The 250,219-nt window shown below is 39.0% G+C and overlaps 4 protein-coding genes and 1 pseudogene across 19 annotated transcripts in view; 4 read left to right on the top strand and 1 right to left on the bottom strand.

Annotated features, from left to right (window-relative positions):
* MMS22L (MMS22 like, DNA repair protein) overlaps positions 1-2,325 on the top strand; it is a 94,222-nt gene extending 91,897 nt beyond the window's left edge. For all 3 annotated transcript variants that reach the window (XM_065834255.2, XM_071806723.1, XM_071806722.1), the window contains 2 exons: positions 1-114; positions 1,621-2,325. The exon at positions 1-114 is cut by the window's left edge and continues 54 nt beyond it. In XM_065834255.2, the coding sequence (XP_065690327.2) occupies positions 1-114; positions 1,621-1,720 (214 nt within the window). In that variant the 3' untranslated portion in view covers positions 1,721-2,325. The remainder of the gene's footprint in view (positions 115-1,620) is intronic.
* Positions 2,326-9,864: 7,539 nt separating this feature from the next.
* KLHL32 (kelch like family member 32) lies at positions 9,865-126,119 on the bottom strand. 10 transcript variants are annotated; one of them, XM_071806726.1, is made up of 12 exons: positions 125,721-126,118; positions 125,417-125,589; positions 101,789-101,889; positions 98,657-98,837; positions 82,289-82,396; positions 72,493-72,591; positions 49,581-49,796; positions 27,031-27,757; positions 18,271-18,329; positions 15,677-15,869; positions 12,990-13,084; positions 9,865-11,223 (listed from the first exon to the last, which is right to left on the bottom strand). In XM_071806726.1, exons 3-12 carry the CDS (start codon positions 101,821-101,823, stop codon positions 11,062-11,064), a joined length of 1,875 nt encoding a protein of 624 aa, XP_071662827.1. In that variant the 5' UTR covers positions 101,824-101,889; positions 125,417-125,589; positions 125,721-126,118; the 3' UTR covers positions 9,865-11,061. The 10 variants fall into 10 exon arrangements, with proteins under 10 accessions (XP_071662827.1, XP_071662825.1, XP_065690332.1 ...); XM_071806724.1 differs by lacking the exon at positions 125,417-125,589; XM_065834260.2 differs by lacking the exon at positions 125,417-125,589 and having other exon boundaries at positions 101,801-101,889; positions 125,721-126,117.
* Positions 126,120-127,098: 979 nt separating this feature from the next.
* Positions 127,099-135,624, top strand: LOC136099636 (kinesin-like protein KIF11-B; annotated as a pseudogene).
* A 9,940-nt stretch (positions 135,625-145,564) lies between these two features.
* NDUFAF4 (NADH:ubiquinone oxidoreductase complex assembly factor 4) lies at positions 145,565-151,668 on the top strand. Its single transcript, XM_065836032.2, has 3 exons — positions 145,565-145,841; positions 147,322-147,419; positions 149,514-151,668. Exons 1-3 carry the CDS (start codon positions 145,715-145,717, stop codon positions 149,808-149,810), a joined length of 522 nt encoding a protein of 173 aa, XP_065692104.1. The 5' UTR covers positions 145,565-145,714; the 3' UTR covers positions 149,811-151,668.
* Positions 151,669-174,267: 22,599 nt separating this feature from the next.
* Positions 174,268-201,646, top strand: GPR63 (G protein-coupled receptor 63). Of its 5 annotated transcripts, none has more exons than XM_071806735.1 (5): positions 174,268-174,628; positions 189,300-189,385; positions 191,304-191,406; positions 194,054-194,131; positions 196,257-201,646. In XM_071806735.1, the coding sequence occupies exon 5, from the start codon at positions 196,401-196,403 to the stop codon at positions 197,658-197,660; it is 1,260 nt and encodes a 419-aa protein (XP_071662836.1). In that variant the 5' UTR covers positions 174,268-174,628; positions 189,300-189,385; positions 191,304-191,406; positions 194,054-194,131; positions 196,257-196,400; the 3' UTR covers positions 197,661-201,646. The 5 variants fall into 5 exon arrangements, with proteins under 5 accessions (XP_071662836.1, XP_071662835.1, XP_065691437.1 ...); XM_071806734.1 differs by lacking the exon at positions 191,304-191,406 and adding an exon at positions 194,519-194,792; XM_065835365.2 differs by lacking the exon at positions 191,304-191,406.
* The last annotated feature ends 48,573 nt before the right edge of the window (positions 201,647-250,219 follow it).

Consider the following 250,219-nt stretch of genomic DNA (forward strand, 5'->3'; position numbering starts at 1 on the left):
GGAAGCAGCGGCCGTCTTGGATCAGACGTTGGTTACCAGCCTGATTCCCACAATCACACAGGCGCTGAAGGATTCGGAGCACAAACAAGGTCTTGGAAGAAATGCTGCACTGAGGTTTGTTTTTTTATTTAATACTGGTTTTTTGACAATGAGCAGTAGAGGTTTCTCCTCTTGAAAGAAAGCAGTGTTAGGCAGCAGCACAGATACTCAAAAATGAGTGATTTTTAAGTGTGTTCAGCTGGAAATCTCCCATTTGCTCAGGTCTTTCATGACCCAAAAGACAGTTGTGCAAGAATAAAACTCTTGAGACACTCAAGGATAGCCAAAGGGTATTAGTTTTCCATTTCATGAAAAATATATTTAACTAATTTGTAATTATATTATTTACTTTTTATTATCCTCTACCAACAAATACATTTGCTTTTATTTAAGGGAATGCACCCAAGGTCAGGCTTAAATACCATTATAAGCAGAATTTTCATACTACTCGCTTTTGATCTTTTCATAATGTATTACATAGCAAATTTTCATTCTTTTTAAAACTATTAATAAGGTAAAATTCATGCCTTTACCTATAAAATAGGAGGGGGGAAAAAAAAGCAGATGTTTGAGCTTCCTGAAATATATGCTTGGAAACTACTGAAAAGCTATATTTATTTTAGACTCATCATTTATGTATATATTATTTAATCTGTTGTTGATATTTTGTTTTAATGATTTGTATTTAGAATATGCTCCATTAACCACAAACATGTTATTGTAAGAATACTAATAACTGATTTTCTCTCCTCAGTCCTGGCCACTAAATACTGTTATATTAACATATTCTTTGTAATTATTGTGGCCATAAAGGAAACAAAATTCAGAAACTGCATTAGATGCTTACAGTGGTGATGTCCAATGTTACTATTGCAAGGAACCAGTATGGAAACTGCAGTTTTGTTTGCCCAAGTTAATATTTCATGAAAAAGATATATAATTACAATAGACCTAAATGTCAGAGGCAGCACTTCAACAATAATTATATTGTCTAGGTTGGAGAGTATTAGAATGAACTTTAGGTGAAAAGTCTCATCACCACATACGTGCTCTCTGGAAAATCCACTTGAGTGACAGTTTCCTTCTGAATTCCGGGTTTATTTTGAAATGGTCGTTGCCCTTTGCGGAGGATGATGCTCGCGAGCTGTGTCAGTACCAGCCTGCACCCTCGTGCAGCAGCTCAAGTCACTGTGCGCAGCACGAGTCACAGAGAGATTTCTTGTGCAGAAATCAGGCAGCAAACATGATGAAGCCTGAATGCCAATGCCATCTAAGCCTTGTAACTCCATTTTTTTAGATTTTATTTTGAGACATATTTCACAGCAGTTTACCAAATAAGTAGACTTCTAAGCATCTTCGCTACACTTGTAGCCATAAATAATGCAATCCTTATTTTTCTTCCAACTAGGCCATGCTAAAAATTCACAGCAAACAAAGCAGTTGAATAGACAGGGAGGGGGAAATTACTCTGTTTTAATATCCCTGTATGTAAACAATATGTTTGGGAATTATGTGCTTTTACTCCTAGGATATGTGAGATTGTTTAAGTAACATGTTACATCCTTTTGTTTTTCTCAACAGACAAACCTATAAAAGACTCTTATCTTTCCTCGCAGAGGCTGGACAAAATGAGATACAAAAACTGGAAAATGAGACAGGTTCACAGTGTGCTGGTGATTAATCGGTTCCTCTTGAATGTTCTGACACTGTTGATACCTAAAACTGCACCCTACGACACACCAGCCGAGCTCCTGTACTTCACAATGGCAATACATTTATCAATTTTGTGGAGTTTTTCTCCTCCCATGCTATGTATTGATTTTAATAATTTCTGTGGTATTTGAATATCGTCACGCATCTGAAGAGTGACTCTCAACATACTGTTGAATGGCGATTGAAAGATATAGCAGATTTATTACGTGTTAAAATGTCTATGAGCAGAGCCTGTGTTGCAACATATGAGGTAGGATTTCAGTGAATCCAAGAAATTGCAGAATTCAGTTCACATCGATTGAGACTTGACCCTCCTAACACTGTACTTTCAAAAATCATCTTATTCAGGATGTTCTTACGAAAACTATAACTTTCTAATTTCTAATTTATTATATTAGTAGAATGAGAAAACTCTGTGATCTGTAGTACCGAACTTGTTGAATGCGTTCATCAGGAGTTGCTCCAGGATGACGGAGCTATCGTTTGCTAGAAGAGGACTTGTATATGTGTTGCACAACATGTATATAGCCATCTTAACCTTCCACCTATATTAAAACATTCAAGTCTTTCAGATTCTTGTGTAAAATCTCTTCTATTGTCTTTGGGGATAAAATAAGAAAAGTCCGGTTCAGATTTCCTGTTCTCTTCAATGATATTTTCTTAAAATTGACCCATAACTTACAGTGATCCACAATCTTTTTATTAGCCATGACACTGTTAATTATCCATTTAACTTAGACTAGATGTAAATGGTCTGAAAAAAAAAAAAAAGAAGACAGAATTTTAAAGAAAATATTCATTTGAGGAATTTAATGCATTCGATCATTGACTAATAATTACTTCTCTTTCCCTGGAAAGTAAGTTTGATCTCTCAAATATTTTGCTATGTTACGGGTTATCTCTTAGGTCTTTCCAGGACAGGTCTAGCTCTGTAGCTTTTTCTACTTTTTTTGTTTTTTCCCTAAAGTTCTCAGGAAACTTCCATTAATGCCTGTAGTAGTCACACTTTTTACTTCCCTCAATAACCTATATTTGTGCAACTACTTACTGGACTTTGGGAGTGGTAAGTTTGCCCCTAATGGCAACACTGCTGAAAGGCTGCTTACTTCTATTCAAATTTTAACTTTACAACATAAATGGGAAGGAAATATTATTTGTGTGTCTAACAGCTGCAGAAAAAAATCCCTAAAACCTTGTTCAGAGCAGCTTCCCTTTCGTCACAGTAATCTTATCAAGTCGAACTAGATAAGCTTTTTGCCTAAATCGGCCATTGTTACTGCAGATAATGTAGTAACTAAAAGCCTCTTTAGGCTACTTAATAGTGCAGAACATGGAGGTGCTTTTTATTATTGAAGTGACTTATTGAACTTGCATTGTAGGTTTTTGTAAGCTCCCGTACCTGGAAGAGTTTTGTTCATCTCAGGGGAATTGTGCTTCTAAAAAGCTTTTTTTAAAAATAATAAATAAAATTTTAAATACCTCTCTAAGAGGGATTAATAGAGATGCTTTCAAAATGGGAGTTGTGTCACACAGGAGATTACAGAACAGGTATCCGACTTGAGTATATACTTCCTGAAAGTAAAACCTTTGATTTTTAAAGGATAGAGCAAATATTATAACAAAACACTTACTTAATGATGTGTTTAACAGATAGTTAAAGACATATTTCATACTAGCTGTAGTGGTTGGAAGTTTCTGAAAAAGCAACAGAGCTTTATGTAAATGTGCAACAGCTCCTGGTGCATGAGAATCTAATTTAAACAGTTTAGAAATTATCGTTCTTCTTTGTCAAAAAGTTAATGCGAATAGAAAGAAAGCATTTTGCAGCATATTCATCAACCACCGCCAAATGGGCAATCTGGTTTGGTATAATTATTTGGTATGGACATTTGACAACGTGACTGACAGTTCTGATAATGTTGATGAGATGAAGGCTTGCAGAGTGTTAGGCTAGACTGGTTTACCAAGTATACACCAAAACAACAGTCCCAAGTCATTTAGGACAAAAGAAGAATATAGACAAAGAGTGAAAACCACCATGAACTACAAGAAATTGTCTTATCACAAATGTCCAGCTTCCTTACCCAATGCATGGAGAGCTGCTGAAGCTAAAAAGCAGGAGAATCGTGGAAAGCTTTACACTGGTTGCCATCACTGCTGTGAGCAATTCAGTCTGTCTCTTCGCTTTGCTTAAACAACAGGATCAAGCCTTGCTCTAAATCAGGTAAAGTGGGGATCCGAAAATAAGGAAAAAAAAATCCCTGTCTGTAGAGGGAGAAATCCAGGGAGCATCAGCACAGAAATTCTCTGCACACCACCGGGTGAAGATGTGTCACTGCCTTGCCCTGCCTGGCCGGTTTTGGAGGTGTTGTTTCTCAAGAGTAATGGGCACTGAACTACCAGAAGCTTCCACCAGTGCTGGGTAGATGTTTTTGCTCATCCATTTGCAGGATGATCTGCTTTCCACCAAGGAATATACACCAGCTGCCTGTTTTCCACTGTGTCCCAAGCGAGTATCTCAGATCTTCTTGGTGACAACCGATGATAGGACTAGGGGTAATGGGTTCAAACTGGAACACAAGAGGTTCCACTTAAATATGAGAAGAAACTTCTTCACAGTGAGGGTGCCAGAGCACTGGAACAGGCTGCCCAGGGGGGTTGTGGAGTCTCCTGCTCTGGAGACATTCAAAACTTGCCTGGACATCTTCCTGTGTAACCTCATCTAGGTGTTTCTGCTCCAGCAGGGGGATTGGACTAGATGATCTTTTGAGGTCCCTTCCAATCCCAAACATACTGTGATTCTGTGAAAGCTATTAAGCAACGCTCTCCCAGCCTGTGACAAGACTGTAAATTACCGGAAAAGGGTCATGCCTCAAATCTGAGGTGATTTCCAGCAGATGAAGAAAAGTATCACCAAGATCACCTTCCCAGGGATGTATACCAAGCCTTCCTCCATCTCTAGTAAAGACCGATAATTAATACAGGCTCTATCACTGCAGAGAAAACAATAGAAACTGCCCATTAGATGTCCCCACCCCCTGCCAGCATAAAGTAATAATAACCTGACTTTGCCTTTCATAGGATCCTCCTCTGGACTGCATTTTTGTAGCAGTAGGGCAGTTCTATACTTCTTGGATGGAATGGTCTATCTTTCTTGCAGTATGTTATTTAGAAATAACATTGCTCACAAGGATGGACATTTACTGTGCTCACTGCAGCCCAAAATTGAGAGTGAAAAAAAATCCTGAAAATAAGGTTGTAGCTAAAGTTTCTAATGAAATTCAGAGTAACTTTTACATATACACCTTGGCTTAGTGCTGCTCTCTTTCTATATATGGAAAGTTAGGGGTATTAAGTAATTTTGAACATGAACTCTAACTATGGAATGCCACCCCTCAATGGATTCTTAACAAAAATTTAAATCTCAGGACGCTTTTTCTTCCACGAAGCCCATTGCATGGTCTGTACCCAATATCTCCTTTCATTTCAAAACACAAATAATGGTGACAGGAGCCCTGTTTCAAGTACAGCAGGCGTGAGCCTGTCAGCTTTTGTGACACTGATCTCATTGGCCAGAGGACAGTTTCAGGATATAAGTGGGTAGTGGATTACTATGCCCTTTTCCTTTTGCAAATATATAGAACTGATAGCTGAATAGAAAGTAGTTCATTTTTATATTTTCCCTATTCCAGAATTCAAGATACTGATCACCTCTGACCCATTCTCATCCTTGTGATATGAAACACATGTCCAGCACATCATGAACAAAAAGGGGAGAGGGAAGTCTGCCTTATCTTTCCTTTAGTAACCTTAAAATGATGACTGGAAGAAAAAAAAAAAGACACCTTCTATTCAAAATTCACATGCAGCATCCATTAGTCCCACAAAGCTGTACCTCAATTTTATAAGAATTTCCCATTTGTTGTTGTTATTGAAGAGCAGGAATCATAGAATGGTTTGAGTTGGAAAGGACCTTGAAGACCATTTAGTTCCAACCCCCCTGCCATGGGCAGGGACACCTTCCATTAGACCAGGTTGCTCAAAGGAACATGGTAATTTAAACTACTCCTCGCTTCATTTTCAATGGAAAAAAAAAATAGTGAGGGAAAGGCACTTGTTTTGATAAAAGAGCTTCTGAAATAGAAAAACTTACACTTTCTGGGCTGGAATAGAGCAGCAGATCTATAGAAAGAAGGTGCCTCTGCATCTGTTGTATAGGACAGAAGAGGAGCTGGCAATAGCATAACTGCTTACAAAGTCATTTAAGGAACTTTAATAACTGTCCACCTAAATGCAATATATTTCTCTTAGGAAACCAGAAAGGGTTTCATTGCACTCTGCTTTTCCTTCTTTCAGCAGTTTCTGAAAATTATGTATGCATGGGTATTTTCAGTTTAATCATATTTTATAATTTTTATCTATTACTTAAAGCTCAAATTCAGTGTAATCAGCCCATCTGTTAGCAATGGTTATAAAATTATGCTGAAGATTAAAAATCTGATGCAGTGTCAACATGTCCTAGCATAATTAAGCTTGTTTTATGATGAATGACTAGGATATAGCTTTTGTCTACTTGAGCAGCTTTAAAATGGTAAACCTTTTGGAGACTTATCATACGAAATGTGAAGGTATGTATAAAACAAAGAAAGAAAGAATTACAAAACTCACATCCTGTATTCATAAATGTGGTGCCTTTGCAGGCCTTGGGAAATGCCAGCAGAGTAATTCCATGTTGCAACCAAAGTCACAGCAGTTTTCAGTTGATCAAACAATACGTTGGATCTACTCTCCTCCCTGTAGAATGTAACCCAAACTGGCATTAAAAAAATTGAGTTTTCTAATTTTTTTGTTAATTTTAGGAAGGGCCAACATGACCTGTATGGGCACTGGTGAAAAAATTAGCACAGCATTCACTTACATAAATTGGAAGTTATTGCTAAAAATACTTACTCTTCAGTGCTTAAAGTATTGTAACGTAGCCTTATCTACCCCACAGCAGGAGTTAAAATTTAAGCATTTTACTTCTGGTATTACTGTGGAACAATTATACATAATCATCTGTATTGAAAAACCATTCTTTTTGTGGACACTTTTTTTTTCCCTTTTAAAATGTGTCCTTGGGGACGAAAAGGGGGTGTGGGAGGGGCAAAAAAAAGCAGCAGCCCATTTTGCAAAAATAAAACTGTATAAGCCCTTTATATAATCTGTGTGCTAAACTTCCTGCAAAGTCTTCCTCCCCTACAAACTCTGCCTGCAGATGAAGTGTTTTAACCTTGCCCTCTTAATTTATTCGACATTCTAATTTTCAATAAACAGATGCCGCCTCTTTTCGCGCTGGTTTCCACATTGTTCCACATTCTGCCTGTGTTGTTTCTGCATGTGTGAATATTCAATTATCTACTTCCCCATGATTCTGCAACTGATGTACTAAATGTCTGTATAGGCTTGGGGGAGGGTAACCAGAGAAGGTAAAACTTAGAGGAAAAAGAGTTACAGAAGTTTAAACTGTTCTGAGAGTCAGGTACATTCCCCAAGAGCAATTCAGCTAAGAAAAAAAAATATCATAAGCCACAACGAGAAATGCAACATTTCGCAAACACTAGTGCACAGAAGCAGAATTGCTGCACACTGGCTCATGACATGTAAGCATTTCTTTGGTCAACACTTGGGTGTGAAACGCTCCATAGAGACCAAAGGGGCAGAAGAGGCTGTTGGTGCTGCTGCTGCTTCTGGAAATTGTGTCTTCTTTGGATAAAAAGCACAAAGCAGCTGATTACTGTTGTGATTTATAGCTCAGAAGAGCTGATAACACATCTTAGGATGCGGGGGTGAAGTTTGCTATATAAGGGATGAAATATTACTCCTTATGGGAATGGCCCAAACAAGCAGATTACGGGACAGGCATAAAAGTGCAAAGGCTCTCGGGTACAGCTCTCAAGACTTTGTGGCCCAAAAGCACAGTTGCCAATGTGAGTAGCTTTAATCTGTAAATCTAAGGAACTCAGGACACAGAACTGACCTGGCTTCCACTCTCAATCACTGTTGCATTATCCAGTTTTAAGGATGCCCGTTTCCTGAAGCACTAGTGAGTTCCAATTAGTTGCAACCTGCACCATTACCTTGCACACTCCCACCAGGAACCTGAGTGACTTGTGTCGGCAGCTGCTCTCACACCGTGCTGATCTGATCTAGTGCAGAACCGTCAAGCAGAGACATATTCTTATTATGGAAAGCTTTAAGGCTCTGTGGAAAAAAGCTAAACTGCATTTCAGCGGTACACACCAAAACTGGGAGCCTGGGCAGGGACAAAGGTTGGCTCCAGAGGTTTGTTTGGTTTTGGTTTTAGCAAAAACAGTACAAAATCTAGAACAGCAGAGCTGCTGGCACCAGTGAGCTCTCTGCCCGCTCATTAACAGCATTCCCTTTCCTTACCTGGCAATAAATAACTGGGTTTTGCTCCCCCGGCAAGGGCTCTGTGGCTTTTTCTGTCTTCAGGTGCAGCAAAGCAACCCCATCTGACCTGTATGTCCTGCAACAAAAGCAAAAAGCCCCAGATAGGAAAGTGTGGCACAAAAACTTATGGGCTACGAGGTTGCTGTGAAAGACTGCTCTGCAATCAGTGCAGCCTGGTGATTAAGAGCCAGAGCAGAATCCTGACACTAACAGGAACATATGTGTTGTCCTGGGGCTCTGGCTGTGGTACCCTTAACAAATTCAGCGCCATTGCACAGCTGTTTAAAACTGCTATTCACCAGTACAGACAATTGGTGATAACAACTGAAACACTAAAAGCATTAAAAGGGCAGAACAAACATGATAAATAACTTCCTTGCCATACACTCCTGCCTTTCAGTCCTTGAATCGAGAGGCACAAGCTGCTTTGCACAAGGAATCTGCCCCTTTCCACTTCTCAAATGTGGGCCTCTGCAGCTTGCTGCCGCCGCTCAGCAGCCGCCCAGATCCATCGTCATCCCTCACTCTTCAGAAGGAGCAGTTCTGCATAGCTGCAGGTGTGGTAACCTATGATGCCTAGGAATAAAACCCTCAAAATTAAGTTGAGACATACAAAACATACTTTGCATTATTGTCTGGAAGTGCACTGGGCTTTACAAAGGCCAAGAAAGTAATTCTCCCACCACCTGCAAAATAGGAAGCGTATGTCAGTTCTGCAACTGGAGTGAAAGCTGATACCTCACCTGGCGTGGTACCTCCAGGACGAGGCTCGAAGCCCCAAGGAGCTCTACGGACACATTTTGATTATTTCACCCACCCTTCCCTTGAAAATGAGACACGTAATATGTTTATGTCCCTGCAAGTCATGCATAAGTAGAACTTCAAACACTTACCAGGCACGGGCCCTGCAGCCCATGCAGGGCAACAATCAGATTTTGAAAGTGTAAATGGCCTGTTTGGAGAGCTGGCACTCAGATGCTGATTTACAGGAAATCAAAGGAATTAAAACAAAATATCCTGATGCAGAGCCTATGCAGATCCTGTGCAGTTAAGAGAAAAGTACTGCCTGGGTTTAGGCTTGCTTGGTGTGCAGAGGGAGGTATTGGTAGTACTCAAGTTAGTGTGCCAGGCAAAGACTGCAGCTGCAGCTCTGCTCTGTCCAACAAGAGCGAGAAAGCTCAGGGGAAAAATAAACACACACAAAAACCCACACCACCACCACCACCACCACCACCACCGAAAACCAAAACCAAAACAAAACAAAAAAAAACCACACAAAAACAAAACCAAACAAAAAACAAAACCAAAAAAAAAAAACAAACACAAAACCACCACACCTTTCTGAACTGAAAATTACTGGAAATGGAGGGGTGATGTTCCACAGTTCACTGCCCAGCTGGAGACAGAAATGGTGATAAAGTTCACCCCCTGTATCACTAACCAGAACCTTAGAAGTTAAATGAAGTTAAATGATGCATTTGATTTGGAAAGGCTGCCCACTGGATAAAGTCAAACCGGTTCCTGTCCAGCAGCGCAGGCAATTGCCGCGGCATAACCTGCACGTAGCATTTGCATGAGTGGCAGCAGGAATTTCGTAGGTCTGCTCAGATAGCACGGCGGCAGGGAACAGATCAGTAGGTAAAGCAGAGAAGTGCAGAGTGCCCGTAAATCATAAATAAAGATTTAATTACATGCTTGGTTACTATTTACAAACATTGAAGTTGTCTTTAGATATGTAAATAAAAGACAGAAATAAGAGACAGGGGCTGCAGTAGCCAAGCAAAGCCAAAATATAACAGGTTAGAGTATTTATTGTGAACTGGCATATGCCTGGAGTATGGAACGGAGAGACACTATATCAACTGCAAGAATAAATAAATAAATATTGACATTGTTCTACACCTGTTTAGCCTCTGGAGACCGGTGATTTGTGGGACCATATGTTGGACAAAATGAGACTGTTCGTTGATAATTGTAAATGTGGTGACCCCTCACAAACTGGATATTAAAAATATTAAGTAAATTGCACATTTTAATTATACAGTAAAGAGGCTGTTCTCCACCATTAAAAGACTGCAGCTGTCAGGAGGCTTTGATCATATGACAGAAGGTAACATTTGTTTGATAGTAGACCTTGGTAAATGACACCCCAAATGATCTTTAGATTCTCAGAATAACACATTCAGTTCAGACTTGAGTTTAACCATGAGGGTTTGGTGTCTTTCAGCTAAGACAATTTTTATCTGTTCCTCATATACTACAGGGCTTGTTTGGTTTTTTTTTTATTTTTGTTTTAATCTGCTTCGCAGTATTTAAATTTCAAATGAAGTATTATTAAATGAGAAACCGTAAACTATGAGAGTTTGGGTGGGAAGTCAACACATTTGTTATTCTTTTTGCTAAAGGTATTGAGAGAGTTGCATAATTATCATAGTATTATATCATCTTTGTCAACATAAACACAAGTTTCTATCAGCTTCGAAAGTGCCATTGCTGAACAATTGAACACGCAGACTCCAAAGACGAGCAGCCCAGGAGGAGCTGAGAGCAGTCATGATGCCTGACAAAGTTGCATAAGGAAACAAAATAGAGACAGGTAGCAAGTAGTCACCAGCAGAAATGCCAGATGTTCTCCTATATGTTTCCGCATCTGAGGCAGAGCAGAGAAACCACAGACAGTTTTTATAGCTTCCTTCCTGCCTACCGTGATCTGACTTTAAGACAAATGTGTGAAGATAAAGCAGCGGCCTGTGTGGATTGATTCTTCTCGCTGATCCATATAACCCTTCTATAACAGGGTTAGATATCTTTTTTTCATCCTCTGCTTCTGTTTTTACGAAGTGCACATTCCTTGTCTCACATGGTGCCGATCCTGTGGTGAGGCACTTGCAGAGTCTGAAGGTTGGGGCACGTGAAATAAGGAGCTGGAAGGAAGCACGCTGCGATGCCGTTGGAAGCAAAGGGGAGCGTAGGCCCGTAGAACACTTCTTCCTTCCCTTCCTTGCTAACGTCCAGCACCTGCAGGTCAAGGCATATAAAATATTTCAGGGATCACAGAAGAAAGCCAAAACAAATTTACTGGCACACACCACATATACGTACTATGAACTCCAGCAGAATGGTAATTTCAGATCACTTTTAGATTGTATTTATGGATCTGGTGATTTATTGCTGTCCTTGTCACCCAAATCTTAGCCCAGCACAGGCACTTGATAGCAGACGGTGACATTGGATGCTGCTTCCTGGCAGCTGAACATGCAACCGCGCAAGCAGGTTACTCTGCACAAAGTATGAATCACAGAATCACCTGTCAGCTTGATATATAGGGAGCAAGGGAGCTCTATCAAAGTTGGAAAGGCCAAATAAATGAATGACTTAAAGAAAATGAAGATATATGGAAAAAGTGGATATTTTTTTCCTTCCAAAGGAGAGGGCAACCTCAAATTTACTGAATTTGAAGATAAAAGGGCTAGTTTTACTGGTTAAATCCAGGCACACTGCCAACAACTGAGAAGGGGCAGCACACACAACTCTGCCAAAGCACTCGTACTTCTTGTCTCTTTAATGCAGGGACTGTCTTGGGCAGGCTGCCAGTTCACAATCAGTTTGGGGACATGGACAAATGTCCATTTAAGAAAGCAAGATCCCAGGATCATTTTCACTTGTCACTAAGCAGTATCTAAACCCAGGTGCAATACTGCAAAGTACCTGCTGATTATAAATGCCTCTGTTGGTGGAGTACAGCCATCGCCTTGATGTTGTGCTGTTGCTCCATCTGCATGTCAGCTCATAAAGCCAGTTTGAATTAATTTTTCCAATAACAATTTTTAGGTATTCAACTATTAGTAAAACAAAATTATATTATGACTAGAACATGGTTTTAACTCCTTATCTTGCATGATCTATTCTTTACAAACTCATGCTAGTAAGTGTTCATTCTAGGACCAGCAGCTTGACATGTAATCCATTCCCTTCTTATGTGAAGTCTAACTTCTAGCCTTGTGGGACAGTTTGGAGGTTAAATCCTAAAATCCTTAGTTGGAAGCTAATGAAAATGTTATTTATCAACAATGCTGCAGAAACTGAGATGTAAACAAGAATTTCTGTCTCTAAATGCCCAGCTACTCACAAATGGTTGTGATGCAAGAAAAATGCAGAAAGATAAGAATTCCTAATTTCTGTACATGAATATCTGAAAGCCATGGATCTGCAGGCAAGCTGCTCTTAAACAAGATGGGAGAGCAGGAGAGTTGGTCAGACAAACTATTGCCTACAGCAGGGATCAAAAACCTCCCATTCAAGCTTTGAAGCAGTAAGCGCTAGGGCAGGCTGCAGGCTGACTGAACTTCGTCAAAGAACAACTCGTTAACTCTGGCTGCTCTTCAGAAAGACAACATGGAGAGAAAAAAATCCGCCATGAGATGGGCTGAAAAATTGTTAGCCCATGCTCCATCATCCATTTCTGCCACTCTTTTACTTTGGACTTGATTGTGTAACCTGAGAATATATACCCACTATTTCACCCAAACCTTGCCAAAGGAGAGGCTCCTCAACTCTGTTTTACTAGCATATCTGAAGAAGAATTACATCTAATGGCTCATCTGGAAATATTTTTAATATCCATTACATTTCCTCTCCATGTTTATGCAGGTTCAGTGGCTACATAAGAAACATCCTTAATCTCCCCACTTCACATGCATTTTGCTTTTTGAATAACCTCTGTGCAAAATGAATCCTTGCAAAATTGTGGGGAAAAGAAATTAAAAGAAACCTAAATCACTCACCTGGATACATGCCAAAGGCTCATTTGTCCAAATCGAATAGCCGCCAACTAAATATATTCTACCATTGTGGACCGCGACTCCAGACTCATTTTGACCTAAAGCAAAAAAAAGGAAATAAAACCACTTTCAGAGTATAATTAACCCTTTTAACACCTGTGCTGGTTTGACTGAAAATGAGTTAAGTTCCTTCATGCAGTTAGAAACCTTTCTTTTTGATAGCTAGCACAGTCATTATTTGGACTTAGTTTGAGAACAAGAAAATAACACTCTGGGACAGAGTTAGAGTTTTCAATTGCTCTGTTCTGAGAGCCAAGGACATTCTGAGTGCTCTGTCCACAGGTGTGAGGGAGCTGGGAAGGGGGGCATGGATGGGGCAGAGTTTGACTGACATCCAGACTGATCAATAAGAGTATTCCATCCCATTAGCATCACGCTTCATATTTAAGGAGAGACATGATCTTCTGGTTAGTTCTTTTTTTATTTTTCGGGGCTGGGACAAAGACCTGTTGGGGGAGTTCTGTTTGGGATTTCCATTAGTTCAGCCTTTTGTCATCCTGCCATTTTGCAGAGGCCTCTGGGCCTTTGTGCCTTTTTCTCTCTTCTCTCTCCAGGATCAGCTCTTTGGGACCAGGTGCTGCTGCCTGGGACTGGCTGCTCAGTGCAAAAGGAGTTTGTGAGGAATTGCATTGAGTATATCTTATTTTGCATTCTATTTCCATTTAAATATATTATTCTTAGTAGTGCATTAGTGCTATTTTGTTATTGTGCTGATTCCATATCTAGAAATATTGCACTTTTCAGTGCTTGAGATTATCTGGGATTATAATAAACTGTGTTTATTTCAATCCAAATTGCTTCCTTTTCAATTCTCTCCCCTATTTGGGGGTAGTGGGGGCAGTGAGTGAGTGGCTATCATGGTTATATTGCTAGTTCAGGTTAAACCACACCGAATGTTGGAGTTCTGTAGTACGATGCAAATGCACCTGGCCATAGGTTGACTGTTTCCAAATTCACAACGGGCAACAGTGAACAAAGGCTGTTCTCTGCTCTGTGTGGGAGCCCCATACGCTACTATCCAGAGAGATACCCCAGATGAGCAATAAACTGAAGCTGTGCAGGGAACCATCTGGTCTCTCCTCAATGGCACAGGTTTTTTTACATGTGTATTTCATAGGTAATAGGCTCCTCACCTGCCTCTCAGCTACTGTCACACATCAACATCCAACAGACACCTAGGCCAAGAAAGCTGAAGGCCCCTCATATTCTGTTCACACCTGTTCACTCCCCTGTTCCTTCAGGTACAAAGATGCCAAAAACTGCAGAAGCTGCTGAGGAAGGTCATTCTTATAGCAATGGTCTCCTGAATTAGTTTGGAAGTTTTGAAAGATAAATACAGCTTTAAAACAATCCACACTACATGGTGCAACACGCACATTTACCATCAGTTGCAGAGGCACAAAGAACAGCTTAGGTGGCTTCTCAAGGTGCAGGTTGTGCAAACAACCCACCAGATGGTATCTGAGGAGAGGCTACTATCTCACAGCATGCAGTGGTATTAGGGGCAGCTCCAGAACAAGGGTGTCTGCAGTGCCACTGCTCTTGCAGTTGCAAATCAGATCGTGTCCTTTTCTAAGGATGTAATATCCTCCAGATAATAAAATAATTAAGAGCAAAAGCGATGTGAAAAACTAGTTCTGATTGACAATGTGTAACTCCTCCTTTTTAATCCGTGCATCTCTCCCCAGTGTCCATGACATAATCCAATGACCTGACTCCAAAAGCAAGCAGCTCTTCTCCAGACCCCAGAGCTTAAGAAACACAGTGCAATCTCTTAAAGAACAAAGTTGTTACTAGAGCAGCTTTTAAACCTATCAGGAGGAAAATGACATAAGGTGACTGTCTTATTTGTCAGACATTCATTTCATGGCGTTTCTATCTATTCTGGGCTTCTAGTTAAGCTTGTCCATCCTTTCTTTCCTTTGGAGTGGTGGACCTCAGAAATCAATGCAACACCAAATGGAAACAGATCGGGAGGTGGTATATCTGGGAATTGTACCAGGTGGTGGTGGAATCTCGTGGACTGGGTGGCAGGGACAGTGGGTTGCAGGGCTTTGCAAGTTGCTACTCTAACATTTCTTTATAGTTATGATCAAGAAGAACTTTAGAGATCCTGTAGCTAACTGAGCTGCTCAGCTCATCCCTACTTGACAGAATTATGACAAAGACACTTCCTTTTGGGTAATTTTTTAAGAAGATATTGTTTAGAAATAAGTGACAGTTAATGGATTTCTATGAAAGCTTTGCCCCAGAACAGCAGCAGAAAGCACTTCAAAATGATGTTATCATGTACACTCAAATGGGGAGCTAAATCTACCACTGCAGGCAAGCTTTTGGAGAATCAAAAATAAGTACTGGTAATACTGTGACAAATTATTTTTGATTGCTTAATTATATTACATTTACGTGCACCTGCTTAAAAATTTAGTCTACAATGTCCTAAAACAAATGTTCCATAGAACACTGAATGCCAGACCAGTAATGAAAAGTGTCTCATTGTCCAATGATGTTCCCTAAATTGGAAGCAACTGCAGCAAAGCCATGGAGTTCCATGTACTAAAGGCATCTAAAGGGAAAGGAGCTGATATTTTAACAGTAGCAAGTTTCACCTTTCGGGGTACAATACTCACCTGTCAACATGTTGAAGCTGCACCGCGTCCACTGGTCAGCATCTATGCTGTAGGAGTCTATGTGCCGAACCAGGATCCGATCGTTGTTGTAGTCGAGATCGTTCCCACCCAACACGTAGAGTTTCCTTTGGACGGCAGCCATGGAGTGATACACTCTCCTCTGCAACATCGGGCTACGGCTTAACCACTTATTCTGGAAAGGGAAAGAAAGAAAGAATTTGCCTCAGCACTGCTCAAAGACATACTTGTATTAGTAGTACAAGAATAGTAGCATGTCACTGCTGATCTCCTTACCCTTGGCCAGGAATCACGAGGGTATACACTTGTGTTGTTTCTATGTTAAACATATGTGTTGGTTATAACATTGACTAGACATATTGGTTTGTCAACATGTGGTTTATAGTTTAAGTTCATTAATTTAATAGTATTTCTTGCTCTGTATTTTTTTCTGTTTAGCTCATCAGTTTTCAAGGCTTTTTTCTTTTTTAGAATTCAGTAGCAAACTCTCCTTAAGCAGGACTTATTAGATGTCTCCTTTGTATACAGCACTAAAATTATCTGTACCAACTAGCTCTGTTATGAGAGAAGAGAGATTCTTTCTACCTTTCATTATTCAGAAGATTATTTGATCTTCTCCTTAGGGAATGAAGCAACAGGGAAAAATAATTTCCTAAAGAAATTCATGTATTTAGTTTAATGCTGGCCCTTTACTTGTGGGCACTTAAAAAGTAACTCCCTTTTGCATATTTTTCTTCCTGGTTAACAATATTCAAGAATTATACCTGTTCAGAGAAGGGGCAAGAGGACGCAGAAGAGGAGGGATTAAAGCACAGGATTTTAAATGTAAGAAAATAATTGCTTGTGTTATGCTCACCAAATCAAACAACCTGGCAACGGACGAGACTAATTTATTTAAGTGAAGGAAGTTAAAATCTGTGAGGAAATCCTTTGCATTACACATGCTACTGTTTGTGATAACTCAAGAGCCTTTAATACGACTGCCTTTTAACCTCTGCAATATATAGCTATACATTCCGGTGTGTAATAGTTGAATATTAGGCATTAATGTTTGCATTAGTAGTCCAGTCTCTTAACGCCAGACTATAGACACCATCTGCTTTGCAAAGCCTGCCTGCATCCCCTGATTATATCTTTAGCTTCCTCCGCTGCAGTGCCTGCCAGGTGAGCCACAAAGCGCCGCAAAGGCAAAGAAACGGAGGGGCCTGGCGGGGTCATTTCTAATAAGCCGGCGTGTGAATACTAATCAGTGGTGGGGAAGCAGAGGTCACCCCGGCCGGCTTGTTGGCAGGTAGCTGTGTGCTCTCTGGCAGATGGCAGGCATTATCGACTCGCCACAAAGGCCTCGCGCAGAAGCAAGCGCCGGGGCTGAATGATGGAGTTATTGAGATTCTGGGCGAGATGCAAGCAGATGTGATGGTTTCCAGTACCCACCGTAAACAATATGCCAGCAGAATTTTTAAAAAGAGCTTGTGTGTACAAACACGAAGCAGATCTCATTTGAAGAATGTGTGCACGCTTCCTCGGTAACTCTTTCCACGCCGGGTCTCTCGCCATCGGCATGGCACCCCGAAGTAGCCCTGACACTGGTATTTTGAGGCGCAACTTTCACATCAGCAAGAATCGAAGTGAAAGATACGCAGAGACACAATATCTAAATATATGTCCCACTCATAAGCAAAATAAGGTTGCTGCCTGTAACTCCTACTTGGATTTAGGATAGAATCAGCATTTGTATAATCAATGCATAAAACTGAACCTCAAAAAGAAAGAGGCAGGTGTGTCATTGCCCCCTCTCTGCTTCAGGAACCGTATAAGCTACGCTTTAAAAAGTCAGTGGGAACCACACAGAAGTATGTCCTGGCACATTTTGGTTCCAAATACAGCAATCAAAGCCCCTATCCTACAATCAGATAAGTCAATACTCTTCCATATGGGTGTAAATCAGGCTATGCAACTGATTGCAAGCTCAGGACCTCTAATTCCTAATACAAGCAAGAGGGTATAACCATGCCCTAACCCTCTGAAATGGTTCCTGAGCCATGCTAACCTAATCAAAACACATACATAATGTATGAAATAATCCCTAAAAGTTATTTTAGGTGCTTGGGTAATGAAATGATAAGCATCCTTGCAGAATAAGTCATGGCCAGGTAGTACAGTTCTAAAAGTATGCAGAAAACAAAAAGCTCATATATGCAATTCAAAGCAGAAATGCCAATGACAAGAAGCAGTTTTGTCACACTGACTTTGAGTACACATTGCCCTGGGCTACTGAATTACAAAAAAAAAAAAAAAAAAAGAACAAGCAAAATAAATACCAATAAATACAGGGGATTTAAAGCACATTTCTGCATTTAATCTAGATGTTTCTAACACCTACAGGCTTAAAAAAACATAATAAAAAGTCAGGGTCTCCATTACTCTGTTAAATTCACACATCAGTAAGAAGTGAATTTAAAAGACCACTAACTAAACGGTCAGCATTTTTAGACTTACAAAGTCATTGTTTGTATCTGCTAAGAGACCTGTTTGAAGCGAAACGTATGAGAAAAACACAGAACACAGATACCCACCTGCTTAGGATCATAGACCATGAGCCTGTTTTGATACTGTGCGGTATTTGTGACTCCTCCTATAAAAGAGTTTATAGAGATTACATTTTTTCACATAAGCAAAACCAGGACCAAGATAAGGCACGGCAAAATAAAAAATTCTGGGTTCATTTGCCGGCACAATTATATTGCATACCATGACTTATGCTTACATTCCACTACAGTTTTTATTCTGGTTACAAGGTAATAAGTAGCACATTAGTCAAACATCTAGAAACACAAAATAGCAACAACACTCCCCCCCCAAATACTTCCTTTGTAAAGCTAATTTTATGGGCTAAAACCAAGATAAAAACTGATCTGTTTATAAATGACTGTGCATTCAGCCGTCATCAGGACACAGAGATAAAACCTGTGTCCCTGTTGGAAGGAGCGTGCGGTGTGTGACAGGGTTTGAAGAAGGAGGGGGTGGGCTGGCAGCAGAGAGAAGGAAGAGGTCAAGAGGAGCTCTGCCTCACCAGAAGCGTGACCTGGGACACCACTGCCAGCTGGAAAGCACAGCACAACCCTGCGCAACTGCAGTCACCTCCATGTTTGAAGGCAATTCTGTATTCAGTCTGTATTACAGAGAGAACATCTCCTGGTTTGGTTGTAGACTTATGTTGGGAGGTTCCTCCATAGTGACCAGAAATAACTCTATCATTTATCTTTAGAAAATGAGGTGTAAAGCACCTCAGAAAAGCCTGGAATAGAGTCTGACCAAAGTAGATGCCGCAAGCCAACTACTTATCTCAACAGAGCATATGTTTAATTCCCAATCATCCTGTACTCTATTGGTTTTAAATGGCAAATCTCACTGAGTAAACTGGTGGAAAAAAACCTTGCATCTCAAGTCTGTAATCTTACCAGCATAACCACATGCTTGAGTGAGCTCAAGCCTCCTGGGGATGTGGTGTCACTGCAGCATTGCCACACATCCCAGTCCTCCCTGTCACCACCCATGTCCCACGGGAAGATGGGACCAGAAATAACACCTGCAATCTGCCCCTCACCTTTCACCCCACCAGAAGGTCTGGACATCACTAGGGCACACCAGTGGAACTCACAGTGACACACAAACATTTTATATTACAGTTTCAACAGCACGTGCCAATGACAGACAAACTCCCTAGCAATGACAGGAAGGAATTTTATCTGTCATTACATATGTTGATGCCTAATTTTTTGTGAGGATATCCTCCATTTCAGACAGAGCAGTGGCAGAGCTGCTTCATTCCTGCCAGCTGAGCTATGGCCCAGTCCTACTATGGCCATTGAGTTTTTTCTTCTATCCTCCAGCAGCCTTAACATGGGTCTGTACTGGGGAATCATCATTTTGCCAGCCTCCAGCTGCACCGGGCACAAAACTTTGGTTCAGAGCCACAACGTGAATTCGAAGTGACTCTCCCACCTCTCACATATCATTTCAGGCTGCAGGCTGGTACTGGTGTGCACTCAAGTTAAACCAGAAGCTCTGCTCCAGATGTGCACCAGCTGCACTCCAGTTTCTAACGGGTCATAATGGTGTGCAATGATGACTGGTCTTTCAGATGGCTTTGTACCAGCTGAGTACCAAGAACATTTGGTCCAGAGAACCAGAAGGAATCTAATCCAAAGCAAAAAATGTGAACTGTACATGGAGTAGATACAGAAACTTTGGTGTCAAAGTTTTATCTGCTGATCTGCTTCTCCTGGGTTGAATCACTGGCTAACATAAATGTACCACCTCTGGTCATTCCATATAACTCCAGTGAGGCCAAGAATCAGATGAATGGATAGCAGAAACTATGGACAAATCTATTCAAGAGTCTTGTCTTCAGCCACGGTAGCAGGGAGGAGTAACACTGGGTTTTGGGTGCATCTCTGCAAGCACCAGCCAGTTACTGGGGCCCCTGCACATGGACGGTAGCACAAGCACCCAGCTCAGAGACGCTTACAGGTGACAAGAAAGCTGAGAGGAGATATAGCCTTTCCAAACTGTTTCCATTCCACTGTGCCACACGCTGCCCATGACAGCACCTGTGAAGTCCACACGCAAGGACACGCATTGGAAAGCAAGGACTGTTCCCACATCTAATCTCACAATCTATTATTTGTCTCCACGCTGTTGTGCAGCCTTCACAGTGTTAGTGGCCATCAACAACACACACCAAACAACATTTTCTATTTTCTTTTACATAGTTATTTTTACTCCTAGCATAACATTTAAAAATAAGATGTCAGATTAGTGTTTTGAAAAATAAAAATCATAGTTATTTGGATGATTACCTCCAGAATGTTAAACTACAGGAGATTAATTGGAAACACAATGCTGGGTCATGTATTTCCGTTCAGAAAGGACACCTTAATTTGGGGCGAAAGATACGGAGGAAGAAGAAAAGAAGCGGTTTGCTTCCTCGTAAAATAATGAAATAATAAAATAAACGAAATTATGTTCCTCTCTTCACAAAGAGCCCCTCACATCAAGTACATAGCTTACATATTTCCCCCTGCGATATTGCTCATCTGTGGTGTTTTATCATTATATTCCCTTCACATACCGCTCTTCACTTTTAGATTAATCTGCCAAAATGAGATGCTAAGGATTTGCATACAGATTTGACTACACAAAAATAGATCTGGAATTAATAACAGTCTCTATATGTTTTAATTTCTTCTAGACTGGAGTACCCTTGCCTCCAGCAGTATTCTTGGCTTTGAAAGTCATCAAGCTGATTTGTCTGCTCTTAGGTTATGATGCCACATGCTGCTACACTGTCCCCTGCAATCAAAGTGCTCACAGAGATAGATTCCATGCCTTCCCCTAACAAGTATATTTTATAGATTGGCAGTTTTGATCTCCCCTCCCCAGGGGGATAATCTGCATCTTAACAGGTTTCTATAGATACATCTGTCATTAAATATGCCATCTTATATCTGCATCAATTTTCAAACTCCAGTTCCTTCTAACTTTGAAGTGCTATTGCAAAAGTTTAAAATTTTCTGCCAAAATTCAAATTTAACAAGTCTGCAATGTCCTCTTGAACTATTTTTTTTTAACAATTCTCCAGGCAGCTGAGAAAGGGCAAAGAAGAGCAATATGTTTCTTAAAGAAATAGGAAAAGGAAAAAAAGGTTAAACAGTACTAAAAATACATACTTTCTTCGAAAAAATTGGGTAGTTCTGAGATAATTTCTTAAACTTCTCTGCAGTGCTTTCTATGGGAAAAGGAGGAGAAAGGCAGGGAGACATCGTAACTACACTTGAAAAGAAGTATTTAAAAATACAAACCGTGCTATTAAATTTGATGCCGAGCAATAGCAGCCAATCTGGTAATAACCCATCAATTAAGGAAAGAAAAACAAAAAAAACATCTGGCTGGGTAAATGACAGAAAATTTACAGGTTGGCTGGCTCTCGCTGGGTTTTAATAACTGAGAGTAATGATTGCACTGCTTTGACATGAGCAGCTTGCTTGGAGGACTGGAGTTCCTGGAAGGCCAGGAGCACCGTCAGGACAAGCCTGTGTGTTTCTTGCTCTTACAGCATCCAGCCCACAGGCTTAAAGTGTTTTTGCACTGCCACAGCTGCTCTCTCCCTTGCAGTCTGTAAATCCCACTTTGTAAGCCCTCCAAGACCCGTAACTTCCCAACTCATGCAACAGTGCCCCTCTACACAGAGATGTTGCTGCAGGAGTCCGAGACTCGCCTCATCCAGCCATTCCCCACACATGGGGAATATTTTGGGTTGTTACAGTCCTGCAAACAGTCCACAAACTGCACTGAAAAGCACCTTCAATGAACACGCTTCCAAGAAGAGAAGGGTGGGAGGCAATAGATTCAACACCTTTTTCTCCCAATTGAAAATTTATAATCCATATTTATAATGTGTCCTGGTGAGACCTCCATATGACGTGAGAAATCTAATCGAATCCAAATCCCCCAGAAAAATCTCACAGCTCTCTCGGAAGTCCCCAAGCGCTAGGCTGAACGCATGAATCCAGGTTTGCTCGGAGACGTGTAAAACTACATGTTGGCAAAGAGCTCCCATGTGTATTCCTTCCAGCAAACCGCGGGAATATACAGCAACTCATGACACATGCCCCAAGGTGCTCTGTTATTTTAAACCAGAAATTTCTCCTCTCTTACATGTCTGTGTGTTAAACACAAGATAATCCTTCCTCAACATGCAAAGCCCATTGCTTTTTACTTGAGCCAGCCCCAGCGCAGTGAGGACAGCTGATGGGAAGCATATTCTCCCACTTCAATGAGCGTCCTGGGCAACACCACCAGCAGCTCTAATTAACACTCTCCCAACCCAGATGCAATCCAGCTGCAAATCAGAGGGACATAAATCCTAGTTTGTCCATATGTCCATTCTTGAAAGGTGCGAGATCCATTTTCTTCATTCAAATATAATAATAATAAAGAAACACTGTTCCCTATGCAGACTAAGACTGGGTAACTGAGGCAATTTTTACGTACTTGTTAAGCTCCCAGTCCTGGTAATTTCTCTACCAGGCACACGACAAAACTTGATTTGGTTAGATACCATGTATTTCTATTCATTGCAGATCTGCTTTTCATTAAAAATTGTACAGGCATTTACTAAGAAAAAAAAATTCTTCTCACAACAAACAACATATTGATACTAAGGTAACAACAGTTTTTCTCCAAACCATTTGCTAATTCAGAATAATTCTCAAAGATATGTGATCTCCATCAATTCCTTGGTCAAAATCTCCACCATTAGAGGAAAAATAATAATAAAACCCCCAGAATCTCAAATCTTCAAGAAAAAAGCTGTTAAATACAAAGCAACTATACAGGGTTGCCTTGTTTCCCCTCCACCTCCCAAGCTGAGTTTCCACGTGCATGTCAAGATGTGATTTTTAGCTGACACACTTAAGGTCAGGCAAGTTGGACCTCTGCGAAACAACAGCATAATACTTCCCTTTAGAGAAGACTTTTCATGTGCTAATCTCTGGAGCACTTGAGGAGCCTCCTTATTCCCAGCTGCGGGTGCAGGAACGGCTCAGAGCTGAACCGCCTGGCAGAGGTTCTCTGCCCCTCTCCGGCCCCACCGGCACTACACATATAGGGAAGGAGAAAGGTTAACATATATAGAAAAGCAGGTCTCCAGATTTGCACGTGTGCACCATGGAGGATGCAGGCGAATGGGCATGGTTCAAGTCCTCACTCCTACAGAAAATATTTCCTTGCTTTTATAGGGAACAATTGTTAGTAACATAGAACTCCAGAGGGTTTGGTACATTTTGTTTCTCTTTCACTTTTCAAGCATGTGGCATGCAATTTGTCTGTGAAACAGGTCATGGTGTCAGTTGTTAACCGGGGCCTGTAAGATCCATCTTACTATAAAATTTTAAAACCATCTGCCCGATGCTGTTCTGTCAATACAGAGAACTTATTTTAATGAATTCTCATCTTCTTTTTAAAACAAGAAAACTAAATAAAATGTGAGCTGTGAATTATTTTTTTTTTACATATGAGAAAAAAATAATGACACAAATATGAAAACATGTTCTGCAATACATGGAGCTCAGAAAACTTGAGAGCTGAACCCACTTGTGCTGACCATAGAGTCCAACTGCTTCCAGGGTGCAGAAGGCTCCCTGTACACCTTCTGGCAGGCTAAAATCCCCAAAGGGTTGGTGGCAGCTTGGGGGTCCCTCTGTCACCTGAAACACTGTCCACTCATCTCCTACTGCCAGCATATGCTTACGTTTATACAGCATTTTCTTTGGCACATTTCCTTCCCTTGCTGCCTTTGCTGTGATTTTATGCTCTATTATTTTTGATTCCTTCTCATATTTGTCTCAAAGGAGCAGCAAAGTAAAGCTGAAAATGAATCCAAATAATAACAGAAACCCCTTAAGTCTAGTCAGCTTTTGATTAGCAAAGCCTGTAGAAGACAAGGGGCTGTAGCAGAGGCACTGATACTTTGGCTATAAATTAAATGGTCTGTGTGCAGGTCATGTTTTGATGACTTGCTTCACAAATACAAGGGCTAGAAACTTATATTATCACTATTTAATTTATTCACTTACTAAAAAACTGGGCACATTTTCATGGTTACCTTGCCAGCTGGTAGTAGCAGACTGACTTTGAGAGCTCTTGTTGATGACCTGTATTTCCCAGAAAAATCAGCAGCGATACAGCTCAAAAACAACCCTAACACAGACTAATTTTTTAATTACCTAATTTTAGGCCACATACTTCAAAATTAGGTTCCCTCCTGCATTACTGATTACTCTTATGCTAACACCTTCCATTTGATGATGAACAGTGGATTTTTTGAGCAGGGACTACTGATATTTTTGGAACAATTAAACATCTCTCTCTACTATTCCCCTGCCCCTGAATATACACGCATTCAGTGAGCTACATTCTGGCCCTAAGCAATTAATTAATAGAATGCTAGCTACAGTTATTGCATCTCCATCTACTTTTATTTATATAATAGCTCTATTCAATACACAGAACCCAGTTTTCAATCTGTGAGTATATAATTCAGATCAATACTCTACTGAAGTATAGCACAGAATGCTCTCGTAATTCATAATAACCTGTCTGAATCTAACAACTTAAAACTGCTAAGCATTTTCTCAAAAACTATACAAAATACAACCAAAAAGTCTCGTCTATCTTACTCCAATGCCAAAACATTGCTCCTTACTGTGACTTTACAACAAAGATATGTTGGTACCATTTTCAAATATAAATGAAACAATATTAATAAAATATTCTTGTTGTTTTGCCCAGTTTTAAAGAGTTCATCTAACAGGCTTTCACTTACCTCTTCCCCTGATTCAACAGCTGTATTAGAAACATATCCTTGAACAGAATATCACACTGCTTCATTATATATATGCTGATAGTATTTAAACACACAGGCAGGTATGCATTTCACTTACGTAACTAAGCACATTAATTAATCCTCAGCATAATTTTCCCTTTCTGAGAATAGTCACACATTTAACTTAAAGATCTCTACCAAATACTTCCCTGTGGTTTTTTGGTGTGGTTTTTTGGTTTTTTTTGGTTGGTTATTTCCCCCCCACCCAAAAGAAAAAGAATTTAAGAAAAAATATTACTTTTTGCATGTACTGGAGCAGGGACCACACTCTGATGGATGTTTCTAGTGCTCGTTCCATGATTTTGTACAAATATGTCAAACACAATTTCCTAAAAAGCTCTATTTTCGATAAACAGACTGTCAAATGTAAACCGCAAGATGAGGGGAAAAAAAAATAAAATAAAAACCAAGACATAGCAGTAGTAGCATCCACATATTTGAATTCCTCATCACAGACACGCATCTCTTTCCACTGATAAAATAGGAAAGGTAGTAAATAAACAGGGAAATGCTCTGAACACACTCAGCGGGTACCCTGAAGCAGAAATCCTGTTTGTACACTGTATCTGGGTCTCAAAGCACACTTCAGGATTAACACACAGCACAAACTCTTGTACAAGACTCTCTTGATGCCCGCTGTTGAACAAAGTGACCCAAAGCACCTGCCAGGGACCTAGGTGATTGCCTGTGTTCTATCATGCTTTTAATTCCAAAGCCATTCAAATTCATGATTTTAGTGTATATCTATAAAAATAGATACCTGCTAACTCCCCTGTCAATGCTTGGGAATCCATTCCCAGCAGGCACTTAATCCATATGGGCAAAAAGATATATCTGCAAGGAGCAATGCTAACCTGAATGATATACTTTGAAAAGCACAGCGAAGGCTTAAGTAGCTAACTTAATCTTTCATTCCTATACCATCTTTTCACCAGAGGGATCCCAGACGGTATTAAAATCCCCAGAGGGTGTCTACAGTGAAGATGGCAATCGCTGAACATTTTCTTCAAGGGCTGGCCCCATTTACTCATTAACTTCCTTGATAAATATTACAACTTTATAACCTTGTGGGACACACTCCTTACTAAAAGGTGGATATTTTTCTGTCAAATCTTCTGTAGACAGCATTAACCTTATTCCAAAGTAACTAACACTAGAAAAGTCACTACAAAGACCGATGACACAATGCTCTCAACTCCCATAAATGTGCAGATGTAAAATAAAAAGTGCATCAGACTTAGCTGCAAATGATACATTAAATGAAGATTACAAGGCCTATACTTTCATTTATCTGTGCCATAAAGCTATGATTACATCCAAGCAGTTCTGTGCACTTGTTATGGACAGACAGAGCCACACACTGTTTCTAACAGCATCTTGGCCTGTTACAATATTGTGAAGAGCACATGGGAGCAGTGCATACACCTGCCTTCAAGCCCTGGATCTACACAAGCCAAAACCCACTTATTTCTCCATTTCATTATCAGGAGTAAGGCACAGTGGTACCAGATCATACTACAGAAACTGGGTCTTGCTTTTTGTTTTTGAGAAGCACACAGAATTTGTCATCTGAAATTTATCTAAAAATGCATTAGCATTTTGATTCACTGTGATTTATGAATGGTGAGTAGAGGTAGCATATATGATAGATGCAGCTTTGAAACACAGAGAGATATTTAGCAGACAAAAAAAAAAGTATAATTTATATTGTGCTCTTATACTCCTAATCAGGTTTGATTGTACGCTTCCAGGCTTAAATTCCTTGAAATACCCATCCCCTAAGACAAAAGTTATCCTGATGTATAAATCAAAGAAGTTTTACTAGTTTTGTTTGAGACAGTAGTTTGGTATTTTGTTAGTACCTCAAACTGTGTGAAACGTTTTCTACCTGATATCCAAAGAAGACCATCCACCACATATCCTGCATGGCATGAGAGCGATCGATCAAAGGACTGTACAAAGGTCCACTTGTTCTTCTTGGGGCAGTAGCGTTCCACGGTGGGTAACACTTGACGCAACTCATTTCTCCCCCCAGCTGCATAGAGGTACTCATCCACTGCTCCCAGCACAAAGTGTTCCCGGCAGTTCTTCATCGGAGCTATCTCAGCCCACGAGTTGGTGCGGGGGTCGTAGCGACAGGCAGTTCTCACCGCACAGGAACGCCCCGTGGAGTGCTCTGCCTCTCCACCAGCGACGAAAAGAAAGTCTCCCATGACAGCAACACAGTGGTGGCTTCTCCCGACAGGCATGGGCGCCAGCTCGCTCCAGTTGGCAATCCCTGCGATATGAACGTTCTCTTGATCTACTGGATTGAAGTATCGCAGTTCCTTCACTTTACAGATTTCACGTTTTTTCCCACCAATAATGTAAAGAGTGTCTGACTGGAAGCGAGGTTTTGTCCTTCTGGTTTGCCAAACGGGCTGTGCATAGACGCTCTGATGGTAAGCCAACGCCTCGTTAATCAGCGCTGTCGCAGTTTCACTGGCTTGGACAAGAGGATGTGAAAGAGCTACGGTGTGCAGCGTATCCACGTCCATAAGGCCAAAGCGGACATACTGTAGAAGCTCATCCATGTACTGGTAGTGGCAGTTGTGTTCCAGCCATCTCACAGCCAGCTAAAAGCGGGGGAAGGGAGGGAAAAACAAGACACCAATCATTTGTGTACAATTCTGTCAAAACTGGGTCTTTTGAAAACTGTGCTTGCATTCCAAGAAGAGCTATATACTTGCCTTGATAGTGAAATCAATCAATAGAAAAAGCAGTTATGAACGCATGTGAGTCAACATAAGATATACTTACTAAACCTCCATCTATAATATGCATAAAAGCTTTTTATTGTAACAGTCCCCCTAAAGAATTTCCACAGCATTATCAGGTTGCCATACTGCTATGCAATACTCTTGCTGTGCAAACTGTTAGTGATGCTGTAGGAGACCACGATATACAAGAATCAAGCTGCTGGAGCAATAATATAAATGTAGAGACTGTGTGATCACTGGATACCACAAACACACTAGAAAGAAAAGAAAGATTATGGTTAGATAGATTATTAGAAAGAAATACACTTTCTGCCCTCCACCTTTCATGCTATTTATCACAAAATATTGAAGGAATACAACAAAATACATACTGAAACCTTCAGTATGTTTTCCTTCATTTATTTTAGTCACGAAGAGTAGAGAGGTATGAAGGCACCAGAAATTAAGCCAGAGAAGAGAGAGGCAGAGAAATGGCTCTGCTGGTTTGGGACTGACAGAAAGTGGCTAGACAGACTCTAAAACTGTTCAGCAATTGCAGCTGGCATCAACAGTCAAAATTAAACATAGATGTTAGATTACATAAAGCATATTGAATCCAACTAGATCTAGAAAGAGGCTAGGAAGGGCCTTTCAAGAACGGTCACGTAAGTTGTTCTTGAAAGTCTCCAGTGAAGATACACAAACATCCCTATGCTCAGCTGTCCTCTCAGACAGATTTTCCTTTTACCTACACAGGACTCTAAATCTTTCAACTCACTGCCTCATTTTCCACCTTTGAGTTTAAACTCCAGAGCTCAGGAAGCCCTAGATCAGCCCTTGAAATTAATCCATCCACACAGGTCAAAAAGCAGTCTGCTACCTTCCTTTACTTTTCCACCTGCAATGCATTTTGTTATGTGTGTTGCAGTTTCCTCTTCTCTGAATAAAAAGAGTCTCCCAATCCATCTTTGGCCACCTTTTCTAAACCTCTGTTGCTTAGCTCACAGTTTTCTGTTACTGAAAGGAAATGCCCCTCTTTCTTAATGTTTGCTGCAGAAAACTGGATAAAATCTCCCTCTTAACGCTGTAGTAGTAGCAAATAGATGGGGAGGATCATTTGGCTCATTCAAATCTATCGCATTCTTGTTTGTACATCACTACACGAGACTGTCAGTGCACTATGAGATTGCTGAATCATGTTTAAGCTTATGACTGAGTACTATTTCCACCTCTTTTTTTTTTGCAGAACTTCCACAAAGTGCCGTGCTTCCTCTGCCGTCACTGAACTCTCTACTATTTACTTCGGGTCACTGCTCCAATCCGTTGAAATAATTCTCAGTCCTAACTGTATTTTCAGAAGTGAAGAGCATTCCACCCTCTGATTGTTCAAAACCATAAACCCCATATTATTCTTTCATCCAGGTCATTAAGACAGACATTGACTAGTTCTGGATGAGGACAGACTCCTCTCCTTGACACTTCATTTCATCCTGACAAAAAACTTATGGAGCAGGAGTCTCTAATTAGTAGTATGACAACAACAGTTTATTCTAAAACTCCCATAAGCAATACAGGGCAGGAAATGTCCCATCTAGGAGCTGGTCTGAAAAGCTTCTCTCTTACTCATGGCTTCCATACACACATGGCATACCATGTTTATTCCTGCTTCCATATTACTTCAGAGAGGGAAGATGACAAACTAAAATCACCTTCTTAATTAACATTAATTTGAAACACCTTCTCTGCACACTGCTATTCAACCCCTGTATTGAGTTTCAAAATGTGCATTACCAATATGTGTTTAGACCTGTTAGTAAACAAGGAATTATTTACATATATTTGAAAGTGTTTACAGACTTGAGATCATTGAGCATTTTATTCATGTGTTCTAAATCCACCAAATCCATGTGTTGGGTGTTTCCAGGCAAGTCCCTACTCCATGTCTTAGGCCATATGAATCAAAGCCTTCAGAGGCACTTGGCTCTCATCACTGACTAGACACTTAAAATTCAAGTGGAATTCACGCTATCTTCATCATGGTGAAGATAGTAACTGAATTCATACCAAATGAATGATGTGTGGGTTGCTATATTAAAGGAGAATAGTTTACAAAAAATGAACTCTTATCCGTCATCACTTGCATCCAACAGACTGGTTTCTTCTGCTAATAGTTCATGCCTTCACTCACATCTAAAATGGTGTTCAGGAGGTATCACCTGTGCTATAACAACATACATTACAGACTGTAACATAAACCAGGCCTTGGTAACCACAAGGCTTTTAAAGGAAGTTTAATATTAATGGCTGCTAATATCTCAGAACTTTACCTTTCCTCTTTCCTTTCTTCTCCTCCAACTTGCTCCCAGTAAATACTACATAAGCAAGCAAGCAACACTAAATATATTCATAACTTTCACAGACAAAATATCTGCATTCATTTGTGCATATGTGATGTGTGAGGACCTACAGCAGAGGGGATGGACATCTCCATTACAAGATATTTTCGCTGCTGAATGAAATTTGGCAAAAGCAACTTGGTTCATACAGTTTGGTCTGTACTGAGAGTGTTCCTGGAGTTGCACAAATGTTTCACTGAAACCAATAACACTTAAAGTTTCTCTAAAATCACAGAATTTCTAAACCACAGCAATCGTGCAATGTGATATAAAGATTTTTTGTTGGCACTTACAGGAGGTGTACAATCTACTCCTGGTCCTGAACCCAAACTTCCTCCATCCTTTCCTCCACTATTTCATCCCTACTCATCTGTCCTGCATCTTTATTGATGAAAACTTTTAAATCTTTCCAAACAAAATTTCCAGAATTCCAAACTAACCTCTTTGGGATCCTGATGAAATTTAACAAGGGAAAGTGTAGAGTCCTGCATCTGGGCAGGAACAACCCCAGGTTCCAGTATAGGTTGGGAAATTACATATTAGAGAGGAGTGTAGGGGAAAGGGACCTGGGGGTCCTGGTGGACAACAGGATGACCATGAGCCAGCACTGTGCCCTTGTGGCCAGGAAGGCCAATGGCATCCTCGGGTGTATTACAAGGGGGGTGGTTAGTAGGTCCAGAGAGGTTCTCCTTCCCCTCTACTCTGCCCTGGTGAGACCTCATCTGGAATATTGTGTCCAGTTCTGGGCCTCTCAGTTCAAGAAGGACAGGGAACTGCTGGAGAGGGTCAGCATAGGGCAACAAAGATGATTAAGGGAGTGGAGCATCTCCCTTATGAGGAAAGGCTGAGGGAACTGGGTCTCTTTAGTTTGGAGGAGACTGAAGGGTGACCTTATTAATGTTTATAAATATATAAAGGGTGAGCGCCACGAGGATGGAGCCAGGCTCCGTGTGTGGCAAACAATGATAGGACAACGGGTAATGGGATCAAGCTGGAACACAAGAGGTTCCACTTAAATTTGAGAAAAAATTTCTTCTCAGTGAGGGTGGCAGAGCACTGGAACAGGCTGCCCAGGGAGGTTGTGGAGTCTCCTTCCCTGGAGACATTCAAAACCCGCCTGGACATGTTCCTGTGCAACCTCACCCAGGCGTTCCTGCTCCAGCAGGGGGATTGGACTAGATGATCTTTTGAGGTCCCTTCCAATCCCAAACATACTGTGATACTGTGATCCTCTACATGCTACACCTAAATGTATCTTTGGTCTATGCTGCTTCTACCTTTTCTTTCTGAAGAGCAACTGCATCAGCAATGAGGAGGGTAAGGTGAATCCTAGGCTGTCTTTTCTGTAAGGAGCTACTGGCTCTTACCAGACTCCACACCTGAGGTCAGTTTGCAGTGGAGTGCTGCATTTTGCTGTATTAATTTAGAAATTTATTAATTTAGAAAGCAGAGCTGAGAACGCTACATCACCTGGGTGGCCTGTAAGCATTTGATAATCAGCAGAGAAGCTCTACTGGGCCTTAGGGAGGGAGCTGAGTTCTGGGAATCACAACATGTTTAGAAGCTCCTGTCCAGATCAACTCAAGCTACTGTTGAACACAATTTGACAACAGTGTCCTGTGTGACCCACACCTAATCTGTGGCACTCCAAGGCAAAGCAAAGGTCATATGAGATAGTAGTTTTAATGTTGTAATCTCCTTATCTTGCGTTTGATAACAGTGACTGTTACTTGATTTTTAAATCCCACAAATTCATTTTGGGACACTGCTTAAAACTAATTGCTAGGAATTTAAGCTACAAATGTAGGTATTTATATGTATATTCATAGAACATATTCATCTCCTAAATTGTGACACAGGACTATAGAACAAGTCATATGGTTTTACGGGCACTCACAAACTGAGCCTTAGACTTACACATTTGCCATGCAGGACACATTGTTATAAAGCTCTCTAGCAAAACATGGTGTCTCATACTATAGAAGCATGGAAGAAAATTGAGTTACTTATGTGGGTGAACAGATATTCTAGTAACTGGATTGTTTAGCAGCTATTGGAAGGCCAGAGAGGGAAGAGTTCAGCAGAAAGAAAATCATGTTCCCAGATGTTTTGCTTGTAGTAGAAATAGTCACTGATGGACTGTAATACAGTTCTAAATTTCCTTCAATATAAAGGAGGAAAAACTAACACTCATGAATACATGGCATTTATCAATGCAAGTTTTACTGTCTTTACTCAGGTTTTGTTTAATCCAGACTTAGAAAGCTGATGCCTATGTAGAAACTCCAAAATTACCCCATTTATATACTTATTATAGCACCTATTTTTTAGCCCCTCTTGCAGTAGTGATTAGCGACTATAATCAGTATTGGCAAAATATCAGCTCAAAGCCACTATACACTTTATGACACTGCAAGGAAAGACATTCAGACTTCTCTAAGGAAACACCAATAGAACTTGAATTTACAACTGTGTTTAAAACGCAAACAAGTAAGCAAGCAAAAACAAAGAGACCATCCACAATTTTGAAGTTTAAAATATTTGTATCACTGCTAAATAATTTACAAAAATAAGGAAAGCCTCCTAGTGCCATATAGGTAAATTCTGTTTAAACTGCTAGAAGCTTCTTTTCTATTAATTTTAATGTATGAGCGTGTGAGAAAAGGAAGCTACAGCCTAGTGCCTATATCAACTTTAATAAATAATATATTTTGCCATATTCATCTTCTAAACTAAGTAAATGACAGAAGTAGACCCTCAGAAGGACAGGATTCTCAAACTAGATTAATTCTCTTACTCTAAAGCCTTAACCCAAAGGATTTTTCTTCTCCAAGGTTACATTACTTGATTTAGCAATGGAGTACTTTCTCAAAATAGCAGAAAACAGATGGAAAAATATATTGTGGCACAGTTGGAGTGTATATCTAAACACACCTGCACATTGGATAGTGATTTCTTCGCATTTTCAATGGCTGCTTCTGCTTCCAGTACGGTGCTTTGACAGTCCAATTCTCACAGCCTCAAAGCATGGTCTTTCCCTCCCTGCTGTTAATGATGTATGTACCACATATGAACCATGGCAGGCACAGAGACAGTGGAGGTTAAATATGGAAAAGTGGAGGGAAGTATTTTCCTGGACTGATATATGTTCAACACAAATTATCAGATTTCTCCATGACAGTCTGATTATGATAAATACCAAGGAAACAGAAAGAACCACAAATCTCTTAACAGAATTCTCACCTGAACAGTCGTTCTGTTGCTTAAGGAAAATGCTAGGCCAGAAAAAAAATAATCAAATTAATATCTTTCTATTGTTAGCATATTGGACAGTGCTATAGATCTGCTCCTACTAATTGGTAAGCTAAAAAGAGTCCTAAAAGCAACAGTTACTACAGCATTTACTTTAATGCACTGGGGGTATTTCAAAAAGCAAAACTTGGGGTTTACTAGCTCAGTGTTTGGAAACACTAGAAATACATACTTTGGCTATAAACTTGCACATGATTTGGCCTCTCCTTAGAGTTTACCTAACTCAGCAAGCCTCAGGTGTTCCAGACTGAAACCTCTTGGCTCAAAACTCACTGTTCATCTCTAGTTGGCTGTTGTCAGCACCACTGTGGCTCTTCAAATCTCAAGTTCAGAAGCAAAATCCGTGGATAAACCACGACATTTATTAAAGCTCTGAAACAAAGTCCACTGAAGGCTATGAATTTCTGCTTTCAAAAAATGAACAGGGATTTCCATAAGGCCTAAATTAGGATCTCTAAAGGGTCTCAGTCCTTCTCTCTCCCCAGATACTACAAAGGACAAAACCCAGAGAGTTTAGGATATCAAGTTAAGCATTTTTTTAAGTAAGGTGGACTACACTGCACTAGATCATAAAATAAAACATACAGGTGAAGAATTGTTTCTGAGGAAAAAAAAAAAAATCCACAACACAATTTTTTATAGCTCTAAGTTGCATGTGAATATTTTTAGAAGTTAGTACAGAAGCATACAGCACAGCCTCCAGACTCTCTTTGCAATTGTCTCAATCAGGTACTACCTTACAGTTGTGGGCAGCACAGAAAACAAGTGACTCAAACCTCAATGCTGAAGAGCCTAAAAGATACAAATCTTTTTCTTCTTATTTTAAATTAAAAATGTGCATAAAAATAAGACTGTAATGAGCTGCATGTAGAACAATCAAAATTATAAGGTATTTGCATTTCTTTTGCACCCTGAGCCAAACAACTACAAAATTATGCATAGGATTCTCTCAATCTGAACACAGTAAATATTAATAATCTCTGAATCAGCAATGAAATACCTTTTGCCCCTGAACCTTGAAGAGAGACTTTCCAACTCAAAAAGTTGTAGTACAGTGACTGAGGCCATATTGACAAGGCACCAGGCACAAGGCACACAGGCTGCGTGTAGCCTGTGAAAATAAAGCTGTGTCATCCCCCCACGCTCTTTACACACAGACATTTTTAAATTACCTGTTTGTCAGTTTTACAAATGCATGTCTATGTAAGCAGCCTCCTGTGTGGCGCTGCGTTAGCAAGCGGGTACCCTTTCATTTGCACATCTTGATTTTACAATCAGAATTAAAACATTTGCTCTGTTCAGGGTGAGCTGATAAAGAGGGGTTTAAAATATTTTTTTTTTATTTTTTGTAAGGTGAAAAATGAAAGAAAAACGTTCCCCTAGATGTATTATGCCTTTGGGCTCCATTTGAGGAAAGGGAAAAAAGACAGAGAAAGCTACTGTGAAGGTCACAGAGTGAAAGAACTTCCTCAGGGCACAGAATAAATTAAATCCCAAGGAAAAAATAAAATGTGATTTCCAGAGTGTGAGGCACAAACTCAAAATGACAATGATTGACAGCCAAACTATATCCGTGCAATATCGAAGACTGCACGTTCTCATTTACCTCAGTGTAGCCAGCAAGCGCCCATTAAACATCCGTCTGATGCCCAAATTAACCTTCTTGGCAAACTGAAAGAGGCACAAACTATCATAATCAACCTTTCATTATCACAGCAGCCTCTAGTTAAAGGGTCAGAATAATTGTGCCATCAGAGCCCTGATTGTTTTCAATCAACAGACGACTGGAGTGACAGCTCAGTGATGGAGTAGTTTGATGAAACCACACCAGGCCTAATCAGAGCAGATGAAAGGAAGGCATGATTGGTGCAAATGAACAGTCGTGCCTCTCTTTTTCATTTACAATCTGAAATTACTCTTAAATTTACAGGGTTTTTTCTCCCTTATGAGTACCTCTGAAAGAATGTTTGACTTATTATGAGTTCTGACAGTGCAGAGTTATAAAACACAGGTAGGGTTTTCAGCCCGGGCTTTAAGTGGGTATTCAGCATAATTTTAACAAATTCACTCTTGAAAAGCACAAAATGACTAAAGACTTCCAATGACCTAACCTTTCAGTGCTGTTTGATTAGCAGAACAATTTATCACAGCTCACATGCTTCATGATAAGAGAAGATTAAAAAAAAAATGGGCAAGGATCTCTTGCAAATGTTTTCTCTTAGCCAATATATTTATTGCATTATTGCTCTCCTCTCTCTCTTTCACACACACACGAAAAAAAATTAAAGAACTCTGCATTAATAACCCTTTTCCTCTTAGAATGAATAATGGAAGCCAAGCAAGGGATTGTTTGGAGATGAAAGCAGAGACCAATTATCATGCCACTGACAGCATCAATATTTAGTTTTCTGGTGGTTTGTTCATTCCCACATTCTAAGGAATAGAAAAATGAATCAGCCCCACTAGGTTTTTCTTACCTTATTCACCAGCACAGAATCAGAGTACCTCATAAATTTAAAAAAAAAGGGGGGGGGGAGGGGGCTGTTTTGGAAAAATTTGGAGAAAATGGAAAATTCAAGTTTCCTATACCACCTTAGGTACAGTTCACTCCCCACTCCCCTCAGCTCCAGCCACATGGCTTCCCATCCTCACAACTGCGCTGTAAGGAAGGTGCAGTAAATCAAAAGAACCTCTTTGTACCTCTGAAGGAAGCAAGTATTTCATGTGACAAGCGGTAAATCTTTTTTTCTGTGATCTTGGTCATCATCAGATGTTCTCTAGTCTGTCAAACATCAAAAAACATACACCAACGTTCAGGTCAGCATATAAAAACAAAAAAGCAGCTTAGAAGCAAAGATTAATATTTGCCCGAAGGGGGAGTGGATAGAGAAGACTGATCCAAATACCAAAGGCTTTTAAGAAGTTTTGTTTCCTGTACCTTTTCCTCACAGTACTGATGGAAGTTTTAATCCCTTAAGAGTCTGGGGCTGTAAGCAGAACATTCATCTAAGTGGAAAACACACAAGTGCCCTCAGCTGAAGAAGCTGTGAGCTGGCTTGCACATCCTGGCTGACACAGAGGATGCCATTTTCATTTGTTTCTGTTTAATTTATTGAAGTCTGCCATTGATGTAAGTGCGTTGAAAAGAGCAGGCTCTCCGGTGCTTTTCTTTGCGTAGTGAGGAAAGTCTTACTATCCTCAGATAGCATGAAGGCTCCAACCCAGCCCAATTAAGGAAGATCTATTAGCTCCAAGTCCTAGATAAAAGAAGCATGACAAAAGCTGCCCAGTCTGCCAGTGATTTGGCAAGTACTTTCCCCCTGTGCTTCCACTCCATTGACAGCTGAGTTTCACCTTTCTTCCTGTTTCAAATATTAAAATACCCAAGTCTTCCAAGTCTAAAGACACTGTCTACAATACACATATGGATTTAGTGAACTCTTGGGAATGACCCAAAGACACTCCTAACATGCCAGTGAAGAAAAGAACGAACAGTTTGGAAAGCTGCCATCATGTGCTTTGTTGGATGGAACAGAGAGAAGGCTCAGAAGCAATCATGCTTCTCTCTACGCAAATAGCGAAGTCTCACATTCACATTTCCTCACCACAAGGACCCCAGCACATAGCCAAAGCTGCTGTCATTCCACTATTTGTCTCCAACTCCTGCCCAGCCACCCCATCCCCACACTAGTGCTAAACCCCTGATTTGGCAGTGACACTGGCTTTGTATACAAGGGGGCTCCTAAAATGTATTCTCAAGCTGGAGTCTGAGAGAACAGCTGGCAGGAAAGAAAAAACATACACCCTTCCAGAGCCAACCATAACCACTGCCACCCAGTCACCGACCCACAGCCTCACAGATGGACAGAGTTTGAAGGACTGAGGGATCAGACAGTAGGCTCAGGTAATAGAGAGGGAAGCCAAACATAAATGAGTTATGGCTTCAGCAAATACGTGGCCCAAAAGGAAGATTCAATAACACCAAGGTTCATTAGATTTGAAAAGTGAAAGCATTTGTTAGTTTATGTTCCCCTGACTTCTTATCAGTCTCTGCAAAACCTGCAGTGGATTTGTCTGGAGTGTTACTTTAGGAAGGTCTTGGTCTGCTAAATAAGAATTGCTTTACCTCTTGGTCGGAATTTTGCTGGTTTGGGATCTACATGATGTCAAGACAATAACATACAACTTCCAGAACACCAGCCCAGCAGTCGTAAACTGCTTTCCAAGAAGCAGAAATTTGATTTTGATTTTTCAGTACTGAATAACACACAGCAAGCAGAGCTGTTGGCCAAAGTCTGTCTAGTAGCATGAGTGGTACATTTCATTATATTATACTGCGACTAAAGTAGATGTACATAATGCAGGTGTATTAATAGCAAACGTTTACCAAAATTAACAGCATTAAAGTGAATCATACTGTATTAAAAATACATCTCATTTTTTCTCAAGTGCTGATAAGATCTATATTATTTAAAGCATTTAAGCTGTAAAGCATCTATCACCAGTTCCTAGACTTCCTCACAGGGCTGCTAGACAAAAATACTGTCATGCACAGCCTTCAACAGGTACAAGGGGGATACATAAGCTACGTGTCTTTGGCAGTTTTCTTAGTCATAATTAAAAAGCTCCATCAGTAACAATTTTAACAGCAGTATTACCATCTCAGAAATTTTGAATAAATGTTTCTGCACAATATCCTTCTGAGGAAGGGAGAAATTCTTTATCCTAAAGACAAACTCTTCACCAACCTAATACAGTCCCTTGCATTGTCAGTCTAGTGCTTTACTGTGAGCTTCCTTCCTCCCTGGTGCTACATAATTATACTGGTCTGTATGTGTTTCAGAGGAAAAGCGTAGAAAAACAAAGCAGTTTTATAATAACATTTATAATAACATTTAAGAATATAGTGCGCTTCTTCTACACACTTTATCCAATGCATTTTATTTTACCATTTCCTATATTTACTGGAAATGAGATTAAACTGAAGCCTACCTAGAAGACACTGACTAACCTCAATAGAAACATTTCAGCTTTTTAAACTTGCAACAAAAGAACTATGTTCAAAAATCAGCTTTACAAAAGCCTACATTGATATATAGCATTATATATGGTAATGAGTCATTATATTAAAGCAAAGGGTTGCTATAATGGAAAAACTAAACTTTTCATCTACTGGAGCTCAAAGTGAAGTAAGGTAGGGACAGAAGGTAAACTCTCAGCTGTTGTAAATTATCACAGCTCATGGAAGTTTGCCATTTTACACCTTCTGGGGAATCTGAACTTCAAAATTATATAGCACTTTCCTTCCAAGTATTTCAAAGCAATTTATAAGCAGTAAAACTTGAGTTTCTCTGAGAGAAGTGTACATTTCATCCATTTTCCCAACATGGGAACTAAGACAGAAAAATCAAGTGGTATGACAGAAGACAGCAATGGTATAGTTGACATGATCAAAATCTTCTGTCCCCTCAAGATGTCCACAACTGAGTTTCTTTCCTGCACTACCAAAATCCTGCAGAGTTTTTTGTGCTTCGTGACACAGAATGGAACCTGGTGAGATGCAGATATCTGAAACTGAGGACAAAATGGATCCCTAAATATCATCTCACAAAGGTATTTGAGATACTTCTGAAGCTGAAAAGCACATCTCCATACAGGAAACAAAACACTGCATTCTTTCTCAACCTTGTAGCAGCAAAAAGAAAACTATCTTACTCTGTATTGTGCTTCAAGGGAAGTGTGTTCTTGTGTGATCAAGTCCTCAAATCATGGAGTAGTTTCCTTTACAGTCATTTGGAGCTTCTCTACACAGGCAGATCTACAAATGTGCTGCTTCTGCTATGATGGAAGGAACAAGCAAGGCCTAGTGCAAGCCCAGGAATGGCACTCCACGTGCACAATTGTGTGTTTACAACCTGTACAAGCTAGTGCGTAGGCCCTATTGCAACAGACTTTACAGGTGCCCCACAAGCACTTCATTTTCCTGTGCACTGCAATGACTATCACTCCTGGAAGCATACACAGATAAAATAAATGAGCTGTGATTGATCACACTGGAAAGGCTCTACTTACTTCTGCAATCAGAGTAAATTTTATTTTAACAGGTTCATCAGAAAGGAGTGTGGAGAGTGATGATCTATCCAGAGCAAAGCAAAGCACTACAACGAAACCCAAAATACGACATCTGGAGACAGAAGCTCGCTTCTTCCTTTCAAACAGGTCTAGCCATGAAGACAACTAGAAATTACAAGCAACCCTCCAATCATAAACATTACTAAAACGTAACTTTATAGGTTCCTAAAACCTGTAGACCTTAATAGATCTGCCTGTCTTCAATAACTTGATCAAATGGCAAGAAGCTCTAAGGTAACAACTTCTTGCTATCCATTTTTCTAACGCATCACAAAATGCTCAAGTTTGGCCCCTCCATCATTTGTCATGACAGTAAAACCAACATTGCTAGGTGTTTTATCTCTGACAAGTTTTTCTGAAGTTGCAACAAACAGAAGCTTATATCTTCATAAACACAGCTGTCTAACCAGGGCTCTTGACTGTGATGTGATTTCAGTTTAAACAGATCAAAGTTAACAATAGCTTTTTTCTCTTCTTAAACAGGGTGAGGACAGAACGCATGGGAGGTAGAAGAGGATCTCCCCGCTCTGTAGTTGCTACTATTCCAAAATCTAGAATTGCTCATTTTTATTTTCAGAAGAAACATTTGGGCTGACATCAAATGCAGTGAAACTCTACATAGCCACATTTACCATTAAACTAAGTTGCTGGTAGATAATTGTAAGTGAAAATTACAATCTTTCACCATTCAATACACATTGATTTTATTGCTATCCTTCTCTTGTTATTTTTCCCCCAAAATATATTTTAGAAATACAGTGGCTCTCCACAGAGACAGGAATCTACAAGCTTTCATCAGTAAAAATTGTTAGAGAGTGAAATAGGCACAAAATCAACAGAATTCTATAAAAATGCAATTCAGCTCTGTGAAAATTAGTATAAATGGTTCTTGAATGTAGAAAGATTCCTATTCCTTTCTTCCCTGTTGTTAGGGTATAATTTTCTAAGGATTTAATAGGCAAATCCAACAAATCATATAAAAATGTATCATTTTCTATAATAATCTTGACAACAGCTCTACAGGACTTGTACATCATTAATATTTTAGGTCACACATTAAAAACGTACATCAAAGTACATATTCTCCTTAGTTTTTTTATATATTGTGTGTGCTCTCAACATGCTATGTTATTACAAAGTCACCAAGGTCAACTTTTCCAAGTGAAATCACCAGGTGGTTTTATTTTTTAAATTATTTTTTTAAACAGATGATATCACCAGCACCTTCACAACAACTTTATTTCTGTTTTCTTCTGCTGTTTTAATGAACCAGCTAGGCCCCCAGACAAGGCCAGTGGCAGCTTTCCCTTCTGGCTCCCACAGACAAAAGCTGAGTGTCCCCTTCTTTCTCCCAACCACTTCAGCCCCGCAGTTATCAAACGTCAGCCACTGAAGTTCACGTTGCGCATTAGTAAACCTGATTCTTCAACTCCAAAGCACTGCTGGAACCTCATTTTAACATGGACAGGCCCACAAATATTAACTGTGGGAACATTCAGGCCTTTTCCTGTCAGCAGACAATTCTGCTTTCTCAAATCCCATGACGAATGTGCCTCAGAGGACAACACGGCAACAACAAAGTTACAGATGTATTTTAAGAGTAGGCTGTTTTTTCACAAAGGGATTTTTTTTACATGTTGCTTTTTTAAACACAAAAAAACCCCAAGCAAGTACATTAGCAGAAGCTCACTCAGCTTTTTTTGAGAACAGAACAGTTTCCCTTTTAATCAAATCACATCTTCTTAATGATGTCAATTTTATTGATGAGCTTCAGATTAATGCAGGACTCATTTTTAAGTGATAACTTAATTTTTCAAAATCAACTAATTCTCCTAAGAATGTTACTTCTTTTAAAAAGTGACTTAAAAAGAGCCATATTTGTAAATGCATTTACGATCCCAAATGTATCCCATGAATTGGGAATGTCAGAGCTTCCTTATTACAAGATTAAAACAAACAAATTTATTATTTAAATCGACTAAATAATAGCTGAAGCAAACTGAAACAACTGCAACTGCTAGAAGCTGAACTTCATAAAATTCAGGCCTATACGGTTTCTCATGAACACTGAAACAGGCGCTACTCTAAAGGAGCAGTTTGAAAGCTTTTTAGCACAGATTCTCACTTCAGAGACTGTGATCTTTCCATCTGTCATTACTATCCCACATAGACCTCTAGCTTGGAAGCCACTTCACAGCAAGGCTTGCTTAAGATCTTTCTGACAAACGTATTTGTTGTAATTTCTTCTATTTCTCCCTGGCACAAGAGAGTCCAAGGTGATCAAAGGAAGTATAAGTCCCCCTTTGTCATGAGGCTCTGTAGCTCACTCACACATCTGGAAGCTGCCAAAGTCTGCCTGTTGGAGTAAGCAAGGATGCACAGAAGTGCTACTGCTTTTCCACCTTCTTGCCTCCACACCCTCCTGGAGCAACCAGTGTCCTGGTCCTGGGGCAGGAGAGACAGCAAGGGACAAGAGCTGGTCAGACCTCAGTCAAGCTGAACTGCACCCACTTCATAGCAGGTCTAGACATATGGGCATCATAGAATCATAGAATACTTTGGGTTGGAAAGGACCTTCAAAGGTCATCTAGTCCAACCCCCCTGCTGTAAGAAGGGACATCTTCGACTAGATCAGGTTGCTTAGACCCCCATCCAGCCTGATCTTGAATGTCTACAGAGATGGGGCATCTATCACCTCGCTGGGAAACCTGTTCCAGTGCCCAGCATCAATTTACTTCATTCAGGTACATGCAAAGCACTTAACCCCAAAACATGGATTGTAATTTACTGATGACAATTTGTATGGTTTTAAACAACCTGGAATTCAATTTTCTTTTTTATCTTTTTTCTTTTTTGGCTCTATAGTTACAAAGAAAGGTAATGCTTCTACCAGCTGTCAAAGGAAAATTTATTGAAATACAGAGCTGGGAATCCTCAAAAGAGTTTCTCATTTGCTATCATTTTTCACAAGCTTAAACCCATCAGAAAAAGTGTTAAACAGCTTTACCAAGATTTTGAAAAAGTAGAAATTACCAATGCTTGTTTCTTTGAACAGAAGACGTTAACTAAGATAGTAACAATAGACTGCCTCATTTTATCATCTGTGATATCTGTGGGTTTTAGACTTTATCTATGTTGTTCTTAAAAATGAAAGTAAGGTGTATTTCCAACCATGCCTGGCTTTCACAACACTATGGCCTAAGCAGTTTTCTTTTGTGTAACCATATACATGTGCATTAATACAACAATACTTCAGTTAATCTCCAATAGATCAGTGCCACAAAGAGCACAACAGTCAACACAAACCCCCCGATAACAGACTAACTCAAAACCAGAATGCAATGTCACAGAAGCGCTCTTGCTGAATGCACACCTCGATGTCCTCATTTTGGCTTTCTAAATCAAAACACACATTCATTGCTTAGTTGAAGAAGTCACCTAAATTCAAGAGCTGTGAGCACAGAAGCCTTTCTAAATACTGATGTGATGCTCTGTGCAGTTCTGAAGTTAAATCTGGGATAAATAAGGTGAGATGATGTTACTGTAGGACACTGAGGCAAAAGTAATGCCTTCCAGCAATTTCTCTATTGCTCACAGCAATTTCTCTATTGCTCACAGCAATAGTGGCAAAATAATTAAGTTTTCTGATTGGAACTGACATGTATCAAAAAGAAAATTAGAAGAGCACACAGTTGTTCCTAACATAAATCTAGTTTTAATATAGAAAATCCCTTTCTATACTGCTATACTTGAGAAGTAACAGTAAGAAGATTAGCTAACATACAAGAAATAACAGCCAGAAGCTTTCAAAAGTTCAGAACAAAAGAATATATAAAGTTCACAAAACTTTACTGTAAAGGATAAAATTTAAGTTAAAGCAGACAAAGGGGAAAGATGTTTCACAAAGTAAGGGGACAGTGCCAACAGGGGCAGCAATTATGTTCACTGTAAGCCAAAATACCATTACTATTACAAATTATGCACAAATATGAGCAAAAACATACATGACCAGAGCACATCAGCAGAGCAGACTGTGAGATTCAGCTGCCTCGATCCACTGTGGCCTGCTAAATCCTGTCTAGTCTGCAGCTCCAGAGGACATCTCATGCATATACTACCAAAAATGCTGCATGTGCCTATGTTTATAAAATGAATTCCACACAAATAGTCTAGAGAGACAGTAAGGAATATTACCATTGCCCAGAGTCAATTCGGGTGAAATACCAGTGATTGTGACAATTAGCCTGAGAAAAAGGAAACCTGCATCCTATCATAGGTTACATTTTCACCCTCTTTTTGTTTGATGGTAGTTACATAATCTTGCTTGCAGCTCGTCCTGATACACAGCGCAACCATCACAGACCCAGTACAGTGGATACTGGGATTCAAGGGTGGCTCTGACACTTTACACAGACTACTCATGAAAAGGGTACTAAAAAGGGGGTGAAAACACAGCAAAATACACATGGGTAATACGCTAATTTTCCCATATAACTTCACCAATTCACCTTGGCCTTGATATGCATCAAACTCCTTTATTCTCTCCTGTGCCTCTCTTGATGAGAGGCTGACAGCCACGTTTTAGTGTGGTGGTTTACTACTTAGGTTAAATACTCACTAGGGACAGGCATTAGACCACCAGACATGATTTCACTTATTGCCCAAGAGAGCACTTAAGCTTATTTCTTGAACAGTGAAAGCCTAATATACTGTTTAAACACAACGTTGATTACCGAGCTGCTTTCCTTCACTTACTGTTTTATTTCCTTACTTGTTTTGCAGTAAAACTTAAGTTCACATTTAGCAAGGCACTTAGTCCACATTTCATCAAAACATATATATACCCCCGAGAAACATTAATTTTTCTCTCTCCATGTTGAAATTGTTCTCTAGAATCAAGAGATTGACAGTAAAAAAAAAAAAAATAAAAAAATAAAGTGCTGCAGTGAAGGAATGGCAAAGCTTGTACTGGAACATGGCAACCCACTTTAGGAACTGCTGTTCTGCACAGAAAAATGTGGGCATTACTGGAGAGGTATGGAAGATGTCTGTGGGCCTGTCTTCAGCAGAGAACTGTTCCATCCTAACAGCCTGCTGTAGTGTGTACACCACAGAACTTCCAACGGCACTGAACTCCATGGGATTTCTGCTGGAGAATACTTTTGGCCCTCCACAAATGCTACCAGGAGATTCAAAATGGAGCTCAAGTGTAAGAAAAGGCAGTTAAAAATAGGGCACTTTACTCTCTTTTAGAAAAGGATAAGCAGGACTGTAATAAGAGAATTGGATTTATACATTTATTATTTTATAAAATAAATGCTTAACAACTCCTATTGACCTGTAACACTGTAGTCCTCCTGTCATTAATTTTTCTATTAATTCAAGCAAAGACACTTCTCTACTACAGACTAAAGACTGTTTTTGCACACCAGATCTGCAGTAACACAAGGAATAACTTGTGCTACACCTTCCTATGTAGAACATCTGCTTTATCAACACAAGTTGCACACAAGGAAATAAACAGGGCTGGAATGTTTTGGGAGCCTAGTCCCGGAAAAGATACAACACAGCTGCATCCTTTCTAGCTGAATAAACTACTCCTGCAGTTTTATCCAGCAATTTTTCCTAGATTGCTTATCAGTTGATTACCAAGAAACTGAATTGCATGGCAAGTAAAAAAAAAAGAAAAAAAATCTCCTAACCTTAGCTTCAGAAGTAGTATTGCCAAATACTAAAATTGATCTATTTTTAATGGTAGCTGTTTAAAAAAAATATATATACTTTAACAACCTACTTAAGCAGTAGCAGAGAAAGAAGAAACTGATCTATATTGATCTCACATTAAGGTTTTTTGCCAAACATGATTCAAAAGTTTGCCTTGGATCAATTGCAATATTTAAAACACTATCATTTGACCAATATACTGCTGGGAAACAGAATGATTCAGTAGATGTTTCTGCCTGTAACTGTTAGTATGATCCTTGAAATATGAACATTTAAGCCTTATGACACTAAAGTTTCTAATAATGAACATAAGGCATAACTGTATTACAACTAAGGCTAACATCAGTTTTTTACTTAAATCTTTGGCTTGCTTTCTACTTGCTAAGGTTCCAACAAGAAGTCCTCTACTGCTAGATTCCTCTGAGAACACATTCTATCGTAAAGGGTTAGTTACATTTTCAATTATCAAGGGAAAGAATTAATCTGCTTCCTTAAAGTAGAGCCAATAACCCTTTCTAGTAATTGACAATTATGAAAAGATTCTCTTTTCACTTCATGATAAACTAGAGATTTTTGTCCTCATCATGACCATTTCCTGTGAAAAAAAAGTGTACTGCACAGCCCATGATGAAGAGGAAAAATACCAAAGAATTTGCTTTATTTTTCTTCCAGTTTTTTCAGAATTCTTCCTTAGTTTTCTTAATATTTTCATTTAAGCCTTTCTTCCATGTTACTGCTTTAAGTTCACTCACATTTTAATGCAGCTGACAAATCATAAATTTCATGTCAAGAAAATAATATTTCATGATCTCACATGCTAGTGAAATGTAAAAAAATCAATATGAAAACAAATCCTATGTAACCTAATAATCACTGTAACTGGCTTAGCCTAGCTAAAAACCCCCTAATGATGGACGCTAGTAAATTGCTGCAATTTCACAGGCTAGAGAGTTTTTCTTGTTTATTTGTTTTCAGAAATACATGATTACATTATTTGTCTATTGTCTCAACCAAAAATAACACACCTGCACTGGGTCAAATAGTTGCATAAGATTTTAGGAAGTAGACAGAGGAATGAACTATTTAGTTTTTCCACTTTACCATGGTTTGGAAGCCACACTTTTCTGCAAGAATCAACATTAATTACTGTAGCACTCTGCATTAATCCACCTCCTAGTGTACCGCCATTAATATTACTTTTACTTTCTCACACTTGTTTTTTTTCAAGGGTATATTTCATCATAGTCACTGAAATTGGGTAATTGTGAATTGGCTAACAAAAATCCAAAATATGCCAGATATGAGCTGCAGTCACTTCCATTTAAATCACATTCAAGCATCACTCTGTGTACACATTTTGATGCATTAAAATAACTACCTTAATCTTTATGTGCATTCGGATCAAATCACCCAGTGGAGGCTGGGAATGTAAACTAGTGAAAATGACTGTGCTCTGCAGACAGCGGCGCCCTTTCCAGAGGTTCTCTGAGGGAAGCTTTAATTTGCACTTCAGGCTTCGTGTGAGCCCTGCTAGGAAAGGTGCCTTGGGGACATGCTGAACTCCTATCGCCAGAACATGCAAGCGTGTGTGCGGCAGGCCACACTAGTCACAGGTAAGACAGACAAATCAAACGGTAGCATCCCCCATCCGCTTTTCTATTATCTGCCCCACTTTGTGCCAATTTCCTCCAGCTTCCCCAACACCTCTTGCTTTGCTGTTCTTCCTTAAGACATGGGATGGGGATTTGTCAAAGTCAATGAGCACTTTATTACAGTGAGAGTGCTCAGTAATGAACAATTCAGCAATTTAATGAGATTCTGTAGATCTGTCTCCAGCCTGTCCATCAAGTTTCACTTCTATAAAGCACCCTGACACTAATCCTCTGGCATACCCAATCTTCACCCTGGGCTGAATATTAGATTCTTCCATGGTATATTGCATTACCACTATAACCTTAGCAAAAATGATGAACTTAACTACACTTGAGGCAATATAGCTGGTCTGATTTGATTTTCTTCTATTGGGTTGACTATAAGGGAATTACTTATTTACTAAGATAAAGCAAAAAAACCAGTTTCTTATTGCCATCGGAATGCCTAAATTGGTAAATATTTATGTGTGTCTTTTAATTCATTCTGGGGACCTGGGATAATTATAAATATATATTTATTCCTGGTTCTACAGACTGAATTCAAAAGACACGTGCACGTTTTGCCTGCAGCAGAAAACTAGTTTAAAAAATTCTTTGGAACAGCATTAGTAACCTTTAGAGAGGCAATTATGATAACACTTAAATGGACAGTGTGGAATTTGTTGTCACTCAGAAAGTAGCACATAACCTATAAGTGTCTCTCCTCAGTTTGACCCTGCAACAGAAACAGAAGCTTTGTCATATTTACCTCATGAAGTGTTCACTGATTGGAGTGCACACAATTTAAAAAAAATATTTTTGAGTCCTTCTTGCAGGCCAGGAAAATGACACAAGATTTAAAAAGTCCCACTTCCCAAACTTTGTTGCAGCAGGTTGTAGAGGATGTATATGCTTGCTCATTACTGAGCTGGCATTAAATTATACTTCTATGGTTTTCTGTAGCAACTTTTCTTGCAAAAGCATACCCAAGCACATAGCTAGGAGATTTCACTGACCCTGCTGAGAAATCATGAGAAAAGCCAGTTACCCGATCAGCCACATATATGAACTTGTACATCAAAACCTTTTCTGATAAAGGGAGGATGGGCTAGAAGTGCCAAGTATCATGCCTAAAAAAAGCCAAACTGAACCAAACCCACCATCATGAGCAGTGTGCTGCAGATTCTGTTGTACAGACATCCTCTCGGGACTAGGAAAGGAAAGTGTATAACTCTATACTAGTATTTGTATAAAATACAACCTTTTTAAGTACTCCATAATCTAAAGCCTCCTAATTTTGTAAACAAATGTGTCAGCTACCTGACTAAGAGCTTAAGTTACATCTGTATACTGTCTTTGTGGTTTGAAGAGGTTAACTAGACATTTTTAATTTTTAAGAATAAATATTTTGTTCCCGCATGACATTATACATCCACAGAACATGAAATACCCCACAGACAAGCACACGTTTTACACTTTGATAAAACAATGGATTAGAAATGAAATTATTTACTTAGACTAACCCAAAAGATAAGTAGATAAATAACAGGGATTTAAATATAAATCAGTCTTCTGATTCTGAGTCTCCTCTAGTGGACCAATACAACCCATTTCCTAAAGAGAAAAATACAGGTTTCCTTCAAGCAATTTACATTTTACCTTGAAATACCCTGAAATATTTTCCTTCTGTAAAGCATGACAGCAAAAAGGAAACAGAAGTGTTTGGATAACCGACACTATAGAGATTTCCTTCCACTATACTGCAAATTGCAACTTTTACAGACATATGATGGGAATGTTTCCAAGTATAGGTTTTGGTTTAGTTTTTGTGTTTCTCTTTACAAGATATATCATCTTTTCATATCAGTTTCCCTGCCCCTCATCCACACTAAAGGTCACAACATAAAGCTTTCATCTCATTAATGCTCTATGGCAAGCAACCTGGTCCTTTTCTAGATCCAGTTTCTTTAAAGGAAATTATTTCCCTCTCTGGGTTCTTGCTGCAAACCTTCCACTGAAGGTGGAAGAGCAGAGCAGCCTGTGTGATAGTTCTCTAATTTGATTCAGCCAAAGTCAGTTATGGTGGCATGAACAATTTAAGTGACTATTGAAGTTGCGCAGCTAAGTTTGTCTGAAGTGAATGGGAGAGACTGCAGGAGCAGGTTTGTTTCCAGACTTGAGGCATTAAGCCTCACCAGAGGTAATAATACTTGAGTTGCTTGCATGGGCCACCTCTTCCCACCAAGGAAGTTACATCTGGAAGAAAATCTCTGGCCATACCCAAGTAACATAAGATAAGCAATAAGACAAATTTCTCTTTCAAACAAACTAATTGCAGTAACACAATAGTTTTTAAATTTCATTTAAAAATCTCCCTTGGTTGTTATTCACAGTTTTTGCTCAAGTGCTTATTCTCCCTCAAGATTGCTCCAGGGTTTCAAACAACAGATTTTTGCTGTGGTTTATAGAGTATCACACATTCTGCTTGTTCACCAGTCTCCTTACCTGCCAGATTTGTTCTTCACTGAGTGAAGTGAGTCTATCACTTTTAAAAACCTCTCGAAGGAGACAGTATGGGAGTGCCAGAACTTCTTCAGGACGATGCTTCAACAGCTCAGAGAGATGTTTTACTAAGAAGTCAACCACTGCATTCTCCAACAAAGTGAGGTTGAAGAGGTCCGCAAGCTTATACAGGTCCAAGTAATTAAAACTATTTAATTCCTAAATGGGTGAAGCAAACAAAATATGTCTCAGAAAAAAAAAAAAAAAAAAGAAAAAAAAAAGGAAATAAAATCCAGAGAAGACAAAATCCCACAGGTCTCAGATAACGAAAAAAGGCTGTTCTTATGGAGCTGTGGAGAAGGAAGGCAATATAACTTGAAATTAATTAACACAGTCTCATTCAAAATGTATGTGTAAATGTTACCAGTGCATATGCAAATATATATGATAGTACTAATTTATATTGCAGCTGCTAAGATTATATATGCATACAGCATCTGTAAGAAATATGGATTAGTACATAAAATAATAAACCAGCGTGATTTACACTGTATGACGAGAGCTTGCAGGAGTTAACAAGTGGATTAAAAATGTATTCGTTAACCACAATGGTTTGTTATAAAGCAATCATTTGTTCATTATTTACTGTTTTGACTGAGCTAGAGCATCTGCGTAGTTCCATTCTAGTTCCATGAAGCCTCACAAAATACGAGATGCTGAGCTACCCTTTATTACATATAAATTTATCTTCAATGAACAAATAGACCCTTTTTTCACGACCACTGACATAAACCTATAGTGGATGCTGGCCTCATATTCTTTCTCCTCCTCCTTCTAGTGGCAGAAAATCTGTGGAGACAAAAGCTACAGTAACTCAGAGAAGGAAGTTTTTTCCATTCTGGTAGCAGATAACCTATATTTACAAGCTTGGTAGCCTTTGCAAATTAGAGTCTGGACAGCTAAGTAGACCATACACTCTTCAGGGGAGAAGCCAAGAAGTCATCTGTATTAGCAAAAAGCACCCAGGAAGGCTGAGAAATAAGCATGTTTACCCGCTTCTCTGTTCTTGCTGTACTCTCACATCTCTCGTACTCTACCCTCTCCACAATCCTGGTTTTCATCTTCCAATTTCCCGCATTGCTCCCTATCAGCCGCCTTCTCCTTGACCAGTTCCATGTGCGGGAATGACAAGAAGTCTTGTCAGTTTCACTTTGCTGGTTAGTTAACACAGGGACTGGAGCAGGAAAGAGAAACCGACTAAATTAAGTCAATTTCACTTTCACTGCTCTGCCGGTTGGAATGGCAGCACCAAATGAAACTGACAAGAAATCTTGTAAATGTCAAATGAGCTGCACGGCTGGCAGATAGAGCAGAGCAACAGGGAAGATGGGAAAGTGCGAAGAGGAGGTTTTTTGGAAGGTTTTATGGGCTACATCCTGAACGTGTGAACTGGGTGGCTGTCCCAATGACTGTGTTTATGCATATGCAATGGAGAGTGGAGAAAGAATTTTTTTCACCTGCTTAGAGGAGTTGGTAGGGGAGGAAACTGAATCAAATTCCTGTGGAGGTTCCTGCTTGTTACATCATCTCCCAGCCTGAGTGACGCACCTTCCCTGTCAGGCTTGTACATTAAAGATAAATCCTATATGTTATCTACTTAAGCTGTTGCATAGGAGTTTCACATTGTTTTCTTGGAAGAACAAAGTTGTTTACATTGTCAGAAAAAACACAATTGTCCCAAAAGCCACAGATATTCTGGTGTCAGTTCCTTTTCACACTCACATAGAGGAGTTAAGGATAAATCCTCCCCAGTTGCAGAAAAAAAGTGAAAGGAATGAATTTTGCATTAGAAGTATCTGGTCTGTGTGCTTGCTCAGTGATTTAGTGTCTCCAGATCACAGATGGTACCTTACACCACCACTTCTGTGATGGCCATGCAATGGTGGCAACAACACAGCCAAGTATAATCAAAGTAAACATCTCAGAGTTTAACAAGTAACAATCATGGTTTATTGTCCCTGGCTTGGAAGACTGTCTTTTCAAAAAACTCCCTGATTGAGTGGATGCCAAACATCCAGAAAGAAACTCAGAAGAGTTCAGTGTATATTTACTGAACTCTTTTGTAGTTAACAGCTATATCTGGGGAGGATAAAAATACACACAAATAAAAAAAAAAATAAAAATCAAGCATTCTGATCTGAGGATCAATAGCCTAGCTGAAACACAGGCCTGATCAAATCCCACAAAGTGTCAATGGAGGAGAGATGGCTTTTGGTGGACTCCAGAAGACGACAATACTGGCAATAATATGATAAAATCTTTCAGAATTAGAGGGAAACAGTAATATGGCACACAAATGCAGTTTTCCCCTGAAAAATCTTTACATTTTCAGTGAAATCTGAAACATACTGGTAAATCTTCATTATTGGTTTGGGTATTTTTGACGATCCCCCAAACTTCCCCATCCCCTCAAACCAATGTCAACTGATTTTTTTCTGAAAGCTGTCATACAGTTGAAAAGGCCAAATATACTTCTGGATGGATAAATAAATTCTCAGCAGCCATTTATTTACAATATATATATTTTTTTTATGTGCATTCACTTATTTCAGATGCTTATTTATGTGTCTATTTATTTATTTATTTATTTATTATGGGGGCTTACTTGTGTACTTATTTTCATTGGTAAGCATTAGAGGATTTTGTTGGACTTATGTTTTATTGTTTGATGAATATTGCAAGTATATTTTGTTAAAACTTGTCTTGGACTAATCAGAAACACTTGTTTCTGACTTCGTAAGGTTAGGATCTACAGGTTTGCATTTCACAGCCAAAGCAGCAAGTAGTGCATTAGCTCTTACAGCTGAAAGTTATCAGACTGTCATACCAATATTCAAATCAAAATTATAATGTACAATACGTTACTGTCTCTGTGATGATACTTGAGGGCAAAAATGTCACACTGAGATCGCAAGATGCATACCACAGATCAGGTAACCTAGCTCTTCATATGCAGTAAGACTTTCAGAAATGTCAGACTAAAATGCAGTATGTTAGTTGGAAAAAAAAAAAAAAAAAAAAAGTACACCTTACCTCCTAGTTTTCAAAAAAATCCAGTGGGAGCTGTCAAAGCAATCACTGTCAACTCAGTCTAATTTAAACAGATTTCCCAAACTAAACCCTTGATTGAATTAAAACTTTGTTAAAAAAATGAAATATGTTACTAAATACGAAATTTAGGTGTGGTCACGAGTAAGTTCTGGCAGTCTCTGTTTTCCATAAATTTCATTATATTGTGTTAAAAAAGCATCTACAAAAACTAAAGTCATGTCCAGCTTTCTAATGGTACTGTATCGCAGCATACATTCTTTAAAAACATGCAATACAAACCAGGCTTATGTAAATGACTGAAACTTTAATCTTGTTTTTTATAAACTTTTAAATATATGCCACTTATCTTTTTTTGAACTGAAGGATGAAATATGAACACAAGCAGAACTGTCACTAAGAGCTGAAGAGAATTAGGGAACAGTAGTGATCCTATCTTTTCTAATATGATGTATGTTATGCTGCTGAAACAAATTCAGACTAAGAAAATATGTATAAGATTACATATACAGATCTTAGAACTGACAATTGAAATAGTTTTTAAAATCTCACAGTAAATTCACACCAATTTAATAAATTGCCCAAATTTTTTATCAGTGTCTACTTCTAAAATGAGGAACTATCTTTGATCCTATGCATGTTACTTACTATACACCCCCCACTTCCTCACTCTCTGAAGTAGGAGAATCCATTGTTCTACACTACTAGTCTAACTGATTCAGTAGAATCAACCTTTAGATGCCAAACCAGTTTAACAATGAGCTGACATTTAAAACCCTCATAAAAGAAAAACAGTTTTCCGAACTAACATAATCTGAAAGATGACAATGTTAAATATTCAAAATAAATGATATGACATTGTCCATATTTTAATACAGAGATGTATTTTAATATAGAGATATGATAAAATGTCTAACAGGAAAAAGATATAAACATTGTATTTAAATTACTTCAAAATCCATATTTATTCATTTGTACTTTAAAGAATAATTGCCTTGCACAAGCCACAGAAAAGGATGTAACAGATTGATAAATTAGAGTTAATCATAACCAAGTACGCAGCAGACTACAATATAGCTCTATTCCTCTGCTCCATGTTATAAATAGCAGAAAAAGCACAAGGAGAACTAAGGGGAAAGAATGCATTTCTTTATGACCTTATTTGAAAGATAAACTCCTTGGGGAAATACAATTTATTCAGATTATCAAGACCCTGCTGTGCAAATCTACAGTCTGGGAGCACACTACAGAGATCAAACAATATTTACTTTATTCTGTTGGGTATAAAAGCTTTTAATGAATGCATAATTAAGACAGAAAGAGTATATACAGCTTTAGAATTCCACTGCCAAGCCAAGCCATTAATATCCAAAGTATCGTACCCAGTTGTAGTTCCACCTGCTTCCTATTTAGATTACAACACTACTATAAATCAAGGTATTAAATGACTAGCCCTGCTGCTGTAACAGAGGAGTTGCAGGGTGACACTATTTCCCTTTTCCTAAAAATGGTTTGGTCTCTTTAAAGCAAAAAAAAAAAAAAAAAGTGTGAGGTCTCTGGGACAGGGACTTTTTAATGCAAAATCCTTATGCAGCATCCAGCACAATGGGGTCCTGACCCCAGGTCCTCCAAGTTCTCTACTGTGTTAAATACTACGAACCAGCTGTACCATTCAGAAGAGAACCTTGACATAAATCATAGCAAAGACAGGCTCTAAATAGATAAGGGATAGTAACAAAATGAAAAATTGTAGTGACAAAAATATACTTATCTGACAACAAAAGGGAACAACACAATTTTAAGAGAAAAGAAATCTGGTTCTGTTGGTTCCAGCTCTCCCTTTCTATATCAAAGGTTGTAGTTCTGCAAAACCTCACATATTTACCTAGGAACTAACTAATCATGCACATACTCAACAGCACAGCAACAGACAATCATTTCCTACAAAGCATAAGCGTGAATCTTTTAAAAACTATACTTTAGATCTTATTTGAAATTTTCCTCCACTAAACACCAAAGCCACCCAGCTAGACCACAATATTTTGCTGAAGCCTGATCACAGTGCAATAGCTGTGTCAGAATTTTGCAACGAATAAAACTGCATTTACATTTATTACAAGATCAGTGCAAACTGCAAATGCATTTATAAGCACAGTAAAGGACGAATTTTTAAATTACTCATTTCATAAAATTATTTTTTCTAGTAGATCACTGTTTTCTCAGCGCTTTCTGTAATACTTGCTTTTTTCTTTTAAGTATGAGAAGCTATTTTGCATCCTTGCTGTGATTTCAAAGTAGGTCTGCAGCTAAGTACAAAAGCAACAATATCCAAACATTTCAGCCCTATTATTTTCCCTCTTCCTTATAAGAATTCATTTCCCTTCTCGCTTAGTGTTTCCCTATATCTGCTTAGTTTTGAGTTTGAATCCTGCTGGCTGGTGCTAGTGAGGCCCCTCTTCAAAGGTATGGAGGAGGCCTTGGACCTTCACAGGCATCATAGAAAGACATGAGGTTCTCAGATTGGTCATATCATGAGATGTGTGGTCTTTGAAAATGAAAGTGGAACATGCCAATATGCAGATACTCCAAAGTAAAAATGAACAAGTAAAGATTTTCTAGAATATCAGACAGATTAATCTAAGTTATTAAATAGAAAAATACTTTCAAATGGAGATCCAGTTAAGTATTTTAAGTGACCCTGTTTATATATGCCTTTTATATATTACATACATGATTATGTGTGGATAGAAATATAATAATGAAACATTAAGACTACACAGTTAAAGTTTCATGGTATGATTGGAACAACCACTGGTAGGGTTCATTCTGCAGAATTTTCAATGACTGCTTTCCCCTGTTGAACACATGGGGCTGTGGTTTCATTTTTTGTGGGTTTTTTTGTTTGTTTGGGGATTTTTTTGCTTGTTTGTTTAACTGCACCTGGCACAGAAACTCCCCAGATGGAAAGCTTCACATCTCACCTGGCTTCACATCTTCCCTTGCAAGATAACTGTACCAATCAGTATTGTCTAACAAAGAAAAATACAGGGACGAAATGGAAAATGGAGCTCATCTAACCCTTCACCTAGCCCTTTTACACTATTTCAGACAGCAGAAACTCAAAAAGAAGCTTTCATCAGACTTAATCAATGTTTACAATTTTTGCCAATTATGGGAGCCTCTCTTTTCTTCAAGTATGTTACGAGGAATGACAACTGTGCTTTCTTTACTGCAGCAGGAATCACAGACTATTGGTACACAGTCTTTACAGGTGTTTCATTACTTTTTATTTTTGCCAGCTCTTCAGAATCACTACAGTGCTCGAGGAAAGCTGAAAACTACTTGGCTAATAAAGCAACCACCAGCAATCTTTTATGGTAAATGTTCACTTGTCTTTTTTTTATTGTTGTTGTTAATATTGTCAAATCCAGAAAGAACAAGTTTTATCCTTTAGAAACCCAAAGTTCACAGGAGTAGCGGTTAAAAAATAATTATCATCAACAAGAAGAACAAAGAACAAAGTAAAACAGGACTGTACAATACTATTGTTTCCAATTCTTTTGCAGTTTAAGGCTACGAGAATATAGGAGCAGAAGCATATTCCCTACTGTACAGGACAAGCTCATCAAATCATTGTAGTCATAAATTAAGAAAGATCCATCTTAAAACTCGCTCTGTTCTTGCTCTGAACTGCTGTTCTGAGAAGGCTCAGCTGATTTTGAGACACTGTCTCCTAATTTCCAGCTTAATTTACTCAGACAGTTGTTCCTGTGCCAACATTATCTTTTAGTTGTAACAGCACTCTCTCTCTCTTCCTGCTCCCCCATCCTCCAGTATTTATTCCCTTGATATATTTACAGAAAGCAATCATATTCCTCCTCAGCCCTCATTTTGCTACACTAAACAAGCCAAGCTCTTTTAATCTCCTCACATAAAACAGGCCTTGCTGATCATCTTAGCTGCCCTTTTCTACACGTCTCCCAGTTTGACTTCATTTATTCTTCCGCATGGGCAAACACTTCACAGTACTCATGATTTTTCAGCAGTATATTATACACAAGCGTTAATATTTCCTTAGCTTTATAAATTACCTTGTATGAAATATCCTAGACTCAGAATGCCTTTTTCTTCATGATATCACATCAGTAGCTCAAAGCCATCCTATGACTGAATACATGAAAACTCTCTGTTAACTTGGTCCTCAAAACTGAGACACAGTAACAGGCCTCTGTCTGCCAGCCAGGACAGAAATAATATGACCCGTTACACATGAGAATTGTGTATGATCCACTGAGATGCAGTAGATTCTATTGAAGATGCTCAGAAATTATTTTCCAACTGCTTATTTAATTTCTTTCTATATTTGAGTAACGGATCTTGTAATTGTCCTGGTACCTACCAGTTACTTATTGAGGGAAAAAATATTTCAATAATTTTCTTAAGAGTTGTTTGAAAAGTAGGCAAGGAAATCCCCTCAACATTCTGAAAAACAAAGCCAGTTTTACATCAATCTAAGGTATGAAAACTTTCAAGCATAGTGAAAATACAAGCAGAAAATATGTTTCTAATACATACTTATGTTAAAGCATGATTTTTATTCTTAATCCTCATCTCCACTACCAGCATTACTGATAGACCTGTTACTAGAGGTGTTCAGGTACCTGGCAGTTCCCTTTTCCAAAGCTTTACTATTTTGACAACATTTAATAGTTCAAAGCTGAAGTTTTCCAGCCTCAAGATAAATCTTTTTAAAATCTCTTGAAAACATCTCAAAAAGCGTATAACACATTACAAAGAATGAGACTGACAGGAAAAGACCATTGCTCTTCCTCATTAAAAATATTCAGAATGGAAATAGCTTGCAGGAGTTGCCATCACTGTGAAATCTTCCATTTATCCCCCTCATCAGCCTCTAGAAAAATAGTTTGAGTACGCTCAGTAATGACTTCTTTGAACTTTGCAGCTAAAATCTCTCTAGCTGCACTGTCTATAATCTGTCCCACAGCTAAGCAAGATCCAGTCTGCATCATTGTCCACTGAGGAGCAAAGCACAACAACAAAACCTGAAAGCTGAAATCCCGCTTTTATTGTGCTGCTTAGGACCCACCTTGGAGCCCTGGCAGGTCACTATCACTTTCAAATGCAGAAGCATGCAAAAAAATGCAGACCAAAGAACAGGAGAATAGATCTAGACATGAAGCCCAGAGATAACAAGAGGCAAACAGGCCTGGAAGCTAGCAGGAGAGTTAGAATCGCAATCTGGAGAAGACGTGACTTCTCAAGGAGGCTGCGTGATAGTTCCAACTGCTCTGCCAAAACGTAAATGAATAGTGATGAAGATAGATAATAGCAAGATAATCACTAACAAAAGGAAGTCAACACACATGATATTGCACTAAAGAATAAACAGGTGGCATATTTCAAAATTATCAATAGACTAACATTAATGCTTTAGATATAAATAAGAACAGGGGAGGTTTTCACATGCAAAGGATATAATAAGATACAAACAATTCTGTTTCAGAATCTTTTTATGGCATTTTATTCCTGAAACATTTCACTGATGTATACGTGTGCTTTGTAGCAAACCCAACAAGGGACCACTTTTCTTATAAACCTGTCTCTGCTTCAGAATCCCAGGCAACACCTTGTCATCAAATGCTTAAGGATTACAAAGCTAATAAACACATCTAAAAACGAATAACTGTAAAAGGGCAACTGTAGTGAGCTGGACATCTAATCTCACCAGAGAATGAAATAAACTGTCTAATATGTGTGGAATGATGGGTTAATTAACACAGACAAATTCAAATCTCAGAAATATTTGCTAAACAAGCCAAGGCAAAACCAAAACAAAAACAAAACAAAACTTTCTCTGAATTTTAGGGCAGTATGTGATACTCTATCTCCAAAAAGGCTGAATCCAGTGCAGGACAACTCAATACTGAGTAAAATTTTGATAAACAAAGCAGAATCAGTCACCAGTTTGAAATCAGTATTTCCTAATGCTTTGTAAGAGTCGCATCACCCCAGCTATCTACTAATATTTTACTCGTATGAAAGGAATAAGGTATCAGTATAGAAATTTATTTTTTTGGAAACCTCAAAAGAGTTAATTTTCCTGAGTTTACAAGAAATATTGGCAGAATAAAATGGGACAAGTTTAACACAAGGAGCACTAGAGAAAGTTGAGCGCTATAACATTTCACAAATTTCATATATTACATACATCTATTAGGATGCATCTTAGATGGACCAAAGATTTGTTCAATAACAATCTCAAATTGAATAAATGGTAAGCTATAAAGCAGTGTAACTTTTTCCAGCAAAGTCCTCAAAGAATTGATTCTAGGTCCAATACTGTTAGCAGTTTAACTGAACTAAAGAATGGCAAGTTTTGCCTGCAGACTTTGCAGAAGTCTCTGCAAAAGCAGTGCGGTAACAAATTATGAGAACGACAGAATGTGAGTATTGTCTGGCTTTCCTGGCAAAGTGACCACATTAAAAACAAAACAAAGCAAAAAACCCACACCATATCTGAGAACTAGTAAAACAGCTAATACAGAAAAAATACCAGGCTCTATTTATAAAAACATTTGCAGGCCATCAGGAGGCACTAAGAAGCCATCATAAATAGCAACATCAGTTCTCAGAACAGTACTGAGGCAAAAAAAGCTCTTGCCACAAAATGAACACTGAGTAGTATCCAATAAAAGAAACACTGTTGCTCCTTCAACATTATATTTTTAAGGCTACTGCTTAAATATTGGTCCCAGTTCTGAAGCCTGTGCTTCAACAATATGAAAATATTACAGGATAGAAACCCAACCTTGCAAGATTAAAGGTGCTCAACCTATTTTTTTAAATAAAGGCTCCTGAAGGATTTGATCTTGAGCACAGACATTCATAAAATAGAGAAATAGACAAAAGCAAAAAAATTCTGGCCAAATTTTCAAAAAAATAGTTTCTGGCTTATGGAGGTAGGATCGAAGTTACTCTGGCCAAGGGACTAGGAAGTGCAGGATTGTTTGCATTACTTTTGTGTGACTACCAACATTCTGCAACTCTGCATTGAAAAAATGAATGCAATAAACTAAGTTTTTTGCCAATTTTATGTACAGGTAAAGAAGGAAATATTTGCATAATTTGACCTCTGAGGGTATATGGTTTTGCATTCTTCTGAAGAGCACGAGACTTGCTGGAGCTGCAGGAAGATATGAGGGTACCCAGCAGTTAAAAGAACCTGATTTAAAGTATGTGAATGATAAAAAGGAAACATTGAAGGTGTTGCAAAATATATTTTATTTGGAAAACAGTTATTTGTTCAGGCATCTCTATGCTCCTGCAATATCTGACCTCGCCTCAAAAAATCACTATGAAAAATTTTGCTCACAGTGCTAAACCTAGGCAAATTCTATTTTACAGAGGAAAAAGGAGATGCAAAAGAATACTTTAAAAGATTGCTCATGATGCAGAAGATACAAAAAACAGAACCTCAAATGCCTGGAACCCATTCCAATGTTCTAGTAGTTAGATAATTCTTTTCTTCCCTACCCCACCCCCAACTTGAACACAATTTAGTTATTTATGCAGCTCAATATATCAGCAAAATGTCTGTAATGTGTTCTATATAAGCATTATGTCTCAGTAAAATAAAACACTCTACAACACTCTCTCCCTAAATTTATGCAGTGAAGAGAACACCTCTTTCCCACAACCAGGAGCTGTGCTGATTAGTAGGTTTACTATATAGTAATTAGAACTGACTTCTGGAGGTAAACAGGATAAAAAGGGGTAGCAGGAGTCCACATACTGGGAAAAAAGCAAAAGAATGAAAATCATTCCAGAAGCATCATTGAATTAAAAAAAAAAAAAAAAAAATCAGCATGTGTTACGATCAAGGAGTTTTTCTTCATAATTTAAGCATTATTGACTTGGAATTCATTTATCACTCTCCTGGTCAGAAATTATTACAAATCTGACTCTCAAAACCAGACAACCTCGAAAGCACAAAACACAAGGGTAAAAAGGTGACCTCGACTCAATGTCCAGTTTGACAGTTCCTACATCTGACCTTAGTAGTGGCAAACAACTCACAAGTCCTCTCAAAACTAACACATGTGAACGTTCACACTGTTGAAGGTGCTAAGCATCAGGAAGGCAAGAGCCTTCATAGATCATAATAAGTTTTGTTCATTTAGTTTCTAGCAGATCTTACCAAGAATAAAAAATTAATTCCTCACCCCTCCCACTCAATGTCAAACAGCTAACGGTCAAAACGCCATGCTTTACCATCAACGATTTTTTTTTTCCCCTACAGAAATATAGAAAACTATTTAGTCAATGCATGACATATGCAAGTCGTAACAAAATGACAAAATTCTCACTGGCTTTAAGATTTCACCTTGAAGACACCACCTTTAAAAGAAGAGTAGGTCATTGTAAGCCTAATTTCTCATTATTCACAACTACAAGCACTTGCCAGTATCTCAAAATCTTCAAGTATATGAAGATGCCTCTTCTGTACCCACCTTTAAACACAATCGGAATGAAGTTGAGCCAGACACCCTTTAAAAGAAAACTGGAAGGGCATGTAAAGGAGGGACACAGATTAGCTGCAGAAATACATTCTTTTTGAAGTAACTGAGCTAATTAGAAGTGTCACAATTTTTAAAAATTAACTAGAGTTTACTGAAGAGGTGCATAGCCGATGATTATTCCATATGATGTTATAAAAAATAGTCCTTTCCAAATACATATTTTAACAGGAAACTTTGCTAAAACATCCAAATTTCAAAGATTTCAACCATATCTAAAAGCAAAATGCTAACAACAGCTTATCAGAAGTTACATATACCTAACGTTGTGTTTTCCCTCACCTCAAAATACTGACCACACACACTGAGCATTTTTGCTATTAGTTTTATTACTTTTCAAGAAATTACATTAATCTATTCAACTTTTTGTCCAGGGCTGAATGGTGCTATATGAGTCCAGAACTTGATTAAGGCATTTTACCGGTAGTGTATAATACATATGCAAGTTAAGACTCACAACTGTATCTAGGTAGTCAAACACTCTGAAGTGTTCAGTTACAGTAAACATTCGGTATCGGTTCCTAGGGACCCCTGACACCACCATTATACACACGCTCTCTGCATACTTCAGTTCCTCATGAAGAGGGTAAAGCTGTAAACACGAGTTATAATATTGTGAGGCAGGTAAAAACAAAACACAGGCACACATAAATACTGACTTTGCGCCTGGCATATGACATTGGGTCTCTACCTCTAGCTTTCTTCACAGCCACAACATGCTATTTCAAGTAAGTGGGAATTCCAATTCCAAAGTGTTCAGGGAACTAAACCTACCCGAGGTTCCTACAATACTTTCCCTGTGATAAACAGGTGTGCTTAGATGCTATGGAAATTCCAGGCTTTTTGCATATATAATTAGAACAAGGAGAAAAGACTGAAATGGAATTAAAAAAAAAAAAAACAAACAACAAAACAACTTCCTTTGAGTGGCTTTGAAAACCTTCTCAAAGGTCAAAGTGCTTATGAGGGAAGTCCAGACAATATAACTCTGTCTCTCTAACTCAGAGGACACAACAGCTCCTATAAAAATTACTATTGAGACAATTCCTTGTGTTACCAGCTCAATTCCCACTGAACCGCAAATAAAATTCCTGGTTTAAGCCATCTGGGATCTAAAGCCACCTATGCAGCTACACACACTCTGTGGTAGAAATCGTGAATTCTGTGAGACTCCGTTGAAACAGATGGGAAATCTAGTGGTATCTTCCTCCAAATTAATAAACAGATGTTTAGAATAAATTACACAGAAAAAAAGTGAATAAAGTTATAAACATTTTTCAGTTTGGAATAATACAATTGCAGGACATTATTGATGTTTAATAAAGTTGTTGATACTATTAATCTTTAGGTTTGTATCTTTATTTTTTAGAATTAATGAGGTGAATGAGGACAATTTATAACTTTCAAAGTTCTGATTACATATTGGTTGAAGATTCAGTAAGACATCATGTACATTTGTATTCATTCTGAATTCAAGGTCTATTCAATACCCTGAAAAGAAATTGAGGTTTTGTTTTAAATAGAATTAGTCTACATGACAATTCTGAGAAAGATAGTGGTTCTCTGGCAAATTCCACCCTTGAAGTTGTACAAACAAAACACTAAGAATGATGGAACGTGCTAAAATTCTGTAGCATTTACTGCTGCTAAGATATCTACTGGAAAACATGAGCAGCCTTACATGGAACTTGTTTCCTTCTTTGGGATCCCCTACAAACTGAAATGGTTAAGCAAAAAGTGTTTCCTTATTAAGCACTGAAATAGTATTTAACAGTGGTCAAAACTAGATGATAATTTGATGTACTTCCGTTTCTGTAACTACTTATGTATACTTTGGGTTTAGCTAATTTTCATTACAAATCTTTCTTTTTTAACTAGAACAATACACTAGTTAAGTGTGTTGTGAGCAGTTCAGACAGATGGATGGAACAATAATGATTAAGCAATCAGAAAAGAATAATATATAAGGGAGGGGGAAATTGGCTACATAGGTTCAAATCAAATTCAGATTATTTGCCTTTACTGAGAGATGGTCTAAAGTCTAAAATGCAAATACATGTATCAACTTGGATCCTTATGACCTCAACCTGCCTGTGCCACTAAGTAAACAAGGTTTTGAGATGATGGTCTCTTCTACTAAACTGACTGCAAAACAAAAATAAAATTTACAAGATCTTTCTAATATCTTTCAAAGACAAAGCAGTCATTCACTATTTTCCTCAGTTTAATATTGAAGTGCCAAGTTGCTTCTCAAATTCCACCAAATAAAATATTTTCTCATTCATTTTCTTAATAAAGATTCAATTCCTGCTTAATATTTCAAACTTGAAATTGATCCCTGTGAAAATACTAATAGTGTGTTTAAAAATACAAAGCATAGAGCAGGTAAAAGATACTTCATAATTGAGAAGGAATTAAATCAGTTCTATCTTGGCTAAGCCAGTATAGAGGAAAGAAAAGATGGACAACTAACTCTCTATCACAGTGATACTTCTGAGATAAAAATCAGATTGTAACTCACTTTGGTCCAATGTTCTCTTCAGGTTCACAGGTTACAAATGATTTATAGTTACCATTTTGTACTTAGCATTCTGGCTTTTCCCATATTGGTAAATACTTAATAGCCAAAGCATTTTCATGATTCATAAATACCTTTTCTAAAATGGCTTAACGTAACTCAAATTGCTTTAAATCAAAGCAAATTTAAATAAAACATACCTCTGCCTCTTTACAGGAGGTGAAAAAAAAAAATCTCTGTATAGCTGGTGCCTGTATTCTTGTTCTTTCACATTAGAGCTGTAAGTCTCCTCTTTCAGGTCACGTCTTCCACATAAAAGTGCTAAACTAATGCTGCTTAATGACAAATTAATGTCCATGAATAAAAAATACACCTCTAATAGCATAGAGTAATTTGCCATTACAATATCATCATTGGACATGCCCCTGGTTTAATACGATGTATTTAATTCATAACTTAATGAGTGATATATAAAAAGAGAGAGATGAACCCTGCAATTACATTTATGTGAGTCTGTCACCTTATTTGTAAAACCTTAGAGTCATTTACATTCAAATTAGAACAAATGAGTGATTTCACAAAGTGCAGTGATAAATGACCATTGCTGCACAAGACAGAACTGTATTTCCTGCAAAAACATTAACAGTTTCCTATTATTTGTTAAAAATTACAATGCGTATTGGCCAGTGTTGTGTGAATAATGACTTTTTTACTGATTAGGTCAGAAGACTAATACGGAGCAAAAATAAATAATTTTTCTTTTCATTTTTTCTGATTTCCACTTGAATTTATCTGCTCAAACTGTTACGGACTCACACTGCCACCTGCTGCCCACGCCTGGGGAGCCCCAGCCCTGTGTTTCAGCTCCACTTCAGCCATTTGGCCTTTCAGGTTTCATCTCTTGCAATCAAACTAATTTTCCCGCCAGACTGCCAACTGGGCATGTCATCGAGCACACCAGCAGATAAGGGGAGCTGCACTACATGATTACAAATACTGCCATTTTGGGGTTCATGCATCTAAATTGCCTCAATTGGTAAGGAGAATTAAATGCTGAAGACACTGGGCAGCAGGAAGGACAGGGAGTGGGGAGGAATGAACATAAGACATTAGTATTGATCAGATGGTAATAAAACCAAATAATTTTGTACATTAAGCATTCTGGGATCTGTCAGCTTCTGTTTACAGCTTTATAAAAGTAATAGAAATATTCCAGAAGCAGGAATCTCTCAGGGGCTGAGGGACAGGTCTGATAGAGACCATGCTGGCTAGAAAGACAACATGAGAAAGGCAGGGAAGGAAACAAGGAAGGAATACAACTTCTGTGCTCCTTTTTAAAACACACACCAAAGCTGCTCTCCCTTCCTGACAGAATTTGCAAAGAGAAGGAAGATGTAGCAGCATCTGCCTCTTCCCTACTTGTGACCTCTCCTGCGACTGCCGCACAAGATTGGCAATGGGTGTCCATACAACCAGCCAGACTTTGATTAAAAATTAAGGACGGGAGCTTTAGTCTTGCCAGCAATAGCAAACCTAGACACCGCAGCATAATTTTTCACATGTCCATCAGCAGTTCAAATTCACCTTTGCCAACCATTACTTCATTAGGAAAAGCAGAACACATACACACACAGCGCCAGCAGGTTCCTGACCATACTTGTACCACTTTTTCTAACAGTTAACACCCCAGGAGCAGAATATCCACTGTGACATCACAGCCAAATAGCAGCAAGACTATTACAGCAAGAACAGAATTCCAAGTGACTGGATATACTGTTGTTACTTTCTTCACTGACATCAACTGAAAAAATGGAGAAAACCACCATCATTTTTTTTTTCCTGAGTTCCATTCGAAGTTGGAATCCTTGCAGTGCATTCATGTTTCATATATATAAATCCGTATCTCTATAATATATCTGTATGCCAAAGAGAGAAGAGATAAATTCCAAAACTTAGTTTTGAGCTTTGTACAAGAACTTCCCTAATGACTGTCAACAGCTCAAAGACTCAACAGCTGACAAGACACGCTCCTTCAAGAAACAGCAGGCTAGCACAGCAACAACAGGTCACATAACACTGAGAACCAGCAAAATGCAAGATTATATTATTTCAGTCTACTTTGTATTCTTGGTATGAGAAGGTCACTCTTTCCGCCACGCGATAAAGTTGGTGGACTCAAGTTTGATGGTGGTGGCTTTATAAACCACCACTCTAATTCTGGGCCACTGCGGGGTAGAAAGTGTACGTGAAGGTACTTAAGATTAAAAGCTCAGTATTAGTTTAAAAAAGGCAAGCCTTGGTCGTTAGATGACCTTTAGATTTTTTTTTTTCTAGCAGTTTAATTTGCTCTATCTGAAAGACTCAGGAGCTAAAATTCCAACTGAGATGGGGGTTCTAACCATACAAAGGTGATGCTCTCAATCTCTGGTGTAAGAACCAATTTATCTCTGAAGGAGCATATCTCAGTGAGAGTTGGGATTGTGCTGTTGGCACAGTTCCAAATGGAGAAGTTGGGTTTAAGAAAAATAAATAGCTTCGAAGCTTTGGCCCCTACCACATATGCAAACCATGTGTACTCCTTTTCATTCCACAGGTAGATTCAAATGTAGTTTCTTCTTTTTAAAAACAGTAAACTATATCTGTCAACAAACAGGGTCAAAAAGTTTAAAACTAGGAGAAGAAAAGATCCAGATCATTAGGTGCTCATAAGCCAAAATTTTTTCATGGTGTATAAGCCTAAATTGACCATTAAGGGTCAAAGGTTAAAATCTAGTGCCCCTACCCAGGGCAACTTGCCTTCTTCAATTATTATCAAGAACTATTCTAGGAGGTCTTAATTTAATTATTAATCTAATTTTTGCATTCCAGGCCTGATCCTGCTCACTCTCTGCTTTTATATACAAGAATCCAGAGCATACAGTACAGAGGAAGCTCCAATAAAATTCCAGTTGACTGCTGCTGTACAGTTCTGTGTTTTTCAGGCTTATTTTAATCACTCAAAATGTTGGTTTTAGCTTAAATTACCCCTCTTTATAGATGCTACAACCAACATCAGTAGCAAGTGGGCAAACACACCTGCGGCAGAGTCCTATCCACTGTAATGAAGTTTCTAAAAGGTAACCTAGTACATTTATTATTTAGCAGAGAGATTAATGCAGTTAAAACTGAAGGGAAATTCAGCATCAAACTTTTAACTTCCCTTGACACATTCATTTTCTCAAGAACAATTTTTAACAGTCAGGGGACCTTTAATTGCAACCAGGATCACTGGTCATGTTTACTATACTTGCTGTTCCTAACTACTGAGAGCATAGGAAATTATTTCCAGCACTGAGTAGAAGGGCTGTCAGCTAACACCACTGTTACGGTAGTAAGGCTGCACTGAACATAAAAATATGCAACTGTCCAACCAACAAAGATAACATAAACAATATCCCAGACTCTGCCCAGTGTGGAAACTTAACTTGTTCTTCACAAAATGTGCCTGATCTGGCAGCAGAAAGTTAAAGAAGCAAATGCTAACAATCCTGCCATGTCTTGCCTCTGAGCCTGATACTAGTCGTCTGCTTTAGACAGTTCTGCAGCTTCTAAATGCCTCACTCATACCTATCACCTGGAATGTAACTCAGGAGGTATACAGAACTCCACTGAAAACAATAATACTGGACTCCAGAAAATACAGAAAAATCACTTAGTTTTAAGATTTCAAATATGGCCAGGTCTCTGAATGCCAGTGGAAATCAAACTCTGGTTTGAAACCTGATTACTAAAGCTATACCCAGAAAATATTTAGTTAACGTTGATCAGTAGAAGGAAATCCCATTAAAAACTTGTATTCTGAATAGCATTCCCCCCCTTATTAAGACTCTTTGATTGTTGAAATAATTTGTAGTTTGAGGCTGTCTTTGCTACTGAATACACAAACAGCTGAAGAAAGGGAAAACTTCTTACATCTACAATCAGTTATATAACTCAGACATATTTATGAAACAAACATTCCTATGTTCTGAATAAATCTTTTAACACATTTTTCTGTTGCATAAGTATAAAGTCATCAGGTACCTTTCAGAAAAACATTTGCAAGCTTTAATGTGCAAAATGGGTCATCACAAACACACTAATACCACATTCTCTACAGCTCCATTTAGAAGTCCCTTCTCAGGCCCCTGTCACATTCAATGCCTTCAACTAGCTTTCTCTTGCCTTATCTATTGTCATACTAGGACAGTTATGGTCCATTGGAACAGTAAAGGCTAAAGCTTTTCAAAGGGAAACAAGATGTATAAAGAACTGGCTGGAGAACCAAGCCCAAAGAGTTGTGGTGAACAGAGTCAAATCCAGTTGGCAGCTGGTAACAAGTGGTGTTCCCAGGGCTCAGTATTGGGGTCAGTTCTGTTTAATCTCTTTATCAATGATCTGGACAAGGGGATCAAATGCACCCTTGATAAGTTTGCAGACAACACCAAATTGGGTGGGAGCGTTGACCTGCAGGAGGGCAGGATGGTCATACAGAATTATTAGGACTGGATGTATTGTTGAGCCAATCGCATGAAGTTCAAAAAGGCCAAGTGCCAGGTCCTGCACTCGGGTCCCAACAATCCCAGGCAGCGCTACAGGCTCAGGGAAGAGTGGCTGGAAAGCTGCCTGGTAGAAAAGGATCTGGGGGTGTTGATTGGCAGCTGGCTGCGTATGAGCCAGCAGTGTGCCCAGGTGGCCAAAAAGGTCAACAGCATCCTGGCTTGTATCAGGAATAGTGTGGCCAGCAGGACGAGAGAAGTGATTGTACCACTGTACTCAGCACTGGTGAGACCCCACCTTGAATACTGTGTTCAGTTTTGGGCCCCTCACTACAACAAAGACATTGAGGTGCTGGAGAGAGTTCGGAGAGGGCAACGAAGCTGCTTAGGGGTCTGGAGCACAAGTCCTATGAGGGGCAAGTGAGGGAACTGGGGCTGTTTAGCCTGAAGAAAAGGAGGCTGAGGGGAGATCTTATTGCTGCCTACAGCTACCTGAAAGGAGGTAGTAGCATGGAGGGTGTTGGTCTCTTCTCCCAAGTAGCAAGTGATAGGATGAGAGGAAATGACCTCAGGTTGCACCAGGAAGATATTTGATTGGATATGAGAAAAAAATTCTTCTTGGAAAGGGTTGTCAAGCACTAGAACAGGCTGCCCAGGGAAGTGATTGAGTCACCATCCCTGGAGGTGTTTGAAAGGTGTTTAGATGAGGCTCTTAGGGACATGGTTTAGTGCTAGATTTAGGTTATGGTTGGACTCTATGATCTTAAGGGCCTCTTCCAACAAAAATGATTCTATGATTCTAACAAACTGAAGTGTACTAAGATGGTTAGTCTATTAGAAAGAGGACCTGTCTTATAGTCAAAATAAGATCCTGTTTTTTTCTGAGACAACTCAGATGAAATGCCTTAAAGACCAGTAAATACAAAATTCAGCATTGGCTGGAAATTAATCTACCCCCAGTGCACTTCAAACCTTCTTTGAGAAGATCAATCAGATTAATTAGATCAGTAAATTCTTCGGTACCTTTGGCACCAAATATGCCTTTGAATAGACCTGCGTAAGGGCCAGGGCAACTGCATTTTAAGCAAAAAAAAAAAAAAAAAAAAAAAAAAAAACCCACACACATTTAAATCCTTGAAATAATTACAGACCCCAGACAGAAGTATTGAGAAAAGATGAAACTGTCTAGAACTCAAAAAACTGACAAGCTGGAACATTTGGAGAAAAAGAAGAGTTGGAACAAGCGTTAACATTATAAGAGCAGGACTCCTACACGGGTACAGCCTGAACCAACCCAAACAATTAAAGACAATGCTATTACACAACAATAATTAATGACAGCTAGATCCCACATATTGTATTTCCTGAATTTATTCTAAACAAAGTTTGTGATATCCAAACAACTCAAAACAGCAACAAAGGAATTCACCAGTGTGGTAAATGATCTTGGCAGCTCTCTGGAACTCCGAAACATCTTCAGAAAGAAGAGGCAAGAATTAGTCTCTTCCCAGAATCTGTATCACAGCATGTGAGGTCAGGTGTGATAAGACACCTCAGTTCCTAGCTGCAGCAAGCAGAAGTAGCTTTAAGGAAGCCTTCTTTAGCTACTTGGATTTTATTTTTAAATAGTAATAAAATAAAACAATAGATTTTTTTGAAGTCATCCAATATTATCTAGAACATAAATAGACATTTGATACAATTTGGACCCTGAAAGATATCAGTCTTTATGTACAGCATCTTGTTGATCTCTGCTAAAAACTCCTACACAACTACTCAAGATTGATTACCTGTACGTACTGCAACTTGCAGAACAAACAAGACAAATTCCTACTGTGATCTATTCAGTCTGCAAACCTGTCACCAGACATGCCTTGTTGGGGTGAACCTGGTAAATAAATACTGTAAAAAGAGTAAAATACAGTCTAGAGCCCAACCTGACATAAGCTACAGTCATCCTATACATGTCCCTGCAGATTCAAAACCTCACAATGATACTCTGATTTAAAAACACTTTACAGAACTACCACCACTCTCTGTCTCCCAACATATATTCTCCTCCTTCTCTACCCTTCATCCACTCTACCTAACTCCCTACCTCCATCATTGTACATCTGTACAGTGGGTCCCACTCCCTTGTCATTTTTACACCAACGTAGCTCCAGTTACTCAGTGCAAAGAACTCCTTCATGTTATTTGAGTAACTGCCTATTGACCGTCACCTCCACAGCATTTTTACTGGTCTATTAATTACAGAATAATTTGGCAGCTGTGTTTGTTCACTCATGGCTTGTTTTTGTTTTGGTTTGGGTGCTGGTTTTGTTTTTTGTTTGTTTGTTTGGGGTTTTTTATTTGTTGCTGGATTTTTTTTTTGTTTGGTTTGATTTTGGTTTGTGGGTTTGGGTTTTTGTTCGGGGTTTTTTGTTTGTTTTGGGTGGGGTTTTTGTGGTTTTGTTTGTTTGTGTTGTGTTTTGTTGGTTTTGTTTTGTTTTTTCTTTTTTTTTGAGGGGGTGGGTGTGTTTGTTCATTTGTTCTTAACTCATTAGCAGTTTGTTCCTAAATAGCTGACTATGCCATGCACATCACGGACCAGATCTAAAGCACTGCTAATCCTACAGTTGACTTTCCACTGCAGCAGCCTCAGGATCAGCAAGTATTAAGACAGTGCCAAGGAAAGCGCTACAAATACCTGACGCTACTTAACAAAAATCATGGAATATGTTAGTACAAGGACTTACATTGAGCACGTACCTGCTTCTTTCCTACCATCCTCTCATGTCCCTACCTCACCAGCACTACAATGCTTAGTTCCTTCCCTGCTTTAATATTTCCCCCATCTTCTTTGCTGCAATGGTCTCTTTAGTTCTATATCTGACAAAAGCATGTAAGTAGTAGAGACATCCTCACACCAACTGATTTGTTAGGGGAACATTAAATACACTGCATGAATATCAACATTAGACTTGTATGTTCTTTCATGTTACATTAACCCCTTCCTGCGCTTGCCTGACAACTAGTAGGCCAAATGGTTTTGTGGCTTATTTAGCATCTCATATTTCTTATTTCTCAAACTAACCATCTTTCATGTTATAGTCCACGTCTATTTTCTCAGAAAACTTAAATCCCTCATTACTTTCCGGAAAACAAAATTGTTATACATTGCAGCACTCTACCAGCTCCCTTGACTTTCTAATCAATTTATAATACACAAATTAATACCACCTTATTGTCTGAACATACATTTGGAAGGCTTCCATAAGGCTAACACTCAAAATACAGACTCTTTCTCCATAAGACACAGAGCCTGCAAGTACACCCTGAGGCTCTTAACATGAGATCCTGCATGCCTATGGTACTCAGTAGCTCAGTGCACTGCCACACTCAGACTCAGACTCTTCAAAGGCAGTTATGCTGCTGGAAGGGAAGCGCATATGGAGAGGATTGTGCTGACATGAATTTCCATGCCCAACTGTTGTGTAGATACAGCCAATGCACCCTATTTCAGAAACAATACTGAAAAACTACAGCAAAAAGGAAATAGTTCTGTGAAATTGCTATTGCAAATTTTTTTATAAGGCTTTTCATCGATACCTATCAAAGCTATGTTCCTGCTACCATTGTGAGTCATCTCCTATACAAGCCAAGCACAAAAATTATTTTTTTGGATTCAGATTTTTGCCTCATCATGACAGCACTAATGTTGATAATATTATCAGCATTCTGGCCACGAGGCCATTTGATAATAAGGTACCATTGTACTAAGCCCTGCCCCTTCAGTGAGAAGTGATAGCACCCTGGAAAACACATCAATGTTCTGCTATTCTGTTGCGAACATTTACGCATCTTCACAATGCTTCACAATACTCATGATCACAATAGGGAAATATTTAACATTTGGTAAACTGAGGCAGGAGAATGCAAATTCTGCTATGCGCTGATACTAATCAGTGGACCATCCTTGTTTTCAGAACTGAAATGGACATAATGGATAGGAGGAGAAAGCAACTACCACAAACTGATACCCAAACTACACTCTAAATTCAAGCCTCCTGAGATCCAGTTTCTTGCCATTTAGGTTATATCAGGTATTGTACTAATACTCTCCTACTGTTTCAAGACTAATTTCAGAAGTTTACCAAACAGAAATGGCTGATAATCAGGCAGAGAAACCTCACCTGAATGAGATAGTGAGAACACAAACTGAGAAGTTCCAGCAGCTGCAAATGACTCCCAGCTGCCAAGACATCCTGTATCACCCCTGGCTCCAAAAGGATCTGTAAAGAAGAAAATGGAAGGTTGGTCATGTAGAACTCAGTAATTCTGGAAAATACTACAGGTCTTTGTTATTTCAGATATTTAAGTCAACACAAAGAACAGAAGGAGTAAAATTAAACATAAAGAGAAGTTTTTGCAGGATGAGGACAGAGCTAATCTGAATTGCCCAAAGGATTTTTAAGCAGATTTTCCTGTGAGAGCCCATAAGTCACATCACCCCCTAAATCCTTTAAAATGAAATGCATGTTATTTACTTTAAAAGGAAACTTTTCAAAATAAAAGAACTTCCTTTTGTTATCCATATATCTGGATGCTTCCATATACACTGACGAATCAGGCCAACAGAATCAATTCAGAAGTCTCCAGTATCAATATTATTCAAGGCTTGGAACAGCCTTCCCATTCTGCATGGTACCACTTCATAATTTTCCTAACCACTGTCTTCATTTTACAGAGCAAGGCTGTGAAGGCACAGAGTGAACATGCTGCTGGGGAAGTGCCAGAAAGGGCTTAGAAACCAAGACTGATTATCCTGTCACTTGCTCACATAAAACTCCTACTCATTTCAATTAAAATCATGCACAGGCAGTAGCCAGGATAATTGGGCCTGAGCTCATAGCCTACTGTCTTGGGGTCAGCTTGTTAGAGAATCCCTTTCAGGACACAAGAAAGTCTTCAGGAACACAGACACTGGTCAAATTCTTATCAGCAATCACATTACAAACTATACAAACTCATATTATTTAAATATAAGTGGTGCAGCATCCAAGAAAAATCATAAGTGCCTGAGAAAAAATAATTTTTCCAAGATACTCAGTTTATTCAGAGCCTTATCCTTGTATTTCCCCTGGCAACTCTGGTTTCACACCACATGAGGTCAGTCTCTCACTGCTCCACAGGGAAGAAAAGCTTTTTTCAGATGCTTTTTCTTCTTCCCACACAATTTAGTTTTATCTTACAGCATCATTTATACGTCCCAAATGCAGTGGAGTAAGGAGGACAGCATACAAAAGGAAAGACACTCATCAGCATCTTTTGTAGTTAAACTGGTTTTGACGGAAACTAAAAACCAACCAACCAAACGTATGCATTTCTTCAAGCAAAACCACAAATTATCTCCAACATAATGGATATATTAGGAACAGGAAAGAAGGGCATTTATTGTTATTTATATAAAGAACTCAGTTACATTGAGTTCTGTCAGTGTCTGACATGCTTAAAGCCTGTGCAAATCACTATATATATTCATACTATGTTTTAGGTGAATGCATATGTAATTTCCATACTGTATAAAGGTTCTTTATCTAGCCAAAAAGACATTTAGAGATCTTAATGTAAATGAAAATCAAGCACAGAACAATCCAGGTTTTTGGCTGGTACTAATGAGATTACTACGCATGATGAGACATAGTTCAATGGAAAGCTAGAAAGGATTTCAGTTACAAAAATATCTCCAATAGATATATTAAAAAAATAAGCAGCACTGTTAAATATTTTCAAGTGAGAACTCAAGGTCAAACTGACAAAAGAAGCTGGTTTAGACCTTGCAGCATTTGTTATTCAGGCATCACTTACACTGAGGAAGTTGTCATCTGAACTGATGTCATATTACTTACTAAATGCCAGCCATCAGCTTAGCATTGTTATAGACACGATATGAAGAGAACAGAAACCCTAAGCAGATTACTGCCTCGTAGACATAGACAAACTATATTTAACTGTGACAATATTAATTTATTTTAAAGCTACAGCAATCCATTTACAAATAATACTAGTAGTGTTATGACATGAGAAGCAGTACAAGAGGAAAGGAGGCTGACTGGTTGATACCTAGTGGTGATATGCACAAGGTCAGCAACAAAAGTTCATTTTGATATGGCAGACTAATATTTCTTACATATTTTTCCATTTCTTACAGCTTTCCTAGACCATACAAGATTTATTCTGCTGAGATAACACATTCACCTTTGCGTTTCCCACAATAACTTAGGAAAGTCTATTTTGCCTCTTCCCAAGACTTTGCCTTAAATTGAACTGAATTTTTATTCAATATTCCTTTGGGTATAGGCAAAACCACTAATTCACCTATGCTAAATGTCCACCATAAGCAAACTGCATGCTGGGAAATGCACAAGAAAAGGAGAATAACAAGGAAGAATATATTGCAAGCCTTCCTTCTACTGAAACTGAGGTAGTCAACAATTATTACACACCTCTTAGCTTCTATGCATTAATACAATTACTTGATTTTTATTAATTACCAGCATAGCTGTTTATATGCTAAATAGGCCATTCAGCTGAATCTTAACAGTAAATGCACATATGCACACCACAAGTACACACAGTGACTTTGCCTAACCCTCAAAACAATAGCTCTGAGGTCTTCAGAGTGATGCTTTTTAAAAATTAAGGAGAGAGAAACTAAGATCTACTTGGGATTCACGCTTTCAAATTTCACCACAAATTATTAGGGTGAAAACTAAAGAGAAAAGCTTAATCATTTTCCCTACTCCATCCTCAGCCCAAGGGTTACAAGGCATAATTATCAGGGCAGAAAGTCTGGAGCTATTTGGAACCATCAACTTCAGATAAACATTACCATCTTCACCAGTGAAGGATGTGCTTCTGTATGACACATGCCATCTTGAGACTCTAAGACTGGTTTCTGCGCTATTTTAATATTAATTATATGCAATTCAGATATTGCACCTGGCTGCATGTTACAATCAATCCTCCATTCAACCTTTATTTCTGAGGGTTAATTCTCATTACGCTCTCAACTTTTCTCTGGCCCACGATGCTACCACCTAAAACAACCAATTTAACAACCTTCTCCCTATATACAATGGGCAGATCTTGCAGACAGTCGTAGTAACTTACTTTCCCAAGCCACCAGGTCTGACATACAGCTTGTTTTCAAATCAATCTCCTTTGTCAAGTTATTTTCCTCCTCGCTTGCGATGACTGTGTTTGCAAACAGAAATCTTGTTTTACAAGGTAGCCTCCATCATCCCACAAACCCTTCAGAAAGCACACACTAAATTCAGTTCACTCTCCCTTGTGGGGAATAGAAAGGATGTAAAAATTTGGTGTTTCTTTGCAAGAGAATGCTGAGATCACAAGATCCAGAAAGGCGGATTACACAACTTCTTAGATCCACATTTCTTAAACATACAGCTTAAATCTCTATGGAAATGCATCACCATTGACACTTTTTTGATATATTGAGGAAAGCTGCTCTGCAAATGCAAGAATTAGAAACTTTCATAAATTAAACCAGAGCTTCTGAAACACAATTGTGAGGCAGAAAAGCGAATCCTATAATCAGCCACATGATCACAGATGCAGGTCCAGATTGACTATCACCTCTATGGAGCCTCATGAGGTTTACATCCAGGAAAAAAAAAAAAATCTTTCAATTTATCACCTGAATATTGCCAGCCATTATGTTTCATCCAGGCACTTTCAGGCAACTTGAGGCCCAAGGAAGCTAAACTGTGTTCCTAAACAACAATGGAAAGATTGAGGATGCACTTCCGTCACCTTCATTTCAGCTACTCATTTATACCCCTGTATTTCGTTCTCATTTCCATACAGCTGCTTGTAGGGCCATAGAATAAGTGAGGCGGTGACATGATTCACATTAAAAATAAACCAGCATTATTCTGTAACAGTAAGGAAATATGTAATGTCATCTCAGACAATTCTAGAAAGTAAACCATATGGAATTTAACAAAGAAAAGAAGAAGAAAAAAAAGTCTTAAGATTCCTGCCTGTCTGGTGCAAAAGAAAACTCCTTGACTCCATTTGTAGTGATCAGCATTTCAAAGAGAGGCATCTAACAGAAGTACCACTTGCTTTTCCTCTCTGGAGACCGTTCTCTGTACTTCGAAGCAATCAAAAAGTAAGTTTTCTTTTAGAGCAATTTAGACTGCATTTCACTCACAACCAGTTAGCACTTCTGCCTGCCTGCCTGTTCATTCACACTTCAGTTAAATCCTGAACTCCTTGCATGTCGAGAAGCACTGATTCAAAAAAGTGTGAGCGGGGGGAAAGAACATTCTAGTTCCCTGCAGACAACTGCCCAAGGTCCAGGCATGTGATGTTTGACAGTACTTGTTAGAAAACCCAGATGTCTCATTAGCCAATGCCAGAAGGAATCACGACCAGAATTTCTCTCATATGCCGTAAAATTTTTCCAGAAAACTAAATGAAAATCTGTGTTAAATGCATCACATATAAATCATAGAGTATCTCCAGTTGGAAGGCACCTATAATGATTATTGAGTCCAACTACCTGCTCCTCACAAGACTACCTACAACTGAACCATATGAATAAGAGCATTGCCCAGACACTTCTTGAACTCTGACAGGCTTGGTGTTGTGACCACTTCTCTGAGGAGCCTGTTCTGGTGACCGACCACCCTCTCAGTGAAGAGCTTTGTCCTAATGTCCAGTTTGAACTTTCACTGATACAGCTTCATACACCATTATGAAGTAAGTACCACTATTATAAGTAAATATCATTATTATAAATAAGACTCAAAGTAAATTCACTATATTTTGGGAAGATGTTTCATTACTTTGATTACTTTCAGTTCTATAAAAGCTGTCTTGTCCATAGCTTGATACCTATCACGAGCAAATAACATGAAACATTTAACTTTCTCTGCAATAAACTGCGTATACTGAGTTAATTAAGCTCTGCATTATTCTAAGCCTTCTGGGCAATCTGTAGCTGAACTGTGAACCTAACAACTGGTGGCTGTAACCTTGTGCTAGGCAGGGAAACAAGATTATCCTCCTTATAAAAGTAAAAAAGGAAGTGTCCAAAACTAAGTTCTAAATTGATTTTTTTGGCTTTGAAACTGCATTGAAATATTATGTTAAGTATTTACAGTAAGACATAGTTCTGCTGTAATCAGTTTTGCAGGACCTTGGCATGTTGCCACTGGTAGAATAGAACAAGGATAGTTGAAGTCACTTTTGTTAGGGACACCAGGAAGTTTAACCGAACCATACAACTCATTTAATCAAAAGACAACCAGTGGAACTCCCATGTGCAGGACGCAAGAGGTCACTTACCCAAGAAAATCAACCATCACAATAAGCTTTGCAGTACACCTCGTCCTCAAGTGAGCTAGAAAGGTTGAACAGAATAAGAGGTGCTAAAATATTGAGAGCTATCTGCTCCCTGTCTGAAATTAAAATAGCAGATTAAATACTGGTTGATTACTAGAAAAACCATCACCAAACAAGGGGGGAGGGAGGATGGGCTGATAGAGATTAAAACAAAGATTCTATAAAGAAATCAAAGCAATTATCAGGAGAAATAGTTGTACTTAAAAATATTTATTTCTATTGTTTCTTCACTATCTGAGAAGACATTTCACTCACATGTTTGGATTTTTTCTTTAAAGAAAGTGTTTGATCAAAAAAAGAAAAAGAACTATTTCACAAAAGAGCTGAAAGATAACACTTTAACTAATGATAGGTTCCTGTGCATGAATTTGAAAAATCACCAGATGGTTCTCCCATCAGTTCATAAAACCCGTTTGGTAAAGTGGTAATAGCTGTTATAAGACAACAGTTTTTAAACTAACTGAATACAAGATAGAGCTAGTAAATAAAGGCAGTAATTAAATAGGAGTCACATTGATAAGGCATTAAAGTAATATTGAGAGTAACCCGAGCACATGAAATATAAATAACAACATATCTAAAAATAGCATGAAGTTATAGATTCAGAACTAGAGTAATATACTAACCCCTTTATTAAAGATTGCCACTACATTAGCATTTTGTGAAAGAAAAATTGTTAAATATGCTAAGAAACAGAAAAAGTTTAAAGTCTTTTTAAAAATCATTAAAATGCAACTTCATATGCAGCTTTCAAGAAAAGGAAACATTTCAACATTCTTTCTGCAGGCAGAGTATAAGGCTGTGATAATCTTGGGCTAAGATGATACCACAGGACAGCTTCCTCCTAAATTCACTTTTGGAGGAACTGAACATAAAGCACCTCTCATATTAGGGCTGCCTCTCTGATTCTTTCTTTTCAGCTCTGGTAATTCCGAATCATTTTACAGCTTCAAGAAGACAACTCAATTTCTATTAATACAAGAAGAAAATATTATGGTTTACAAAAAGAAAAGAGACACCAGCCAGCTAGGAAAACAGGACTTGGTCAGGAGAACTTGGTTTTAAGGCTTACTTAAAGCTGCTGGTTTGCTTTGGAAAAGTTATTTTCCCCAAAAATACATTTCTGTTTATGATGCAACAAAGTAAGGACAGCGATTACTTGCTTTTGTAATGTGTTGTGAGGTCCTCAAACAAAATTCTATTTAAATGCAAAGTATTTCTATTACTATAGACAAAAACATACAATAGAACATAATTACAAAGAAGAAAGATCCAAGTCAGCAAAGCATTTAAATATACATAGCAGTCCAGTTGTGTATGTGTATTTTTGTTGAATTAGGATCACAATCTTCCACTGCAAATTAAACCCAGTGCTCTTGTACAATTCTTTTTGCGAAATTATGCCACAGTGCCTGCCAGGCAGTTCCAATTTTATATATGTATACAAGATCAACAAATGATGTAGTTTGCTGGACCTATATTTGATAAGGAATGCAAAAGCCTCATCTAAAATGAGGACCCTCATGGCATTTTTTATACATGTATATACATATATAAATATACACACACACACACACTTATAAGGCTCTTGTAAGTACTTTTAAATACTGAAACTTCTCAAAGCCTGAACGTTTTCTTCTGATCAAAAGCACTTTTTCTTGTAATGATGCATGACAGAACTCATTCATTATAAGAGAATTACTGAGAGCCTACATGCATAAAACAAAACCAAATTCTGCTGCTATTTTTTTTTGTCAGTTTTTATACCAACATTCCTTCATGATAAGAGACGAGACCATATGAATGGATAAATTCAGTTGGAATTATTATATTTAACATGAGTTTTACTTTTATTCTATCAGACAATCAATTTTCTCTTAAAAGTGAAATATTTTCAGCAGTAGTTACAATAAGGCATTCTCTGCCTAAGTAGAACGGAAGATAAGTTGGTATTTGAAGTCCACAGCTGTATTTCAAAATTAAAAAAAAAAAAAAAAAAGCAGGGATGACAGTTTCACTCCAGATTGCAATGTCATGCTAAAAATTAAATTTCTTAATTTTGATAACTTCCAAAAACTGCAGGAAAATATTGCCATCATGTAGTATTAAATACTTCCACCAGAGGTCTCCAACATATTATTTTTACACAAAAAGTTACGTTTGAGTTACCACAACTTCAAATTAAGTTTAGCAAAATATTAAAGAAGAGAAGAAAGCTGAAACTGAACTCTCTATACATGGATACCTCAGTACTGTCCCTAAGATTTTGTGTATTCCGCAGCATTAGCTAAAGAAACAGAAATTTTTGGACTAACATTTTGGTTAAATACGTTAAAAAAGTTCATGGCTTTCACTTTTCCGAGGCACATCAGCTACTATCTTGATATCTACATTTTCAGAGCAATATAAGATTGTAATTGGCATGAATGAGTCTTGGGTTACTAAGAGATATTCTCATAGAATTATATGGAATCATTGTTTGTTTGTTAAAATCAGAAAGTTCACAGACCCAAACTAAAGACGAGACTATCTTCAGAACTCTCTCTGATGTAAGCACACAGTAATCCAGTTATTTATTAACAGTCTTTGTGGATTACTCCCCCTCACTACCTTGAAACGCTCAAACAGATTCTGCCAGCCTGAGTCAGTACATGAGCACTGCTCAATACACAGAAACGCAGTGCCAGAAGAGAATTTCAAGAACAAAAGGAAAACTCGACACTGTTAATTCTCAGACACACATATCACTGAGTTATGCTTCAAAGGCATCTTAAGATAACTCCTAGAGTATCCTTCTCATTTCTCTGTGCTTCAAAGTAGCATTTTGTGTATCTGATAGACATGACAGTGTGCAAATTTTGCCCTGTACATACGTGCACATCTGTATTTAACTCAAGAAGACCATTCATTTATTCAAATGCAAGACTCTAAAGTCCCTGAAAGATCAAGGATAGAAAGCACATATTATTTACTAAGGAGGTGAAAAAACTATCCTGGAAGCAAGATGAGGTGGATTGTTGGCTTACAAAAAAAACACAAATCCACCCTTTCAGGGGCCTGAACATATTTTACACAGCTTTATTAGACTTTGGATTTCACTGAAAGATAGGGAGTATACCTCTATTCACAGCAGACAGAATGGCTCACATAGAAGTCAGTTACAAGCTATCTTCTCAAAATTGGCTTTGGAAAGTATCTTTTGGATATTTCTATTTAGCAACCAAGAGTTCTATTTTCAGAACAATCAACCTAGAGTGTCAAACTACTTCCAATTATACAGGTGCTCCACAGCACAGGAAACATTCGTTTTTATATATAAAAACTTTCAGCTGAAGAAAAAACAAAAAGTATATCGATGACAAGCCATGTAATGAGATCTTCGGTCAATTCAGTAAGACAGCATGGCATCTCTGTCTCTTATTTATATCAAAGAAATCTTTGAATAAGTTATGTTTTCCATAATAGCACAAAGAAATTTCAAGTGCTAATCCAAGGCCAGTGCTAAAGTGTAACTGTTGTGTGGTCTGGTGACAAAAATAGCTCCTTTAGAACAGGTGAAAAAAAAAAGCCTTTCCTTATTTTTATTAAATTCCCTTTGAAAAAATTAAGGCCACATACTCAGTTCACAATATGGAAACAGATACCTTAAATTTGTACAACCCAAAAACTCTTCCATAATAATATAAAATGAATTTAAACTTTTATTTTCTAAATTAACTAATACACAAATATATTTTAATTAATTCAATTGTTGTAACAATATTTCCAGAAATAGTCTGGTTATCCAGAATTTTTGAATCCAAAGCACAAATAGAAGAGTATTTAGAAGTTCTGAGCTCACTATCCATGACCTCTGAACACAGATATCTAACAGAGATATATTGCAACACTCTCCAACCATGCAGTCCACAACTATGATTTTTTTTCTTTTTTTTTTTTTTCTTTTTTTTTTTTTTCAGAGGGAGGAGATGATGTGGGGGAGGGAAGAGCAGCATCACTCTGTATTTTCTGAAGTAACATAACATGATACATAATCTGTCATCATAAAAATCGTTACAATAAATATGTATAATATCTATAAGGATTTACAAAGATGCTTTGACTGCATCTGTCCAGAGATTAAGAGACTAATTTTCTGCTCAGTTATTTAGTTCATCAAATACAGCAGATTTTATAAATATGTATTATAGGAAAACACATAGGGTATTTTACCTTTCCTTACATTCAATTTAACATGCAGAATCAACTCACATTAAGTTTTTATGAACAGCCAGGCCACCATAAAAGGGGCATATGACTCCCTACATGGTTCACTACCTAGCAACTATGCACATAAACAATGTGGAAATTAGACAGTCCCTCTACAGAAAAAAAAAAAAAGCCACCACACACCATGCAACTAGTGTATTCAAAGTAAGATCTATTTAATCAAAAGACCCTGTACTGGGCATTGCGCAAGAAAAATGATTTCTAGTGCCTCTCTAAAGGTCATCTTCAGTTTTTATTGAAGTTTGCTTTCATTTGTGTCTCTTAACTGGAAGAGCTGTACAGTACCTGTCCAGTATACGCAAAGTCCAGAGCTTGTTTCAAACCGAGGCTTGTGACACCATGCAAATTCACCTCATCGGCTTCACTTTCAACCATGCAGAGACTGAACATTGCCTATGGAAAGAAAATAAATGTTATTAACCATTAAAAACAACCCTCAGTGAAGGTCCAGGAAGAACAGGATTGATTTTCCCACCTTCACTAGCCTTTGCTTTCCCTTGCATAAAAATTCTAAGTAGCAATACACTTGTGAGCTAGAATGAGATCTATACCAAGTCTTCAGTACTAACCCCATAACAATCAATCTTGCAACTGAGTCCTTTCATCAATAAAAAAATATAAAAATTTATTCTGGAAAAATTGAAACAAACCCCTTCGGAACATGTATATATACTTCCTAACTAAGTAATTAAATGGGAACAGTCGCAGCATTCAATAAAAAGAGATAAAAAACTGGACTCTGGAAAAAAAAATCTACATGAACACTATTAGAAATAATACTTAGGTATATTATCATTCTATATAGGAAGGAACAATAAGTCATACAAAATTACTTGCATGAGAAAAGGAGGCAGGTGGTACAGCAGCTTTTATAACCAGTCCTTTCCAAATAAGCACCCCAGACCAGAATGTGAACAAGGTCATACTCAAGTTATTGAATGAGGAACAAGGGTAGAGATGCAGTTACCTAAATTTACAACCTGCCTTTGTTATTGCCCTAGTTTCTCAGATCATAAAACCTAAACTGAAGATTGGCAAAGTGCTACAGAACTTCCCTGAAAATAACACTGAGGAGAGCAACTGACCCTTCCATCCAGTCTTACCTTCCAGAACATCCATCTTCACTGCCTTCCTTCATTGAAGCGACCCTACTCAGACTTCAAATCCTTGCAGGAATCTATTTCTTTCCATCCACTAAACTTCGACTCCTATCTTTGCCCCTCACTCTTCCCTCCCAGCCTGCCCTCCCGCTGCAAAACCCCTTCTTACCACTCCTTCCCTTCTCTTATCAGTGCCATCCTCCACTCCTACGCTCTTCCAGAAAAATAACCTTTATCTTTGTCACTCTCCCACATGTTGTTTTAACAAAATATACCACTCACAGTCTTCAGACTGTAAACTGTGAACAAATAAACTGAACACATCTACCATCTGTCATTGCTAGAGAGAGTCTAAACTTAGCCCCAGTAGGTTTTGTGCCAAACTGTTAATGCCTTTACGTAGGCTATGAACTTCACCTTGGAGAACTCCAGTAAAGGAGCACTTCTTATGAACATATCCTCTGCTACTTCTGTCTCTACTCCAGCTCATACCTGCAGAAGGTGAGGCAGTCAACAAGCACACCAGGTTTCATATTGCAACCTGTCCATCAAGCACTGCTGAGTTCAAAGGCAAAAAAAGCCCTATACCTTCTAACAGTTTAGCAGATAGTGTTCACCTAGACCCAGGGTGACTTCCTTCAAGGATCGAGTGTTTTCTGCAAATAAGTAATTTCTTCTAAAAGTGTTATCATTTTCAACAGTAAAATGCCATAATTTGACATAAATCTGTTGCCTGGAAATCATCCAATACAACCAAGAGTGACAGTTATCACAAGGTCATTCCTTGTATTTTTGCAATTTCTATTTCAATCAGGGCTTCTTCTGAATCGGCAACACAAAAGAATCATCAAATAGTTTAAAAGGTTTATCAAACAAATGTATTAAGACACAGCAATGAAACATACCTATAGAGGAAAAAAAAAAAAAAATCTAACCAATTCAGGCAATTCAGGCACTTTTCTAATTCCATTAAAAATTGTAATCAGAGTTGAAGATTTCATTGTCATTTAGATGTAGCAAATGCACTCTAATAGCTACTCTGAGGCTTCAGGGCTCGCCAGGAACTGCAAGGTACCCAGCAACCACCTGCCCTCTTGCAAAGGCAGACCTCCAGTTTGTGTCTGGAAGAAACAAGCTGCTTTTCTCAGAAATTTTCTACAAAATAAACTTGTTGGATAATATTTTCTTCCCTACATCAATTCCTGAATAATGAGAGTAAAATCTCAAAACAGCTGTCTACTTAGCTCTTACAGGGTTAGATCACACATCTTCTCTGTACACTCAGTTCCATCAGAGTGCCTGCAGAAAGGCTAGAAATGCTCAGTGACACAAAACGCTGCATGCTCTGCATTCTCTGACTGTGCAAGAGCAACTGTTTGCACACAGGAACCATCAAAAAAAAGTGTGGCTACTAATAAAGTTTCTAGTCTGATCAAGGGCTGGATGTCACATACAATGGGTTAAGCTTAAAGATACAAAGAAACAATCTGTAGAGCATGAATCACTTCTATGAAGAATTGGCAGTTTTTCTTTGTAGATTTATCAAAGTTACCTTTAGGAGGCTATTTTATTGTATCACAGAGATTCCAACATGGTCCTTACACAGGGTTTATTACTACACCTACCTTAGTAAACTCAGCAGGATCAGACCACTGACTCAGTCACTCTGTAATTATCCACAGAATTAAACAAACCTGACCTCCAGCAAAGCTTTGACCCCCTGCCAATTAGCATTCTCCCAGGCAAGGCCCAGGCTGTGTGGCTCAGGGGATAACTCAAGCCATGGCTGTTCCAAATAGACAGCATGGATAAAGCCAGCCTCTTTGCAGAGAGGAAAAGGTTTAGCCATATGGACACAAGTCATGCTGTGCCAGTGGCTTTTAGGGCCAGAAAACAAGCCCTTATCCATCTTATTTACTGGTATAGACATAGCCTAATAGTGCAATGGGCTATCAAAACTGTAGCCGCCAGTAAGCCACAGGACCAGAGTTTTGTGTGACAGCTGCTATATGGAGTTCATTTCCTCTCATACTATCCTCTGAGTATTCTGTGGAAGTTTTTGATACTGAGTCCGAACTACATTTGTTTTTCAGGTGGCAAGGCCAAAGAATTTAACTGAAAGATAAGGTCTGCAATGGTCCTCAGACAGTTCACATTCAGCTAAAGTGGATTAGCCTCCAGGAAAGCAGTCTCCCACACAGACGAAGCTGGTACTGCTCAGTGATCCACACTGCCTTCACCAGCAGCCAAATTTCCTTCTCAGCCTGATGGTTTAAAGGTTTAATCCAGCATGAAAAATATCTGTTCAGTGGTAAGCAGAAATTGAGCTCAAATTCAGTCTTTAATTTGCACCACTGTACTTTAATATTATAGCTTTAACTGCAGAACCATATGGATCATTACATTCTGGTTTGAGACTTCACCAATAGCTGGAGCATGAGTTATGCTTGGGCTGACACAGCCTAATTTCAGATGCATCTCTGAAAACACTCTGAGGTTTTATGAGCTTAAGCAGATCCATCAGTCATGCTTTTAATGCAAGGCTAGTAGCCCATTTCATTTTTCCCTGGGGTACACTAAAAACAAGGCAATAAGATAAACACCTCAGGTAGATGTCCAAGTGACAGACAAGTAAACAATGAAATATGAAATATTTGGACAAGTGCACAGTTCAAAGTCAACCTTACCAGAAAAGTTACCAAATTTTGCTAAGCATGAAATGTTAATTCATTAGTTATTAATTTCATTCAACAATGCTAATATGTCATACTTTATTTTAAAATATTTCTACTTGGACAAAACAAAATCTTCTTTGAAAATGTCTCATTTCTCCTCCAAGACCTTCATGAGAGTAGGCAGTACAAGTTGCCAACGTGTTAAACAAAGATCCATTCTGTAATAAAACCCACTGGTGAGGGGACCCGTCTTCCAGTTCCTTTAAATATCTAGGGTTTGTTCTGCCATGCAATCAATCAATGAGCCAACATCGTGGCAAATAAAGTGTTGTTTAAATTCTGCTGGTTTAGTCAAGATTTTAATTAAATAAACTAATTCCCCAAAAGAAAACACAATTCACTTTCCATTCCATGACAACTGTTCCAAAATTCAGGGATCAACATCCTGTCACAAATGGATATATCCCATTTGTGGAATTCCACCTGAGCTCACACTTGTTTAAGAAGCTACAAATTAGAATGGCCTGATGTTTGTGTAGCAGGCAGACACTTTATTAGCTGTAAAAAGAGAAGGAAGGGAGGAATCAGTTCTCCATTCTTCTTCTAATCTTGCTCTGAAACAGAAACAGAGCTAGAGAACCATTCCCAGAGGAAAACAGCAAAGCACACAATCCTTGGATAAAAATAATCAAACCATAAACCAGCTCTACGACTCTTAAAAACCTGACTTCAAAGAACATGGCAATTTGATGGGCATTTAATACACAGCATGTAGGTTCACTACTTTGCCCTCAGCTGCCAAAGGCACCTTTATAAAACGTTGGGGTTTTTTTGTTTTTGTTTTTTTCTGCAAACACAGAACACAAAAGATGACAAGAGTTCAAAATCAAATGGCACACAACAACGGGGTGACCAGGCCCAGATATGATCAGATCTGGTGTAACTGGGCAGAATAGCCTGAGTGAAGGAGGCTTAGCACAGTCATTGCACTTAACTTCCCATGCTCAGCTTTTGCTGCTGCTTAGATTTCAAAAGCAAAATGTTAAGATGGGTGTAAAACACCAACAAATCAGAATAATATATTGCTGTTAAAATAAGACAATAAACATCTTTAGATACATTTATCATTCAGGCAGCACTGAAGCAACATGCACAGACTCCTTCATAGCATACAGCTTTAAGAACAGAGGTCACAGAAACACAATATAATATTCAAAATCCCCAAAATACAAATTGCTGACTGAAATAGTGAGGTACGAAATTGTACCCTGCCTTTGAGTCATTTTTTTACTTACTCAGATGATCCATACAGATGAAAGAAATGAGCTTGTCCTCACTTGTACACCTCACTCATTCTTACAGCCATATCAGGCATAGCAAGCATTAAATCATCACAAAACAACCAAGTTGTATAGTATTTTAAAGAAAAAAACCATTTCAGAAAATTCCATACAACTTAGTGGCCTTTTAAGGCAAGAAACAGAAACATAAAACATACACAGCCTCAGGAGACAGGTAAATGAATATGAAATGAACAAATTGTTATGCTGTTAAAAAAAAAATACAGTGACCAAAATTATAAGTAACTTACTGCTACAGCCTGTGGAAATAAACTGGGATTCTCATTTCTGAGGTTTTATAAGCTTTCTGCTGGGAGTTAAAAATATATAAATATTTGAACACTGAGGTAACCACTGGATTCTAACTTAAATCTGCATAAAACCTGTTCAACATTCAAGAGATGTTTAAAGGAAATTAATTAATCATTAGATGAGCAATAATACAATACATTGGGTAAATACTGGATAGAAGGAAAATTAGTAAAATACCTGGAAACTTGAGAGAAAAGGAGAGGGAATTGTCATCAGGGCCTGTAATAACAGTATCTGAAGTTAGGTAGCTGTATAACAGAAGTAAGAGAAAGTGTTTTCAGGGTAATCAATAGATAGAAATAAGCGTGTTTAGACATCAGTTTACAGAATGTAGTGGGATAAATTTTTTTTATACTCTTTAATGGTAGAGGAAGCCTGAACACTTAGCTTAGCCTAGATGCTTAAAACAGATGAAAACTTCAATACCAAGAGTAAAGGGTTGAGTGAACTGAAGGATGAAAGCTGAGTTGGGTCCTTTTAGCATACTCATTTCAGGAGAACAGAAGAAATTCTGAAGATGACTATTTCTAGAATAAAAGCTACAAAAATGATGGCAATAATAATCAGATATATGTTTGCACCTGGAAGTTTGTTTCCAGTGACTATATAGATTGCTACATATAAGAACTATACATAAGAACCAGAGTTTTCTTTCACTTCTCTTAATTCACAAAGTCATTTCTAGTTTAAAAGCTTTAGGTGAGTGAGTCTTTAAGAAGAACTTACAGACCACCAATTATGAGAGGCTAAATCCACACAAAATGCCTCCAGTTTGACTGTCTTGACCTTCTTATAGCTCACCCCTTATTTCAGCTACATCAGCCCCTAGCTGACTTTTCTGGTATGTTCCCAATGGGAGGTGAGCAAATAACCATTTAAATTACTGCCTTCTAGAAATACCTTGACTCTAAGAACAAAGTACATGGTTCCAGTGCATAGCAATTACCTCTAAAATATGTCAAAGTTTCCTCAGAGAGAACGTGAAGAGACATTCATCATTACCCATTTTTCTTTGCTTCAACTCAAAATGCAACTTTCAAAATAAATATAAGCTTTCAAAACCAGAAAGTAAGCTGAGCTTACCACAGCAATCTACAGCAACCTGAAAAGCAATCTTTCCAAATTTCCTCCTTTTTCTCAAACATTGTTTTGATAACTACCAGCAGCCCTGGTTTCAAGTCCACTACAGTACAAAACAAACACTTGAAGCTCCCCACCAACGCACAGCTCTGAACTACACAAATTCTAGTTGAACCGCAGACTTAGCAGTAGATCAGCAAACACGACGATAAAATGCTTGGATACTTCACAGTCACCTTCATGAAAAGCTATATTCATATGATGTTCATAAGGTTTCAGCAAGGTCAAGGTTGTTTTGCACAACACAATGCAAATACCTCAACTCAGTTCATCTCGCACTTGGCTTACCCTCTCACCTCTCATCCTTCACTCTAACTGGCAGAGGAAAGCTTTTGCAACTGATGTCCAAGAGTCTGCTTTTACTTCCAGCTGCTGTTCTCGTGTGGCTGTTCAGAAACCTGACACATTTTCTACTGTAAAGTGCACAAGCCTTTGTTGCACTTCCTCACAACCACCACCAGATCGGGAGAGTGGAAAGTTGGCACAGCGTGAACCAGCATTCTTGTAGTTCCTTTCATGGCATCGTCCTCAAAAAGACGAACACCCAGGAAGTCAAGATGAACTAACAGCAAGTTAAACTTAATGCACTTGAGTTTTCCCATCCCTAAGGCAATAGAGAGTTCTGTGTTAAAAACTTACTCTCTTTTTTCCTACGAAGTATCAACTATATTGTAAGCACTATGGTCAAATATTATAGGAAAAAAATCTTATCAGTCTTAACATAAATTAATCTCTAAGTAAGCCATCCCATCCAGCCTCTTACTACTGAGGCTGAGCTGTAGAGGAAAAAAATTCAAATGCACCAAACAATTTGTTTGTTTGTCACAGTAACTATTTAACTAACTTTTTTTCCACCTCATTCAGAAACATCTGAAGAAAACAAAAATCTTAATTTATACTTCTATTCTGTCTATTGAGCAAACTAATTGGTAAAGAACTGGTTAACGTAACCACCGAGGTTTTCCTTAGCTATTTATCTTCTTGCACTGACTTTAAGTTAAATAACACTATCTAGCATTGTTTTACTGTTATAGAAGAGCAGAATTGTCATCTCAAATTTCTGCCTCTGCAACTCCACAACTATATTGCTTGAGTTCTTTTAAAAATTATTTTAAAATAGACAGGCATCTTCATTAAGTGCAGTGTTTTATTCAAATTTGCATCCCACAGTATATGCACTTCTATATTCACCTGTTTCACATCTTTTTCTTTACAGAAATTGATCCTACTTCTCATCTCATGCATCAGAAAAGCTATGAAGAAAGTAAACTAACACTTCAGAGATCCTGGATCAATTTCCACCACTGTGCAGGGAACTCAGCTATGAGGTGATACCTCAAGATTTTTTTTTAATCGCATGTATAATGTCAAGCCTGTGAGAAATCTTACTGGCATCAACAGCTCAGCCATGCATAATTTCTGACTTAGGATCTAAGTCTATCTGTATATAGGTCACTCAAACTTGTAAGTATCCAGTCCTGAGACTACCTTATCTATTTGGCCTATTAACTCTTTCAGGCCTAAACATTCTTCTTTGCGGGTTGTACAAAAAATAGCACCTCACTGACTGTGTAACAGTAATAGTAAATAAGTAAATCATAATCTATTTAATCTCCTTTGTTGTACTACTCCTGAATTTACCTTCAGGTGTTCTTCCATGTTCCAATCCTTCATGACATAAGCAATATTATTTCTACTTTGCTGTTTTCACCTATCACAACAACAAAAATGTATTTAGAATGTATTAACAGGAGTCAAAATACTACTTCGTCAGATTACAGTGTCCACATCAAATATCAACTATGTTCTAGATTTGTAATATATACTTATCCAAATAAACAATTCAATATGTTAATGTTTCCTTACCGCATGTAAAAACGTGGCTTGCTCTTCTCATAACTAGCATGTTATATTTTTCTTTGTTTTCCTTGCAGTTTAAGCCTGTCTATCCTAAATCAATCAACAGCCATGTTCTCTAGAGTCTCTTGCACACTGAAAAACATATCCATCAATACCAACTGCATGAAATATGATTAAGAGGCTCATTACATGATGCTTCTGAAAAAGTTCTATATAAATTCCCAGGGAAAATGTCACATAATGTCAATCACTGATAACTGAGCCTGCATTAATTCATCTGCTCAATGAAATCTACCTAAATATTGTTTTTTAAGCATTTGCCATGCAACTAAAATGAATCCTGTAAAATTAAAAGGTCAGCTATCACTCACAGCTTAAGGGAATATATAGTTAAAGAAATGTGTAGAAATAAAAGGAAAACTGAGCAGCAGAAAAAAAATATTTTATGCACAGTGCTGAAGTCTCACACGGTAAAGCAAATTCTACCGAACCTTGGTGTTTCTTTTAGTATATCAGTATCAGACAGTGATACGTGATTACACAGCCCCTAAGAGCTTACCAAATCAATGACATATGCAACACACTTACTACATTGCACTGTTAATACAAAAACATATCACTTTCTTAGTATCTTTTGAAATCAGTAATGAAAATGGAAGAGATACCCTACTGTTTACAGCAGCTAAGAATGGGATATTTTTTTCCTGTTTGCATAGTGCAAAGTAATTTTATTGGTTGTTTTAAGGCACAGGGTCTTCATTCCCAGTCATTAGTAGAAGTATTTGTTGCTAACAAGTTACAACAGTCTGAGTTTAATAGTGTAATGTGTCTTCCTCAAATTTCTGCCTAGATGCACAAACATAATTTAAGACACAAGGAAAAAGGACGGATCGTAGCATACTACTCCTAATGAGAAATCTGCAGCAATGTGCAGTCATCTGTCCTAACAACAGACACTCTTAAGCAGGCCTGCCTTTTGGAATAGAAAGGGAGCAGCATAACTTAAACCAGATTTTTTTTTCCAGCATCTCCAGTCAAGCACAGAAAAGTATGAGTCACATTTGCAAATTTTGGCTTAAATTGGTTTAATGCTTCCCAGTGAATGCATAAGCCTATTGTTCATGTCCTTTGATGATTTTAGCAACTGATATCAAAAGCAAGCCCAAAATAAAAACGCAATAAAAGTCAGTTAGCTCTTAAACTAGGACTTTACCACAATACATGTAATTCAGGGAGGCAAAGCTGCTTGTGATTTCTTTTTGCAGGAAAAAACATGATCAAAACTTTGACACCTTTATGGGCCTTATTTTTAAAAGGATACTTCATATCGTACCATCAAGACAAGTTCCCCACCTCAGTGCATACAAGCCATAATTCAATTGTTGCACAGCAAAGCTCAATCTAACAGAACTGGAGTAACATAATCTTAGTTATTATTGCAATTACCTTCTTAAAAAGCCATTTCTAACATGATGTAAATTTCATTAGAAACTGACACTCAGATTTTCCAACCAATAATAAACTACAACAAATATCTTCTATTCTGCAGCATAACTGCAAAAACATGCTTGTTATGCAAGAAGCCTAGTGTTGAAATTCAAAATGGTTCATTTTATGAAAGTTTGTGCTAGATACCTTTCATATTGGGTCCACTTCTAAGGGTTTGATCTTTTAAAACAATCCTGTTTTCCATTATGATTATAAATCTTGCTTTCCATTAAGATTATAGCATAATTTTGCTAAAGAAGTACCTTTAATTCCCACTAACATATATATATTAAAGTATTTTAGAAAAACACCAAAGAATGAAACCAGCTCACTGACCATTTTTCTTTGGTTTTCCAAATCCTTTTACTGATAAAACCTACAAAAGTAATTAAACGCTAACAATTTGCTAAATAAAAATAGAATGACTTGACTAACCAAGCTTGTGTTAATATTGCAGTCATTTGTCACAGTAGCTTTCATCATCAGATGAGCTGCCTCTATAAAATCATGTCTTGACTTTATTTTTAGCAGTCTTCATTTGACTGTGCTCATTTATCCTTTGGCTCTTTCTTCACCTCCAACAAATGACCCCCTTCCAAACTACCAGATCATGCTGACGTCAATTTAATTATCTCCATAAATTGTATAGTTTTAACACCTACCCCCTTCTTACCTGAAATCTAACTCTGGTAAGGTGGAACTTTAAGAGCCAGGTATAAGAGCTTCTGAAAATGCAGATGGACATTTCATAAGGTGTCTTAATATTCAGCAATTTTGATTTCAAGTGGGTTTTATGTACATTTTTTGCCTACTTGTATAGCTGGCACCCTATGACTTTGGAAGGCCAGGTTTTTATTCAGCTCAGGAGCTTTCAGGGACACACCACATACATGGTTACACTCTTTCTCCAGGTATCACAGCTACTGCTAAAGCAACTAGTCAGTGAGCCAACACAATACAGCCATTCTGAAGTTCTCACCCAATGCTGTTAGGGGCATCTCCCTTTTCTGAGGCACCACCTATTAAGTAGTAGAGGGAGAGGCAGTTTAATTCATTCATCATTCACACTTTAGGACATCAAATAAGAGTGGATTGAGTTTAGAGAGGTTTTAGATGTCTATGTTTGAGAACAGGTTGACTTAGGCAGATTAACTCCTGCCAAAGACAAGCAACCAGCAGCATTTTCCAAAGTTCTTCAGGACAGTCAAATGCAGAGACTACACTGCTTAAATTCTGCCTTTTAAGAGATGAAGGCCTAAGGTGATGTGAATTCAACCAGTCAATGATATCACATTGGCTAAAATGACTAACTAGCTGTTAGCAGGGTGTAAAAAAATATGCCACTCTTGGCAATGCAGCAGTTAAAACATTTCTTTAAAGAAAGGTACTTCCTCTAAAACTTCCAACAAGCACTATAAGCAACACAAAAGGCAGAAGTATTTGCATAGTGATGGGCTTCTCCTTATAAAAATCAAGGGGAATCCAAGAAACCCTGACAGAGCATTCAAAAGAAAAACAGTTATTTCAATAGCGCAAAAACATCCTAACACCAGCTTATGTACAAGTGCAACATATGGGCCATGTTTGTAGCTCTTCAGCAGTCTTGCCTCCTTCATGGTATTAAAACAGTATGTAGGTCGTACTCACTGAAGCTAGAAGCGACACACTGCCCAAATAATTCCTTTGGGTGGTTGGAGCAGAAGGTGATTTCAGATTCGCTACACCCACAAAGTAATAGCTTTAATGTCTCCTGAGGTTGTGTAGGAAGATACTGATGAAGACTGCAAAATATAGAAGAAAGTCTACTGCATCCAACAATGTTCTGAAATATAAGCCTTCTTCATCAGACTACAGAGACTGAGAAGAAAACGGGTATGAAACACTTCTCTATGACAGGCCTGCCACAATAAATGGGCTTTCCATGAGCAGACACTTAGCAACACAGAAATTGCAGCTGAGCTCAGCCCAGCTTCAGAACACTGGCTAAAGCAGCACTGCAAAATGGAACTGAAGTAGCCTGGAGCAAGAAAAGAAAGTCGGCAATTACAGCAACATGGCTGCAATGACTCCTTTCTGTCCTGCTTTTAAACTGAGAAAATGCATCAAATAAAGAGCAACCAAACACCACATGTTGTTATAACACTAATTCAATTAGAGGCAATAAGCCACAGTCTCCCATGGCCTATCTCACTAACTGCAGTTGATTCTGTCATACTTACTCATAGTACACTTACTCACCATATAGGAACTTCAAAAAAGAAAAAAATAATCAAGAGGATAACTCAGAGAATAAGACACCATATTGTTTACCATCCAACAGCAGCAAAATTCCAATTAATTTATTCACATACTATGAGAATTGCAACAGAAACTTATTTACTCTGACAGCATAACAACTGTTGGGAATTGGAAAATAGAATTCAGAAAATAGAAGACTCTTGTAAATGTTTTTGACAGCAGCCACATTGCTGGGTTTAAAAAAAAAATAGAAAAAAGATGAATGCATATACAACGTTAACAAAAACAATGATTCTATATGCTTGGGAAAAATGAAATAAAGCATTACTTTAGAAACAATGTTAGATGGCATGGTGAATCTACGTGACTGAGATCTATCAAAGCTGTTAGGTAATAAATGCAGATTAAATAGTTTAGTTTCTCAAATATGTAATAATTTCCATCTGAGAAAACAAAATGAAAATGATCCCAGGGAAAGTTTAGATATGTAAGAAGGGGAAGTATTTCTCAGCCTACACAGGAAGCTAAAAGTGAGGGTGAAAGCTTCTTTCAGCACAGAAGTCTCATTAATGACTGCTTATTGCTAGAACAATGGAGTTAATTTGGTCCAGTGGAAAAAAGCTAACATTTTTAAATATTATCTGGAAAGAAAATTTCTAAGTAGCATCACTTCAAAGGAATAATAACAAGGAAAATACCCATTCATTTGGTACACACACACCAATGGTAAAACACTGAAAACCAAAAATCACATTATACTGCAAAAGCAGCCAGTAATTCTACTTTCTCAGAACTAGGTCCTTGGATCTATCCGTAAGATGTATTAGGGAAACCCTTTTCCTCTTTATGATTCACATAACAAGAAGACCTTGAAAGCTATTTGCACCATACAGTCTTTCATACCTTGGGGATTTCTTAATAAAATTAAATCTCTAACCTTATCAAGACATAAGGCAATATATTGCAAAATACAAACAATCAACAACGTTGTGTACACGCAAAGAAATTATCTATTGACATGGAGGAAAGACCACACAGAAAAACCCTGAAAATAAACTGCTTAAGAATCACCTGTTACAATTATAAGTACAAAGTGTGCATGCAAAATTAGTATCTACTAGTATGTTTCAGAGAAGATTCTTATAAGAATCGAACATGCTCATTGTAGAAAAAATTAGAATATTATTGACAGTTTAAAATTTATTCTAGTTAATTGATATAATTTTGTTTATCCAGATTACATGGAAAAATCTGTATCTCTTTGATCAAGTTCAAAGTCCTGTGTCTATGAACCCACTCAAAAGAAAAATAAGGAAGAAAGGAGTTTTTTCTGACGGGAAAACTAATGCATTTTGTACAAGAAAATCTTGAGGTTATATAATCACCTGCCAACACTGTAAATGCCTACTAATGAAGTCATGCAGTAACATTTCATTTTGCTCCCAGAGGGGAAAAAAAAGAAAAAGAATCTTTTAATTGGAAATCACTTAGCCTGCTACAGCTATCACAATGCACACAGACTAACTCAACTGCCTTGTCTCCTTGCAACAGACTGAGATAAACAGCAAATTACAGCACGTCATACAGAAAAGTTTGTCTAAAATGTTGTTTGTTCTTTTTAAAAAAAAAATCATAAAGATACATATGTTTAGTATTCTTTAGATGAGTCTTTTGGGGCATGGAGCTGACTACTGTATTCTTTCTCCCATTTTGAAAGATATCCTTCAGATTATACAGAACAGAAAACAAATTGAAAACCCTAATTTTCAAGCGTCTAATAATGCAATTTATCTCTGTATTTTTAATGCGGTATTTCTATGCAATTTCCTATGGGCTTGTTTTTCTTAAGAAAAAAACAACACATTTTGGTGTACAAATGTAACAAACTCCCAAGTCAGATGCTATGCTCAGGATTTAAATTCCATTGTTTCACCACAGCCGGGAACTACAAGACTAACTATCCCAACTGGAAGAAGGGATGGAAGGCTGTTACCCTGGAAGGCAGGCCCTTGGTATCTGCTGAAGCTCAGGTCTCTGGCTCGTCTTAGAAAAGAGCCACAGAAACCAGAAACTATGGTAGGCGAGTTGTGTCACACTGATATACAGTGTTGTCATACCAGTTTTATTCAAGGCAACTCCAATATCTGATGTTCCCAAAATCAGATCCACTGCAATTCTGTGCTTACATGGAAAAAAATACCACAAAAATTAGTGAAAGGTGAGTTTCTCATGGCAACAACTTCTTCAGGGTTAGAAAATCCACAAGGTTCTTCCAATAATTTCTCCAAGAAAATCCAGGAAAAACAAAAGGTAGAAATTATCTTATGTGAGATTAACAGTTAAATTCGAAGCATGTGAGTCTAGTCTTATCAACCAGCAGAGAGAGATCTGGCACAGACGGCGATTCATTTCATTCTAAATAAATCTTCTATCCTCCTTTGTCAACCTCTGGAAACTCTTATTTTCTCTTCACTGACTCTGAATGAAGCTTGGTGTCATTCTCCTAAATCTCAGAAAATGAATACTTGCGTAGCTCAAATTAGGTCAAATCCCCCTAGATGTAAAGCCATTAATAATCTCAGTTTAAATACAAAACATTATTACTTTTTAATCAACTTTTGCTTTTTCTGAACCATTGGAACCAGGAACATAGTATACAGTAACTTTTTTGCCATCTTCCTACAGATCATAAATCTCATTTCATGATTTTCTAACAAAGCTTTTTGTCCATTAATAATAGAAAGTATTCCACTGATTTCAGGAAGCACGAGTTTTACGTTTATAGCTGATACCTAAAGTCCAAAGAATATGTCCTACCAAATGATAACTATTTTGAGGCAGATTAAATTGCTAAACAATGCATAGACTGTTCTCTCAGTATTGTTTTAATATGAAAGATTTATGTAGCACTTAGGAATTTGATCTATTGTGAAACTGTGTTGGTTTTTGGTTTTTTTCCCATAGGGTATTAAGATTTTAATTTGCAATAACTGTCCAGCACATACCAAGTAGCTCAACTGGAAATACTAGGGTGAGTCACAATGCCCAAAATCTCAAGGTCAATCCATCAGTGACCAAGGTAGAAGCTGTTCCTACCACACTGCTTGAACACTGGTTATAGCTGCCCACCCTGTGATGTTCCTACGCACTGGGTACAATAAGCACTAGAAGGAACGTATGCCACAGATGCAGAGGAATGATACAGCGCTCTTATTAAAATATTTCAATCTAACCAGAACAGCAGCCCTGTAGTACGTCCATCATCAACAAGTATATACAGCTGGAGAGTTCCAAAATCCCTCTCTGTGCACTGGGGTAAAAGGAAAAAAGTGATAAGCAGCCTGTGTTATAGCAGGCCAGGGCGCCATGACAAAGCAACATCACCAGCTATGGCAGTGCAAAGTCTGGAGGAGCAGAACATGTAAGCATGCAGACAAGCTCAAAGAAATGAGCAATAAATTGGCTCAACATCAGCACAGAGAAAGTAACATCAAGGTTAACAATATTTCTTAAACACACAGAATAAATTAAGTCTCAGTTCTAACCAAAAGAGAGAGACAGAGTTGACAGGAAAATAAAAACTCTGCTCATGCAATTAAGGATACGGAACAGTTGTCATACACTATATTACTGTTGTAACAAAACACAAAGGTCACCAGAAAGAAGTTCGTAGCACTACAGTTACAGTGTAGGCAAAATAGTAAATAAACTTACTTTGTTAGAGAAAACAGACCTTTTAAATTAATTTCCACTTTAGTCTCTGAATAACAACAGGATGACTCACACTTAGAAAAAAAACCAGTCAATTAAAGAGTTATAGACAGTCCAACATTTTGAACAGGTACATTATAATGAAGGTTAGTAGAATTGCTTCATATAAAGAATGCTCTTACTATTAGAAAATTCAATTTTTCAGCTACTCCAATTTAGCACCTGGGTTCCACTTTCCATGCTGAGTACCTGAATCAGATCTCTCAGGGAATATACTAATCTCTACATATCAGAAACATTTTTTTCCAAAAATAAGTTTTATTACACTGAAAAAATTACTATGGCCTCGTCCTTGAGAGCAATCATTTACATCCCCACAAAAATCTACTCTCAAGCTGACTTAAATTGCATACATTAATATTAAAATTCCCTCTCCCCATCTTTCCATGTTCTAATCACAACTTCCACTTTCTGACTTTACTGGAGCATAAGAATCATAGAAAGATGTATACTGCCTATCTTTACTGGAAGGGAGAGAAGACAGACTAATCATAAATAATGATAAAAACCATAATGATGTTATTAACATTACTTTTCCATGACATGTATATGGATACTTAAAGTTGTACAATCTACTGAATGTGCAATAATCCTGAATTTTCTTCAGGTTCAAATTTAAAGCTTGTTCAGTATGGTATCTATCACCATTCCTGCCCCTCGTCCCCCAGCGTAATCCTGAATATTTTTATAAAAACAGGGGGGGGGAAAAAAAAATATCTTTGGACTTACTCGGAAGTAGTCACTGCAGGCTGCCAGGACAGCTTTATGTGCGTGAAATTTCTGCTCTTCGGCGATGAGGGTGATGTCGCAAAGAACACCATCACTTCTTTGTTGGTTCAGGGCTGCCAGGACAGCATCATTATGGGAGCTGGACTGACAAAGCCTCTGACCTGTCAGCATTTCCTGAACGCTGAGAGGGGAAAGGGAAAGACTTCATCAAAAAAAGTTGGAAACAAGCAGGTTATGTCAGAAATATAGAAGAACATTTTCCAAGACAAGATTGATTGATAATTCTTGAAAAGAAAAAAGGTCACGAACCCTGTCAGGCAAAAATCTTTATATGGTACAGACACCACAAGAAAAACTCAGTATAACAATGTGTTATGAAACCTCATTTATACTCAAATTTTAAAACTTCAACTATTTTGATTTTCATTTGCTGCACTGGAAATCAGCTGGACTCATAGGATTAATTCAGCATGATTTTAGAATTAAGAGAGAAGAATAAAGTAGCTCAGACTGATTTCCACTGTATTAGTGGAAAGAAGCATCTGTGTATGTATGTAGGTAACTAGTCCCACTAAAAGAATGAAGACTCATGGTCTCAGGTGGCCTGTTTGTCTGATACTACATTACTGAATGTTTTAAGACCATTTCAGGTCATTCACAATTAGGAAGTGTTGTGGAGGTTTTTTGTTTGGTTGGTATATATTGGGGGAAAGAGATGTTTGCTTGTTTTTAAAATGCTGAGGTCTTCTACCACCTCTGAATGTCACCTTGTATAAGATTTCCATGCCATTCAGCCTAGGATTGTCTGATTGCAGCTCCCTTTTCTATAGTAGAAGAAAGAGACAGTATAACTGTTGATGAAAACAGAAATAAATCAAACATACCTGCAAATCCTCTTTGGCACAAAACAATGGTGTTCATTTGAAATCTGTGAGACTACACCAATTTATATTGCCCGAGAATCTAGGTTTTTACAGAACGTGAGTTTACAGAGTCATTCCTGAGTAAAACACAGTGAAGGTGTAATTCTTTTTTTCTTTATTAAGAGGTAAACATGCTATCATCTTTCCACTACAGTCACATAATTCACTCCACACACATGCTACACAGCAGCTGTTTTGCTGCTACATTCTCCTTTCTCATCAACACAACCCCTGTACTGCCTATTCCACTCCTGCACCTTGGGCACCTGTAAACTAAGGCAAACCTGCTTTACAGATTGCTTGCTCTAATCTAACCGTATCTTTTAAAAAGACAAGAACTAAGACAACACTTCTAGAAGAAGGATGGTCAAAGTGGAATTACACAGGAACAACTTGTATCTGAATTTCACCCCCTTTCTAATAATTTAGGTTTCATACATGGACATATGCCACATACATTTCCAAATGATTAATTCAAATTATTCTTTTTCCTTCAGCTGTTCTGTTTGCAGAACCCCACTGGTATTCTATCAAGAAATGTAACTTGTTAAAATACAATGGAATTATTTCTAGAAATTATTTCCCTTCTGTAATTTCTATAGCAAAGTGACTACATCAAACCAAGATGCGTTATTTTTGGCATACAATGCTACAGGTTTAACTTGCTGTATTATAAAAATAAACTACTAAAACTAATTTTTTTCCTCCAGCATTCATCAACAATGAAGAATCTGAAATCAAAGGTTAACCATCAGTTCTGTTACCAGTTCCTGGAGAACTGCAGGATACAGTTGGCTGACCCTGGCTTCCCCCTTAAGAACCTGGAAGCCGACTGGGGTTTCAGTTTGTTGGGGTTTTTTTAGGTTGTTGTTAGCTCGTGGTGTGTTGTTTTGTTCTGTTTTTTCCTAAGGGAACTGAGAACATTAAAAAATTGGAAGATAACCTGTGTAAGTACAATAAGCTAATTACGCCTAGAGATGGCTTATTTTTATTTCCACTTTTATTAGCCTCTCTCCCAATGTTGTGAACCAAGACTTTCATTCCTCTTGATTTTTCACCATCATCCAGAGGTGAAAGCCCTTTTCCACAAGAAAATGACTATTTCACTCAATAGAAAACATCAGAGAGACAAGGCACACGGGTAACTTTGGTGGGGAAATTTTATATAGATGTGTGTGTTCACATATATACACATACGCACACATAAAATCAGGCATCTGTGGTTTTAAATTGAGCTATATCAATCTTTTTTTCAATACAATGACCAAAGTGAAAAAAAATCAATTGCCTGTAACCTTTCTGTTAACAAAATATGAAGAATCTATACATGTGCAAGGCAATTTAACTGCAATTTATGAGTGAAAAAGCACCGATTTCTTAAACATGACATGGCCACTTTGTAGCAATACTGTCGGCTGATACACTGAACAGCTATAAAAATGCAAGAAATTCCTGATTATCTTCTGCTGCAGAAGCATGGCAGGTAAACGGGGAACAGAACCAGAATTATACGATGTTTCAGTACTATCAGGTAAATCTCTGAGCTCCCAGATCTGCCCATGAGTATAAACTACTCTGTAAAACCGAACTACTAGCGTATCAGACTAGCGCAAGGTTCTGCAGAAAAGCAACTAGGTTAAAAAATTCTGCTGAGTGTTCTGCCTGAAAGTGCTCTAGTAAACTAATTATATCATAAATACCAAATTACCTGATGAGACAGTAGGCAACACAAATAAATGAGAAACTCTAGACTGGCAAGTACATATAGATGATTAAGACTCTGTATGAGGGAAAGAGATAGAATGGGACATTCTGGAAAGCAGGAAGATGAGTTTGGAGAAAAGGCTTTGAAGTAATTTCAAGGAACTGGAGGAGTAGTATATGCGCTGAATAATGTAACACTACACACACCAAAAACTATCACCAGCAACCAATTCAAATGTATGACTGTAAAATACAAGTTGCTTCCACAATCAAAAATTCCAAGATAAACAAGATAACATACGAAGAGAATGTGGGTCCCAAATCAATCCCAGACACATTTCTCTTCACTAGAGAGTGACAAGAAAGTAATATTTTGCAGATTATAACATGGATATGTACTTAGTAATGTGAATTCCTACCTAATATTAGTCTCACTTTTCTACTCTCTGCTAACTGCAGTTCTGGTAAACATCATTCTAAATGTGAATGACTTTCTACACATTACCAAGTACTATACCTCAGGCACCTCTCAGATGGCATCTTTCACTTTTGCTCTTCTGAATATCAAAGCTTATAATCCCGTAGGGAAAGCAGCAAACATTCCAGCTAGAAAGAGAGAAAGGAGAAGAACATTAAAATTGAAAGCATGCACCGCCTCAGCCTTAAAGATCAATACTTTCAGGATGTACAATTCAAAAGCAATTTTCTTCAATTCTTCTTTTGCAGAAAGACACACTATATAGATTAGGTGCATGTGAAATTTTGTTGGTCAGATTGAGTACAGTCTGAAAGTAGCTTTTCCTCTAGACTTTTCTAGAAAGTAACACCCTACCATTTGAAGTTCCTGCATCTGCTGTCCTTGAGGCATGTGTCCCTTCTGCAAACTCAGGAACACATATTATTTCCAAAGAGTGGAAGAACGGTAAGAAGGGAAATATATTTCCAAAAATCCCTCAATTTGAACAGTAGGCCAGAAGCATCTATTGGTGTTTGCTCCCTGAATGACATACAGCTATACAAGTCTTACATCTCTCACAGTGTAATCTCACAGGCCTGTCTAGGGTCTATGAGGTTTGCCATACACCTCAACTCCTGCTTTGACTACATTATTTTTTTTCTGAAGACAGTTTGGTGGGGGACAAGGGACAGGCTGACCATACACTCCAAAAGGCAGCTCCCACTTCCTCCAGAACAACATTCTTGATTGACTAATCAGTACTATGACCAAGTACCACTGTCAGCCTGGAGATAAACAAACCTTTTGTCAAATAGAAACAGTACATACAAGCACCATAATCTGATTTAAAAGCCCTATAGTTTTTTTAAAAGGCAAAATATTTAAGTGACCGTATAAATTATGTTGCTTAATGACTACTGAAAGTTGCTTTTGTAACAAAAAGGATAAAGGATGTTCTAAAATATAATTATTCTTCAAAGTTGTCAAACTGCTACAGGTCTTACACTAACCTCCTAGTACCTGAATAAGGTGGCAGAACTTTGCCACCTCTGCTGGTTAGCAGTGTGCCCCTATAAAAGCAGTTATCTTTAATACAAGGGGTTTTTTTCTGCTTTCCAATTAAAATGATGCCCGATTCCAGGTGCTATTAGAGGCTTACACTGAGATCAATACTGAAACATTACAAATACCTTTTTGTAGTGTTACTAATTAAACAAATAAAAGTACAAATAATGCAGTTCTTTGATTATAGTAATTTGTTCTTAAGGTGGTTTTCATCAAGGTTTGCAAAAGATGCATGGGATACACTGCCCTGATTGTTCCACATCCTTGGACCTGTTTTCATGCTACTCTGCAATTGGATCCAGAGGCACCTCAAAACATGGGCCTCAACGGGCCTTTGAGTGTCTACAGGCTACCAAGGACTTTCTCTTAATTTCTGTCCTTCTCATGATCCAGAGTCAGCACTACCAGAAACACAGCTCAGTAAACTGTTAAAAGTTTCTCCATCAAATCACCATGAATTTCAGCAGGCCACATCACAATACTGTAGAAACAAGTATTCTTATAATGTAAATTCCCATGAAACCAGCAGAGCCCAACTCACATTTTTTATAAACATGAGCAGGAAACTTACATCAATTTTTCTTACTTGTCTTCTCAAATCTGCCAATTTTTAAGTCAAGAAATGTCCAACAGTCCTGATATTGTTGGCTGCAGATAGGAAATCCTACACCAGCAAGAGACTGGTAGGGAAGAAATTCAAGATTTCTCTGACCTTTTCAAGAGGTCCTAACTCTCTGGCCCATGAAAACAAACAAACCAACCAACAAAACAAGAACAACAAATCCACACAACAAGTAGCAGTGAAAGCAAACAGGAGAAGGGCCAAGAAAGACTTGGAGGGGAAAGCGTTCCTTCTACAATAAAATAACTACGGCATATGATTCTAAGAATTAACAAAATATCTGAAGAGTCCCATACTTATTTCAATGTTTTGTCCAGACAAATTGATCTTTCCTAAATTTTGTGATGCCCCCTTTCTCCTCCAAGTGCCAGTGCAGCATGCCTCACTTTTTTATTTTTAAATCTACATCACATATACAAGAATACTATAACAGCAAGTAAATCATTTTATCAACATTGCACTGATTTTGCTTAGCAAGATAAAATTACTTAATGCAGCTCAAAAATGTTAATAATTGCAAATTCTGATGTATTCATTTATTCTTGTAGGCAATCTTGTAGGGATGTGCTGCACCAGGACAGTACCAAAATCTTTTGTGCCAAGAGCTTTTTTCTGTTTCAGGCAGCTGGATCCATCTTCGTTATGTAAACTAACTTTCATTGGTACATAAGGAAACTCTTTGCATTCGAATGTTTAAGATATACTATTGTCTTTCTATTTAACTACTTAAAGTAATTCTATTGGTTTAAAAGATTAATTTATAAATTTAAGGATAAGACTTTTGGTTTAAATGGAACACTTTAATTCCACCTAAATCCTTCTGTTCTAGTGAAATACTCCATTATGCTGGAGATTAACAGGAAAAATGTAGGCCAAACAGAAAACACTCACTACATCTTAGGTCTGAGATACACACTAAATTTGCCATAAAACTTTTTTTGCACATTCTTTCTTCGAGACATTAACTTCTTACAAGTTTACAACAAAAATCACTAGGTACTGATCCTACTATATTTTACAACTAACTTTGATTTTCTTACTGTTTCGTTTGTTTCTTCATGTCCTAGTAAAGTGGAAAAAAATATAAACAATAAAAACTAGTAATGATTCAGTTAGTGCTGAAAGAATCTAACAGTAATTTGGTGGGGGAATCAGGGGAGACCAGTAGTTTTCCATCAAAACACACTGTATCTGGGGATTTCAAAGATAAGCAATTCCAAAGAAATTAAACTGTCAATGCATATGATTATGTTCAACTAATATATCAAACAGTGTTTTGTGGAAGTCCTGAAATGTTAGTCTTTCTATACATTTATTGTGTTATCATGCAGCAGCAGAAAAAGTTGGGGGTTTATTCTCTCTGGAATTCTTGGAGCAGATTGCTACTCTGCTCCATCCATCACATGCTGTTAGGCTATGCTTCTTCTCTAATCTAAATTAGCAGTGTAGTTCAATAATTATTTGTTCCGAGATTTTTAATAATAGTATCTAAGCAGACAGTATTGCTTCCTTTAATTTTATTATAATATTGTTTTGCTTCACTTCTCACAACTGTCCCTGCTGCTTCAGACCCGCTCACAGAGCGAGAGGCTGACTTGTCTTTCTGGCAAGATCTGTGTTCTTTATCACCTAATACAGGACACGGCGAGCAAGTTTGGGAACTGTGGAGTCCTTTACACTTGTATCAGTTAAGGCTTTAACCCTTTACTTCGGCTATAAATTCCTCTAATGTGTGAAAAGCCCTCTAATTTCTCCTCTCATTTTTCACTTTGATTTGGGAAAGCCACTCATCTGTTTTCACATTATCTAGAACAATACTGCCTATCAAAAATATATTTTAAATAATCAATTTTAACACTTATTCAAGCCAGCTAACCAAACTGTAAGAATTTAAGTAAAGATTTTAATCTCATTTCACGTACGCAGCTTTTAGTTATCTTCTTAAACAAAGGTTGTCCCACTTGACAGTAACCATTAAAAACTGTTGATTTTTAAAACTTCCCACTAAATTTGATTTTTTTCTATGAGCTTAGATAACGTATCCTTACAGTTAGTAATATTTCATTTAGATATATTTATTAATACTCCTAATTCTGACTCTCCAGTTATATTAGAAAATCGTGAAACAGCAATACTTTCACTAAATTTGCGTTGTGCCAGACTACATTAGATAGAAACCTATGGAAATTCATAAACACAAAAATTAGCTAAAAATATTAGAACTATTCACCAACATTCACTGTGTAAAGAATTCAAAAGAGATTTTGAATTTTCAAGTACTTATCTTCAATTAGTTATCCCCTTTCCCTCAAGTCACTCCTTTTCAAAATGTGTATTTTAGGCATTTAAAAACAATTTCCCCTAAAACCACACTTCTTCACTTTACGTTAGAAGAAATAATAACATACAGCAGGCGTAAAACAAAGCAAAGAAATCATAAGCCTCACATTACTCTTTCCTGTAGAAAAGCAAAATTTTGAACTAGGTATGTCATGAAGATAAAGCATTTGGACCCTGTGAAATCCTGTTTCCCCTTTGACAACTTCAAATATCTGGCTGAATTTCGCTCTTTATTTAAAAAGAAAATGAAACATTTAAAAGCAATCAGAAGTACACTACATTCATTTCCTTCCAGAATGACTTCATAGCACATCCTCAAGGAGACTGTCATGGAAGCAGAATAAGACCATTAAGATTTACCCATGGCAATTTTCTGTCCTAGTTTATATCCTTATGCATAGAAGCTTCTGGCTTTGTCCTTAAAATACTCTGGTTTTAGTAGGTCAGAATAATTCATCCTTTCAAGCTGCACATCACCTTCTCTCAGATTAAGAGTCTCTTCAGAAACAAGACTATATGAGCTTACTATTCACAAAAAATAAAGGAAAACATTATCATATTTTTTTAATCAGAGCTTTTCCAAATAATTTGTCAAAAGGGAAACATTTGGAAACAGCTAGAAGAGTTTGATTGCGACTTGCTCTTGTAACTATATTAACACACTCCTCCCACTTACCTGGGAGACTTTACTTTTTCCTTCTTTCTTTAATATTTCTGAGAATTTAAAGATTTTTCTCATTCAAGAACATTTTTGTGAGGTGAGGAAAAGTCTGTCAGTGCCTGACCTCATCAGTGAAATCATAACTCAGCTCAACTGCAAGTTTCTTATGTAATTAGTGCCTGAATATAGTGACTTACAAGATAAAGTATTCCTAGTACCAACAAAACAAAAACAAAAAAACAAAACCAAAAAGATAATTACAATGCCAAGGGAGTGAAAAATTAAAAACCTGGATTTGTTTGGAAAAAAATGAACCAGTCAAAACAATGCAAGAATATATTCAGCAAAATCAATAATAAAGTAAAAGCATGGTAAGAATAATTAAACTGTTACACGCTTCTGATTAGTTACGAACTGTTTTAAGACTGGAAAGGTCATTGCTATCTTCAGGCCATCAGCTACAGTCAACTAGAACCATGAATTTTATTGTCTATCCCTACCATATTACTATTCAACATCACAAATCATCAAGATCCTAAACCACAGAAATATAAAATGAAACCACAGGGGTAAAAGATGTATAAGCACAACCATAACTTTATGTCTTTCTATCCTCTTGATGGCTTTATATGCTGTATATATCTGAATCAGTTTTCAGAACATTTTTTCTGAAGAGGCATCCAGATTAAAACAAATGCCAGGTTTATGGCCATGTGTGTAATTTAAGGCATATTTTACCTACACTACCACTTAGGAGTTGGTTGTATTGTACTGATAAAACCATATCCAATCATCTAACCCCACACAATTGCACACTATCTATGAAAGGAAAAGTCTGCAGTTCTACTGGAAACCATATATTTGCAGTCTGATGACTTTCAAGAACACACTTGTTTCCAGGATGTGTATGTACTGTTTAACATCTTTAATTTGAAAAAAAAAAAAAAAAAAAAAAAAAACCAAAACAAAACAGTTTTATACAACTATAATAATATACCACTGTGCACTATCAGCTCAGCTTTTCAGAGCCACTCACTGTTGCTATCGTTTAAGCTATGATACTAATTATTCAACTGGCAAAAGGAAAAGGCAACTCCTTACACAACCTCTGTGTCATTGTTAGGCAACAGTTGGGAGAACAATATTACAACTTATTTTCTCTTCTTAGGCAACAAATATGCAAAGCACTCTCAAAGGTATCTAATCCATATATTGAGTCTGCAGTCATTACAAATGGACATGGTAAAAGCTCTCTGGGATTTTAGTTTTAAGGCATACTGATGCCGGCATGAACCCAACTCTTCAGTTACTTTACCAAAGTATGTTTTCAAGATTTTTTCCTGTAGATCCCAAGAAAAGACGAGACAGGTTGATGCAAGTAGTCTGTAACTTCTATTTCATTTGGAATTTCATCTGCTTTTTCAATGGATAAAAACCAAAAACCCATTCTTTAAACACAATTGTTTTCCTTCTGGGAAATTTGACATATTTATTGCAAAATGTGGAAGGCTTCTCTAAATGAGGTCAGAATGCTTCATAGCAGAGAGCAACAGAAATTTAACTAGAAGCATCATGATTATATCTCCTGATAACTCTAGCGCGAGGTGTACCCTGAAATACTGTCAACTTCATCAGGGTCTCACTCAGGCAAGCCTTGGATTTTTAACTCTCACAGTCATCAAGGTGCTTTTATTGAACAGAGGAAACATTCCTTTATAGGGTAGTGAGAGTCAAAAATACACAGGTATGTTTTTGAAACCACTTCAAATCTGCATACGGAGTATTTACGCAAGACAGGAGTATACAGTACTGTAGACAGTCTGCAATCTTGGCAATTAGTCTGCATGAACTTAAATATTGGATACCTGTCTGAAACAAAATAATCACATTTTCTGCTTAAAACCACATAAAAATACTAAGAAAAGCATAAGTGACTGCTGCATAGATGACAGCTTTGCATAGATGACAGCTTTGCATAACTGAGGTGATGAGTTGTGCCTACATACTACAGCACCATGGGATCTATTAACTAATGGTGTTTCCAGTGAATGAGTATTTTTCAATGAAAGCAGAGAGAGTTTATACATCTCTGTGGGACCTACAATAGTTCTTCAACTTTTTCCACAAAATAGCGTTCATGAAGTTTAAAAGAAAATGGCTGAGTACCAGCAGCTGAGTAAACACACAGCTTCTAAGAATGACCTTCAGTAGCCACAGGGTGGCAGAACTACGCGTCAGGATAATCTGTACCTCCAGGACAGTGATCAGACTATTTCAATGAGCCTTTTCCCCAGTCTCACAGCATAATTACAATAGCACAAAATACTTCCTGTGTGTTCTGTGGGTGCTTTCAACACTAGGAATCAGGAGAAAAACAAAACAAAACAAAAAGCCTGTACATAACAATATGACTGGCAGTTCTCCAAACAAAGTATTGCAACAGATCAGGAACATGCCTTCGTGTCTCTAGCTTGACAAATTTTTTGAAGTCATACAACAACTGAACAGAAAAATCACTATCAATTTTACCTCATATCATTAAATCAATATGATTTTTTTTCCCATATAAATTAACATGCCAAAGGAAACCCTAGACACTTCTTCATTGGAACTGTAGATCATTTCACCCACATGCAAGCTCAGAAGGGCAGAAAAGTTTTATCAATATTAGCAGAGTTAACAGTGCCAGTGCTGGTTCCATTGCCCATACACACACATCAGCTCATATCTGATCTCTTGTGGCCTCCACAATAACATTGCCACATACAAACAACTAACTGGGAAAAGTCACCAGCTAACTCCCAAGCCCTGTCTGGAAATGCTTTAGGAGAGCACAAGATGATTCAGGTCAAGACCTAGCCAGAGATTTTTCTAATGATTTACTGATAAGGATATTTGAGTTTCAAGCTCTGGCCTGGAATGGGCGATGCAATGTTACTAGCACCAACAAGGCTTTCAAATCCTGGCAAACACAGTAAGTGTTGTATAAGAACATTTGAAAGTCAGGCAAACTCCTAAGATAGGAACCATTTTAAGCTGTTTTACAAATGTGGTTTTCTCTATTTATTATGTTTTCTCTGTCATAAAAACATGGAAACAGGGAGGAGTGGTGGAAGAGATGTGGACAAGTTACTAATGAATAAAAAAAATTTAAATATGACATTTAGGATCCCTTATTAATGTATACACTGCTAATTTAGAACATGCTTTGTGCAAAGTTAAAACTTCCACTCAAGTCAAGGAGAGAACAGGGCATTCAGAATCTTCCTTTATTGGAGCTTCTGAATTTTCAACTTTTTTTTTTTTTTTTTTGGTATTGGTTTTGTGTTTGGGGTTTTTTTGTGGTTTTGGTTGTTTTTGTTTGTTTGTTTGCACTTTTTTTTGTACAGAAAAACAATCTAACATTTAAATCAAACTTTAAAGTAGAGAATTCTGCTCTGGAGGAACGGGAGTTGCCCTCTAGCCTGTTGTGGCATAACTGGCCTACCAACTGTTCCTCCACTCTTCAACACAAGAAAACAAAGGTATTTACAAATCCCTTTTTGCAGAGAGAAGAGGGCATCAAAAGATTTCTGGCACCTTTAAGCAAGTTGGGCAGGTTTTGCATGAGGCCAAGAGGAAGAAGAAGAGTGCAAAAGAAGATAGAAGAGGAAACAAAAGATGATACGGAGCAAGCTAGTGATGAAGACCAGGCAAGAGAGCTGCAGTTGTTTCTGGGTTTTTCTCTTTTGCAACAGAGGAGGGGAAAGAGTGGAATAGAACACAATACTAAAATCAGACAAGTATCTGGACAAAATAAGGAGAAAGGATGGATTTTTCAACAGCATGATCGCAGGAATAGAAGCCACAGGTCAGCTGGGAATAATTCTAACTGCTGGGCAAGAAGGCTGAATGCTCAGTTTGGGAGTGAAGACTGGGAAGGTACAGAGAAGAAAGACAAAGAGCCAAGGGCAGAGAAGATCCTGAACATGTGTCATCTGCAGGTGACACAAAACCAACAGATTGGGAAGAAAGCAACCAAAAGAATCAACATCTATTGAAGCCCATTTCATCTAGATTTTAGGATAGAAATCAAGATCACCAAGTTTTGCATCTTTTTTGTGGAAAAGTATCTGCAGAATACTTACCTTCACCTTTTCCTAACTGTGTTGGATTATAAGGAATAATATCTGACAGTTTATTCAAGCAGCCAAGCTCAGTCCTAATGGTTCCAGTTATGTCACTGTTCCATGCAGTCAGTACAGCTCTTCCAGACCTTTTAAAAAGTGTTAAAATTTACACGCTCATGAAGCTAAGAATGCCAGGAAATAAAAGAAGCTAAGTGCTCCAACGCCCAAATTGAAGTTGCCTATGATCATCTTTCTACAAGAAAAGGCACAGGTATTTCTAACTCTAACCAACACTTCCTAACATATTAGTGTTGAAGTAAAGAAAACAAAAACAAAAAACCACAACACACCAGGCAAAGTTAAATTCTTCTCATATGACTTATGTTTGTGTTAAAGTCAATGAGGGGTAGCAACATTAAGAAGACACATATACAGTCCCTTAGTGCCCTTTTTCCGCACTCAGAATATAACAAAACTTCTATAAACCTGGTTAATACTATTCCAGTATAAACTCTTTTATTACCGTAATGCCTATATTACTGTTGAGCTGCAAGCTGCTTTAAGAATAAAAGGAATTTTCAAATGTGCTTTTTCATTTTATTCACTTTAATTGACTCACAGGTTTAAGTAGAGGTGACAGGACCTGAAGTTAACTAGAGCTTTGATCAGTCTAATCTTGTCTAACCTTGTCCTTACAACTAACTCAGTGATTAAAACACTTCTATACTGAAAAGTCAGATTTGATTAAAACATTAAAGAATTCTAGTTTGAAAGAGAAAATCCAAACTAATCAGATGACCAGAATAAACAAGGTTTACACACAAATGTATTTCTAGCCATTGCTCATGGGGAAGAAATAGAGGGAGAGAATGGAGAGAGCTGCCCATATCCAAGTTTTGTTACACACTGCAGTCAAGAAAGCCATAAGCAGTAAAGTCTGCACAGTCGCCTCCGCATTTTGGGAAAATCCTCTTTCAGCCACATAGAGTCTGACAGGCATCTGCTCCCTTGCTCCTCTCAGTGGTCTCTTACAGTCATGCCCCTTGCACTGAAAGTTCATGGCTCCTTCCTGCACTTTTCCTGCCAGACCCATCTTCCAGGTGGAAGTTCTCCTTCCAGGATGATCAGCTGCCTCAGGGAACTGTTGATCGCTTCTGTCACCTTCTATCTGTCCCACACACTAATCACATACCATATCTTCTGTGAAGGGAAGTTATTTAATTACCCTCCAACAGTAAGTGGCAGAAAGAGTTTCCCTCCAAAAGTTTTTCTCCTCTACCTTGTAGTTATTACTACTTACTCTTACTACATTTTTGAAACACAATATATTACAGAAAGATATAATTTGATAGGACAGACAGGCCAGACTGATACTTGCATTTGTTTATTTCTAGGAGAAAGAAACAGGTGATATTTTGTAGAGGATTCTTCCAGTATGAGTTATCTATACATGAACATACCAACACTGTCACAGGTAAACACACAGCGGTAACTGTAAAGATGGTCCTATATGTTGTGATTCTATGCTTGTCTTTAAGAAGAACGCTGTAAGGTCTCAGAGGAAAGACAAGATAAAAGAGGTTTAAGTCATCTTCAATACTGCTTGCTGCATAGCAGTTACTGTCTCACAAAACTGTGATCTGAGGCATGCAAAATCTGAGGTTTAGAACTCGCACAACTCCATCTGCAGTGGTAACTTCTTTTGGTCTCCTTCCTTCAGGGCTCTCAGCATACCTGAACTATGTTCTTTTTATTCCTAGCTTTCATTAAACTATCCAAAAGCTTAATTCAGAAGCACTGTAAGCACCATGGTTACAGGTTAACAAAGCATTAAGCCTGTGTCATTCTGGAAGGACATTGGTTTCCTTAGCTACAATCCCTCACTTGCTATCCGCAAGAAGGACGATTTCTTCCAGCCCTTCACCCTGTTTTACACCGCCTTCTGCAAACCAGAAAAGCATTTATTGTTTAGAAAAAATAAAATATTGTACATTATGGAAATTCTGTTACTATAGACCACTTGGCTTTTCATTCGCTGCCTGTAACACGTTTACACAGTCACTGCTACCTCTGTAACCTTAGCTAGCTAAGCTAGAACACAGATAAGCCTCATCTGGGCTGAGGAAAGCAGCAAAGGAGGACGGCCTTTTTGCACTCCATTGTCAAAAATCTGCAGGAGCTTCACTATGCGCACAGGGCTGTACAAAATTGTAACTGGACTAAGGAAGTAAAACTGATTTAACCAAGAGAGAAAACTCTCACCATAGCAACAGAAGGAAGATTGCTCTCTCAACTCAGGACAAGGAACAGATTTCCTACGTGAATTAACTGTGGACTTCTCCCTGTTCCCTGTGAGTACAATCTGCTATAATGTGTGAGCTTCTGAAGCATTAAGATGGTTGGTATATGGTACAGTTCTCACCCCGCTGCCAGGGGAAGCTGTGGCTTACAGATCTGCAGGGAACACGAAGGAAAACATCAGGACACCTGACTTCTTATGTAGGAAAACAGCTGAATGCCCTGCCCAAGTTGATGGTAGAGCTAGTGCAGTATTTTTCTCCACGGATTCATTTGCACAAGATACCTAGATTCACAGTAGCATATTTTATTGAAACAGGAGATTTCCTGTTTTCTCTTGTCCTTTGCTTAACACATGTTCCATTTCTAACACATAATATATTCTGTGTTCTAGACCAGCTACCTAGAAAATGTTCTGATACTGACCACTGTCATTAATACAGTGTCGATCCAGCAAATAAAAATTTCTCTCAGAGTCAAAAGGGCACAGCAGGTAGGGAGGGGAGGTGACAGACAATACAGCCAAAAAAGACTCATTTTGAGGATGCACAAGATGCATTTTATAGTGCAAGTCATGTCTTTGATAACATGCTTTAAGAAATTTACTTTGGTACAAGCTATTATCTTCAAATAAAAGATCACTCTAATTAAGTTCTATCAATTAGGTTACTTGAGAGAGATTTGAGTTCTTGTTTGCAAACATCAAATTTCAATGTGCTGTAGAGATTTTCAGAGACAATTCCAGAATTAGTACTTAAAAATCCTTTGGGTACACACACAGACTCACCACAAACTGGATGGTTCAATGGATATTTTGTAAAACTTTCATATATTCACAAGCCAGATCTGACTAACATTAGCTGTTGACACACTTGGCAGTCAAAAACAGACCAGTTACAATGACAGCTCTAGAAACTGCATCATCTGCTGTCACTTCTCAACAATAATCTCATCTCAGTAATGGAAATACGTAGGAGTACACAGTGAGTGCAGAGATAGAACAGGAAAACCTTGAACATCTATAGTTTGCATCAGCTGATGACCAAAAAAAGTACAGTCAAATCTCTCATTTCCTTAATATTTGTGCACCAGCCTGTACATGAACCTTGTACTACAGCTCTGTTTTAAAAAGAGCAATTCAACATTCTGTTCCCTATCCCCAGGACACCACCTTCATCACTGGATTACAGAAACCTACTCTAATCTACTCTCCTTCTGACCCAAAGTGTGCACTCTTGGTGGGACAATAAACCACAACAGCAGGAGGGAATCAAGAATAACCCCATGCATATAGAGTTCTGCCTCTAGTCTCATAGTTATTTTACTCTTCGTAGGAGGTGAGAGGAACAGTTTTGAGTGCCCATCACAGCAAGGACAACTGAACTCAGATGCATTATTAGGCAAATGACACATCCACAGTTGTCAGATTATTTTAATAAAAAACGAGAGGCTAAATTTCAAAAGAAAAAAGTAGAAATTACTAAATGCTACAAATAGCTACTCATAATACAAGTTAAAACATTACTTCTATTACAGTTCAGAGCATATACAGTCTTTCCTATAGATGTTGGTTGGAGGTTTTTTTGCTGTTAATTGCCTTAACTGTGCACTTTATTTTATCTACAAGATCATCTCACATTAGTATTTTTAATTATTAAAAACACATTAAATATTGCTGGTAACAGCATGATCAGAGATTACCTTCTTAATAATCATTCCTGTTTGAGCATCAAGCATTTGATTCCAGCTGCTTTGAGCTTCTACATGAGCAAAAACAATGTCTGCTGACATAAAAGAGGCAGTCCACTTCATAAAGGAACAATGACCAAATTAAACCGAATATACCCAACAAAACAACACTATTTCACGTAGCTTTTTTTAATATGCCAGACACTTCATAAGCTTTAAAAAAGTTAAATACCTTGGGAGGAATTATGGTATTTTACTACACTATTCTGAACTCTACACTGTACCACAACACTAAGATTTTCTTTGACTTCAATTAATTTTTTGTTAGTTTAGATTCACAACCTCTAATCCACATGTAAGCTACCTATGTCCCCTCTTCATTTATTTCATCCACAGCAAATAATACAATTTCAATATATCAGTACTAGTACATCTCTAGAAGAATCAACAGGACAGCATCATCACTAAAAGCAATGAACCTTCTAAATCAAAGTTTGACACAGTCTGATTTAGGAAGAAAAATGCTAACTCAGAGTCTCTGTCACTAGAGAAAATTTTTGGTGCAATGAAAGGTAAGTGATGATCAGAAAATAAAGACATTTTAAGGTACGGAAAAGTCAAAATAAATCTGTTATGGTAGTTTCTTTCTCTGTCACTAAATGTATCTCCTGGAATCGTACTGCACCTGAAGCTTTCATTTCAAAGAATAAAGTTTTTAGGTCTCAGGATTACTGAGAGGAGCTTGAAAACATAATCTAACACCAGACTTATGACTTCTAATGGAAAGTGTCTGAATTTATTTATTTACTGGTGTCTGCAAAATTACTTTCGGTGTTTGAATGCTTGAGGCTGTCAATGCTAAAATTAAAAGTCATTGAATGATATAACAAAGGGAAGCTATTCAGTGTCTTGAGCTAGGAACAGAGACATACTGGCCCAAAAGCTGCTGACTGGCATAAAGACAGCCTGAACACTTACCCATTCCCTCCAATGGCTAAGCCCAAGAATGCTGCAGATAGATCCAAGGACAGAGGGGATAATTAAATGACGTTTGATTTCTCTCTTTAGCAAATGGCACACACAAAACCCTGGAGGTGAATCAGAGGATTTGCAGGGGACAGACTGCTCTTCACCTTGCCAATGAACTAAGCAGTTTTATTGTACATGATCCAGAACTCTAAGCACAGATTCATTGCTTTTCTTCCATCTTGGCTACTGAATGCAGCCAAGAAGTGCAGGACTGCATCCAGATGACCTGAGTCACTCTAACCAAATGAAGGTTTTACTTCTAGCTTTGGCCAGGTTCATTCAGTTACCTGACAATGCTACAGTCACCCCTACCTAATCAGGAGACACTTGTTCACTAATAAATAAATAAACAATAAATAAATGATGCAAAAATAGGCCTGAAAGATCTCTCTCTACCTTGCAGTGCTTTAACTCTTAGATCTGACATTGCTGCCAGTCAGTGAGCAAACCGTGTTGCAGCACCACTATAAAGTAAAAATGGATTATTGATTTTGAGATTTTGGGTCATTTAATAATTCATACTTAAAAAAAAAAAAAAAGCACCACACAACACAAACAACACCATACCTCACAAATGCACACATCCATCCTTCACCTGTACTATTAGAAATACTCTACTCAACTGGATATTGCCTACCTATCACTTTGTACAATAATGTTAGACTGAAAAATGCAGAGAATATAAATTAATAAGGAAAACAGTCTCAGTGTAGTAGGTAATCTCATTAATTCAAGTATTAAAAGAAGAGCTTTCCTTGTAGGAACAGTTCTGTTAGGGGAAAGGATTCTTTGCTTTATCTAAGTGCAACACTGTAAGTGACTGCAAGACTGTAACAGTAGCAGGTAGGAGATTTTGTGGAAATATCTTGGAGAGATTCAGAAGAGTTCTAGAAGTATTTAACATAGTAGATGGAGAAGATTTTCACCCTCCTCTGAGGCCAGAGCTGGTTAAAATCATTGCCTTTGGTTTCCTGAGATCTTCTAAAGACTGAAAACATGAGAACATGAAGTACCACTGAAGTTTGTCCCAGGTTTGTAAACAATGGTTTTCTGTATTTGAAAATAACTTGCTTCTTTCTGCACACAATCTCTTCTGCTTTCGTAAACCATGAATAACAGCTCATCTTTTATTTGTTGTCAGTTTCTCATAGAACCAGTTTGTTATGATTGCTCTCTCCTACACAAAAGCTGGTCAGGATTTCCAAACACCCTTCTGTTTATTTATGGTAAGTTGCAGTAAAAACATTTGCTTACTCCAATTCAGTGGAAGAATCTAGTAAACAAACTACACCCTACTACGTTAACAGAAACCAACCACTTACAGTCAATGTGTCTTTCTCTAGTCTGCATATCTTCATTATGGGGCAAAGCAACTGGTTGCTCTTCTTCCAAGATAGAATGGGTTCAAGTTCAGCAGCAACACCGACTTCTGTACTTTCTCTTGCCTGACCTGGCTTAAAAGTGTACAGAGACTTCTATGGGGGTGATTTTTAATTTTTAGGGGCTTTTGTTTTTATTTGTTTGTTTTGTTTTTTTCCTTAAAGCTTTAAGAAGCATGCTGGTGATTCCATCCATAGTACACCTCCACAAACAGTGATGCCAGCAAAACACAAGAGCAATGAGCTGCAGCAGGAGGACAGAGGGATAACAAGTCCCTCAAGCCAGTATTGCTACAGAACATCTTGTATTGAACTGTGATAGAAAAGCAAGGAGACAATTATCTACAACTTCCTCTTGGTTGTTATTTGCCTATCCAGACAAGGTCCATAAGAGATCATAAATCTATTAGATTGAATGTTGTAATAAAATCTGTTTCTTCTTATTTTCAAACATGTATATCACACAGATAAAGAGATGCAGAATGGATAGAGGGCTTTTCTTTTTTCTTCCTTCAAACAAAGGATTCTGAATTTACAGCTCAATATTTTCTTCAGCCTTTCCCCACCCTCCTTAGTCTGAGACACAACTTTTTCTTATTTGGCAAAAAGCCTCTGTTTCAAGCAAAAACACCTAAAAACTGGATCTCAAGTAATGTTTAATCTTTGGTCTTCAATCAGGATCAGAAATAGAAGTAGAAAAGAAACAGACAAGTGTTTAGACTTCTGTGCCCTCTTCAGCTCTAAGAAAAAGAAACACATCTGTTCAGAAGATTTGTTCTTTTTCCCTTCCTCCCTCCCACAGATTGCAACCATTGGCCCAGAAGAAAAACAAACAAAACAAATGCACACACACACCCCCCACACACAACAATGCACAACCAACAAACTTCACCCTTCACCTCTCCAATACCTTTCTATCACCACAGCTATACTACCACTTTTTGGTTTGAGGGCTTTGGGACTTCTACTTTTTTACTGTTTTACTTTTTTTCCCTACTTTTAAGTGTTTGGGGCTTTGTCTGGTTTGTTATAGGCTACTTGTTAATCACATAGTAATCTCCTTCACTAGCTGGGCTAAAGAGTAAAGAAGCCAGAAACTAAAGATGCAGCCTAAGAAAAATTCATTCCTTGGGTTTCCAACAATTTTCAATATTCACAGAACACAGACCAACAACAGGATTAGATGTAGAAACATAATGTGTAATTCACTGAAGCAACCTATGCCATTAAAGACATTTCCGCTCCTCTTTCCCTGTATGTCCCATGTTCTACCACGAATTATTGCCCCCGAGCACAGGTAACACCTGCTTTGCCACCATCCCATTGGTATTACAGTACAAACCCATACTGACATCCCATGACAGTGCTTACAATTAGCTGAGATGCAGGCACATGCTCTACTCCACCAGCTGCACTACATGACCAAAAGGAGGCGGAAAGCCAGGGATATTTATGTCTTAAACTGCCACAAATTACAATTGACAAGACTCAGCTATTAGAGCTTTAATTCTCTTCACTTTCTCAGCAACACCACTAAAAATCAAAGCAAGTCCACAGTGCAAGAGTTACTTCTAACTAGTAAAGACAGTAAATTCAAATGGCCTGTCTAGCAGCTTTCCTCCCTTTAAGGCAGTTCAGAGTTGCATCATGCCAGATCTGGAATCCTGTGGAAATGTGAACAGTTGCAAGAAAGATAAACTACACTAGTTTTGTGTATGGTTTGTTCTCACTTCACTAAGTCTCTTCTGCCATTTGCATCCAAAGAACTAAAGCATGGAATCTGACTCCATAAAGCACCTAACTTGATGGACCTGATTAAAAGGCCTTATAGAAACTGAACAATCCTAATAAAATAAAAATATTTTTAAAAAAATTAATCAAATGGCATGCTTCAAACTGAGTATATACTTGAGGATCCAATCACATTGGTACAAGAGAACTTCATGTATTAGAAGGCCAGCCCTGGTTACAGAAATGTTTTAGAGTCTGACATGCTCTCTGTAAAGCTGAATTCCTACTTCTATTCCACTTTCATTCTCCCTAAGTAAGCAAACAAAACATACCCAGCCCTCTTATTTACATTTCAGCAATTCCTATGTTTTTGCACTTCCGTAATTCTTTTGGGAGGATGGAGCACACACATCAAAAGTAAACACATAAGCTCTCATAGTTATGTTGTATCACTCAATTTCCTATACACTTTCCCAACAAGCAAATACAGCAGTTGCATCTGTGGGCAAAAGTCACCACAGACCACAAAGACGTGGGGTGTTTTTTATTGTAACCTCACTGAGAATGAGAAACTCAGTGCAGCATGGGTATGGCACATTCCCCAGCACACTCTGCAGTCCTGATGCACTAAGATCCTGCCAGAAAGGAGTTCTGTTGCCTGTTTGTTTGCTTAAGTCTTTTTTTTTTTTTTTTCTTTTACTAGAAAAGAAAAATGAAGTTCAGCTAAGGAATATACCAGACCCACAAAAGAGGCACTGTTATCACCACTGCAGAAGTTCCACACTTCAGCCTTTAGCTCTTGAAATCTCTATTTTGATCTCCACAGCTGACTTAAGTCAAAGTCCCAGTTCTGTTCTGAAAACATCACCTCAGTCCTTTTATTTTTTGTTTGTTTATTTTTTTGTTCTATGCAACTAAAATAACGGTGACTGGGAGGGAGCTTTCAAAACTAAGCGTAACACAGAAAAGAGAAAAAACACGTAAAAGATGTATCGCCTCAAAGGGAGAACCTTTTGACAGTTTACTATTGCTTTAAAGACATCATTTAAATAATCCGTATTAGATGAGGAAAATTATTATTCAAAGCCTATCTCATAAATGTAGCTGTTGAAAAAAAAGTTAATACCAATTTTGGAGAATTTAAAAAATAAACCTGGAACTAATACATTCTACATATCCTGATGACATTTCTTCAACCACAGGTTCTGTCTTGATAAGCCAGGTAGAGTCCCAGTTTAGCTTACAAATGGCAGAAGCCCTTTTACTTTATTTAACCTGAAGTGAAACCTGACAGAAAATGTTTCAGACAGAATAAGGCCATAAGCTTGCTCATGTGCACTTCAAAATTTGATATTAATCTAAGCAATGTTGTTTTCACTTAACTGATAATTTAAAAAAAAAAAAAAAAAAGAATCCATACAGGACAGAAATCAGGTCTTGTCAACATTGCAGAGATGGACCTCAATCACGCTTAGATACGACACTTTCAAAACAAAAGCCCTCTGTTGCCCAAACAAGTGATGCTAAGAATTTTTTTCAAGTGTATTCTTACTGAAGAGTAGAATGAAAGGCTATTCTGGAGGGACAAAAGGTTAGAAAAATTGAAGATGTTAAAGTTTAGACTACCAGGAGAAAAAAATATACACATTTTTAAGACACATCCTAAGTAATCACAGCATTTAGGAAAAACAAAACCTACTAAATTAGGCTGTAACATCACATCTTCTAGACTGTCAAAAACCACTACTATACATTATCATTCCTGTCAGGAAAAATAAAGACAGATGGTTGCAGAAAAATATACTCTTTCGAACAACCATAACTTTTAAGTACTGATGATTCAAAATATTTACAATATTTACCTCCCTATAAAGTTCAATCTCTACAATTAAGGTTCTTCAAAATTGTTGCAGCATATTGCTACAGAAGTTTTGGCAGAACACATTCTTGATTTACATAATTGTTCAGAGTAGTCACCTCAGAAGAAAAAAAAAAAGATACATTCTCAAGTATTATGGATGTTCTGAAGCCTCCGATTTATTTTACTCATAACTGTTTACATATTTTGTTTCTTTCTCATCACAAAGAAATCTCTGACTGCTTATATCAAAGTCAATAGCTTCAAACTGGCACAAGCATGAATGGAATTTGCACAGCATTCACTACTGGAATGTCATTTTCTGAAATGACACCTTTCATTTGTCAAGCCAACAGAGAGACATATTTTGAAGAACTAGCAATGTAAGTAAGTCTATAAAGACCCACCAGTACCACCCCAGTTCCCACAGACTATCTGCCCTTGAAGTGACTTAGCTGTCCACAGACAGCTGTCCAAAGGTGTTTTTGCTCACCAAAGCTACCTTGTATGTGCAAAACCTCTTCCCAAGAAAGGAAGTCAAACATTGCTGCTCTATAGAATGTATGACAACAGACTTCAGTGCCAAAGCTTAGCTACATCCAAGTTTTTCCACAGCTAAAAGGGCAACTAAAATACAAATCTAATAAAATCTTGACAAAACATTTTTCCAATTCCACTCTTGGCCAGGCAACTCAGGAGTCAATAGTACAAAGTTCCTCCATGAGTGCTGGAAATCACAAAGATCATGGCCTAGGACACAGCCTGGCACCCATCTGGAACATGCTACAGCTCCTTTCTGGCCTACATTAGATATTTCCCTTCCTATAAAGGCCAGTCCACATGGGAACATCCAGAAACAGGAGTTTGAAAGTTCTCCTGGTCCCAGATTTGCCTCATGTCCCTGAAATTTCTTCATGGACTCAGCAGGAAAACCCCTCAACAAATTTTCTCCTAAGTAAGTTTCTTCTCAAATTGAAGACTCTAACTGTTTAAAGCCTAAAACTGAATTAGAGGCAAATCCCAATCATGAGACAGCATACAAAAAAATAAAATTGTAAACAAAAAACTGTGAAAAGTATCCATTCTTTACTCTTCAGAGATCAGCATTTGATAGTAAAATTTCAAAATTCCCTCTGAAATGAAGTTAGTAAAAGCCTGTAAAAGAAAAACATCCCTGCTACAATTACATACTCTTTCATAGAATCATAGAATGTGCTGAGTTGGAAGGGACACACAAGGATCAGAGTCCAGCTCCTGTCCCTGCATATGACAACCCCACAGTTCACACCATGTGTCTGAGGGTGTTGTCCAGTCTCTTCTTGAACACTGTAAGGCTTGGGGCCGTGACACCTCCCTTGGGAGCCTGTTCCAGTGCTCCACCACCTGATGGATGAAGAACCTTTTCCTAATGTCCAACCTAAACATCCTCTGGCACATCTTCCTGACATTCCTTCAGGTTCTGTCACTGATCACTAAAGAGAAGAGTTCAGCACCTGCCCCTCCTCCTCCCCTTGTGAGGAAGCTGTAGCTGCCATGAGGTCTCCTCTCAGTCTCCTCTTCTCCAAGCCGAACAAACCAAGTGACTTGAGCTGTACCTCATACAGCTTCCTCTCCAAACCCCTCACCAACTTCATGGTCCTCTCCTGGACACTCTCCAGTAGCTTTATATCCTTTTTATACTGTGGCACAAATGGATAAGCATATATAATGACACAAGTAACATCAGATCTCCCTTGATCTCATAAGCCATCAAAAGGTCAAAGTCAGAACAAAAAGAAGATTTAGAAATTGCTTTGTCAAGGATCCTACCAGTGATTGGCTATTAAGTATAGTTCTCATATAATTCAAGAAATTGAGGGAAATATACCACCACAACCAGTTAGTAATTGTTGTGGGGAATAAAGAAACATTTAAAACAAACAAACAAACAAAAACTAAAAACAAAAACAAAAAAACCCACACACAAAAAAAAGAGGCTTTTAAAAACATCTTAGGAAAACCTCTGTAAATTTTCAGTCTTTTGGCACTGTTTCTCTAACTATCTCCAAAGAAGCTACCAAAATTCAAACAGAAGATTTTTTTTTTCCCCCAATTGGTTCTGGAGTAACTCAAGTTCTCAGAGTGCAGAACACACTGACAAGGGCCATATGGAAATCTTAGCCGGATGATAAATATGAAGGATAACTTCTTACACTAAAAAGAATTAAAATGAGACTACTACATGAATTACTGAAGGTGAGCATAATTACAGTGGATGACACTTATGTTTGGCCAGTTTCTCCTGATAACACTGTAAAATGTTTTCACCTGAGTGTTCAAATTAATTTCATTTTTCACTTAATCCAATTCCCATTTCTAGTCCAATTTATAATCATCACATCCCTATAATAGCATGGCATTAAAATAATTTCATTCTTGGCCATTAAGTCAATCATATTCTAGTCAGCAGAGTCAAAAACACCATACCAGTGCCATGATTTTCATATTGAATACATTCCTTTCTGCTATGTTGTAGAAGCCGATCATCAGTGTCAGAAGCTATATTATATCAATTTCTGATTTTTCAGGCAGAAGCAACACATTCTGAATCAAAAATGGAAATGTAAAAAACATATTTTTTTTTTTTAAAAGAACACTGCATTTTTTCTAGTCAAATCCCATTAGTTTTACTTTACAAGTTCCCACTGAAGAAAAGGCCCACACAAGCCTAAATCTCCATCTGCTACCAACATTTCAACCGTACTTCTTACCGTAAACTGCAAGTTTATTGCTCCCCTTAATAAGAAGTGAATGAGCAGAGAGGAGAAAAAAAATAAAAACAAAACCCCACACTTTCCCAGATGTTACATGAATTTCTTTTCATGTTCAAATTAAAATCCTGAGCCAAATTCACTTATACATTTAGCAATACACAGACATTTTAACAGGAGTTGCCACCTCAAACAAAGCTGTTCATGTCCTTATGGAGAAGGTGGACTCAAATAATATTACAGCTCAACTAAAAAATCTCGGGGCATCTGGAGTTTGTTGTCCAAGGCAAGATTCTACACATTCTGTTCAGGGTCAATTTGTAATTCAGTCATTTCCAAGCTTGTTTTCAAAAAAAAAAATCTCCAGAAATTAAATTTCTGCATAGTCATCTTTACTTTTAGAATATCACATGGTTTTCTAATAGTAAAGACAACACTTAATCTCACATTCTGAGTGATTCATATAACATGCAGATCTATAAAGTATTAAATAAACAACACCTCAATTTCCATAGTAAAATTCCCTTCCCTAAAAGCACTTACTCTCCCTTGGAACTGAATACAACATATACCTGCAAATCGAACTGAATGATTTTTGAAGAAACACTGATGCAGCTTCTTTGCCCCTTTAAATATCAGAAGTACTATTTTCCCCATATCTGCCAACTCAGTAGCTGCCCAAATGCACATTTTCTCTATGCATGTTTATACAGAAAGAAACAGGGGCTTTTGTTGCTTATATGCACAATAAGTCACAATGATATTTTTTATAAATGCTGTAAGCACCTAAAAATAGATCTTACATTTAATAGGTGTTAATCAGTGTAACTGCATTATTTTTAGTGTCCTACTAAAGCAAGAGCTTATTATTCCAAGCAGTTTCTCAGGGTACCAATATCCAGCTTAGTATTTCATACATAATAACTGCAAAGTGCTTCACAGATACTGTCAAATTATTCATAATCTGAAAAGCAGACAAAAGATAAGAGTTTTTTCTTGAATACTTCCAAAATTAAGTAAAAATTTCTCTCTAATCTTTCAGAAACTCAAACGGAATAAAGAAATCTGAGTAGATATTGGTAGATTTTTAATCATCTGTGGTAACTATATTATCTGTTCAGTGTATCTCTGGATTTCCATAGACTCTGGTTAAACAGGAAACTTGGTTTTTTGGATAAAAACTCTAAACAATTGTTGAATACCCCTTGGCCTTACCCCTGCCAACCGCTTCATGTGGGCAGATCCCAGAAGCAACAGGAATTGGCAAGACTCCAGTAATTCTTTACCCTGTGCACTACAGTTAACAGGACTGTGGCCTCTGGGTCTACTCATCTTTTCATGACTGAACAAATGCTGCCACTAACATTTACACAAGTAAGACTAACCCCAGCTTGCTTCCAAAACATTTATATGACATCCTTCTATCACTATAGACAAATTTATAACAAGCTTTTTTTTTTTTAAGGAAAAAAAAAAAGGTATTCCCAGTATTTGCTACAGTCAACACCTGCAGTTTATCGTACCATGCTAAGTTTTATACTGCAGCTTCATTTCTTTCCCATATCATTCTAGTGTATGGTGCCAAGCGTACTGTTGCCCACCGTTTGCGTGTGACGGTTTCATCTATCAGCTGTCGGTCGGACTCTGCCATAGACGACACAGACAAGCCGGCTGAATTGCACTCTCCATAGATGCCCAGGCAGGCTGGCAGCAACGAGTCATCTGCAACCTGCGGCACCGCGGGAAACACTGATTGTTCTGTTTGGGTTTTTGGTAAATTGCTCCAGATCGACTAAATAGAAAATTTAGTGCTGAGAACCAAATCATTCCCCACGCTGAGCTAGGTATTAAACCACCTGAGCAGTACCTTTTAAATTCCTAGGGCTGCAGATTTAATCTTCCAGCAACCAAGATGCCTAGTTCCTTTCCAGCTGGGAGCTCTCACATATTCAAACACTGGAGAAGCGTAAAAGCTCGGTTTTTTTCACTCAAACGAGTAGCTTCAACGAAGAGAACCCCACCGACTAAGTAAGGCGACACATTTCAGCGCCCGTTTCAAGGCAGCAGAGCCATGTTCTAAGAAACCGCCACACGCCGAGTACCTGCAGCACGTCCCCGCACAACCCCGGAGCGAACGGGACTCACCCCGTCCCGAAGCCACCCTCCTCGGCTTCAGTTTGTCCTCCCCCACACCGCGCCCGCCGCCTCCTCCTCCGGCGGAGTTAGGCTGAGCCGAGGGCCGGCGGGACCGCTGAGCCGAGCGCCGGCCGCTACCCCGGAACGCTCCACCGGTCGGAGCTGCCGTTTGAACCGTCTCCCTGGCAACGAAGACACTCAGTCCCCCTCAGGCAAGGCCGCGGGGGACAGCTGGCGGACAACCCCCGCCTCGCCGCCCCGGTCTCGGTGAGGTAACGGCGAGGCATCGCCTCAGGCCCGGCCGCTCGCTCACCTCACGGCAGGTGCCGAGGCTTTGCACGGCGGTGGTGGTGGTGGTGGTGGTGGTGGCGCCGCCCTTCCGCGCCACTCCGACGGCAGCGGGGGATGAACCGCCAGGCAGAAGCCCCAACTCCGCAGACCCGCCGTCCCGGCTGTGCGGCCCCGTTCTGTGAGCAGGAGGAGCTTCCCCGCCCCGCCCAGTGCGCAGCGGTGGCCCGGCCGCACCTGCCGGAGGAGGGGCCGGGCCTGGGCCGGCTTGGGCCGGGGGAGTGTGGTGCCGGTTCTCGGTCACTCCCGAGGGGTTGCAGAGGCGCCGGTGTCCCCCGTGGGCCTGTGAGGCGGCGGCCGCCGACAGCGCCACAGGCTTCCCGCCCGCCGGGGCTGCGGCCCCGTGGGAGGGCTTGAGGGAGAAGGCCTGGCCAAGCCCTTGGAGTACGATAAGTTTGTGGGCAGAGCACCTGAGAGACGAGATCACCACGGGGACTGCAGGGTCGGGAGGGTCGTCATCCGGAGCGGGGAGTTGGGGAGGAAGATCTTTAGGCAAGAAATACGGCTGGAAAGGGAGACATCTCCAGAAGGGCAGGCCCACAGCAGCGTCAGGGCCTGAGCGCTACATCAAGGATATTAAAGCATCAGTGCTTTGTTATCCTATTAAGGATTTTGATGAGGCTTTTAAAAAAAACCTCATTGCAAGAGTGACAAGAGACGCCTCTCTGAGATAAAACTGCTGCACGCAGGCATGCTGCAGTCATGTATTTTTCCAGATGCCATCTTTGCAGGGACACAGCACCAGCCTTTGCAACGAAGCTCAGTAACAAAACAGAGGCATAAGGACATGGGCCACCACTTCATATCAAGGCCAGTTAACTCATGTGCAACATAAAACTGTTGTGGCTATATTACCATTTATTCCACAGCTATTTTTTTATCAATATTAGCTTAAACATGTCTACATCTTGCTGCACTGCAGGGTGTAGACATTACAAGGTAAGTGATGAGCAGAGTCTCCCTATACTCAGACATTTCTAAGTTGCAGGAAGGGTAGTGCTGGTGGCCGAGGTGAGTAGAATGTTAGCAGTGGCAGTTGGCTGGAGCTTGAAGGGCTGCAAAAGCACTGAGGAACAGCCAGTGCTTTGCCTTTTTCCTTGGCAGATTGGCCCTGAGCCCCATCATGGCTTCCTTGAGCTTCTAGGGAAGTTGCTACACAGAGAACACGAAGGGCAAGAAGATTTAGGTGACAGTGTGGTTCACACCTTTTAATGCCTCAGGATATAAAGCTTGCACTTTTGTAGGCTCTGATCAAGCAAGAAAAGAAGACAGGGTCTGCACCGGAGGAGTCACAGACAACTGATAGGTTCAGGAGTGTTGTGTGTCAGATTTTGGATGAAGCTATGGGTACAACTGTACAGTGATTATTTATGGCCACAGTGGTGTTAGAAACACCTTCACAATACAAGGGAAGCCCCAGTGAAGAAAATAGTTTGGAAGGGGATTTGCCACCAGGTCTAATACTTTGTATCAAATACATTTACACACATTGATACAGATTTTTTTTTTTTTTTTAAAGCCTATTTTCTGGAAGTCTACAACGAGGAGCTTGATTTTCTGATTCCTATTCCCACTTCTGGAGAAGACTGCAGATATTTGATGATCCCATAAAGAAGATAGGTGTAAAAGTGAAAGGCCTGTTCACAACAAAAATGAAGCCTACCAAATCATGGAAAGAGGTACAGCAAAAAGAACTACTGCAGCTACTTATACAAATGCACATTTTGGTTGATCCTAGTCTGTTTCTGGTTACCATCTATATGAAAGAAACCAGAGCAGATGAACAGGAGCTTGTTAGAACAGGGGAGATAAACTTGATCTTGCAGGAAATGAAAACGCTTTGATTTGGGGCAGTTGATAAAAGAGCTTGTGAAGCTGGAAATACCAAGTAGTCTGTTCTGACTGGAGAAAGATTTATTACTGCTGTTGGGAAAGGAGGCACAGAGAATCTTAACTTAGAAGAATCCTCCAATACTGTCTTGGAGAACAACCAAGAACATCAATAATTATTACAGTTTCTCACATATCTATAAATCTTGAGGAAACACTGAGTACACTGAAGTATGCTCACAGAGCAAAGAACATAATGAAGCCTGAAGTTAACCAGCAGCTGCCAAAATGAGCTATTATTAAGGAAGATACTGAAGGGATTGATCATCTATAAGACCTTGCTGCTGCATGAAGAGTAAAATGGAGTCTATATTTTCACTGAAAACTCATGATGCCCTTAAAGGAAAGCTGACAGTTCAGGAACAAGTCGCAGAGTATATTGACATGATCAGCACCATGGAAGAAGAAGTGAAAATCACTAAACCATTCACTGTTAATAAAAGTGAACCTTAACAATGAAAAGAGATCTGCAAATCAAGGAGAAAGAACTGAAAGAAGCATAGACAGATCTGCAAGAGACCATGTATCCTCTGGCTGACAAATAATATGTGGTTTCAGTTTTGGAAAATATCAAAGAAAAACTTCATGGCACAGCTAGCCATCTGGATAGTCCTGTTAATACAGAAGATGTATCTATGCAAAACTGGATCATAAGAAGGCTGTGAATCAACACAAAGCTATTGTCCAAATACATTTGCAGGAGAAATGAATGTTCTGTTCAACAAGATTCAGTTAGTGAGAACAGTCTGAAGCAGCAACAGATGTTGACGTGTTATGCATATTTTATAGGTGGCCTCCTATCCACCAGTTGTTCAGCAGCTAATATATTAGCATTAGTTGTTTCAGTGTCTCTTGCTTCTGCTAAAAAGTTACTGTCCACTGAACTTTCTTATATGTCTGAAAAAAAACAGTACAAAATATGATCCCGCCATTTGCTAGTAAAACTGAGCTGTTGAGGTTAACTGAGGAGCACATATATGGATTAGGATATAAACATCTTGACAACAATGGTGGAAATTGTCCTGGAACTAAACTCCCAGTTTCAGAATAACATAAGGAAATGTTCTGCTGTGGCCTATGAGATGGAGTGCCATAAAAATAAATTAATACCTTCTTGGGAGATCTCTGTCTCACTCTGAAAAAAAAAAAAACAGGAAGAAACAGACAGTGTTTTTTCTCAGCTGTAAAAATACTGTGAGAATTTAAGAGAAGAAGTAAAAATGGCAAGGCTTGTGTATATAAAGAACCCAAATGAATTAGTGTCCTCACTGCAAAGCTAGCTGGACCTGTTGGCACAGTAGATTCAGAATAACTTAGCTAGTATACTGTCAAAAAATGGAAGTTCAAAGACCACCATCACTGCTGGGCAAGAAAATGTTTACCTGGAAACTATGTACCTACTCAGTAGTAAAATTTCTGCTTCAAAACAAATTTATTACATCTCTGGATAATTTCTTTCAAGAGCTGAAGACCATAAATGGTGGAAAAAAGAAGACGCTGGTGGAATCCATTGTCTGTTCTCAGCAACTTCTTAGCAATTTCACAAGTGTGTCTCAGAATATTGGTAAATGGAATGAATTGAAAACTGCTCAGACAGTCATCTTTATGGATCAGTAGCAGTCCTCCTTCAGCAATGAGAAACAACAGCTTCAGTGTTTACAATTGAAACCAGAAGGTTTATGATTGAGATCAGTATTTTGTATTGAGTATTTTGCTCTGGATTAAGTTGCAGTAGATGTGGTTTGGAACTACCACATTGTACTAATAGATCCTATGACGGATTTTATTACATGCATATCAGGAATACAAATAGTCTTTTCTGTTCAAAAATTCTTGACATACTACTGGCACTAAAATGAACTAATTGGCAATTTTAAAGGCATTGGAAGTCACCCATGAGAGCTATAAACCAACAGCCTATACTGACCTTAAAAAACAAAGAAAGAATATGTCATGCTGCTGCCAGCCACATTCAGAGTCTCCATATCCATGCTGTCATTTAGAGGCCTGACTGAATGACTGCTAAAAAAAGAATCTTCTTATCGATTTCCAGTATGTGCTTACTAAAAGCCAGTCAATAGGTAAGAACTTATTCAAAGAGTGTAATTGTCCTATGGCTATTGGAAGCTGGGAGCTAGACAGCAAGCAATTTTGCGTGACAGGGAAATGCAAGGGATTTATGGATCATATACAACTTCTCTGAAGTGCAATAGTGAATTGTGGCTTGCAGCATTTACAAAGTGCATGACTGTTAAAGAGACAGAAAAATTATCCTTAAATATAGACTTGTCAGGCTCTCTTATTCTCTCTCTATATATATGTATGTAAAAGCTTTTATTGCTACAAATGCACTCCCTTAGATATTTTTTATAAGTCTGATTTTAGAGATTGGCATCACTGTAATTTCTTTATCACTGCAACATATGGCAGTCTTCCCTGCTGCCAAAACATGGCCACGTTTCAGCCTCAGGGTACAGCTGGGTTGAACTTAAAACTGAGACTGTTTTCAAACATAGATACAGAATTTTATTATACTCCTTCTGACACCATAAAGGAAAAGTAAATTCAAAATTCCTGTCACTGGAACCTCTGTGAACACTACAGTGCCTAGTGCTTCCATCCATACTAGGAAGCATTTTTTCCTTCTAGTTTTTGGATAGCATCTAAAATGATAACCAGTCATTGCTATTGCAGGATCATGTATCACTCAGCTATCCACACTGAAAACATCTTCAGTTCAGATCCCGGCATGGTGATTTCTGGTGAGTTCCCCACAAAACCACAAGTTATAGCAATCTCTGTTTGTGTGCAGTCAATGACTCTGTAAACCAGTTCTGAGAGGCTCTTTACATCTTATTCATACTTAATCCGTCATTTCCTCTTAGTGTTCTTCCTGATTTGCAAAGCTGAATGTAAACCTGCTGTACTGGTGCATGTTATCTCAACATTCTGAAAATTAGCCAGATAAACACGGCCAAATCCTATTTATATTTGAAAGTATACCAACCACTGCTATTTTGATTAAAACCATAATAATATCAAACACTACACTGAGTTCTAAGCAATTTGCTCAGCTGAGCATTTTATACATCATATGGCAGTGCCTATAAAACAAACAAACAGAATCAAGGTTCAACATTAAAAAGGAAGAAAAAATATCTGCGATCCTATTCTCTAACCTTGCAACTGGAGCTAGAAGTCCCTTAAGTGCCTCCGTTTTTCTGCTTATTGGTGGAGCTGATGAACACCAACTGCATGACAGCACTTGCTTAAAAGAAGCCCAGTGGACAAAAGAAAACGAAAACATGTAAGGGAGTAACTGTTCCCTTCTCAGTAGCAGATATATAAACAGTAGTGTTAGCCATAACATTGGAGTTGTATAAGTTACTGCTTTGACTTTGTTCTGTCACTTGGAGCAGGTTTAGTCAGATGAGGTGACGTTCCCTACAGGAAGAAGGAAGCTTCCTGATGGGTATCAGAGTGTGTAAGGTCTTGTTTTGAACCTTGCAATGCTGCATCTGCTATGCATGTTGTTCTGAATAGAGCTCTGGATGCAGGACTTGACATTACAGAAAGGAAAAAAGGAAGCAGAGGTTAAAAAAGAAGCTAACATAACAGTTCTCTAAGCAACTTGGATAGTACTGTTGGCAGGTAAATTGCTGGCCACTGAAAGTTAACATTTTTTTAATTCCTCCATCTCCCTTTTCTAGATCCCCCCTACTCCCAAAGAACAGTTGAGCATGGCTCAGCCTGAGGCTGCTTTAAACAAAATCATACTCCACTTCTGAACTGTTGAAATCAAAATAGTCTGGCACATTAGTGACAATCCACAGCTTTATTTCTGTGAAGTAGGAGGTGTATTTCTAACATCAAGCAAGCATATTTTACTGCCAGTACTCTGAAAATGTAGTTGCTCCATTTAGCATGTGTCTGCCGCAAGAGGGGCTGGAGGCTCCAGTGTAGGAGAAGTTCCATGACCCAAGGAAAGGGATCACAGTATGGCTGGCAAAGGAAGAGCAGGGGTAGGGCCTTGGGGAAGATGCTCAGGAGGAGGGAGAGACCATGTACTCCTGCAGTGCTTTTCCCACTGTGAAAGATGAGCTGATATATATATAATGCTGTATTTAGCCTCATGCAAGTCTTGGCACTGGCACTCTGCTAACAAAAGCGTAGGCTTCAGTGTAGAGCATTTTGCATGCCTTTGCTTTCAAAACCAGTGTACCTCCAGAACCACAGTCTTTCCAGATTACTCTTCCTCTAGCTTTTTCGTACATTCAGGTTCTTCCTACAATGGAAAGGAACATGGAGATAGTGCAGGTCTGAAAGGATGCCTGAATGTTTGCTGCACTTTTATTTCTGGGACAATTAGACAACCAGTCCTCTTCCTGTTAAGAATAAGAGGATGCAGGTGTTAGAAATGAAAAGGAGAACTCATATAAGTAACTTATCAAGCTTTGTCTGCAGAACCAAAGTACTTTCTATTAGAAGGTCCTAATCCTTTCCACGATGAAAGCCAGCAGTGCTGCCTTCAAAACCCAGAATGATAAGTAACATAAAGTTTTGTTTGAGCCACTTGCTGCTGGTCTGCTCTCATGAGGAACGAAGTAGGAGCTACACAAAGGATATTACTGCAGGCCAGCTCTGGAGCCTGAAACAGCATCCAAATGACCTGAAGCTGAATATCTAATTCAGCAGAAAATTTGGCACAGTCCAGAATGTTCCTTAAGAAAAAAATAACTATGCACACCAGCAATTCTTTCTTCACAGAGTTTTTAAATATATGCATATATATTTAATTCTGTTATCATAAAGCCCTGTAAGTTAGAACAATATCTGAAGATGAGCAGAATAAGAAGAGCTAGCAGCTACACATTAGAAAGACAGCATGTGACAGAAATATGAGAATCTGTAGCACATTGTCTTCAGTCTTCTTCAACCTGGGACTATTCTCTTTCCAGTAACCATGTTGGGAACAGTTGATTCTATAAGCGATCAAGGAGTTCCAGTAATTTGCCATGCAAAAGCACTTGCAGACATCAGTTATTTTAGGCTACTGCACCCTGCACTTACAGTTTTGCATTTACTAAGTTTTAAGTTGTTTCTGCAAATGCTACCAGCCTTTCAGTCTTCTCAGCGTGTGTTTTAACAGTTTTCTGTGCTTTTCAGAGTATTATTGAAGGTCCTGTATGGCTTCATGTTGTCAGGGCATGAATTCATAAACCGTAGCAGGAAAAGCTAAGTCAATTCCCAAAATAGTGATGTTCTGCAGATACTGGTGATACAAGGTCTCAGCTTATTCAAGCATCTCCCACGTAGCAAGTGATAGGACAAGAGGAAAGCACCTTAAGTTGCACCAGGGAAGGTTCAGATTGGATAGTAGGAAAAAATTCTTCATGGAAAGGGTTGTGAAGCATTGGAACAGGCTGCCCAGGGAAGTGGTGGAGTCACCATCCCTGGAGGTGTTTAAAAGGCATATAGACAAGGTTTCTTAGTGACATGGCTTAGTGCTAGAGTTAAGTTATGGTTGGACTCAATGATCTTAAGGGTCTCTTCCAACCAAAATGATTCTATGATTCTAAAATTAAGAGATGATAGAGCTGAACTAGGAGTAATTCTTGTGGTGAATGAGGGCAGGGCTCTCACTCAGAAGGACATTAACAGGGATGATGGAAACCCATGAAGCTCAGCAGAGGAGTCCTTCACTGTATGGAATAGTCCCATGCAAGAGGCTCCATGGCACAAGAAGGACAGCGAAATGCTGGAAAAGCCTCCAAGATGGTTGCGGACAGGCTGAGAGAGTTGGGGTTGTTCAGCCTGGAGAAAAAAAGGCTCCAGGGAGACCTTATTGCAGCCTTTCAGTACTTAAAAGGGGCCTATAAGAAAGATGGGGACAGACTTTTATGCAGGGCCTGTTGCAATGGGTCAAGGGCTGATGGTTTTAAACTAAAGGAGGGGAGATTCAGTGTAGATATAAGAAGTAATGTTTTACACTGAGGGTGGTGAGACACTGGCCCAGGTTGTCCAGCGAGGTGGTAGATGCCCCATCCCTGGAGACATCCAAGGCCAGGCTGGATGGGGCTCTGAGCAACCTGATCTAATTGAAGATGCCCCTACTCATTGCAGGGGTTTAGACTAGATGACCTTTGAAGGTCACTTCCAACCCAAACCCTTCTGTGATTCTGATCTCAGTGTCTGACCTGAGACACTGGCACCTTGCCAGCTTTTCCCACATCTGTGCACTGGAAACAGAAGATATTCTTATTAAAACAGCCACTGAAACATGAGCATGAGTCCAGTCACAGTGGCACTTGTGCAGTTTGGAAACCTTAATCTCCGAAAGCCTACTATTTTCATGTACATGACTGGTGCTGTTAAGTCAGTGGGGGAAGAGCTTTCATAATACTGGTGGCAGAAGCGTGGCTGTACTAGGTCCGACCAAAGATTCACCTAACACAGCATGACTGAACCTTCACAGGTTGACTTTCCAATGCTTAACTCTTTTGCTAAAGAACAGTAGAAATATGAAGTAGCTAGTTTCCTAACAGAAATCTGTTCTTCTAACAGGATGTAATCTTTAATCAGGAAACTGGTGATAGAAGGTAAATGCAAATTCCACATGTATGCAAATTATCTTATTCTACATGTCATGAAGGTGCCAGTACACATAAGGAGCATGCTGGTTGTAATATATATATTTTGTCCAAGTTTGCCAGTACATAGGTTTTGCCTATTTCCATTCTCGCTATTACCTAGCCATGGAAGTATATGAATACTGCAACAGCCACTCTAGCATATCTCTGTGTAGTTGCCCCACAAATGAGAAATTCAGGCACAGTTGTGTGAAGTGTCCATGCTTGCTTCCACAACTATTTGTTGGACTGGTTAGGCTGCATGCATGGTGGTCTGTAACACCTCCTGCCATTTGGATCATGATGAAAGACAAGAAACAGTGTTCCATACACTAAATAATAGATGGGCTGTATATTCCATTTGGTACAAGACTTGCTTTATCTTGAGATAAGATTTAGATATGCTAAATGTTACTCCACCCAGTATCTTTAGGAATAGATATGTATATATGTATGTATGTATGTATGTATGTATGTATGTATGTATGTATGTATGTATTTGGAGATGAAATTCTGTAATTCTAGGATTTTTAACAAGTACGCTAGTCCAGAACACAATATACTTCTTTCATCACTACAAAAAGTCAAAGTGATGCCATAATAAAAAAGCAACCAACCAAACAAAAAACCCCACAACAACAATAAACCAAGCCTTGAATGGAATATTTGATGGATTCACAGATTGACAATTGACATTTATCTGGAGTTCAGATTAAGTCTCTTTAGCTCATTTTGGACAAAGACACCTGTACACATGGCACTTAAACCTCAAAATTAGAGCACTCCTTATTAATTCTCTTTAAGTCAACAAATAGTGACATATCATGTTTCATGTAGTCTAACATACTCAAGAAGAATGGACAGGATTTTGGAGACACAGTCCTTCCACTACTCCTCTAGGTTGCATAAAATTAGTGTAGAGTTTCCAATGAAAAACACTGACTGCAAAAGGAAATAACTCCCTTTTTTGGAGCTAGCACACTTCCTTTACTCAAGGTCCCCAGTTCAGAACCTTCTCTTTAGGAGAGGGAATAACTAACTGGGTAGGAATAACCCCAGGTTCCAGTATAAGTTGGGGAATGACCTGTTAAGAGAGCAGTGTAGGGGAAAGGGACCTGGGGGTCCTGGTGGACAGCAGGATGACCATGAGCCAGCACTGTGCCCTTGTGGCCAGGAAGGCCAATGGCATCCTGGGCTGTATTAGAAGGGGGGTGGTTAGTAGGTCGAGAGAGGTTCTCCTGCCCCTCTACTCTGCCCTGGTGAGACCACATCTGGAATATTGTGTCCAGTTCTGGGCCCCTCAGTTCAAGAAGGACAGGGAACTGCTGGAGAGAGTCCAGCACAGAGCAATGAAGATGATTAAGGGAGTGGAGCATCTCCCATATAAGGAAAGGCTGAGGGAGCTGGGTCTCTTTAGCTTGGAGGAGACTGAGGGGCAACCTCATTAATGTTTACAAATATGTAAAGCATGAGTGTCATGAGGATGGAGCCAGGCTCTTCTCCATGGCAACCAATGATAGGACAAGGGGTAAAGGGTTCCACTTAAATCTGAGAAGAAACTTCTTCTCAGTGAAGGTGACAGAGCACTGAACAGGCTGCCCAGGGGGGTTGTGGAGTCTCCTTCTCTGGAGACATTCCTGTGTAACCTCATCTAGGTGTTCTTGCTCCGGCAAGGGGATTGGACTAGATGATCTTTCGAGGTCCCTTCCAATCTCTGACATTCTGTATTTCTGTGATTCTGTAACTTTTTTAGGATTCAGGCTCTAGTTATGTCCTCTAAGACCATATCTGAAAGACCTAAACAGAGCTTATTTTAGAAGAATTAGAGGATATGGAAATCCCAGTAGGCTGGCACATAAAAGATAAATGGCAATGGCATGTTGAAGAATAGCCATCTAGATACAAGAAAGAGGAATCTGGTGTCTCTGATGCATTGTGCACACTAGAGGAAGGCAGTCGTAGTCCCCAAAGCTAGAATATAAGAAATTGTTCAGTCTGTTTAATACAGATGCTTCATATAGTCAGTAAGAGAAAGATCCTTACCACATAAGTTGGAAGTCCTCTCTTCATTGACAAAATAGGAGACAAAACATCCCTACCGTAGATACCAAAGTCTTGATACCCCTCAGCCACTTTCTGGATTATGATTGTACTTGAGGATGACAGATGTGCTGCGGTGCTTACTCACCCTCTTAAATGAGGGTTACCTGAAAAATAATAGAATGAAATATTAAGCAGCAGTTGAGTGGTGGTTTTCAGGGTCACCATTCCAGATGTATCTATTTAGGGGAATTTAGGCTCTGAAATCCTTTGCTATAGATGGTTCTTGGCCTTTCACAGCTGTGTCTGTCACAATGTAAAATGTGTATATAAGTGCACTCATACTTCTAGGATTCTGTAAAATTGAACACACAGAAATTGCAAGGACTATACTAACAGAGCCACTTAAATGTCTAGGAACTAGAAAGACTGTGGCTTTCGAGCGATCAAAGGTAGAAACTATAGCTTGTACTTCTGTGATTCTGCTTTTTAAGGTTCATGACTTTATGTTATTAAAAAATAATTGAAAATATGACCTGACTAGGATGCAGACAAGTGTAAGTTCTGATTTAAATATAAAATATTTTGCTGACATAGATGTCTTGGCTGGGATTGCAAAAAACCCAAAATAATAATAATAGTAATAATAGTAATAGTAATAACAATTATTATTGTTATTGTTTTTATTTTAGTATAGCTGTTACAAAAAATGGTACTGAAATCATGATTATACCAGAAGGAATAAAAAAAAAGCTGCTGTATCAGCACACTTCACTTTGCTAAGTTCTGATAAATGGCAAGGATAGTATCACAGCATATAGCTATACTGTTGTATCTTCAGGATTTTTTAGGCTAAGCTAGCCAAACTTGTACTGAAACAGAGGAGTGCTTACACAGAATACTAACATCATCTGAATGTGACTGCAGTAACTATCAGCTGTAGGTCAGTATGTAACACTATGGACAGAAAGGGATATTAAAGATTTCTACATATTGATGTGGACTGACTTTGCTAACTGACCTGAGAGTCAAAGAATGCTTCTTGACCTTTTTTATTTGCTACTATAGATAACCCTGTTACAAGCTGGTTTGTGTTTTCAGATGTAAAACTTTGATTAAAAAAAAATAGTGAATGGTTATCTGCCCAGGCAGTGAGTTGAGTTGGCTTACCAGGCAGCCACAGGAGCCCTTCTTGCAAAGGGGTTGAGGGATGGCTACTAGCAGAAAGAGGATTCTCCTTTAGAGACAATGCACTATTAGATCGCAGCCTTAAATTGCTCCCATTAAGCACACAAAAAGATACTTTAAAGTGATTTCTGGATGATGGATTCCACTCTGGGAACCAGGCACCTTGTGCATATTGTCCACTCAGATAGCAAGTCCTAACTGCGCAAGAGAAACTAAAAGGCAGACTGCATGTAACTTTCAAAAGATGTGCCTCTGAGTTTTGAAGAAGTCTAAATCCTATTTAAGGTGAGTAGGAGTAATAACCTATTTCCATTACAGCTACAGTCAAATACCTGTTTGGTTTTTTTTCACGTGAAACCACAGAAGCCATTGCTCAGATCATTCACCAGAATGACAAGGTTGGAGTGGAAGCTGAGCAATCTGGTCTGAAGCCAGGAGGGGTGGGAGTTGTCTAAGGGGTAGCTCAGTACATCTGAGAGGAACAGACAAAAAGCAGCAGGGAGGGAGACAGTTTATGGAAGTTAATAAATAAAACATTTGGCTTGTGACAGCAGGGGCTGTAGATGACAACAGGCCCTCTTGTCCATAAAAGCAACAAAAGCATATGATACTGTGCATGTGTCTGAAGTTGTCTGTTAGGGGCCTGAAAGTCTGAGCAGTGGAAATGATCTCCTGTTTCCTGCTCTGTCCTGAAAAAAAAAAAAAAAAAAGGTGTTATGTACATTGCTTGAAAGGAACAGGACTCAAATGAGCAAGATTCCTTGGGAAAAGTCACTGAAGCCATCATCTGGTTCTCTAAGTGGAAACAGCCTGCAAAATCAGAAATACTGGCAAAAACTCTAGCATTAAAACAAATATTGTTGCCATTCAACTCCCAGTCTAAAGGAGCAATAAAGAAAATGTAAGTATGATACTCTCCGGCAAACACAATTAATCAATAAAATGCTAAATCATAAAAAGCATTACGGTTTAAACTTTTCAGAGTTTAACTATGTTAGGAAACAAGGAACACGATTCACAGTTTTTCCTCTATTTTTTGTAATAACATACATTTGCTTATTATACTCTCATCTTTTTATTTTTAATCTATGCACTGCATTACAAAAAAGCACCTTATTCATTTATGCCTCAAAAAGACAGAAAACACCTGAAAAAAAAATTAGCAAAAGGTGTAACTACTGTTTTAAAAATGTCAGTGTTACTTTCCACCTCATTTTCTAGGTAGTATTAGGAAATTATGGAAGAGCCTGAAATACATATGAATGAACAGGGAAAAAATAAAAAGGAAATGGTCGACCTCATTCATTCCTTGTAAAAGAAAAAATATCTTGTTTTCTTACTTGTATCTGCAACAATCTAAACTGTAAGGACTTCATTTTATGAGAATATCCATGCACAGTATGCTGCAGTCTGCTGGTGGAGATCACTGGTGGAGAGAGAATAGATTCTGTCTCCTGCATGAACAGGCTGTAGTTCTGCTTCTCTTCCCCGTGCTCAAAGAGGAAGTACCATACATCCACAGTGGGGCAAGAAAAAGAAGAAAATAGTGCATCATTGTAGCGATTAACCATTACAAGATCACTCACATTTTCTAAACAGATTAAGGTATTAAAAAACAACAAATAACTTCTCGTGCTCCCTTTGATGTCTGAACAAAGGGTGAAAGAATGCAGGGGCAGCTTGCAGAAATGTAAAATCTCAGTTCTTGGTGGGTAAGAGGTGAATTTCCCTGTGCGGCCAAGAGGGAGCTGCCACTAGATGAGCTGCAGGCATCATTCCAACAAGGTTGCAAGAGGTTTTACGCCAGGGTGAAACTGGGCCCTGTGACAAACTGTTGAAGAGAGTCTGGCGGTACTTCCACAAGAGGAGCTTGGCTGCTGTAATTCAGACAGGCCATCAACAGACATTTCCTTTGGAGTAACTCACTGTATGGAGTTATTTAAAGTCTGCATCATCCACAGACTGAGTTATGCTACTTACAGGTACAGCAGAGAATCTCATCTGAGCAGTCAGATGCTGAGGCCTGGTCCCACAAAAAAACAGCTCAAAGGGGTTTTTGTCAGTGACTTTCTGGAAACAGGTTCTAGCATTTTTGTGCATGTGAAATAATTTGTAATCACTCATCCTTATAGCCTCTGTGGAGAATTAAATTCCTTAATCTATATTAGAAAAACATGAGTCAACCTGACAAACTGTTTATCAAGTAACGAAATCTTGACCATTTTCAGCATTAATTTTCTAGTCAAAATATACTTCCATCTCTATAAAGTTCCTGACCTGATGGTCAAGAACACTATTTTTGCATTATATTATGCATATAGGAAAGTGTAGGAGCTTTCTCTTGATCCCAAAGACACATAAAGAATGAACTCTGCCTTCAAGGAGTCTCAGCAAGTCTGTGTTTTAATGCTGGAGCTTTGAATCATGCCCTTATTATTCAACCTAAAAAGGAACTTTCAGTACATAGAGGTAGTACTTTAAATAATTCGAGACCTCTTTAATGCTCTGTTTTAGGAGCCCCCCAGAGCAAGCCGACACACACTTAGACACTGTATCTCTATATACAATTAGTAAATGTGATTCTTTAAATTAATCTGTGTCCTCCATACTGCCCCTAGATTTTTGATGTTGTGAAAAGAGAAGACACACAAAAGGGCTCTCTAACTTCAGTAACAATTTCCAGTTGAACTCATTGCTTTATTTCAAGGGTTTTACTTAAAGGTTGTAGGTTGTAACCCCATGGTCACATTTTCTTTGTTCTGCAGTCTGGCAGCTTCCCGTAATAGTAGCCTCTTCTACCGCAAGTGTAGATACATTGGCTTCTTGGAATGGAGAGGACTTGGAATTTATCATAATAATACTGACCCTCTAATATAGCTAACATAATTCACACCTTTCAAGTGCATAAACATTCACTCACTTTTTTTTTCAGAACCAAAAGTATGGTGTTTGTCTTGGGTGATTCTGACTGCTGGTTCACCTCCCCCTTATTGGAGTAGGTACAGTCATTTCTGTGACCGCTGGAGTGAAACCATCTGGGTGCAAAGTGCAACCTCTCACAAACAAACAAACCTACAAATAAACCAGCCTCGCAGCAATACCAGTTCAAGTTATCCATGCTCCTCTTATCATATGCCTTTTGTTTCTCCTTCTGCATTCCTGTTAGCTTTTTGTGAGACCAGTCAAACAATTAGTAACTGATATGGCTTAGAAAAGTTATGCAACTTCTTTATTAAATCAGACCAGCTATCCAATGTTGTTCACTCTGAAGAGTTCCTACACATTTGCTCTGGCAAGAGGGATGAACTGAAGGCAGGGTTATGGGAAAGAATTGAGGGTGTCAGTTCTCACCAGTATTGCCACTGAGTAAAAAGCATGAGGAACTGAACCCTATGAGTAAAAATGAAGTAAAAATGCACGTGTAATCACTATAATTAATTAATTTTGATACCAGGCTTCATCATTCTCAAATATGCTGGCTCCTATTATGCACTTCAAAGTCAAAATAACCTGCTAATTGAGCTTATAACAATCAGATAGGAAAATTATGGAAGATGATGTCAGGTATACCAACCCAGAGTCAATCAGGAGGATTTAAATGCAATCTCTCTGAAATGAATGTTGTCTCACAAGGAGTTAGTGACCTGTCTGGGCTGGTGTGTGAGCCTATAAATATGAGCTTGCTGCATTCTCCATAAACTTCATCCACATAAGGACTTGACAAAAACTCCTTTAAATAAATCACTGCAGCCACCTAGCCTTGAAAAGATGCAAGTGTTCAGTAACACTTTGATCACAGTCTGGAATTAAGCAAAAGCTTTCCATGTGTTTGTAGATACTTCAGGAACCAGTAAAAGGCAGAGCAGTTGAAGCCAATAACACAGGAACAAAACAAATTAAGTAACAGAACGATCAGAAATCACTGAAAGCCAAGAATTATCTAAATGTCCATCTTTCTTCAGTTTGTCTTTACAATGTTGCAGGACAGTCATTTTTCCTTGGCTCATAATCAGTTCTTGCTAATGCTGTGTTCTCTGGTTCTGCCTAATGCCAGTGAGATAAGGAACAAATGCATCAATGCTCTCATTGTATTTACTGGGAAACCAGTCATCAGAACAGAGGACTCAATTCCCTGAATCCTAATGATACAAGAATTTGCTAGAATATCCCTTTAAAGTGCTATAAATTATGAACAAACAGCAACAAAAATACGAGAAGAAGAACACAGTGTCAGTGGTGGAAAATGTGGACAGAATCATCCATAAACCTATGCAGCCAGTGCTGTATAAGGACACTTCTAATTTTCCTCTGCTGTTGACCACTTAGTCATTCCCAGACCATAAATCACGTAGCAAACCTCACCTGCCTTCTCTCAAAACCTCTGAAGCTGGACATCCATTTCTAAAAAAACCTCTCCTATTTCACTGAGATTACCTGCCCGTCTGGACTAATATTCCGATTCCTGCCTTTCTGAATAGCAAAGACAGCAGAGAAACCTTAGTAGTACCTCACAGCAGAACAAGTTAACCCTAGACAATCTTATTCTCCCTTCTCTAAGGGGATTTTTCAATAGATCAATCAGACTTTTGATGCTAGTTAACTACCAAAATTAATTTTTGATTTTTCATTCAGCTACAAAAATAGTTGAGAATGAAAATTAAGAACATGCAACATAAAATCAAAACTGGGATGAAAAACTGAAACAAACAATTCAAAGAATTGTCACAAATGTACTTTTTATTTTCCAGGTATGCAGTAGTTGTAGAAATCTCTCTCGTAGAGGTATGAAAGGATTCAAAGGAGATCTGGTGGGGCAGCCTATGGCATACATATATTGTGCGAGTTACAGTATTTTTCTCTGATCTGTTTGATAGTGTCTGCTGTTGAGAACAGGCTGCAGGTATGCATGAACTCAGCTGGATAGTCAGTGTTTGTCTCATGGGCTGCTCTGTCAAAGAGCTACTTTTAACGTCCCTGCAAAAATTCAGGCTCCTGGTTCAAGAAAAATGCATCTCATTTGTAATATCGCATGAGCTGAACACACACTGTTTTTATGATTGAGGAACTACACATTCATTTTTAAATAACCACACTTGCAGATACTTAATATGGAAAAAACAAATCCAAGCTCTTGATTACTGATATTTAATATCAACATGGTCACATTGGTAAAATACCAAACTATTAAAAAAAAAAAAAAAAAGGGAGGGGGCGTTAATCTCAGTTCTGCTTTTTACAATCTAAGAAAGATTCTTCAGAATAAAAATCTTTTACACTTGATGCTTCCTTATACATAAAAAGAACAGCCTTGTGCCATCCTCAGTGACAGGAAGTGACAGGCAGAGTATGACATCACTCTTTATTTTTAACTGGCTGCCTTCTGGTGAATTTATTTTGCTGTCAGTAAGTATTACAGCAGTATTAGTCACATTCAGGCTTTACGAAGACAGAAGCTCTGTGCTGAGTTTGATCCCAGAAGATGGCGGTTCTTACCTTTTGAAGGGGAGAATCTTTATTTCCAAATTGGGCACAATGTCTTGCATCCACAGGCAGGTTAACAAGAATATGTCTCAGACAAATGCTAAAGTACACATCAAAGGTCCGCAACCACCAAAGGCATCCATGTGAACTTTGCCATTGTAGCTGCACCAGATACCACTCATGAAAATATGAAATCCTGTACTCAAGAATGTTGGTTAATTCAGCAAGCAATCGGCTACTGATATTTTTAAACTTGCCACCGGTCTGACTCTGGCAGCTTGAACAGTGGCCATGTTCCTGTTATCACTGCTATCACTTATCTTCTTAGTATTTCTACAGATGCAGTGCCTAAAATAAAAGGTTAGTAAGCTTACTACCAGAGAACATAAACTGAAGACATATATCCATCCTTCTCCTACAGACAGTGAGAGTCTTTAAAATGAAGCAGTGGAGAAACTGCACCTTCAGGATTGCCCGCGAGAGCAGAAAGCCCATGTGGATCATACTTACACTACCCTGTCTCCATTGCCTTTCTAAAGTTATTTGGCTTTCCTCATCCAACAGTCTGTCTTTTGTCTTCTCTGTCATTCATTATGTAGGATTCAAGCGTGGTGTGTGGGATTAATAACTATCACATCATCATTGATATTACTAAATAATGCTACTAGCAGAAGATCAAGTTCTGAAAACCCAGGTTTTGCAGACCCACAGCTATAAGCATGACTAGATGGATGCAAGGGTAGAAAATACATGTTTTCCTCCCAAAAAAGAACACAGCTGGAAGTCAGGTCTTGTCTCTGTCCTGCATTAACACTCCCCCTCCAACTCACTTCCTTCAACTATGGCTGTGCATTAGAAGGGTCTGCAAACAGCACATACACAACTTAAAAACATAAAGCAATTACTTAATGGCTAATTCACAAAGCAGCTGGGATTAAGAAGCCACTAATAACCTCCTTTGGTAAGACATCCTAGGAGTCTTGGTTGACCCCACAATCAGGTGGAGAAACATCAGGTTCTATTGATTCTTGCAATGGACTAATAAGTTCTTAGCATTGCTCTTTGGCTTTCTTTTCTCTCAGAGGATTTTATATATTTTCATGCTTATGTTTTTCTTCTAAGTGTTTAAACTGCTGATGCCATCCCAACAATTTTACCTCTGTCTACAATTTTATCTTTCTTATTCTAAATGGCTCAGGATTAAGTACTTTCTCACAACTCTCTTGCAGTTTAGCAATTTTTGTAGAAGGAAGGTCATTCAGTAGGGCTGAGAGAGTGATTGCACCCTGATAACATTGCATAGCCCACAAATTCTGAACAGCACTGAGGAGCTGCTGTGCAGATTTTTATGTGGAGTATGTGTTCTAGATGATATCTGCTTATAAATTAATTTTCTGTCACTGAATAAACCAGTAAGGTGCCTCTAGGGAAATGCTATACATGTTATTAAGAGGCTAAATCCCCCATCCCTAAATACTTCCATGTTACCATTATCCAAGTAAAAACTTAGGAAGATTAAAATAACAGGGTAAGACACTTTACATTGGATTACTAGTTGATGGTTGCTGGAGCAGAACTGTGAGAGCCTGGAAAAGAGAAGGCTCCAGGGAGACCTTATAGCAGTCTTCCAGTACCTAAAGAGGGCTTATAATAAAGATAGGGCAGACTTTTAGCAGGGCCTGTTGTGATAGGACAAGGAGTAATGGTTTCAAACTTGAAGAAGGGGAGATTTAGAATAGATGTAAGGTAGAACGTTTTATGATGAGAGTGGCAAAACACTGGCACAGCTTTCCCAGAGAAGTGGTAGATGCCCCATCCCTGGAAACATTCCAGGTGAGGCTGGATGGGGCTCTGAGCAACCTGATCTAGTTGAAGACGTCCCCGCTCATTGCAGGGGGAGTGGACTAACATGACCTTTGAGGGTCCCTTCCAACCCACTACTCTATGACTCTGTAACATCCTGTAGAGGAGCATTCAGCAGGGCATGTGATGTCACATGGTGATACGGTACGTGTGGATGCTACAATGTGGAGAAAAAAAAAAGGGGGGGGGGGGAACGAGTAACGCTGTACACATCGAGAGGCCCCTCATCCGTGCTAGCGGGCCCTCGTGGCGGTTACAGCGGAACCGCAGCGCTGCAGTGGCGGCAGCAGCCACCGGCCGGGCCCCGACCGTCGCTGGCCGGACTCCGCTCCCTTGTGTCCCGAAACGCCACCGAGTGTCACCCCGCTGATGAATGGATTGGCCACAGTTGAATGACGCATCGTGGAGCTCAGCCGGCAGCCCCGGCTGCAAGGGAAACCCTGGCCCAGGCCGCCGCCTTGAGGCCATTTACCGACGGGACGCACGGGGCCGCGGCTCCCACCGGTTCGGGGGGGTCGCTCCCCACGGGCCCCGGTCACCCGCACGGTTAGAAAAGCCACGGCAAGAATCAACCGCCGCCTCTCACCGCCGCGGCGCGCGGACGAGGGGCCCCGGAGCGGGCCGGCCTCCGAGGACGAGGAGAAAACACCAGCGGGGGGCTGTGAAATAAAACAGGGAATAGGCTGGTCCGTGGTTTTCGTTTGGGTTTTGTGAGGTTTTCTCGTTGTGTTTGTTTTTTCCCCGCTGCAGACACCGCCACCCGGTCCCGCGCAGCTTCCGTTCCCCGTCTCCCCACCGCCAGGCCCGTGCGCATGCGCCGCCGGTCCGCGCAGGCGCGGCGCGGGTGGTGGCGGCAGCGGCGGCGGCGATGGGCGGGCGGTTGGCCCGCGTGTTCCGGACTTTCAACGTGGAGAGCCGGGCTCGCCGTGAGATCAGCAAGGAGAAGCCGACGCCCGCGCCGCGACATCCCACCTCTCGGCTGGACCCACTGGCCGGTGGGTGCCGGCCTCGCCAGGCGACGGGGCGACAACGAGGGGGCTGCTCGTGTGTGTGTGTGGGGCGGTGTCTGTGGGCCCAGCGCGGAGCCGCGGCGCGAGCAGAGCCACGGGGGAGGGAGAGCTGGCGCTGGGTGGGGACGGACGGGTGCGGGCGCGGTGCTGAGGGGCGCGGGGCCGAGGGGCGCGGGGCCGCGGCGTCCCCGGGGCAGCGCGGGGCCGGTGACATTGAGAGCGGTGCGGCTGGGCGCGCGGGGCATGCTGGGAGCCGTAGTCGGTGGCGGCGGTTGCCAAGGCCGGTTGCCAGGGGCAGCCGGGGCCGTGCCGGCTGAGGGCGAGCGGGGTGGCCGGGCCACTGGCCGAGTGGACCTGGGCCTGTGGGACCGGGTGTCAGTCGGCCCGCACCCGGCGACGGCAGGAGCCGGGCTGCTCCGCGGGCCGCTGCGGAGCCGTCAGCCAGCGTGCCACTAGCGGGGCCTTTGCGCCGGTGGCGTGACCGGCATCGCTGCGCTGCCTGCGAAGCGGCGCTGTCAGCGCTGGGGCGGGTGAGAGATGGAACCTGCCCCAGCAGCACCATGCTGGAGAGTTGGGCAGGAAAAAATTTAATGAAATATAACAAGGGCAAGTGTAGAGTCTTGCATCTGGGCAGGAACAACCCCAGGTTCCAGTATAAGTTGGGGAATGACCTGTTAGAAAGCAGCATAGGGGAAAGGGACCTGGGGGTCCTGGTGGACAGCAGGATGACCACGAGCCAGCACTGTGCCCTTGTGGCCAGGAAGACCAATGGCTTCCTGGGGTGTATTAGAAGGGGGGTGGTTAGTAGGTCGAGAGAGGTTCTTCTCCCCCTCTACTCTGCCCTGGTGAGACCACATCTGGAATATTGTGTCCAGTTCTGGGCCCCTCAGTTCAAGAAGGACAGGGAACTGCTGGAGAGAGTCCAGCACAGAGCAATGAAGATGATTAAGGGAGTGGAGCATCTCCCATATGAGGAAAGGCTGAGGGAGCTGAGTCTCTTTTAACTTGGAGGAGACTGAAGGATGACCTCAATAATGTTTATAAATATGTAAAGGACAACCAATGGTAAGACAAGGGGCAATGGGTACAAACTGGAACACGGGAAGTTTCACATAAATAGGAGAAGAAACTTCTTCACAGTGAGGGTGGCAGAGCACTGGAACAGGCTGCCCAGGGGGGTTGTGGAGTCTCCTTCTCTGGAGACATTCAAAACCTGTCTGGTCACTTTCCTGTGAAACCTCATCTAGGTGTCCCTGGTCCAGCAGGGGGATTGGACTAGGTGATCTTTCGAGGTCCCTTCCAATCCCTAACATTCTGTGATTCTGTGACGTGGGGACTGTGCCCTTCCTCTGTGGCAGCTATTAACCCGGCAGGAATAACAAAAAGGAAGCAATTTGACCCACGTATTTATTTTCTCGCTTTTTTTTTTTTTTTTCCTGCCACTTCTTCTCCTATCTGCCTTTAGACCATCCGGAGATACAAAAAGAAATTTACAGAAAGGACGATAGGCTCCTCACCCTGTTAAAAGATGTTTATGTTGAGTCCAGAGATCCACCTGTGCGGGTGAGTATGTCTCTCTGTAGGAGGTGTGCCAGCATCAGCTTTGTGGTTTTCAAACTCAGCACAAATTCTGCAGGAAGAAAAATGCTCTGTTAGTGCCTAAAAGCTACCCTTTTTATAGATAAAAGTGATGTTTTCATTACTTTTTTATATATCAGTAGCACTGGCTGTGTTTGATCCTGTGTCTTGAACATGTGAGAGATTGTGATTATACAATCTTTTAAACACTTACGCAGTCTTCCTTTTTAACATCATGTTGATGTTACTTTATTTTTCACCTAAATTACCACTTCTCTTTCCTCAAAGGCCGGACAGCTGGCCAGCCTTCTGCAAAGATGCAGGAGTTTTCCAGAGATCTCTTGTAGAGTTGTTAAGAGTGAAGAAGTTGGGGCTACTATGGGAGCATGAATGTGGTAGAGGACAAAGACATTTAGAGTACTGATGTTAATGTCATACAATGCAGAGGCTTTTCCTTATGCAGCTGAAGAGTTTTTTCTGCGTAACCTTGTGGATCGTTTCGTTTTCTCCTTGCCAATGGTTGTGGTCTTGGATTTGGAAAGCAAGGCATACCCCTTCCAGTAATATGCAGACTAGGGTTCAGTCTCCTCTTTTCCACCTCTTATGTTATGCTTTGTGCTTTTTATCTGTTGCATTATTGCACAATTTTATTAAAATTAGCAGTTTTATTAAGTAACAAAAGTTTTATAATCATCTAGCAGTAAAATTCCTAAATCTCTCTGATTTGCCCCTTTGTAGTATTTCCTAGTCAAGATTAAAAATACCGTAAAATGCAAAGATATTTCTGCAGTCTCTCCCTGAAGTTTCCAAGTAATCTCTATCCTTAGTTTTCATAAGAGAGGTTAGGACTCTAATCTTGAAAAGTTGAGGGTCTAGTTTAAATATCCTTAGACACCTCCATTTGTAATCCTGTCAAGACTGATTGTGGAACACATCTTAACGCTTGATTCTGTGCCTGCTCTGAGGTTGCTGCCATGTAAGACTTGCTCTTGTGCTGTGTTTACTTGCAGTTGTTATGGAGAGTGTAATGAATGTGTTAGCATTGAGGGTTGTGGGCAAAACTTTGTCCAAAAGCTTCTTTCCTCATGTTATTCTGAATACTTTGTGCATTGTAAGTGGAAAAGCACCAACTCTGATTTCTGAAGTGGCAGATACCCAGAGACAGATCATTTTGTTAAGTCTTGAAAAAATATTAACTATCTGAGCACAGTTTTAGCACAAAGCAAAAGGAAGCAATGGAGAACTGGTAGCATCAGCAGACATTCTCTGTAGTTTAAAAGCAGACACCCAGTTGTAGATGCTGTAGCATCAACATCAGTTTTCTCAGTTTATGAGTTAATACAGAGTGTCTGTGGGCTAATCAGTGGCCATGGACTCTGATAACCGTAAAAAGTACTTTTTCTTAAGAAAGATTTTCATCATTTTGCTTTTGCAGTGTCATTTGCTGGTTAAATCTTAAGAAAAGTCAATATAGGGAAAGCAGAGATGGTTTGAAAATCATTTGCAAATATGAAGGTACTTGGTAGAAGAGACTTGATGTGTCTGAGCACTGCAGTAGTCATGGGAATTAAACTCTATATGATGCTGCAAAATAGTTTCTTTTTGTCCAGCAAAACTTGTTCTCTAGACAGAGCAAAAGAAGTTGCAAAACTAAAATCTGAACATGAAAGGAGGAGAGAGACTACATGAAAAGGTGGTATCAGAAGACTACCAGTTTATAGTGTGTTTTTTTTTTACCCTGTGCTGTGAATCAGTACAAAATACTAGGTTATCTATCTATCTGTAGTTTGCCTTGTATGAAGGGTTGCAAATTCTGCACAACACTTAGAGTTCAATAGATGATAGCTTTTCAGAATTTGGGTGGGAAGTTGGCATACGTAGAATGGCTGTGGAACAACTGACAATTTTTGTGATATTAAGAAGCAAGGCTGGCTAAGCTTTTTTTCTTTTTTTTAAGTGCTGTGAAAATGGGTAAAGCTAACAGGAAATGCTGTATTTAGGAAAACATCTTGGCTGCTACAGTATGCATAATAAACAGAACTGCTCTTAAGCTCTTTTTGTTTTCCTTCCCACAATTAGGTAAAAGATGGAGGTGGTGAACATCTTCCTTGTAAACAGGAGGAAAAAAGACTTACAAAGCTAGGCCACTTGGGAGATCTAGATGTTAAGAAAGTTCCCAAAGGCAAAATTTCCATTGTGGAGGCTCTGACACTTCTTAATAATCATAAACTTCATCCTCAAATATGGACTGCAGAGAAAATAGCAGCAGAATACAGTCTGGAACTGAAGGAGGTCAAATCTCTTCTGGAATTCTTCATTCCTTTTGCTGTGCAGGAATTTCCTAAAGACACCAAAAAAGCTATAAAACCAACATAAAAATAATTACCAAAACCCTTGTGTGATCTCAGTTGTGTCTTAATTTTGCTTTTGAGTATGTTCAGTGTGTGAAGAGAGTTGGTAACATGTCACTCAACAAGGTGGCTTTCCTATCCCAGCAAGATGTTTTCAAGGAATTCCATTGTATATTTGATGGCTTCAGTTAAATGCAGCAACTATAGGATACAGTTTGTAAACCAGACTATAACTACCAAGTTCAGCGTGTCACACGATTGTGATTATTCCATTCATATGTTACCGGTTCAGTTAAAACATGCAAGTTCTAGTTGGAACTTTACCTTACCAGATTGCCTGTCTTAGCAGAGACTTCCTGGCCTTCAGCTAAATCAGTGCTCTGCATGTGTCAGCTCTGTAGTTTCATGTTACACTGTTCTTCCAAGGACTTGCTTACAAGATGCATGTATATACGAATAGCTGGATTTATTTTGTATAAGAATGGCATAGTATTTATACTTTGTAAAGAAGGTTAACCACAAGATCATTTGGGAAATTCAGCTGTGTCAAACTTAAAATAAAAAGAAAGTGAATAGCAAGGAGGCCTCTTTCTGATGCTGGAACAGTAATGGCTGATGCATGGTTCCTCTTTCAGTTTGTTCTGATTTAGCTTAAATATCTGTACCTCCCCACATACTGTCTGTCTGTCAGTGAGTTTGTAAAGAGTGATGATCTTCTGCCATCAGTCTTGCAGCAGACTGGCACCTAGTTTAGGAGAAATAAGGGTTCATATTGTAACTAATAGGTAGCTATCAAATGTAACTGGATCTGCTAACTGGACCCACTAGTACCTCTTCTTGCCAGTGTCTGCCTGTCCTGTTAAAAAAGGCTTTTTTATCCATGGAGGCCTTGTCTGCCTTATCCAAACGTGGGCTTAGATTGGGTCATGTTCATTGATAATAAATTGTCAGCATGCTACAATATGGAACAGGAACAGGATCTTTTCCGATTGTTAGTAAAGGATATTGCAAACTGTGAGGAGGTAACTGGATTGTAAGCCTTCTGATACTATGACTATTCAGGTCTGTGTAAGTAAGGAAGAAGTTTTGCACTGTTGATTAATACTGGAGTGAAAATCAGTTCATGTTTTCCAGATAAGCGGAGGTTGGAAGGGGGATTAATCAGAATTAATATTTAAAAATGTATTATGGTTGCCTTTATTAAAAAAAAAGGGAAAAAAGGTTACTTTTGTGTGGTGCTAACATTCCTAGTACCCATCACCAGAGAAGTTGAATTTATTAAAAGAATGGAAGTCAGTACCAGGCCTACAATGTAACTTTTAAGAACTTTTCTGCCAGGTATTAGATTTCAGATTCTGGTAAATATTTTACTTTGCTATTTCACAGCATGATTATTTCCACTTCTTTCATATGGAACAAGGTATTTACAGTACAGTTTGCTACAGTGAATTCAAGATTTTGCTTGATTAATTTCTGAAGGGCATAATACTGTACCTTAGTGGAAGATGATAACTAAGTGCATTGTATAACCATTCAAAATTGTTAGTCTTTGGATGTGTGGATTTGGGATAGGCTTGTCATTTTTCTTGTAATGGCAACAGAGTTGCACTCTGAAACTAATGCATCTGTGCTATGTACAACACTAAGATTTTTTTGTTTTCCACAAAACACTCTGGTTTATAGAATGTTGTAAAAGAAATACATTATTGAGTACTGTTCATCCTAATGTAATATTTAAGGTAATATTCAGAAAACAGATGTGGAATGCATTTGGTACAGATACTGTTATTATTATTGGAGATGCTGTCATTTCCTTCTTTAAAAATGAATCTTTAATTAGGTATTGGAGTTGATTAAACATTCACTTTACCATCAGCACCAAACACCAGCTTAACCATATCCCTTGGCTAATTTGGTATGTATTTTGGCTTATCTTGTCTGCCTTTGTGAACTGCCTTGTGATGTGTCTACACTATGACAGTACCCTGTGTCACGTAGCAAGTCCCCAGAGGCATTATGGTATATACTGTTTTTCTTACAGTCTTCAACAGGCATCTGCTTTGGGACGTTTGGTGCTCATCAACGTGTTCAATGCTCAGACATAGTTTCAGGACAATATCCTTGCTGTGAATGAAATGATTGCAAAGCTATCCCTGGTTTCTCTGGCGCCAGGATCTCATCCTTAGAGTGTATTGTCCACAGTGGGGAAGCAGCAAGTCCCACAGCACAGAGGTGGGCCAGGATCTATCCTCCTGGAAGCAGGTGAACTCCTGGTGGCCCAGAGGGGTCCTCCAGAGCAGTGTGTCTCTGACACAGTGCATTCACTTGAGGAGAACGAGACGCAATTCAGTTTGCTGTCAACACAGTTTCTTCTGCTGGTCACCTGCCCTATGTGTTGAGCAATGTCAAATCAGTATTATGAAGGTGTTACTGACGGTATGGGATTGTGTAAAATCTGTACCTTTATCCAAATTACCTCTTCAGACATGGAGAGTTTTGCTTGCTCAAAGTTCACAGAAAAGCCAGGAGCATGGATCTTTGCTCTGGTGGGAAAGCCCATCCCTGATCAAGCATTCAGCACTACCGTCTTGTCCTGTGTAGGCTACCAGCCACATCCAGCCACGAGGTCCTTGGGAGATGTGTACTTCAGCTGTGTTCATGTGAGTACGTGTTTGAAGATGACACTGTCTTTAGGGTTGATGTCTGGGTTAAGACTATTCTTGCTGCTGCATCTTTTCTAGAACGTTGTATTTCCTTTCTTTTTCTTCCTATTTCAAGGGACTCTTTATCTTGCCTGCTTACCAGTTGCTAGTTTTGATGCAACTTCTAATCAGAAGAATAGTGGTATTTTCTTTATGCTTTTAACTTGCTTTCATCTATGTCCCTTTCTGTCTGTATCCATTCCCCATAGCTGTTTGTCTGTCAGCTTTAGGAAAAGGTACTCTTTAAGCAACTGTTTTGAAGGGGTAATTATGGGAAATTTGTGGGAATCTGCAATTCAGTTTTCTGGGACTCTTACGTGGAGGATTTTTCATGCTTCATTGCCATGCATGCAGCATGTCAAATTTAGCTCAGATGTTTTCGGCCACCATACAGAATCATTATATTTGGTAGAGGATAACCTGTCTCACTCAAATGGCTTTGTTCTTGCCAAATTAGTGTAAAACGTCTACCAAGTACAAGCTTTGTGAGCCTGCAAGGGAGTTGTTTCATTTCCAATATAAATGATACGTGGTTAACAAAGTTCTTAATATTTGGTATTATGACACCAGTTTTCCAAAGCATTTGGAAAGGTATGTCACTGAATAAAGCCAGGGCCACCTTGGGCACCAAGACAGAATGAGTTCATAGAACAGACTGAGCCTCATTTGGAAATGAGGGTTACATTTCTGGTGAGACATAAAATTTAATTGCCTCAGGGTAGTCCTGGCAGGTATTCTCGCTTCCAGGCTTGTTTTTTCCAAAAAAAACATCTCTTTATGGGGAGTCTAGTTGCTCAGTTACCCATGTTTTCTGTGACATAGTCCCATTCCTCTTGCGTTGTATCATTAAATCTATTCCCAGCTTTCTCTGTTATGAAAACGTTATGCAGCCTCACTCTTTGGTCTTTACTGGCTCACATGCAAATGTTAGGTTGTATTCTGCAGGATCAACAACATGTTTTATTTCAGCAGAGCTGTCTCTTGCCTTCTAGGAGTAGCACATCTGCTGAGGTAAAGATGAGAGGACTGAACACGTTTTGTTCTGCAGAACTTATGAATAGGAGAGATTTTCAAAAGGGATGTAGTTTTTCATACATCTTCAAAAGCTGCTCTTTTGGGATATGTGAAACTAAGTAATCTTGTGCTGCCTCACCATGTATTAATCATAGCTAGATTCTTGCAGTCTGATGCCAAGACAGCCAAGATTGGAGCTGTGAGGCAGGGAGGGGGATTAACTCTGCTTTCTGTGCAGGCTGGGCGGAGGGAACTTTGGTACAAAAAGCGATCTTTCTGTAGCCTCCCACCACAGGGAAATTGTCTTTTAAGCTACCTCTTTTTACTGAAGGAGAAAAGAAAATTATGTTTATATGCAGAAGGTGTGTACTAAATTTACAAAATGGAATATCTTATTTCTGTATTGTAAAATGGGGTCAAACCTCAAGTAGTCATAAAACAGGTTGCAAACACAGAAGTTTAAAAAGGCATCTGTCTCGCCTTGTTTTACATGAGCATTGTGCTTTCATGTTTGAGATTCCCTGAAGCTTCAGGTTTCACTGCTCTATTCTAAACATGGCTTTTCTGGTTCTTAATCAGGTGCCACCAGTGTTGAATTGACAGCAAGGGAGGCCTGACCAGCACAGGTGACCTTCAGGTGCAAACGGATTTTGGCACTTGAGACTGTGGAAGCTGTACATGGATTGGTGTGCTCTTAGCAATCAAAACACTCTGTGCCTGTTGCTGCTAAATCTGGTTCCAGCAATCTATAAGTCTAATGAATTCTGTAACCTTTCACGGCCTAGGTACTGTTGTACCTTATCAGAGCTAAGTGTCTTCTGCTAAAAACAATGTGGTTTATTAATTTCTCTTAGAAGCTTAACATTAGTTTTCGTGGTCTAAAACAGAGGCTGAGATTTACATGAGGTGACAGCAGCATTAGGTACCAGCAGCACATCTCCTGTAGTGTCCCGGAGGGAGCACACTGTCGGAGCTCCTGCATCTCTGTGGCGTGGAGAGGAGTTTGATGTGTCCACTGCCAGAAAGAGAATTTAAAAATTACATCCACCAAGGTGGTTCTTCTATGACTGTTGTGCAAGATCCCCTTTGGGTGTGGGTTACTTCCATTGCTGAAGCTCTGTCTTTGAGATGCTTGGCCTCCTGATAGGAGCAGCGCTGCTGTGTTACCCAGAGAGAAGCAACTAGAGGCAGGATAGACCCCATAATTGTCTCCTATAAGGATTCCTTGCATAGGTGTCTTGTAGGACTGAAGCTCTCAGGTCCCTACCTTTTAGAAAGCTGACGGAGGTGATGGTGTGGGTGGAGAAATCCCTACCTTTGAAATGACAGCCATACTCATGAGCTGGGTTCACCCAGGGAATGTGGGATCCCACTGTTGATGAGTGGCAAATGGTGCTGGTGAAAGCCAGAACCACTCCGGCCAGGGTTTGCTGTAACTGGAAACCTGCAAGAACATCACAGCTGGGAGCTCTTCTTACGTGAGAGATGTCAGGGCTCTGCAGAAGGACAACAGCACCGGCAACTTGTGTGTGTGCAGCTGGGAGTGCAGAGCTGGTTATAATTGCCTGTGTTGGCAGAAGGAAAAAGAGGTACAGGTGGAGTCTTTGGATTATTTTCTCTGAACTAAAGTATGCCCTATTATTAATTGCACAGGGCTTTTTATCCCAGGAAAATCTACATGGCACAGTTTGTGACTCAAGTAGTTCTGACTCTACCCAGGCCACGTGTTGGGTATGAAGTAGGGGCTGGGTGCTGTAAGTCTGGATGCCACAGGTTTGATGGTTAGGTCTCTCCTCTTAAAATGGGGATGTGGATCTGCATCCCCTTAAGGTGAAGCAGAAATTCAGTGCTAGGTAGGGGTCTAGCTTAGCTGTGTCCGTGTCCTGCAAAAGCTGGACACTATGGATCTTACTTTAGTTGCATAATTCCTTGGCACCCTGAATTTCCTTTGTGAACACCAAGTGCAGCAGAGCTCAAGTTCCTCTTGGTATAACTCACTAACATGGCAGAAAACAAATAAAAACTGGTATATTTAAGACTGAGAAGGAGAAACAGCCTTTACCATCGTCAGCATCAGTGGCTGTCCTTTCATTGGAGTCAGCATATATTCAGCTTAATTCTAATACCAGCCATGTCCACTGAGGGAAACAAGTTATTAAAATTTGGCATGGTTTTCTTTGTGCACTGTCTAGGGGCAAAAAGCTGAATGTCCAGAGGTACCAAAATGCCTCTGTGGATTTTTGAAATACATTATCTTCAAGTTATTTCAATTGGGATGGGACAAGCATATTCTAAACCCCATTTTTTATATTGTAATAAAATATTTTGGCATGGTGGTATGAAATGGCATTTATTTCTATGAACAGTTCAAACAGAATGCAAGATATTTTGCTTTGCCAATAATGGGGAAATTATTTATTTATTTGTATTTTTTGTTTAGCTTTGGGCAATCTCAAAAAGCTTGTCCTATCCTAGTTACTTCCATTCCCATCCTTACCTAAATCCAGCCCTCCCACTCTCCTCACTACTTTGTTGAGGAGTATCATCTGTCAAGTTTCTAGTCCTGTTTCATAGATAGGCAATTAACTGTGTACAATGAGTGAGGCTGATTTACTGTCTGCCTAAAGCTACAGTGAAACAGCAATAACTGGAATGTAAGTGCATTGAATAGCAATGAATCAAAGCAAAGCAGGCTACTGAAGATGTCTTTAGGAAGAAATAATGCCACTCTATTGGCTTTGCTCCTCCACAGAGAAAGAAAGTGGGAATAAATTTCATACTGTGTTCAGCCTTTCTCAGCTGTCACCAGTTAAAGATTTCCTGTGTGGGAATGAATTCACAGTTGTCGTCACTTAACAAAGATAAATTCTATCAGCTCACTTCTGCACATGCAATACTTCAATAGTAAACTCTTTTATATATATATATGTGTATTTATATGTTCCAAAGTTTTCATGTAGCAATTTGAGAAATTGAGCCATTTTTCTTGTGACTTTCTTAATAGGTTGACATTTAATCATGGTTTCTGAAGCCTTTTGAAAGAAATTTACTATTTTGTACATTTTGAATAAAAATTATTTGAATTTTATCGTGGACATATAGCTGTGATTGAAAGCTGAGAAGACACTACTAAAAGCAAGTCTGTTCTTTCAACAAACAACGTAAGTACCTGTTTGTGATGTGTAGGCTTCATGACATACATAATTCTCTAGCCTTCAGAAAGTGGCGAAACTGCAATATTTCTGCGACACCCTAAGGAAAACCCCCCATAGTTTTACTGACAGAGCACTATGGGAAACCCTTGTTGGATTTCTATCCTTCAAATGTTGTGGTTTTTGTAATTCTGCTGCTGTGGAACTTCTTACAGAATTCACCCCTTGCTACAATATCGTGATCTAGCATCTAACTTTCAGTTTTCCAAAAGAAGTGTAATTAGTTCTCAGCCAAGAACTGAAGCTTGAACTGAGTGTGAACCACGCTACTCAAATCCCCTTGGGTTTGCTGCAACCTAGAAAATACTTTGATAAATACAAACTGTTCCTTCTGTCGTAGCTGCTAGATACTTCTGAAAATGAAAGATGAAAATGTGAATCTAAAGTCAAAATGCAAAACATTATTTTAATATCAATTACATAGGGCTTTTGATGTGCTATTACTCCTTTCCTTCTTGAAAGGACTTTTATTTTTAACAATATGAAAGGCCTTTGTTAAAATAATCATTTGTCCTTGATGAAATGATAGCATCTCCTTCACCTTAGCCTACACAGATCATCTTGGCTTCCCAAATGAGGGAGGAAAACAAGAAATAGAGATACATAGATTCAAATGTCAGGTTGAACAATGTGTCACAAAGGATTTTCAAATGCTTCATCCTTTCTACACTGAGCAGTAGACACATACGTTGCATTTGTGCTGTCTCAATCAAAGGTTTGTTTCAAGTGGAAGACAACTTGAATCTGAAATAACTTCACAAAGTGCTGGTTTCAAGTTATTTCCATGATAAGGAAAAGTCATTACTTAAGAGATAAAAATCCCGTGTGCATTCCAATTGGTCAAACTGTTTCTATGGTTGCAGAGTGGTATCTAAAGATGCAGCTGAAAAAAAACATGGCTTAAAGATGAGAAAACAGCTTCTCTGTTGCATCCCTTCACTAGATACACGGGACAAAAATGAAGTTCCAGGCTGTGGAGGAGATATAGGCAGACGGTTTTGTTGCTGAATGCTTGCAAATAACCCCTCTTCCCAAGTAAAACTTTCTGAAAGCCCTGCCAAGTCCATATAAAATGCTGCATGTGGGGTTTTTTTTTATGTTGTTAACTAGCACAACTTTTAAGTGCCCCTAGAGGTTTATCAAAATATGATGAGATTTATCCAGAGAGGGGCTCAGGGGACCTGATTGCATCGTTTGGGGAGGTGACTTACCATTGTGCACCTAAATGTAAACTATGAAAACAAGAATAATATTTGTTCTGGCTGTGCTCTACAAGGACAGTTCACCCTACTGCTTTTAGAGAAGTCATCACACAAAGCATTACTTAATTTACTGCTATGTTTTTCTCTGGTTTACCATTAGGACTAATATTTTCTTAATTTTTTCTGAGGTCTGCTAGTGGCAGAGTAAGAATAAAAAATTTATAGGTATAATAAAAGAAATTAATCTTGACTTTTTCTAGGCATGCTTTTTTCAATATGTATTTCTTGCCATGCTACAACAATATTTCTACTTCACTTTTTAATTTTACTTATAAAGTCGCAGACCATAAGCAGCATCTACAATGTCTGTAATACTTTCAGAGCTTGTCCTTATTCCATTAAGGTTATACAAAGGCAATTGCACTGGAATAATGAGTACTGGAGTCTTACTGACCTGCAGGAGCTGGATGACAGTTTTAATAGGGGATGGGTGACCTCCATGGAAGTCAAGTGCAGTTAGCCCTCCAGGCATTTGGGATCTAATGGTTATACGGATGAGGAATGATCTTAGTGGAAGGAGAAGAACTTAGCATTTCACATGGGAAAGAGGCAGACCACATTGGGCACCATGTTGTAAACTGTTTTGAACTCATAGAATCACAGAATAATTTGAATTGTAAGGGAATAATTTATCTTGTGCAGTCAAGCTTTGAATACTTCTAAGGCTGGAGATGCCACAACTTGGGCAACTCACTCGATCGGAAAAACCCATTTCTTTATGGCTGGGCAAAGCTTCCTGTTGCAACTTGTGACTGTTACCTGTTGTTCTACTGCATGCCTCTGGGAAGACTGACTCCGTACTGCCTATGCTTGGCCAAATGCTTCTCAGCATCACCAGAACATTAAAAATAATGGGGAGAGAAACTTATTTCCATCCATCTGTGCTTTACTCCTTTGCTTGGAATGTTGTCCTTCTGATTCCTGTTCCTATTGGGAGCCAACTCTGTCGTTTCATCTACAAGACATGAGTACAGAGAAAAGGTACTAACATATAGCTTAAAAGACAAAGAAATCATTCAACAGAATACAAATATACAATTTAAGGATTATTCCTGCAATAGTAACACCATCATTCTTCCTGCCAGTTTGCTTGTTTTCTCTGCGTATACTTAGTACCAGACAATCCATTCATCTCTGGAAAGCAGCAACCAGGGCTCAGGATGGGAGAACATGGAAACCAGAATGAAAATCCAAACAAAACTTATCCCTGTTCTTTCTTACTGGTTTACCAATGAAAATAATATTGCTTTATTTTATTTAATGAACAGTAATGTAGAAAAATTATATGTAAGCTCACAACTGCACCTCTTCCTTTAGCAATTCCTCTGTAGGAACATTTTCTGCTAATAAGGTTACAGGATCCACATTACAGTCAGAGCACTTAATGACAGAAATTGTTTCCATTTACTGCATGCTTAAAAGATCTGTAGTTGTTACTCATTTTCTATGGCCTCAAACTTCATGACAGAGTTGGAAACAGGTCTGTTATAGATCACCTCTATAAGGTATGATGCTTTGATGATTTTTTTTAATAGTATCGATACATAGGCATAAGTGAGTACACATTTTACTTTCAAGTATCCCACATTTTCACAAAGATACCACACAAAAAAATGCACACAGTTTCTTAATGCCTTAGGTCTGCCTCAGGTCAGATATATGAAGAAATCTATGTGCAGTAACTGACACCTCTATTTTTTTGATCATTGCCTTAGCAGCATACACCGAGTTGTCATTATATCACCTAAATCACTCCAGGAAGACTCTCTGATGGGTCTGTGGTGTATACACATTTGCCTTTCTGGTAGGTGTTCCTCTTATGTTCAGTTCAGTGATAAAAGAAAGCTGAAAAATTCTGACCTGTCACAAGAGGACTGTGGATGACCCAGAGAACCTGAGTCCATGCCAGTGCAAGGGGACACTGTTATCCTCATCAAGATAATGGAACAAGATAGATCTTCAGGTCCTGATCCTGCAGCTTAGTTATGTGATTATTTATTTACATAAATGGTCAGGTTTCCACCAACAGGGGTGATGCATGTGGTCAAAACTATGCACAATTAGGTCTTAATGTTAGTGCGGAGGCATCTATAAATTGCTTAGAAATAAGGCTAATTCAGTTAAGATTCTGTTATTCTTTTTTTTTTTTTTTTTCTATGAAAGTGTCAAGTGGCACCCTGTGAAGATTTTCAAGTAGTAAAAGCTGTGATAATGCTCTAATCATATGCTATTGATCTGACCATGTGAGATCACTCTTAGAAGTACAGACAATCTTAATAAAGTCAATTAGTCTAACACTCTAGAGATTTCAATGCACAGAGATATATGGTACGTTACAAAATCTCTGACACTGTACATCCAGAGTCAGTAAATGACCGTGAACTTTAAAAAGAGAAGAAATATGTTGCTTCCAAACAAATGTGTTTTATTTCTGCATAACAGAGAAAGACACAGAGATGCACCCAATATTATTGTTCTAGTATTAGTGTAATAGCTTAGATTTTGGGAGCAGACTAAGCTTACTCAAGTGTGTTAAGCTACATTTGGAAAGAAATAATATTCCTGTTCTTTTTTACAATCTCCCAAGAGAAAAATTGTAAAATATCTGGAACTTCAGATTGTTCTGTGTCAGATGCTGGCTCTGTTGTGTGGGTCAGTAACATCCCAGGTAAGTATAAAGGCATTTCACCTGCCTGTACTGAGGAAAGCATCTCCATGAGAGATGAAAAAGAAGTGTGACCAACAGGTCCAAGGAGGTGATTCTCCCCCTCTGCTCTGCTCTGGTGAGATACTGCCTAGAGTACTGCTTACAGCTCTGGGGTGCCCAAAATAAGATGAACATGAACCTGTTGGACTGAGTCCAGAGGAGGACCACGAGGACGATCAGAGGGATGGAGCACCTCTCCTATGAGGACAGGCTGAGAGAGTTGGGGTAGTTCAGCCTGGAGAAGAGAAGGCTCCAGGGAGACCTTATTGCAGCCGTTCAGTACTTAAAAGAGGCCTATAAGAAAGATGGGGACAGACTTTTTAGCAGGGCCTGTTGTGACAGGACAAGGAGTAATGGTTTCAAACTAAAGGAGGGCAGATTTAGACTAGATATAAGGAAAAACGTTTTATGATGAGGGTAGCAAAACACTCACACAGCTTTCCCAGAGAAGTGGCAGATGCCCCATCCCTGGAGACATTCGAGGCCAGGCTGGACGGGGCTCTGAGCAACCTGATCTGGTTGAAGATGTTCCTACTCATTGGGGGGTTGGACTAGATGACCTTTGAAGGTTCCTTCCAACCCAAACTATTTTATGATTCTATGAAGTCAGCCTGTTTAACATGCACCATCAACAACTAGAAAGCAGGAATACTTAATCTCTTTTCGCTCCTGTAATTGTAAATAAACGGGATCCTCGTCCAGATTTTCTGCATCGGGTAGGTATCAAAGATTTGTATAATATTGTTTAGTGTTTAGAAAATATTTAATCATCACTGTAGAGTACAATTTGCATTATTCTCATTTTTCATGCCAACATGATTTGTATGGCAGCCAATGTATGCTAGTTAGAGAATTTCCCTAATTAATTTTTGTCAGTGTGTTGCCCTAACGTGACTTAAAATGTACAGCTTAATGTATTAAATGTACTAAGATTGCTTTTACTTCCCATTGTATACTAGGGAGTAATTTGTTATTAACAGCAAGTGTTTACAACAATCTTTAGATGAACATATTCTCATTAAAGTGAACATCCAACATGTTGGCCAAGGATGAGTCATACTTCACAACAGCTCTGCAGGGAAGGAGATCTGAGTTGTGTGTTCTCCTAAAGTAATGGCCAACAAGAATAAATTGTTTTCTTTTGTGTGAAATGTATTTTGTGCTGCTTATTGCATGCCTAAAGGATGGATCAGTGAACATGAAAGTACAAAGACTGGGCATACATACTGCATGGGACAAGGATGGCAGCTGCAATGGAAGACTGGAGGGAGGGCTATTTGGAAACTTGGTTGATTAGATGTTGTTGCTAAGCACAAAGCCTACTCCATGTGCATTTTTATCACTCAGGAACAAGGTACCAGCATATGCCATCCTAGTTACCATGGTTTCCATTCAGCCACAGTGCCCTCTCAGAAAAGAAGCAACTTTAGTTTTATATTCATAATATATATTTCTTAGGTATCTTAAAAATAGAACTGCAACATGAATTATCTACGGATAGATCATCATGATTTGGTTCTTGAACATGAGACATACTTTCCCAGACCTAAAAGCGTCTCCTCTCACCCCAGAGAGGTTTGAAAATAAACACCCTCACAGAGATGCCTTTTGTCAAAGAGCGATGAACCTTTTGAACACTGCAGGTTATGACAGACGCCAATGGTGGATGTATTGGGCAACTCCAACTCAGTTGTCAGGTGGTACCATCATGTTTCAAGCAGGTGGTGATGGCGTGGGGGCCTGGAAGAGGCTGCTGGGACCCTCCAGGAGCCACCACTGGCATCCTGTCCCGCTGCCTGGAGGACACGCTTTGCCCTTGCCATGGTCAGGGTAGGGAAAAGAGATCCACAGGCTGAGGGCAGTCCCCTCTCAAAAGGAGTCGTCGCTTGTATTCTCATATGAGAAGAGCAAAGGCATTCTGAACACAGTGTTCATTCTGTCAGGCTAGATGAACAGCTGCTGATCACCTTTCAACAGCTCCAGTCAGCGCAATGCACAGTGACCTGCTCTCCAGCAAGGCCCCTTGCGGTCTCTGGCTGTGTTTAAATCACACAACACTCAGTGTGTTACTTTCCTAGGAGAATTTACAGTTTAGGCAATACAGAATACATGCAAAGAAACAAAATCTGAAATGGATTAATGCTATCAGAACAATTGCCAATGTTCTCATTTTTTTCTGAATTTTCACCTTTTTCATGCAGTTGCAGTATTCTTGGCACATGATGAACAAAGATAGCAGAAGCTGGTCTGTAGGCAGCAAATTGCATGTGAAATGACATATGAAATATGCTATGACAGACAGGGTAATCTCATTTTTAGTACAAGAGCTAATTTCAGTAGGCTTCAGAGTCAGATCACAATCACTGAACAAGCCTCTTCATGATTTTCTGACCCATCAACATTTCTGACTTTCTACGTATCCTAAAGTACTTGTGAAATGAAGCTCCAGTTACACTTGTCTCTAGAAAACTGCAAGGAAAAACACTCCTTACCCTAATTGTCCTTTTTTCTCCCACCTCTATAGCTGATTAGAGCCGTGGCAAATCTGTAGTAAATAACAGTTGGAAAATGTTGACAAGTTAATTTGGATCATAACTGCGAAGGCAATGAGACATTTCTGCAACTGTTTAGATCAGCTTTGTCAGAAGTAAGTCAGTTACAATGGCGACACATTTAATTCTACAAAGAACACACGGAGAATAAATCAACTTTCAGGCTTGAATTACAGTGCAGGAGGGATAATTACTGCAGCAGAACATGTACTTAGAAACAAAAACCTTTTGTAGTGCACAAACATCTGGAACAGAATTGCAATGAAAATTAACGTGCAGTATCCAAAATGATATAAAATAAGAATACTGAATAAAAGAGTTACACCATTTTGAACTACAAGAATTTACATTCTCAGTGGGAGTGGAGAAGGGCAGTATTTGAAAAGAGATTTCCAAAACATATTGAGGTGATGCTGACAGTTCATGAAGGATCCATTTGTTCCCCAAAGCCAATGAACAATCGTAGAGCTGCTCATATCTATTTATTCCACAGTCCCCATATGCCTGGTAGGTGGATTACATGCATGTGCAGTCTGGAAGGCCTGCTTCAGTTAGAAATGTGTATAAATCCGAGCCACTTTTACTGATTAGAAGTTATACCAAAAACCTAGATTGAGCTTTGAGATCTGGATCAATAGAACTGAGCTCTTTTACATAACTGCCCTGCAACAAACTTTGCCCATTTTGTGTTCAGTGAAATACAAATTGGAAATTTGTTCTTCTTGCAATGCATGTTCTCAGATATTATAATTCTGTACCTGGTTCAAAACGTTGCAATAGTGTTTAGTGTGCTAATTCAAACGTATGTGACATTTCAAGTCTATCTAAGTCTATCTAACTTGGGCAGGTGATGCGATGAATTGCCAATTTTTACAAAATTTTACCTTTTATAAAAGCTTGGTTTCCTTGTTCCCCATACCACTGAATGTTCCCATTAATTGAGAACGCTTTGTAACAAAGGACATACTTTTGAAAAAATAAAAAATCATCTTTACTTTGGAGTCACCTAATCTGTATGAGTTCATTGGAGTTTTCTTGGAATGCAGAGTTGAGGTCATAACACAATCTAAGTTATTTCTCATCTACTCCAAATGACTGTAAAGAGGTAGGAATTACAATAGTATTGGTTCAAAGCACAGAAAAATCTTGGGTCCCAGTTGCCAAGAATCATATTACAATCCTCAAGCATCAGGGAATTTTAAAAGAAATACTGGGTTCATTGTGTTTCTTTCATTTACAATTATTGAACCTTTCCTGCAGAATTTTAATCTTTTCTCTAAAATCATACAGCTCAGAAACTTCCATTAAAAATGAAGGAAATAAAGCTTTTCATCCAGAAGGAGGACTGAAGGAATTAAAACTTCTTGAGAGAAAGATAATATATTTTTTTTCTCTGAGGAAAAAAAAAAAAATTCTCTGAGAAAAAAAATAGGCAAGTTAATGTAAAATCCATGATATCTTAATCAGATATTGAGGATTGGTTTGGAGGAACATTTTCCAGTATACACTTAGGCATCTTTTTTTTTTTCAGCATTTGTTTCTTATCATTTTCTTAAAAGAAAAAACAGACAGTAGTTCATGTATTCTGCCTATAGATGAAATTATACCTCAGATATCCAGAAGCCACACTGCTGATCCACCATAAAGTGTATTATTGTTGACAGAGAATAATTACAATATTTCTACTAAAGAGGAGATCGGTTTTTGCATGAAATAATCATGTAGACCATCTGTATACCACTTTGGATTATGACTAAATAAAAGTATTATATAAATCTGCAGTGTTGTTCTTTGGTAGGAAAAGCCCTCAGATTACCAAAGGGGTTTTTATTTAAACTAACTGATCCTTATTTCCTATTAATTATTCCAGAGCAAATTATGTCTTTCAATGGCTGATGGTTATTCTGAGTTCCTTTATTCTTATTTTCATACTTCATACAATCTTAGACATAACCCCTGTGATGATCTAATGTGATCTAAAATATACTGAAGTAATGCTTTCTTAATTCCCTGTTTCTTAGAAATAGAAAACAAGCTTTAGGGATAAAACACACCCACTACTGATCAAACTGTTTCAAGTGAGAGAAAATTCTGCATAATTCTTAGAAAATTACTGCAGTGATTTGCTATCTTTATGGTTCAAAACTAAGTTATACTTCTAGACTGACTGTGGTATGTTTATTGCTGCTTCTTTAACCAATGTTTATGGTACTGAAAACCAACTGTATTCCCTATGAAGATACTTACAAACTGTGATTTAGTAATATAACAATGTCATTTCTGTGATGCATATACAAACAAATGCACACAATATTAGACTAGCAACTGTTGAAGAAGGATAGGAATTACCTCTAGAAACCTCTGTCAGGAAAATGACAGGCCTACTCAAAATATCAACTACTCTGAAAGAAATACTCACAGTAGCTCTAGCAGGAATCCTGCCTGCTCGTTCTGTTGAAGAAAAACACCCTGGAGACTGTAGAAGTCGTTTTGTTTTTGCACCCTGCAGACTGTTCTGAGACCTGCTATATCTCTTAAGTACACTGATGTTATCATGTCAAGCTGTGACTCAAACATTTTCTATTAAAGCTGGAGCTAACACTATGATATAATGGATCTTTTCCATTTCTAGCTTCTGTGTGTGTCCCTGTAGGCTGGAACTTTGCAATGAGGGCACTGAAATGTCAAACAGGCTTTGAGGAACATGCAACTGCTGCACATTGTCAGGCTTGCAAGCCAGTCCTTTTAAAAATGTATAATTAAATTGTAGAACTCATTGCTGGGAGATGTTACAGAGGATAAAAGTATGAGCGGATTAAGAAAGAAAAATACCTCAACAACAAAGAAGTGAAAGTCCACGTATAGCTGTTTAACACAGTAGTCGGGATGTAACATGTAAGCATCTCCTGATCACCCTTAAGAAGAACGCACTGGGCTAAAACATGCCAGCATGAGTGCCACACTAAAGCTGCTTGGTAGCTTTGTGGTTGACTTGCTGGAACGAGACATTCATTGGTCAAGGTGTCAAACACCCTTTCACCAGCACTTCAGAACTTGAAAGGACCAGCAGTGTGGTACAGAGGCATCTGAACAGGCCAAGAAGAAGCAGGCCTCAGGACAGTGTGAAAGGAAGCACAGCGGTTTTTGAGTTAGACCCACAAGTCCATATTGTCCAATGGCTTTTCCTGCCATCTATCACGCATTTCTCAGCGTGACAAAGGAAAACATCCAAGAACGCATAAATCTGGAAGCAAAGTGTTTTCACCCTGTCCAGAAATGTTGCAAGCTTAATACTTCAAAGGTCCTCACTGCACGGAGACTATAATTCAGATTGCAGCAGAAGTAATTGGTTGCATAGATACAGCTGCTGAGGTGTGTCAGATAGTCACCACAGACACGGCAGAAGCTGTTCCTGTCCTTTCTTTCAGAGTTCACTTGCCTCTGGAGCTCAGTTGTGGAACAGCCTCTATGGGCACCTCTACTCTACTTCTGCACAAAGTCAGCTGGTGTTGCTTAATGTATTTTGAGCTAATCTTGGCTGACCTTTTGCTGAAGCAAATAATAGACACTTGTATGAGCTTTTCTGCTGCCTCAGCTCTGGCGACAATGCCCTCTGGCAGAAAAGCAGTCATGTCTAAAACTTCCACAGATGCTTTCACAAAAGTTCTTTAACATAACTCCGCAGCTCAGTAAGAGCTCACTCCCTGCACAGGCAAGGTGTAGCAGAGCAGAATGTGGATTTTCTCCTTTTAAGCCCCAAGATAGAGCTGTAGCTATGTCCCCACATAGACAGTAGGATGCTCAGACTGCAGAATTCAGTGGGGTTTTTTTTGCTGTTCTGCACAAGAAAGAAAGACTCCAGGCTGTGTTACAGCCTTCTGATTAAATTGGCAGAGCTGGAAATCACAGATGACATCTTTGTACTGAAAAGAGTTCATCCCACCATGACTTCTGCTGAAAAGCTGTTCCAGAACCTGATTCTTCTGATGATTAGAAATGTCCTAAATTTCAAACTTAAATTTATTCATAGCTCTTTTCCCTCCTTGGTGATTGCCATCTCACTGCCTGTGTATTTATAAGCATCAATCATAACATTAGAAAGGACTTTATATAAAGCAATCAGAAGAAATATACTTCAGTAAACACGATCTGAAATTGAAAAAAGGATGGTTTTTTTTTTTCCAAGTTTGTGGGTAAAAATACATCTTTGCTGTAACCACCTCCTCCCTGCATAAAGAAAAAAAATCAGAGCTGGTGTCAGCTGGTCTATTTGAAGACAAAAAGTGAAGGGAGTATGCTGATCATTAGCAAAGGGCTGATACTTCAAACTTGTTTACTTTTAGTAACACAGAGTTGCTTTAAAATGACATAGAACTTTCAACAATCCTTTTCTCCTTGGTAATGAGCATTCATAAGAATAGAATAGTGTCAAGTTATTAGTTTTTAAATGGATATTTTACTTATTCTTTGGCTATTTTACAATCCTCCTCCCTAAAAACGAACAGGTGGCACCTTATTTTATCTGCTAGAAAATGGCTTTATAATGTCCACATTTTTAAAATGCAAAACAAAAGCAGCAGAGCCTTATAAAAGAACAGCCTGCTGCTTGTGTGATTGCCTTTACAGGTGCTCAACATTATCATTTCATGTGGATACTGAAGAGACAAGAACTGATGTGCCAAGCCAAATGTAATATGCAGGATGTCTAATCACTAGAAAGCCGTTACTTCCCTAAGTAAGATGGATATGAAAAAAATTATTTCTTCAGCCTGTATCTGTTTGTTTGAACTCTAGTGCAAGGTCTTCGAGTCAAAGGGTGCATCATACAAGGGGTGTATGCACATATATGCATACAAACTGCTCAATGGCATGACGTCTCTGATAATGATGTCCTAATTGTTGACTTCTGGCATTTGTGCATCTGAAATTAGAAATTAAAATAATAAAAACCTATGAAGATCACAACAATGTTTAAGGAGCACCCATTTCCCCTCCTCCTTATCTATTCAGCATGGAGATCACCAGCCACAAAGGAAGAAGCTGACTTTTCTATCGCAGCTCTTGGGTACTGCTCCAAAAGTAACTCTAACTTGTTCTCTCTGCTGTCTTTTTATTTAGGATCTACATCTACAGTGCTTTCACCTTGTCTGCCTCACATGAAAGATATATTTGAGCTTATTTAAATAAGAATTCCACTTCACTCAAAGTAGAACTGTTCCTTGGTTAGACCTATAACACTGGGACCAATAGACATATTCATACATTATACAAGAAAGTGTAAAAGTAATCACTCCCAGGACAGAATTAAATTCTGAACTTGTATAGGTTAACATGACTTCTGAAAAATAACAACACTATTTAATTGGCTAAATGAGTTGGCTTTTGCTGAGGCACACAGATTGTCACATAGCACTGCCAGATCTAATGACCAGATACAACTCAGAAATGTTAGAGCCATTGAGACTGAAGTTCTCTGAAATCATTGGATGAATTTGTAGAAGTATTCAAACAAAAGGCGAAAAAGGTGTTTGGCATAATCTGAAATGGTAGTGAAAGGGCATCATTTTGCCTCAACTCTAATGTAACTCTATTGTATCCATGCTCTATACAGTTCTGGTCTTGTGTCTGGAAAAGGATGTGGTAGAGTTAAGGAAAATACAGACAAGACAACAGAAATTATTAAAGGGATTAAATGGCGTGGTTGGCTTCTGAGATCAGACTAAAAACTTTGAGACTTTTCAACTCGGAGAGTGCTGTGGTGAGACAAGATTTTATGAAATCATGAAAGTAGCTGAAAAGATGAACACGGTACCTTTTTTCATCAAATCACAGAGTTTGGCTCATTTGGTGAAATTAGGTTAAAACAGAAAAAAGGAACACATTACATAGTGGCTACTGAACTTCTAGACTTGCTACCAAAAGAGGTTGTGGAAGCAGATCCCAACAGCAGGTTCAAACAGGGATTGCACAAGTTCATGGACAATAGGTACAAAAAATTGATAGCAAAAGCACTAGGCAAGGATTTACCTTCCTAACAGCCGTGGAAGCCAGGGGAGTACACAGAAAAAGGCCCGAAGAAGTTGTCCAAGCTTATGTGCACTCTATAAATAGTTTCTCCTATTGCTGCTGTTTTGGTACATATTAGCAAAACCTTAAAGACCCCTTGGGAGGGAGAGTGCTAAAGGTAATCAAAACAAGGAGAAAAAGTGAACTACAATGAACAACAAACGAAAGGGAAAGGTTACAGGATCGAAAATACAGAGATAGGGTTTCTTAGGACCCACAGTCCAACCCAGTGGGGCATTTCCCGTGTTGACCTACGTTGTGTGTTTTATGTCCTTATATACCTTTTTTCTCTCTGAGGAGTCCAAGTTGTAAAAGCCGTAAAGTCCCTGTTATATTACAAGTTTTGTTCTAAAAATGGTAAAGCATATTTAGGACAAAGGGAACTTTAAAAGAATTTGAAAACATAGCTAATCCCAGGTGTAATTAAAATAGGGTTGTATCTTTTTTTAAAGAGATAAAGGAAAATTATGTGCAACACCACAGTAAAATTTTCCCAAAACATTTTTTTCATGGTGATGTGGATGGTGCACAGATGCAACAGAGCTTTGGTTTATCTTGCTTCAAAGGCAAACAGTAGCAACTGAAACAGCCTTTGAGAGGAAGGTGAATTTATGAGGTTTGTTGACCATTTTTTGACTTTTGTTATGACAAACAGAAGAGGAATCACTTCAAGAGCAGTCAGATGGCCAAAAGAAAAGGGACAATGAATCTATGGCAGTACCTGAAATTACATAATAAGTTATCTCATATTTGCTTGGCAATGACACAAATTTTGCTCAAATGCTTTCTCTTTCTCCATCTCCCTCTCAGAATAAAAACAAGACAGAAAACAAAGTACTGAAGCTGTGAGGAAATGACTAGTTGATATTTGCTCCACTGCAAAAGCAGCTCTAGAGGACCTCATTTTTCTAGAGAAAGGTGTGAAAGCATTTTCATGCTACATTTCAAACTCAGTTCCAGTTCAAAAGCCTTCTGCATCAATTCTCAGGTAAATGTAATAAATTTCAATTTCCAAATAGCAGTCTGTTTTTTCACTATAATCCTTACTCACCCAGCCTTTCTTCACTCAATCCAGTTACTGTGGTGAGCTTGCTTGCATTCCACATATAAGCAGAATAAAATACTTGTATAACTTCAAGCACATGAATAACGCTCACAAGGACAAACTTCAGAACTGCCCCTTCTTTGTTACACTATACTGTGTTTTTTCATGTCTTCAAATACATTCTATTACAAATAAAAAGCAGGCAAAAGGGACGATATGGTTTTTATGTTGGATATACCAGAAACCACATTTTGAAGTCTTCCTTTTCTTCAGGGCAGAGAGTTCAGATAGCCTGAAACTCAAGACTCTTTTGAGGCTGCCTATAACTAACTGCTTAATAAAATAAGTGCAAATATAAAATCTCTGAACATTTGCTTTTTCTTCTGTTTACCTTCATGACTTCTTGCTATGGTTAGAAAAATAAAATCTAACTGCAACACTTTATCATTCATGTTCAACGTTTCTAAAAAGCACACCTTTTCTTTTGGGCAAGTCTTCTCTGTCACTCCTACCCCAGCATTACTCTTCGACATGTTCTGTAAGACAAAAAAAATATCTGTGGAGCTGAATTTTAGTAAAAACTGAAGAGCAGTCATGTTACATCCTGATTTCCCTTCAGCAATACTAATGGTTTCACAAAAAGGTCTGACCATTTGCTCTTAGTCTTCACATGCTATATTGAAAATAATCACTGTTAAATATCATAAATATGAATAGTATAATCAGGAAAAGTCTAAATAATGCTGAAACACTCATGTAGGATATTTTCAGTTGACAACTGTTTAAATAATTCTGACTGTTGCACACAAAGTGAATTAGCATAAGCATTATGTTACTTATATTGTAATAATAATCATAACAATTTAATGTAATCAGTGCAGTGATGAAGTGATGAGTCATTGCTCTAGGAAAATGACCAAGGAGTCTGGAAAAGGCTAATAAATACCGTAGTCAACAAAGATTCCCTGCCCTAATATTATCTTAGGAATTAACAAGACCTGTCTCCACTGCTATAACAGTAGACAGAAAGAGACATTCCACCCTCCAGGCCTTATGTGCACTGAGGCATGGCTTGAAACAGATCAATTCGACCTTACTGGACTTAGTACAGTTTGGAGCAGTAAAGCACACTGGCAACTGGCAAGTTGAGCACTATGTGCTCCAAGCCCCTCCCTGGCAAATGAAAGAAAAAAAACAACCAGGGCTTAATTCAGCATTGCTGTTCCATGCCACATCACAGGGAGAGGCATAAACATTACTGCTACTGTAGGAGAGGTGGGAGTTCAGGAAAAAAATAAAATCACAGTTCACGTCTGCTAATTAATTTTAGCTTCCTTGTGGAACCTGCTTCTGGGGTGAGGTAATTCAGAGGATCCTCATTTGTACAACAGAATTTTCTCCTAACATCTACCTGCGCAAGACCTGTTGTTCCCTACTTTGTTTGGGTCTGAATGACTGATCTTTTCTGCAGTCTTTCCTCAAGCAAACATTTTTTCTTCCATGCAAGGAACAGTTCGAATTAGTAGCCCCTTGTATTTTAAGTTATTCATTAAAGTTAAATGGCTTTCTCTTCAAGCTTGTCCTAGGGCAACTATTATAAGGTTAATCTTTCTATAGCTGTGAATCCAGGTAAGTTTCTCAATTTTCTCTGCACCCAATCAGGCACAAATATATATGAACATGCTTTTTCACTGGTTCATAGTTGTCGCCTCAATACTCATCCTGATTTCCCAAAGCAGCACTGAACATCAAAGGGAAAAATGTCACAAGCCATGAGAGGCAGTTTCAGAAGGGCAGAGAGGACCCCATCATTCAGGGTTTCTTTGGTAAGACAGATAGTGATCCTCAATACAGTGTCCCAGATACAGCTAGATTATTGTACTTATTACAGGAGTAACAACAGCACAACAACAACAAACAAAAAACTCAAAACCAAACCAAAACCCACCTAAACGGGTCAGTTCCCTACAGAGCATTCCTGCTTAGCAGAGTCTTTACCCCAGCCACATAGCCCCACAAATCACCATCCCTGCTCCACCTGGCTGCTTCTTTAGCCTCATGACAACTCTCCCAAAGCTGGGATGCTCCTTGGCAAGCTCACCTAGAAAGCAGGTTTCTTTCTGCTTTAGCTCCTCTTTTTTAAATTAGGTTCTTCAAATGCTTTCCTAATGCTCCTTGTTGAAACAAAGAAGTAGATGTGAAGCTCATACCTAAAACCAAAGCACATTAACACAAATCCATTGGGTACAATTAGGCAGATTAAGAATTAAACAACTTCTTGTATCTACTGCTACATGTAGTTCCTTGCTTTGGCAGTGAGAACCAGATGTTGTTGGGTTTAATTACTCAAAAAGAACCACTACAGGATCATTTTAAAATGTGTTTTTGCCTCTTCCACAAGATGGAGTGCAGTGATAATATCTGAGGAATTTCAAATTGAATCAATATATCATGTCTCTCCTATGCTAGAAAAAGCATTTAAAGACTTTAGCCAACCACAGCAAAACAAATCAGAAGCCCCAGTGGGGCAGTTTCTCACTACTTATGCTTATTTCAGATGGGAGGTGTTCAGAATATACCCTAGAAAACAAATAGAGCCCACATTGTTTTTTTTTTTTTTTTCTTTCTACTGCTCAATACGAGCAGTAGAACTTAACCGCAATTTTCCCACAATGGGAAATTACAACAAAAAAAGAGCTCAGATACACTTGTTAAAAAAGATGTAAGAATAAAGAAATAATTTTACTTGGGCAAGAATTTTTAAAGCAGACAGAAAAAAGTGCTCCCTCTCTGGATTTGCTTTGCATTTCTTAACCATAGCCTTGTGGCTGCAGTGCATTAGAACACAATCGAGAGTTATACTTCTCAAAAGTCAAAGCAATATCAGTGTATGTGGCTACTCACACTCTGCGGCATCCCATCAGCTCCATGTTTAGGAGATCCATTTGGGAGAAAGAGAAACTTCCTTATTCTCTTCTCTCATTGTGAGTTCACTGTGAGAAGCTGTGATTTAATCCAGAGAACTGTTAGCTGCCAATCAGGTAAATGTGTTTTGAATAGGAAGGAAAAGGGATTGTGAAAAACCCTTCCTGGTTCAGACATCAAGCTCTGTAATATAATATAGAGTTTTCATATTGATTTACATCCTTGTAAACTAATTTAATACGATGTAATGGGTCTTGCCAAGTAATACATAATAAAATAACTAGCTAAAACCACAATGAGCTACCTTGAACCACATAGATTTCGGCCTGAAATTAGAGTCTTGCTCTTCTCAGCATCAGTAGTTGCCCTATCCCAGTTCGGAAGGTAATAAAACTTCTAGTACCACATATTGTGTGACCTTAGCGTTGCAACTACACCCTATCTGGCAAATCTTCTTCCTTATCGAGTTAGCTTTGTGAGCCACGATGAGACATAGGGGTTTGTCTTAGCTGTTAAAAATCACCTGGTACAACTCCATATAATCGAGCCAGCGACTCTTAGAAGATATTTTACGTTAATTTTCCTTTGATGTACGTAAAGACTGTGATGCCACCAAGTGCATACCATGTTTCCATCCCTGCCTTACGGGAGGCTTGGAGCTCCTCTGCATGTGTTAATCCTGCTTTCAGCATCACTTTTACAAGGATTTTAAAAAGAGGTGCCTCCAACTTTGCAAGAACAGCCCGCTCGACGCTTGGCGGCGAGAAATGAGCAGGACCCCCACAAGAGCAGCTATGCCCAGCCTGAGCCGCCCTGCTGCTCGCAGGTACGGCGCTCGGAGCGCACCCACCCGCGGCTGCGGAGGCACCTCCGGCGGGGCCGACACCGGCAGCCGCTGGGCCGGAGCGTGCGCGCGCCCCCGGGAGGCGGAGCCGCGGCGCGGGCGGGCGGGGGCGGAGTTCGGAGGCGCTGCGGCGAACGGGACGGGCGGCCGCGGGGAGCGGCTGCCGGCGGGGAGAGAGGGGAGGAGGGAAGGGGGCGCTGGCTCGCCCGCTTGTTCCTCGGTCAGGCGGTTCCGCGGCGCTGCCTGTGCAGTAGAGCCGCCGCTGAAGCGAATGGGCAGGCGGCGCTGAGCGCGCTGCTCTTCGGAGCGGGGTCGGCAGCCGAGGGCAGCGGCGGGGCGGGCAAACAATGCCCCTCACTTCTCCGCTTGCGCTGCCCGTCCTCCTCCTCCCGCTCCCGGCTTCGAAGCTTTTGTTTTCCCCGGCCGCTGCGATGGCAGGAAACTTCTCGGAGGGATGGGCTCAGGCCGGGCCTGTGCTGCGCTGGGCTCCGCAGGGCACCGGCCACGCCGTGAGGTGAGGAGAGGCGAAGCGCTGCGCGGCGGCTGGCCCTGGATCCACGGGGCTGGGCGGCAGCTGCCCCTGTCCGAGGGGGGCAGCGGTCTGGGCAGGAGGAGGGCGTAGAGTTACGGTGGGCACCGCCGGGAGCCCAGCACCGTTATGCCGGTTCCCTCAGCTGGAGTCCCACGGCTGTGAGGGAGTTCCATCCCTGGCGGGACCTCGGGAGTCCGTGCCCGTGGGCTGGGCCGGTTCGGGGATCGGCGCCCCGAGGAGGTTGCGCGGGCCCAGGGCGGCCGGCCGCCGCCGGAGCCCTTAACGGACAGCGGGCGCGCGGGCTCCGCGACAGCCGAGGGGAGGCGGCGGTAGCTCCCTGTGCGGCAGAGCGGGGCCTGGGGGCAGGGGCGCTACCAGCCCCGGGTGGTCGCTCTCGGCTGCGTCCTGTGGCCGTGCGGACAGGTACGGCTGCCTGTCGGGCGGCGGGGCGCCGGTCGGGGGTTTCCTCCGGTGGGGGCCGGGAGCTGGGGCGGTGTGCTGGGGCGGTTCCGGCGGGGGTTTCATCGCCGTGCGTTGGCCCCGCGCTTTGAAGCTCCCACCTGATGTCGCCTCGCAGGTCACCGAAGGGCGGAGGTGGTTCTTCCTCCCCGAGGCGGGACACTTGGTTAGGGACACGGGGAGGCTGGCTGCTGGCTGCCTCCTGCTCTTCAGACTACTGTTTGTGCAAAACTCTTCATCAGGGAGAACCTGCGGGTGTCTGTACGGTGTATGTGTTGCTCCTGATATCGGGAGTTGCTTCTGGGAAAAAAAGTGTCTCACTTAAAAAAATGAAAAACAATTGGTATTTCTTAAATGAGAATGTAATTTCTATCTGGGTGTTCCACATGGTTTTCTTTATACTTGGTCTCTAAAAGTGAGGTGATCCGGTGCAGGCTAATCTATGTAACAAAGCACATTATGAAGTTGTCGTTGTAAATCAGTACAGTTTTCCTAGAAAACAGTGGATTTGCATGAGGATACAGGTGATCTACACATTTTAAATGGTCATAGCTAGGTATAGCTGTAATATTAGACTCATGCCCAAGAGGATTGTTAAATAAGATTGTTTGTCCTTACTGAAAATGTGATTGCTTAAACAGTGGCAAATAGGTTTTGCACAGTGCATTTTCTGTGGGACATGGTATACGTCCTGACATTAGAGCGAGGAAGCAAAGGCATTGAATTATGAAAGAGACAGTTTTAAATAGACCATTTCTGGATAGCTGAAATTGTAAAGAGATTTTAAAGAGTATTGGCAATACAGAATAACCACGTGTTTTCAGTTCCCAAATGAATTTTTGCTGGTTTTTTTGTACAGTTATCTGTTGTGAAAATATATTTGCCAACATCACTGTAGCTACATTTCCAGGATAACATAATAGATTCACTAGTAATTACATTTTTAGTCTACAGAAGCAGATTTGGTAATGACTAATAATTAGACGAATAACAATTTCTGAATAACTTTTGTTTGAAATACTTACTGCCAAATGATCAGCCCTCTAGAAACTTGTCTCCTTACATTATTTTGTATGACTCATTTATTGGAGAGTGGCCTTACTGTGAGAGTGCATGTTAATGCACTAATGTATAGAACTTTTTTTTTTTTTTTTTAAAACTGAGAAATGAGGCTGTGGATGTTGGGCCATGATACTCAAAGTTTGCTCAGAGGAAATGGGAAGAAGCCAAGATGAGCTCTGCTGATTTCTAATTTTATTCTTCTGTGCTACAATGTGTAGATGACTTCTGTCCAGTGGTGCTAATCAGGCTATGTTTGTATACTTCATTGCATGTGCCACTTTAAAAATCTTCCTCTAAGGAATAGCAGACAAAGCCTGGAGAGGCTATGACCGCTTCTATACCAGTTAATTATATGCACCCAAGACTGTTCTCTCTGGTTCTGAAGCCAACTGACACAGATTAGCCCTTGTCAATGCTGTGGAAACCCTCCTGCCTTCCAGAGCAGGATAAATGAATACAAGCTCCTGGTTGGGACAGGCTAGCAGGCCTGTGTTAAATCTGAAATGTTGCCCAAGAGTTGCATGGAAGAGCCGCAGTTGGCCTGGGTTAGAAGGGTGCTGCAATAGTCAGTAGCAGTTCAGCAGTCTGCGTGACTGGGTTCCATTTCCTGGGAATGGTTCCTGGCATTGCTTGATTTACTAGTGTCGATGTAGTCTATCAGTAACACTGTAAGTAGCCTCTGTTAACTCTGTGCTCAATCATTGTGATGTAATTTGCCTGCATTGAGGATCTCTGGCACTATAAAATGCTGGTTTTCATAGTCAGCTGCTTAGAACTGTGAGGGCTGCTTTTTTGTCCACTTGTGCAGGGGGGTGAAAGGGAATAGGTGAAGACTTGGTGGCTTTTGCACTTGCCCATAAGGAAGGGGTAAGCAGGGTCAGGGATGGGCTTACACAACTTGTTCTGCAGTCCTGATGGCTAGATGTGAACATGTTCATGGCCTGTGTTCTCATGCTGTTTTGTTGCTTTCCTAATTATTTTTCTGTAAGTAGCAAGCTGGGCAGAGCAAGGTTGCATGTGTGGTTTATTTCTAGATGCCCGGAGAGATTACTAACCTGTTAAAATTATTAGGCTAGATGTTTAAAATAAGTCATTGTGGACTCTTGCCCTACTTGCAGTCTTTTTTGTCACTGAAATTATCCACGAACCCTGTGTACTTCATAACATTCTGTGTGTGTTTTGCTTCACATTTTTGCAGTATCTCACTGTTTAGTTCATGGAGACATAGAATGTCCTGAGTTGGAAAGAACACACAAGGATCATTGAGTCCAAATCCCGTCCCTTCGTAGGACCACCCCACAGTTCATACCGTGTGTATGAGGATGCTGTCCAGTCTCTTCTTGAACACTGTAAGGCTTGGGGCCGTGACACCTCCCTGGGGAGCCTGTTCCAGGGCTCCACCACCTGATGGGTGAAGAACCTTTTCCTAATGCCCCACCTAAACCTCCCCTGGCACATTTCCATAATGAAATGGTGCATGTGCATTGTGTTTTACACTGTGTGTGCTTTTTGGGTATCAATTTGTGCAGTTAATCTCACATAATAGTCTCATGAATAAATTTCAAAACAATTTTGAAGCATGTCAGACTTAATTGTTACAAATGAATAAAGTGAGGCAAGAGGAAGTGTAACTATTTAAGGAATCCTAGTTGCAGGTTACAGGAGTAGAATCTCAGATCGAAAATTGTTAGTTCACAGTGCCTCTCATTAAAATACTTTAATCAAACATTGTATTTTTTTTTCCTCTGCATTTGCTGACAGCTATTATTTTGCTAATCTAGCTAGTAGCGTGGTTTGAACTTAAGTAGGGAAATTGTGTAGTTGCCTTCTTCCCAGTTGAGGATAATGCTTAGGTATATGTCTAATGTGACTTAGTAAATGCTTTAAAGTACTTTCCTGAACAGACACCTTTTCTCAGTGAAGTTCCAGTCAACTTCATATGAATGAAACCTTGTAAAATAGAAATATTAACATTGAAACGTTTCAAGGTGTACTTTAGGAGAAAGATGAGCTATCCTTTTCTTCTGCATCTGTGCAAAAGCACTGATTTGATAAGGTATTACACTTAGGCACATGTTGAAGTGTCTGAGGAGTCCTGCTGGTTTGAATGGCACTTAAAGAAATCTCTTGCGTAACTGTAACCTAATTTACCTCAATCTAGATGTATATTATACACAAGCTGTGTTTAAAAGAATATTGTTAAGACCACATAAGCACAGAAGTATTTGGAAATTTAAAGCTTTGAAGTGGTGATGATGCGGCCTTCGGGAGCTGTGCTTTATGCTGTCTAGGATCCGTTTTTTTTCAGAGTGCTTTGCTTCTCAAATTGTGCAACCAGAATTAGTGAATGGTTATGATTTTCGCAGCTCATCCTTGACTTTCTCCTTCTTGGAGTTACTAAAGCAAGGTTTGAAACATGTTGATCAAATATGACATGGTGACACAATAATTGTGGAGAAAGCAAGGTTTTGCACAGTTGTTCATCTGCTGAGTGCTGGGCTTTCTGAAGGAAGCTGGGTTCTGTGTGGATACGTAGTATTTAGTCATGTAGTTAAGGCCGATGTCATGCCCTTTAATTAGAGTTCTATGACTGCTACTTCTCAGGTCTTCAGAGCATGACTTTCAGACATTAATAGCATTCATTTTTACCATAGTTTTTGGGTGTGTAATTTTCCTAGTGCACTTCCCCCCCCTCCCTCCCTCCCTCCGGATGTCATTGATCACTTCCTATATCCTTAGCAGAGTTAGAACTTCTAAATGCCAGTTCAGACTGTGACTGTCTGAGGTGTAGCAGTAGGTCATGATCCATACCTGGATTGACAATGATTTATACATGGATTATGAAATGACCCATGTTACCTCATAATTTTTATGTAAGATAATATAGCTGATTTGAGGATGGTGAAACTTTGGGGCTTGGTTTTCATTCTGTTGTCCGTGAGGCAATGCTGTCTGGTGACTTTACTGTTATTTTCCTGCAATATTTTACTCTTACTGACCTGTTTCTTCTGGGCCATCTTGTTGCCCAGCTGCTTCCTGTGTTTTTCTGCCAAATCCTTCTCTTGTTTGATTTCATATATAATTCGTAGTTGCTAGTCACTTTAGTTGGTCAGTTAGAATATTTTATCCTAATATAGTTTGCAGCCCTCTAGTTGCATGGGTCAGGTCAGCTGACCAAGCAGATCAGATCAAGAAAGCAAAGGGGAAGCACACTTTCAGATCCAGTGCTCAGATTTAACAGGCTGTGGTGAAGGAGTAATAGCTGTTGTAGCCTAAGTGGGCTGAAGCTGGAGAATAGAACTACAGAATAGTTGAGACTGAAAGAGACCTCAGGAGGTCAGGTGGGCAAACACTCAGTGCTGAGCCAGATTGAAAGTTAGATGAGGTTGCTGAGGTTCGTGCCTGCCTGAGTTCTGAATATCCCCAAGGATGGAGATTCTGCAGCCTCTATGAGTAACCTGTTCCAGTGTTTGACCACTCTCACTATGATTATTTTTTTCCTAAGGCCTAATTGAAGTTACCCATACTGTAGCTTGTGTGCATTTCTCTCATCCTTTGCTGTGAACCTCCAAGAAGAATCTGGTTCTTGTGCTCATTAAAAAAACAAAACAAAACAAAAACATAGGTTTTTTGCCTTTTTTTTTAAGATGTCTAATAATACATTGTCTGTCAGGAATATATATGTAACTTTTGCCAGGCATGTAAAAGCCAATCTTCTTCCAGCCAACCTTGCGGACCTTATTCTATAGCATGCTGATCTAATTAGTTGAATTACTTTTTTTGTTGTGTGCGTGTGTGGGCAAAATAAAAATCTTTTGCTAGCCTTGCTTTTTGAAACAGTAAGATGTTTGAAATGTCTCCCTTCTTTCTCCCACATGATTAAGCATTGTATTTTCCAGCAGGTGCCTGCCTCATTATGTGCAGTGAATGGATGCTGGTGGTTTAGGAGGTAAATCTAAGTCTTCAGTCTGAGCTTCTGAAAGCTAGATATTTAGTTATGTGATTTTTTTTTTTTTCGGCCTCATTAGGTGTATGGACCCCTGCATAGCAAATTTAAACCTGCTGACAATAGGCTGCCATTCAGGGATGTGTTAGAAATAATCTGTGGAGGACTACGGTGACACTGAAGTAGTCTCAACTAGCCTTCCAGGCACTTTTACAGTCAATGGAGAAAAATAAGCTTGTCCAGAAAGTGGTTATTCCACCTGTGGTTGAATTACTTGCTCAGCATTTCTCTGCTTTATATCCTAAGAGTCTCAATAGGTCTTCTAGCCTTGCTACCCAGCTTTTAGGACAGCTGCCTTCAGGCAAGGTTAATCCTTAGTGAGCACCTTTGCAGTCTTTATTTTCTTGTCATTCAATATATGGCCACATACCTTATTAACAACCCTTTCTGAATGCTTAATTATTAACTTGAATGTGTGTTTCTTCTGTGGTGGCGTTCATCCCCATATATCAGTTCTTCTGGAGCCTTAAATTATCTTCATCACCTCACGATTTTCTGCAAGCTATTGTTTTAAAAAGAAGGAAAAAGGAAAAAAAGTTGTAGGAAAAGGTTCACAAACAAGAAGTGTTCAGTTTGAGTTGCTTTGAGCATAAGGGGAAACCTTTGCAACAAAGGGGGAGAAAAAGCATGTGTTTTTGATGCAAATTGCAAAATAATAATCCTGTATTTCTAAGGCTGTCTTAGCTAGAACTTCAAAACCTGATACTACTTAGAAATGGTTATTGCTACAAGTTTTCTACATCAATAGTGTAATTCACAAAATTATCCCTTTGAAAGGATTGCACAAGGTTCATTGTGTATGATAGAAAAGAGAGTACAATATCTTATGAAAAACAGAGATTACTTTTTTTTGTCAAAGACTTGAAGAGTAATTTGAAAACACATGATATTATATGTTGATTAAAGTCTTGTTTTCAGTAGGTATTACTCCAACAAACCTTTTATTACTTGATCATTCAGACTCTTCTGTCAGTTTTTACTTCTGAGTTTTCTCTAAACATTTTTCTGAAGTCTTACATATTTGTGCATGTGTTTAGAAATACCTGCACATAATGTATTTGTGATATCTTAGTTCCTGTATCGTTAACTGTATGCATATATGCTTTTGCATATATAAACTCAAAAGTGCAGAAAATGATTTTGAACTGTATTTCTACCAAATTTCCTGTGCTTCCTATTACTACCAAAATAATTTTAAGAAGCAAAGTAAAAAAAGTTCCAAACCAAACCACAAACTTCCCACATCTAGCCAAAGACATGTCACGAAACATCGAAGGAATATATGTATTACGTTTGCGCTTCCATTCTCTCAAAAATGCATATGTGTACACTGGTACCCCAGACTTTTGTATGCTTGTATTGAGTACTGTGGAAAAATTTGTGTGGCCTGGAGAGGAACTACCTGATTATTTTTGGATCAAAATCAACTTAGTAGCAGTGGGGCCTCCCAGCTCTTGCCTTATTTCTGATTTGAAGGGTTCATGAGTTGATAGAGCTGAGAAGTTAATTCCATCCTTCACACTACTGTATTCATTCAGCATGTCTGCTCAGGCTCCAAGTGTGTCATTTATGATAAGGAGGTGGCATTTGAAAGAAATTTGGCAACATTTGATACTGACTCATAAAGGCATGTTTAGAGTATTTATAACAGGGAGAGGTTGTACTGTGCCTTACTGGTATCAGGACATCTGCATCTGCTGTAAGAAATTTCTGTTGCATTTATTATGAGGATAGACTTGGTGCTGAGTGCATTTGCTGACTGAAGTTGAGAGCCTTTTTCTTCCCCATTCCCTTCATTTTGACAAGAAGGCATGTTCCAGCTGCATTCATATTTTCTGGAAATAGCAAATCAAACCATGAAATCTCATGTACTAGCACTTCTGCTGTTAAACTGCTAGATCCAAATGAACAGGTTTGTACAGATGGTATTTCTAGTTTTAGATGCAAAAACCTGAAGAGTAAGTATTTTTAAGATACGTGGCTCTACTTCATAATGTGATTAACTTTTGTCAGGTTTTTTTTTGCTTCCATTAATAGCATTGCATCTTGGGTCTTTCAAATTACTTCTCTTTGGAAAGTCTTAAGAGAAAAGATGGACCTTGTGCAGTTCTGAAGACTCCTTCAACTGGGCACGGTGGAGAAAAGATGAGAGAAAGATTTTAATTTCTGAAACTCTTTGTGGAAGATGATATACAACATCTCTTCCTTTTCAAGACAGGACTTGAGTCTTCAGCAACTTCAGCAACTTAAGACTCCAGTGTCAAGAACGAGATGCTATGCAGCACCTAGGAGTTGAAAAGACTGTGCCGTTCTCTGTATGTGAATCACTTGTTCAAGCTAGAGCAGGGCGAGTTTGCATGTCTGTCAAGAATATTATTGCTTTTCCAGATTCATTTATACGTTCACTAATCATGACAACTGTATGCTGTTTAAAATATAAATGTTTTTGAGTATATTTCCGGTATACAGGAGGATATGGTTTGGGAATTTAGCTTTCTGCAGCCAGATGGATTATAGTGTTGCTAAGGAAACAGACTATAAATGAAGTGGCAGCTGAGTGTCCCTAGAACACCAGACTGCTAGAAGCTGGTATTTTAAACTCATTTAGGTGGGTAGATAAATTGATGATGCAATGAGAAGTTAATTTCCTGTATTTTATGGTTTGTTAATTTTCATTGCTTTGTTAGTATTTATGAAAGGTACCTTAAATTCCCACTGAGATCACCTGGTGTGTGGGTCACTGAAAAAAATTGCTGTTAAAATTAGAAAATGGCCAAAAGTTGTACAGTAAAACAAATCCTAAAATAATCATTAATACTACTGCTGAACAGATAGATAACAGTGTAACAAAGACCTGGCAGCAGTATGATCCGAACTGAAAAAATGCGATTAGGAAGTAAGTTCAGAATTCTTCAAAGTACATGGGAAAAAAGAGAGCTACTGTGGACCTGGCGACCTTTCAGATTTTGAGCTTCATGTATAAGCTGTTGAACATCTACATTATACTTATTTGATTTACATATATGAAGTTACTCAGAGCAAGTGAATTGCATTTTTGATAGTTGCTCTGCCTGAGATCTTTGCTCTTTTTTCCAGTGTTTTTGCTGAAAATGTATCAAGTTTCCAAACCAGGATTATCAACTGATAATCAGGACTTTTTTTCCTTCCCACAGAGAAGGGCAAGTGTAGCTGAGCCATTCTAGCTAAGCGTGGGGCTATAGGGATAAAGACTTAAGTAAGCTGAGCCCAGGCGACAGCAACCGCTGTAAGATGGACTGACTGAACAAGGAGAAGACAGAAAGAGTTCTGAATAGCCTGAAATACCTGAAAACCTCAGGCTTTTAAAAGCAAATAGATGGGATGTGAAACCCCTCCCTGCCATTTATCAAGAAAGTAACGTGCTTGTTTCATATTGCTTACTTTACTTTTAAGTGCCTTGTTTTCCTGCAGTTAAGGTCCCTTTGAAGCTTGATGGACTTGGGAACTGAAATACTAGAGAAGGCAATGATATCCATATTTTCAGCACTGTATGAGTTGTGGCTTAAGATAAAAGGAATGAGTAGGCTATATCCAGATACATTATATATGGAATTGCACCCACTTCCAAAGAAACCTGGTGATAGGAGATAGTGAAGGCCAACACAGAAACCTAACACACGAGTCTGCTCTGCTGGTTTGAAGTTGTATCCCATGCATACGAGGGTGTAAATTCAAGCATATGAACAAGTGGTTATAACTTTATTCAGGCATATTGTTTGTGAAGCATATCTACTCCAAACAAGACTGACACGGACTGAGTATGCATGAGTTTCACAGGTTATGTTTGCTTAAGAACAGAAGAAATAAAAATGGGCTGAGAGGTGAACAGGCACCGTTTCAGTCTGTAAAGCTTAAGAAACTTACCATAGCTACTTCTGTAACAAAAATACATCTGGAAAGGTCTTTGTAAGACTGAAAATGTTAAGAATTGCCAAGCAAAGACAGTGCGTGAGCTAAATATGAAATGGAATGCTGAGAAAGGATTTAAAGTATATACCAGGTGGTTGGTAGAATTGCCATTCTATGTTTTCTGAATGGAAATGAAACTTTTCAATAGAACACATTCTGGAAAATGCATCAGTGCTCCAGCAGTGTTAAATCTCTTCAACATGTGACATTTAAACTGTTGTTTATAGTACATTGGAAACAACTATTTCTAGTCTTTTCAGCCAGGTAGGCAACAGAGGTCATTGTGGAGATGGCAGTAGGTGCACTATAACCTTTCCCTCCATGTTTGCCATGTGGCTGAATTTAGTGCATTGATATGAGTACTGTCAGTCTACATGTGGATCAGGATCTGCTACTGTCTTATTGCTGGAAACAGTAGCCATGAGCAGACCATACCTGTCACAGTATGTAAATCATGACTTTTCCTCTCTAACTGCCCATTTGCTGAGGCACTTTAGGATTGAGCCAGTTAAATTGTTGTAGTGGATATTTGCTCCTTGAAGGATGTCTTGCGTCTTTCCTGAAAGTCTCTCTGTCATCTTCTGACAAACTGTTTGCCTGTTGCGTGATAGAAGGAGCTGTAGGACCTGTGAGAAATCTGGCAACAAAGAGCACACTGTGGATCAGATTACTTGTTGCTGCAAAGTGCCCATAGGAAATGGCATAGTTGGAAGAAAACAGCGAGCCAGATGAAAATGTTGTGAAGGATTAATTGTGGCTCTTGGGCTGTTGGTTGAACCTGAATGATTAATATTTTGAGGGAACTAAAGTAGATGTCGTGCACTGTAGCCAGGTGTGCTGGAACAAGTCTAGTTAAAGTGAATCTTCTTGTGTTTAAACAAAATAATGATGTACAAACAAACAGATTTGACTTTATTGGAGAGATTTTATGAACTATCTTTAATTTAACAAGATTTTCAATGGAAAATACTATAATGATTTGATAGCAAAAAAATTTATAGAAGTTATTTTCAGCCAGCTCTGTGAGTGTAAAGGAGCTGCTGACAGAAGCTTGACTATTACATCTGGAATAGGAAGGTGGTTTTGATAGAAATAAAGAGAAAATAATCGGAAGATTAGATAAAAATATTTAACTTTAAATCAGTCCCAGAGAAAGACAGAAAAATGATATTTTCACTGCCAGTCATGGTACCTTCTGTAGTATCTTGATACAGAATCCTTTAATACGACTTGCAAACCTTCCCCAGTAGTTTAAAACTTTATTTGTTTATTTATTTATGTATTTTTTCCCCGTCCTGTCTTGGAAATACAGGAGGAGCATCAATTCTGATTTTGCATGTGTTTTTTCATGTTTTATACTGCATAATGTTAATTTCAATTTTAGTAATATTTTATAGAGAGATTTATAGAAGGCAGAGAGGCAAGAGTTTCCTTTTTGATCTCTTCTTATGGATATCACTGCGCTTGTTTTCCTATAAATCTTGCCCATAAGTTTCAGTTGTTGCTAACTTCTGTGTGTTTCAGTGTTTTAAAAAAAATCAACAGAAGTCTCTTGGTCTAGATTTTTCAGTAGTTGTTAAGTAGTCACGATCAAATTAGAAGTTGTGTTATATTTATTATTCTATTTGGAGTTACCCTGCATGGAAGATGATAAATTCCATACAGTATTTTCTCAGGATCAGTTTCATATTGAAATTGAGACCGAAGGAACTTCTCTAACTGAATAATCACTTTAATATTATTTGCAAAAAGCATTAATTGAGCACACCTAAAGAGCTTTCAGCTAAGTAGGGAAATATGATCTTGAGCTACCAAAGTAAAAAAATGACGTGAGTTAATGGTGAGATAATACTTCTCTTTGTAGGTTGGGCGGGGGGTGGGGGTGGGGGTGGGGGTGTGGTTGGTTGTTTTGTTTGTTTTTAACTAAGAATTGTTTTTTAAAAATAGTGTGAAAATCCCTCTCTTTTATTACTGAAAGAACTTTTCCACGGAAACAAGCCGTTCTTAAATATGAGGCTTTTGAACTGAGCACTGCTGTAACTATCCCTGTGAGACATTTGATTTGACCTACTGTTTGTTTAGCAGTTCCCAAGTAGCACAGAACCACTGAGTATTGCAGAATCACTTCCATTAACTGTCAAGTTATTTGTAACAGGGAATTATAAGATACTTAAAAAGATTGTTGCTACAAAGGATTTGAATCCTTCAGTTGATAAGCCCTTTTTTTTTGCGTTATTTAAAAAAAAAAAAGTGGTTTCTTACATTAGAGTAAAACAAAACAGTGTGCTTTAAAGATCTCCAGATTGACTTATTTAAATATTTTTGGCTTGTAAATTTGTTTATTTATTTTTTAATCTGTTCCTGATGTATGTTCCAAACTCTGCCTGTCACATCTGTGAAGAAATTGTTAGTGCCTTATTGCATAGGGTCTGAATGTCTGTAAAATGTTATCTAGCCCTGAGAGTTGTCCAAACAGGAACTCTGAATTTAACTGTCTTTTTAAATCTTTAGTATGAACATATTTCTAACTAGGACTGTTTCTCAGAAACAATTACTATCTTGAAAGTGTTATTCCAGTTGGCTGACATGAGGCAAAAATAATTCTGAAGCTATTAAAACAATTAGATGACATGGATAACTATTAAGAAGTACTACGTTTATTTAGTTTCTTTTTCTGTGTTATCAAAAATAAATTACTATTCTGACATGTAGCTGTTTTAATAGATTAATTTAGACTAACAGCAAAATTTAGGGTAAATCTGGGGAAAAATCAAAGGAACACAAACAACTATTGGTTTGTTGCGTTAAGCATTTTATGTTTGGTTTTGGCTGAATAGAAATACTAATAATTATTGAAAATATACACATGCATATATCTATGTATTTGTATAAGAAGAAAAGTGTATAATACAAATACATAAATATGCTTGTAAACTAATTCTGTGTTTAGTTCTCGGCTGAATCTTACCCTTGCAGCCTTTAAATCCTCTCAGAGCAGGATGCTGCAAGCAGCAGCATTCCTGTTGCTGAAATACAGTCACCTCATTTAACTTGCTACAAGCACCTCTTCTCTGTGAACCAAGTGCCAAGAAGTAAGACCCGTAACATCTGTAGTACCACAGCAAGACTCCTGGGCAGCAGCAGAATTTGGCTGTAGCGTGAGCTAAGTCCCTGTGAGAAATGCAGAATCCAGGCCTATTGCTTTGCTCTGGGAACTAAACCAAATCCCAGGAACCTATTGTGGACAGCACACTGTGTGAAAAGAGTACAAATTTGGTCATTCTAATAATTTTTCCATTAGCATCCCTGCATCTTTTTATAAAAAGAGGAATTTTCATTAAAATCAATTTTGAATCAAAAAACAGGTATGTTTTTGTGAGAGACAGCCTAATAAATTCTATCAATATACAATACTGTTGATTATGTGATTACCATTTTTATAAGATCAGTTTTGTAAACCCTTGCATTTTGGTACAAGATAGTGTGCTCACAGCTGCTCTCAAAACATAAGAAAATTGATCTTCCCCTGTTTTTAGCAGAAAGTGGTGCATGTTGGGTGTACTAGGGCACTACAAAGGAGGTAAGAGTGATGTAATACAAGAAGCCTTTAGATCTTTACCTTTTGGTGTATGAAGGTGAGACATCTTCACAGAACTCATTCTTCATTGAGAGAATATACTAGAGATATGTGTGTATCTATATATCTATCTATATATACTGGAGACATATATTTCTAGTTGAAAAGCCAAAATAGCTTTAGGACAACTCTGTTAAAGCTTTCTGAGTTGAAGCAAGTTTTTTTGCTTGCCTGTTATCTTCTGATTGACTTTTTGATGAAGAAAGGAAGCTTTCATTATTTCAGTTTATTTTTGCTCTGCAGAAAGCAGATTTCTCAACAGGCATGAGCAAGTGACTGGTAAGTCAGGTCTTAAATTTTGGGTATTTGAAGTCTGAGTTAAGTTGGTTGCAGATACAGAAACTCAGCACTTGAGTGGTGGGAGGAACCAGGAGATTGAGTGGTCTTACAGTACCATTTGTTCTTGTTGCTTCCCTTGTACAAGGTCGTTGTAAACTCGTTGGCTGGTTGATCTGCCAACCCTCATGTACAGTGTTTATTTAGAAACTTGTTCCTGAAGGAGCCTGACATCTTTTGCTCCAGCGTGGAGGTGACTTACAGATGGTCCAAAAGATTCTTCTGGCAGAAATTAGAAGTTATGTAGTCTTTTAAGAACTAGCATGTGTCCCATGTCTTTTATTTTTCTTTTGATTTTTATATATAAACAGTATTTATAAATAAATCAAGCCACGAGGATCTTAGTGTGACAAAAACTTAGCTTTCAAGACTCACTCAAATTTCCTGCTTCCTTCTGCAACTACATAGAAAAACTACATTAAAACTGCTGTTCTCAGTTAACAACAGGTATGTCATGATGGAATATGCAGCTTTTTAGCTGTGTTAGGTCCAGTTTACAGAAATGATTTTAGCTGCTTGAGGCATAATAGGATTGTGCTGATAAGTGGTTGGTATGAGAGCATGTAAAGGAAGTACTGAGATCCTGAATTGAAACTGTGATGGTTTATTCTTCCTCCCTAGACTTGTTTTCTTGCCCTTTGTTTTTCTCATACTATTATGCTGATTTCTTTGCCATTTGGGGAAAATCTATTCAGCTTCTTTATGATGTTCAGTAGCACCCTGTGCATATTTTTTTTGTGTTTTTTTTCTGAGAAGCCTTGGGAGGGTCTCAAGATTAGGATCCTGATGTTTAAGGCTAGGTATGTATTTTAATAGATCTTATAGGACTTAGGGCAGTTAACTGCTGCGTGTTTGTCTACAAATAAAATAAATGCATCTGAATGAGATCTAAAATAACATGTTATTCCAGTCCTGGCAAATGTTAGTAAATGGTGAGATTTTTATGCACCACAGATAGCTGAGGATCTCTTTGGTTTGATGAAACTTAGATGCCTTAGTCCTGCCTAAGGATTATACCTTCTGCAAGAAAGGGGCATGTGATCTGCCTTTTGTCAGGGGACATAGCGTATCCTAACTCTCCCAATAAAAATAAAGTTTTATTACAGAGAAAACAAAAAACTTTTGTGATTCTGATCTTGTTCTGCCTTGAGTGTCAATATGTCAGCAATGTGGTGTATTGTTTTGTTTTATTTTTTTTTTGACAGAAGATTTGGAATGGGAGTACTTTGCTGAACAGAGCAGCACAAGATGACTTATGATTCCTGCTCTTCATGGGAGCCTGTCTGCATTGGTATGTTTTTGTGTTGTGTTTGTGTTTTTTTAATTTGTCAAACTGATACGTAGTATAAGCCAAAGGCCCACTTAATATTTAGAAACTAAGCAGAGACTATGAACTAAAAGAGCATGTTCTCAATAATATTTTTGGTGTTTACTGTTCTAGGTGCTACAGTATTCAGTCAACTCTTCAACGTGAATATAGTTAATATGACCATTGAACGAGTGGGAAAGTTAGAAGTCAGGGGAATATTGTGACAGTACTAGAAATAAACCTAAGAGTGCACAAGTCTACAAATTGAGAACACGATTTTTCCCAAGAGCTAAGAAAATAGAATTATTCTTTACATTTTGCATATTTGTGGTTCAAAATAGTAATAATGATTCCCATGGCTGACATTTGTTGACAGTTAATGGCTCTCTGAATTAAAGGACAGCAAGAAATATCCTCAAGAGGGCAATTAGTTGTACTTAATGATCCAAAGCAGAGGTGGCTGTTTCCCACAATACTTTACTATGAAAGTTGCCACAGTAATGTTTATAGAGTGGAAAAGGGGAAAATTTCCTAAATTAAACTAATGCTTCTTGTGAATAGTTTTATGGGTCATCTACTCATGCAGTGTAGTTGATTAGTTTCAATTTAGGATATGTAAATAGGTATTAAAACTGAAGGCTGCTGGTTCCTTTTAGGAGGAACAGTTAGGTAAGTAAGAATGTTGTCCCTGCTGATTTGTTCTCTGACTCATTCTTTGCACTGGCTTTAGCAGAAAGGATTCCATTGCGATACATTCCTGCTTCTGCTTAATGGCACAGAAAACAATGCTCGATTCATATTGGGAGGGGAGTGTGTGCTGGGCTGCTTTGTACAATGACAGGGTATCAGAGAGCACATACCTGAGTATTTTCTGTGAACACATAAATTGTTTTGGAAACAAAATAAATCCATGGCCTTCATGTTTGTTACTGACTTTATCCTTTTCCTCTTAGGTATATTTTGCTTTTCAAAAGTTTTTTTTATCTTGCAAAAAATTTTTACCCGAAGTTTACCTTAAAAATAAAATCATTGATAGTAGCTGTAAAGCATACAGAAGCTTCCTGTTTGGGACCACTTAAAATGTCCCCAAGAAACACGATTATTGCATTGCTAGCTTCAGGTTTCTGAGTAAGAATGATTTCTGTTTGCCAGACCAAATCTTGGTGCTGGGCAGTACTGAAAATGTGCTTACTTTTGCAGATACATTTAAGAAATCATTTGAACATTTTGGCAGCTGTTCATAGTGGGTTCTGATCTGCATTAAAAATAACTATTATTATGGCACTGTTATGTTCCTTGGTTTGTCTGTGTTGGAGTTATTGGTTTTGACTGCTGTTGGCTTTGCATATAAAAAATAATCTTTTATTTCTGGTTGAGCTTGCTATCCAAATTTTGAACAGGAACCTTTTAGCTTCAAAAGCTATTAAAAACAGATGCCAAAGTTCTAGCAATAATTATATTTGATGAATGAAATTTGTGTGGTATTTAAGTTTGTAATTCATTGAAATAGTTGTGTTTATTATGTTACATGAAAAGAAAGTTGCATATGAGCAAGAACCTTGCTTGAGACAAAATGTGCATACCCAGTAATTTTCAGCATTGAAATGGAAAAATAGTGATCGTGTGGAGCTTTTTTGCATCTGAAAAGTATCAGTGAGAGTACATGTTCTAAAAGTGAGAAAGCTGTGACAAAAAGGTATCTGCCTCTTGCTTGAATATTTTGATCATCAATAAGCTTACCTATTTAAACTTTCAAAGCATGGTTGTCATTTACAAGCTATGTGATTACCATTCAGCAATGACTCTGACTTTGAAATTAAAGAGTATGTCTTGCTCAAAGAGCGAGTGAGGACTGAAATGAAGTTGCTGTGAAGTTATCGTATTGGTCCCTTTCTTGCAGCTTATATTTCTGTCCTTACATATATTTTGGGAAGTTGGAAGGGTGTGAAGAAGGATGGAGACGCATGTTTAATAACCATGTGGATGCTCGTGGTAGAAGCTCTGTAAGTAGGGGGTGGGCAGGGAGGAAAAATTTATATATGATTGCTACAGAAGGGATCCTCTTGAATTTATTGGCTGAATTGCCAATTGCTTTTACAAAGGACGATAGCCAAGAAAGAGCATAACTAAGTTGCCTGCAGGTTAGATAAGTATAACTCCAAAACACATTTGAGCATGCAGATTCAGTATGCGGTGCATGGAGGGATTTCATACTTCAGAGTGATAAACAGAAAATGGAGAAGGATGCTACCTGGAAACCATCAGGAAGCAATGAGCACAGAAGCAATACTTGAGAGTTTCTTTCTACCTGGGATCCAAAGCCTGCAGTCTTCTTATTGTCTTTGAAACAGCTGATCACCACTCACTCTTTCATCCTTCTTGAAAAGAAGATATGGCTGATGATTTATCAACAGCCAAATGGCTAATGCTCGCTTCCCACTTTAAGCACTTGGCAAGGTCCAGGCAGCAGCTTGAATGAGGTCATTCACCTCCTGTTCTCTTAAAAATGTACAGAAAAGTGCACAAGCTTCACACTGAGGGGAAAAAAGCACAAAATAGGAGCTAGCTATTTGCCTAGAGAGCTGAGATGATGGGAGAGCATACATGATATTATTTTTCATAGCCACTTTTTCTGTGTTTGTTAGGAACAGTCTATAGACACCTGAGTCGTTTGTGATATACTGGATGCTACTGGCTTGAGAAATGCAGAGTAGCACAATATTTTTTACTAAATTAAGGGTGCAGGACACTTGTGTTCCTACACCCCTTGTGTGGTTCCTTCTGTTTAGAAAGGAAGGTTATGATAAAGCAGTATTTTCTAAACTTTGGTTCTTCACCTAGGAATATTTGCAGTTGTGTTTTGTTTTGTTTTTTTTTTTTCTCAGAACTTGTATGAAAAGTATTATCATCTAAGGCTCTGCTGAATTTCATACTTGAGAGTGTAAAGTTGAGTGGCATAAATATGTTTAAAGTGCTGTAAACTGAACTTAAGTGGGTAAATTCTGTTGTGTATATTTAAAGTTAGCCAAGTTAACTGCATGTATGTGCTTAAAATATCTGTATTCAAATCAGATAGCTATATACCCTTTGCAGTTAGCAGGAGATTAGCGCTTCATGAGGGTGATTCACCTCTTCCTGAAATGGACATCTGTATAAAAGTCATGTGAAATGTGTCCTAAATTCTCATCTAAATCCACAGAAGCAATATGGCATCCACAGCATCTTGTAGCAAGTATTTTTACAATTAACTGTGAAGTAATAATTTCCAGATCTGGACTCCTCAGTTCAAGAGAGGCATGGACATACTGGAGAGAATCTAGTGGAGGGCTACAAAGATGATGAAGAGACTGGAGCATCTCTTGTACGAGTAAAGGCTGAGAGAGCTGTGAATGTTTAGCCCAGAGCAGAGAAGGCTCAGAGGGATCTTATCAATGAATGTAAATACTTGTAGACTGAGTGCAAAGAAGACAGAGCCAGGCTCTTTTCAGTAGTGCCCAGTGACAGAACCAGAGGCAATGGGCACAAACTGGAACATGAGATGTTCCCTCTGAACAGGAAGCACTCTCTTTCACTGTGGGGGTGACCAAGCACTGGCACAGGTTGCCCTGAGAGGTTGTGGAGTCCGCTTCCTTGGAGATAGTAAAAAACTGTCTGGACATGGTACTGGGGAACTGGCTTTAGGTGGCCCTGCTTGAGTAGGGGAGTTGGACAAGATGACCTCTAGAGATCCCTTCCAAACTCAGCTTTTCTGGGATTTTGTAGTTCCTTTGGCTTTTCCTATTCTTGTATTATTAGTGCCAGTGATCATTGAATCTCCCTGTGCCACCAATAATTCTGTAGACCTCTACCATAACATTTTTCAGTCACTTTTGAATGGAGATCAGGTGGAGCAGAATTGAACATAGTACTGAAGGAAAGAGCTGCTGTGGATGTGTGTTATAGCAGGTAGTGTATATAAATATATGGTGTACGTAGGTAGCTCCTGCTTTTCTTCTTGGTTTGTTTGCTAACAATTCTGAACAACTGGCTGATGTTTTCCTAGAGCATATTATCAAAACTTGAAGATCTGTTTTTCTTCTGGATGGTGATTATTGGTTTAGCATCTGTTTCTATGCATGCATAGCTTTAACTCTAGCAACACTGAATTTTATCTGGCAGTCTGTCCGCTTCTCACTAACTGTTGTGAGATCCCTCTATACCTCTTTATAGTTGACCTTCATTTTTATTAAATTCCTCTGAAGAACAGTTCATGTTCATCATCAGCAAATGCCATGGTTTCACATTTCTCAGTTCTCCCCTATAGGCTGAAGAGCTTGAACCCCAGTATAGATTTTCTTTATAGAATCATTCTGGTGACCTTTTTTTGCTGCAAAGGTAACTGCTACTTCTGTTTTGTTTTTTTTTCTTCCTATTTTGAACTCATCATTGTCTATGAGAGGCCTTTACATTTATCCAATGGCAGGTAAGTTTCTTTTAGAGCCTTGGTGGAGAGACCTCGTCAAAAGCAATCAGAAATGGAGAAGTTACTTTTGGTGGCTTATTGCTTACAGACCTCTAAAAAGATGTCTAGAAGATACTGCCCTGGGGATCTAATCTGTACTCCATTATTTTAAATCCAGAATTATTTGTTGAATTTATGCTCTTTTGTAGTCCCTGAAGAACGCTACAGCTTCCTTCCCTCTCCAGTGTTCTTGGCTTGTGGAGTCATACACCTCATTGAAACTTCGGGTGAGATTTTCATATTCATTGCTAAAATCCTTGCTTATTTATTCTGGAAAGGTGTTAATGTTTCTACCACTAGTTACAGATTTTATTCTAACAAATATTTTAAAGAAGACAGGTAAAGGAAAGGTTTATAAAGACCAAAGAAGACAGAGTTTCATCTGCTATGTATGATTTAGCCTGTAAATAACAATGAGGCTTTCTTTAGAAGAGCTACTGTATAATAAAATAGAAAGGGAGAAAAAGGAGAGAAAAAGAGAATCTAGAATAAAGTTACCATGTTTTGGCATTTTTACAAAATGCCAATGTATATAGCTTTCCATGCTATTGCTACTGTTATTAAAATATAATAGGATAATATAGAAAAGTATCACATTGCCTCCCATTCAACAGGAAGACCTCTAGAAAGTGGAGTTGGTGTGACTCAATGGAATCAGGATGTTTATAATAATATCCCTTCATGATACCATTGAAAATTAAAGGAGACAGAGAAGGTTAATCATGTAGGACAAATGCTGAAGATGGTCTGGCCATGGAAATCATCAAGCGATATGGGGCTATGGAATGAGAGGAGCAGGTCATGGTGCTGATGTTCCTTGATGAATCCTTGGCAGCAGCCTGAGCGGGCTTGCGTTTGGATCGCTGGAAGTCCAAACGGGGGACATAGGTTAGACTTTGTTGTCTTACAGTTCATTTCTTTGTTGGTGAAGTATTATCCAGGGAAGAATAAACTTTTGATGATTCATGAAGCATGTGGTCCTTATGTAGATTTGTAAAAGCATTCCTTCCTCCCTTCACTTTTGCACAATGTTGGTACTGAACAGAACCTGCATAAATACTGCAGGCAGGATTTGTGTTACCAGACAAGCTTCTTGAGTTAATAGCACGAGTTTGTCACCATGTGCAGAGATAGAGGAGATAGATTGCCCTGTGAAAATGCCTATATCCCTCTTCTGACTAAAAACATGAAAACAGCATCAAGTGACTGTTATATTTATCCAGAATGAATGAGGTGAATCCCACTGTATGTTTCTGGCTATGGTGATGTGTTTTTTTTAAAAGAACATAGAATCCTTCTGGTTTCCAGCTTGATCAGATGCCAGAGTACTCTGGGGAGACTTAATAGTGCACGATAGAGGGGAGGAGTTTTATGAAGAGCTAACACAGAAAAGGAGAGACAGTACTTTACTCCTTTGTGTTTTATTTGTCTGGAAGAACAGTACACATAATGATACAATACATGTAATAACATTACAAGACAGTACACGTAAACTATAAAAGGAAATGTTATGTTCTGTCAGCATAACAATGAGGGAGGCAGTTCAGCAGAATATCTAAGGATTAGATTTACAAGCACAAAGAGGGTGTACGCAGTTAAATTATGTGGGATGCCAAGGTGAATTAACAAAGACTTGTCTAGACCAGTGAAAACAGGAAAACTTGCTGCGGGGGGGAAAAGGTTGTAGTGGCTGAAGGAGAGCTAGTTTCCTGCACCTTGTCATGTCAGTCACTAAATGAAACAAATTGAGATATACTTTAATCCTGTGGGCAAGTTATTTAATAATTAATAATGGGTTAGGATTTTTTACATGTTTTTCCTGAGGCTTCTGCTGCTGTTGACTGACATGGATCCAAGGATTCTGTATTATATAGGATAGCTCAGATAGGTAGGCTTTTCAGTGCTTAGCAAACAGGCAGATAGGTGATACTGATACTATTTAAGGTATTTGGAAATGTTATTAAAGGTTCCAGATGTAGGCATAATCAAAACAACACCATGAAGTTTAAAAATAATGAGATTTAAATAAAGATAACAATTTGACTTATTCACTCTTAATCAGTAAAGTTTGTTTTTAAACACAGAAGTTTTCCAGTCCTTGTTAGAGTGGAAAAAAGCTTGGTGAGTGAGAGTATTGTACAGTATCAGCAAGACTATAGGAGCAGGATCTATAAGAAAAAGTCCAAATGTTACAAGACTCTTGTGACTGGTGTTTAAGTAAATTGTGTTGACCTAAAGAGTAAATATATATTGTGGATCCTTTTGTCATTAAGAAATATGGAGCAATTGTTCCCATTAGTTTCAAAGAGTCTTACTTTGTTTCTCTAAATGTTGTTCGTTTTCATTTTTCAGATGGAAATGCTGACGTGAATTTAAGAACTCTGATGCTTTCAGACATTGAATTTTGATTTGTTAAACGACCAGGAATAAGATACTGCCTGAACAAGATGAAATGCCTTGAAGACCTTTGTTTCTGCTTTCATTTCTCCTGAGTCAATGGTTTTCTCAGCAATGTTGACGCTGGCCCACTCTGGGACCTCAAATGCTACTTTTATTGTTTATGAAAATGCCTATACGAATTTTACCACTCCCCAGTTCTTGCTTCGTAGTGGCACAACACAGCCATTGAGATATAGTTCAGGTACCGTGCTGACCACTGAGAGAACTCCTTTTCTGGTAAACACTACAGCTATCCTGCCATCGCAAGAAGTTTTCAGGAGCTTGAGTTTGCCACTCCAGATCATTCTTTCTGCTGCTATGCTATTTATCTTATTGGTTTCTTTCCTTGGAAACTTTGTTGTCTGCCTCATGGTCTACCAGAAGGCAGCGATGAGATCTGCAATTAACATCCTCTTAGCAAGCCTGGCTTTTGCAGACATGCTGCTGGCAGTGCTGAACATGCCTTTTGCTCTCATAACAATCATTACCACTCAATGGATTTTTGGGGATATATTCTGCAGAGTCTCTGCCATGTTCTTCTGGCTTTTTGTCATAGAGGGGGTAGCCATTCTTCTTATTATTAGTATTGACCGATTTCTTATTATAGTTCAGAGGCAAGATAAACTGAACCCTTACCGTGCAAAGATTCTCATTGTGATTTCCTGGGCGACGTCCTTTGTTGTTGCTTTTCCATTATCAGTAGGGAATCCTAATCTGCAGATACCCTCGAGAGCACCTCAGTGTGTTTTTGGCTACTCTACAAGCCCAGGTTACCGAGCCTACGTGATTGTTATCTTGCTGATTTCATTTTTTATTCCGTTTCTGGTAATGCTGTATTCTTTTATGGGCATACTCAACACCGTCCGCCACAATGCAGTTCGTATCCATAGCCACCCTGATAGCATATGCCTCAGCCAGGCCAGCAAGCTTGGTCTCATGAGCTTACAGAGACCTTTTCAGATGAATATTGATATGAGCTTTAAAACTCGTGCCTTCACAACCATCTTGATTTTGTTCCTTGTCTTCATAGTCTGTTGGGCACCGTTCACCACTTACAGCCTTATTGCCACATTCAACAGCCACTTCTACTACAAGCACAACTTTTTTGAGATAAGCACTTGGCTCCTTTGGCTCTGCTACCTCAAGTCTGCACTGAACCCACTGATTTACTACTGGAGGATTAAGAAGTTTCATGATGCGTGCTTGGACTTGATGCCCAAATACTTCAAGTTTTTACCACAGCTACCTGGCCATACAAGGCGTCGCATTCGACCCAGTGCCATCTATGTGTGTGGGGAGCATCGGTCAGTAGTGTGAAGCTGCGATTGTTTGACAATGATTGTTATTTTCTGGAATATATGTATATTTTTTTTAGGCTTTAGGTTGACTTTTGTTTTGTTTAATATGGCTTCTGCAGTGTGGCCATATCTTATAACTTGATTAAATTGTCTCTGTGCAATTTTGGGAGGAAAGATAGAGGGAGGGAAAGTGACTGGTTATAGTTAGATTTACTACCAGAATACAATGTCAAGAAAATTACAAATTTTACCTCTAGGATTCTATGGAAATCCATTCTTTTAAATGAAAGCTATGTTTGTAACATTCTGTCAGGTTTATGCTTACTAGACCTGCAATTGCATCTAAGTGTAGGGACTTTTTATGCTGCTAAGATACAGTATATTTAGTTGGTGTAATTTTTCTGAAAAATGTTGCTGCTGTCTGCCAATATATTAGAGCCAAAAAGTCTCATTAGATTACTTCTACTTAATTTTAACAATATTTCAGAAGGTTTCATGGTCATACTAGAAAACGTTTTTCTTTTTTTAATATTCCATTAATATTTTTGTGCACTTTACAAACTTCACTATGGAATTTGTTCATTGGTATATGTTGTTCTGTATTGAAGGGTTATTATTATTACTTCTTGGTGAATTTCAATGAAAGAGGCATGTAAGCTCTGGGAGGGCAATTTCTGTTGGTATAGCTCCATGTACAGTCATAGATTTACTGTTTCTCTAACAATTGATCAAAAGTAACATTAACTGCTCAGTTATCAGGGGACTTGGAGGGAGAAAATGGAGGAGTGAAAGAGAGAGAAAACAATGTCCCAAGGTTTAGGCTAACACAAAATTTAGAGAAACAGATTTCATGTGAAAATTGTGACGGGGAAAGGGCAGGTGTAGTTTTTACTTCAGGCTGTTACAAGCTGTCCAAACCTGATGGTATGCCTGAAAACTTATCTGAAATCGTTACTTTGGTCCTACAGTTTACACTGTGTTGGTAAAATGCTGTTTCTGCTTTGAGTTCATATAAGGCTGGGTGTACTCTTCACTGCTGAAATTGCACTGTCAGACATTTGTTGGGATGGAATTAGTAGGGTAAACCAGCAAACAAGCAGCATATGAATCATAGTTGAGGCTAGGACTGAGTCTACATAGTAATGTCTGGAGAAAAACAATCCTCAACTTGCTTGTTTTCCAGTTTAAATATTAGGCCGAAATAATAAACTGATAATAATGAGTAAACAGTTGGTCAGCAGAATTTGCTGGGGAGGTAAGTTAAATTCCCATTTTTCCTCCAAGACTGCTTTACATAGTTTTTTTTGTTGCCCCTTTTCCTCTGCAGTGCCTGCTGCCTCAAGGGTTTACTCTGCTGTTCTCATCTATTAGGTATCAGCTTCTCTCCTTGAATGCCAAACTACCTTTCAGATTAATGTCAGGCTGTCTCTGTACCTGCCTGGAAAGCAGAAAAGCAAAGGTTTTCTGTGATGATAGTGATCCAGACTCAGATTATTTTTTTGTTTTAATCAGCTATATAGATACATAACGTGAGATAAGTCTCAAATTAGGAGTTAGGTCTGGGCTTTGAAGTGAGATCCCCAGTTGCTCTGAGACTGGGGAAGAATGCCTGCAGAATTTGTGCATCCTTGCAGTGAACTTTTTGGAAATGTCTGTGACCGAGTGATCTGAGGAGGATTAACACACAACATACTTAACAGCTAGGGCTGAGGTTTGGGCTTCTCTTGCTTCCATCTCTCAGCATGACAAAGCATGGGGATCTCTTCATTGTTCTTGTACCTGAGGAGCAAATAATAGCAGTTTTATCTGTTTCTATTTATCCACAGAGTACAGGAGATTTCCTTCGTACCCATGTGCGTGAAGGAAATCCCCTGTTTTGGGTGGATGTCCAGGGACTACTTGCTTCCTGAGAGAAACTAAATATTTACACCCCAGATTTTATTTAGGTCTTCAGTGAAGAACTAATTTAACAGTTTTCTCTGTTCTTCTCATCAACAACTAAGAGTAAAAATGTTGGCAATGTTTACATTTGGTGAGTATAAAAGGAACAATTTTGAATTTAGTTATTTCATTGTTTTTAAAAAAACCTGCCAGCTGAGGTTGTAAAGGCACCCAGGCGGTGACAATGATATGGATGTCTGTGCTTTCCATTCTTTATCAACTTCACTGATGATGGTATGGATTTTTCTGATCAAAACGACAGACAGTCAAGGAGTTCTGCTGTAAAATAGAGTAGTTTAGTGTGTTTCTGCAGTATAACTTTTATTTCTCAATTACATTTACATTGATAGTGGAAGTTTATGACCTGGTTAGCATGGATTTTCTGTTTCAGAGCTGTCATGCCTGTTTATCTCTGAAAGCAGCAAAATTGTGCTTAGAGCTAATGTAATAGAGTGAGAGCACACACTAAGATGTCAGGAACAGGTACTTTTGCTGTCTTCCAGAGCTGTAATGTAAGAGGTTTGAATGAATGTTGTAAAACATAGTAATTCAAGAAGGAAAGTTGATGACTAATACAGGAAGGTTAGTGAAATTACTTTCTTGAAGGGGGAGGGGAAGACATTTTGTGGGGATTTCATAATCTCCAGTAAGTACTGGCTGTGAAGTAGAAATTGTGAACATCAAAAATGTTAATTTGTCTTCATAACGTAGTGTTTATTTATGGTGACTGTAGCAGGATTTCTGCTCAGAGCTGCATCTGCTGGTACTTGGAGAAAAGAAGCCCAAATTGTGTGGCCTGAATTCAGAGGTGACTTACACCGTGATATACTATTTGGTTACCAGTTTTTAGAGGTGATCAGAGCCTACAAAGAACAAAGTGTGTTCAAAAAAAGAAACAAGGTGGCATAGGAGTATCCCCAGGGTAATTACATGTTTACAGAACCATTTGGGCTATTGTGTCTAATAAACCATCTTCAGAGCAGTGCCTTGATAATTACAGCTGAAGACCTAGGACGAGGTTGAAGACAGCTAAACTGCCTTGCTATCTGTGACCCTACCGAGATCTGCATAACCTTGTGAACGTCTGTAACGTTAAAACACGTGTTGGCAGGATTTGAGCTACTGAGGCATTTCAGTGGGCTTGACCTTGACCAATAGAAAGGATTTTAGAAACTGAAATTGATCCTTCTTGATTCACCTGGGGACATATAATTTTATTTCTCCCCAGAAATGATACTTGTTACTAAACTGTATTCCCTCATGTCACATTTTTCAGAAATCTTTGGTGTGGAGGATTGAAGTGAATGTATTTTGAGTTACATTGACATTTAATTCATTCTTTCAAAGCATGCTGCTTATACAAGTCTCATTTGTACAAATCTATTGCTTTTGTACTCAAGGTTGTGTATTTTTGACATTTCTTGTTACTCATGTAAAAATATTTATGTATATAGAGAAGAAAATTGTTTTGCCTCTTATTGCTTTGTTACTGTTTTTTTTTTTTTTTTCCAATTCTATGCTTAATGCTTTCATAGTTTCTTTTCTTTGGGCACATGCATAAAAAGTAAGATTTCAGTAATCTCTCTGTAAGCATTTGAGATTTTTAATTCTCAGATAATTCAATAATTCCCTCCTTGAAAGAGATTCTGATTTATTTTTGTGTGAAAAATAAAAATTCAGAGCACAAGTTTGTTGCAGTTGAAATGGTAATGAACTTCTTAAGTCCAGTTTTCCAGGAGCCACTACTTTGCCATTATGAACTGGTTTGATCTTTTTTTGAAGACTCATCATTTTCTGATGTGGAGAAACCTTGAATTACTGTTTTGAAACAAGCTGTTAAGTAGAATGGCATTGTCTTTTCTGTACATATCACACCTGTGAAAATACCTGAGAAACAAACAAACAAAAAAAGAAAAAAAGAAGAAAAAATAAACATGAACATTCTCCAAAAATGTAGCAAAAGTCTATAGAATTGCTCTTTGTGCATTCACAGGTTTCTTGGATCTAAAACCCAACTTCATAGTTTCAAACACATTATTTTATCTGTATATTAAATAACAAAGATTGTTTACTTGATTTAGATTGTTTTGTTTAAGCCAAAATATTTCTTCTGTAAAGAATTTCCAGGATGCTGTTTTCTGAGATATTGGGGTAGAGATGCATCAGTATATCTAAACCAAATGAAATAATATCCAGCAAAAGAGAGAGAAAACCTAAAAAGAAAATAACTTTACTAAAAATACTGCCTCAGCTAGGTGGGCTGAGTAATTAAGATCACTTTACCGTGCAATAAAACAGGCAGTGGTGCTGCATGGCATGATTCATTTCAACATAAGACATTGACCTTTATGATTCAAGTGCTGCATGTTTGGATGTGATGGATTATTCCCTATATTAGTAAAATGAAAAATGTTCAGCATCTTGGCTGAAATTTTTCAGTTTGCTAATTATTTAGCAGAAGTTCTGCTGGAGTAATTACTCTAAATGATAGAGAATCAGGTCAGAATGAGAGGGAATGAGTATTTCCAGTTGCTTGGGAATGGCCTTGGTCAGCTGCCCACGCATCTGATTTTAAGACTCCATTCCCGTACCTGCCCAACAACCACTTCTTCCTCTCTTCTCTCCTGGTCCCCCACACCTTCCCAAGGTAGCACCTTCTGCAGTTTCTGTTGCAGCAGGTATGGTGGTGTGGTAGGAGATGCTGGTGCTGATGATGGGAGGAGATGGAAGGAGAAGCTGTGGAGACAGCAAGCCTCTGCCCTGGTGCCACTCCCTCCCATCTTGAGTAGTTTAAACCGCCTGTGATGGGCTGAGGGTGTGTTTTACGGCCTTTGGTTATAAGATTGGAGCTGTCAGAGAAGAGCTGTGATGGGAGTATGTATATTTGCCTCTACTCCTGTTGCAGAATTTGGATGCTATCCCCAGTACTACAGGTTTTATTCCACCCCTGTCTTTCAGCAACAGAGCTACAACAGTCCATTGGCAATTCATCGCTGAGTGAGGATCCCTTGGCTGACTTGCGTCTCTGTGGTGCCCTGGGCACAGCACCTGCCACTGAGCATCCACCAGAACAAAAGTTCCTACAACTTGCTTTCAAACAGAAACGACATTCATGAAGACAATCACAACTGTACTTGGATAAGAGGGGGAAAAGAGCCTTAAGTCTGTGACTGTCCTGTGTGATGGGGGAAAATCTCATTTGTAACAGGTGATAGTTCTAAATTGCCCCTTACAGAGCTTTGTTTTTAAAAGAGGAATGACATATACTTTATGCACAGAATATTGGGTTGTGTTCTATTTCATTATACGACAGCTAATGCAGTGTGATATCAAATCACTAACAGTACTGCAGTTAAGTGACACAGTATTCATAAATATGAAAGTAGAACCTTTTCCTGTTTTGTTTTATTATCCTGTCTAGCTAACCAGTTTTGCTGGTGTGTGGGAGCAGAACATCGCAATAATGAGACATACTTCTTGTTTAATTGGTGCTCTGCCTTAAATAGATTACTACAATTCACACCTCTGTGGCTGACCTGAAATAAAATTAATCCTGCTCACCAACATGAGTAGGAATTCCGCTAACACTGCCCTGTTTGTTGAAAGAAAAGATCTAGTTGAATAAATGACAATAATTCCTCAAAGAGTGAGTTAATCTGATCTCCAAAGGGGATGTAGTCACTGCTGTGATAAATTTAACAGTGTCTCCTTTTTATTTACTGGGCCTAGGCTCTGTGTCAAATACAGAGGGGAGATTTTGGTGGCTGGGAGCGGTTCCTAAACGGCTGGAATAGCAAGAAGAAGCCAAGTTTCCAGGAAAATCTCAGTGCCATAGTTTAAGTCTTCTTGTTCTTTGGGGTATCAGTGCTGTCTTTCTCTGAAGAAGTCATCCCTTTCAAAAGAAAGGGAGAGGAAGTGGCATCTTGTACATAATTTCTTGCTTCTTTGTTAATAACTGTAAGAGGAATAGTTTTGAATTTGGTTCCCTGGACTTGGATTTCCTTCCTTCCTGTAGGAGGTTTGAAGCCCTCATTTATCAGCCTTTGTACTGTGATACGTTCTAGAGGAGGTGGAAGTTGTTGTCCATCTACCTCCTGTGAACTCTCACTCTGAGTAATTCAGGCCTCTTTGGGCCAGGGAGAAAGAGTGAGCATACTCACAAGAATGTGGGAGGCTGTGCTCCAGCCACCCTTTGATACAAGGTGGAGTAAAGTTTCACAGTTAGGTGTTCAGGAGAGCAGCAGTTGCTCCACCACTCCTGCTGTGTGCAGTAACTACCCTACCCTGGGTGTCTCTCTCTTTTCCAGTGAATATCTAATTATTCTCTTAAAAGTGGAATGTCTTTTACAGGAGGCAGTGAAAGTGCCCTTTCTGTTCAGATGACGTAATAATCCACTGAATAGAGGATTCAGGAGAGAGAGAAGCTGTGGTTTGAAATTCTTTGTGATCCTGAGAGGATCTGAAATCATATCTCCTTCCTAAATATATTAACCATGGAATTATTAGATTAAGGGAGTGGTCTACCAAGACTTTTTTCTTAATGTTTTTTCTTTTTTCAGCCTGAGGTGTTGGATGAGCTCTGAAAATGCCTATGGATGGACTTCCTCATGTTGTCATGGTTTAACCTGAACACCTGGTCCTGAACAGCTTATCCTGGAGAGAGAAGAGAGAAAAAGGCAGAAATCCCCAGAGGCCTCTACAAATGTCTGAATGGCAAAAGGCCAAACCAAAGGAAGTCCCAAACAGAGCTCCCCCAAACAGGTCTCCCTCCCTGCTCCGAGAAATCCTGAACCTAGCTGTAAGATCCTGACTCTCCTTAAATATGAAGCATGACGCTAATGGGGTGGAATACTCTAACTGATCAGTCTGGATGTCAGTCAAGCTCTGCCCCATCCATGCCCCCCTTCCCAACTGCCTCACACCTGTGGACAGAGCACTCAGAATGTCCTTGGCTCTCAGAACAGAGCAATTGAAAACATTAACTCTGTCCTGGAGTGTTATCTTCTTGTTCTCAAACTAAATTCAAACAGAGAGCATGCTAGTTGTGAAAAAGAATGGTTTCTAACTGCATGAAGAAAACCTGTTTTCAGTCAAACCAGCACAGATGTAGAATAATGTGAAGCTCATTTTGTAGATTCTAGTTTGAGATGGGCATGGCACTGTTCACCACCGTCAGTGCTGCAAGCACTTCTGGAAATATGCAGAACCAGATGTATATGATGGGCTATATCGGTGATCCTTTAGCTATCTCTAGCATAAACAGCTCCACTGATCACTTGAGGCTCCTTCACAGTCAGTGGAGATGAGTGGATTATTTCAGGTATGGTCTATAGGAGCTGCTTTGGAAGTTTACCTTCTAAAAGAAATGAAACAGCCCAAAGAAGCTGGTGTCTCTCCACTGATTAGGAAGGAAACCTGGAGTGCTGAGAGAGAAAGTTCACAGTTGGTCAGGTTAATCTCACCCCAAAGCATTTAAGGAATTTTAATGCACAAAACTTAGGCACCTACAAATGTTCGAGTCAAATCTGGATGAACAGGGCTCTTAGGCTCTTTTGACTTTCTAAAGTATCTGAATTTACCTGTAATTTTTTTTTTTTTTTTTTTTTTTGTGATTTCTGGTGATCACTGCCATTACCTTTGTACCTTGAATTACTTGGTCTTTGGTTTCTCATGTTCAGGTGTACACAAGTCTTTAAAGTCACTTCTAAAATCTCACAGCCTTCTAGCAGGATTTTTTAAAGTTCTGTTAATTATTCTGTTGCTGTTATTTCAAATCCATAAATCCAGAAGGCATCATTGCATAGACCAAGATGCTCTCCTATCTGTTTTGTTAGGCTAGATAGAGGGAGCAATGTGAGGTGTCTGAGACTAAACAAAGTAAGAAAGAAGCCTGAGGACTCACTTAAGGGGACCTGACTTTGCAGTTTACTAATTTGAGCAAGTCAGAAACCTCAAAGATGCTCCTAACTGCCTAGCTGATTTTGCTTTTGGTTCAGTGATTACCTGATGTGAAATACATCAGCAATCCCATGAACGGCAGTGAAAGCTGAGGCTTCAAGGATCCTCATCTCCAGGCACCAGCATCTCACTCATTCCCACGCACTCTTCTTCTGGCCCCACAAGGCTTTTGCTGCTTCTTGTGCTGTGCTGTGGCTCCGAGGTAAGTGGTGGGAGAGGCAAGCAGACCTTGCTTTGCCTCTTCAGCAGCACCCACTAACCATCAGGCTGAGAGATTAGTCCTTTTCCAAGTGGCCATGTTTTTAAGAAGATCAGGTTTTTTTAGATACTTGCCTTCCTTCAAGTGAAACGGAGACGTAGGATTTCAGGTGGGTGCAGTGGGGGACAGAAGCCAGGACTCCAGCAAGAAGATGTCAGTTCTGCCAGGTGTTTCTGCTGAGCGGCTCTGTACGGCTGCTTTCTTGTCGTGTGGATGAGCTGAGGCAGCTGCAGAGGTGGCGACTTCTCTGCTCACAGCACAAAGGGTGCGGGTCCCTATCTCTGACCCCTCTGAATGGGAGTCTGCAGGTCTTCCGATGCCTCTCTGGTCCTTATCCCCTCTTCCTTACCAGGCAACAGAAGTTTTTTTTAACTAGAGCAGGTCTCTATGGAAAAAGAAAAATTAAAAAAGCATTTTGTATTTGCAATATTATTTTTTTCAAGTGGCGCTTATGCTAGCACAATAATTCATGTGACTTATATTACACAGGAGGCCAGACTGTATGACCACGGTAATTCTTTCCAGCTTTATTCTGTATGAAAGGCTGATTCCACTTATATAAAACTTCACTTTATTAGTGCCATTGTCAAGGTGAGCCTGGGTATTGGTAGAAAGAATCTCAAACATAATCTAAGGACTACAAAGAAATGGTCCTTTTGAGAGCATTAGTAACCCTTATAATTCATCTTAGGTCAACATTGGTGGTACTTGATTCTGGAAGACTGCCTTTTCTAATCAACTTTCTCAGAGGAATTCATTATTTGAAAACCTGTGACTAATGAAAGATGTTTTGTTCTTTTGAAGTTCAAGCTAATTTCCATGAAGGTTACTATTACTAAGCAACAGATTCTGTGGATTGTCTCTTGAGGGGCTGAAACTACAGTATGTACAAAAGCAAAGCAAAGCAAAACACGGTGAAGAAATGATGAAATATTATCCCCAGACAGAGAGGCCATGAATAGTACCATGTACAGGGCCTGTTTGGGAGTCTCCTTCTTTGAAAGCTGTTTTATGACCCATGGAAAAACTGCCCTGGGAGCTAAAGATCATCATAAACCATATCACTGTCTACTGTGAATGTAAAGCAAGATTCAGTCTCTTCTCAAATGTAGAGATACAACACAACGGGACCAAGGGAAAAAAAAAAAAGTAAGTAGTCCCAAGTATAATTCAGCATATTTAATTCTTCTGAGAAAAGCAATCAGCTCTAACGTATGTTAGCCGTATTAAAAGAAGAGCACTTATTCTGGTTGTGAGAACAGGATGAAATGAAATATAGGAGTGGCTTCTTAAATCACAAAAGATTATCTCATCTTTTCTCCTATGCAGCTTTGTGACACTAGAAATATGTATTTGCAGCTTGCTGAAGTAAAAAATATACCTGGATGTTTAGCTTTTCGAGGGTAGAGATTTCACTCTGTCATTTGCCTCATCTAGGTGTTCCTGCTCCAGCTGGGAGATTGGACTAGATGATCTTTTGAGGTCCTTTCCAATCCCTAACATTCTGTGATTCTGTGATTTTACTCTGGCTTTATCTATGGGCTTTGCTAAATACAAGATACAAATGATAGAAGATGATAAAAGAAAAGAAATCAAACCCCACATTTCTTTTCAATAATCTTTTGAATATCCAAGTAAGTTCCTTCAGTCTTATCCTTTTTCTTTTTGTGTACAGTTTGGGTAACTGTTCAAGTGATGTAGTTTTCTACTATAAAATTTGCATGAAATGAATTTCAATATTTGTTCAGTAGAGGTTATAAACTTTACAGTAATAAAAATATCAGTATCATACAGCTTAACTCACTAATCTTCATGCTTATGATATGTACAATCTGGAAATAAGTAGAATGTTCTAAATATTTGGGTTAAATAATAGATACATCCGGTCATGAACGTCATGGTCCCAAAGGTAAAGATAGAATGTCCAAAATAATTGTTGGCATGGACATCTCCCCTGTTCTCCAAATATTTTTCATTTGCTCTGATAATTCCAGTCACAGTTTATTTTTAACACAGTGGTTTTGTTCTTGTTGGTTTGTTGTTGGTGGTGTGGGTTTTGTTTTAATTTGTTTCCAAATATACATGTCTTCTGACACTGCAAAGTTGTATTATTATCCAAATGTTCATAATGTGAGAAATGAGGCACAGAAGATTTTGTTTAAAAACAAACAAACAGAGTAAGTATGCAGAATCTTTAGTCAGATGTTTCCCTGTCCCTGGAGGTACTGAGGGTCAGCAGGTGTTGACGTTTCCCAAGATGTCTCAGTCACACCAAAACCAGTTTCCAGGCATTTAATGCAACTCTTTTGCCTGCAGAGTTACTACAGTAATCTCATGCCCACTCTTTTCTGCAAGAACCCAGAACTTCAATAAAACACGTGTTAATTAAATAAGACCTGGAGTTCAGGTCCATCCTCTTCTAGAGAAAGCCTCTGTAGCCATCACACCCGGTAGCAATAACTGTTTCTGGACTAATGAGTATCTTAGTGCTATGTAGTGAGTATCTTGGCACTGTCCAGTACTGCACAGGAATACTCTGCAACTCATGTTTGGGAGGCTCTTCTGGGAGATGCCCTATCATATTTGAATCACGGTGCCACCATGGAGCACTTGCCCAATACTCAAACAGATGAATAATTGGAACATAGACTTGGGCTGACCTGGAACTGCAGATAAGGATTATGTTCCACGTCAGGTCTATACTCAGTTCAGTCCTAAAATGTCTCAGACCTTTGCCAGCTCACACTGTGTCTTGAACATAAATTTTATATGATGGATTTTCTTCCAGGTGACTCATTCTGAATGTTAAACTTTACCCAGTTTAAAGGGATCTAGCTTTTAGAGAGGCCAAAGACCAATATTTTTAGAATCAGTTTCCCCATGACTTTTCAGCCTGGGTAAATGAAGTAAAAATAGTGGGGAAAAAATGCCTGGGAATTTGAATCCCTCATAGCTCTCACATCCAAAGCTGTGTAGGAACTTCACAGCTCAGTTTAAAGATCATCACTGTCTCTGTTGAGTGCGCATATGTTACATGTATCGAGTTACTGGATGCCTTTTAAAAATTAACATACCATTAGAAATAGTTTCTCTTCTTTAATTATATCTTCATTTTATCTTGCAAGCTCTGAATAATTTTAAGCAGGGGTTTGGAATAAATAAGTTGCAGAAGTCTAATTAATTGATTACAGAAAGTATTGCTTTCAGTCTTGCAGCAATTAAGATTTTACAATGTTTCCATAGGTCAATTACATATCTAGATCAATGCTTTGTTTCAGTTATTTGAGCCATAAAACTGCAGAAAATTAGTGGGTTTTAAAATGTTAGTGCTAGCACTTCTTTAAAATTTTGTGTTAGATTCACATGGAGCTGTTATTATTTCTACCGGCTTCAATACATTTTGTTACATCCCAAGCTATAAGGAGCAAAAATAAGTTGAACAAGGAGAGATATGTCATTATTGTGGGAGAAGGTGTATACGTCTGTAAACTGGGAAACCAGGACTCCTCAGTTCTGCTGCTGGTGGAGTAATTTATATTGTTCTCAAGAATAATTTGTCATGGAAAATTTCAGGTTATGTTTCTGTAGTAGGTCTGAGCAGACAGAGGTCCACAATGGGGTGTGACAAAGTGAAGATGCCAGAAAAATCTAGAGAGAAATCTGAGTTGCAAAGTTCAGATCCTGTATGTGAAACTCATGTATTGAGTTGAGATGGATTGAAATTGTTGAGAGGTAAAGCTTGTCAAAGCTTAGATTTCCTTTCTGTGGGAAATGCCGGCAGTTTGAGAGTGCTTTAATTTTGTATGAAAAGGCAAGACAGAGATTTAAAAATTATCTCCAGAAACAAAGAAACAATTCTCTTAGAAAACCAGAAATCTTCTGTTTTGGTGTTTCTTCAACAAAATGCTGCCGTGTATCTCTGTTCCAGATGCTTACAGAGTATCTGGGATCCCAGACACCCTCCAGAGAGTCAAACCAGGGTGTGAAACTGTCTCATTATCAGAAGGAGCATCAGGAGGCTTAAACTCTTAAACTACCATCTCCCTAAATGCTTTTAGGCTCCCTGCTGGAAAGCCTTAACCAAAAAGTCAGGTAACCAAAATCCCAGGTAAGCTGAGGTTCAGAAACCTGAGGCCTTTTATGTGAGTATTGAGGGAGTTGGAAATCCAATGTCTGTAGCCTCACCACCACCTTTCATCAGGGACACCTAAACACCGTGTCCCTGGACACGGTGAGGGAGCTTTACAGCTGCAGTCTTCGAGATACCTGCGCTACTAAAAGGGCCAACGCAGACCCCACGGGGATGCATCCAGGTGGGTTTTGAATGTCTCCAGAGAAGGAGACTCCACAACCTCTCTGGGCAACCTGTTTCAGTGCTCTGGCACCATCAAAGTGAAGAAGTTTCTCCTCATATTTAGATGGAACCTCCCATGCTTCGGTTTCTGTCTGTTGTCCCTCATCCTATTGTTGGGCACCACTGGAAAGAGTCTGGCCCCGTCTTCTTGACATCCATCCTTGAGATATTTATGAGCATAAATAAGATCCCCTCTCAGCCTTCTCTTCTCCAGGCTGAACAGACAGAACTCTCTCAAACTTTCCTTGTAAGAAAGATGCTCCAGACCCATAGCTTGCTTCATTCCAATTGTAAGCAGAGATCTAGGAACTCCTACTAATTCCCACCAACCAGACCAAGTTCTCAGCTGTCGGCCCTTGAAATGGAGGGAAGCATAATAATTTTTTGTCTACTTAGCGATCTATTTGCAGCTTATCCATTGACATTTGAAGAAACGATAGGCACAAATTATTTATTTTTGTTATTTATTTATTAAATATGTACATAATTTTTTTCATCCTAAAGGAATAATAGAATATTTGAAAAACTACCTTCTCTCCAAGGTCATATATTTTAAGACAAAGCTATATTTATTTAGGAAGGATGGCTTGCAAACATGATTAGAAAAGAGATTCTGCTTGCTTATGCCTTTAAATTATTCATTCCAGGCCATTCTATAGAACCTCAGTCATTTTTTGTGTGCTACTGCTGTTACATGAAAAATATTTGGAAAAGTTTCAGATGTTTAAAAATTATTGGACTCCCTTTCCCATTTCTTTACTTTCAAGGCTGGATCAGCTTCATTACAGGGGCCAATTTTTGCACTCATTATAGCAATTGTAAATGTGAAATAAATCCATTCGTTTCAATATGGTTGCTCACAAGAGACTTTGTAATATAATCCTGCAGTATTTGGCTCTAGCAGATCAGTACAGAATAGATCTCTGAAGGAAAAAGAGATTAAATTTCAATACTATTTAAAGTTAATATTAAAATTGCGTTATTTGTGTCCGTTGTTCGAAGTGATCTCATTTTGAACTCTGGGGTAGAAGCAAATTCTGTGTACACAGTTGAAGAGCAGGTATGCATTAGTGTTTTTTGTGGGCTTTTGCAGACACCAATATTAAAAGTATTAAACTCTCCTTTGTCCAGAATTAAATATTTTTTTGCAGGAGTGTACTTTTGGGAGGAATTTATCATTGGTGTGTATGTACTTACATGTCGTTATTATCATAGTCATCATCACTGTCATCCATGTATGCTTACAGACCTATCCACACAAAGCTCCATATAATGAATGGTGTAATTTGGAATTGGTATTCAAAGACAGATACCATCACAGCAGAAAAGGGAAGGCTCTGCTGCTGCACATTTCTTACTGCATTTCAAGTAATGACAATGAGATGGCTGCAACCCTTTGTACTTGCTTTCCTCCCTGGTGGAGTGGTAAAGGACAAAGCTGTCATTTGTCGTGCTGGAAAGTGTATATCCTGTCCCAGACAAGATGGTACCATTTTCGAATGACCTGGTTTGCAGGTGAAGCAGTCTTAATCATTATATTGTATCAATCATTATCATATAATATTACAACACAGATGATGGTCTTTGGGCCCCTAGAGCCAGTCTTCTGATTGAGGGCTGACCTAGACAGAGGGCGTAAAATGAGCATGCTTGCAACATAAACCTGGGTGAATATTTCAGACAAGGAAGTATAATGGCTCTTGTAGAGCACCAAGTTCTTGTATTTCTAATGCGTTGATGACCTGTATGTTATTTTTCTTTTCCAGAATTCATTAAAATTACTTAGCAAGCAAGTCTTGAGAAATCAAATTTTGACTTTTTTTTCCAGTGAACTCACCTGAGCTGGTGCTATTTTAATTTATCTCATTTCCAGTCAGGGATATTTAATCATAGACTTCCATATGAGCCGTGCTTCAAACACTAAGATACCCTGCTGAGTTCATAGTGCAATAGAAAACTTTGGTTTACTTAACTCAAAACCAGTGTGTGTGTGTGTGTGTATAGCAAAATCTGGTTTTATATTGCTTTTCTGACCCTTTCATTCTGTACTAGTAATGCAATCAATCACTGCAAATGCAGAGGAAGTGCAGTTATGGCTTAGGCAATAATGTGCTTGAACCTCTGAAAAAAGAAACTATTTTCTAAATACGCCTGTCAGAACATGCTGTTGCCCAGAGTTTCATGCCATTCACTAATATTCCCCTGTGCCTGAGGAATTACTTTAAATATGTTTGCCAGAAATTGGGAATATTTTGCTTAAAAGGAATATTGAAAATAATAAATGTGGAAATTTTTTATGTAGCAGACCTTTCCTTACCACCAGGACTAGTACAGCACAAGGACTGTGACAGCCTCTTGCTGGCTGTTCATTCACTCCCATCCCACCGAAAGACTTGCATGGCTATGTGGACTGAAACCTCTTTCAGCTGAAGAAATTAAAATTAGAGACATATATTGCTATGAAATATCCTAATGTGAAAGTAATACAGAGGAGGCTTAATTTTGAGAATAATAGCCTATTACTTCCAATTTCTATGTATTATACCCTGAGATATTTTAGAAAGATAAAGGCACTCCAGCTCCAGTAGGGATTAGGAGCTGGGAAACAGAATCGTAGAATGGTTTGGGTTGGAAGGGACCTTAGAGTTCATCTGGTTCCAACATCCATTGTTGTGCAATCTGCTGGAGTTATATCCAGTTCTGTTGTGCTGAAACATCCATTTAACAAGGCAGTGAAGTGAATTGAGCTTGTGGGTTTTGTTTGTTTGGTTGGTTTGATTTGGTTTTGTTGCTGTTGTCTCCAGTCAATCTAGGCTGGTGGGTTTTAAAGGAAACAGATGGGATGTTTCTTAATATTCTTGGTGTCAGTGTCATGGATCAATGTGATTTTGTGTGGGTTTTTGATGTCTTGTAGTGAAATGCACATTGCTTTAACAGGTTTGTATTTGAAAGGTAATAATGGGACCCATTATGGTTTCTTGAACATAACTACACTTCAGCATCACTTTGTGTCTCTTTTCTGTAACAGTAATGTGAAAAACAAAAGGAACTGCAAAACAGGACTTTGTTACTGCTCTTACCTGCTTGGTACATGTCTTTTAATGGCATTTACTTTGAATTCTGTCAAGAATAAGCTGTAACTATTTGTCAGCTTTTGAAAAGCAATGTAAGTCTAGCAGAGTGAGGGAAATTAATGTATCTTCTTTTGTATTTTTTTTCTGGATTCTAAGAAATATCAGATAGTTCCTGTATTAGAGATTCATTTTACCTTACTTTCTGCATTGATAAATAAGGCATCTAATTTAAGATACTCCCATGTGCTCTCTAGGTACCCTCAGGTGGTGAATCACCCTTTCTATCCAAGAAGCGTATTTTAGGAGAATGAGTCATTCTCCAGAAATGCCCACCTGCTTCCAGCATCTCTCAAAGAGGCCAAGCTTAGACTGGGGGGACTAACTTTTGCATTTCTGAAGTGTGGTAAGATGAAGCTAATTTTTTCCTTCCACTTCCAGCTATGACTTCTTTATTGCCATGGTCATGTTTGTTTTAAAAAGAGAGAAGCACAGAGTTATACTACGATTATTCCATGGCACTTATTCTACAGTTTTACTGAATTGAATCCTATGTGAGCAGGGAAATGAGATATCTCATACGGCATTCCTGCTGTGTTTTGAATATATGCAACGATCTTCTCTACTCAGAGATAGAAAGTGGAAGTAGATTGCTTTAATTTGAATTTTGACTGGCCAGAGTTGTCTCTTCTTGCTTCCTTCTTGTTTCTCATGAAGTGTGTGAACAACAGAACAAATGAGCACTTTGTTCCTGTCTGTATGACATTACTTAAAGCTTGCAGATGACCTCCAAGTTTTTAGGTGACTGTTCTCAGACTCTCCAGTGTGATTCTTATGAACGGCACTGTAGACACTCACCCTCGCCCTCTTATCGGGACTCATCACATTTTAGTTTCTTTCAGTAACTTGCTCCAGTAATTTTGCCTGTAGCTAACTTACCGTATGTTTGCATCATTACCATAAGATTTTGACTTTCAAATGTTGAAAAAATAAGTCAAAGCTTTTGTTAAGGTAGATGTTCTAGTCTGATTATTATTATTAGTGTTGCTACCATCAAATTCTGAATGTATTACTTGTATTGTTAATGTTATTTAGTTACTACTGTACTGCTTTATATCACTCCCTGTTATGGGTGTATGGTATTATTTTAGCTATTTTTTTTTTAGATTAATAAAACAAAATACAGCACATAGAAAAGCTTATCTAAAGGTTTTTCTCTTCCCTCCAAGCTGCCTCCAGCAGCATTTCTCTCTTTCATCCATCCTCTCTGAGAATATTTTTAATACCTTCAGTAAATCAGCCTTTCAATTCCACCTACAGAGAATTGTCCTCACAGTCTGAGACCTAAATATAGGTACAACACAGCTTGTAATGTACTGTGGTTCATGATTACTGTAATAGTTACTGTAATGTACTACAGGACTGCGGTACACAGCCCAGGTTACTTTAACCTAGTGCTGTGTTAAATAGGCAATAGAAATCCTGTCAAATGTCATAGCATATGGTGTTATTCTCAGCAAGCCTGTGGGCTAGGTGAGATGAATTTCTAAGAGCTCTTCCCAAGCTTTAACAAGCTGCCATCCACACTGGCACTAACTGGCATTCATGTTTGTGGTCTCATCAAGAAAGGTTTTCTGCAAGATCTGTCCAGGGCACTGAAATGGTCCTTCATCTGTTGATTACAGGTTGAAATGGGAGTCGCTAACCAGATCACAGATTGTTTAGCTGTACTGTAAGGTCTCAGCACTGTTGCTCTTGTGGTCTCCATCAAACCTAAGAGGTGCAGAGCTTTCCATACCCTGGCACTTAGGCAGCACATCATCATTTAACATCTTGACTTTTGAATTCTTCTGGAAAAGTATAGATGAGGGTAGAAGAGTTTAGACTATATATATTTTTTTTAAATCTTTCACTGTGTTGTAATATCATTCCTTGCCTTTAGTTGACATAATCTATTCATATTGAGAACAGAGCTGCATGTTACCTTACTGGGAATGTGCTGCGCCATCTTTGATATAGGAATGAAGGAGCTTTACAGGATTTTGTAAAAAGAGTGGAGGTAGGCAGGCAAGATTCTGTCTTTAGGCTTTGTGCGGGGAAACGACCTCCATTCTTTTGAAATGTCCAGGAAAATTTAACCGAACATCAATACCTGTTCGCAACTCTGTGAAGCAAAGCAGTAGCTACCATTATGGAGGAATGTAGCAAGAAAGCTCTGCATATTCTTAGAAGATGGGTGAAAAAAAGCTTTCTTAAGCATTTCTTCTTGATAAAATCCGACATGTAATGCAAGCCTAATGTGAGGTTTTGTGTGCTGATGAAGCCAGTTGAGACACAAGCTGGATTGATTTGAAATGAAGAAGTAGGGCTTTTAGAACTTTTGCCAAGGCTTGCACTTCAAATAAAATATTCAGTCAGCTAGCCATGAGGACACTGGTAATAGGCAGGTTCATAAGACTGATGTAAGCTTAACTCTGTGTAGCTTCATGTAGTGTGAAACTGGATGTTTGCAGAAAAAAACCCAGCATTCCTATAATATCCAGAAGATTTATTTTCTAATTAGAGAACCAGATATTAAATACCTATTTTTTTCCTACATATTCAACAGACTGTGTATGTAGACATTGTATGATGCTTTTCTAAATTATGATACCTTAAATCAGTTTGCACAGCAGTCAAACAGTTGACACTTATCTGCCAAACAATGACTTAAACACCATTGTAGACAAGGAGCATTGTTTTTTTTTCATAAGTATTAGGTAGGGCTCTAGGGAGATTTTCTTCTCTTTCTGAGAACTGCCAAATACGAAACAAAATTTGTTCTATATTAAACATGGAGTGAATACATTACTGTCAAAGTAGTTATTACTGGTTTACCTTGATGTACTTCTGAACAGAAATTGGCACTATAGATTCTGTCTGGGTGAGTGCTAAAGATGAACAGATGGATGTTTTTTGCCACATTTCATCTTAGGCATTGAATAAAATGGTAATGACGTCTTTGACTACAACAATTTCTCTAAATGGAAGTCTCAGAAATAAAAAATGTTAAATCGGTACATATCTTTTTCTAGTTTATAAGCTATTCTGGTTTGCCTCTTGAGGACTGAACTTTTCTGCTTTACATGCAACTCTAAATTTACTTTTTATTAATATCACCAGCTAGGCTAGACTTGGAAAGGGCTAATTATTCCTCTACTTTAAACCACAGGCAATGTTTGGCATTATGCTGGAGTGATTTATCTCCCTCAGATTAAACTGCATGCTTTGGGTGAACACTGGGTTGTCACTAGCATCTCAATCAAATAAGGAGCAGTCATGCTGTCCTGGTGTTTTTTTGTTTGTTTTGTTTGCTTGTTTGTTTAATTTTTATGGCAAGTGAGAGTGCAGAACTTTCTAATGAAGGAATGAGAAAAGCAGATGCTGATTTGATAGCAAAATATTGCGCAAAATTTACAGGAAGGCTAAGCAGCTTTCAAAGATTATGAAACTTTTCTCTGTTAAGATTACTATGTATAAAAGATTTTCCAATGCCTCATTTGCTTATTTATAAATTGTTATAATTTTTCCTTAAAACTGAGTTCATTATTAAGTGGGGCTGCCATTGATTTTTGATGGATTCCTACTACCGTAGTCTTTTAGGATAATATTAATGGGGTAGCCTTTAATGGTTGGTTTCCTGGATTGCCAGTACAGTCTTGGTGTACAGTGTGTGTCAAAGTGTCAGACAGATGATGCAAATTGTGCAAAAACTGTGACACTACAAAATTAGCTAACCTATGCTCTTGATATTTTTATCTTCCATGTGTCACATTTTTTAAAGAGGTTACTAGTCTTGCTAGAATTGGCACTGACAGAGGGTGACACCATCTCTGAAATAGAGGTGGTGAAAAATATCTGCTTATTTTAGCTATTTGACCATGTGTTTTTTCTCTCGAGGTCCATCTGCTGCCACTGGCTCAGAAATCTGATTTAGATGCACTGCATTGCCCTTCCATCCCCGAAACTGCATAAATGCAGTACTGAATCACAATCTTAAATCTAAGTAGGTGGAAAAAGCATTTCATTACACTACAGTTCGAATTTTTCAATTTCCCTTCCCTTGCTTCTGGGAAGCTTGAGTGCTTTGCTATTCTAGCAGTGGGATTAGATATAAACCTTAAAAAGCCTTCTTTCTTTGAAGGGGGCACTACGGGTTGCCTGGCTTTTGTTCTGGTCTCAACTTGCTTTAGACACAGTCATTCATCTCCAGTTCGCTTCAGCTGAGTGCAAAACTTGGCAGAAATAAATTCCATCTTGCTGTTTAACTGGCTTTTCATGTCCCACCAACGCTGGTTTCTCTGCCCACGTTTCTCCCCCAGCTTGTCTGCATCACCTCCCTGATACTTCTTGTATCAACTCTGCCTACACTTGCTGGCAAGGGCTGCAAAATCCTCTTGTCTTTGACACACTGTTAAGGGGGCTGATACCAAAGCAACAAGGCAAAAAGGCTGTGGCCAACCTTGGGGCATCCATTCAAACTTCCAGGAGCCTGCCCTCATTGTCTTCAGCTCAGCGCCTATCCCCTCCGGCTAAGCAGAAGAGTCCTTGTCAAATGAAGTTTCCTTAGATGAGCAGGGGTCACAGATACCATTATAGACCAGTCTCCTTGGGTGGGTGGGTCTCTCATTATGCAGGCAGAAAGAACTGCTGTGACAGTGGAACTGGAGAAACATCAGGACTGATGTGTCTTATGAGCATTAACGCCCCTTGGCCAAACAGGAGAGTCCCATCTTCACATATTTGGTGCCAGGCTAATAACCTCTTCCTACCAGCAAAGAGACACTGATAATACCCAGCTCTCAGCTTGTGATGTGGCAAGTGCCACACAGTTCCCCGTCCTTTTTCCCTAGTTTTCTATTATAACAACAGGGTCTCTGCCTGGGTATCAGGTCCTGCGTGTGAAACATGCATTTGGATGCTTTCCTGCCTTTTGGTGGATTTTTCCTAATGGTCTGGCTGCTGGGGTGAAAAGGACAGGGCAGTCAGAGCTGCTCTGGACATCAGAGCTGCTCTGGTCCCCAGAGCCACCACAGACCCAGCTCGTGGGGACAGGACACCCTGTATGCCGTGAGGGTCCTTTATGTCTATATCCCTCAAGGGCAAGGCTACTCTCTTGTCTGTGCTCCCAGCCATGATACTGACTGGTATAATGGACAGCAGTACTCGAAGGCCTCTTCACCTTTTTACTCTTTGCCTTCCACATATCATGCGCATAGAAATGTCCTTTCAGGACCTACTTTCTGGGCCACAGAAGAAGTGTGTGACAGAGGGCTGGTGGAAACAAGCACCTAAATATCTCCTTGCTGGGCACCTTTTATGAATTTCAGGTCTGGCTGGGGGAAAGGAGCTTTGCTGGTGTCCAGAGGGGCTGCAGTGACAAAACCTTGCTCCCTAGCAGGAGATTTAAAGGGATCTTGTAACTGAGAGAAGTGGATTTCCTGTCAGAAACCTCATAAAGTTTTCAGTGGGAGGGTAGATATGGTGTTAACCTCAGAACGGGAAATGTAATCCTAGCCCTTGAGATAAAAGGTATTGAGCCCTTCAGATAGGAGGTATTGATTTTTTTACAACTTAACTCTTTGCCACTCTGTTCTGGTGTGTCCCACCTGGATTTATCCCATATGTGACCCCATACTGCTCTCCAGACACTTTCTGAGCAGAAAAAGTGTTCTTGAGGGGTTCCTTGTTGGCAAATGGTATAGTATGGGAGAATTTATGAGTGTTATTCTGTGGCTCTCCTCAAGTAGCAGGGAGTTGTGATCAAGCACACGTGAAACCATGAGGCTTTCTTGAGCCAGCTCAAGCCATTTGGGTGCTGAAGCCTCCCCTTTGTTTGAAGTGTTGGGTCTAAATGCCAGCCAGAACATACCCTGGCTAAGCTAGAACCGTGCATGTGCTGGTTGGGCAGGTGGCTGCTACCAGCCCATAAAACATACCTCATCTGAGCTCTCCTGGACCTCTTTTTAGTGGAATCTTTTTTCCTGGGTTTCTCTTTAGCCTATCTCAGTGCTTTGCAATATTTTTCCTGAAAAAAACCCTTCAAATAGTGGATATAATCTGACAGATCATGTAACAGATTTTCTGAACGAAACCGCTGATGCTGACTAAAGCCATTATAATCCTTCTCAGTGCAAGTACTATTTATGAGGTTTACCACAAACAAATGGTGCGTGCTCCCTTGCTCTTTCAAGTCAGGCAGCTAACTGGTTTCAGTAGAAACCAAAAGATAGCAGTAACAAAAGAAGATTTGCAACTTAAAGGCTGTATCCTCACACAAACATTTAAAAACACTAAATAAACACCTCTGTGATTGGAAATTAAAATAAACATGGCTTCTTCATGGAAGAAGTCCAGTAGGGAGATTACCTGTCTGAAGATTAGTCAATTAGAGTTTGAAAACAATTGGGAAAATCTTTTAAAGACATGCCTCAGTTCATCAAGCCCCTCTGGGAAGCAGAAGATAGTGACTGTGGCAAAAGGTCACTGAAATAGTTATCTGTGTTTGCCCTGGGCTCTTCTGAAAGTCAGAGCTGTGTGCTCATGGCCCCCTTCAGCTTATCTCCGATGCAATCTATGGTACTTTTTTCTGCTCCTCACTTTCCTTCAAAATCAGAGCGAGTGAAATTACAGATACCGTACAATAAGTCCAAAGATAAAATGTGAATCACTTTCTGTTATAAGTCTAATTCTGACTGCTTCATCCCCACGCAATCAACAAATGATTGTGGTTTTTTTTCCTTGTTTTTTAAAGCATTTTCCATCTGAAATTGGCAGGTAGAGCAGAGCTGTAGCCAGAGGTACATTTTTTTGGAAAATTTTCAATGTAATTGGACAATGCTCATTTTACAGAAAAGAGACTCTAAAACCCTCTAGGTGTTTCATTTTTTGAAATACCTTGTGATATTTTCTATAAAAATCTTATCTCAGAACCAGCTTGACCTAGAAATGTCAATATATTGGAGATTCTTGCTAGTGTGGATTTTGGCAGTGCAGAGTGTCTCAGCAGGCTTTAACAACATTGCCAAAAGTCCTGTGGAGAAAATTTATCTCTAGCAGAGCCAAATTGTTTCAGAAAATAATCCAGGAGCTTAAATGATTTGCCATTGTCAAGCATCTTCAGCAATTATAACCTGCCTTACTCCCCTTCTCAGCCTTTCTGGCTGTGCGCTTGACTCCAAATTATTTCCCATGTCAGCATCGTGTCTCTTGTATGATTGAGCGTGTGGTAGGTGGCAAAACGCTGAAGATTTTTGGTTAAGGTATGGCAAATTTCACTACAGAAAGGCTACAAAATTGGGCAGACAGCTTTTAGCATTTTCACTTGCTACAGTAAAACTGCAAAGGAGAAACCTGGGTCCCATTTGGCATCATGGGGCTTAGGGAGAAAGGTTGAGTGAGTCAGTAGTAAATAAATGGGGTATGTGGCAAGACAACAGGTGGCTGTATCAGCAAGAATATACACGACCTTCTGTTGCTCCTCTGAGCTTCTGTTTCACAGAAAGCTCTAATCATTTTGGGTAAATAGAGCTATAAGCTATGGATAGACAAAAAGGCATAAGGAGGAAATTATTCAGTGGGCAGAGAAAGCAAGCCTCCTCTCTTCAGCTTTTTTCCATCTGTTGGTCTCCATTGAGAAACTGAAAAGGCAGCTGCTAAGGAGTCCTGATCTGCTGGCAATCCAAACTGAATATTTGATTTGCTTTTGCACAGTTGCAGTGCTGAATCTCCGTGTTCCAGCAGGAGCTGGGTTTATTATTTCAAGGCTTTTTTAGCCTTCACATCCATTGATTTTCTCCTAAGGCTTTAGTTTTCAAAATATGCTGTAATCTAACATAGTATAAATCTAAAGATTATCCAAATTTAGAGAACTTTAAGCTTCAGCGGGGGAGTAGAATGATACAAGAGTTTTCAGCTTGTGCTAGTTTTTTGTAGCTTTAAGTTGCAGAAATAATAATAGTGTTTATAGGAGTCAGCAAGGGGCTGTATTAAGAACACATTTCATGGTTGTGAATATGCTGTCCATGTAGTTTTGTGTGTGATTCATTCAGATTCATCATGTGAGGATTTTAAAATAAAAATTTGCAGCTGTTCTTCATGTCAGAGAAATCCACATATTTATTTGTCCTGAGGCCCTCATTTCTGTGAAACACACCAGGCTGATCTGACTGATATTAATTTGAACTTTCCCTGCTCATTTCTTACACTGTAATAGTTACAGCACAACCTCATCACATGTGCCAAGAAAAGACATATTGGAGAGAACCATACAGAAGGAAAATGTTGCCTTCTCCTCCAAAGGACATCTTGTCTCCTGGATTCGTACTTTTAGAAATAAAAATCAGAACAGAAGCAAATGTTGGCCTCATTTTCACTTACAAAACGTGCAAGTCCCCAGAAATCATACTAGAAGTCACTGGTGTCTTGGGGGACCTCCTCATTCAAACCAATGAAAAAAATCTCAAGCCCCACTATTTTCTGAAGGCTTTTTGAGGTACATGTGAATGCCACAGAACCTACCTGACCCTGCCTCTGACTGGCCTCCCAACACCTGAACTTGCAGTCAGTATGCAGATTGTCCAACACGTGGGAAGAACTGTGTCACTTTCAACAGATCATCATGCCATTAAGGCATGATCCAGGGCAACTGGTAATTGCTATAATGCTGGATTGTTGTTCCTATAGATCTTTTGAAGATGACCAAACAGGGGAATAGAAACTTAGAGAAATAGGTAAAAAAAAAAAAGGGGGGGAAAGAAAGAGTAGGAAGTTATTGTTGCAACTACATGCAGTAGAAGATTTCCAGGCCAGTAGATCCTTCCTCTTAGAATCCAGAGACTCTTCCAAATCAGCTGTAAAAAGAAAAACAGAGGAGTTGCCCTGACAAGATGTTTAGCAGTTGCAGCAGCATGTATAGTATAAATACTTGAATAGCACAAAATACAGTAGAGATATCACTTATGGACCAAAGATTCTTCTACTTCCATATTTTCCTCGTGGTTGGGATACTGAAACCAGTGTTTTAGCTAATTATGATGTAATATTTTTTCTGTTATTTTTTTTCTTAGACAGATATGAGAAGAAACCAATGTGAAAAATACATACTTTCCTCTAAAAGTGAAAACTGATGGGTTTTGGAATATAAGCTGGTATATTGTCAAAGGAATCAATAGTTAAGAAACAAGGGGTCATAAATGTTTTTCTTTTCATGTTTAAAACAGAAAAAGATTAAAAATTCTCCATCCCTATCATAAAATTCCACAATATTTTACAATAATCTAAGAGATGCAGGATGCAAATCCATGACAAATTTCACAGTTACGAGGAATAAACTGAGAAAAATGATGGATGGGACTTCTATTAAGATCTAGGATAAAAGCAGTGAAGAAGAACACAGAATAGCTCCTGACAGTGCTGGCAATAACATCCTCTTGACTCATAACGCCTGAAGGGGAGCCTTGTGTTATGTGGCGCGCTTTGTACAGGTTCATTCTTCATATATGCAGAGTCTCCTAGGCTGAACTCAAGCTGTGGGTGGAGATGCCGATCTGGGACTCAGAAAATCCCAGGCAACCTATTTGAGATGTCTACTCAAAGTGACCAAAGTCTTCTCTTGAAGGGCAGGCAGTGCTGAATTTTGCTGTCTCCTGGCCAAAAACAAAATAACGTGTCACTTCCTGACCGTGCGGTGTTGGTGAAGATTTTTGGTAAGAAAGGAGCTGCTTTTCTTAAAGATGTCAGATGTACAGGTGATGTGGCCAGGATTCTAGAGAACAGCCTGTGCCTAAAACCAGCCTCGAGATGCCTGAATTAGAAGCTTAGTCACACAGCCTGCCAATTTAATCAGCGTAGAAAGATAGACGCCTCCAGAGAATGGTATAAATCTTAGTGCAAGCTTATCCTAAAAATAGTTCTGAGGAATCCGCACCTGAGTCTGGTGTATGTATAAGTGGCTTTCCTGAATGGGACAAAGGAAATTTAGTAAGGAATTTAAAAACAAATTATAAGAAATTATTGCATATGCTGGGAACAAGGTAATAGCATATTTGGACCATCCCACCATGTTTTTCTGCCTTAAGTAAACACACAGATGCATAACAATTAGAACATTTAAATAAGATAGTAAATAATAGTGACGTGGAATAATACATCCACATAGAATAAATGCAAACATATAAATAAATAAATATGAAGACTAGAGCAAAGGAATAATAATTTATTTTATTTTGACTTTAAGAAGTAATGAAGTGTGACAGCTGTACTAGAAATGGGTGAACACCAGAGAATAAAAATTATATATATATATACACACCTGCTATAAGTGTGTGTATATGTGTGTGTGTGAATTTACAACCAGTAAGAAAGCAATGAGATAACTTTGAATGGGAAAACATACCTAGAGGAAGACAAAATATCATCATATATGTGGCTGGAGAACCTTGTGACCTTATGGTTGTGTTTCAGATACCATTTCTATGAGAAGTGATTCTTTGCAGTCATAGGCTTTTGTGTTTCAAGATAAAGTTTGATTTTTATTTATTTTTTTATTTTTTAAATGTAAGACACTCAGGATTTAGCATATTTTTCTTCTATTAAATCTGCATGAGTGTTTTTATGTGCTGCTAGTGATGGTTGCAAACATGTCAAGTCACATTAAAGGGAATGACAGCAAGGTGCAAAGAACCTCAGGAAATCAATGGTTTCATGTACCCAGTTTTTGTGTTCTTGCAGCATTTCTATCTCATTTGCACTGTTTCCAGCCTTGGATTTCTTGTGCGTTATGCCAATTAATAAACTTCTCTCAATCTAGTACCTCTGTGCAGCCTTCAAAAGTAATGTTTTAAATTATGATAGGAAAGTAGGGAAGGTATAAACAGCAACTGGTAGCACAACTCTGGTGGTGTGAAAGTCCCACTAACACAGGGAATTTTTTCAACCAAGAGGAACATAACACTTAATGGGTTTATTTTGAGGGAGGCTGTCAAGTCTCTAACTGACAATAATGTAGGAAGTTTCTTAATGCTTATGTGGGCTTCATAGTATCCAGAGAGTTAAGAGAGAAAAAGAAAAAAATTACCATGATGTTAATGACGCATCTGACATTTGTTTATGAACATGAAGCGAAGATCAGTACTCATTTAATAGCGCTTCATCTTCTTGTCATTATTTAGTTAAAGAGGTACTTTTAATGACACATACATACATATCTTATACACTTTTATTTTACATAAATAGATCCTATGAATTTGTCTTGCGTGTTTTATAAACACTTCAGATTATAACACCTGAAAGAACTGAATAAAGCTGGCTGGGGCTGGTCTATTTATGCTGAATGTTTGTGGTTTGCTCCTGAACTGCAGCAGGGTTGCAAAAGCTCCTTAAATCGCAGGATAACTGAGGAAACCTCAAAGTCAGAAAGAAGAATGCCAGCTTGCTTTTCCCCCGAATTAAGATTTTACAGCTTTTTTTCTTATGATATTGGTCTTCAAAATGGAAGCTGATACTAACCAGAATCTAATGATGTGCAACTGGACTTTATTTCTAACATCAGGAATGTGGGGTGAAGCAGAACTAATACCATTGCTCTGGAAAAGTACTTACACAAGTTATAAAATGAGCACACCCTAAATGCAAGTGGTGTTCCAGTGAGAGCATAGTGGAGGAAACCAAGCTATACTTGGGGGACATGGTGAGCCTGGTCGACCCCCCATAAAGTCCTGACCATTGGTGCACAGTCCAGCACCTTCCTTTTGCTCTGTGTCCCTCCTGTGAAGAGTTCAGCCTGTTGTCTCAGACGTCGGCTGTTGTTGTGTGGTCCTTACAAGGAGAACCCACTTGGTGGGTTCCTTGCCCGGGCATATGTCACCCCCAAGACATGTGAAGCTCTTCCACCTCCTCGAACACAAGAAGGGCACAAGAAAATGAAGGAACAAAGGTGGGGCCAAGCTTTGATGTTCCTGAATGACATTTCAGTTTTCTGTTGGCAGTCTGTTGGACTTGTGCCTGTCTTCAATTCCCAGCCCCAAACATGACAATGTTGCTCTCAAAAGCCTTGGAGTTTTCTTGCAATCTCACACAGGAACCAGTTTTTGCAATCCACTTGCCTGCTAGACACCCTGGGAAACGCCTCCTTCACCTCAAGATGAGAAGATTGCCAGTGCTTAATGAAGTCTCACTCCCTTCAAGAACAGAGACACTGAGCCCAAAGTCTGATCTTCTTTCATCCATTTTTACCTTGAAAAATCCACTCTATGGAGCTCTTTTCTCCCCTTGGATAGGAGAGGGGATGAAGAGAGGATAATCTAGGGGAGGAAGGACAGCATAGATGCCATCCTGCCATCACTGTAGAGGCCAAATGTCACACTCAGAAAGCAATCTGAGCTGCTAGAAGGAACATAAGGGCAGTGTGGTGTGAGCATAATGGCTTTTAGGCTGAAGTTGTTCCAGGCTGACTGAAAAAGAAATCAGTAACACAGGGCAGGAAAACATCTCTTAAGTTGTTAAGTCCAGCACTCTGTAACCATGTTATATAGTTTCCTTCAGAAATGCAAGACTGTATAGCTGATTTACCTTAAGATAAACCAGAAAACCTTAGGGTTCATGTTCTTAAAAAGAAATGGCATGGTGAGGCCTGCATTGCTAATCTGAAAATGGAAAACAACAGGACTGCTAAACTCAGAGGAAAGTGAACTATGCCATGTGAAAAGTGAAAGAGAATGCAGAAGGTTTAGATCAATGTTATACAACTCCAGCAGTTTAATTCATTGTACTATTTTTACTCATAGCTGCAGTATACAAGAGCTGCATACACAGCCTGCATAGAGAAGTATTTTAAATGCTTGTGGGCAGAAGAACCACGAGCATTTTTCACAGAACTGTCTCAATTAATCCTCAGGTTACGTCTCTGAAACTGCCTGCAGAGAAGCAAATGCCACCCATAAACTTCCAGAAAAAACCAGCAATTAAAGTTGTAATTTCTTCAGTACATCGTGGTTTTTAAAGTAACACCTTCTGGAGGGATTTCCTTCACTGCAGAGTCCAGGTGATGAACTATCTGTTACACTTGATTGAGCCTGCAGTCATGAATACTTTCTGAAGTTTAGTAGGTAGGAAAGAGAGGCTGAGAGCTCTCTAACTCCAAACTGACAGGATATTTATCATCTTTGGATTAGTTCCTCTGTCTGCAAAATGCAGGAGATTGTATCAGTGTTGAATTATATCCATACTTGATCTTCCAGGTCTGTTTGCTATTTGTGGTAAAGACTATTTATTGTGCCTGATGCTGGTGTGCTTGTCATTTGGGTCCTCTGGTAGGAAAGGTATCACAAATGGAGGACTCTGTCTCTTGCTGAAATCTCAGACGACGTAACTTCTGCTCTGTCAAATCAGTTGTTAAGGTTTTCTGTTACTGCGCAGATAGACCTGATTTCCTTCTTTAGGCCTACATTTCCCAGCTGGGGAGAATTTCTTCATGAAAAATATTAAGTGGAGAGCATGCATAAAGCAATCCTTCCTGTTTATATGCTCCAAGCTGTTGGTACCAGCAACTGAAAGACCACCTGTGTTGGAGGCTACATCTGAAACATGGTCTCCAGTACCACTAGACGAGCCAAATTTAACTTTAAGATATCAGTCCGGCACGTCAGGACGAGTTTTATTTATGTGGGAGTCAATGCAGACAGGCATCTGCCATGATGCTTAGGAGGAGTGAGGCACTTAACACTTTGACTTAAAAAAAAAAGCTTTAAGACATATCTGGAAAGCTCAGAAGGTGCCTATCTCTACACCTTTAAAGTTTTAATATCCAGCCTTTGGTCTGTGTGTTTCTTCCCTCCCTAAGAGACAGGGGTGATAACACCTCCCCACTTCAGAAAGAGGCCTTTAGACTGGCCTTTTCAGGCTTTAAGTTGGATAAACAGTGGAACATGACATTGCAATATAATATCAGCTGTTAAATGTCTCTGACTGCAGCAGAATTTTCTCAAGGTCTGTTTCCTCTATTGAGATTTGTGAGCAATCACTGACATTTAAGTGAAATGGAGACTCTGAATTTTGTGAAGTTTTTCACTAGATGAAATCACATTTTCCTTTGTATTTTATGTAAATATATCTGCATCTCTTCTGACAGCTAAGCACAATTCCCCTTATGAAAACATTTTGTAACATGGAAATAAAACCTGTGTTGTTGTATGCCCCAGAAACATGCACTATTCTTCTTCTCACTAGATGGAGGTCCAGTGCCATGAAAACTGTAGCTTTCTTGATTCTTCCTATTAGTGGTGAGGTTGAAATTACTGCCATGGTGATCTAGACAAAGCTTTACACTGTATCTGTGTTCTCAGTAGAGGACACAGATAAAGGAATGCATATTTATACATCTGTCAAAGCCTATAATACCCTCTGGTAATAAAACGTTTAGACAAGGGAGTGTGAAAAAAAAGTGCCATAAAGCTGTAAAGATTTAGAAGTAGATGTTTAAAGGCATGAAGATTTTATAAAATCCAGCTGTACTGAATGAATTTCTTTTGGCAAAAGCAGAGCTATTTAACAGATCACATCTGCCTGGATGATGCTGTATTAATCCTGACAGTAAATTGCTGTAACTAATCTCTTTAATTAGGGAGAGTAAGGACTGCCATTTATTTTGCTTTTCAATTTTTTTAGTAATCATCTTGCAATGCCAGTGCATTTAACACTTGTAAGTCTTCGTATCAAAATGTAAGCCTTTCTTGAGTGATACTTGGCAACTGCACAAATGAGTCTTGTTTGACCTCCTCCAATCTTCCAGTGGCTTTGTCTTTCACTTCCCAGAAAGTCTGTATCCCCTTTGTCCTCTTTAAATATCTCTCATAATGCCATGTTAGACTTCTCTGAGGACAGAAAATGTGAAAACAGGATAAAGAATCAAGCAAATAGGGACTAAGTTGGGATTGTTATGTTATCAGTTTGCAAGCTGATGTGCTCTAAGGGTGGATGGGCCAGTGCTCCAGGTGATGGGAGAAAGAGGTCCAATTTCTCCCTCTCCTCCAAGCTTTATGACAGATCAGATCATTTCAGCTCAATCATACAAATGATGTTAAGGCCTAAATATCATTTAGGTCTGGTATTTAAGCTACCAAGTTCAGAATCTAGATCCTGAAGATCAGATGTTTCTTAGCCTGGCAGTGACTCTGAAGTCTTACAAAATTCTTTGTGTCTACATCTCTCAGTGTGGGCAGTATCTTCCTGGAGAATGCTGGGTGGCATAAACCCACTTCATGCCCAGACTCCAAAACATTTCACAAATTTGGAGTTCTTAATTATTTTGTCTAATGCTCCTGCCTATTTCTGTACTTTTTTATTTATTTTTTTTTTTTAAGATGTTTCAGTCTTATCTGTGCAGAGGGTGCTGGTTGTTGTGAATTCCCCAACTACAGTGGGACTTAGATACATAAACATAGCTACCTAGTGCCACTGGAGGTGCCCTTGGTTACCAGCTCATCAATGTGGAGCAGATAGATACAACACATTATGTTCAGAGATGTGTATCTTCCTGGTGTGGCATCTGTAGGCAAGATGGGTTACCCTAAGGCATCTAAATACGTGCTGTCTGCCGGTGTTTGGGCACCTAGATTGCTCTTCTTTCCAATAAAGGAAATCAAGGACCTAATGAAGAATCCTGCCTTCTACTTGGGAGCCTGGCATCTGAAAATTTACTGCAAGACTGCTAAACGTTTTTAAGCCATCTACTTTGGTGAAGGTAACTTTAGGAGGAACCTTAGGTGTAAACTAGGGGCCTCTATACTCTACAGAGGTGAAAATAACTTGCAATTTATGAGGTGCTGAGCTACCAAGGATATTGGGCTGACTAAACATTGTCATTAAAACAACCTAGGTAGGCAGCTTCACATCGCTATCCGGGACATTTCAGCCCCACTGAATCCCATGGGGCTTGCAGCAGACTCAGCACGCACTGCAAGATCAGGGCTGAGTTATGAGCTGTGAAAGATTTGTTCACTTTGGAAATTAATGAACATTTCATTTTGTTGAATTTGGGATGCGTAAAATAAATTTAATAATAAAAAGGAGCATGGATGCTTCAATTTATAATCCATTTAGACCAGAATTCCTAAAAAATAATAAATTGTTGTATAATTTTCACTTTGATCCCCTTGCCAAGTTCCTTCCCCCTGTTATATTTGATGCCAGCTAATTTTAGCCAGGTGTGAAAAAGGGTAAAGTGCTCAAAGATGTTTTCCTTGCCTAATGGAAATAAATATCAGGATAAATGAGAAATTTGACTCCTCTGACGAAGGCACAGCTCAGTCATTGTAATCCTCTTTCATAGCAACCTCCTGGCTAATAAGGCTTGTACACAACAGGTTCGCCTGTCCACACGGACCCAGCTCCAGATGAGTCATGGTCACTGATTTCTTTTTTCCCAGCGGGCGTATTATAAGCCCAAGTGGACAAACTGGGGTGAGAAGCAGGACAGGGCTAAGAGACACAGCATAAATTCATGTTTCCAGGCCTCTTCTGTTTCTCTGACCATGCAGCATTTTATTTTGGTTTTGCTTCAGCCAATTACTTTCATGTTTACTCATAAATTTTCTCTCTCACTGATTATACCATATTTAATTATAAACAATGGATATTTTCCATTATTTAAACTCTAAATCTCCTCTCAAAAGTGCAGATCATACAGGAGCAGCTTGACTATAAGGGTAGGCTTTGAGTTTTTCTAGGTAATAATACAGTTATTCTTAGTGCTCTCTGAATTATCTTTGGCCTGACATACACCACACATATGCCTATAAAAGAGAAAAATTCTCAAGTGTTTCAGAGATAGTCGAGGTATATTATTTTTTATGATCCATTTCCAGTTGCTAAGATTATATTATTCAAAAATGTGCTGAATCCATTATGTCTTTTTCTGGATTTACACTTTATTCAGTGAATATGAATTATTGCATTGTCTTTATTAAATAAAGACACTTCCACAAAACATTCTCTATAAAAAGTGCTACTTTTTTTTTCACAGAAGAAGGAGTCATTGGGCAGGACCAATGTGAAGCTTCTCCTGCTGAGATCTGAAGTCCAACACAAAAAGCCAAATACCTGGCTCATATTGCTAGAAAGCAGTTGGACCTTATTTCTGTATTTTATCGTGTAGTTCACCAGAGTATTATGAAGCTAGAGGGACTTGCCAGAACAGTGACTTGAATCCAGTGCTGAAACCCATACAAGAATAATAGGAAAAACAGAAATGTTTATTTTTCTGCAATTTTTTTGTCAGAACTCTCTGTCACATAAAGGGGAAATCTGGCATCTGGTCCCTAGTCCCAGGCAGTTTTGGAGTCCCAGGTATTGTAGCACAGTCTTTGACAGACCAAATTATTTTCAGTGAGGATAGTGCGTTTAGGTGAATAAAAGAATGAAAAAAAGAAAATATAGAAGGAATGTAGCGTATAAAAATTGTCATGCAATCAAGTAGCACTCCATATCCTGTGCTCTGTCAAATGCCTACCAGAGAAATGTTAAAACTGGAAAGTCAGAAAAATTCAGTATTCAGATTTCTCTCACACCTCTTGCAATGGTGTGAGAGTTGCAGTAAAAAACCATGAAAATTCATTAAAAAAGTAAGAAGTTATGTGATTTATACATTTCAAAGAATGTTTTCCTTATACATTCTGTCATGCTGCTTCCTACTCTTCTTCAGTTCACTCTAGGCCAGAAAGGTTTAATTTTCTCTGTTGACATGGAAAGGGAACTAGCCTGTCAAAGAATGTGCGAGATGAATCTCCAGGGAAGTAAATACAATTGTGTTGAGTAACATTGTTTTACTTTATTTGTAATAAATATAAAGGCTTATGGTGCCAAAGGAATGCAATATAGTTGCGTAAAGATTGAGTATGACAATAAAAGTAATAGAGAACATAGCTGAGATATATATATACTGAGCCTCTGTTTTTCTCCAGTTGCTATAGTAATGTTTGACACGTTTGTTAGTTATTCCAGCAAGCTCTCTCACACTACGTCCCTGGGAGATTTGTCAGTTCAGGAGGAGTGAGAACCATGAGCCTACTTCGGATCTGGAGATAGACCTTATTAGTTTTGAGGATTAGACATAATACCTAGCACAGACGTGGGTAATCAGCATACAAACACGGAGAAGAGTCTCAGGTTGCTTTTAATGAGGCCACCCAACCTGGATGTTGGATTGCTCCTTGGCACTCCAAAGACAGCTGTTTGTAAGGTAGGTGGGTGACCCTGCAGAAACTGCCATCCTAATAACAGATGTTCATGTTTAAGCCTAGACTAACCCATCTCAAAGGCTTCCACAACTTTGAGGGAGTTTCACTGATATTCAGAGGACCACAGAAATATGTAAATACCAAAAGTTTGCTTTTTGCTACCAAATCAAACCTTTGGACCATCTTTTGCAACTTCCAGAGGACTTAATCAGAAGCAGCTCTTTGCAGGTCTTGGTCTTTTTCCTTTGTCTCTTCACTGTCAACTGAATCACCAGTATTTCTCTGCTGTTCTGGGAGAGACGAGAAAGAAAAGCTGTGCAGCACTGCCAGTATTCTCCATTTTCATGCCTAGCTAGTGATGTAGATTTTTTTCTTAATAACCACATTTTTATCTGATATTAGGATATCAGGTATTTTACAAAATAGAAAGCATATTTCAATTTCTCTGTGCTGTAGAGAAGCATCCCCCCAACTTGAACCAAACCACTGTAGACTTTGAAAGACGAATACTAACAAAAGCTACAACAATAACAAAAAAGATCTTTTCATTGATGCTGTGGTTTTTTACTTTTTTTAATCTCACGAGTGAGATCTTATAGTTTTGGACTCTTTGCCATTGGCTATACTCCATAACTTTATATTTTTTAAAGTTCCTTGGCAAGTGGACAAACAGATTGGGGAGGAAAAAGAGATTCTGAAACCTCTCAGAGTCAGCTGCAGTTCAGCTCTTCCCCAAAAACTTTCACTCCCTTTTAATATTTTTGTGTGTGTACATAAACCTGCCTGGAGTCCTAAGAAATCTCTTGAGAGTGCTATACTTATAATAATTGCACTATAACTCTGAATTAATTAACACTGCACATATGAAAAGGTGAGACAAATGACAATTTGCAAATAGATCTTTTTGGTTTTGAGAGGCATGTGCTCTGTGAGTAGGAAAGTTATACATTTGGTAAAACTTTGATTACTGGGTGTAGTTTAACTGAAACCAGAGATTTCAGGTAGGGCTTACACAAGTGTGGTTAATGGTAGCTCTGTACACAGGGAACTGTTTTCAGAATATAAATTAGCAGTGAGCAGGTGATTATAAACTTTGTCAGGAACCATGACAACCCCAAAGATTTCAGGAATGCAAAATTGACTCTGACTTGGACCTGTCCACTTGGATGTTTCTATTTTGGATCTGTTTTTTTCTTGTATTGGCCTTTTTCTCGTGCACTTTTGCTCGTAAAGGGTAGTTCATCAGAGTTTATGAAGCCTAATTTATTTTTTTTCCCTTCTTGCGATGATTTAAGGTGGATATGGTCCAAGATGTAACTGCCTGACGACCAATGGGGTGTTAGTTTTGGTAGAAGGAAAAAAGGCAGGAATGTGGGCCTTCTGTTGGGGCAGTATAGACTTTAATGTCTAACTACCTAGGAAACCACAAGGAAAATGATCAATTAATAAAAACTATTAGGAAGGAAACTAAGAGGTCACATAGAAGAAGCTTTCTGCACTTGATGAGGATGATGAAGACATTGCATGGGAAATCAGCTATACAAAGGTTTGTAAAATGACTATCTTACTACTAATGTAAGGGAGAAGCAGGAGTGAGAGAAATGTTCAATAAGATAAAGCACTGGGGTGTGGACTATGTCCTGGCTGCTCCAGATCATCATTTCTTAACCTGAGAGTTGCTAGAAATGTCAAGTGAAGTATAAAGCACCTCCTGTCATCCTAGGCAGAACTTAGAAATTGAGGTGGGAAAGGATTATTAACTGACTGAAGGGAAGTACTGTCCTGGAAGATGAAGTTCAAGTCCCAGTGAATGCTTGAAAATGGTGAAGAAGCTCAGATATTCTATCTGAACGGTTTTATTTTATGTGCTATATACACGAGTTTTGATGAGGGCATACTCCCGCGGAAGGGAATGGTAAATCAATTCAGACCAAAGTGTCTTGCTGAGGTAGAATGGGCTTAACGGTGTTCTGGAAAACTGGGTGGACTACCAGCAATTTAGGGTGCCTTGTCAATTTGTGAATTTTAGGCTAAAAATCCTTGTCAGAAGATACTTAAGTCTGAAAACATACCACACTGGAAGAAATAGAACTGTGCTTTTGCAAATAATCAATGACCGACAGTTTCACAAATATCAAGTCAAGTATGCTGTGTAGGTATCCAAACTACAGAGTGCTCAGTGCTCCTGTCAGGATACTCTGATGTTCTTTCTGCTTTAGATGGACTGAGAGCACTCTCAGAGGGCAAATAACACAGGATGAACAACAGCAAACACCTGGTATTTAAAAGTAAGGCACATTTTCAGGATTTTCAGATAATTTGAAATATACGAATTTAAAAATATTCCCTACCTGCATCTCTCCCCTTCCCATACTTTTCACGATTGCATGGTTTCACCTGAAACAGTGCCTGTATTAAAAGCTGGCACTGTTTACAGTCTTGGACTTATTTTCATCTTTATTCTATCTATATTAGAAAACTCTTCCTTTTGGTATTTACTTTCTGAAGTCGTACGGGTTGAACAGATGTTGTCTTTTTTCTTTCTTTAAAAATAATTGCCAATTACCTGAACATCTGCAGTCCATACTGCCTATTACCTGAGTCTGCTCTCATCCCAGCAATCAAACAGATTGCGGTGTAACCTGAGGTAGAATGCTTGCCCATGAAGAAGCCTAATTTACTCTGCAGAAAACGTGCAATAAATTCTAAAACTGTAACTAAGACGCACTTGGAATGCTGCTCAGGAAATATTTTTGTTAATCGTTTACTGATTTCATGAATAAAGATTTCCTGTTTATCCACCTTCCTTGTGCTGGTGTTAAGACAGAGGGAATCAGATCATCTTGCTGATCTGGCTGGAAATAAACTTTTTTTAAAAAAACAATCAGTTGATGTGTCTTACTACAGAACTGCATTATTTTACTGCAAACAGCAGGGAGACAGTGAGAGCAAAATGTCCGAACTGGAAAGGGAGAAGGCAACATAAACCATTCATAAAACTGCCCTTCGCTCTCTTTCAACACTGCCTCTCTCTGTATGTAGCAACGAATTTGTAACAGAAGCTGTTCACTATAATATTCATAATTTGTTTCTACCCACAAACAGTATAAAAAAGGCCATACTCCGTGCAGCTCTGTTAACTGCAGCTACACCTCATAATCTGAAGAGGAGGAAAAAAGAAGAGGGGTTAGTATGTATTCAAGAAGCAGAAGACCTGCTACAGAAGAGCACTATGCTAAGAAAGATCTAAAAAGCCATTCAGGTCTTGACTAAGCAACACCGGTGTGTCCTGTGCTTCAGGAAAAGACCTAACATGGTACAGGTCAAGCCCCCCCGCCTGCATCCGAGCTGAGTGATGAGTGTGAGCTGTCTGACTTGAGTACGTGATTCCCTTATGGTGGAGATGAAAGTTCAAGAAGAAAGGAGAAGGTGGGGAGAAAGATGATGCACGTGTCTGGATGTTGTCCTGATGTGGGGCTAGGTATGGATGTGCCTATAGGGCTCGCCCAGACTGAGAAGTTTAGGGCACTGCTTGAATCTGCTCATTAAGTAGAACTGTTCAGGTCCACTGGGTGGTTTGGTGACTGGGCTAAACAAAGCCATGTCAACAGAAATATCGGAGGGAGGGAATTAAGAGAGGGGTATCATCTGCCTAAATTTGGTGCCCCACTCATGCCTTCACTTCAGATGCCAGACAGTGCAATCCTCTTAGGGCATATGCATAAGATCCCCAAGATATTGGTGAATGAGGAGCTATGCGTAATACCTGTGATGGCAACCTTAGATTGCCAACAATAATGTGCTGTAAATTACTGTAAATTTTAGATGTGTTCTAATATATGTTTGTTCCCAAGAACAATAATAAAGCTGAAATGTAGGGAGGTAGAACTCCATAATCAGACACATCTGCTAAGTATCCAGTCACTCACAACACTGAACTCTTAAAACCAATGCGCCAGCAAATATGGGGCTTTTATAAGCTATTTATTCTGCAATGTGATTTCTGATTGTTGCACAACCTGTTTAAAAGAAAGAAACCCAGTTTGGCAAAGAACTGAATGCTTCAGGTGTGTTGAAATCAGCTAGCTCTGAAATTTGTTAACACCTGTTTAGAAGCTGGGTTGTACATGGCCTGGAGAGCATTGTAATAAGCTGCAGGAGAAATGAGAGACGGTCAGTTATGAAAAGTTACAGGAAGCTTAATAACAGCTGGGAGCAATTAAGCTGAGACTGAAGGAAGATGTAGGAGGAGGGACAGAGAACTCTTGTGGATAATCAGAACAGTCAAGGCTTTAGGTTGAACATATTTACTTAAAAGTGTTTAGTATGATCTGAAGCATTTGGTGTAACTGAACTTGATTATTCTTCAATTTGTCTGAACTATTTAGGAAGCCCTTATAATCTGGAAGCATGTGTATTTGTTCAGTAGAGCTCAACAAGGTGAATAAAATACTTGACTTTATGTTCCACTTAGGCTTTTGCCTAGAAAGGTGGTGACAGCAAAAGCCTCATTTTGTTGCCCATATTAGTGTTTGGATAGGGTGGAAACAAATGTGAAGAAATGATATTACTCCATTCCAAAATTAGAATCCAGCTAAGTAACTGGGAAAACACTGTCAGGAACAAATGTTCTCATCTACAAAGGGACACAAAAAATTGTTTTTCATTTTAGTTCAGATGTATTTTAAATACATTTTCTTATTGCATTTTGTTGCATCTTCAAAGAGATTTATAATAAAAATTCTGTACTTAATAGGAAAAATGTTGTTGTAGGTTAAAAGGTACAACTCTGAATAAGTGACCTGAAAGTGGTTTAATGTGAACTGAACATCAGTTGCCTCTGTAAGTCTTGCGTGAATCTTGGAGGTTCTTGTCTTACATATTTTCTCTTTGAGTATATTAGTATATTAAACCTTTTTTTTTTTTAATTTTCAGACAACAGTCACCACTTTTCAATTGTTGCTATTTTCCTATTGTTACCATTACCTGTTTTGTTTTGTGTTGTTTCCCAGCATGCCAGAAAAGCATTAATTATATCAGACTTCGAAAGAGAAAAACATGGACCTCAAATTTTGTGATAAATAACTACCACATTGCCAGCAGGTTTTTTTGTTCACTTATTCTTTCTTCTTGATGAGAATGACAGATTTTCAAAAGTCAAATTTTGAGTTGGTCCCACTGGTTCTAGAAAAGGCCTTTTCCACTATATTAGCAATAAACTGACAGTTCAGTTAGAGGATGTTCCCTTGCCTGCTTTAAAGCTTTTCTGCTTTTCTTCCCAGACATCTGTGCTATGGGCTTAATGAAAGACACTGGACTTGCTGTCCTAGTAATCACAGCATTAATCACATGAGACTTTAACAGTTATTTTGGTGATGATGTAGTCCAAGCTTTCCTTTAGTGAATGCTCATGGCCACTGAGGATTCGTTTTTCTCATCCACTTTTCCAATATATTGCTTTATTTTGGCTAAGTTCATGTACTTCGTAATGTTAGTGCCATTGTACACCAGACCTCAAGATGTTTATTTCTCTGCAATTTTACACGGGTTATAGTGATGGCACCAAGCTGTGATTGAAGCAGTATGATCTAACCAGCCAACGGGATTTTTCTTTCACTTCAGTAGATACATGGGTTTGTTTGCTCAATACCACATAAACTGCATCCAAGCAAAACAATCAGATTACTCTGCCAGGTAAAACCTATGCGAAGAGAGGAATGGAGAACAGCTGGTTCTGTCAGCTGTTGCAGTCCTCACACCTACAAAGGTAAGAGAAGTGTGACTGGCTTGTTTCCACCAACAGAGTAAAATGGTGAACAAGCATGGATCTTTCACCCAGGTTATCTTATCTAATAAGAAAGGAGGGAAGACAAGTTTATTGGTGGTAAGTCAACTGCAAGCTCATGTGTTGGGTCTAAATGCGTTGCCATTTCTTTACATCAACAGACTTCTAACCACAGAATTTCTCCTATGTCAAGGAAATTTATTTTTTTAAAACAAATTATTAAAAAAATATATTTACTAAATAGGATTTTATTGAGGTTTATTTTTGGTTGTTGTTGTTCATGCAGTCCTAAAATACATTGGATTCTGGGGTGCCTAAGACATGATCCTTGTACTTTTAATATTTTTACTACATTTACATCTTGGTGACTTTGTTTGAAAGAGCTGTTTATGTTGCAAACCTCCCCCTCCTCCCTCAACACTCACAATGGCAGCTACCACTTCTGCTTGCTTTTTCCATGGGTACACATTGTTGGTGGCATCCCCTGCATAGAAAACTGTCATTTGTTTCTTGGTATGTGGTACTTGATCAGGTCTGTGATGTTGTAGAACTTGGAATGAGCCAGACTATCGCCTGCTGAGAGAACCAGCTGTGCTTTTTCACAAAGGCAATTTGTCACCTGTGAAACACTCCAGCTTTCTGTCCCATCCCAATTTACTGTTATCTTGCACATGAATATTCTTTAGTCATCACCTAAAAGAAGACATTGAGTGCTGAGCTTGCTTCAGCCAGTTGTTCCACCACGACAGAAAGGAAATAACTAAACTGCTTTTGCTTTTTTTTTTTTTAATTACTCCAAAATTAACGTTAAATTCAAGAGACTAGTAAGTGCTGTTCAGCAACGAGAAAACAAGTGGTTAAAACTACATAAGGTCTGGTTCAGTAGTGGAAATACAGTATTGATGTGCTGGGCTGGTGTAGAAGATCAGCCTCTGAGGCTGCCACAGCTGCAAAGCAAATACCTCATATTGACAGGCTGGCTATTGCTGAGATTACCCTGAGGATCACATCTGAGAACATCCAATGCAAACATGCTGCGATGATCCAAATGGATTTACTTTGGAGCTTGCTTCCTTCTTCAGTCAATCCTATTGTAGTTCCATCCCATTTTCATTGTCAGAAGCAGCCTCTTGTCTGAAGTTTAAGCCTTTGGTAATGAATTGTTTTCTCCCACATGTTTGTGCAACTGTCTTGCCCTTCAATGAGGTTTTATGTGATTCTGCAATGTAACAAATATATTAGTGTATGCAGTTCAGTGCTTCCAGTGCTGGCAGACATTTGCTGTGCCCATAACGTCAATAAGGACAAAATTCCTGCATGCTATAGAGTACTCTGATGTCACTATAATGCTACAGCTCACTGAACTTGCTTTAAGTTGATTCTCTACCTACTGATGAGATTATCAAAACTCAAAGAACTGCTCCCTTTGCCCTTTTGTAGCAGTAATTTAAGAAGGTAAACTACCATTAAGTTCAATGAGGCATGATTAACACTCATACATACAGAAATGAGAAGTCCATAAAAATGTGATTTTGACATACAGAAGTGAGAAGGCTATAAAAATGTGATCTTGCACTTAGTTATTATGTCTCACGTCATTTAGGTGTTTTGTAGAAAAATAATTAAGGAAGTGGAAACTGCATTTTTTTTAGCTAGTTAAAAAAAAAATCGCTAGTTGACAACCCATTTAGTCGCCAAATACTGTATTCACATATAGTGGCGGCAGAATAGTTGCTGCGATTTTTCTATTTATGGCCATATGTGTTTATAATGCCAAGCATAATTTATATCCTTGAATTCTGCATATTTAAAATAAAATTAAGTTGCCAAATCTTATGAAAAAAACCCCAATCAAATTGTGTTTCTATGTTGGTAGAATAGCTCTTGAGGAGACAGAATGTTCCCAGAAGATGCTAAAACAAACATGCAAACAGAACTCTAAATTAGGACCAAGGCAAGAGTTCAAGTGATTTATTTTCTTTCTGAGACAGGCAGCATAACTGTTTGCTTCAAAGATACAGATCAAACAAATCCAGAAAGTTACATTGCCTTGCTGAATCACTGTCTGAAAGGTTATACTAAATACGTTGGAATACAAGCTTGAGCTCCCATTCAAGGTAAGCTTTTTACTGTGTGGGTAAAAGACAAAGATATTCCCTATATGTCAGTAGAAATAAATGAGAAAAGTTTAAACACTGAAGAAAGAAATGGCTGTATTAATGGGCACCAACTGGCATAGCTTCAGCTGTATCAATGGTGTTAAGGAAATTTTTATGATCAAAGAGTGCAAGTATGGTTTCAGAGGATGTTGGCTGAGTTAGCTTTGCAGCAGCAGCTCTTGGAACTCTATATTGTGCATGTGTCTATTTGTATGCAAGCAAGTATTCTGAAGACAAGAGACTGTAGATTAAGTTTAGCCCAGAAGCAGTTTTCATGGTCTGGTTTAGAAGTTAGAAGTATACTAACAATTTTAACCCTGTGAGTTCAAATGTTTGTCTGAACTGAAGGGCAACTGACAAGCTTCACAAACATATATAGGAGAAAAATATTGAAAAAAATATGGGAAAGTAATGCAGCAGTCCGCAAGGTCTAATATAATCTATAAAAGAGGGTTATAAGACAGCTGCTAGCATGTTCACACGTTGCATATAACCAAAAGCATATGTACAATAGTTTATCTGGGTCAATGTCATGTTGTCTGGGAGAAAACTGAGCACAGCTGGGCTGACCACATAGAAGCCATTTCTCAAAATCTGGGCTTTGTGCACAGCTTGTTGGGGGTCATGTACTCCTGCCTTTCTGAATGGATTCTCATGAATGAATCAGCCCCAAGCTGACTTAATTAAATGTCTACAATGGGAGGCCACTGCCTCTGAGGTGTATCTGGAATGAGCTACTGGAGGAAATTATTAATCCTGTCTGCAAGCAGAATGTTGTGTGACATTCGTTGATTTGTCAAAGCTTTCCTATAGTAACAGGAGTTTGGGGCACAGCAGAAGACATAACAGGAAGGTTCTGGAGAGCATTGCTGTCTGAGTGAGAAGTGGCTATGATCAGTATTGGTGCTTCTTCCAGCAAAACCACTGATGCATCACAGCATGGTCTCTTGGAACAAATCTCTCTACCATGTCCAAGATGCTCCCAGTTAGCTAAGGTAACCACAAGCAGAAATATGGACACATAAATGGAGAGGTAATAATGTCTTACAACACAATGACCTCACACAGAACTTGTGCATAAAAAACTGATTTGTTGTAATCTGTGACAGATGAAAAGAAAACTAAATGTTTTTTCCCCCCTGTTCTGAAAATAAAGTAAATATTACAAGGGTGTTATAATTAATTTGATTAATTCTTGCTAGCATTTGGATGTATACGCCTTACAGAAAATAATCCTAGCTCTTGTACTTTCTTTTCAAGAACATATAGAGTAGACCTTGTTTGTTTTTAAGTAAAGGTTTACTAAAAAGTTTTGAATCTTCTGAGGTTTTTTGCGCTTAGAATTAGTTAATTGCATGTTTGTGACTTCTTAAAATTAATTAGCTACATGTTCGTGACTCCTTCAGAACAACCATGAAACAGTGTTAATACTGAATACGTCACCATTGTGTTTCACAGTTTCCCTCAGCTTCCGTGGTATGATGTACGCATTCATTTCTCTCAAAGAGGTGCTGTGAGGATCACAAGATTTCTAACAGACACAGAGTCTGTGCTGGTTGAAAGGGGTCTCCAGAAGCTGTCCAGTTCAACAGCCTGCTCAGAGCGGGGCCAGGTAGACCAAGTTGCTCAGGGCTGTGCTCAGCTGACCTCTGAGCACCTCCAGGGATGGATGCTCCATCCTGTGCCAGGGTTTGACCACCCTCATGGTAAACAACGAAACAAAGAAAATTCCTATCTGAATTTTTAGTTTTTCTCATTGCAACGTGTCCATTACCTCTGATCCTGTCACTGTGCACTCTGAGCAGTCTGGCTCAGTCTTCTGTACATTCTCCCTTTTGGTGGTTCTGGACAGCTGTGAGATCTCTTGTCTGTCTCTTTGCCAGGGTCAACAAGGCAACCTCCCTCACCACCCTCTCCTCACAGGAAAAGTGCTCCAGCCCCTGACTTGCTGGCCCTCTGCCTGCTGAACTCGCTCCAGGGTAGCAAGGTCTTGTACTGGGAAGCCGAAAACTGGACACAGGACTCTGGATATAGTATCACAAGTGCTGAAGAGAGGGCAAACATCACATCCCTTGACCTGTCTTCCTAATGCAGGCCAAGATGTGCTTGGCATCCTTCCCTGCAAGGGTGTATTGCTGGCTCATGTCAAGCTTGTCATCCACCAGGACTCCGGGGTCTTCTACAAAGTCACTGTCTAGACTCCAACCTGTACTAGTGCATGAGATTGTTGTGGCCTATTCTACATTTCACATTGTTGAATATCATGAAATTCCTGTTGACCCATTTTTCCTGCCTATGTAGGCTCTCTGAATGACAACTCAGCCCCCTGGTATACGAACTACTCCCTACAATTTAGTATGGTCTACAGCTTGCTGGGGGTACATTCCTGCTACCTAGGTCATTAGCAAAGTTGAGCGATACCAGTTTTAGTAAGTGTCTCAAAATATGTTCTACATAGCAAAGAGAATGTATTTTTGTGTTTTGTCCTATTCCCACTGTGCTTCTAAAGGTGTTGGTTTTGTTCATGTTACTTGCAGAGGTTTTTAAGAATGTGAGACTTCTGTTTCACCACAGAGTTAAGAATTGCAGCTATGTGCCCATATCTCCCCTCTTCCCAGCTGCCCATGACTCTATAAATATATCAATAATTTTATTTAGCTGTTATTCTGTACCTTTAAAATGTGGTTAATGTTTCCAAAACACTGTAAAGTGCTGCACTGATAAACTGCCCAATATCCTGCCCAATATCGTTAAATAAAGACTTGTGCTTCTGGAGTATAAAAATAAAAGCCTAACGTCTCAGATATGAAAAAAGGAAAATGCCAGTTAAAGAATTATGTTTATCAATATAGCTCGAATTCTGAATGCATTATAGTCAGAAAAGCCTCCATTTTCTCTCTTATGATGGTTCTAATAAACCATTCTTTTTCCTATCCCAGTTGTTAAACTGATTGATGAACATTTGCTCCTGATGATCTTCAAAAACAAGCCCAGGCCAGCTAGGCAGCACTGACAGACCTAATGTAGAAGTTACCTTGAGCAGTTCTCATGACATGACCACAAGTCTGCAGCTTTTGAGGATAGTCTCGAACTGTATTTTTTCCTTCCCAAGTAGAACCCACAAACAGAGCTTAGGTGTGCTGATAGGCTATCAGTGAGACTTCAATCTAAAAGAGATGTGCTCCTAGTCACTATTAGCAGTACCTTACCCCCATGCAAAGCTGGAGCTCCTGGCTCAGGATGGTTTTATGTTTGACTTTGGCATTAAAGACAGTGAATGTTACTTACCAAGTAGTATTGGAATCTATGATGAATTACTGACTTGCGTGACAGCTGGTAGGGAAGTGAGAAAAATATTTTTGTTTTTTTTTTCTTTACACCATAGCATGTGGTAAACCTTCAGGTAACTGGCAGTGTCCTGAGATTATAGGTGATCTTGGGGTGATGGATTTGCTCGGACAGGCTGTCTGTCAAATAACATGTAGAGACATTAGACAACTCTGTTTTGAAAGAGAGCTGACTTTTCAAGCCCCCAAATGTAGAAGAGTCAAAAGTGTGTCACATTAAGTACTTTTTGTTTCCAAGGAAGTGGCCTGTGTGTTGTGAATGATATTATTGATGAACTTAATGACAGATGCAGTTGTCTGGATGTAAATGATGAGGTCTATGAAGAGCTCTTTGTGAGGGATACCATAGCTGATCTGACTGACACATGAAGGACAGATTCCTGTGGTAGGAGAGAAGATTAGTGCACTGCAGGTGACGTTTAACCAACTCTAATAAACCATTCTCTCAAGAGCTTTCTTTAGTGAGTTTTGAATTTTTAAAGGATAATGGCAAATGACCTGCATTTCTGCTTCTTCATGCTGAAAGGTGAGTTTCTGGTCTTTCCTGAGGGCTGATGTGAAAAGCGTAAAAGCCACTTGCGTGGTTTTTCCATTAAACCTGTCAGAGCAGCCACCTCTATTTCGTGACCTGACAAAACAGGTTTCTGAGTTCACTGCAGAATGCACTCTGGAAGGCTTGTACAGCAGCAGCTTGATGTGCAGGACAGCGGGGGGCTGCTTTGCAAGCTTTGTAAGTCTAGCTCAAGATGGGTGCCCTCACCTCTGGGCCACCTCATGTGGCTGGCGAACACTGTGTGACAGACCATATCTGTAGCCTCAGTGGTAGATGATTTGCTATAGATTCCTTTGAACACAATAGAGGACAGATTGTGACCTGGTGGATTAGGAGTGACTTTTGGGCTTCTCTGTGTGCTGTATAACTGCAGAGAAGCTGTACAAGCTGCCTGCATCCTGACTAGCCATACTTGCATACAATGATGTAAGACAGGCTTATTGCTCCCTGATTGAGATCTTCTGGACATGAACAAAGAAGCCAGTTCCTCTGAATTGTGTGGGTGCAAAACCAGCTCTCCTGACTTTGTTCATGTCACTGAGGACAGAGTTTGTATCTGTGAGTATGGTGGCAAGGTGGGGTAGCCAAACTCTCTTCAAAATTTTGTCATCTTTCTGCTGGGCACAGGACTATAAAAGAAATTGAAGGACTTTGTTTTCATAGGTTCACTGAAACAAAGAAAACTCTCTTCTTTGCTCAAGAAGGCTATGGGACAAGTGAGCAATAAATGCACACACACACTTACCTATCTTTCCAGTTAACAAGATAAGGAAATCTGTGTGTTAACACAAAATGTTTTCATCAAGTGAAAATAATCTTAGCTAGCCTGGATTATAATGATAAGCATCTACACAGACTCCACTATATGTGGCCTAAGTGATGCAAATACTAAGTATGCTGATAATACATCAGTGATTTATAGGGAAAAAGGCATTTAAAATTGTTAGAGCATTTTATGGCATTAACTTGGCACCCAGGGACTGTTGTGACAATACAATAAACAATAAAATGAAATACAGAATAGTTATATAATATAAATTACTTCATTTTTTCGTAATTTATTTCCTGGGTTTTTGGGGCCAAAGATTACTGCTTTTAGTACCTGACTGATTCATGTGACAAGTCTTTAGATTTAACATCATCTTTCCATGACTAAACTGCTACATCATTTTAATATAAGGAAGTTTTGCTTTTAATGCTGATTGATGCATTACTGTTATTTTCCTAGATTTCATTTGCTCCCTTTCACTTTTCTGTTACTATGCTTGTCACTCTTAGAACATGGTGTACATGTTTAATATTTGATATTCAGAGGAATTACATATATGCTTTTGGTTTGGTACTTACAAGGATTATTCTGATAAGCTGGAACTAGCTACAACAGACCTATTTATTTCCTGTCTCATTTTGTTAGTTATTACTGGGTTTATTTTTCCATTAGTACACGCTTATTTCCTTGCTTATACCATACCCTCGTATTTTGGAAGTTTTCATCCAGCTTTTACTAGTTATATCCACCTTAGTACCCACTAGTGACATTGTTAAGTACAGTCTATTTCTATTTTATCCAGTCATATGGTAGATTAAAAGTAATACTTCTTAATCCAGCAATTCCTCTTGGAACGGACCAATTGAGAGTTATTCTTGACTGTTTCCATTCTATGAAATTTTAAAATTCCGATCTGGCCACTGAGAACAAGAGGCAGGAAGCAGATAAGTTTGAAAGGTTTGCCAGCTCATAATGCCTTTGCCCTATCATATGAATGTCTGCAGAAGCAGCCTTGCCTTTGGAAAAGCTGCATCCCAAAAAAACCAGTGTCTGACTTGGGACTAGTTGACATATTCTCATAGTGACTGTTGTCATCTGTTGCAGCTGGAAATTGTTGCTTTGGATTTCCCAGCTGAGCAGTGTTATAGAGATCTTCTCACATGTTGAACCAATATTTAATTATACTATGTAATACAAAAATTACTTCAGCAAGAAATGTGGCACTTTTCTTGATTCCAGAATGCACAAATAATCAGTGCTCAGGACAGGACACTTTATTGAGGGAACTTAAATCTTTAATCCAAATTGGATAAAGAAAAAAGTTGAAGATGAGTTTTTCGCATTCCTGGTGACGGTGCTCACTGCTGAGCTGACACATCTAGAAGAGTGATAATGTACAAACGTCCTTCTGTCAAGACTGGTTTGTTTGGTAAAGTGCTGAAGTATCTTTGCAGAGCTTTCACACTTTTAAATCCTGGGGTGTGGGAGACATTTGTTGCTTTCCTGCCCTTCATTAATTGCCTGAAAGTGAGTGGTGTGACTTAACCTGCAACCTTCCCAGCAATATTATCTTTTGGATAATCAAGACATTCCCACAGTCAGACCAATGGCTTTTGTGAATCCTGATTTTTTTTAATCATGTAGCCTCACTGCACCTTATAGAAAGAAGCCTATTGTGATTCCTTAGGCCAGTGAAGTTCCTGCAACACAGACCTTGTAAATCTAGACAAGGTGGCTGGAAGCAAACACCAGTCTCAGGGGTATAGTTTTCCATCCCATCCAATGCAAATGGCAGGCTATTTAGCAGTCCTTTACCATTGCACTACCCATTTGTGGGATATCGTACTTGAAAAGAAAGCATGTGCTAGATGGTATGTTCTTGTTTCAGGCAGTAAAAAAGAGGTGTAAGATAGTAAGATGCCTACCAGCTACCTTCCCTGGGTGTGAGTTCTCTGTTTAGTACAGAGTGTAAATCCCAGCTTGCTGAACCCTCCCGTGGTAAGCCAGGAAGTGTGAAGGGTGGACCAGGGATGTAACCTTGCTTCCCTCCTATGAGGGAAAAATGGCAATAGTTTCTGTACCAGGAAAGCAGCAGACTACCTAAGCCTCTGGGCAAAAGGTAAGCAAGGTAGGAAACCTGTTAAGCCTACATTCCTCTTTAATAATTCTGGCAGGTCTCAGTTACTCCTGTTTAACTGTCAGACTGTAGTTGCAGCTGAATTTCCACACTTAACTGTTGCTTTTTGTCACACAGAGCGTCATTAATTTCAATAATGAGAACCAATTAGATGCCCATAAAGAGCAGTATTGCAGCCTTATGTTCTGACTGACTCTTTGGTCTGTAGTCAACAGCCCTGTGGTTTCCTTTCTGATGGGAACTCTCTGTCTTCTAGAAACAATTCCGTGGAAATCAGGTAGGAGGAGAGAGACAGCCATGTCCAGTGCACCTCTCCTGCCTGTGTCTGACAGCAGAACGTCACCAGGAGGAGCAGGCGAGTATTTATAAATCCAGAAAATAAGTACCGCCACATTTCCAAGGCAGCGTGCTCTAAACGTATAATGAGCCTTAATCTGCAGAGCACCTCCCTGCCTCAGAAGGGAGGGAAACTTGTTCGCATTCATGAAACTCTAAGGGTTTATGAAGTTTTGCAGTCAGTATCAGGTTTGCATTGGAGTGGCTGTGGACCAGGAGGCCACCATACCATGCTGTCTACAGGGGGCTGGTGGGAAGAGCTGCTTGGGTGCTGTAGCCAGGCCTCTGCTCCCTCCATGGCATGGGCAGAGGGCAGTGATACCACTAAAGTCCTCTTCTGAAAAGCCTTGTGGGCTTTGGCAGGTTGCCAAAAATATTAAACAAAAATAAAAGTGACTAATCCTGGCTAATTTGGGTTAAACTCTTTGGAGCTTCTCTCTGATCCCACTGAGCAAGCACTGGAATTAGAGCTGCTTTGGCAGTGCCCTTAACTCTCCTGCAAAGTACAACCTTAAGGTGAAACAGCCCATAATGATTATTTTCCTAGGGAACCCATTCCCCATCATCCATGCAGAGGGAATGTTCTCTTACAGTGAGCACCATCCTGCTCTTAGGACTCTCAGCACTGCTCATGATACAGCTCCATGCTGAAAGCTATTCTGAAGACAGAATTGGGAGCTTTACTGAGAGGCTGGCCTTGCCAGGTTGGTCACCTGCAATCTGGTATGACAGTGCTTTAGATGGATCGGTTTTCACTGTTGTCTAACTTGATTCCTCCAACATGGAGAATTATCTCCATTTTACAGCTGAGGAACTGAAACGTGTACCCAAATTAAAATGCCTACAGATGTTTGTCACCAAGCACGTAGTATCTGTGGAAAATATGTCTGCAATTCCTTAATGCAGAAGAGATGTAATTGAGAAAAGCGGATTTTTGTGGGGGTGGCAGGAGAAATCTCCATGAGAGAAAATTTTCCTTTTTCTTGTTGGTTAGGTTCCTGAGCCAAAATCAAGTGAAGCATCTAGAATCCTCAAAGGAAAGGTTCAAGGTTCTTTAGTATAGGTCAAACATTGTATTTTTTCCTGTGCTTTGTTTTGTGAAATGGTAAGATGGTTTTGAGGGAAATCTTCTGGAGATGAAAAGTAAAAAGGAGAAGAGGAAAGCAGAAACTTGCCTGAGAAAGTTTGGCACAGAGCTCAGCTCAAAGCATCTGACTTTGACAGTGTTTTATCAATAAGTGAAAACACACTTTAAATCAAAGATCTTGGTAAAAGATAAAAGAGATGCACTCCCCGCCCCTCCTTCCCCCCCCCCGCCAAAAAGAAAAAAAATCAATCAGGGTGTGTTTTCTTTCCAGCGAGTTAAGATTACAATAAGGATTTTGTGGTAATAAAAAAAAAAAAAATCAAGCTAACAAGGAATAAGATGGCTATTATGAGAAAGCCAGGAAGTTCAACAGTTAAAGGTTAAAGAAATCCAAACGTTTAAAAACATTGGAATGTGACATTAAGATCACCCAACTTGTCACTTCTCCAGTGCCATGTGAGAACAGGCTGACCCTCAACAGGAGGCTGGTGTCCTGAGGTTGGTCCTTTGTCACAGGCTCACAAAGTACGTGCTGGGCTACTATTATCTATTACAGATTTGTTATCAATTTTTCTATTTTTTGAGGCAAGTTCTATTCCTTGTATTAGTGGCCTTTTATGGCCATCTGCTTTCATAGCCAGAAATTCCTACTCGGATTGCTGTCCTTCCAACGCAAATGTTTGACTAAGGGCTTGATTTGCTTTTTTAATAAATAAAGAGCTTGTTCTCAAGAAATAAGTAGTCCTTTTTTAAATTTTTTTTTCTCCTTTGGGAAATAAGAACAACAAAAAATGAAATTTGGCAGAACTGGATAAACTGTTTACATTATTTTGCACTTTTTTTTTTTTTTTTTTAATCAAGGAAAGCTTTGCTCAGGTGGAAAAGATATCTTTTTTTTGTTTCTTTATTTGATAGCTAGTCTAGCAAAATGTAATCTAAAGTCTAAAGTGAAAACAGAGATGGTCAAATGAGAATCTTCATCCAGGAACAAGGTGGACGTTGCCTAATTTGGGTATGTCTTTGCTATAAAAATACTGTAAGGTGAACACTGGAGTTCAGATGTGAGCAACTGTAAAAGGCTGTTTGGATTCTCTTACTTCCTGATAAGCCAATCCTCAATTTACATAAATCACTCAGAATTCTGGGGCTGGGCTGTGGTGCCAGGCTGAGCTCCTTTCCAAGCAAACTGCTCTACTGGTCACATGTGGAATGCACCTGATAATGATCAGCACATGAAGTGGATGGAGAGAGATAAGAAGTGACTTAAGAGGGAGCTGAGATATTGAAATGAAACATCTGAACCCTCAAAAACTTGCTCATTTTTTTTCTTGATTTTGCTAGGTAGTTTTCTGCTTGACTCAGTTGCTCAAACATCTGAGGCCATTCTCCTTTGCTTGCTCCATAAGTGATCTTGTGTATTTTAGTGATCACCTTCATATCTGTGCCCAAGCTACAGGCAGGATATGGATGTTTCTTTGCTGTTTTAATGTGATTCATTCTCAAAGCTTCACACAGACTATGCATGAAAGGAACTCGTGGCTTACTTTTTTTTCAGAGATGTGGTGGTAGTACAGTCTCTTGTAACTTATTAATCCAGTTAGTGTTAAAAAAACACCTGCAGTGAGCCAGGTGAGCATCTACAGTCTTGAATATCTTATTGGAGAGGACAGTAAAAGACATACAGCAGAGGCATAATCTGATGGAAAAAGATACTGGATTATATCTGAAGCAGATATAGGGCCTATTAGCTTGGATGTAATGTTGTAAAATGGCTGTTTTTTTCTGACATTGGTTTTCTCTGGGCAAACGCAGGTTCTTACATGCTGTATTTGCTTGCTGTTGTGAATGTCTGTGTGACTGTACTGTCGAAATGCCTCGTCTCTGTCCGGCCTTGTCTTCAAGCAGCCCCAGTAAGGACTTGGGTGAAAAATGCAGGATGAAAGTCTACAGAAATATTTAAATGGACACTGTTGGACAAATATTCTCTCTAGCAAGCTAAAAGAACCTTTCTGATTCAGGCCAAATCTGATATCACTAGACTCTCCACTGTAGCTGTGTATTGCGAATTGGGTATCATCCTTATGTTACAAAAATACAGCCATATCTGTCCTCCAAAGGTCTTATTGCCCTCTTTTCATATCCAAGTACTTGTACCAGGTGCTTCTGAATATGATGAACAGATGCTTCTGTTTGGAAATAGCAGTCTATAATCATTCTAAGTGTTTTGAACTTTGGTTGAAGATGCCAGGTTTCCTGTGACTCAGTCCATTCAAGTTTTGGCAACTTGAAGGTGAACAAGCATTCATGCATGCACACACACACGTTTTATTGGAGATATTATTAACAAGAATGTAGAGGATTTAATGCAGCATTCCTGCTTGATTGGTAAACAAGTTTGTTTTGGCCATAAGCTTGAATCCCATCCAACTTTTTTGTTTACAAAAACAATCTCCCAGCTTTTACTTATGCATTAATTTAACATCACTTTCCTTCATCTATTGATATTTGTCATTGTATAAAAGTCATTGTGTTTTTCCTTGTCTTCCTGAA

This window comes from Patagioenas fasciata, chromosome 3, assembly GCF_037038585.1.
Source record: "Patagioenas fasciata isolate bPatFas1 chromosome 3, bPatFas1.hap1, whole genome shotgun sequence".
NCBI classification, from domain to species: domain Eukaryota; kingdom Metazoa; phylum Chordata; class Aves; order Columbiformes; family Columbidae; genus Patagioenas; species Patagioenas fasciata.

What these genes read in the sequence shown, in the direction of transcription:
- KLHL32 (XM_071806724.1), bottom strand. Translation starts at nt 101,823, where the DNA reads ATGCCATCTGAGAGGTGCCTGAGGTATAGTACTTG. An exon ending in TGGTCTTCTTTGGATATCAG is followed by an intron (nt 18,330 to 27,030) that starts GTAGAAAACGTT and finishes ACTCTTTTATAG; the next exon opens with GAGGAGTCACAAATACCGCA. An exon ending in CAGCTTCAACATGTTGACAG is followed by an intron (nt 13,085 to 15,676) that starts GTGAGTATTGTA and finishes TTTTTGCTTTAG; the next exon opens with GTCAAAATGAGTCTGGAGTC.
- NDUFAF4 (XM_065836032.2), top strand. Translation starts at nt 145,715, where the DNA reads ATGGGCGGGCGGTTGGCCCGCGTGTTCCGGACTTTCAACGTGGAGAGC. An exon ending in TCGGCTGGACCCACTGGCCG is followed by an intron (nt 145,842 to 147,321) that starts GTGGGTGCCGGC and finishes ATCTGCCTTTAG; the next exon opens with ACCATCCGGAGATACAAAAA. An exon ending in CCAGAGATCCACCTGTGCGG is followed by an intron (nt 147,420 to 149,513) that starts GTGAGTATGTCT and finishes TCCCACAATTAG; the next exon opens with GTAAAAGATGGAGGTGGTGA.
- GPR63 (XM_071806735.1), top strand. Translation starts at nt 196,401, where the DNA reads ATGGTTTTCTCAGCAATGTTGACGCTGGCCCACTCTGGGACCTCAAAT.